General features: G+C 39.5%; 4 protein-coding genes across 4 annotated transcripts; 2 read left to right on the top strand and 2 right to left on the bottom strand.

The window, feature by feature from the left end:
- The first annotated feature begins 21,376 nt into the window (after positions 1 to 21,376).
- kcnd3 (potassium voltage-gated channel, Shal-related subfamily, member 3) lies at positions 21,377 to 168,307 on the top strand. The gene is made up of 7 exons (XM_088920486.1): positions 21,377 to 21,837; positions 23,806 to 24,985; positions 142,142 to 142,310; positions 160,300 to 160,401; positions 163,525 to 163,617; positions 166,392 to 166,636; positions 168,032 to 168,307. Exons 2-7 carry the CDS (start codon positions 23,880 to 23,882, stop codon positions 168,222 to 168,224), a joined length of 1,908 nt encoding a protein of 635 aa, XP_088776612.1. The 5' UTR covers positions 21,377 to 21,837; positions 23,806 to 23,879; the 3' UTR covers positions 168,225 to 168,307.
- Positions 168,308 to 180,524: 12,217 nt separating this feature from the next.
- Positions 180,525 to 184,816, bottom strand: LOC148830836 (5-hydroxytryptamine receptor 1E). The gene is made up of 2 exons (XM_088919985.1): positions 183,812 to 184,816; positions 180,525 to 180,686 (listed from the first exon to the last, which is right to left on the bottom strand). Exons 1-2 carry the CDS (start codon positions 184,814 to 184,816, stop codon positions 180,525 to 180,527), a joined length of 1,167 nt encoding a protein of 388 aa, XP_088776111.1.
- A 2,914-nt stretch (positions 184,817 to 187,730) lies between these two features.
- On the bottom strand, positions 187,731 to 204,376 carry ddx20 (DEAD-box helicase 20). Its single transcript, XM_088922338.1, has 11 exons — positions 204,181 to 204,376; positions 202,199 to 202,293; positions 201,530 to 201,698; positions 199,639 to 199,753; positions 199,133 to 199,275; positions 197,969 to 198,107; positions 196,575 to 196,633; positions 195,496 to 195,578; positions 193,533 to 193,638; positions 191,410 to 191,511; positions 187,731 to 189,774 (listed from the first exon to the last, which is right to left on the bottom strand). Exons 1-11 carry the CDS (start codon positions 204,374 to 204,376, stop codon positions 188,612 to 188,614), a joined length of 2,370 nt encoding a protein of 789 aa, XP_088778464.1. The 3' UTR covers positions 187,731 to 188,611.
- Positions 204,377 to 212,461: 8,085 nt separating this feature from the next.
- On the top strand, positions 212,462 to 232,626 carry inka2 (inka box actin regulator 2). Its single transcript, XM_088919853.1, has 2 exons — positions 212,462 to 212,935; positions 228,029 to 232,626. The coding sequence occupies exons 1-2, from the start codon at positions 212,867 to 212,869 to the stop codon at positions 229,031 to 229,033; spliced, it is 1,074 nt and encodes a 357-aa protein (XP_088775979.1). The 5' UTR covers positions 212,462 to 212,866; the 3' UTR covers positions 229,034 to 232,626.
- Positions 232,627 to 270,490: the final 37,864 nt, after the last annotated feature.

The following is a 270,490-nucleotide window of genomic DNA, read 5'->3' on the forward strand; positions in this document are numbered from 1 at the left end:
CTTATGACTTACTGTGGATTCACAACAACAGGAAGTATACTTGAGATAATGAAAACAAAAGTACAAGAACAAAAGCTTGCGATTCACAATCAAGAATAGCAACAGTAGTAAGCAACAAAGAAAATCTTAATAATAAGGTCCTTTGCTTTGATGTAACGGATGCTAGTGAGGAATCGTGAGACTGACAATGAGAAAGAGGTGAGTTAACAGTATTTGTTTTTATATTAACAGTATTTCTTAAAAGTAATTCTTAATCTTGACAATGGGAAAGTGGTAAGTTAACAGTATTTCTTAGTGCATGTAAGTTGTGGTATGAAAGACTTCATGAAAGGTTGTGTGACTAAGTCATAAAATAACCTACATAAACACCAGTCCACACCCGGTTTTTCCAATAAGTAAGTTCAAGCTTGGTGTTTTCCATTTACAGTAGTACTTCTAATTTGTTCTTGCTACCTGTACACAATACCCTGCATGTGTCAGCATTACATATCATCTGCCAGGTGTTTGCCTAGTCCTGATTTATTTTGGAAAGTTAACCAGATCTATGAGAAATCATCCAATATCACTGCATTCTTTTTAAAAAGGGTGGTTTATTTTGGGCATAAGGATAGTTATCATTGACAAATGACAATCTATGCTGAGTCAGTACTGGAGGAGATTGTGGAACATACATACAGTACGAGTCTGTAATAACAGGCCCACTGCTTCAGCATAAGGAAACACTCATAAGCAACATGATGTTTTTGCTAGGAGGAAACTAACACAGGTCCTGTTTGAAGAGCTGACTTTGCTTTCCCCATTAAGCAGCTGACTAGCTCCAATTTGTGAAAAGGTACCTCCAATTCTAAAATAAGTGCCATGATTCGAGTAGCTCATTACCTTGGGTTTGGCTCCTGAGCAAATGCAACTTTGATTTCATCAATATCCTTTGCTTGTGACTGGGGCCTGAGATTTCACCCACAGTCTGCTGTTAGTACTGTGTTAGTCTGGTGTTAGGCACTGGATCACGACGGCAATTACAGATTGTTCTCAAGCAGATGTTAAACAGTGAGCACACTGTGCTGCATGGGCTAGACAAGCCACGGCGGGCAACCTAAATGAAAACCCTAACAAATGAGAGAGTGGGTGAGTAATATGATTAAGAAATAAACATTGCCTTTTAAAAATACGAATTGGGTTAGCTGTGGAAAGGCTGATTCATTCACAGTTCACAGGTGACATGATCGATTTTTATAGATATTCATTTTTGAGCTTTTCCTTGTTCTGAGCGTTTTGTGCATTTCCACCCAAGAGAGAGGTAGTGCACTTTATTGTATCCCTATTTGTTGAGCTGGGATAGCAAAGCTCTTTCTCTGGGATACCCCAATGATACCCAAATAATACGGACAGAATCCCAGACAGACAGAATCCCTATCACCAGCCAACCTGGCAACTTACAAGTTCAAAATCAGAGAAACAACTGCAAAGCCTTGGAGAGAAAACAATCACAACAGAGCTAAACCAAGTTCATTGTTACAAATGTGAAAGGAGACATATTGAATTCAAAAATACAAGGATAAAGATAAAGTATGCGATTTGTATCTGGATTGTTGCTCATAGGCGCTAACTGGTTGAGAAGTTAGTACAGGAACCTTCTTTGCAATGAATTTTGGATGTGGTCAAAGTGAAACATGAATGCAGTGAGTTCTGAGAGAGGGTTAGAATTAAGCTACTAAATGTGATAAAATTGTTCAACATTGTTAAAGAACAACTGCAAAGTTTTTATCTCTGAAGAAGAATGAAAACCAATAGTAACTGAATAAAAGAGAAAAAAAGGAACTCTTCCTACTGTACAGTACATCCTTGTGTCTTCAAATTTTCATTGCTTGTTCTTGTTTTTAAATAGAAGGAATCACTGATTATTTTCTATTTAAAGTTTACACAACAGTACAGTACATCACCTGTGCTTATTTCTCCAAGCCTAGACCACATTGTCAAAATGGAGAATTAAGGATGTGCTCCATAATTACCTTGTAAAGGCCTTTTTCTATTTGGTATGATTCCTACAGTGTCTTACAGATGTGTTAGACCTACAGTATGTGGAAGTACACTTATGTGCCTGTGACAGAGTGCTTGTTATTTTTTTCTTTCTGAATGTGAAATACTCCAATACTTCCCCCTACCCTTCTGGTATGTTTGAGAGAGTGGATGTGATTCGAATGAAGTGTGAATGATACTTACCCTTTTTGTTATTTCCCTAAAAGCACTGCAGTGTTTTCCCCATTTGGGGTATTTTATTGCATTGTATTGTTTTGTGTTGATCAAGATGGCCACCAGTCACCTTTCCTGTTTGTAGTATCACACAAATGATCTTAAAGGGAAAGGTTACTGGTGAGCCATCTATAAATAACCAATGTAAGGTTAGGTGTTTTGTTTAAGCGAATATATCACGGTTGCATGACTCTGTAAAATTTATAAGGTTTTTTTGGATTGTTGAATACTTTATTTTGAGCAAACTGCCCATCTCTGTTAAGAAAATGTGAGCGAGTCCCTTTAAGAGGATGGTCCTTAGAAGAGCAGGGGCTATAAAAGGGACTGGGAGAGCTCAGTATGGAGGAGGGTGCCTTGGAGGAAAGGTGTGGAGAGTACTCCTGTGAATGGGTTTTTTTTGGGCAATAAATCCAGTTTTGTTTGCATTTAAAGACTGCTTGTGGGAGTTTCTTTTCTTTTGAGCCAAGCCTGGTCACTTGGCCGGTGACAGTGCCACATCTACACCACGGTCAGCAAATGACATACAGTACCATGGGTTCAAATCAGCAGTGTTTCATTGGCCCAGCTTTGAGGCTACTTGTATTTATTAATTTTTTCTTTATTTTACCATCTAGCAATTTTCTATAAAGTTACTGAACAAGCGCGATAAACACATTTGTGTTACTAATACCAAACTGAATACCACAGAAACCATTTTCTGAGCATCAGTTTGTTAGTATCTTTATTCTTTGAAGGAATTTCCACAACTGTCGCTTGTGCCTGGATAAACGAGAGTCTTTTCATTCATACCTTTATATTCTTATGCAGTTAATTGATGGTATTACACAGAAATCAGTCACTTCAAGAGACATCCACTAGTAAAATGAGCACCTAGTGGCCAAATAGCCTTGCCTTGAAATTGGCCATTGATTCTGACGGCCCCTCAAGCAGTGAAGGCTTGCAGTTATTACAATATACATGCAGCTCACCAAGAACCTCCACACACATAGGATGAAAAATACCAGACATCATTGAGTCATTTTCTTCTGTGTCCTGAATCTTTGCATGGGCTAATGGTTTTGGATTGCAACAGACATCTTAATCACGGAATTAATAACACTTTTGACCGCCCGTACATTAATCGCGTTGGACTCCTGGCACCAGCGATCAATAATTCCATATTGCACTGGCCAATTCATCTTGTCAGGGGAAGGTGTTTTCCTTAGAGAATGAAAGCTCAAAGATGGCTTTGTGCAAACTTACAGTAGCTTGGAGTGTATTTTTTGAAAGTTTTGGAGTGGAAATGAGGAGCACTTTTGAAACCCTTAGTAATTGACATAAAATCTATTTTAACGCCTCTCACGCTAAATAAATAAGAGGTGTGGTATGCTCACGTGCCAGAGTAAATACAACATTAAAAGAAATGTTTCCTTATTTTCAAACAAGGAGAATAAAATTCATTTTAAGTTTTGACAATCAAGCTTTATTTCTTAATTTTAGGCATTCACAGTTCTTTTTTTTTTTGGACTGATATATTTTTCACCAAGTAATTATTATACTGTAGATAGAACTTCTGAAATATTCTTCAAGATGAATGTTAGAAACTTCAAAAATTACACGAAAAGAAGAAGTTCTAAGGCACTTATTAATTTTCCCAGCCAGGATGACAATCCTATTCAGCTATTTCTTGAAAGTTCCCAGAATATCAGTTTTAAAATCATGGCTTACATTGTTCTAGACACCTATGGCCTTTTGAGTAAAGGAGTTCCTCCATTTCCTGACATAAAAAGCCCTTCCTCTAATTTTCCATTTGTTTCCTCTGTTGCAAGTTTCAAAGGAGTGTACTTCTGTGTCTTTCAAAATGTAACACCTGAACACCGTCCAGCCTTGTACTGGCTGGTGGCAAAATGACACCATTCTGTCAAGTATTTATTATTGTAAGGTGCTCAGATCAAACTGGCTTGGAAAATTTCCAGTCAAATTAATTTTCTCAGGATTTTAAATCTCTTTTGTGTGTGTCCTGAGTATAGTGGTAAAAATGTCATTTTGGACGGGTGGGGACTATACTGTAAGTAATGACTTTGTCCTCTAAAATTAATGTACTTTTATACCTTAAAAAACATTTTAAGAAGCATCTAAAACACATCTACAGATCTTTTAAACTTATTTGTGTCCATTTTCATCTGCTCCAGCAGCTGAGATTTCTGACAACTTAATCCACAGAGGCAAATTAATCCTTATGCATTTTACCTCCTCACACCTCCCCCCTTTTCCCAGTTTTATCTCGAAAAGAATGAAATCGATCGACAGCTACTCCATACCTCTCAGAGTACTGGTGCCAGAGGTGCTTTCCAGCATGTGTGTAATTAGGTTTTCCAAAATCCAACTCATTCCCCCGTTGGCTAGGTTAACAAGACTTTAATTACTAATGGTTACATGGGGGGGTAAGTAAGACTGCAGGAAGATGGCATTACCTCCTCTTGGCAGTCAATCCACATACATTGCAGAAATAAGGAGGAGGAGAATCTGGGGAGATCAGAATGGAAAGGGAGCTTGGAGTAAACACTAATATCATCAAGCCAGGGACTGGCTCTCTGTTTCCTTAACTAAAGTCACTGGCTGGTGCCTTTTTTTGCCTCTCTTCATGTCTGATATACAGTACTCTGCTGTTCAATAGCCTGCACATCACAATTCTTCAACTGTGTAAACTTCAGCAGTAACTTCAACAGTTATTCAACTTTTTTGGTTTCAGTAACTTAAAGGGTCTCTTTCTCGCAGTCTATCAACTGATGATTTTACTAAATTATTTAACAAAGTTATATAATGGTCCTAGAAGCCAGCAGCCATGTCACCCTTCAACTTCCAACTGGCAACCCACTGAAGCTAAGCAGGTGTGAGCCTGGTCAGTACCTGGATAGGAGACCTCCTGGGAAAAACTAAGGTTGCTGCTATAAGAGGTGTTAGTGAGGCCAGCAGGGGGTGCTCACCCTGTGGTCCATGTGGGTCCTAGTGCCCCAGTATAGTGACGGGGACACTATACTGTAAAATGAGCGCCGTCTTTCGGATGAGATGTAAGACTGAGGTCCTGACTCTCTGTGGTCATTAAAAATCCTGGGGTGTTTCTTGAAAAGAGTAGTTGTGTAACCGTGGCGTCCTGGCCAAATTTCCCATGCCTCCTAATAATCCCCTTCTATGAATTGGCTACATTACTTTGCTCTCCCCTACCCCCCCCCGACGGCAGGTGGAGTGACGCACCGGTTGGAGTATTCTCGGTCACATTTAATGGCAACGTCAGCTCAAAGATTTGGTTCAAACCACCAAATGGAGACGGGTGTGCCGACAAGCGGGCCCTGCTGATGTGGGATTAACGCTAGGATGAGAGAGAGATAATGGTCCTAGAAAAAAACAAAGGCATGGGTAATTTTTTCAGTGTCACACCTGGTCTGATCTGATCATCCATCCATTTTCTCACCACTTTATCCAATTCAGTGTGGTGGGGGAGACAGAGCCTATTCCGGCAAGCAACAGGCACAAGGCAGGATACAACCAGGATGCCAGCCCATTACAGGACACACACAGGACACACACACTCACACCAGGGCCAGGACCAAACTAATGAACCTACCAGTATATGGACAATAAGAGGAAACCAAAATGCCAGGTGAAAACCCACACAAACATGAGGAGAAGGTACATGCTCCACACCGATAACATCACATGTCCTGAACTGAACCCAGGGTCTCTGCACTGTGAGACATGCTGCACTGCACTGTGCTGCCCCTGATATGATCTTACATAAATGATAAAGGACATTTTTAATGGATATGAGGTGAAAACTGTTTACTCAAAATGCTGTGCAAGTTTTCTAACCAAAGAATTTGGAGTAAATTAACAATTATAGTGTTACAAATTCCTACTTTTCAAGTCAGCACTCTGATGTTGCAAACCAACATATAAAATCTGTGGTTTTTCAATCTGTAACTTTTGAAAAAGATTTTTTTTATATCTGGGTATATCTGATGTTTGGAAACGCACTAACCTTTAGTATGTGGGATGGATGCAAAGGTACATTTTACTGTCATCGGCACATAAATAATATCCAATGTCAGGTTTCTGAAGTCTTTGAAGGTAAATGTCTGTAAAGAAGGCCATAAAAGTGTCTAGGTCATATGTGCATAGTGTGCCAATTTGTTGTCACAGGCAGTGGAAGTAAGGAGAAGAGGAGTCTGTTATCCTGGCTGATGGGGAAGGTTTATTGTCCTAATAATTAATGTGGGGCCTGTTAGTCAGGGAGATTGAGAAAGCAGGGGGAGAAAAGAGGGGAAAAAAGGCGCTGCTCTTCAGGAAGTCCCAGGTGGAAAGAGGGAGAGCAGCCATTTTATGGAGGAGAGGTGGAGCAGGAAAGGGGGGACCAGAGTGGAAGGTGGAAAGAACACAGGAACAGTCCATTCCAGGGGAGACTCCTTGTTACAATACTATGCATTTTACAGTAGATCATGTCATTCAGTGAATAGACCCATTTGTCACATCCAATATGTTATGATTTCAGCCCAAATAAACAAAAAAAAAATCCCCAATCAAAATTGGACCACATAGGACTGTATACTGTAGCTCACTAACAACAGTGCAGCTCCAGAGGGCAGTTTTGCACAGGCCTGATGAGTCAATTTTAAACAAAAATCCTAAAAATGCAGAAATGCTTATGTTTGAAATAGAGAAACAATTGCAGTTCACATTGGAGGTGCTGACATTATTAACCTTTCATTAGAGGCATTTAAAAGGCGGTTGCCATGGTAACTCACACACATCTGTGTCTGCCTTAGTCCTGTTTCCCCAGCAGCTGTATTTATCCCTAACGAGCCCTTCAGTGCATTTTCCCTCGCTCTTCATCTCTCTCTCGCTTATCTATGACAGTGCTGCCTAAAACAGTTTCTTTATTAAATGTTGAACATTTTAATCCCAAATTCACTATCGTCTCCTGCTCTTCATTTATGTCTCTGTAGAAGAACAATAACTAATAGGAGCTTCTTTCTTTCTGTGAAATCTGCTTCATTATTCTAAGGACCCAGCTTCCTGAGACTTTTTCCTTCACTTGTGTCTCATTTTGTGTTATTTACAACTGCAGGTGCTGGTTGCTTGCTTTCCAGACCTTATTGATCCCAAATTAGCAAGAACTAAGTTCATGGAGGTGGTAGTAGATAAGGAAGATGTGTAGGAAAGCTTTAAATTTCTTGTTAACAGCAGTATCCATTTCCTTTATTTTCATAAATTGTCATAAAATTGTCAGTTCCCTGTCTTCTTAAGAAATTGCTTTAATTGAGTACCCCCGATTTAAAAAAAAATCAAACTGAAGTACATTGCCACTAAAAATGACATTGCTGTTAAATTCACAGTGTTTAAAGCAGAACACAAGGTCAAGAGACCCTTCATTAGTGCTGTCAGTGCAGATTGTGTGTATCAGAGTATAGATTTTCCCAATTACTGCATGGTATGTGAAGCATGAGGCATTCTGGAGACCCTTGGATAAAGCTCAAAGACAGTTGCATCAGATATCCCTGTCTTAATCCGATAAACAAATTGCAAGTGTTCCATTTTTTTATTTCTTCCCCAATTAATGTCTGTCACAGCTGAATAATAATAAAAATATTCCCAAATTTTAATGCTCAGCCTTGCATTCCTTTGTGGGCTAAGCACCACTCTACCAAGGTGTGAGCAACACAGTGGCTCAGTGACACCATGACACAGCCCCAAATCAAAGGACGCTTCCAGGAGAATGGGTCAGAGGCAGTCAAGTACAAGTGTCTGTGCCACAGCAGGTGCGACAGAAGGTTGCCAAGTCATCTGCTTTCCTCATCCAAAACTGTCATGGAGTATTTGCACATACTGGAATCTCCCTACTGTCACGATTATAATCCCTCCTCTTAAGGGCACTCCGGCCTTTTCATATTTTAGTTCATTACGTGCAACTGCCCCCTGTTCTGTCTCATTATTTAAGCCTGGCACTCTCGCTATTTCTGGCTCAGCATTGGAAGATGGATGCCCAGAAGCATGCCTACTTGCGGGTCCAGGAGAGACCCGACGGCATAGGCTTCATCTCGGCATCCTGACCATCTGAGTCTGGGGCTCGGAGCGCCTGACCTCGTTAGCCTGGTTTTATTCCTTGTCCCTGTTCCGGATCCCGTTACGGATTTAAACTGTGTTTTGGGCTTTTGACTGTGCCCCGGATTCCCCCTTTTAGACTGTCTGGAACTGTTTGCCCTTGCCACGCCCCCCGAGCACCAGATCACCATCGTCATGTCCCCCTGTCTGTCTACCCATCCTTTCCTGCTGTACCTTTCCCGGATGTCCTTTTCCACTTATTCCTGGATTATACCATCTGCATAGGGTCCTGAACTACGCTTCGCGGGAGCCTGGACCGGGTCCTGTTACACCTACAGTATCATTCTGTCACTCCCTGCTTGCAACTTTGTTTTAATTCGCTCTTGGCTGGATAGGAATCAAACAAATATGTTCTTGGATGTGATTGCTACAGTAGGCATTCAATCCCCCAGCCCCACCTGCACAATAAACAATTTATTATAAGTGCCTCAAAGACATGAGCTATGGACATTTTGAAAATAAAGGACTGATTGGTAATGATACAGTAGGTTTGTACAAGCATCAGATTCTTTCCCCATAAATTTATGTCATCACTTTATACTGGATCTTTGACAGGATCAGAACATGATTATTTAAAAGCAGAACTTCTCTTTATTAGTGGAGATACAAACAAGGTGTGATTCATTTAAAAGTCAGGATTGGATTTTTGTGCAAGATAATCTAGAATGAATCGGTGTGCATATTTTCATCATGCCATTAATACTGTAGATTACCACTTCTTCATTGGAACAACATTAAAAAGGGTATGTTGATTCTACAGAAAAACACTTTTGGCTAAAGTCTTGCATCTTGTAACTTTCTTGCCACATTCTTTGTATTACAGTTTCCAGAATTAGTTGTGAAGTTCACTAGAGTAGCAGTTTAGTTCTAATGGAGAAACAAGAGAGTTCCTGGATCTCTCTACCTCTGTGAGGAGTGCAGTCTTGCCTCTCAACCATCAACCTCTCAGACAATGAGAAATTCTGCACATCCAAAAAAACGGATCTTGCACAGTGGGAGAATTCAGTGCTATCTATAGATTGTGGCATTGTGACATTGCCTTTTGCAACAGGCTGAGTGCTACTGAGCACTGTTAAACCTGTGGGAAACACAGTGTTTCCTCTTGCTGGAAATGGACAGGTCTCTGACAAAAATGTTGGTCACAAATGAGACCAGCAGTCCAGATTGAGTTTAACAACTGTTCAGCTCAGTCAACAATTGTCTGAGCTGATGATTGAGCTGAACAATTGTTGAGTGATGTGGCAGTGAGAATCATTGTGGATTTTATCAAAAATAAGTTTTGAAAGTGAATTTTACTGTTAGCAAACATTTGTTTTGAAAGAGTGGATAAATTGATATAATGACCTGGAGAAGCAGACAGAAATAAACCATACACAGCATCACTGCCTTTTGCTCTGCAGAGAGCCTTACAATGACAGGAACAGCAGAAATCAGTAGGGTTACTAACAAGAGGAGGCAATTCTATTTATTTCACTCTTCTACTGACTAGACCCTCATTAGTCCAAGAATGGTGTTCTTGAAAGGATCTTAGAGCACTGTTTTTTAATGGTGTGTGGTTTTGAACAAACCATTTATTTTCAAGTCTTTACTCCTTTACTATAATTTAAAACATGCCTGTTTTCTAGTGGTTAAATGATATGCAAACACTTCTTTTTAATCTCCCACCCGCAATTTTTTGCTTCCATTGGTTTTGTTGTTTTTCTTCTTGTTGTTGTTTTATGAAGTTGAAATAGCTTTGGGAAATGTTTCAATGCACATAGAGTCTCAATTTGATGGTCATCAGATTGAAAAAGATGGCAATAAATCTGAGTGAAAGTGCTGAATGAAAATGGTCTAATTAGGGCTCTGTAGCTACAAGGGTTACCGTTCCCTTCAGCATGTATCTTTGGGTGAATCACATTGTAGGCAAAATATGGACCTTGAATCCTGGCTGTTTTTCCAGGTGCAATTGAACATCAAGATTAATGACTAAATTGTGTTTAATCCTGACATTGGGGTTGGTTGTGTAAGGCGGATTATACAATGATCGCAGGCTATTAGGGAAAATATTTCCATGGATTCCATCAGATATTTTTTTGTTCAGTCACTTCCTTGCTAAATATCTTAAGAGGATTTAAATCTTAGTCCACTAACACAAATGTATATTTTTAAAGATAAAGCTTTCTTTTTTATATTACTTGGAACAGGTTTACATTCAGATTGCTCTTCTATGTAACGTGATAGGGAGACAGAAGAATGCATTAAATCACAACCTTTGCAAGCTCTGAGGTGGGAGTTCAAGATGAAAGACTCTTGCTCTGTCTCAAAAGCCACCCTTCCCTTCAGCAAAGTATCTATTTGATGTTTATAACAAAGGTCAAGGGGGGATCAATAACAGATTTGCATCTTTTCATGTACCTGTATCTACAGCTTATACCTTTTAGATGCATTGCCTCAAAATGCATTCATTTTATTGGCCAGTTTGTGTTTTTCTTGTTCAGAAAATTTTAAATTCACCAGCTCTTGAACCTGTCCCCCACTCACACCACCACACAGTCTAGATGATACTCATCATTTTTTAACATTGTCTGCAGTTTCTACAATAGTCAATTGAAATTGACAGGATAGGAGAAATCAGAACATGTCCAAGCAAGTCAGCCCGGGTCAGTGTTTCAAATGTTAATAAAAAAAATAATTTATTGCATCTGATCTACCACTTTTCATTCCAAAAGATCCAATTTCACATTTAGGAGGGAACCCACTTTATCCACAACTGGGCCAGCAGCCAGGAGCTTTTAGTAGCCTGGGTTGTATGAGCTCAAAATAGAATTTAGCCAGGAACTTGGGTGTAACACCCATGTTCTTACGGACAGTGCAATGGGATTTTCAATGTCCAAGTAGTCAGGACATTTAACATCTCCTTCAAAGGATGGCACCTCTTACAATGCAGTGTCCTCTGTCGCTGACTGAGGTATTAGCTTGGAAATTCTGTTCTAAGTGGAAGAGTGATGCTTATTGGTCCACCAATAACTACCAGTTAGAGTAGTAACCTGATTTTCTTTAATGTTCTCCCATTGCAGTACTGACCAGTTCCAGCCTCACTTAGCTTGTGAAATCTGACCAGATCAGTCTACAAAGTGTTAACTATTTGCAGAGCGAAATTTGATTAGGAGTAGTTGTGAGGCCAGGATCTGTCTTTCCTCACCTGCCACACAACACTGAATGTGTATAGGAAGAGGGGTGTGTCAGTAGGAGATAAGGAAAGAAGCTATCAGCACTCTGATGATATAGGTGGATGTGAATGTGTAGTAGAAAGTTGATTGAAGCATTAAATTGTAACACTTATCATTCAAGGCTATTTAACTGGTTTGTGACGATCAAAATGCAAAACCACTTGTGTCTGTAATTGTGAGCCAAAAAATGACAATATCCAGGGAGTGTTTAGGGGCACTCTCATAGCACACCCTCAAACAGCACCCTTGTTTCACAAAAAGAGACAAAATGCTTTGATATGGTTGCAAAATGACCTCTGGGTAAGGGCCATCAAATAATACGTATCACCCAAATTCTGTATTTGTAATCTCTTCATCTGCAAAGCAGAAAACCACTCCGTTTTAAGCACTGCTCACACAGAAAAAAACACTGCTTCAATAACTTTCTCATTTTTCTTTGCCAGCCTGTTCTGAGTCAAGTTGCCCATTGCTTTAACAGTTTTTAGCTCAATTTCCTGGGTCATTTGTCAGTGGCAGGGTTTCGCCAACAAAATCATTTCCCTTTCTGTGCGGCTAAACTCTCTTCAAAGGCGACGTCCACATTGGTTTTGCGAGTGCGGGGCAGTCTATTGACGAGGAGTGGAGTTGAAATTCAAGTCACTCTTAGACGAGTCGCTCTCTGCTTTCACTCGGAGTCGCTAGTGATTGAGAGAGACGCTTCGCGTTCGGACAGGGATCTTGAGATGTGGCAGCAGAATTACTTCCAGGAAACCCCCAGTTGATTCATGAGTGAGGACATCCTTTCAGTGCAGAGCAGGGCTTTTAAAGAGAAAAGGCTGCTTTGCTCTGTCAAGGCTCCCTGTGTGATTTCAGTTTCTGTCAAAGGCAATGTGACAGTGACAGAAAAAGCAGCACCAGCATCTGGAAAGTAAGCAATTTCAATAAACTTAATTTTTCTTTACTTATAATTAAAAGTGAAAAAAGACTTCCTTTTCATGGGCACATGCCAATTTTTATAAGAATGTGTGATATTTAGGGGAAAATAACATACAGTAGTTATACAACTGTGTCACAGTGGTGCAGTGGTTGGCATTGCTTCCTCTCAGCACTGGGATTCTAGGTTCAATTCCTGGGGTGCTAGCTGTGTGGAGTTTGTATGTCCTCCCTGTGTTTGCATGGATTTCCTCTGGGTGTTCTGGGTTCCTCCTACAGCCCAAAAACATACTGGTACTGTAGCTTAATTGGCTTCTGGGAAAATGGTCCCTGATATGAGTATGTGCATGTCTGTTTCTGTGTGTGCCCTGTGATGGACAAATTAGCAAGGATACTTTAAACAGTCTGATCCATTTCAGACATTTCTGCAGGCTGTAGTCCCTTATGCAAAGTTTACTGATGAAGCAGAAAAGCAAACAATATTTTGACTTCACAATACTTACTTTCCAAGTAAAAAAATCATGATCTTTCAGGCCTCTGGCAGTGGTATATATTGATATCAGGAAAATTACAATACTTGGTAAACAAAACTCAGAATATAATGTGTTGTGTCTGTTGTGCAAATAATGGGGAATGCAAAATCGCAGCCATGGCAAAAAGCTACTCTGACTCATTCAGAATATGCAAATAAATAAAATGGATTTTATCAGCATGTTTAGAAACATTTAACATACAGTATGGAGCAATGGCAGAAAATGTGATTCTGTATCTCCAGATGAAGAGAAATATTTGCACTAAAGATAGGCTTTCTGAGCTCAAAACAGGCTAACAGTGTTGTGTATTCAGCAGGAATTTTCTGCTTAAATACTGTCTGTAAAGAATCAAACATCCCTGTAGCATTTTAAAAAGTTGCAGATCAGGGGTTAATAATTGTTTAAGTACGGACGTTGCACCTGTGGATTTAATTGACTGCAGTGATGTGGTCACGAGGGACAAAGCAATGCCATTCAATAAATATTCACACATGTAAGCATATGGCAGCCTAGATGTCAGGAAAAGAACAAAAAATTCTTGTCAGGTCATGGAAAGATTAATAGATGTTTGTACAGTAGGTTTGTGCAGGGAGGGAGACAATGGGATTCACTTGAGTTGAACTGCAGTCTTCTTCTCAGAGTTTTTTGCTTTGCTGTTATTTTATTAGAAGATTAGAAAGATCATTGTGACAATAAAGGAAAATGAGCTTGAAGTCAAATCCCTTTCTGTTTATGCTCTCCCCGAACAGAATAGCAAAGAATTTAACGAGTTCCCTGATGGGGATATTCGAAAAAGACAGCTTAAGCTATAAAGATGCAGAGAGTTATAGCTTTGTCCTATTAGAAGTCTATAGAGTTAACATGTTCAGCTGTCTGTGCACTTTTTAAAAAGAACAGAGCTTCCCCTGGGGTTTCTCAAATAAGATGCAGGTATGGTGAAAACATTGCTGAATTTAATTTGCATATTCCAGGAGTTTCTTATTGTTGTCTTTTTTTACTTAAAACAATTGCACTTAAGAAACTTAAGAAACTACTTAAGAAAAATGCTACTAATAAATTAGAACTACTATATTTCTATTAACTCTCTTCTAGACTTAGAAGAAAGTAGTACTAATAGCAACTTACCCCCCAAATCAGAGCTTGCAACCTACTGAAACAGATTTGACAGCACTACTGTATCAGCTCTTCTAAGCACAAAGCAACCTTACTTAACTGCTACATTTCTATTTATGTCACCACATGCTACAGGATAAGCTAAATTGCAGAAAAACAGCTGGAGCCTACTTGATTAATGTTAATATTTAGAAGACTTCAATCAAGTGCCCCACCAACCATAGGAAGTGCAGTATTTGTAACACACTGAACGGAGCTGCCTCATTAATTTGTTTTCTTGATAAATTTTGGAACAGTCTTGAAATCTGAGGGAAAATATACTTTACATAAGAGCAAAACTGTTTGCTTGTTAAGGCATTATCCCACCTCTGGAGTACAATTAGTTTAGCTTGTAACAATCTCAGGAAGGGCTAGTTTTCATTTCAGCCTCCTGCTTAGTATTTTGTCATGAGGTATTAATTCTGCCTGTTGGCTATTGGTTGCAGAAACGTGCATGCTTTATTTCTAGAAAAAGTTTGAATTAAAACTTACAGGCTGATCAGTGCATTGTCTGTCTGTTCTCAAATTGCACAATTCATTGACAGTTGGTTATAATTAACAGAGTCACCATACCTCACTTATCACCATCACATCACAATCTGCAGATGCAAAGTAATTTAAGAAAGCAAGAAAAGTTCAAATCAAAATGTGGCTGTTCTGTTTTGCTTCTGTTTTGCTTAGTGCATTGTTAGCAGCTACTTGACCTGAGGATCTCATCTAGCCATTTCTTGAAGGATCCAATGGGATCAGGTTTAAAAAATGTTTAGGTAGTTTGTTCCAGATCTCCTTGGATACTGTAAAAAAAGTATTTGCTATTTACAGTCCTAAACACTCTCCCTGCAATGAAAGCTGTGAGCCCTGTGCATCACCTCTTTGGGGATTTCTGTTCCCACTCTGTACTCTTAACAAGCTCCTTTAGAGGCTGGAAAAGAAGAGTCCCTGTATGCAGTTTTTTTTAATGGATAGCACCCTTTTACATAATTTTCCTAAACTACTAGTGAAAGGACTGTGAGACCAGATTCATGAACTAATAAAAACAGGTTTAAACTCAGAACATAAAAGAATTGCATTGCAATGTAAGGCCAGGTTCACCAGGTGCTTAATTATAGCATTAGATTGATAGATGGCCGCAATTGCTTTCAGTTGACCTACCCTCAACATCTCTATCAGTGCTCACACTCCTAAATACTAATTATTTTTTTTCAGGGCAGGCAAGTCAGCTATTCTGCATAACTGAAAACACCAAGCCTGTCTCACGGTTTCAAAAGAAGCTCAAAATGATTCCCAGCATGCAAAGCGCCCTTGTCGTGTCATGTCTGCCGCTCAGTCTGAAGAGCTGTCTGGTGTTCTTGTGTCCGCTTTTTTGAGGTGGAGTGCTCAGAGCTGATAAAAGTCAAGCCCTGCATTTTTCAAAAAACGAATGTGCTTTCATTGATAAACTTAAAGGATGTGGATGGGCTCAGACATGCTGTCTTTTTAAATGGTGACAGATTAAAGTCTAGATTTTAATCTGCCCTGAGATTGCAATGTAAACCTGTAGCTACACTACTGAGCAGATAAAGGAATCTTAGGGTTTCATGATTTGCAAGGGTCAATGTTTTGATTTAATATGGGCCTCACGCATTCTTACTAGCACAGACAGCAGTCTAAGTGTGAGTGCTGAATTTGACAGTTTTTATCTGAGCTTTAAATTGGAAACAAAAGTTAAAACAACAATATTGGGTGATTTTGTCAACATAAAAGGTAGGAGAGCAGCTACATCATTCAGGCCTTCTAGGACCATTGCTTGAGGGCAACATTACAGCAGGCTTTGCACATCTTTTGCACATACACCTACATCTTTGCACATACACCTACACCCACTGATCCTCACCAATTTCTACAGATGTACGGTGGAGAGCATACTGACCAGCTGCATCACAGTCTGGTATGGCAACTGCACTGCATCCGACCGTAAGGCACTACAGCGGGTAGTCAAAACTGCCCAACACATCATCGGCAGTGCCTTACCATCCATCCAGGAAATATACAACACCAGGAGTCTGAAAAAAGCCACCAAAATTATGTCTGACCCCACTCACCCTGGTCATAACTTGTTTGTTCCCCTACCATCTGGCAGAAGGTTCCGATCACTCCAGTCACACACAACTAGACTCCAAAATAGCTTCTTCCCCAGAGCTGTCAAGTTGGTGACGCCCCCACTCCCTTCCACCTTATTATGATCTCTCCTAACATCCTCCTGTACCCACAACCACTGTACTCCTACACCACCACACACACATGTAAGCCAAAATTGTACTGTCCCCTCGATAGCCCAGTAAAATTGTAACAGGCATAATAATATTTAATATTTATTAATTAACCATACTACTTTTAACCATACTATCCTTTTTTTTTTTTTTGCACTGTTCCAAGAATTACCTTGCACTGTTTTTGTCCTGTTAAATTTTCTCTGTTTGCGGAATTTTGCACAGTTTTCGATTACATGTTATTTATGTTATGTTATTACATGTTGTTACTGTTATTGCTATTGTGTAACTGTCTATTGTCTCATCTTCTGTCCTATTTATATACTGCACCTGAGTGACTAATGAGAAACACTTTTCATTATACTATGCACCTGTGTAAGTTTAATGACAATAAAGTTGAATTGAATCTTTTAACCCCACAAACATTTCAGACCCTTGAAGGAGACTTCAATATTTAAGACATAGGTGAGCTGATTAACTCTCCTCCTGAGGTCTGGTGCTGTATGTTTAAGTAAACCAACTACGTTGTCCTGGGCGTTGTCCTTGAGGACCAGAGCTACAGTAGGTTTAGTCAGTGGGGCTGAAGCTCCTTAAAATGGATGAATTTTAGGGGTGTCCTGTTCATGTGTATCAACTGACTGTAGTTTTGATCACCCAAGAAAGGAGGCACAGGAAGTGGAAGAGTCTGGATCAAACTGTCCTGGCAGGTGTTTGAAGCCACTCACTACTCTGAGAAGAGGCAAAACAAGTCAGACTTGCCATATTGTTAATCTGTTACTGTAGTGTAATATACAGTAAGTGTACAAAACATTAGGGACACCTGCTCTTTCCTTGAAATAGACTGACCCAGTGAATCCAGGTGAAAGCTATGACCCCTAATTGTTTTCACCTGTGAAATCTACTTCTGTCAGTGTGGATGAAGGGGAGGAGACAGGTTAAAGAAAGATTTTTAAGGCTTGAGAGAACTGAGACATGTTGTGTATATGAGGGAGAATGGGCAAGAAAAAAGATGTAAGTGCCCTTGAATAGGGTATGATGGTAGGTGCCAGGTGCGCTGGTTTGAGTGTGTCAAGAACTGCAACGCTGGTGGGGTTTTCAAGCTTTACAGTGTCTTGTGTGTATCTGGAATGGTCCATCACACAAAAGGCATCCAACCAACTGAAGGCCAGTGGTCAAAAATAGCTCATTGATGAAAGAGGTGAAAGATTCATCTGACATTTTGTCAACTGACAGTCCAGTGCATCACTGGTGCTGAAATACCCATAAAAGAACACACAACTCGTTGCACCTTGACACATATACCTGTAGGGTATGGCAACTGACAACCTTACAGAGCATCACTTCCTTCAGCAAAAAACAAGGAACTGCTGTTGTATGAGGCTCAGGGATTAAAACATCGGACACTGGAAAATTGGAAAAACACTGCCTGGTCTGATGAATCCCAGTTCCTACTTTTTCACACTGATGTGAGTACTAGAGTATGGAGAAAACCACATGAGTCCATGGATCCATCAAGCCGTGTTTTAAAATTGCAAGCTGGTGGTGGTGGTGTGGGGTGTGTTTTCATGGCACACATTGGGCCCCTTGATAAAAGTGGAACAACATTTGAATACCACAGAATATCTGAACGTCATTGCCGATCAGAAGCATCCCTTCATGACAGCACTGTATCAAGCTGTGAATTGATGTTTTCAGCAGGATAATGCCCCATGCTACAAGGCTAAGATTGTACAGGAATGGTTCCACAAACATGACAATGAATTCAGCTTAATACAATGGTCTGCCCAGTCACCAGATCAAAATCCAATTGAACATCTGTGGGATGAGAATGAAGAAATTCAGAGTAGAGGCCACTATCAACCAACTCAACTGTGGGAAGCACTGGAATTGAGACTGTTCTGAGGGTTCTGAGGGGTGCAACACAATTTGAGGAAAACATTCCTAATGTTTTGTATATTCAGTGTATTATGTAACAATATAATATGTATCCTAGAAATGGGAATTATTATTGGGGAATTGAAATGTCCCAATAACCTACATTTTCTTATACTGTATGTCTATTAAGGTACATCTGCCACCACACACTGCTGTGCCTGAATGTCCACAGGGTGCTCTAAGACCACCAGCATGTCCAAGTGGAGATTTCATATGTGCTGTACATATTGCAATCTTAACCCTAATGCTAACTACAGTAAATACTGTATTTACAATATTAATGGGGCATACAGTGCTGGAGGACCCAGTGTAGTAAGACCCCAGTTGTTAGTCCTGATACCTCACAAATCCATGGTCCTAGGCTGGCTTCTTTGTATCTCTGTGTGGTGTTTGCAGATTTATCCAGCAATCATATTGGTTTTTCCCATATGGTGTGGTTTTCTAACACCTCCCAAAGACACAATGTGTAGGCATGACTGGGTCTTCTAAATTGTCCCTTTCCCCTTGGTCCTACAATTGACTGGTGTGCAGGTCAATTGTATACAGGTATCATGTGAGTTCAGTATGCTTCTGAGATAGGCTGCATTTTGCTGCCTGCAACCCTTAAAATAGTAAAGGCTGTACAGTACCCAGGGGTTTCTCCATTGACAATGACACAATAACCATAGGAGCAGATTAGCTGATAACACATTGCTGCTAAAGAACTGAAATGGGAACTGCAGTTTTGCACTGACATGATAGCTGTCCATTCCAGCAGGAGATTAATGTCTAACCTGAGGCCAAGGCAAATGTTTCAAGAACACAAACTATTGGAAATAGTGTCCTTTCCAAAATTAATTTCATCACCTTTTTTCCTGAAACATCATCATATACTTAGGCAGGCAGTCACCAGTTGCATATTGATTTTTTTTTGCAGACTAAAACTGAACCCATCATTTCAGATTCTATTTGAAGCACATGGAAATAATACAGCTGAAAGATATTGCTTGTGTATTTACAGAAACATTTACTGACTACTTTATTAGAATGTCCTCTTTAAAATGAGTAAAACCACTCTCAACATAGTTTGCGGCTGGAGCCCGGGTGTGGATCAATTACAACTTACACAGTGTTAGATTCCATGTTTTCATGTGGCCGAAGCAATAAGCCACTGGAAATTACCCCCAAAACAATTTTCAAAACGGACAAGGTCTACAATTTGCCATTTGCAGGTGGGTCTTATTGCTCTGCTCAGATCCAATATCGTGTTACCAAAGCACCACAGCACCAAAAGGTGACACCTTTTTAATAATCTCATGTCGGATGTCTGGGTCTTGGCAACTGACACCATACAGTATACAGTACAGTGCTCACTTTAAACTATGTAATGTACTGTATATACAGTAGTATATGTTATAGTAGCAAACCCCAAGTCATTTACATTCATAAGATACTGAGTCCACCCATGATATTGTAGCACCCCACCACCAAGAGCAGTCTGTCTTGGAGCCTCTGAGCCCTCTAAATTGTATTTAATAGGAGGTCCGTTTTCTCTTTTCTTTCTTTCTCATGTCTAACCTCCCAAGCTGAGCAGCCGCAGCTGTTAATCTCTCTCTCCTCCTGCCTCCTACCTGCCTCTCCTTCCTGAGTGACCAGCACACCCCTGTACCTAAAAAGGGCCAAAAAAGTCAGTGAGCTGCAGTTCCAGTCTCCTGCCTCTCTTAACACACCGGTGCCTGTGCAAGGGGAAACCAGGGAAGAGCTTTGCAATTTCTTCATCAGTCATAAAATAATTATCTTCTAACAGTTGGTAAGCCTGATCCTGGAACTTTCTGTGTGTTGTTTGCCTCTGGGATTCTTACAGTAGGATATTTGAACAACAGTCCTGCACATCTGCCTACCATCGCCAGAAAATATATTTTTTTCTTGTTTTTGGAGCAGTTAAAAAAATCTAATGTGACACAAGACGTGGCCAAAATTATCACAATCCAAATAAATATACCACTCTTAAGATTCATTACATTTACACTGTATTGGTAAGGATTCTGTTAGCTGTTTTATGTTCAAAGGAGTCTGACCTGTAGCTCAGTAAGAATCTGCCACCCCAGGCTTCTCCTAACTACAGTAGATACGAGCCCAGCCAGCAATCTGATTAAAGTAATGATACGGAATACGGCTTTTCTCAGCTGTGGAGGTATGGTGATTGAATGTTAAGATGTGCCTATTCGATCAACTTGAAATAATGACTAAGATTTAGCAGTGGTCAGTACCAGCAAAAACAAATATGTTCATATACAGTACGTCGATAATATACAGTAAAAAATGACAGTATTGTTTTATTGTTATGAAATATCACCTGAAAAGATGGATTGACGCATTGATTTGGATTTGGGGCATTTTAAGAGCCTCGTCGAGTCCCACTATCCCCGAGATCGTAAAATCAATTTACATGGTAAATTTTCCAAATACGGCGTATTATTATTTTACAATACACCAAATGATTCACATACTGTACACAAGCACTCATTTTTTAATTACTACGTCAGACCACGTACAAGTAATTTATTCGTGATATGCAAAATGTTGGAGGCGTTATTTAGTTTGCCTGTGCTTTTTTAAAGACGTGTCACAGTGGAAATCTGAAGGACGCACTGTGTTAGGCTATAAATAAAACACATTTGTAGTAGACTAATACAATTACGCGTGTCAATTGTCAGCAAGGAAAACGCACTACGAGAGCCGTCAATGTTTAATGTTACCAAGATGCACAAAATGCCACAAAAACATTGTATATACTGTATAAAAACAAAATGATCCTTCATTAAACGGTCATTTAAGAAAAACTAATATATATTTAAATCAAAAACCAACCCACAGACAGCCTCGCCTGTGTAATACACGAGCCAGGAGACGGCATCTTTAAGTGAGCGGACAGTGCCTCGGTGTGTTTCTCTGGTTTTCCTGTGTTCATGAAAGAAGCGTTTCGCTAGCATACTGTATAAAGGAGAGAAGGAAAGGGGGAAAGGAAAGGGAGAGGAGGGAGAGAAACCATCTGAGAGAGAGATAAGGGGGTAGAAAGAGCAGAGAGAGAGAGACTCCCTCTTCTGTCCATCATCCTAGCATCCTGCAAGGTGTCATCACAACATCCCAGCCTATCTGGGTACCATTACCAACTGATGGAGCGAAAGGAATACACGTTCACGCTGGAATCTCGAGCGCTGAATAAGAGACATTCAGCTAAAGCTATCTGACAGAAAAGGGGACAGAGTGACAAAGCTTTTGCATCTACAGTACGCGCGAGTTCACTTGTTTCTGATCGCCTCCTACTTGATTTTTTTAATTCCTTAATTTTACTCTGGAGCTCACAAGGATTTGCGTCTCTAGAAAGACAAGCAGCAACAATTTTCAAAGTTACTTTCCCGTAGGATAATCTTGTTTTTTTCTTTTTGATTTTTGTTGGATCTTTTCCCCTTAGAGGTAAGTGTATAGAAAAGAAAGAAAAAAGTTTACATTATTTTATTAAGAAAGTTCGGTCGTAGACAGTATTGTGTTGGTACTGTTACAATATGTCGTGCAGTATACCGACATTCCAGTCTTAATAAAATAGCATCTTCCTTTATTTTCATCGCGGGACTTTTGGAAACATGATGGTAGATTAACATAGACTTAAAAAATTCTGTTGCCAGTCGTGCGTTCTTGTGATTAACATTTTTGGCAAACGAGGAACTCTTCACACTTTTAGATTGCCTTTAGAATAGTAATAGCAGTAATAATTACAAGTCATTTTTTCAGAGCCGTTTTAGTTTTATATATTATATACATCAATTTTCACCTGTTAAGTGTGCAAAACTCTGAATGGCTGTTCAACTTCGTTTATTTGTGAAACAGGATTCTGACGGCTTTTCATCACGATTTCGGTATTTATTGATACAGTAGATGGGAATATTTTTTCCACATCTTTCACAAATCATAGTCACAATCTAAGGGAGGAAAAGATGTTCTGTTTCTTCTTGTTCTTTGCAGTTAATGCTCAACAGGTATCGAACCCTCTAGTCGCATCGCGATCCCCCGAAGAGACATATTCTATCAAGGTTTGAGAGATTTTAAAACGTTTATGTTTACCGACAGTTTAATGTACCATCTCTTGATACCTTGGCATCTCTTGTTGAAAAATAATTTCCTGCGCTTCGTATCGAAGAGAACATATCCAAGCAGCGAAACCTGAGCCACATCGGCGTTGTTATGCCCAACGACTGCCTCGCACCGAGCAAGTGACTTGTTGAAAATACCAGCGCTGCCCTTTTATTCTAAAAGTGGCAACAATTTGCCTACACGTGGTTATTCTTGTCTTGTCAGATGTGTTATCCGATGTACTGTAGGAATCGATTACATAAAAAACCCGACTCTGGTACCGGGACGTCAGCGCTTCAGGTCTGGGTGTGCGGATGCGAGCTGCACTACCCGCTCCTGTTAAAGACTGTTCTGTCCATGGCTGAGGAAAAAAGGAATGCGTTTGTTGACAACAGACAACAGGAGTTCACGTACTGTAGTTCATTTTAAACACTTTAAGCCTGCGTGTCGCTTATACGACAGAACATACATATACAGGTACATGTAAACTTTGCATCATCGTCATCTTGAAATCGTCGTAGTCGTATAATAATAATAATAATAATAATAATAATAATAGCTGTTGTTCTGTTGGTGTTGTTGTTATTATTACACTAAATACAAAATTACATAAGCTCAAACCACGGTGAAATGGGTCCTTTAATCTTGTTCTCAGTTTGTGCATCCCAACACAATATCTCTTCCAGCCTGTGACTCCACTGGGAATGTAAACATACATCAAGTACTGATGAGCCCAGATTCTGTCTTGTAAAACGGACAAGTGTTAGAATAAAGGACAAGGTGAATTTCGTGGCTGGTAAATTCAATAGGCAGGTCTTTTTCTCTTAATTTATTCCTTAAAAACCCTTTCAGAAAATGTCTAACTCATTAGCCCTTCACACACTCTGATGAAATTTGTATTTCCTACATGATACTTATCATGACTTAGATCCATTTTTCTATTATCTGTGATAACAAGTAAAAGAAACAAGTCATTAATACATTTATTTTGTTTTACCTAGGAATCCCTGAGATGTCATAGCAAAATCATAGCACCTGTGGTTCAGCTAGTCGTTTGGTGGAGAATAGAGGCTACCAATATACAGTACCTGCAACTTTATTTAACATTGTGCAAAACACTAAAATGATAGAAACAGCATGAAAGGAGCAAAGAACGGTAATCCAGCAAAGCAAAGGACACCATTTTGTCCATCTTGCTGGTATCTAATCATGATCATGTCAAGCCATTCTTTGAAGTACCCCAAGGAATCCGGTAATAAATCAGATCACTGCCGTGACCAAAGTAACTGGTTTACCCATTTATTTTGCTCTTAGATGGTTCCCAACCTGAAGGCAAGCTGGTTTTGAAGGTGGAAGACTTTTTCCCCACGCCCCGAGCCGGAGTCACCATGGCGGCGGGAGTAGCAGCGTGGCTCCCCTTTGCCAGGGCAGCGGCCATCGGGTGGATGCCTGTGGCCAACTGCCCCATGCCCATTGCGCCCAGTGACAAGAACAAGAGGCAGGATGAGCTGATCGTGCTCAACGTGAGCGGGAGGCGCTTCCAGACGTGGCGGACCACACTGGACCGCTACCCTGACACCCTACTGGGAAGCTCAGAGAAGGAGTTCTTTTACAACGAAGAGGCCAAGGAGTACTTCTTTGACCGTGACCCCGACGTCTTCCGCAGTGTTCTCAACTTCTACAGGACCGGCAAGCTGCACTACCCCCGCTATGAGTGCATCTCATCCTACGACGAGGAGCTGGCTTTCTTCGGCATCATCCCAGAGATCATCGGTGACTGCTGCTACGAAGAGTACAAGGACCGCAAGCGGGAGAATGCTGAGCGCCTCATGGATGACAACGACGGAGAGAATAGCAAAGACAACTTGCCGCACTTGAACTTCCGCGAGAACATGTGGCGTGCCTTCGAGAACCCCCACACCAGCACCATGGCGTTAGTCTTCTACTACGTCACCGGCTTCTTCATCGCCATCTCAGTCATCACCAATGTGGTGGAGACCGTTCCATGTGGCTCCTCACCCAATCTGAAGGACCAGCCCTGTGGGGAGCGCTACGCTGTGGCTTTCTTTTGCCTGGACACGGCCTGCGTCATGATCTTCACCGTGGAGTACCTGCTGCGCCTCTTCGCGGCCCCAAGCCGCTACCGCTTCATCCGCAGTGTGATGAGCATTATAGATGTTGTGGCCATCATGCCCTACTACATTGGCCTGGTCATGACCAATAACGAGGACGTGAGCGGGGCCTTCGTCACCTTAAGGGTCTTCCGCGTCTTCCGGATTTTCAAGTTCTCTCGCCACTCGCAGGGCCTGCGCATCCTGGGCTACACCCTCAAGAGCTGCGCCTCCGAGCTGGGCTTCCTGCTCTTCTCCCTCACCATGGCCATCATCATTTTTGCCACTGTCATGTTCTACGCTGAGAAGGGTTCCTCTGCCAGCAAGTTCACCAGCATCCCGGCCTCATTCTGGTACACCATCGTCACAATGACCACCCTTGGGTAAGAGGCATTCTTCCTCTCCTCCTTTTTCTCTTTCTCATTTTCCTCCTCTTTGTCTTTCCTTTTTCCTATAGTTTGTGCCTCACTGTATCTTGTTGAGCTGATGAAGATACTATCTCAACACCAAACCTGGTAATATCCTGGTACCTGGTAATCTTGGGTGAAATAAGACAGACATTCAATTAAAGCCATCATGACAAAGCTATTCACTTGTGTTTTGCTGGTGATTTGAATGCAGTGTGTTGGTGATTCACACAAGGAAATTAGCACTACTTGAAATGTGTTCTTTCCACATTTTACATCTGTGTGACTTGAAATATTAATTCAGCACATTAAAGCGAATACCAGCGCTGCCTTTTTATTATAAAAGGGGCAACAATTTGCCTACACCACAACAGACACATTGTGAATTCAGTACTTTTATGTGCACTCAAACACTAGCCTAGCAATTGTTTGTTCTCAGTTATGACACACAAGATCATTTTAATAAAAAGCATTCCCTTCAGAATATACTGTATGGTCAGTGCAAACCAATGTACATTTCTTATTTACGTTGTTAAAAACACAACTTGCTTTGCTTTTTTCCCCATTACAATTACAATTCAATGGAACATTGTATTCAACTGCTTAATGCTAAACTGTAAGAATATCAGTATGCATTTTTGCAAATCTTTCTTTAGGTTTTCATTATTTTGTTGTAAAAAAATCCCTGATTTGTTTACCCCACATTTGTTTACCCCACAAATCATACTTGTTGTTTATCAACTGAGAAGGTGCCATTTCCAACGTTTGCCTTCACTTGTTATCACACATGTATTATTTCTTGATGTACTGTACTATAAAGATTTGGACTACAGAAAATACATCACATGATTTTATTTAATACTAGGCTGCCTGAGTATTTCTTGAGCTTGTTTTATCTTTATGTTCTGGAGTAACCCTAGCCCCAGACATGTCTGGAAAATTGGTAGAAATGTTCAGATCTGAGCCTCTATCCTGTCCATGTTGCAGTATGGTAAAGTAAATTAGTCTGTCGGTATTCCAGCAAGCAGCAAGAAGCTTTTTCTCATCAATAAAACACTGAGTTGTGGTGGGTGTCAGCATGACTAATTATATGTACCACTAAATCTGCTGACTAATGCGAACTTTCGTGACATTCTTAACACTCTTTACCTTGCAGAAAGTCGCCTAATAAGGGCATAGCTGTCATTCTGTGCTCAGAGGTTGATTGGAGTTAGGGAGATGGTGTGGGGGGTTGATTTGAGATGTGAGTTAGATTGAGACCTGTTGAACTAAAGCTGGTTAGCTTGCATGGATAGGACCTCTTTAATATAGGTGAAGGAGAAATTGTGTGTGGATCGCCAAGCTCATGGTGATGAAACATATTGTTATCATGGTCTGTCACCCTCTTCAGTTCAGACGGGGGCTGGTACTTGTCACGTTCAATTTATTCTGTTCGATTTCTTTAAGGTGTCCATCTGATCTCACCCTGTAATTCCTCCTTTTCTTGCTGTGTGATCTATCGTGCCTCTTTTGTTCTGCTTAGATTTGTTATATTAGGTATTGCAGCAATAGCTTCCAGAAAAGACCTCTCAAGGTCAGTTAGGATGGAAACACAGTTGCATGGGAACGCTATAGAGCCCTACACCCATCAGAGCTCCTCGTGTACATTAAAGCCTTGCACAATTCGCTGCCCTCCTTGCATTTCTTCTAATCACTCTTTCCTGAAACAGATATTTAACTGAATAATTAATATACAACACAGGAGAACAAACTAAGCAGAAACGAAAATACTTAATCGTGAGAAAATGTACATATACATAACAGTGAAAACAAATGATATCGATACTACATTTGTCATGGATTTAATATGAGCATCACTGAGGTGTCTTGAAAATGGCAGTTTGTGAAAGTAAGGAGAGAAAGAAGACTCCGTGTTTCCTCTTGGATTGTGTACCTATCGTTCTTTTCTAGTTTCATACAGTATTTGTTTTTCCTTTGAAGAATCCTGTAGTTTTCTGTGGCCCTTGATGGCACAAATTAGAACTAGCATGCTCTCAAGAGATTTCCCAGATATAATGGGATCAGTCTTTGTAATATGACAGTACATTGTTTTACAAAATGTGTTGCTTTGATTTGAGCAATTTAACATTTTTGAGGCTTTGCTATTTCTTCGTATTTTTTTCTTTCTGTCCTGTGGCCCTAGGAGCTGAATCAAGCTGCATGTCCATTATTACAAAGGTCTAGCCCAGTTCTAAATAACTAATACCCCTATATATTTAAAACTCTTTACAGCCACAGGAACATTTATGTAATTTGTACAGTTGGTAACATTTGTTTCATCTGTTTCTTTAAAACACATGTCACCATATAAGAATTTCTTTTGGGGAGCCACTACCAACAGTGGCATTTCAAAGAGAGCAAGTCTACAGCTCTCCGTGCGGATGGTTGGTTAATAAAATAGATCTTGACTTTTAAAGGGCGAACGATGGTGCATGTTGTCATTTCACTGTGACCAATTTCATTTGTGTCGCAATAAAGAAAGAAACTCGATAAACAGGTGATGTGTGGAGAGGGAGGGGGGTTGATGTTGTTCTCCATTTTGAAAACAAGTGTCAGCCATCAAAGAAGATTTGACCTTTCTGAAGTACACACATTTTGTGTGACCTTTTAAAATGATATATTAAAAAATTCTTCAAAAGCCAGGTGAAGAAACAGATTAATAATACACATTCAGTGTTGTTCATTTAGATGACAGTGCTGTATTTATTAAAGGATAAGGGCTTTTATGTCTGTTTTGCTAGCACTCTGCTCACCAGCCTGGGGTTCTGTAGTCTTTCCAGGAACAAGTCTTCTCCATATTTCCCTTCTCTTTCCCATCTTCATGATGTATGTGTTCCTAATAAATTCCTGTTTGCCTCACAGATTAGATTTAGCCTTTCCCAACTCTACATAACCCTCAAAGATTAAGGTTAGAGTTGGGTTAGTGATAGAGTTATCTGCACTAGATGTGAAATTTCCAAATTCTATGCAAAGGGCAACTCAAGTGGTACTGTGATAGTGCCCAATCAGCCTAATTAACAGCCATTCTCAAGAAGATACACATTCAAAGGCATTTCAGCTCCTTTCTGGTAGTCTAGCTTTATACTGAAACATAATGCTTTGTGCACTAAGATAAAGGTGACCCTTCAGGCCTGCTGCTGTGATTTATGTTCTATTAAAAGGATTAGTACTTTTCTCTTCTCTTTGTGTACTGTCGATCAGTTTAAGTCATCCTGAATAGCAGCCCGATGTGTTTACAGGCACAAGCTAAAAACACTGCGTCTGAAATGCGCAGAGCAGCCCTGTAGGGAAGAAACAAGATGTGGCTTCTGCTGCTGCAATACTGTATGTTTCATTCTTAGCCTAGCCTAACACCAACCATGGGTCATTTTCTAGTCAGAAAGGTGCAATCATTACAACTATCCTCACTGATCCAAATATTAGGAACCCTCACAGTTTGCGAATCAGAGTTGCCAACAAAAAATCTTGTCTGCCTGGGATTTAGGGTTGGACTGGGGGTGGGCAACACATCTGATTATGTCTTGACCAGAAGGCTGAGGCCTAGCTTTCTTGTTCAGTCACATGTGAAATGTTTCCACTGCACAGATAAGTGATCAGTACTTATTGACAGGTACCCTTTGCCAAAGGTAAAGGATATTGATCACGTTTTTAATTAAAACCAGAGGTTCAGTCTAAAATGGAGACGTGACTGAGCTTTGTTTGAAAGCCATCGTAATTATCTCCTTTCGGGGCACTTTTGTTTGTCTTGAGGGCCTGAGATTAATAAGGAGGCCTGTGGCCTTTGTGGTCGAGATGCGTTGCACAATTCCTGTCAGAAAATATCAAGCCCTGATTTTATTTTCCAACATGTGGACCGCAAGCACCCAGGGAATTCCACATCCTGCTAAAACTAATGACGTTAGCCTGGTAAGGGCTATAGACTGTGTGTTTTGAGAATGCTTTAATGTGTATGCAAAGGGGATCTCTACACAGAATTCTAATTGTCAGAGGTGTCAGCCTAACTGTTTAGCTCTGGTTCATTTAAAGGTTTTCCAAGGACTAGGAGGTAAGCATATAACCTCTACATGTACAGTAGATTTAAATTGTTGCTTCTATCACTGTCCAGCTTTTTTAACCTTTTGGCAACTCGCTACTTCTGGAGTGTAGCATCTGTCCATCTACAAGGTAGGCAGAGAAAGGACATCGACATTGATTTTAATCCCACTATGGCCTTGTAAAATATGGCCTTGGCTACATCAGGAAGTTTTTATAATTTCTTTTGTTTTATTTTACTTTGCCTGTATCTTTCCAGTCCGTCGATTAGTCTGCTTTAACCATGGGCTACAACGTAGGCTTTTACAAAGGAGAAATAAGCAAGGGTGGTTTTTGGACTCCTCCATCCCTTTGAAAAAATAAAAGCTAGAGGGAGCAGGCACAAGAACAGCATTAAAGCCTTGTATATCTTGTAGGACCTAATAGAGATCTTCAGGCAAAAAGCTAGTGTATACCCTACAGCAGCAGAAGTGTAAGAAGAGCTCTGCCCTGCTACCTCAACTACGTTTTCTGCTCAAAAGAGATTCTAGCTTTCTTTCAGTTCCCATGTCAATCGGTTGTTGTTCTTTATATTTAAGCTGGCATCAATGTTACTATTCACTCTTTTTACCTTATTGTTTCTTGTAGCGGATTCCATTTTAGGGAGTGACACTACTGTATATTGAAAACAGAGGGGTTCTCAGAACCACAGAAGTCACACTGCAAAACAAAGACAATGCAAATTGTAATGGTACAAGCGATCAAGAATAAGTACAATGTCATACAAGTGATAATTCAGGGACTCTTTTCAGCAGTGATATTTATTAGCGTCTTCCCAGGAGTGCTTGCTAAGACCTCCCACTTTTGCATGCAACCATGATTTCACTTGCAGGTACTCATTTTTACAACCAGCTGCCACCCTTCTCCTTCACTTTCCAAGTACTGTACTATAGAATGTGGGTACAATCTACATACCACCTGGCGCAGTATCATGTCCCATTTCACTCATCGTTGCACCGGAAATCTCAGTTATCCCGGTCACCTATATAACAGGACACAGTGCCTGCTTGGCTCTGTGCTTAATAGGCTTAAAACAGCTGGTGATTAGCCTTTTTGTAGGAAGAGAACCCCAGCTGCTTCCCTAAAAGATCATCAGTAAAAGTTTCTCCTACACCAAAATTCAACTTCTGGTCTTTCATTCATTCAAACTTTAAACCTGAATCACCCGAATGTATACTTCTGTCATCCTATTCAGCAAACACCAAGCCCAGGGTTTTTATTTTTCCTTGGACACACTGTATTATGCATTTACACTGAATGTTGAACAAATTGGATTGCATACCTCTGATTTTTCCCCAGCAAGGATAACTTCAATAATATACACAATACATGTACAGATACCATGTATGTTTTTTGCAAATCTATTTAAAACCTGCAGATCCCTAAATTCATGAAGATTTGATGTGTTAGTGCTTTCTCCCACAGAGTCCTGTGGTAGAATTATTGCAGTTCAAACTGGTATAATTACATGAGTTTGCAGTAGAGAATCTTCATACAGTATATGAAAGGCACAAGGGAAAGAGTGTGCATGAACAAGCACAGCTGAATATCAAGAGCTTTCCAACACTACTTTTAGCATCTATAAGCTGTCACAACCACCAGCTCTGCTTGATTGCTACCTGAGCACAGGCTTTCACAGGGCATGTGTTTTCCTGTTGCTAAACAGCTGGGATTTCAGCAGCAAGTCATCCGAAACTTTAAATGACAGCATGTGCCGAAATGCTGCAGATTTGTTAAGCAGCACTAAGACATGCTAAAGAGTGTATAATCACAGTTCTGTGCTCATAATGGACCTTCAGCTGGAAAAGAATTATTATTGCTTCAAAAAATGGTAAGCTGCAGTTTGTTGAAGTGTGTCACTTAAAAGATCACAAAGCTAGCAACATCCAGTAATATTAAGTATAGCTTGGCCTGGAACAGTGTATTTACAGTGCTTTTTTGTTCTACTGTTTTATTATCTGGTATATATTTATAGAAACTCAAGGAAGAAGTGAGAATTCAGTGGGTTGCTGTATTTGAAATACCAAAGTGTGAATGTATTTAAGTGTTGGTCTTATTTACAGAGACCTGCTGCATTCAAACAATCAATCCTGACAAAGAGAGAAAAACTGAAGAAAACTCTCCATGCTCAAAATGAGGCATGAGATAACATGCCAATATTTCATAGCATGGCCTCCTACAGTATATCCTTCAGACATACAGTACACACTGACTGATACTTCCAGAGGTATAGGAATAATGTGAAAATTTTAAATGCTTCCACTGTTTTGGGGGTGTGCATTTCTAGATTACATAGCTCCTTCTACATATGATAGCGCGAATAGATAACCCATGCATTCTGATGCTTAAAACACCAGTATCATAACAATACAACATACAGTAAGTGAACATACAGTACATTCAAGAATATTTTCAGACTTCTCAGATGATGCACCTGGAGTTACCCTACATATACAGTACAGTAATGCAGAAATGTATCTGTTATGTCACTGTTTCAAAATAAGTTGTTTTTGAGCACACGCAAGGAAAAATATTTCATTCACTAGTAAAATTAGCCTGTAATCAGTCTAATCATTTATCACATTTTTTGGACATTCTGGCATTGTCGTTTTCTGGCATTCAATACATTTTTGGAGTATTAAATTTTACCAAGGTAATTTATTTTCAGCTGTGCTCTTCTTGCTAGTTTATAATTATGTTATTTTCTATGAAGGTAACCAACATCAAAAACTAAAATAAAAATCCTCATTAACTTTACTATCATGCCCCATACTTCTTTTTGTTGATTTGCACTTTTTTATTGTACTGAAGTCTTGGAATGAAAATGAGGCAATAAGTACTCTAAGAGTTTTGACTATTTCCCCAGAACTAGCAGTTACACTGATCTGATCACATACACAATTAAAAGCTATAGATTTCCACAGAGCAATCTAACAAATTTACAATGTACTATTTACAGAGGATAGGTAGAGGAAGAAATGTTAAATCAGGTGACACTTTGAAGACAAATGGAGATATGGCATGACATGGATTTGAGATCTATCTCTTAAAGCCTTTTTAAGCAGGTCTGACTTGCAACATTTTACTTTGAAATAACTCAATACTGTTGAGTGGCAATGCAAAACTGTGCTATGACGCAGTCATTTTACTTAAGACTCACACCAGGGTGATTGTTTCTCTTTGATGCATTCTGTAAAGTTTCATTTTAGCATTTCCAGAAACAAAACTAAGCCTCTACTCTTTAGGGATCGGTTTGTATAATGACAGGAGATGGTAAAAACTGTGAGAAAATGATTGCTTGCCCTGACTGTGAACTGAGCTTTTGTTCCAAGGTATACTTAAAGATTATCCTAACTAAAGCTGGATTAACTCTGACACACAGTTGGTGACATTTACTGTCTGAGGAAAGTACTGTATGTGTTTTTATTGAGTCTTAAAGATCCAATTTCTTTTAGAATGCAACTTTTTCAGCTGTAAGCAAACTGCTTTAATCTTTACTGGGGTCAACCTTGATGGTGCCAACATGATGCCACTTAACTCTGTCTGTTAATGAGGGATTTGGTGCAAATTTTAGTTTTGCATCTCCTATGTACAGTAGCTTGTGTGTGGTGTACTTGACAATTTCACCATCCTTTCTATGTCTAAGCAGGTTTGTTTTATTCCATTTAGCCTTGTGGTCACCAAAGAACAAAATATGAAATACTGTGTGTATGAGGATCCCCTTATATTATAATACCCTTTATTATTTTTGTTAAATTTATTCTTGATGTTATCCTGCGCCACTCACCTGGATGGTGAGGGTGGGCCAGAAGGAGTTCCAGACCCAAGAGCAAGGACATCACAGTCCAGAGGCAGTGGGCGATGCACTTCAGAATGCCCTGATCTGCCATTGGGACTCAACTAGATCCAGCCCCCAGTGTGCACAGTGCTTGACCCAGTACCGTACGCCTTCTGGTAGGCCAACCCTCTGACATGCACCCTGTTCTGCCCGGCTCCAGTTGCAGACCAATCACTCCAGCCCCGTCCCTGGGTCTCCTCCCTGCACTTGTCCCTGTGAAGCAAAGTCAGTTCTAGAATATACTACCCCTGGACTGTTATGCCCTGGCTCTTGGGTCCAGAACACCACCTGGACAGACCCTGCAGTCCAGGTGGGTGGCGCCGCATAACACGATAGCTTTGAATCTTAATGCTGCAAGAAATCTGCAGTCACCTCTGTACCTGCTGTTATTCTACAGTTCCTTCTGTTTTGTAGATATTGACCTACAGCACAGTGTTTTAGATTTGCATTTGCCCTAAACACTGCACCCTTGCTTCAGTAAAAGTACAGGTGATAAAGTATCTAGATTGGGTCTTTTATGGTCATTAGAAATTTGAGCATTGCAGACGGATATGCATTAAGTTGAGTGCTTAAACCTACAATGCCTTCTCCTGAAGTATGCATACTACAATATCAAAATGAGTTATTGCATAATGATGGATTATATCTAAAACCACAGAGTGTTGAAAAGGAAGTGCTATTACTGTCAGCGCTAAACAAACAGCTTTTCTAGTGATACTCATACAGGACATTCTTTCGTACATGGATTCTAATATATCAAGTTAGTGTCATCTTGAAGATTTGATGATATAGTATACCCTCCACATAGTGGATTCCATTTGCTTATTACTCACCACAAGGCAACATTAAAAATCATTTACTTAAACCCATTCTGAACAAAGAAGCCTGGAACTGTGAAAGACTACATATTAGTGGAATGCAATTTTACTGTATACATATTTCAGATAAAAAAATTACTGCTCTTAGCAGGACCAATACTGATAATCGGTTAGTGGTTTTGGTGTAATAAGCAAGGGCATTTTTCTGGCTAAAAATGTGTGATAACCAATATATTTCCCAACATAAACAAACACCCCCTTTAGAGTTTTGTACAATGTTATTGAAGCCAACAAAAGCAATCAACATAGTTTACTTCTATAATGAATAAGCTGTGCCCTCTGTGATCCTTTACTGTCAAGGATCAAGTGTGCTCACAATGATCTCACCTGGTAAGAGGCAGTAATGCTCACGAAGAGCATTAGTGTCCCTTCACATGTAGTCTATGTGTGATGTTCCAGAGTTTGTTTTTCCAGTGCAGATCTTGGGGGGAAGGGGGGTGGGGGTTGTAGTGTCTTGTATCCTACAGGAAAGCACCTGCATGGGTTGTGGGTAGCAAGTATAATTGTTTCACAGGGACATAAAGAAAACTTTCCTTTGCTCAGTTACTCACAGTCAATTGCGTCTGCCAGCAGTTCTTGCGTCACTGTGCGCAGGTGAACCTGCAGTATCAGCATGCAGAAGATTTTCATCCTCAGGCAGTGTTTCAGACATGGCATGGGGCTCCTCAGCATGAAGGTCTCTTGTGCGTACCTCACTGTGCAGAGACTTGGCAAACTGTAAGGATTTCAGGAAGTCCGCCCCCCTCCCCTGGGTTTTCCATGTGTTTCTCCTCAGTGTAGTTTGTGTCTCTCCTCACCCTGGTGAAGCAGATATTCTACATATGCAGCCATAGCAATTATGAATCTTAGTGATGGTTCCTTTTACAGTTTCACGAATGCTGAACCATACAAAGAAAGAAGTGACAGCATGGAGTCTTTTTATGATGCCAGTAGCTCTGAACATAGGACACAAGCTTGGCTGTTTATTTTGAACTAAAGATAATTTCAGTAGTTTGGGTAGATCCTAACAAATGAGAAAGAAAGATGAATATGTAAAAAGTACTTGGAGAGGCTCACCTAGCTAAGGGAATGGCAGCATATCAGAGGCTGGATAGACAGGCCAAACCCCTCCACTATTGTGAGGACTGAGCTACATACAGTAGCTTGCTGCAAGAGTGTAGTTGGGGAGGTGGGGGGAATGTGAGAGAGATTAGCAAAAGGAATCCTTTTATACTGTATATGTAGAAATTATATATGTAGGCAAGTGGAAGTGTTATTGGATCTAACCTTGTTCTCGAATTTCCGTTACAATTTATGTTATAATTCCATTTTGCTTCCCTGCTCCCCATTTAAAAATGTCACATCTGTTCCAGCATTTGTGTACACTACATCTGGCAGCTCAAATTAGTAGATCTGTTCTTATATGAAAAAAATAATGAGTACAAGTCGTTTAGGTTTATGGATCTCAGTCCTGGTACTGGGAGACCACAGTGTTTTAATGTTTTTTGGTCCAGCCAAGTTTTTAATTGTTGGCAAATTAATTTCAATATTCTGTTGCGCTTGATTTTTTTTATCAACCTTGTGCTAATTCCTGAGTTTCAGAACTCCCTTCTTTCAAGCATGTTAGCTTAAAGTTTTCCTGGAGATTAGAAAAAACAAAATATTAATTGAGAGTGTCTCTGACAATGTGTCATTTCCTCCTATGTCTGGTCATCATAAGATTAATCACCTACAGTATTAAGAGCTGTTTTGTCAGAAATTCATGAGCAAAGTCTTAATTACTAAGTTGAGGGGATATTGCATAGAGGTCTGTGTTCTGAAGGTGTTGGAAATAATATGCCAGAAAAACAGGAAATGTGCAGGAAAAATCTAAACAGCTAAGCAGATTGGTTACAAGTATCAATTAGTGCAATATATAAATCAGCAGGACATCATTTAAAACATGACCACAAATGGAACCAAGGAAGGGAAGAGATGGGTCTCAACTCTATGATCATCACTGTTGTGACATACTGTTGTGATGATCATAAGACGTCACTTTACCCATAGTGCCACGTTTGGTGCTCAGCAAAGTTCTCTGTGTGTAATAATCATTGTGACACTGAGCAACGGAACAACTCTGAGTTAATGTACCAAAGCTATTATACTTTGGTATAGTATGATATTTTGTACTTTCAGTTTCTTGGGCTTTTTACAGATCTTTTACTGAAGAGTTTTCTCAAGAGTGAAATTTGCAATGATTTTGAAATATGGATATAGCTCATTCTGCCACTCTATCTTTGGCACCTTAGTCTACCTGTATCACCCAAGGAAGCTGCAATGTGTATTTCTAGAATTAACATTTTTGTCATAGCGATGCTCTTGGCTGGACAAGGCCATGTGGTTCTGCAGACCACTATATTTAAAGGTATCTTTAAAGCTTTATAAAAATTCATTGAGCTCCTATAATATGAAACATTCAACAAGAGCCAAAAGAGCTGGAACTTCAACATAAGTAAAGACTGTGATAAGGACAGGTATTCAATATTTTTTAAAGATGCAGTACTACAGGTTCCTGACTGGCTCAACCTTTAAAGGCATACGCCTGAGAGCAAAATGAGTTCTATGATCCAGACGTCATGCATTTAACCCTAACTTATGTGACTATAGGGATTGCCCAAGTAGTGGCACTCAGACTGAGTGTGGCCAAAGGTAGGGTGGAACTAGTGGTCAGGTCTCTTTTGGCTCTCAGCCACAATCCGGGGGCACTACATTAAGAAATTAAGACACTTCTGCTCCTGTTGACATTGAACACTCTCTTGGAGGTTATGTACTGTAGCTTCTTTCCTCTATTTCTTCACTCTCCCTCATGTGTGTTTAGAGCTGAGATGTTAGTTGATTAGTTGGGCATATCACAAAATAATTGGAAAAAATGCTTTAAAAAGTAATGCTGAGTTAAGTTTCTTAACATAGCTAAGGAAACTAGAACATTAAAAGAAAGGGTGTAAAGTACTTAAAAATTGGCACCTTTTTTGTCTTCGCTATCTTACATTTGCTGTTCAATTTCTGTTCCTCAGCTCTGTCTCCGTCTTGTAAGTAAAGCACACTGACAGGATGCAGGCAAGGCATGTGTACTGTCTGTTTTCAATTTGCCTGTCCCTCTGTTACGTGTCTCAAGCCTGGCCTATTCTGTGCTTGTAACACTTTCCTTATTCAACTCTCTGATTGATTGATTTTATCCTAAAAACCCCCATTGTGAAGGTGCAGAGCGAGGAGATCACTTTGTTGTTTAAGTATCAATGCACCAGCAAACACAAAAGGCCCGTATGATACAGGGTGAAATGACCTTCGCAAAATGGCCTTAAATCAGATCCTTATTTCTGGGCATTATTTCAATACCTGATTGTTTTTTGGGGGTATGGTTTGTCATTTCCTTTAATCCTTTCCCCATGGTAGAATGTTATTTTATCATTGCCATCTCAAATTTCACATTCTTCTCACAATGTTTGATGTTTCATCGGTATGTGACAGGCTTGCGATTACGCTACCCACTTTTTTTAGGTGAGTTTTTCTTTCTGATAATTACTTTGCAATTATGATTTTAATGTCTTGAAAGCATTTAATTAGTTTGCAGCCACATGAATGCAAAATGCAAGATTCATTTTATTACTTGAGCAGACATGGATTTGTGCTGTCAAACTGCTAAGAATGTGTCTCACACAATTACTACCATCCTATTAATTTTAAAATACTGCTAAATTTAGCCTGGCTCCTTTTTTCTTATCTGTGTCTAAATCATGGCTGCTGATGTCTGTTTTATCTGCCAGCCGTGACACAGTAATTGTACAGGCTGGCCATTACGCTGGCAGAGGGAAAAACCGAGGGTGCTGATGGTGAATTCAGTCAATGGAGTTTGTTCCAAAAAGGCCTTAATGGGAGTGGGATCTGGGCATCTATAGCTGTGGGTTAGCATAGGAAAAGCAGGATAAAGAACACAGAAGCACAGTAATAATAATAGTGTGTACTTCAGTCTAGTTGATCATCAAGCAAGAGGTAATCCTGATATTGTGACTACTGAGTTTTCTTAGAGCACCTGATTCTCTTTTGAAGGGGGGCCAGTCCATTGCAGGGATATCTTCAGCACTGAAGGTAACACTTTTAAGGATGGGTGGGCTGACGGAGTTGGCTGCCGAAATATTTTACTCAAAGCCCAACGACATTCAGGTAGAGAGCCAAAACCTCTGCTCTATGTTGTTAAAAGGTGTAGCTTGCAGGAGATTGCTACAGCGTGAAATAAATCTTGAAAACCACGGAAAAGTACAGGGAGTGTCACAAGGGAAAACTGCAAAAATATTCAGGGAATTTGCAATAGATGTTATTCTCTGCTTTTCAAATGTAGGATGCAATCCTCACTGTGTCTTATGCTGAAGTGACAGAAGAAATCAATGGGTCTTAATTTTTGACCCAAAACAAATAAATTAAAATATAAAACCATTCTGATGCTGTTGGATTTGATTTTCAGGAGCATGAACATCAAAGCAGCTCAAGTCTGACATGTAATGGTCTCATAACCATAGTGCTGTTGAAAGGCAGCTGTGTTGAGCAAAGACTATCCTCAGCCATGCTGCTGTGTTGCGTGGCACTCTACCAACTACTCACACTGATTAATGAAGATTTGACTCTGTCACATAAGTAAGGAGGTGATTGCAGGAGTCTATTAGGTTGATCCAACTCTAAATTGTTAGTAGGAGCTAAGCACTGATGCGACTGCGTGGGACTCATACTAACACAATGCTTATTAGGATTAAGTTTGTCTGATAATATCGATTTCTACGCTGACCTGTAGGTATGGATAAGCACCACCATCAAAACGGGATGCACTGAAGTCTGATGTCCCCAATGTTAGCAGCAAGAAGTTAAGCTCCTAACAGGGTTGGTTTAGGGCTGAGGAAATTGAGCCATGGGTCAGGACTCCAGGGCACCATCATACAAAGCAGTGTTATACTGTATCTATAAACAAGTGAAGACAATGGCATTATCAGCTTTTAATATGTACAGTACATAAAATAATTGAGCAATCTAAATTTAGGACATCTTGTGCTCAACGGTGTCTTGAGAACATCTGAAAGTCTTACTTGAGTAATTGACCGCTTTGTCTTGGCAATACAAGCACGTTTGTCATGTTTGCCAGTGGAAATTAAATTAAAAGTATTGTCAGGAAATGTTATTCTATGAGTGAGTGACTGGAATAAGTGAAAGGTACCACGATACTTCTCTGCACATGGGCACTCCCAGGTCCATCAAGGCTCAAGATACACATTACTCTTTTAAACAAAAAGGCAGACTTATCAGTCAGTAGTCAGTCCATATCAGATTCACTTCTGTTGGCTCCTATGTCAATACATAGCCAAAAAATGCCTTTTCCCAGCAGTTTTAAGTATAAACCATGAGCTTCTTGATCAGTTTACACTATTGAACACATGCTAGAGTGAATGTTTCAGCATTTTTTTTTAGTTTTTAGATCCCAATGAATGAGATAGAGGGAATGTCATACAATGCATTAGAGGCCATTTGGTATAGTTCATCTACTGTAGCTGAAAGAACAGCAGCATGACCCCTCCCCCCTCACAAGGAATGAGCTAAGGAGCTGCTGCAAGGACATAGATGGGGTGGCAGGAGGAGTGTGAGAGAGAGGCACAAAAGGAGGTCTAGAAGAAGAGATATATACAGTGATACTGTATATAACCATCCATCCATTTTGTTAGCACTTCGTCCAATTCAGGGCAGGGGAACTGGACCCTCATCCTGCAAGCAATAGGTGCAAGGTGGGGTACACTCTCAATGGGATTTCAGTCCATCACGGGGCACACACAGACACAGACACAGATACACTGACACTCACACCCGAGTCGATTTTCCTAGAAAACAATTAACCTGCCAATATGGTAGACAGCACCCCAGAATCAAGAATTGAACCCAGGGTCCCAGTACTGCAGGGCAGCAATGCTAACCACTGTCTTACTGTGCCACCTGGTGAGATACATACTGTATACAGTACTGTATATGTATAAGATTGGAAGGAGACGCGATTTGCATCAGACTTTTATTCTAAGCCCCATTTTAAAAAATCAAAAGAAATATTGCCATTTTAGTAGCTCAAATAATAAAAGAAGTACATGCATTTCCCTGCAAATCAGCAACCAAAAAAAGCCAGATAAGGATTTGCAAGGGATTTGCATTCAGAGCTCATCGTGCTTTTCCTCCTCTGCTGCCCACCCCTTCAATAAATGGACATTATAATATGTCTGTATATTATCAGCTGCATGCTTTGTAAGTAAAATTCTCTGCAAATTGAATTTTGTTCAGCTTATTCAAAGGCTTGTTCGATCATAGCCTCTTCCCACTTTTTGCAGATGAAAAAGACAATTTGAAATGAAAGCTGGATGCTCACTGTAATGAAAGACTAAATTAGTTTACATTCAAGCAAATGAGCTATATCTAGTCTAAATGCACTTTACAGACTATTCAGTTGTAAATACATTTCCAATGACCCCTGTCATGTGATGACTGCATGCTGTAAATCAGGACATACATTTTCAATGTTTTAATACATTAAGAAGCCTGAGGACAAAACTGATCATTTTAAAGTGAATGGAGTATCTGTTTTAAAGTGCAATGAAATAAAAGTCAGCCCTTGGTTTTGCTTAATTTGTTAGAATCCTAGAATCCTAATTTTAACTCCTGGTAAAACACAAAAAGTGTGTTTTGTATATTCAGAGATGTAATTTACACCATTTCTTACTAAAATTGTATGTTGTGATAGAATATATGCTGTTCCTCATTGTTCAAGGAACAGGAATTGTATTTATCTGTTTTTAAACAGAATTGTCACAATTGTCAGCCTGCTCAGCTCTCCATTATGGCCCTCTTACCAGCAAAGGAAGGGTGTGGATTGTGGAGCAGGTATTGTCCCATCCACAATCACAGTACACCACACGGTTCCTGACAATGCCATGGGCTCAGAGGTACCTGGTTCACAGTAACCAAGACTTCACCGTTCATTTCCACCAGAGAAACAGTTTCATTTTTGCTGTTCCAAATAATGGAATCCACGCAGACTGACAGCCCTTCTTCTGAAGTAATGTCTGAAACAGGTTCATACTGAAGAATACATACAGGCACCTATAATGAAATGAAGAAACACATGCCAGAGATTAAAAATACAGAATAACAAAGTTCAGCAGAATGCTATGTTTCAGTAGAGCATACAGTATGAATGATATACTGTACACAATGCTTATTAGAACCTTGTCTTTGATGGAGCAGGCTAAGTATCACCTAAGTCCTGACACAGCTTCCCTGGTGACCAGTGTCATGGAAGTTCAACCTTTAACTTTAACCATCGCAACACAACTTCGAGCTGAAACTGAGTTTGTTATTGCTCTTTTTTTACTATCCATTTCTTGGATAAAAAACACGGTTAAGTGCATTACTTGTATTAACTACACTCAACATTTAAACCTACTGTACACCAGCTAGAGTCATCCCAAAAGAAGTTAGAGAAGCACAACTGTGATGCTCAGTAGTTATGACTTGCCCTGCCTGGGCACTTTAATAGAGCCATCTAAACCTGTCGGATTTGAAATCCCTTCAGATCTGGAGATTCACATTAAGACGATTGTGGGCCCTGGAGGAGTTCAAGCTTTTTTGAGCTTTCACCGTGCAACTGTGAGCAATCCAGCAGAAAGAAAACAGAAAAAAAGAGGAAAAGCATATAAGGAGCATGATAGCGAGCACACTTCAAGTCAAGCGTCTGCAGAAGGAGAATGGTGGGACTGCTTCAAGACACAAGCTGTAAGAGTAGATCAGATGAGGCACCCTGAGTAGAATGTAATCCCAGACTGAAAGAGACAGCTAACTTCCTGTCACTGACCTAGAGGCTCCCCACGGAGCAAGAACTGTTTTCTCTGTGTTAGTAAGTTCAATTTTTGGAACACTGCTGTACGTGAGAGTTGTGCTAATTACAAGATATTAGTGAACTAGAAACAGCTTCTCCAGAATCTGTGCGATGGTTGTATAAACATGGATTACTGAACACATGCAGTTTTTCTTAGTTTAGGTGAAGTTTGGTAGCAGTGTAGCAAACATTAAACTGTAATTGTTTTTAATGAGAGGGCAAGGTAGCACAGTGGTTAACATTGCTGTCTTGCAGTCCTGGGGCCCTGCGTTCTCTCCACGTTCATGTGAGTTTCCACTGGGTGCTCTGGTTTCCTCCCACAGTCCAAAGACATACTGGTAGGTTAATTGGCTTATGGGAAAACTGGCCCTGGTGTGAGTGTGTGCATCTCTGTGTCTATTTGTGCCCTGCAATGATGGACTGGCATCCCATCCAGGGTGTACCCTGCCTTGTCACTTGCGGGGATAGTCACTGGCTCCCCCACGACCCTGAATTGGAAGAAGTGGTTTGAAAATAGATAGAAAATAACGGTTTTCAATCGGTCTAATATGATTTTTTAGTCTGTTTTCAGCTAACCTGATCAAACAAACTTAGCACAGCTCTTTTCTCTCATATGTTACACATTTAGAGGATTGGGCTTGGGTTTTTGAGTATCCTGTTGTGTGCTGTTGTAAGTTATTCCCTATTACTGTGTCCGCATTATGCAATTATTCTGCTTACCATCTGAGCAAGTAGAAGAGTTATCTGGGCTGGTGTTATGCAGGAATGCTCCCTAAAACCTATGGAGCAGTTCTGGCATGTCTGCACCTGAATTCCCACCATTGAGCCTTTTTCACAAGAGCAAATGTTTATCAGCATAATTGGACAGCCTGACAAACACCAAGCTAAGTACAGAAAACCTTGTGGAATCATAAATAACAGCAGACAACCAAATGTGGAGCACACCAGGCAAATTAAACAACATGAAAGATCCATAATCTAAACACCTCTTGCAAAATCCATGTGTATCTAACTCTCTTATATTCCCTGCTGTTTTCTATTTAAAGAAAATGAGTTGACACAGGATCTGACTATGACACAATTCCCTCTTGAAAAATGCTGGCTATCTATTTCAAATATTAAGGTGACTCTCTGCCAACTTGTGGAAGCCAACTGAAACACAAAAGGCGATGCTAATGACCATTTTAATAGTCTTGTGTTTTGCTGTGCAATGCCTGCTGTGGTTGCCATAAAAACCTGTAAGACCAAGAGGATTGAAAAAAAACAGCGAGGCAGAACAGTGACGTCTGAAATACCTGGAAAGCAACATATGATCAATGTACCTAGTATTCCTTGAAAGAGGAAAATCTGCAAGTCATGGAGTCTCCCGTAACTGAGACAGAAACCCACATCACTGCCTCGTGTGAAGGGGAGGCAGGGGAGTTTGCAATTAATCTACCAGGTTAACAACAGTGCAATGGCACTTAATTAATTCTTGATTTATATTGTGCAGCTACAATAACAGCTAACCTCAGGCCGTAGCATTTTCAACTAAGTCTGAGACAACAATGCATAGAGAGCAGATTAAAATGTGCTATCGCAATTTCCCAGACTGATGCTAACCCAATACATATTGAAAACAAAAAAGCTGGTTCCTCAGCTCACTGTCTTTGAAGAGCACAGTCCAACTCTGTGGATACCTAATGCACTACTAAAAGTTGTTCTAAAAGTCTAGTTGTGGAAAGCAGAGTGTGGAAAGTTGTTTCTCTCAAATGTGAGAAATTTTAAAGAACCAGTTGTACTACTCCAAAACTGGATCTTAAGTGAAGATCAGGAGCAGCTCAGTCTCATCTATAGTGATGGAATGATGGAAAACACAGAAGTACACTTTATACAGTACAGTATGTTAACTCATGATAATAATAGGGCCTAGAGTTACTACTCAGGTTCATTCAGACAAGCAGTGTCCTACTTGTTCCCAGATCTAATTAAATCTGTTCTTAGGTCAATGCAAAGAAGCCTAGGCAGAAACAAAAGCCAAAAGATGCACATTTGTGGTTTTGTTGAATTTAAGTTTGAGGATCCAAAGATAGTAAAATGGTTTCTCACTAGTGTGTATCATTTGCATATTACTGTTATTTCTAGAGCACATGTTGCTATTTAGTGTTTATTTTACATTTATTTGACACTCATTATTGGCCATGACAATAAGCTTTTCCAGTTAAAAAATAGAAAGAAGAAAGATAAGTGGACATCTCATCTCTTAGTGCATGAATAAATATATAAGCCCTTTCCAAAAATATTGCACTGTTGAATTGTACAGCTGACTTGATTGACAGGATTATCATGTTAGGTCAAGCAGTCTAACTCATTTTGTAAGTTTCTTTAATTTCATGTTCTTCAGACCAGGGTACTAAGGGCTATACCAATCCACTTAACCACAATATGATCCTCAGGGATGAGAGCTACTGAGCTGAACCAACCATATACTGTATACTATTAATATATACATTGGGACTGGGCAACAGGTAAGAATGAAGAGTGTGCTCAAAAGACACAGCACTATTCCTCACATCAAGTGTCATCAGTCAGGTCTGGAATGAGATCCTTCAGTGATTTTCAAATATTTCCCATCAGATTAGATTATCCAAATAATAAGCCTTCTGTAGCATAAACCAGGACGTCTTGAATTCCTGGCAACTACCATGAATTTGCTCCATCTAATTTCTACACATCGGCCTCTTCTGCCTTTTTGTCTTCTTCAAACAAGACTGCTTATCCCTGATTGGAGCTGGGTCACACAAGACAAACTATTAAACAATCCACACCTGTCAGGTTAAGAATAAACTATATTTCATGTACACTCGATTTATCCACAGTGGTCAATCGCTTGATCCACTTCAGAGTTTAGGAGCTTTAATGTAACTCAGCAACAATATTCAAAATTATCTTAAAGAAACATCCATCTGTTTTCTAATCAACGTTATCTAATAAAGGGTCGCATGAGAGCCGAACCTAACCTGTCAAGCAACAAGCTCACGGCACCCTGGACAGGACCAGATACTGGCAACACACGGTTATGAACTGAGAGAATATTGAAAGAATTTGCTGCTTCACCTCATCAGTACAAGAGTTTTGATTGGGGTGTCCTATCAGTGTGTGAGTTGCAATGGAACAGAAGTTAATTCTGCATTACAAATTAAGAGGAAAGGGGAAAAAATCGGTTACACTTGAAAATTCCACAGGCAAAACATTGTGCCTTATTTTCTTCCCTTCGCTTTTTCAGCACAGAGCTAGTTTCTACTTGTTTGTTTTGTAAGTACAGCTTGTACAACATTCCACAGCATTATAAAGACAGTATGATTTTGTTTTCTCTGCATCTTTGTGCTGATGCTTTTGAAAAGCGTACTGCAGCAAATTTTTCTGTAAATGACAGTGGGATTTTGGGTGGCGTCCAATACCCATCTCTCTGAGTTCATTTTGAAAATTTCCTGATCATTTTCAGTTGGATAAGTGCTCGTTCAGTTACAGTATGTTCCAATAGTGGGTCTATATTTCCACTGCAGCACCCACACAGTTGGCCATTAATGTATTTTTTTTTTCCGAGGAATTGTTGATCTTACTATGCACAACAGTAGAGTACTGTATGTCCTCCAGCATGTGCAAAATTGTGCTTGTCCATGAAAGATGAGTTCAATCTTAATTATCTTAATTTAATAAAAGAAAACTTCTTATACATTTCTTGCTGGTGCTCATAGCATACTAAATTGCAATTAATTGCATTTTATGTGGCACTTTTCATCCCAAAACTCAGCAAAGTGCTTTTCAAATAAAAAGAGGCACAAAGGAATAATTCTGTGCCAGCAGCCCTCCTATACAGTAGATGATATAGGGAAGTTCGTTGTTACTTCACTGATTGAATCAAGCTAATACGTAGGAAAGTTGTGCTAATACATTACGATCATGTTCTACAATTGTAATGCATTTTGATAATAAGAAATCTAAACCTTGAATTAATTCTAATAAGCTATGCATCAATTATTCTATTACACGGTGTTCTCTGCAATGTGTGCTTAATAACACAGCAGGACATTGTTTCACTTTCATATAAACCTAAGGTCAATGTAGCATGATAACTTTAGATCAAGAATCTGTCTTGCATATAACAAGATTTAGTTAATGACTAATCACTGGCATTGTGGTAAGCACTATCAAAACATCAGACTTTAAATCTTAGATAAAAGAGAAATCGGATATAAAGTGAATCTGCGCTGTTTCTGTCAAAAGTGTGGCAGTGAGTCAGATCTGTCTCATATCTTTTCAGTCTGAGTCACGATGAATTTTGTCAGTATTGTATTTCTGTGAGTACAAATCTAAGACGACTTCTCAGAGGTGCATACAACATGGAACTATATATAGCTTAAAATAAAAACAAACACAGATGGCTATATACGCTAGGAGTGCGAAAATATACCAAATCCACACATTTTCTTTTTTTAGAACCTGGATTCATCTGTCATCTAGTTTTTTTCTTTAATGTGAGTATGTGTGTGAAAAAAGGGTGTAAATGGAAATTATGCAGTGCCAATTGTAGATCATTACAAAGTGCAAAACAGAAGGATGTTTTAAAAGGATCATTACAGCTGCATGATTATACAGATGTTTTTCATAAGAGAGGCAGAAATTATAATATATTGGTATGTTACAATACATTGTGGTTTTTTATGACTTTAAAAATTAAATAAAACTTTCTTCATCGCTTTGACAATTTGCTGTATATCTGTAAAACTGATTTTTTTTGGATGTGGAGTCTTGTAGTTCTGCGACTCTGCACTGTGTATTTATTTAGAGGCGAGTGATACACAATCCCAGAGACCATGAAGTGACAGGCACCTTTGTTGAAGAAGCTTTCTTTTTTCTAAGCGTCCTGATATCTTCCATTGGTGGGGTCAGTGTTATCTGAGAAGAAAGGGACAAGGCCATTTCCTTAGAAATTACAGAGAGCCTGGGAAATGGAATGGAGAACTTGAAGAGATGGGGGGACAGTATTCACACGACAAGCTGCAACTCATTTCCAAGTGTGCCTTCCATTTTTCAAGGCTTTCTGAAGACTCTCTGAGAGATTGCGGTTTGTAACTGCAAAAGTGATCATTTGGCACCATGACATAAAAACATAATGTGCCCATGATTTATGATCTGCCAAGTTCTTGGTGACGATAAAAGATTTCTCAGTATGCTCAGAAGATAAATAAGAGTTTTCAGAATGGTGCACTAGGGGTTATTGTCAGAGTCAGCAAAAGTACTTGCCTTCTGATATGAAAGACAGGACTTACCATCACTGCTACATTATAAACTATAAATGAAATTCCCAGTTTCATAGTTTCATTACTTTTCAGTACTTGCCCATCGCTCAGGTTGGTCACGTCTGTCTATATTACACAAAAACAATTCTTTATGACCACAGTATATCATTTTAGAGTTTCTGAAGACCATTTCCCTGGTATGTCAAGACCCATCTGAAAGGAGGTCTCCTGTCTCCTGATGGAAGGGGGTGGCACTGAGTATTTCTATGAATAAGGCTAACTTGGTCAGATAATGTTAAGATCTAACCACAACTGACATGTGATAAAGGAGTGGACCCCTTTTCTACTCCAGTATATAATTTCTATAGTAAGGATAAGATAATCAGATTGCAGAATCTCCAGGAAGTGGGACAACCAGTAGGCAGTGCTCTTAAATACTGAAATAATGCCCTGGTATGGTGATGGAAGACACTGCCTTGTGGGATGATTTGAGCTACAGATGAGATGTTTAACTGATTTCCTGTAGGTGTGCCAACCTATCTAAGGAAATACACAGAAACAAACACACACACTCACACCAGAGCCAGTTTTCCTAGAAACCAATCAACATGCCAGTATGTATTTGGAATGTGGGAGGAAACCAGAAAACATGGAGAAAACCCATGTGAACACAGAGAGAACATACAGACACCACCAGATAGCACCCCAGGAACTAAACCTAGATCCCCATGCTGCAAAGCAGCAATATAAACCACTGCCAACCATGCCACATTTTATTAATGCAGCCATTTATTGCCAGTTGCACTGAAATTCATTAGAGATCACAGAAAAGATAAAACCATCTGTATACAGTATGTCCCTTGCTTTATCTCCATGGAAATCCACCACTTCTTAAAAGATCCTAGTGGATTCCTTACTGTTCCTGCTGTTTGTGCTGAATTCATGTTGCTCAACTAGCTGCTGAAAACTGTCTGAAACACTCAGTCTGCCACTTTGTTTCTGTCTGTATAACCGCATAAATGCTGTTATTTCAGAAGTTATTTGCAGAACATAAAATGTCTGAGTTTTCTTAATCAGTTAATCTGAAACCAATAGAGAGATGTGCATTGATGCCATTCCTTTCCATTGCAGTTGTTTTATCTCTGTCAAAGGTTTTTCTTTTAATATAGCCTGACACTGCCATTTATAGAAAAGTGTTTCTCTCTCATGGTTCCCAAACACCCCTCCTTGCCAATCAATCATTTGTGCAGGATATGGAGCTCATGAATCCTGGAGCCACTATTCTTCTCAGCTTCTCCTGGACGCCCGATCATGATTTAGAACGCAGGCAATAATGCAACACTGGTGAGATAAGCTGTATAACTTGGCAAATGAGAGCAATATTCCTTTGTCGCAGCTCCGCTCCTTCTTAAATAAATTATTGATAACAAAGACACAGCGTTAACATGGCCAGCAACAGACGTTTTATCAAGTGGCTGTGCTGCCAGGAGCACTCTGATGTATTTAAAAAATAGCAAAGCATTTAAAATGGGAGCTGAATATCATCTGACTTGGGTCTGAGACCCATCACTGTCAGTGGAGATGGGACAGGGCATTGCATCACAGAGCTAAAGGGCTACCAGCCACCTCAGTCAATTCAGCAATTCACTTTTTCAGCTTTAATCCTCAAATGCTTTGTCTTGTCATTTGTGTGTCACAGCATTCAGCATTAACAGGATACAAGATATGACAGTTACTAAAATATAAGCAAATCCCCGATTTCTCATGCATTCACAGGATTAGATAAAGGAAATAAAGGACTTCTGTTTCCTTGACCCTTGACCCAAGTTGGTTGGTAGAAACTGAAGTACAGTTTTGAGTAAAACATTGATGGTTGTGAAAGTCCAGATGTAGCACACCCATGCAATCCCATTGTTGAAGATTTAATTCATTCTTAAGACATGTTTCACTCATTTTTTTGCAGTGTCTTCACAGACCACCTTCAAAGCGATTCCAAATCCTATATTAATGTGTGCACAGGCATCGTACTTGGGCACCATGAAAGTGGGAGCTGTTACGAGCACAGGCTGATTAAACGTGACAGTAAAATGCAGTTGAGCAGGGTAACATCTGAGCATAATCAGACTAATTAAAATAAGGAATCAAACTGAACACTGCCATTAGCACATTTCATTTCTTCTCCACTCAAAAGCTGCCTTTCTGGTGGATTAATGCTTCATAAATTCCTGGCATCCTAAGCAATTAATTTCTTGAAATAAAGCAGCATAAAAAAGCCGATTGCTATGATATTGTCATGAATTTCTTCTTAACTAAGAAGGGGGGGACAGGAAGGGGTTGACAATTGTTTCATATATAAAAATATATTTACTGATTTGCAGGACTTTAATCATTTTTTGCACCCGCAAGATCTATTGCCCCTTTGGCACATTGATCCAGAATGAAATCCCATTCCTTAACCGACCACCTCCTGCCTAGATTGTAATGCATTTTTAAAGAACGGTACAGGGAAAGACAAAGAAACCATCAATAAGGCTGTTTGGTTTGGAGGAGGAGATCACTTCTGAAGTAATGACTTGGCTCAGAATTGCATTACCAGCACACAGTCAACTGTTTGAAAGAGTGTTGGTAAATTCAGCTAGGGGGGGATTGGTCTCCATTCAGTTAAGTCCTGTAGACATTTTCAGTGTGAAACACAGAACAGCACATGCAGTACAATGACAAGAAGAGGAAACCCAGTACAATGAGTTTCAATGTATAGTATATAGCTTTGTAAAACCTGGCTGTGTTATTCTATAGTAAAGGCTTAGCAGATTGTACAGTAATACAGTGATATTGTATGTCTTTGTCAGAGCATTGTAAAGCAAAGAAAAGAACACAAAGAAACCTTATCACAGTGCAATAACTACACACTAAAAGCATGATAAATTGACTGTGATACACTTGGTAATAATGAGTTTTGCTCACTCAGCATTTCTTCAATGGGACTATAACAATGTTTTTTTTGCTTCAAGGCAAGACTTTCCCCTTGTTTTCTGACAGTTAAAATTTTAGCGAGAGGGAACATAGGCAGGGGGGAAAAAATAAATGAGCCTTAACCATCATGTTGGAAAATTAGTTGGATTTACACCTCAGTGAATAAGAGATTTAACTGGAGAAAAATAAAAAGCTTTGAAAGCTATCCTCCTGGCAAACATAGGAGCCTCCATCTTCCATCATGAATCTTTTTCCAATTAATTTCGCGTCTTGCCCTCAGGTTGTAGGTTCTGCTGAGCATGAAGGACAGGCTATTTGTCATTGTTCTCTTCTGACTCGGAAGACCTTAGCTGGAAAAACTGCTTTAGGAAGTGGTTTCCCAGGACTGGTGGTCACAGAGGGAGACTAAATTTGCATTGTTCTGAATTAAAGATATTCCTTTCAATGCAATGACCTACCTGTCTGGAACCTGGTGCACAGATGACCATAATATTCTTTTTAGGGGCAATAGGTTTTTTATGATAATGTAGTGACCATAAGGGAAGCATGATGTTCTGTATTGGTACTGTACATCAGAGAATTTAATACAGTACAGAGATCTTTGGCAGTAATTCTATAGAAAGCATACTAAAACACACAATAGAAACAATCAAACACACAAGCTGGTGAGAAAGAGACACACATGGTCCACTCTTTCTTTTCCCAGGGTTTGGGTTCAAATGCAGCTCAGACCAACGAACGTGATTATCCCCACCTTGTCCTGGGAGCAGACAGAGCAAAGATGTGGCACAGACCCTGCCTATTAAATCCTCATTTCAGTAGGGTTTTCAATTTATCGTGCCGGACATCTGTGACTGGGGCCTGAATACCAGCCTTTCCAAGTTCACTGGTTCTGCGGGAGACACTTCTTTACAGAAGAAAGTCACGATTGTCTAGAACAAACTGCCCAACTCCATTTGTCGAAGGAGACTTCCTGGATTCTTTCAAGAAACAGCTAGATTATGTTTTCATATCAGTAAGCTGCTAAAAACAAGACAGGCAAGGCAAACCAAATTGCCTTTTTTATACTGTATGTAACCTTTCTTATGTTCTTTTGAATTTGTGTCTTCTCCACTTTTGTGTCATGCCTTTTGTCATATTTGAGTTTCATTTTAATACAATCTTCAAGTGGAAAATCTGGCAGCTGGCCATATTCCGTGTCCATTCTGTTGAGAGACAGAGGGCTCTAGTCTTTCAGTATCTACTCAGCTCTTGTCAGCAGCTCTACAAAATATGTACAGTATAAGGCCAAAAAATGAACTGAAAAGATATTTACAGGTACCTGTTAGCAAGCAACATTATAATATGACAACCACAAAGAATAGGTGGGCTCTTGCTTCTTTATATTACACTACATTTCCTGATCTCTAAATCCAGTGTGCAGTGCTTAATGTAAGAGAAATGCTGTTATGCATGTAGGTCAGGTTCTCATATTCTGTAATCAGTGGCTATATATAATGTGCTTCAGAGCAGCATTTCACAGTCTCTTCTTTGAACTAATCCATAATTCTCAAGATGTAAAATGTGAGAATAATAGCTGACTAGATATGAGCATTAGTGGGAGGTACTGTAGTGTAAATTTAGCTGTGTCTATAATTTATCATGTGTGTCTATAATTTCCTCGTTCCACAAGTTTTCAACAAGTTACTTTACAAAAGTACATTCTCACCTCCTATCTGTCCATAGCAAACGTTTGTTTTCATCTGATAAGTTAAAGAAAGTAAAAATATAATCGGAAAATACAAAAAATGAGCGTCCCGAAATAAAAAGCATACCATCTTGGAATGTCCCTCTTAATGGGTCTGGCACTGGGCTGACACAGAGATGCAAGTGAGGTTAACTGTGTGCTGTTTGAGTATGGACTCCTATGGCATTCTGGAGCTCACTTACAGTGGTGTCAAAAGAAAAGGGCAGAGGGTGAGCACATACTTTGGAGATAGAGGAGCTGACCAGAACATCTCTGCCCTCTTATGCACAGTCTTCATCTGGAAGCCTGGGTTTCCAGCAAAACCAGCAAAAGTTCATTAGAGGCCAATGAAGTGCATTGAAAGGGTCTTCTCTGTTTCAACCCAGCTGTGCAAAAACACATGGAAAAAGCCTGTATTTAAAATTTTACAATGCAATCAGCTAAACCCAAGCTTCAGGAAATTCCTTTGTTTAAATCCTAATTTAGCAGCATACAGGGACAAAAAATAGTATGACACATTTATTTTACATTAGTGTTATTTGTCTGTCATTATTTTCAGATTACGTCCTAGCATATATCTAATTCTTTTCTTCTTTTTTTCAGCATGGAATAAACCTATTACTTGTTCCTTTGCAGCCTACGCATGCTGACGCAGATACTCACCTGAACAACTATATCTAATTGTCTGCTACTATATACAGTATGGTTGGGTCTCTTTTCACTTAGTAATTTTAGTTTGTTGCCTTGCTTTTTAATAAATGTGATTTTGAAATGGTTTCTTAACTGATCTTAAGAAAAATAGTCCAAGAGAGATACTCAGAGCAGCTAGGATCAGTCATTTCTCTCTCTTTTGCCAAAAAGCGTATTTTTAATGATGGTGTTACAAGGAACAAATATCACCTGGTTAAAGCGACGGCAATATTCCTGCTTTTTTTACCACAGTGTAATCCCAGGGTCACTACTCAAGGATTGATATCATTGGAGAGATTAATGAGAAAGAAATGTTTGCAGCCAGAAGCTTTTCTGCAGCTAAGAGTGACGTCAGACAGCTTAGACACCACACCTCTGCTGCAGTTTGTGATCACAAACTGGATCACAAAAAATCACAAATCTTAAACTTTAAAAATGTTATTAATATGTGAACAGTGGAAAGAGCGATTGCAGCTTGGATGATTGTACTGTAGCAAAGTGTGATGATATATATACTGTATGCTCTTTTTCTGGGCCTCACTAATTGCTCTTTACTGTCCCAGAAAACCATTCGCTTTTTCTTCATACCTGGCTTCATACCTATCTGTGGAGCATATGCAATATGAATTTCAAGAGAAGAAAACAAGGATCTAGGCCACACAAGGATTTTTAAAAACTGATTTGTGTTACAGAGCTTCTGGTGGCTTATAAAAAATGTGTTGTGTACCCATTTGTTGATCTTGTAAAAATTCTTGGTTTCTTCAGTCTGGATTTTAATATCAATTTGCAACTTAGTTCTTTTCTTGCCCCTCGTGAAAACTTTACTGTTTATTGCATTGATTTGTTCCTAAGGCTAGGAGTGTTTTGTCTGGTCTTGAATTAGGAATTGAATGTTGTTTCTCAAGACAACTAAAATGCTGATGTGTTTGCATATTTATATTTTTGGCTGTAAAGGAGAAATTGAAACATTTCCTCCTTCTGTTCAGTTTGCTCAAACTCTGTAGCAGGCAGACATGCAATAGATTCAAGATTTTCTTTAGTTTTTACTGCTAAAGATAGCTGTACCCAGTCCTAGATAGTCATACTGTAATTCAGTACACTCTGTGAGTGTTATCTAAATCATCAGCTTGTAAACCTTTTTATTGCATTTTGTAATAGATTACAGTTTGTTACAAATGCAAATAATCAGTCAGATTTGCCTGAACTCATCTCTCCAGTGCTCAAGTCCCTGAAATGTTTACCAGAGAGTTTTAAATTGTTAATAAAAAGGCTGTAGTAACATGCAAACCCCCTCATAGACCGGGGACCTCAAAAGCTTTAATAATATTTCCTAAGATCAGTTATTGACTGTTCCAAGGCTTTGACTTAAGACAATAGGTTTTTGCCTTCTGTACTCCATGTTTGTAGATCTCACATTCTGTTGTCACTGTAATAATAACTGTCACCCATCAATCATAACTACTGCTGATACCAAAACCCACTTTCCACATCTACAGTAGACTTCAGGAACCAAGCCATGGCAGGAAAGTGTCTCCATTCCTCCCTGCTGTCAGCTAGGGTGATGTACTCCCTGAATCCCAGTGATGGGGAGCATTCCTACTGCCCTTTACAAATTTAGTGTACAGAACTCCATAAGGCAGATAATTATTTTCCAGGTCATTGGCCTCTCTACTTGGTTTCCATGATTTGGCATGGCTGCCAGTCATAGTACTTTATTGTTGGTGAGTTTGCCAAACCGTTTAATTCTCTAACTGGGAGTGGGAGACTAGGAAGAACAGCTGTGCAAACTTTCAGGTATCATCAGTATCTGTGCTACTTTGACTGCAGATGGACTTGCCGTTGTCTAATTGGTCACTTTTCAAATTAATTGATGGCGGAGATTAATTTCAGCCAGGTGGTGGATGGTACACAAGTTTTGTTGTTCTTTGTATTAGTTCAGAAAACCACAAAGTGAAACAGCATGGGAAGAGGAATTCAATAAATGGAGCACGTAGTACTCAGAAAATTTTACTTTTAAAATACAATCATTTTGTGGGGATGACACTCGGTGATGTAGCTAGGGCAACATTTAGCACTCCAACCAAGAATAGAGTAAACAATACTGGGACAAGCACATATTAATGTTTAATAACCCAATGGGCTCATGGAAGCAGCATATGAGCATACAGAAGACAACTGAGCCCAGTGCATCCAACAGAGTCAAATGTCGTTCTAAAACTAACAAATGCAACATACTGTACTGTACAGGCTATTTGCTGTTTGCCAGTTTTCTCCAGTAAATGGTGTAGGGTAAATATTATGTCTTCTGTGCTGTGTGATGAATGAAAACCACAATGGGATTGATGGAGTACATTTTCTGTAATAACCGAACTCATTTCCAACAGCAGGTTACCGAGAGCCTTTACAGACAAGGGAGAATACAGCACTAAAATATCATGATAACTCGAGCAGTCTTGTTTTTCTCCTTCACCTGTAAATTGTGTTGATTAAGGAATCTTTTGAAATCCTGGGATAAGACTTTTTTTTCCTAGCAGAAAGTAGATTGAGCAAAGCTTTGTGTAAGACCATATTTAAACACTTCAGCTGGGTTTTTATTAGATATTCCTGCTTTCCAGCTTACTTTGCCCATACTGTAAATCTAATTTTCTAATCTCTTGCAGAGTTGGTGGATATTCTAGTAGCAAAATTAACTTGGTCTTTGCTTAGTTTGATGATCTGCACTCAATAAATGGTGAAAGAAGGTTGCAATGTTTAATTTTATATTTTATATTTTATATTTTTCGTAATTTGTAACATCATGTTGTGCAGTATAAAATGTTGGTGTCTAATACAGATAGACTTTAACTACTGAGAAAAAAAATGATGATGATGATGATGATTATTATTAGCCCCCCTGTATTGCACAGCTGTTAGAAAGTAAAGGAATAGATAATACGTACAGTATGTACCGACAATATTTGCTGAGAATCAGTTCTATAGCCAGCAGAGCAGCACTTTGAGAAATAATTAGAGTTAATCATGCAACTGAATGGTTTAAATGCGTGTACTAGAGCTGACTGCACCACTTGGAATAAAGTCTTTCAAAAATCTGGTTGTCATTAAATACCAATGAAATGCTACAGTGCTCCCCTAACATTATTAATATAGGAAATGTTGAACCACTGGATATTTTTAATGGAATCTTTGTTTTCTGAGTATATGGTTTGTTAAAGAAATTATGTACAGTAATACCCATGTATTACCCTGTAGTAATAGGCAGTACACAGAAATGTATAGCATTGTACTTTATTTCTTTTTGATGTTAAGCACTTTATGAGTACAATGAAATTCTTTATAGATCTCTTGGAATAAAAATCCCATCACCCCACCAGCAGCCAGAGCTTCTAACTTAATTGAGCAAATGAGTTTCTAAAGAAGTCGAATGCATTCATTTGTTCCAAGTCATTAGAAATTGATAATATTAGGGTGACCTGTAAAAGCTGCTGGAATTTGAACTGCAGGACCTGGTCTGGCCACTCATGTGTAATGAACTCTCTGAGTGTTGAAACAAATGGCACATACCTGCATGACTCAGTATTTTTTTTTTGTTTCTAGCTGTAAGAGAGCACTGCTGTGCCTCTTTTATTGTATTGCTTATCTTGAACTTAAAAAAAATGTTTCCAAGCTTTTCTGGGGGACTTTCTCCTGGGATAATGTGAGGTAAGGACCCCATTTTAAGAATCACAGCAATAAACAGCCACACAGACAGCTTCACTATACAGTGAGCAGTAAAACAGACAGGATACTGGAATAAGCTGTAGACTTGCCAGACCTTTGTATTATTTTAGTCCAATTCATTTCTTTTTATACTTCTGCAAAAAAAATGAATTACACTACTGAATTATTCAGTATTTCTGCGCCTTTGAGGCTTGAGGATGAGTTTTGATTCCATCTGAAGTGTAGAATTTTAAAGTGGAAACATGACATTTTGTGCCCAAATTATTTCGGGTTGTGGGGGGGGGCGGTGCAGCAGAGGTGTCTCACAAAGCACTATAAAACCTTATTGTTGCCCCTGCTGCAAATTGGAATTAATGAAATGTTTTGTGGCCATGAAAGCCTGAATCCACAAACACAAATGGACTCAAACAATTTCTTTTATCTGAAGAACTTGCAGCCATCTTCCCAGAGCATGCATCATTAATGGAGAGAGTTCTAATGATAGCCATGGAATTTAATTTAGCCTTTGTCTGAGCCAATATAACAGGCTGAAGTCATTTATAGAATGAATGTAGACAGCTAACACCTCAGTCATGTATGCAGAGCAGCCGGGGGGGGGGGGTGCAAATCTGTTCCAAAGCTGGACCTGAGCTTGACTTTGGTCAGGGACCCTTAGTGGTTTTTGTCTTCCCTGTGGTGCATCTGTCCCTTCCTGCTGGACTGTCTTATCATGAGTCTACTCACTTTTGATTCTTTGAGACTGGCAACATACTGTACTGTACGTACAGCACCTGAGATAAATCACAGAAGATCTCATGATTCCAATATGAAAAATGCGATTTTGCACCCACTGGGACATACTTATTTTATATATTGTATTAGGTTATATTTTGTTTTATATACTAAGGAGAAGAGCAAGAAAAAGACAGATATTTATTTCAGACGTACTTTGGTCATTCAGGCACCACCATGGAAGAAAAAGTGTGGTGTGAAACTGGTGGACATCTACATTTGTATAAGAGACCTTCAGATTTAATTTTCTTCTGCTTACTATACTGTGCTGCTAGCCACATTTGAGCTTAGGAGCTATGGAGTTCGATGGGCCATGACAGCAGAAAACGGGTTTCAGTAATTAAGGACCAGTTCAGGATGTCAATGCTGGAGTCCAGCATCGTAAGTACTTTGCTCAATCCAGTTGAGCTACCTGGCTTCCTTCCATGCTAATCTACTGTGCACCATTTATGACCTTGATACTATTGGATTTCTCTGGGAGCCTCTGGCGCAGAATGTTGCAGGTGAAGAGGCAGGCAGTGACAAACGTGTTTAACTTAGTTTGATGTCAGCCTCACATGACTCATGGTTACTTGCCTCATTGCTTCAGCTGCATTTTCCACAAATATAAAACAATAACTCACAAGCCCACTCCAGCCTTAGAGAAAACCAGGAGTGATCACAGTGATCACCTCTCTAGATCTAGAAACTCCAGTGAGGACAGGCATTTGCCCTTGGATAATGAACCTAGGGAGCAACTCTCCAGTCATGCCATCTGAAGCGAGCCGCTGTTAGCCGGCAGTCTTGGCCTCACACCTTTGTGATTTCACAGCACTGTCATATCAACAGTTTCCGTTTAATTTCCTGAAAACACTGTACACAGAGCACATTCTACAGAACATAAACCAGCTTTAACACTAAACCAGAAGGTCTAACTAGCAGATTTTTATGCTTTTAGAGTACAACATTTTTTGCCTTTAATTTATTCTTTAATGGGCAGACTTTTTGAAGTTGGCTGTGTATCCAGACAGCTCCTTGTACATAATTTTTGGCACGAGGAATGCAGACAGATGGACAGCAGACCTGTTTGTCAGATTGCAAGGACAGGACCAGAGACTCCAGCAACAGGGAACTCAGAAAGTTCACGCTATGAAAGATAATAAAGCAGGTTGGACTATGGGTTTCACACTGGCAGGGGTTGGGGGAGGGAGATCTGAGGGGAAAGATAAAGTCGTACGCTCTCTGTCCATTTTAGCACTCCTATTATTGGGTGTAATGTGCATCCAATGAAATACAATTGGCAGTGGCTGCAAACCATCCAGGTCTATGAACATTCATAAACAATATAAAGGAACCAGTTAGTTAAATTTCATGTCAATTCTCCATCAGCAATATCTATTTCTTCCTAATCAGCATGCATCTTGTTATTATTACTCACAGACAACACTTTAACAGTATGGACAGTTTTCACAAAGAAGCCCTCTTAGACAGCCACAGTGACTACAGTACATCCACCAGCAAACAAAATAGACCCATACACTATATGTGCTTGAGATGAAGATAAAAGCATTGATGGGATGTCAAATAACACTATATTTCTCTTAAACTACAGCTCTGTGTTTCAGAGCTGTCAAAGACATGCTAACAAAATAAGTAGACCTTATAACAGCATGAGAAATGTTCTATTACTATACTGGAGTCTTAATTTCTTTATTAATGTACCTTAAGGTACTGTGTATAAAATGCCTACTGTATAAGTCTTAGTTTAATTACATTTTTGGTACAGTATATATATCTATAGATTTTCATAGTACAATTATCTGCTATGTTTCAAAAAGGGGTATGTCTCTTGTAAAATGGCTAAACTTCCTACGGAACAGTGTAAAGAGGATTCTCAAAAGGGCTTGACAGCTTGTGGGTGTGTATAACAGATAGAGCTCGGAGTGGTATTAACAATGAATCAGTTACACAGTACAGTAAGTGAGTCATTGGCCTCGCTGTCAAACAAAGGTGAGCTGAATGGACTCTGAAGAGGGTTTGAATAAAGAATGGCAGGAAAATGGCCAGAATGCCTTATTTTTGCCAGAATTGACAGAAAACTGAGAATGACCGAAACCCTTGCTACAGTAGTTTCCTTTCCTTGCTTTTGAAAGCCGAGTCCTGATGGGCTCAGAATAAGAAGATCAAAAACTGGAACCTGGTGCATACTGTCAGAATGGATGGCGTTCTGGTTTTCTTAGTCATTCAGACACCAGGTACCACAAACTGCTGTCGTGTAGCCCTGACGTTGTGTGGTCAGTAACCTTCACACTCAAACAGAATTCTGTTTGCCAGTTCCTTACACATAAACAGTTTCACCTTAGAATGAGTGCCAGCATTTCCCTAAAAAAGTTTGCTAGAAAGCAATTTTCAACTATCAAACTTTCTAGTGCCTTGTTCTCAAATCTCCCAGCCTCGCATTTGAAATTTGCCTTTTAAATAGCTCTGCCGCATATCTCGCCTCTGACATTGTTAAGGGGGCTTCATGTTTATTTGCTGTCAAAACATAGTTGAAGGAGAAAAAAAACAACTCAGCTCTTTCAGGGGTTGTGCTTGCTGCAAATGGCAATTTATATACTGTACATTGTTGGGCATATGTAGAAACTTCCAAATTATTTTAAGGTTTGTCTCTGATGAAAATATGAATTTGTTTTGACTCTCGAGCAGAAAAATAAATAAGGAAATAACACAGCAGCGCATTCCCTTACTGACTTATGAACTTTCATTTCTGTGATTCTGAGAGATCCATCAGCATGAACAGATATTCTGATTTGATTAGAAGGCACTTTGTAAATAATGGTTATTATTGAGGCTGACAGTTCCACGCCTCTTCTCTTGCGGTTTGGTATTCATAGGCAGGGCAATAATGAATACAACACATTATCTACTTTGTCAGCAGCTACTGTCCGCATTTTTGAAATTCAAGGCGATAGCTCAGCCTAATAATTACTCAATTTCTCATGTGGACCTGTCACCTAGAAACAAATTAACCCATGCCACTAGCAATGTTTGTGTCATATCTAGTGAAGAGTGATGACAAAGATTTGTTTTTTCTTATTTGTGTTTATGACTGCCAACGTCTGTGTTCCAGTGAGCTACAGATTCCAAAGCCCACAGTGGAGGACAGTGTCAATTTGAAGTCCTTCTTGTCAGCTCAAATAACCAACTAGTAAAGTCAGTGTTGCATGCCAGTATGGCAATAAGGTTAGAAAGTGAAATATGTTTTTGTGAACTTGGATTAACCAATCTGTAACGTTAAATCTGAACAATCTGCATTCCAGGGTATAAAACTCAGAAATTGGCGAGTCCCTGTGTCTTTGGGCTAATGTCATCAGCTGGGTTTGAACTGAAATTCCAGCTTTTAATACAAGTTATATTTGTTTATTTGTTTTATTGTTGTCCAATATCAGAGCTGTAGGAAGTCAGTTAGAGGATCATTTGTTGGTTTGGGATTAAAATCTTCTCACATCAATGTAGACTTTGGTATACCACAGTCCAAACTGTTGTTTTCCCAATCAGATATAGGAGAAGTGAACCGATAGTAGTATGTATTTAAAATGTGATCATAATGAATCCCAATGTGCTTTCATAAATTGCTGTATAAGATACCCTTTCTTTTCTTGATTAATGAAAATGTGATATTGGATTATAAGGATTTATCCAAATTTGAAAAAAATCATATGTATTTTTTTTGTACCAATTATGGACGAAGACTGAGCTGTTTAATAGCCATTGACAGTTATGATCAGATCAGTCTTTGTCTTGGAAAACACTGCACTAGTACCCATTGCTAAAGTCTATGGTTTCTACAGGTGGCAATGTTGAAACACTACTAATTTCATGGCTTCCAACCACTGTAACATAATATTTTAAGCTGTTGCCAGTAATAATCATACATGACATACTGCCTTTTCTGCAGCAAAAACATATGGATAGCTTAGAGCTCTGTGTTGTGAAATTAAACCACTATGATCTTCTCATACGAGGAAAGTAGTGAAAGAAACTTGAATATGTTGGGAGCAGGATTTCACAAATATGTTGTGAAATACCTGCATACATATACTGTAGTAATTTGCACTTTCTTATCCATCAAGGTTAAGATAAATTGCAAAGTAGGAGAATAGAGAAGTATTCATCCTTAAGGCAGAAAAGGAGATTTGCCCACCTGAACAGGATTTCTTCGCTCTAGATGTGCTAACCATGAAAGCACAATAGAGCAAAGCAGGTGGTGTGGTTAAACCTGGAAGTAATGTGTTAGTAATGTGTTAGTATCACAAGATCATCCAGCATCCACAACCATGCTGTAAATTACATTTCCCATGTAACGGATGGGATGGGATCAAAGATGAATATTTTATGATGTGAAACACAGAAAGAAGTTGACAAATCTACAATCCCCAGGTTGGTTTGTAATTTAGTTATTTAGAGATTGTGGTAAACTTGTTCTAGGTACAGTATCTGTGTTACTGGGTGGTACTGTAGGTAGGGAAGTAGAAAGAACCGTTTCACTGTGGGCTTAAAGCCTGGTCCAGGGTATTGTTTAAGTTGCATTCCACCTGATTTGACTGAAAAGTCATTTCAACTCCAGTGGTGCATTTGGCTGTCTGATGTCTGTTTGTGTAGGCACTATTGAACCATGGCCATTTCATTTTTTGGAGCCTAAAGAGCAGTCTTTTCTAATATATGACCCAATAACCAAACACAAAATAAATAAACAAAAAAGACACAACTTAGATTCAGTAGCAAATGCTTTCACTTTGAAGAAAATAAATACAAAGTCAAGGATTCCACCTTTTCAATAGGTGGACGTTTGTGCTTGAAGTTTTGGAGGGACGGTGAAATTAAATTATTTTAGTTTTAGCTGTTCTTAATGACAATTCTTTGCTTTCCTTTGCATTTTGTCTCATGCATCTCCCCTCCATCCCATCTCCGCCTGAGCAAATCCACCTTGGTTCATTCCTCACTCTGCATGTGGGTCCTAGTCTCTTCATTGTGTGGCCAGGGGGCTAGCACTCAGCCAAGCAGATTAAGCAAAATCTATAAACATGTAAGGAGTCCATAAACATCCTTGAACATACTTAATCTTGAGTAGTCTTACTCCTCCTGAATTGAAAATGAAGCACATGGTTTAGACATTTGATTTAAACTGTAATGATAAGACACACGTTTCTATTGGTTATGTGTTTGTTCATTTATGGCACAAGGGACAAAATGATTTTATTTAGTCACACAAATCCAGACTAATGTAATCAATGTATTGTTCAAGATAAAATTTAAAAAGCCAAGTGACACATTTTTGCTTCCCTTGGCCCCATATAGTATGTCATCATTCCCAAATTGTTTCCATTTCAGAAACGTCAACCTTTATTGCCCTTATTTTAATCTAAAAAATGTCTGTACAGTAGGATGAGCCTCTGTTGGCTCATCCAATGTGAATGTAGAATCTAAAGTGTGTATCCTAGCAACGCAAAGTTATTCACCCATTCTAGCACATTCTCCTGCACTTTTAATGCCAATGGAAGACTTCAGATTGAACCAACTGACAGCCAGCTAAATATTGCCTTATTGACCTAATTACTGTGATATCTTTCTATCAACACTATATTTACAGGCTCTATTATGCAATTACTTAACTTTGTTTAGTTACACATGCAAGTGATATAAAACCTACAGTAACTCTTACCTTGCTGTTTACATCACCAATCATCTGGACGGTAAAAGGCAAGTGGGCTTTGTCCTGTTAGAACTCTTGAAGGTAAAAAGAGCACGAGTAAGCAAAAGTAGAAAAGAGCACGAAGAGCATAAGATGATAAGTAAGTCACATCTTGGCAAACCGCATGGTTAGAAGCCGCACCAATTGAAGGCGGAGGCTCATAACTGACACATACTGATGCCACCAAAAATGTCTTGAACAGCACCATTCTGTTACAGTGTCAGCTTCTCATCTGAAAACCAGACTTCGGGGTGTTTCAAACCCCTAAATCACTCTTTGGATCCTAGGCTGCATGCAGTTTTCTGTAATTTAAAAAGTTGCCTATCTGTCACCTCATATGCTGTTGGATTTGAAAACTCTCAGCAAAGATCTTCATGCATTTTGTGAACAGTTTTCCATAAAAAATCGCCTGAAGGAGTTCAAAAGCCCAGGCTGTTGCACGTACTGTACCACATTTAAATGAGGATTTTTTTTTTGCTTAAGGGAACTAGGCAGCCTAATTGAAGGTATCTATTTCTAATTGAAACTCACCCATCAGGAGAAGGGTCTCCATTTTTTGTCATATAGATGGATTGCCACAGATAATCTGCCATAATTTTTTTTCTGTGGTTGATAAATGACTTAAAGAAAGAAGAAAAAGTTAACATGATGCTTTTCACCTTTTCCCACCACCTCTTTCTTTAATATAACATGTAGAGATAATTTGTCTTGAAAGCAACCTGCTGCTTGCTTATCATACATGAAAGAATGACAGTGTACTTATCGCCAGCCTGCAGAGATATCAAATCTGCGTTTTGAGATCTCACTCGGATTTAAAAGGAGTTGCCTCTTTGTCATTTTTTAAAGCCATAAGGGAATCTTCTTTAATTGATAAAACCCAGATTCAATTAATTAACTTTTTGAATTTGAAATCCCAGTTGAACAGTGCGCAATTCCCTGTTCAGCTGATAATATTTAAAGAGAAAAGAACAATATACAGTATCTGCGGGAAATAAAAAAAGCATCTTAATCAGTATCCACCAACTTTTAATTTGTAAAGATCTGTTTAATTAAAAGCAGTAAAACAATTCTCTACATTTTCAATTTTCAAATGATCTTTGGGACCATGTGGAGCACAATAAAAATAATTCCTTTGTTATTTTTTCTTCTCTCTGTTCATTAATAAAAGTCAATCACTTGGCAATGAAAGTCAACACTTCAATAATCTTAACCAGAAATATTCACCTGAAGTATATGTCAGCAAGCACAAAGCTTGACAAAAGAGAATCTGGAAAGTAACATAATATATTAGTCTTGTTTTTATATTTGTAGCAGGTGCATCTCTGAAGCTCTTAATCCTTAATGTTCTCATTCCTTTCAAGGTGGGGTGGATGACCAGTCCAGTTTGCCAGTGTACGGTTTTGTTAATCAATGTGGTTACAATTAAAGTGGGAGACACATTTCATGTCCAATACGTTGACTATGAGTTTTAATGAAAGATGACAATTTATTCAGTGGTACAGAGCAGAATCCCCTAAAAGATTAAAAATTAGAGAGACTGTGTGAAAAAGACTTTATTTATAGATTTTTGCAGGTTAGGTCTCTGTTTGACCTGAAGAATGGATAAAGAAGTAAGTCAAATACCTGAAAAGAAAATTTTTCAAGCTTAAATACTAAGTGATTTGGATACTTTTTATCCCAATGGAAGTGCTGTTTTTGAAAATCCTGTTATATGTGGTAAAGCTCACAAAGTAGAAAGAGTGCATGGCAAGAAGTGTTGTATCTGGGTTCATATGAGCTGTCTAATCAGACAGAGCTTTTATTGATGGAAACAAAGATATGGTCAGCACACATACTGCATATAGTATTATCATTATTATTTTTCCATTTTGTAAGATGGCTTATCATAGTCACCTAACGCTTTCGGGTAACCGTACTTTTCATTCGAAGTTTTCTGACAAAAAGCAGTGGGAGATGATTCAAAAAAAGTAGGCGTTATTTGTAATCGCCTTCTGAATACATCAGCTCCACAAAAGTTTGTTAAAGCACTGAATCATGTTACTTTTTTAAGATTGGAATAAAATGAAATGCCATGATCCTGCTGAACAGACCCACTCTTGGCATTATTTTAAAATCAATCGCTTCTTTTACTAACATATACTTTAAAGCACTTGAAGGCCAGGCCCCTGCTTGACTGTGATGTTAACCCAATACCTGGCTGCCAGCTCTGAGGTAACCAGGTGGGGACTCTGTGTCCCAGGGCCATACCAACAGATACATAGTGAGACTGCTTTCTGTGTGAGATTCACAGCACTGGTTTCTCAGAAGTACCCCACACCTTCACATTTTAGATCAAGGCTTAAGATGTATTGCACAACTTTTTTTTAACCAACGTATTTATAATGTGCTTTGATGTTGTTTCTGATGATTGTATTGAGTGCCATTTTTGGCTGATATTTGTTGCTGCTTTAATGATTCTGTATTTTTGTCGGTACCTTATTACCTTATAAGAGTGTTGAAAGGCTTGCAGCATTCATCATTTAGCTTGAAGTAGAATGTTTCATTTAAAAAAAACAGAACATCTAAGGACTAGTCTAATTCTTTTATAATCAACAATCTGCAGTACTTTTCTTTTTCCATTGCAAACTAATGATAATGTAGATTAGAACGTCTTGATGATGCAATGATGTTGTGTCTGGTTTACCAAAGGCAAGCATGCATTTGCTTAGATTAAAAAGCTGACAATGTTTAAAATCTCTTTTTATCGATTATTAAAATTAATTCTGCATGCAGACAATTCTCAATGTAGTCGTTTCCATCCCGTATAACTCAGATGTTGTTTTTTTTTCAATTTGTCAAAAGCCTTAGATTTATCTAATATCAAATTGAACAACTATTATTGCCCTACACTCTGAGATTGATAACAATGATGGGTGTGCTCAGTCAGCCGGTTAGTACTGCACAAATAAGGACTATATCTCTCTCGGCATTCAATGACAATCTGTTTTAACTAATTAAATAAACAATTTTGTGAATGGTTTTTATCCCCTCCCAATGTAATTATAACCTGTCCCCTGATGCCTGTAATACTTCTGCAATGTAACAAAACAAAATGGCATCTGTTTCTGATATCCCCAATGGCTTGAATTTTAGTGGCTCTTCATTCCTAATTGTGCTCTTCATATAGAGAAGCTCTGTTTGCCTCGGGGGTCTGATAATCTTTACTGCATGGCCGATATGCTCTTATAATATGAAAAGCTGGCTTTAGCCATTCTTTCGTAGCACTGGGGGTTAAAGTCAGTTGAGTTTAGTGGTGTAATATTTGACTGTAGGCTTAGTATTAAATACTGCTGAGAAGAAGGTGGTTTCCTTGAATCTTTCTTCAGTGGTAAATACTGATATATATTTAATATATTATTAAATAATTATTACAAATATTTTTAATATGCACTGTGTCATTTGTGAATAGGCAAGGATCTAATTTTCAGTGTGGTAATTTAGTACAGTTGTACAGTTGAGCATTCATTAAGGTCACGTATTGTTTCCTGAGGTGCTCTTTTATGTTAAACCATAAAAAGCATGTTTCATTCTTGCTTTCACAACTATGTTTAATTAATTATTATTGAAATCTCCAGTCGCAGCCCTGACAGGTGGTTGAAACTCTCGTTTTGTGTGTTTTTACCTTGCATGCTAGAAATGGTAAAACTATGAACATACAGTACAGTATATTTTTCTAACTTGTTCAATTTAGAATGTCAAGATCACCTAAGCAACTTCTTGAAAAACACTAGCAAACAAGCTACTGCCATAGGTGTGGTCTGTCCAGTCCAAACATTGGCTGCTCTTCGTGAGAAAGTGAGCATCCTGTTCTCATCATAAATCTTTTTGAGAGAGTCTTTATTATTTCCAAGGGGGCAATTTGTTTTACAGCAGCAGATGATACAAAGAGAACCCACAAACAGCCAATACACATGTACATCATTTGTAAAACAAGGTTATAACCACAGGTATAATTCGTTCAACAAAGGGTGTGAAGAGTCCTGTAGAATAGAATATGCTTTACACAAAAGTCTTAATAGATGTGTGACTAGGCTGAAAGAGCACAAATAACTTCCTGACATATTTTGACAATACCCACCAGTTTGTTCTTACTCTTCAGATTCAGATTCCCAAACCAGCAAATCTGCTACATTTCACTTTTTGCCAGATGTATCTCTTCTTATCCTGGTCTATATCAATGTGTCCATTTGGCATGGTCTACATTAAAGTCATCCATCCATATTTAGAAAGCCACTTATACAGCACCTAGTAAGGTTGTGACAGTCCAAAGCCTGTCCAAGAAAATGTGGTATTATACAATAAATGGAAGACAAGTCGTTTGCAGAGCACACAGGAAAGATTTAAAAACAACTATTTGACCTTGCCAACATGTTCTTTTGAAGAAGAACCAGAGCAATAAATGAATACTTATGTGATCATGGAAGAACATGCAGACTCACCACAAGTCATAATGGAGCTGTGAAAGTGCTGTGAGGCAGAAGCCGTTTCAGTAGTTTAGTCAAATTCTAATAATGGTGAAATAAGCTAAATACAAAGGGATAACATACATGATATTTTGTTATTAACTCGCCTGACTAAGGAAATAACGGCTGAAGATCAGTTCTGGCTGAAGATCAGAGCAGCCACAACCCCCCTCACATACAGGGAAACAGGGAGCTGCTTTAAGTGTGCAGTTGGGTTGAAGGAGGGGAGCAAGGAAAAATACAGCCAGAGAATGTTTATACGTAGAAGAACAGAAGTGCAACATTAGAATTTGACCTCCTCTCATATTTCTGTTAAATATCCCCATAATGTTTGTATTTTAATGTCAGGGAGAGTGCTGAAAGTTTCCAATGTAAAAAGACAACCCCAATTTGACTGTGTTACAGTATGCTTTAAGAAACAAATGCTTTAAAGCATAAAAGGAATCTGTCCTGTGTGATAGATACAACTTGTAAAGCCTTGCTGTGTAAATTCATAGACTTGTTAGAATAATTATATCTTCTTATTCATTTTGCATTTCTGTAAGATGTTCTGCATTATCAAATGTTTCTTCTATTCCCATCGATTACATACAGTACTCCCACAAGCCATCTGCCTGAGCTACAGTTTCCCTCAGCAAAGGAATCAAAGCTGCCTTTTCTTTCTAGCTTGGTGAAAACTGCTGGTGCTTGGTGGCTCACAGTGTCAGCTCCTCATGGTCATAAAGGGTTTCACTGATAGGTGAGGAAACAGATTGTTCACAATCATGAATATTTTGGTATCTGTCTTGATTAGTGTCAGAGGACTGTGGGGACTGTTCCTATTGTTTGGTTAAACTTTTTCATGTTGTTGCATATCATTCCATTTATTTTGAGTGCTCTGTGTTATGGACTATAAGAATAAACTAGCCAGTACTCCGACCTGACTTTTGATTGAGGGGTTTATAGCATGGATATTTCAATCTAGTCAAGCAGGTTTTGTTATAAAATCTTTTTAAGGACAATCTCTTTTAAGAACAAGTTAAGGCTTCATCTCAAAGGATCACAAACTGGTTTTGTGTAGGAGGGAATCACTCTTCAAACATGCCATGTAATGTTAATGACCAAGTTGTTAGGACCTTGGTTTTATGTTTCATGCCTTGTCCCTGGTCACCATACTGGGACTTTTATTTAGACATTCTGTCACAAGGGGAAGATTGACATGTACAAGTGCATTAACAACCTGAATTTCCTTGAAGATTCCCCATTCCAGTACTGACCTTGTTAGCTTCTGGGACCTAATGAGATCAAGTTGCAAAGCCTGACCTCTTCTAAACCTGTCTTCTTCTAAAGCCTCTTGACTCTGATATGACTCTTATATTTTTAAAGCTGAATCAGAACTGAGTCCTAACAAGGCCAATTGTCTTAACAACTGTAAAGGTGTTCTTCTTTAATTTTAGTTTTGTGCATTAAGCACATTGCTTTTAAAACTTGAAAAGTTGCCATCAACATCTTCCCAAGGATTCCTTGTAAAGGGCCACTAATGACATTCAGATTTTTCACATTCAAAAATGAAAACAAGAAGCACTACTTATCAAGGGTTGTGGGGGTCTGAAAAGACCAGCCCATTCTTGTCCTTGAAGCTGATTTCACTTGGAATCAACAAGCAACTTGCAGCTAAACAAGGTAAATTGGTAATTACTACAATTACCTTAATGCCGCAAGCCCACCTGGAATACTTATGAAACTAATACTATTTTAGAGGCTCTGTTTCGATGTAAGGTGCCTGAAAGACAGTGCTGGGTTGTATAGCTCCTGTGTATCTGCAAAGTGGGAGAAGCTCTCCTATCACAGGAGGCTGTCACATTATCAACTTGCACACTGAGCGCAGACAGTGGACCTCCCACTGGAGTGGAGGAAACCAGGAAGTAAGGGAATCATTCAGTCTCTGCACTCATGCAAGCCTGCTGTGTCAAAGCCCTTCCCACACAGCTGCCAGCCCCTCATCCAAGATCTCACACAACCTCCGTTTGGCTGGAGGAGATATCCCAGGTTTGAGCCCTTTTCTTCAGAATTGGAAGAACGGCATGAGTGACTAATAAACTCAAAAGATATGGGAGAGAAAGAGATCAAAAGAGGGAGGAAAAAACTTTCAGCATCTGTATGGAAGAGTACCACATAGTTTGTCTTCATGCCATCGAAGGGATATTACAACTTTAGAATGATCTGAGAATTAGATCAGAACTAGAATAACTCCTCATTTCAGGGGACTTTCATATTTCCTTCAAAGTGAAGATCGTATTCAAAATCATAGAGGTTATATTATGGGCGATTCAGGGGCTACTTAGATTCAGTAGTGAAACAATGACACAGGGTAAGGACTGAAAACTAAAATAGAATAGGAAACACTCATTTAAGGGTTGTGGGTTTATGGGGTTTATGGAAGCTCCTCACACAATCCATGTACAGTAGCAGGTGCATCCATGTTTTACTGAACAGCTGACAGATTATTTGAGGATTTAATAAAATGATCATCTTTATGCATCTGCCTATTGGTCTTCCAGAATGATGTCAAATAATGCATCAATGGACAGTGTTGTCAGCACAGACTGAATGAACAAAACATACTGTACTTGGTGTCTCAGCTGTACTACACATTAGAACAGGACTTTTTTCTTTTTATTTTTTTAATGAATGCAGCAACACAGCTTCCCTCTGTGTTTTCTACTGTATTGAGCTATTTTAATTGTAATTGCATCTGCCTTACCAAAATAGCAGGCAGCCGTTCCACTGGGAGCTCTTGTTTGCTTCCATGCTCCACTGACTTACTTCTGAGTGAAGTATCATGCCTCCTGCTCTTTTGCAGTGATCAGTGATAGAGAGGATCACTTCTCTGGAAATAACACAAGGCTGCATGAAGGCACTATTGCAATTTTAACGTGCCTTTATCAGACTATGAGAAGCAGCTGTAGTAGCAGCAATAGCAGAATTATTGTTTTTTGAAACATTCAGAAAATTTTACTTAGGAAGTGATATCAAAGCTAACTAGAGAACTGAATACAGTATATTTTCTTCAAAGCTAGCATATACCAGAGACATTTGCTTACATGATAAGGCTCACAATTTTCATAATAACCCTAAGGTTAATGTTACCCTACAGTATCTTACAAGTGTCTTCTACATAGTAGAAGCTTTCGTTACCAGATTTACTGCCTTCAAACCTCTCTCTCTCATCCTAGCTTTAATCCTGCATCAGCAGGGTCCACTTGACTGCCTTCAAACCTGACCTTGTCAATTTTAAAGATGATCATTAAGTGATCAAGTTTGGGTTGATCTGGTTTGTACTGAAATGGGAGTCTTCTCCAAGATCAGTCATGTTTTTCTTGGTAGTAGATTCTCCAGTTTGTTGTAAGAGTAGCCATTTTTTCAGATTAGATATTAATCTTAACCTGTATTGATCCCTTACAGTTCCTATGACATTATTCATAAAACAAGGAGTTCTAAGTTTGGTGTCCTGACTAAATTTAAACACAGGCTTGCTTGGTCAGGCCATTTATAAAGTTTCTTCTTTAATTTAACAAGGTCAGCAATGTCTTGTGTCTCTACCACATCTGCTGTGTAATATGGCTGCAGGTGAAAAATGGGGCCCTTAACACCTCAAAGAATGCCTGTCAGTAGGAGGCAAAGGGGGTCAGCTATAAATCTCTTCAAAACATTTCAAGAAATGATTTTTACAATTACCATATAATCCAGCCTAATAGCATTAATAGTGCACATTACAAAGGTCCTTGGGGTGAATTTGGAATGTAGCAGCAGATAAACTCTGGAGTGAAAACATACACATCATGATTAAGGCCACTATATTCCATTGAAAACTAGTTTTGATGCTTTTAACCACACTTTTCATATGATCTAGACTAGAACTCTTATGGCCAACTTTGCAGAGTACCATCTATTCTGGACAATGCTTAGGATGCAGTATTATTTATTGAAATAATAAGTGTCATTTGTTGAATAATACTGTATAGACTTCCTACATAAAAAGCTTTCATTTGTAAACCAATTACTACTGTTATTATGGAAAATGCTATTCCTACTAGTAATTATACTAATAAATCTTAATCAAGAAAAAACAGCAACAAATCTGACAAGTGTTCAGTTTTAAAAACAGTGTCACAGCCAAACTGTTCACAGTTATTAAATTTGCATGTTATTAGAGCTGTAGATTTAAAATTGTGTCTCTCTTTATATTAAGGGAAAGTCCCCTTTAACTTAACCCCTCTTAATATGAAGAGAGTGTGCTCAGTAAACTCTAGTTGTGCCTGACAAATAAATATTTTTAACTGACAATATTAAATATGTTTAATATGTTAGTGAATAGACTTATTTCAATATGGAACAGGAGTCTTTGGATACATGTGCAAATGTATATACTGTATCTCTGTGTTATGTAAAGTATATGATGATTTAAATAGGAAAGGCCAAGAAATAATAACAAATCGTAGCTGAAGTGCAATTTTTGCACGTTGGGTCCTGTGTCATACAGACACTGGACAATAACCCTACAAGGGGAAATAAAATCCAGAATACGATTTTGCATCGCCTCACATGCATCGCACTTTAAAAGGCAATGCCCTCAACAGGCAAGAGCAGGGTGGCAGCAGAGTAGATGCAGATAAGAAATTCCTCAGAGCTCTAGCAGTATTCAGTACATTATGCTTGAGCATGCATGTGGCGTCAGTTTCGTAATTAAACAGTAGGACGAGAAATGTGATCAAACGTAAAACAAACTCAAATATAAAAGAGCCGGAGCAGCATGCTGCCTGTTTTTGAATTTCACAGATGCACTGGCACTTAAAGAGACATAAGTTCCGCTTCACTGGCTGAAGGCTAATTTTAGCCAGACATAACTGGCTATTTGGTTGAGACAGCTTTGGAACTGTGACGAATGTCAGGAAGGCAGGCAGCAGTCAAGGCTTTGAGAGGTTTCAGCACATGCTATGCTAAGATTTTGGTCCGAATGGCTCTGTGGCAATCCCAGATCCTGACAGGAGGCATGGGACAGACAGTAATGGCATTGCCTTACCAATAGGCTTCAGCAGTTGAGTCACCATCTGCTTCCCTGGTAACATTCATTAAAACTGGGCAGGTTTGGAGCCTGCACATTTTTTTTTGCTGTGCCACTGCAAAAAGCAGCTATAGAACATCCATTGATTTGTTTAAAGCCGACCCAATTAAATAGTGAATTTGGCTCTTGTAAAGTCTGCCCTGGCCATCAGACCCAGGAAACTGCATAATTTCCTTGCTTGAGTGAAGTGAGCTAGAAGAGTATAGTGGCTGCTATGCACTAAGAGAAAACTTATAGCACAAAAAAAAATAGGTAAGTAACTAATGTATATGGTTTGAAAAACCTTTATTCACACATGTGGAGAACTTAGTAGGCATTTGGATTTTCGGTAGCAGACCATTGAAGCAGTTATGCCTATGAAATGTTGTTGCCTTTTCACTGAATAGTGAACAGTTCAGAAATTCATCCCCTCCCTCCCCAATTTCTTCCACAATCCACACAAAATGAAGAGGAGGGTACAGATACTACAGTAGCAGTCCTTCTCCTGGAGGATAAAGGCAAGGAGAACAATTTGTGATTTCTTCCCTATGGGCCTGGGTTTCTAGTGCAACTTCTTTGTGAGGAAGATTTGGTTAATCTGGATCAGAAAGCCGTCCTCCTTTTTAATTAAACAGCGATGTATTATAATAAGATTTAGCCTGCTCACATGGCACGGATGATATGCAAGCGCACTGAATAATCCCCCAGAATATTTACAATTTGATTAGAAAAAGAAAAACAACCCATGAAGGATACAGAGCCCAATGTGTTTGGAGAGGTGGCAGACATTAAATAGTTGAATGAAAACCACAACAAGAATTCAAATTGCATGAATGAGTGCTGTGCTCTAATCCACTGTGCTTCCACATGAGAAACAGCTCGTAGACTAAACATTTATTGTATAAGCAAAGAATGAAAACACATAGAAAATAACAAAAAGTGGGGCATAAAGGATATCACAGGGTTATAGAAAAAAAATTCAGTGTTGGTCAGCAGGCCTTAATTCTCAGGTACAGTACCTCTCTTCCTACCTGCAACCATTCCTGTGTCCTTCCTTAATTCTAATTGCATTTCACGCTGTTACATGGCTGCTGTGCCTAACCAAATTCGTCTTTAAAATAAAATAACCTTCCATAACCACAGCCTTCATCGTCCAAAATAGGGACATTCTAGTATAAGGAATTTTATGGACTACTACTACTAAAAAAAAAAATTAAGGTTATATCAAAATGTCAATCCCTCCTGAGAACAGCTGACAAGGTCTGCGTTACCAGAATTCATTGTTCCACAACCTTCTTCACTCCCCATTGATGCCCTTGCTACAGCTCCTTGGCTATTCATGGACCAGATTTATCCCACAAGTCAATGCTGTCAGTGCTGCATTCTGTACCACATCCCCAAGTCAGAGTATTACTGACTTTGTCTGATATAACTGAATTGCAATTCAGAGCCCTTTTCTAAAAACTACTCTGACTGCTAACATCTATAAACATCTACTTATATGTTTGTACAGAATAACATCTACTACGTACATGTATAAAATCCAGTACTTGGGGCATTCCTAATTTTTAATTATGCTTCCATAAACTGATAAAGAAAAGAGAGAGAGAATATTGACTAATTAAAGTTCACGGTGCAGCACACATTTCTGGTGCTTTTAAAATTAAACTTGGATCAATTATCTACCAAGTGGGAAACCAACATTAGAACTAGACAATGGAGTTAAACTGGATGCAGTTAAACTGTAAGTTTCTCACAATGCTCTGGTGGACATTTGCAAGCTTGTGTTTGTGCCTTGTGGTGAATTCAGCATTTATTTTGCTACTGCACTATTCAAAAATAAAGTTGATAAATTTAAATCATTCCCTTAAGAAGGAAATCAATATTCCAATACCTATAAAGCCTAATTTACCATGAAAGACATTCTGATATCCTAGTCTGTCAAAACTAATATACTTTTAAGATGTTATATCTAGATTTCAGAATTACATGGTTGAGCTTCTGCTGTTTTCTGGAGATTTGTAGAGCATAATGTTAAATAATAGCTGTGTATAGTTTTCTGACATTTTCACTGCCAAGATCATTCTTTAAGGTGTAATGTGCTACAGAGAACAACACATTGCAAAGACATTCAGCGGCCTCACTCTTATTGTAACAATAATATGTGTTATTTCAGTGCACAATTACAATACAAAAAGGCGGAAAGATGTGTATTACGTCAGGTCCCTTCCAGACAAGAAGGAAAATCTGCCATCAAACAGACCAGAAATCTCATTATTGAGAAAAGAGAACCTCCATACACTAGTGACACTGGGTTTGGCTTATGAGGCTGTAGCCATTAAGAGTTCTTTTGTCCGGTTGTGGTTTATATAAGTACAATCCAACTGGATACCTTAAGTGCCTTTGAACTGGAATGAACATATTCTAAGAACAGGGATCTTGTCCACTGTGAGTTCTGCCATTTAGGAATCTCATTTCACTCTGAGAGTTTGGCTGGGGGCAGTAGGCATTTTTTTCTCTACGTGCTGTATGTGAGAAGAGCACAGTGACTCAGTGTCAGATGGAGACCAACCACTGGCAAAATTCTAGCTGGTTGATTACATTCAACAAATCATATCTGAAATTAAAAGTTTTCAACAGCCCATTGATTTTTGAATCAGGTATGAGTTGAATCAGTTACAAACATATTTCCTTTTTGATTTTTCAAACCTGTTTCTGCTGGCAATGCTAATATCAGTCACTATTTGCCTAGATTCTTGGTTACATTTATGCTTAATGCCCTTTCAAACCACATACTGTAACATGTTAATGAAACAATGAAAAATACAGCGGGAACATATTAGAATCCGTTGCTTCAAATTTTCTGGATTCCTGTAAAAATGTTCTGGAATATTCTAAAATTTTACCTTTTAATTTTTCTTGTCAGGTTCTTGTCAGGTTTTGAAACTTGCTCAGACATGCCAAACCCTTAAAAAGTTCAGCTTTGTAAATTTACCGTAATCTATTCATCCATTTTCTTACCACTTCTCCCAGTTCAGGGTTGCAGAGGAGCTGGAGCCTATGCCAGTAAGCAACAGGCACAAGGCAGGATATACCATAGAAACTCACATCAGGGTCAATTTTTTCAGAAGCTAATCTATCTACAAACATGTGTTTGGACTGTGAAAAGAAACTGGAGCACCCAAAGGAAATCTACATGAACACACAAGAACATACAAGCTCCACACAGATAGTACTCCAGATCTAGAATTGAACCCAGGGCCCCAGGGCTGTGTGACAGCAGTGCTAACTACTATGCCACTATGTCGTCCTATTTACCCTTGTACCTTAGGATTTTTGCTGTAGATTTCTTGTGGATTCCTGTATGATTCCTGTATGTTCAGTATGTCACCAATGCGTTTCACTGGAGAATTAACATGGGGAATACAGTGTAAAACCTTTATTGTAGCTCAATTTCCCATGAGCCAGTGGATCAAACCAGAGTGAGAGCATGGTGAAACCATAATGAGACTATGGTAAAATCACAGTTCAGCCCTGTAAAAACTGAAGTCAAGATGGAGACCGAACACAAACCTTCCTAAACATGACAGGGCCTGTCACAATGCCTTGTGACATTGAGGCCACTGCTGAGCAGTGATAAAGATTGCCAGCTACTATGTTCTGCACCCATTCTACAAGACTGATGAGATATTAAAGCCCTCCTTGTTCCCATCAATTCTATCGCGGTAGTTAGTGGGCTTTTTTTCCCTTTCCACCATAATGTTATTACACAGCTTTCCAAATCTGATTGCTCTCTCATCCCTCATGTCCTAGCAACAGGCGTTCCCATAGTAACTTAGGATAGGAAGAACAGTGCTTTGAACAAAAAAAGAGGGGGAAAAAGGGCAGAAAAACTTGGTCCTCCTTAACAGACAATTGGACTAGAAAGCATCGTCCTCATCTCTTTGAATTGTAGCTTGTGAAATTGCTAGACCTGTATTTGTCTAAAGAAATTAAGCCTACTTATATTGCTCTTTTAATGAGCTTTTGATAACTGGAACAAGTGAAGAGGCCTTTCATCATTCTGTGTCTCTGGTCTCTTCTGCTGTGGTCTGGATTTCTCCCTCTCCCTATTCCTTTCTTACCAGCCCCAGTTTCATAATGCCACACAATCCAGCTTTTAAAAAAAAACAGACTCCACTCTCTGAGTCATTATATGAGAGCAGTACTGAAAAGGCTATAGAAAAAAGACAAAGCAGTTTTCCTTTTATCTGTACAATTAATTTGACTGGCCTGTTACTGTGGTTTAACAAATGAAGTGGCATTGACATTTCTTAATGTCTTAACTGTGCAGTATTTCAGACTCAGACAAATGCTGACTGGTTTTGAGGGTGGTGAAACTGCTGTATATTACTGCCACCCTTATTGTGAGCATAAATCCAAGTTTATGTTTTTAATCCTTGCAATGTTTTTGTTTCGTAAAGAGTCCCTCACCCAACAAATCTTTATCTAAAAGGCAGATAAATCTAGAAAAGTCAGCTTTACGGGAGTTATTACAAAGGAGAAGAACACATTAACTTTGAAAATTAACCTAGGGGAGACTAGTTTTGGGAGACCAGATCACAGCAGCTTTTAATTTTCTTCAGAACATCTCAAAACAATGCAAAAATAGCTGCAGCTTGGTAGGGATATAGAGGATGTCGATTTTTGTGATCAGTGCCCTGTTTGATGTCTGTGTGCAGAAACTAAAGCTGTGCAGCACCATCTTCCTGATTGAATGAGTGTGTGTATATAAATCCAGTGGGACCCCTGGGCACCCTGATTTTTCAAGACTGAGTAACTTTACTGTATGTCAGATCGGCTCACTGCTCCAAGCCTAAAGAAGGGGTACACCTGCCGTACTGTACCCCATTGATGCTGAAATAGTTCATCAATGCTGAGAAAGTCTACGTACTGTATCATACAATTAAATGCGAAATCAACAGGAAATAACATAGAGGTCAAAGAGCTAAACAAACATGACAGCCTCATAAAACTTTTGCCAACAGATGTTAGTTCCTTGATTTTTCTGAAGAAAAAGAAGAATACATTCACAATAAAGATACAGTATGTGCAATAACAAAACTTTCTTAGATCTCTGATGATGTTTTTTTTTTCTCCCTCCCCAAAAAGATTGCCTATAGTTACTGTAGCTACTGCAGGTGGAGGGAACAGGGTTCTGTGGGTTTTGGAGTGTATAGAGATAGCATTTCCCCTACCGGGGATCAGTGCAGAGGTACCTGATGCTCTGCTAATCTTTGCAGTAATCACAATCAATGGGGAAGACAAGGGGAGGTCTTTTATCAACTTGTGGTCCTACAGAGATCATAGAGAACACTGAGCATTCTGCTTCAATAAACAGTGCAGATCAAAAAATGTCAAGTCTGATTTTTCTTTTACTAATAATTGGCTATAAAAACCCAAATTAGCTAAATAGGGCAAAGAGCATCCTCTCATTTGTAACCTCTCTAATGCTCTTAATAACCTCATTTGTTGCTTTGTTTGCCTTAGCGAGGTGACTGCTGTAAACCTTATGGTGGGTTCATTAGCTCCGATCAACCCTAGGCTCACACCGAGAAGGTGACTGAGGAATTGAACCTGCTTTCCTGCCTTGCTCCGATGTACTGAAAAAGATGTTTGACTAGTGCAGAGCATTCATCCAGAAAGGAAAGAGTAATAATGGTTAAAGATGATGGCCAACGCTTGTAAATGGGAATGGCAAAGAGAGGTAGTTACTCAGTAAGGAACAGGGGACATCTCCTGGACTGTGCTGGTGCAGCACTAAGGGACATATTATGTCAACATAGGACAGCATACTGTAGCTGTTGTGACTGGAGCTACAGGGACAGATGCAGATTGGCTTGTGAGTTAGACGTCACATTGCCGGTAAAATTCATAATATCCTGTGATTTTTTGTAGATTAAGGAACGATATGTGCATTACTTTGTCAGTTAGTGTCATTTAGACCTTGTTAAAATGCAACCAGTAAAATACATATTTCTGTATTCTTTTTCTTTTGCTGTAACCTGTTCATGAGTAACCCTATCCAAGAAATTGGTTTTTCAGTTTAGTGGTTCTGGAAGGTTTCTGTTTCTTTTTGTTCAGCACCTAATTGTGCCCAGATGTTTCATATCTTTAGCACATTAAATTTAGTTTATCCTTACCAAGGAAGGTGAAACAAAAACTGTTTTTTGCCCTTCTGCATCTATCTGACATTTTCCAGGCCGATTCTTTTATGTGCTGCACAGCTAAACTCGGTGTTGCTTGCTGACCCACTAAAGCCGACCTCTGACCAATCAGGTGCCCTTAGCTTGTCCCGTGGGTGGCTCCTTTTCAGAAAAGCAGCCCTCCTCAGAGGATGCTGATTGGCAGATGGCTTTCTGATGTGCTGCAGCAGAAAGAGAAGGGGGCTCTCAGAGACAGGTTGCCACGGCAAAGGGTCGCCATGGAGACTCCAAACGCACTGCCAGAGGGTCTCGCAGCCTACCCTCTCCATCTCTCCCGATCTCTGTCTCTAAGGCAGGTGCAGAGAACACATGCTTTTTCTTGTGTCCCTCCTGCCTCTGTTGCCCTTCTGTCAAACAGTTAAGGCAGGCATACATTGTTTTTTTTCCTCAATTTCTTCCAGCCCGGTAGAAGCCAGTAGTTCATGCCTATTTTTCTGGTTCTATGGTTCACATAACGTTCACAATGAGGTTGGGCTTGTCTGCATGCACCACAGCAGGGTTGGGATTAGGGAAAACACAAGCAAAGAGCAAAGAAGAATGGAAACAGCAGAGTTTCCAATAAAACTAATGAAAAAAATGGTGAAAATCAGATGACTCCTAAATCTTCTAAAAGAAATACAGTAGACACCATTTCTCTTACTTGGAAACTTAAATGTATATGTTCTGCCCTGATTTCATTGCCAATGATTATGACTAGCAAAGTCATATTATCAACTACTAGTTTTTCCCAGTCCAACAATTATGTGACTTGGGCCAGTCTGCTCTTCAAAAACTCTCTATTAGCCATTCCCTACAGACTGACATCTCAGAATCCCACTTTCTTGTACCTGACAATATTTCTCACAGTATAAGATCATCTTCAAAACCTAGCGATACACAGAACAGTTCATTCTTATACCCACAAATTCATTAAAGAAGGAACTCTGGCATTTATCAATCCCCCTGCTCGAGTGTGGTGGGTATAGATGGTCACATCTACAAAAAATGTTTGTTGTGGCTCACCACGAATAGTGTGGAATTGGGAGCGAATTTCTTGCAGATTCCTGTGAGATTCCTGGATTGTTCAGGAATTACAACCCACACTATTCTATGAGAACCTTTTATACTGGGCCAAATGAAGGATTCTTAAAGAAAAGCCAACAATGACTCAACTGTGATGTGCAACACCCCACCAGTGTTTTCAAAATTAACACAGAACAGGGTGAATTAGCACTCTGTGACCTTCAGGTCCCTCACCAGGACCCCGAGTGTGTTTACACACTGTTTTTCAACAGAGACTTTATTGAGCGCACTGAAGCTGATGCGGCCTAGAAAATTTCACACTGTCACAGTTATTGTTGCCTTCCCAGTCAGAAGGCACTGCACTCGCCTTGGGCCTGCTCTAATAGTTAATCACTGTGGTGCACTGACAGCCGTACAAAAGAGCCCTGTGGCAGGCTTCTGAAACTTTATTTAATTTTTTGTTTGCTTGTCTGAAGCACATCAATAACTCTTTATTTCACTGCCATACTTTCTTTATTTTGGGTAAACACCATACAGATCTCAGTACCGCTCCACACAAGGTGATTCTGAAGATATTGTGGTATAGTGTGTCTCAGATTTAAAAAGAAAAGATTATGGATGCATTAGTTCCCCCATCATTTTAACTTAATTCTTGCATGTTCAATAATTGCAGCAAGAAAAGAGTCCAATAACCTTAAAACTAAAAAATGATACAGTGAATTACTGTATATAAACAATGGGTGGTACGGTAGTGTAGTGGTTAGCATTGCTGCCTCACAGAGCTATGGCTCCGAGTTCAATTCTGAACCTGGGGTGCTGGGTGTGTGGAGTTTGTATGTTCACATTGTATAAGTATGAGTGCTCTGGTTTCCTCCCACAATCCAAAGATATTCTGGGAGGTTAAATTGCTTCTGGGAAAATTGCCCTGATGTATGTGGGCATGTTTGTGACTATGTTTGTGACTATGTATGCCCTGCAATAGACTGGCGTCCTGTCCAGGGTGTCCGGGGAAATTTGGCCCGGGCATCAGGATAACTCCCTACTCTTATCGAGAAATGCCTGGGGATCTTTAATGACCACTGAGAGTCAGACCTTGGTTTAATGTCTCATCCAAAAGATGGCACCCACTACAGTATAGTGTCATTGCCACTGTACCGGGTCATTAGGACCCACACAGACCACATGGTAGGCACCCCCCGCGGGTCCCACTAACACCACTTCCAGCAACAAACATAGCTTCTCAGGAGGTCTCCCATCCAGGTACTGACCAGGCTTAGGGTGATCTGGCTGCTGGCCGTCCATGGATATATAAACACTACTTTATTCAAAAATATTATGTGAATATCGCCCTGTTGATCACAGTAACAGATTATTGAGTTATATAATATTAATTTCTTCCCTTTATATATAGATTTTTTGCATGCAAATTTTATGCATTATATACTGTAGCTTTTCATCACAAAGCTCTTCACATACAGTATAGGAGGGGACCTACTTTATTTATCACTAAAGACCAGCTTCACCTGGGTGATGCATGAAAGCCAATCTGCTTCAGCAGCCCCACTACACAGGAAATCAGGTGGAGAAGTGAGAAATTGCTTCACAAATTAAATTAAGGGGGAGCTTTAGGGAAGCCATATTGCTCAAGCAGAGAGTGGAATTTAACTAGAACACTTGAATTAAATCTCCTACACTTATGAACTGTGCCATGGAATCTTTAATGACCAAATAATCAGGACCTGTTTAAAATTTCATTGCAATGATAGCACTTTCTACAGCACCATGTCCCTGCTCAACATACTGGGGCATTAAATTAGAAATTCTAGCCCAGAGAGCACCAGCTACTTCAGCAGCCTGGATTTTCTTAGAGGTATACCATCCCAGTACTCACTAGACCCAGCCTTGTTTAGCTTCCAAGTGCTGTTGAGGTCAGGCTACAAAGTGGTAACACTGCTGTTTTAGAACTTAGAAAAAAATCTGACTAGATTATTATATTATTAATAACAAATATTATTATTAATGCAATTAATAAAATACAGATGACTACTATTATTATAACAGGGGTATTTGTAAAAGGGTTTAACAGTATATATATATAACAGTATATTGTAACAAGGTAGACCTCTTAAGTAATTTAACAATTTTAACATGGTGTGACTAGCTTTTTGGTTCATTTCTGATTCCCTTTCTATTAATGTACAGTATAGGGTTGCTGCAGGTTAGCTATATTTGTAAAATCTGGATTTAGAAATCAATACAGACTTATTCAAGTCTGATCAATTAAATATTGCATTAAACAAATATCTAGCATTCTAGCACCAACAAAGTTCTCCTTTACCACTATCGTTAGAGTCTTAATGGCACAGATCTGGCAGAAGTGAAGACCTGCAAACAGCCTCACACAGAATCATCGTAAAGACCTAAGAATAGTACTCACGTTTCTTCCATGTGCATAAATTACTGTAGCAAAAAATCATCTTTCGTGTAAGATGACTTCAGGCCTGTGAATTGCATTCTCTGACTGGTAAGTGGGGAGGTTATCCATTTAAACTGATAGCTATCAGTTAATTGGCTGTTGTTTTTTTCTCGTGTTTGTTATTAAAGGCTCATCTTTGTAGCCTTTTTAGATGTTGTAATACATAAGCGTAAAAGGGGTGTGATTATTAACATGGAAGCTTGTATTTTCTGAATATTTTTAATAAAATTAAAGAAAAACTGGAATGCCATAAATTGGTAGAGCCTCAGATATGTTGACAATTTCAACAGCAATTAAACAATTAGAAATCAATTAAATATCAATTAAAATGATGCATTATTGTGGCATTTAAAAGAGGTAAAAAATGGAAACTTAAAACTAAGAAAGAAATCAAATTTAAGAAAACTGTTACAAAAACTTCAAAGCGGCATCAATCGTTAATATTTCTTCTTCATTAATATTTATTGAAATTGATTCTTATTTGTTGTGTAGATCAAAGACTCAATCCAATATGTTTCACAGGTCTGTTTAAAAATAACCACCATCTTTAAACCGAAGAAAAGGATTAAATTGTCCCAATTAAGCAAATTACTGTATGTGTTCAATTAAGACCTATAGACTTATATACCAGGACTAGAAGGAGAGAAGCAGTCCTCTCTTCTGGTATTTTAAAGACAATAAATAATTAAAAAATGTTTAGATGTGGTCAGAAGAAGGCTTCAGGTATAATTCTAATTTATTACAGGTAGTATTTGGATTACAGTAGGTATGCATTTTTCACAGTCAGTTTACAGCACAAAAGCTATGTTTAATAAAATCCTTGAAAGCCCCTGTATTGACAATAGTACATTTCTGTAGTTCATAGTCGCTGCTTTGAACTTCATAAAGGAATAAAAGCAGGTAAGAGGAGATTATGTCTTCAATTACAAGATCTGTATCGGATGTGCTTGTATTGAAAAAGTTGTTTTTGTGCAGTGATAAACTAAAACATGTAAAGGAGAAAAAGAAATATGTGGAATTAATTTTTAAGGTATATTTTATTTACTGATTGTGTTAATAGCCCAAGGACCAGTGTGGGAATAAATCATGGATGAAAACCCCTCTTTTCAAAACAAATACTAATAATAACATGTCAAATGTGGAAACAATAAGTGTTAGCTACAATTCATTTCCAGTAACTTACCCACCAGGAAATAAAAATGAATGTAGAAAAACTTTTATTCCTGTACTGTTCATAAAATTATCAAGAACATTATTTTTTTTTATTATAACAGTTAAAAAAGAGATGTCAAAATGTAGACAGAATGATGAGCTGCAGGAATCTAGAACACGGAGAAGGAAAAAAAAAGAAAAGTTTTCATCAGACAATGTCAGGAAAGATGAAAAATCTCCCAAAAGCATTTGGCTTACAAGTGGCTCCAAGGAGATCGAGACAAATGAGCTGTCTCTCTTTTCACATCTCTCTGTCTCTGTCTCACACTCTATGTGTGTCTCTGCTTCTGAGCTATAAAGCCTGTCCAAGGACCTCCTCTTGCATGACACGGTTTGATGTCTGTAAGCTTCTGTTTATTTTTTTAGTTGGTTATAGGCCTTCAAAAATCAAAGCACAAGGTACACAGTATCACAATAGCCTCCAGAACTTTCAAGAAACTTTTTTTGTATGGCAACTGCATGGATCTGTTCTGGTTCACTGGCCCATGTGTGTATTGAGTGCAAGTCATAAAAGCTTGTATTTGCCAACTGAGCTGTGTGCCAGGAAATGTATCTGATGATTTCAATTGAATCTTAACGAAATGAAACAGTTAAAAAGGCCATTAAGCTTTCTCTTTTTACAGATCTCTGAGAAATTGATACACATTTTCATGAGTTTTTTATTGCAACTATTCTTCTAGTGTTCTTAATCCAGGTGGTGCAAACTGTTTTTTTTAGTAATTTGTAATGCTGCTATGATTTTATTTTAGTTTAAAAGTCTGAAACTATCACTGGTTTCCAATACAATATTGATCAACGTCAAAGTTTGTTGAATTCAAAGTTTCAATAACATTTTGATTTCAGCTATTGAATTAATGTCTGTTGAACTCCTTATCACTTAAAAAGTCTTGGTTCCTTCCTATTTGGGCAATTTGTTCTGTCCAATTTATTTTTTCAATATCAGCTACTCTGATCTTGGGATGTTGTAATGAAAGGTTCAAAAACAATATTTGTGGTAGAGTGTTTTGGCTGTAGAACTCTTATTCTATGGAATGACCTTCCAGCCTACATAATGGATGCTTCTATTGTTTTAAAGGCTCAAGGGCTATTTTTTAGGAGTTCTTGCACTTCTGTTTTTATTTACATTGCTTGTTTCTGCTTTTGTTCCTTTTATGCTTGGAATCTGTTTTAATTTTTTTACCTATTTGATTTTTCATTATTATCCTCTTAGTTTTTTCCTGCATTTGTTCTGCTCTGGACCTATGAAGTACCGTGTAACAACTGGGTGCAAAGGATGTACTAAATGAAGGTTGTATGATTGACTAGCAATTAAAAAGGCCAGTTTCTCACATGTTTGCTAGAAGATATTCAGCACCAAAAAAAATTTTTTTAAAGGTCCCAATTTGTCAACATCAACATGAAGGATGCATAATTTGTTTCAAACCATGAATGGTATTAGGGAAACTTTAGTTCCTGCAATAATTCTGTTTTTGGTCCTTTGATCTTCTAATAGTATTTTTAAATATTTCAGTTTTATCCCCTTGACGTAATATTCTTTAGTTGTTGTAACATTTGTGTCCTGCCATTCTTGTATTTTTTTTACTTGTCTGTTCTACTGTATTACACACTCTCCACAGATAAAAGCATGTTCCATAGAAATGATAATTGAAACGCAGAACGGATTGCAGGTGGGATTAATAAGGAACATCAGTCGGAGGCTATTTTTAAGGCTTAGACACTGTACGTTGGATTTCTTCTGCATGAGAGGGAAAAAATAAATGCTAATTAAATTTTACAGTGCTAAAAATATTCTAAGCGCTTTCGTCTTCTGCTAAGCACTGTCTTCCTACAGCAAAATTAGAAAACGGAAAAGCTCTGTGCTGTCAGAGCAAACTTGATAACTAGCCCTGCAAACTGAAACCAAGGTCACTCACTCTTTGTAGCTTCACCCTGAGAAATATCTTTGAGTTTAACAAAAACCTTTTTTTACATAGAAAACATTTTGTTTTTTTTATTTATGCGTTTATTTAAATTCCAAGGCTATGTCTAAATTGAGTTCTTGAAATGATGCAGAGATAAGGTTTAAATGGAATGGAAAATTTCCTTGTGGAGGAAAAAGGCAAATGTTATAATTAACACAGCCTCAAGGATTCTTCTGAATAATGCATCTAGTTAATATAGGTCACAGGAGGGTCAACCAAGGAATGGCAAATCATAATATTCTATTAACACTTAATTCTTCTGTAATGCCTGCCTGTTAATTCCAGAACACCAAAAGCTCCCTGCTCAGAACAAAGCGATTCACGTCCAAATGTCATTTTTGGAATGGAATGTCTCTAACTCCAGAACAAATAGACTCACAGTGTGAGACATCTTTGTATTTCAGACCTATTTTTTTTCTGAATTAGAATACCATTTTATGTTATCTGAACTTCCCTGGCTCATGCTTTAAAGTAAAATAGTGTCCTTTAATTAATAATGAATTCCCATGAAATACTGTTCACTTTCTGTTCTTATTATGAGTCCTTCTGTAATCAGAGTTAACTGTGAATTAAAAGCCTATTTTTTAAAATCTTAAGCCTATTTCAACTAGTTTTGTGTTGCATCTCAATGATGAAACAAGGATCTGAGGTCACAGTCATAAATTAAAAGCTTTTAATTTAGTCATAAATTAAAAGTGCATTTAGGATAGGAAACAGGAGTCAATGCTGTACAGCTGGAGAAGTTTTGCAGGTTTTGTGGCTAAGAAAAAAGCTCTTGGGTCATAAAAGTGAAGCTGACTTTCTTGAATCATCACAGAACAGCTGGTTGAGATTTTGGGATTGATTAGCTACTTAGCAGCCAAATGAGCAAGTAGGAGCGAATGGCCTCCTACTGTTTGTAACCTTTCTTTTGCTGTTGTGGTCTGCTCTTTACAGTGCCTTCTTAGCTAAGGTTTCCTGATGGCAAACCTTTACATTAAACCTCACAGGTGATTCAAGCCTGAGTAGCCCAGGATCACCAGAACCTGTTGCACAGCAGTTTTCCTCCAGTCCCTACACCCCACTACATCCTACATCCCCTAGTCCCTAAACCTGCTGAGGTGGTTTTCCATCGTGGAAATCAAAACCAGTGCATGTGACAATTTTCCCTTTTCTGGTAATGCCCATTTGCTGTCTAATCATGTCCAGCTACATTCATAGCCCACACTTTGTGAATACATTTAATCATATAAAGACTGCTGGCATGCTTCATTCCCCAGGGATCAATGCCCCATCAGCACTAGTGCAATAATTATTTGCATTGCTAATGTGCTCTCCATAGATTCGTGGAGTAAACTGGTGTGGGTAACTGGAGTAAAGTAGCCGGATTGGGTGGTGTGAGAATGGTGGTTTAACAGTGGCTGTTATACACGGTGCATAAAGGAGTAGTGACGCCTTTTTTTGTCAGGTATGTCAATGTCGCAGCATCTATTCAGTAGCAACCCTTACACTGAATTACTCTGACATACAGAGCTGAATTCTTGTTTTTCTTCATTTCTATGGCATTTACTTCAATAGCAAGAAGCAAAGATCCTGGTACAGTAGGTTGGAAAAGGTGGTGAGGCCAGTCGGCTTGTATACGATTTGAAAACTAAAAACCAAATTAGCCCATCTCTGTTCCTGGCTAATAAATATGGGGCAAAAAGAGAAATCTTGTGAAACTCACCCCCCTTGTGTCCTTTGCCCTGCATTGGAATTGATATAACTGAAACTGATTTAAATGACAGAAATCTCCACGCTGGTCAGCGTCGCCAGTTTTCTTGGGTAATAACAAAAGGGAAGGGCAGTGCCTTGACCCCATGGCGTTATGGCAGCTGCCACTCGGAAAGCAGGGGTATTACACAATGATCAGTGCATGGCTTGCCAGGTCTCACCTCAACTCTCCCTGTGAGCCGAGCTGTCTGCACTGATATCTGCTAATTCTGACTGTCAGAGCTCAACTCCAGCGCACTCCACGGAGATGGCTGTGCATTATTTCTGTTCAGTTCTGATGAAATTGATTCCTTTCACAAATCAGCCTGATTTTTTTTCTCCCTCTGCAGTCTTTTGCTTTCTACTATCTGCCTCTGACAAGCACTCTCCCATCTGCTTTTGATCAGACTCCCGTCATTATGATCCAGCACCACTGGGGGCTTCACTCAGGCTTCGGTATTACGCACGTCTATTGATTGATATGCATCGTCGGCTATGAGTTGATCATTTCTTCCTATCAGTTAAATCCCCTGCCTTCAACCAGTCTATGTGCATTCAACTGCATCATCCAAAGGGACATTGTTACAGTACATGAATGAGTGGTTCAAAAACACTTGAGCTTAATACAGGCAGGCATAGCCAGCTATGACCAGATTCATTAATTATAACTCCTTTAAATGAATTCCAGCATTGAAAAAACCTTCTAATGTTTCTAAAAATTTTGATCTGGGGCATTTTGAGATGTGGTCAGAAACAAATGTTTGCATGGCCCCTTAGCACATCATACAAAGGATTCGCAGCTTGAGAGCTTAGCTTTAGAGCCACGCACAAAATCAGTGATGAGACACGGAGTAAAAATTCTCTTCTTCACTCCTCCTGGATAGAAAACACCCTTGCAGTGTGCTAAGTGAAATTAAAAGGGAAGACTCAATTTTTCATGGGTATCTCCAGAAAAGTCTGGAAAAATCTGAAAAAATAATCACGACAAGGCATCCTGTGAATCCATTAGACGGCCAAAGACCAAACACCACCCAGAATAGAAAGGTGGTGTTTCCACAGTTCCTCCAGCCCTCTGTCAAACTGTCTTAATCTCTAGAAGTCACTCAAGCAAAGCCAGAAAAAAGGGAGAAGCAAAACAGAATCATTTGCCCTACAGCCCTGCTCTTCATTTCTTGCTGTTAATGATTGCTTTATCGCGTTTCCTATTTAACATTTAAGTCAATTTAAACTGCAGGGGGGTTTGCAATGAAGGAAGCGCTGTTTTTAAGAAGAAAATCGGTTTAGCAATAATTGTAAATTGCTTGATATACAATAAAGCAGCACCAAAGGATGGTGGTGATTTGAATGCTTCTCTTCTTTTCTTTTACTTCATTTGATCTGTAAGTGCTATGCAGGAACTTAAAAAAGCTACTGTATCTGCTCGGATGAGCATGAGAGATTAGTTTCTGCGTGGAGGAAGGGAAAGTGATTTGACGCTGCATGCTAATTTTCTGAGAGATCTCACATCCGACTCTTACCATGTGTACACACACACTGTCACTCAGGAGCAGCAATCGATGTTTAGGCCCTCTGAGAGTGCACGTTACCTGAATCCATTATAGTTCTTTTCTCCTCCTCTTCTTGTCGGTTGTGTAAAATCAGAGATGGATTCCCAACGCATTCCTCCATTGTGACAGAGATTGTGACAGTATTGCTGCCAAAAGAAACCTAAAGTTGTTTTTTTTTTAAAGAGTGAGTTCTTAGCCCCTGGCCAATTAGAACACAAGAATAAAACAGTAAGTGCATTTTTGTTTTTAATGAAGTGAAACTGGGAAACAACATGCAAGCTACTAACCAGCTTTCCCTGCCCAGGGCGATTTTTTTTTCGTACAGCAGGAATCAGGATAAATCAAGGTCTGGAACTGAAAAACCATGCATTATTAATTGAGCAACTGGTTAATTTATCTGAAAGGTAACCAAGGGAGATGAAAGGTATGAGGGGGGGCTGTGCCTGAAATAAGTTTGAACATTAACCATTCTCTTCCCAGTGATTCAAGTCCAACCCACTGATCTCACATACTGTATGACAGCAGTACAAGCTGTCATTTGTTCAAATTGCTGCTGCACATTTGACTCACTGTCTGTATGTACAGGGGTTCTTTTGACCATTATGCAACTTATTTCATATTTTACTTACTTATATTTAAATCTACTGTGTACATTTTTTAACAAATTGAAATGTTGGTGAATAGAAAGTCTGCAGTACAATCTTGAGTTCAGGGGATGTGAATGTGTATTACCAGTGTTTGCCTGTGGCTTTAGCTACTGTGATAGTGATGCTCAATTTAATAAACATAAATCTTAAAAAGGGTAAATATAGAGTAATTGCCTTATTATTGTACTTCTCATTTATTATGTATGAGTACTATATGCAATTCCTTTAAAACAGTAAGAGAAAATGATCACATAGCCACAAATTGAATGGGAATTTTTTTTCAGATTCTTGAAGCTGGTCAGCATCTCAAAAATATATTCAGAAAAGCTGAAACACAATGATTTTAAATTCCCAGAAACTCTCTTTGTGCACTTCATTGGTAAGGTCAGAGGTGGCCAGATTCTAACAAATATACAATATGCAGAGAAATAAACATCCCCACTACTCTGTCCTCCAGCTGCTTATAAAAGTTCCTTTTCTCTTTCCTTAGTGCAGTCTGTGTCTAGTTTGCGTTAGTAGACTGAGCAAAACAATTGTGATATCTAATATTACACAGTGTTGGGCCCGAGCCAGAGAATATCTTGTTTAAACACTTCCAATCTTAGGAGTGTGGGATAGCGTCTCAAACTCAGTTAAAGATTCCTGCTCTAAAGTGTTATACGCTCCCGATTTAGAAAATAATTGTGTAACAGCGTGAAGGTACAGAAATCTGGTGTGGGGCAACGTGTTAACTGAACAGAAGAGCGAATAAAGCAGGAAAGGCAAGATAAAGGTGGAAGAAACTCTTCAGCTGCAAAATCAGGTTAAGATAACAGTAGCTGGCTATGGTGTAGGAAATGAGAGCTGCTGAAAGCTTTGTTGGTACTAATGAAAATCTTTATAATAAACTCAAATCTGGCAGGCTGTCGAGGCAAAGGACAGAATCAGTCTGGTTCTGCATAAACCAAAGCCTATCAACTCATTGGTTATTTATTTTGAAAGATACCAGGTTTGAGGGCATTTGAGTAGCTTGGTTGAATCCTAGCATATGCGATAAGAAGCAAAATATGTAGAGGGTTTTTGGCATGACTCACCTAGCTCAGGGAATGGCTACCTAGCAGTGAGGAAACGGCAGCCCCAAACCCACTCCTTCTCACGAAGTGTGAGGAAGTGTAGAGCGGAAGTGTGAGGGATTAACCTCCCTCCCAAACTTCTGTTATAAACTCCATTATTTATCAAGGAGAGGACTGCTTGTCAATTCTGTGCATGTATTTTCTGATTTTCTGGCCCGGAGGGTACTGGTGTTCCTCAGGTGGGTAAATGCAAGCACACGTCTCCTGTTCACTGCTGCCCCCACTAAGCCTCTGAGAAAAAAATAGCAGGATGTTAAAAAGCAACAGCCGGGTAAAACTTAGGAGAGAGGGGAAAAAAAGAAAAACAATGTACAGAGAGAGCAATGTTTCCTGTCAGGATAGACTGCAGCCTTTCCCAGGATGCCAGTCTGACTGATCTTGATTTCTGCAATGATAAATCAACTGGTATTCAAGCCCTTAGGTATAGCACCATGCAATTACGCAGAAGAAGAAAAAAGTTAGCCTTTCCTTGAGAACCTTGCTCAGAAAAAGTAATGCCACATGACTTTTCTATCAGACTTTGAACACTCCATTTTCACATCAAAGCAATGTCATATTCAAATGAGCAGCTTGGGCATAGAGATAGCTATAGCCGTGAGAAAATTATAAACAACAAAAGTGAGGCTTACAAAAACTAACAACTAAGTCTTTCGCTATTGCAAAGTCTGTTACAGAAACAGTTACACTGAAGGATGATACAACAGTAAGGAACAAATGTATGAATAGTTGTTTTCTTTTTATATTAGAATAATAATATTTCTGTGCACTTTCTGTCCAAAAGGATCACAAATCTCTTTACATATAAAAGTTGGGCCACACCTTTGCTTACCTGGATGACACACAGCAGCCGTTATGAGCCTGCAGCCCCACTACACAATCGATCAGGTGGTGAAGAGAGAAACTAGTTGATAGCTGAATTATGCAGGAACCATATGGAGGCAAAATTGTGCATCCATGGTTTGGGTGTGTATGTGTTAATGAGATGTCAGCGTAAAATAGTATACTGTATATGAGTCTGCAAAAAACAAACAAACAATTGAATCACGGTAATACAGGACTACAGACTTGTATTGCTATATATAGAGCATATAATACATATCCAATGAACCATCTAAACAACTTTTGAATATCATTCCAGGGTCAATAATTCAGATTGTCTTCCTTAATAATATTAAATGGGCATTTATTATCCTGTATTAATATTTAGTGCACCATCTTGACATCCCACAGCAAGCCCTATCAGATGATGGGAAGAGCTCAGGACTGGATGATGACAAACTGTAACTCTGCCACATTCTTTTAGAGGTCATTCCAGGGAACTGTGACCAGCAGTTCTTACAGAGTCTCCCTTTTTTTTCTCTTATTATAATATCAGTTATAGTAGGGTGTAGGCATAGAGTTAACTCAGAATTGAGTGACAGTATTTTAGTTATTGAGACATTACAGTGCACATTTAGGAATTTAATAGGTTTATATCATACAGTATGTAAAGTAATGCCTTGTTCTGGTTGTCCAGATCGTATTGTATTTAGAGGTTTCTGATTCTTTAACAGCTAAAAACAAAGGAAAGACATTCATTATGACCACTGAAGTGAATTATTAATAAATCTTTCTGAAATTAGAGTGGCTAGAAAAGCAGAAGCTCTGAGGAACTCGGGTGTGAGGTGCAGAGTCAACACAGAAAATAAAGATATGTTTTCAGTTTTAGTGCAAGTTAGAGTAAGTTGAGCTTTTAGTTCCTTTGAAGGGTTTGAATCACTGTACTTAACATAATGATTTTCAAAATGTCGTCTCTAAAAGGATTTTAAAAATTGAAATTAAGTGCTTTAAAGCAAGCTTCCCTGTGTGCATTTTAGTACACTGCTGGATGGAAAATACTGGTAAGAGGATCTTGTCTGCAACTCAAATAATCCCTCTGTACATGCAAAGACTAGGCTTCACATCGAGAAAGTAGACAACTGGGTGCAGTTCATGCCTGCATAATACACAGCAGCCATACTCATGATACACTACCAATAGGCCTAGGGTGCCATATTGACAGCACTTGTGCTGTTTATAAGGGTTTTCTTTTAACATTTGGCATACAGGTGCTGTGTGATTGAAGCCCTAGTGAACTCTCTTCGGGCTAATTCTGATTGGCTACACTGGCTAACATTTGTCAATGTCTCTTTTAAAGACCCCTAGTAGGGAAGTACCCAGCAGTATTTAAAATGAGGACCATCCACCAAACTGGTTCAGAGTGCTGCGTAACAGGTCTGCTACCCTGCCCTGTTTAAATCCCATCAGATCTGGTAGCTTTTGGGGATGGCAGATGATTGCTTTCAATAGAGTCCTGCTAGAGAAGGATGAAAAACAGAGAAATATCACCTACTATTTGCCATAGTAGTATTACCACATTACCATTACCATAGTATTTGCCATATTTGCCGTGTTTATGATTTTCTGGATCTTAATGAATCATGACCTGGTGCAAAGCTGAAAACGAAAACAAAATCATGGTAAAGCTTTGCTTATCTATCATAATAAATGCCCTTTTTGCTTGTCAGAATAACCAAATAATTTAATAGAATCCTGTTGATTTAAAAGAAATTGTATTCTGGGAAGCAGTCTTAAATGATTTCCAAATGTGAACATGTGCCTTTAAATTCAGAGGCTTTCCTGAATCACATCATAGGTTGTGACATCTAGTGCAGAGACAACCAATCTAATTATACAGCCCTTAAAAATAACTATATAATAATCCACAGTCAACAAAAAAGTAGTGATCTGTGCACACAACTAGAAGGACTGAGTTTCTTGTTTTCTTTTTCTGATGTTTGCGTGAGTGCTGAAATCACTTTCATGTCAAGGTCACCTTTGAACACTTAGAGCCTGGTTTATTCTTCATTAATTTCTATCCTGTTCTGGGTTCTGTAATTCTTATTAAATGAAGCACTTATTCCATTGTCCATGGTTTATTCATTTATTATTTAGAAATCAATACCATGTCTAAAAGGCTGCGCCTAAGGTGATGTTAAGAAGCATAAAATAGAAAGAAACAGATTTTAGAATGTACTTTTACAAAAGCTATCACTTAGAGCACCTATTGTCATAGACATGAATCTCCTTGTTTACAAGATTATACTGTGTACAATGAATACAGGGCTCTGGTTTAAGAGCTGTCTGTGAAAAAGGAGCCACAAACATCACAGTGCCCCCTGTTGGGTGGCTGCAGTGGGGACTTGTTTTGGAAACTCTGGGTGAGGGTAAGCAACAGTGAGAGAGCACATTAGGGCCCAGCCTTGCTTAGCTTCTGAGGTCCCATAAGGTCAGACTGAAAATCGCAGAGGCTTCCAAAAGAAAAACATTAAAGCTGATTGTGTTTTCAAAATGAATGTGCCCCTCGCTGTCCTGTCCTTCTCTATAAACCGTGCTGGACAAAAGTAATCGGCTCTGAGTGTAAAAAAAGGAGATTGAAAAAGCAGAAAGACGATAAGACCTGTCTGTGAAGGGGAGGGGAGAAGTTGGGGGCTGAGAGCCAGACATCAAAAGGAAAAGTGGTCAAGCCTCACTGGCTGTCGGCCTGATTGGACAGGTTAGTCCTGATCTGTGTTTCAACCTCATTGGAAGCCCCCCCCCCCCCACACACACACACACTTTTTTTTAACTCAGTTATGTTTTGGGTGAGGATGAGGGTAAGGTTGAGGACTTCACACCGAAGGTCATGGGTTAAATTTCCACATCATAGGCTTAATGCTTAATTGTAAATGTAAATGTCACATTTGGAAATATGCTGCTGGAAAAATGGATGTTGATTAAAATGAGAATTTGTTTGCCATTGACTTATCTGTTTAAATAAGGAAAAAAATTCCCTGCTAGACAGGAGCACAAGCTTTTGTGAGCCAGGCCAGGTCACAGTAGCTCTAGACAGAAACAGCTCTCTGAGATATCAATGTCATTCCAAGTAACACCTTCTTTTTTCAAACTTGTGCATGCTGTGCCGAAAAAATGTGTGCCAGGTAACCCTAAACTACAAAAGAAAACTGATTTAATCAAAATTCGATTAAATCCTTGTCTAGGAGATATATCCAAGCCCCTTGTTAGGTCTACTGTTCGCATACTGTAAGTACAGAATTCTGACATATTAAAGTAAACAGCTTTGGTTTAAAGATAAAATGCAAGTCCGCAATACTAAGTACAAAACTGAGTAGACACAAAACAGGAATAGCTCTATGCTGTGGAATAGCCAGGACCTGGCAATGATGTTCATGCAGAAGGTGAATGGCTACACTGTACCACAGAATGGATGTGGAATAATTATGGGTAACACTAGCCATAGCTTATAAGACTAGGAAAATCCTCATTTTAATTTGACTGCACTCTGGGTGTCTTGATTGTTTCAGTTCTTTCTTGTCTTTTGCAACTTAAAATATTTGCCTACTGTTACATCAAATTAAACTATGTGCCATTGTGGGTGTATGTCTAGTACGTTCACAATACAACATTCCTTTAATTAATTTGTTTCTGAGAATTAATTTAATTTGTAACTAATAAGGCGGTTGTACAGTGGCCACCCATGGCTTGTGCAGTGCTAGTTAGTTACAAATAAATGCACGCTACATGTCTAAATGAAATTAATTAATTTGTGTGTTATGGGATTTAATAAAATTGCCAAACCAAATTGACTTAGCAGACTAGGTGAATGTGCACTATTATTATGAGATCCAAACAAAGTTAAGGTTTCTATCAGTCAGTGCTGCAGTGTTTTCCGAGTGTACATGATACTTTTTAAGCTGCTGTATTGTGAATACCAGTGCTGCAACTAGCCAGTCAATGATACTGCTAGAAGATAGATTTTTCATCTGCAGCATAGCTGCATCACAGCTGCACTTCCTCCGATTGGGAAAACAGAAGAAATTGGTTCCTTGTTCCCTACCCTGTCCTCCTTTCTTACAACTGGCCACAATCGATACACCATGGCTGAGTTTGGATGCCTTCTTTGGAACATGTTTGTTTTCTAACCGAAAGCTGAAACTAAATGAGACAGGAACAGCCCTGCTTCACTAACTTCCTTTATTGTCCATGATGGGAAATTTGCTTTGCAGGCAAGTAAAATACATTGCAATACATTTAACACAACATGAGGCCATTAATAAATAAGGGATATACTGTACATGAATAAGATGAGAAAAACAAGTTACTAGCTTAAGTGATCTTCACAGTTTAGAAAAAATAAGCAAATAAAGAAATTGGGTCATCAGTGTGAAATATAGAAGCATAAGATATATGCGTGATAAAAAAATAAAGTATGTACAATATACAATCATTTTACAAATTAAGCAGGTTAATATCTGTGGGAATAATGGATATTCAGTAGCTTTTGAGTTAAATCTAGGTAGTCCAATGTAACCAGTCTGGGTAACAGAGCATGAATAACCTTGACAAATTCAACTTTTGTAGGACCATGACATTTGGATTAATTTCAAGGATTCAGGTGATGCATTATCACATCTGCAGTGGAACTTGAAAGTACTGAGTAGCCTAAATGCCTTGGATTTGTTTTACAAATGTAGGGAGCAGTTTCATTTAGAGTTATTGAGCAATCAGAAATGTATTCCACTTTGTGAATTATGCAGTGGAGTAGATAGGCAGGATTAACTTCCAGCCTTGAAAAATCAAACTAAAAAGACTATACAAAAAATGTCTTTTTTTATAGATGTCCTGTGACTTAAAATTGGATTCAGAACATAAAACTTTGTATCTAAGGTAGTGGTGCACAAGTCCAATCCTGGAGCATCTTGGTACCACCAGTCACCTTTTGTCATCTCTAAACTTAATTAAGCTAAATTATTATCTTACCTGGACTAAATTAATTCTTTTCTGAGGTCTTCAGTTGCTGATGATTTAAGAAGACCTTAAAACGTGTCGTCCTATGGCCTTCAAGGGCTGGAGTTGTGCCTCTGTGGTACGAGAAATTAATCATTAGATTTTTATATGTCCTACAAGCTCTAGTGTTTTCCTACTCTAGCATTTCTGAAAGTAGGAATTGGTTGGTTCATATTTTAAATGCCCATGTTCCTGTACAGTAAATCAACCCTAGAGTCTCAAAGTTATTACTCTTCCGTTGAAGAACAATACAGGAAAGGTGTGAAAAGAAAATTAACAATGAACAAATAATTGTTGTTTTTAAGAAATGTAGTCAGCAAGACAGATTTCTGACTTATGTTTACATAAGCACAGTCCTGTTGGGGGTACTTTGCTTATTGTAGATGTATTAAACTTGTCTGAGGGGGAAAAATGTCTTTGATCTTAAATTCCAGGATCTTCCAAATAATTTTTAGCACATCTTCACCAGAGCTTTGGAACAGAGATGCTTATTTTTCTGGTGACTGATTCCCATTGTGATAAAAACAAAGAAGGATGTACCTGCCACAGCCCTTATTCCTACCCCTCATGAGTAATACCCCTTTTTCTTAGTGTCTCTTCCTCTCTCACAATGAAAGACTCTACTTCTTCCCTGGAAGCCAGTGAGCCCTGTCCTCCTCTCTGTCATGCTAAACAGGGGCAGCTGAAGGCAGCGCCACATACCGCAAGTTTGTCACAGGAGAACCATCGCACAGGGAGGGACTCTCCCAGCAGAAAGAGACTTTATTGAGGGAATTGTGTTATTTTCAGGTCTTGTAGCCTTTTTGCTTTTCTCTTTTCCTGGCACGTCCATGTCTTTAATGAATGCATTCAAGCTTCACAGCAGAGCAGTCTTAATAACATCCCATCAGTTCTCTCTACAGTGGCCACACAGCATGTGTCCTGAATGACTATCTAGGTACAGTTTTATACTGGCAAAAGGTGTACATCATGAGATCATGCCATATTTTATGTGAACTTAAAACGAATTGTATCTGAGCTTCGGGTCACAAAAAAAAAATAAATAAGATATAAGATATAAGATATATAAATAAGAGAGTACAGCTTCTGTAGTCGTGCATCATGGCTTATTGATCCAAAGAGCTCATTGACAATTTTTTGGCAAAATCACATCATATCAATATTCCTAGCAGTATTTATTGGTCATTTCTTATGTGCATTCTCTAACTCTAACTCACATAGCACAACAAATCAGCTTGTAATTTTAATCTCAAATTATCCTTGCTTTCACACAAACCTGTAATTGAAATATCTGTGCCTTCCATGGACTGGGTTGTTTTGTTAGGAGCTTGTCTTAGAATTTAGTATTACCTGTTAAGCAGATCAACCAGACAAGCTTTTAATGTGGCGTGTGTATTTAAATATACAAAGTACCACAGGGGGTGAAAGCAATCAATGGTAACAACATAACTTGTGGGGGGATAGCATCGTGTTCCATTATTCCATTAATGTATAAATCTGTCTCATACTCTTTGACATTTGACCAGATATTCAGCCATAATAGATGTCAGTGTCCATTATGGCTAGCCAGTTGCTTCAGAGAGGGTGTGTTAATGTAGTTGTAGTCAGGTTTAAAGCACAAAGATGTTTTCTAGCTTGAGATAATGAGAAGATTTCCCTAGGCCATGTTTTGTGGTTTGCCGACACAATTGTCTCTCGCCAGGATTAAAATGCCCTCTTACAGAATGAGCACAATGAGATATAAATGGGATTATGCCCTTAAGAGAGGGCCTGTCTCTTTCTTGCACTCTGACTGTGTGAATTACAGAACAGGCTATAATACAAACCAGGCCTGCTTTCAGGCTTCGTTCATCTTTTATTATTCATTTACCTATTTATTAATTTAGCTGACGACTTCATGCAAGGAATCTTGCAATAAGAAAAACGCAGGCAGTATTGACTCAATTTGCAGAAAGGTGCAATCCACAGAGAGCCACAGAAGCAGACTGTAATACATACTGTACAATGCAGTGGCACAGCAGCAGCACAGAGTGCAGCAATCAGTAGGTGAGATGCAGCTGCCGATCACAGGATCCACAGGTGCAGTGTGAACAGGGGAGTTTATAGGTGGTGAAAGATGGAGCAGCGTAACTGTTGGGGTGTGCAAATTATGGAAAATTCAGAATTCTACCTTGGGTGAATTACACCTAGCAGAATGTCTGTTTTCTTCAGTTTTCTTGGTATCGTTTAGAGCATTGTATCAGACGTACTCATATCTCACACACCTGGCACAAACACCATGCAGTAATTCCTGGCAACTAGGGTGGTTTTCGTGTTTTCTTCCTCTGGATCGCATTTAGCTAAATCGTTTCCCTTCCACATCTCTCAGTCAGTTTGCAAATAAAAAACTGTTATCAGAAACTCCCTTTGGAGGCAGTTGGGATCAGATTCCCGGAGGATGCAATATAGCAGCAGGAAGTCAGAGATGAGATATCTGAATATGTCATATGAAATCTTCCTCTTGAGCTGAGGGGGTCATCTCTTTTCTCTTCAGCACTATTTTGAAAGGAATATATTTAGATTAAGCTGTTTCAATAGAAGTTTAATCACTCTTTTATCAATGATCAACTTACTGGAAAAGGGTTACAGTTGAGGTTCTTTGTGACATTATTTCAGCAGCTATAGATGCTGTATGTGTGTGCTCATATTTATCCTGACCCTAAAGAGTTAACACTAACCCTAGCCACATCAATACTGAATATCTATGAATGGTTTATAAAAGATCTGTAGGATGTCAATTGATAGTGAACATTAATAGAATATCCAATAAGCCTTCATCTACAGTATACAACAAACGCCTGACCTGATTAGTTTTGCTGTGTCTTCCTTGTAGGCTATCGATGGATTATTGTTGCCAGTACACATGGATCACCGAGTTCTAAAGTTTGGTTTAGATTGCATAAATGTTGGCTTACCAAAGTACTTTTATACTGAAAATGGAACCACTGTTCAGACCAGTGCGTTGTGGGTAAACCAAAAAAGCTACACACAAAGCCGATCTCATTCTGCCTCGGGTCTGGATCAAGAAGGATACTGTCTCAGCCGCTCAATGTTGAAATGATTGCTAATATTTTAACAGATTATTCCAGGTCTTTAATCTAAAAGTTACGTGTGTAATGCTTTTATCCCAATGCAATCTGGTGACTGCATTACCATGCAAGCTGCCTGATGTTCTCAGAGCTACAGGGTGGTACATGTGAAGAACGGTAAACATCATTTTCCAGATTGGATTACTCTAATCCCACTCCTGGAAATGATCCGATCCCATTTCTCTGTTTTTTGTTTGTTTTATGTTTATGTTATGTAAGGGTGTGGTAGAACTGAACTATAGAAGACACATTTAATACGACTGAAACAGGAGAAACGAGTATAAAATATCAAAATTAACAAGAAAGTGCGGATCTCAGATTTAAACAGTTTACAAAAACATTGCAGTGGAATACAAAATAATTTTTTAAAATAATTCCAGGTTTTAAAAGGCATGTCATACACAAGATAAGGGAACTGGGTCTCTCCAGTCTGCAGCACAGTATGAGGGCACTTGAAACAAATGTTCAAGATCCCGAGACACTGACAAAGTGATGTAAGTGGATTGCTCAGCAATGAAATAAGAACACAAATGCTCAATTGACACTTCTGAGGAAATTAATTCATGACAGATATATGTCCAATGGGTGTTGGGTGTCTGGAATTTTTTTTTTTAACAAACCATGCTATTGAAGGTGAATCTCTGACCAAATTACCTTATCAGTTTTGTAATATTCTTATACTCTTATGAAGAACAAGAGAGGAAACTAACATCTAAGTAATAATATATCCGTTGTTTTTTTTAAGGCTGTGCAGCTTTCAATTATCTAGAGTATCTGTAGACTGAGTGGACTGACAGAATCAGTTAACAACATTTCTCCAGAGCTGTAGATTGTGCATTTATAATATCCTCCCCTATGAATATGCCAACAAATCCCTCATAACTTTCAGATATAATCTATTCAAAGAAAAAAAAATTGTACATAAATATAACTCCCACGGACAAATGCTTAATGCTCCAAACTCATTGCTTGTGGACAGATGTTTACAAAGAAAAAAAAGGTTTTTATTCAGAAGCTTAAGTCTTAAAATGAGTAACATTTTTAGTTGTCAGTGTGTAGAGATTACTGTGTTTAGATCCTGACATTTTGTGGTACAATTTTATTTGCTCATCCACATTAACAGCAGGAAGAGGGCTGACTTGTTTCTCACCACTGAGAGTGCTAACTCTCATTCAGATTCTAAAAAATAATAAACAAAAATGAAACACAAGTAACCCCCACTTGGACTGGGGCGTGAAACCCTTTTACTTTGGCAATACTATGAATTTTCTCATATCATGTGAAACAAAATAGATTAAAGGGTGCAATTTCTGAAAAAAACTCACTTGGTCATTTCTCAACTAACCGTTCTGTCACCATACAGGCAGCTTAGAATAATATTAATCCATGTGTTTGCTAGGTACTTTAGTTATTTAATAGGTGGTTAGACATACTTACCCATCTAATCAAGCATGTACTGTGTATGAAAGAGATATATATACAATGTTCTTGGGTCTACAGAATATAGAAGCAAAAGCCACCTGGTGAGTCTGCTTCACAGACTCTACTGACTGGCTGGTGCTGACCGATTCTCTTTTAGTCAACAGAGCTAGATCACCATCATTCTCCACTAAGAGGTGAATTCACTCATTCATCTGTCTCCCAAGCCAGTCTCAGCATTGCTTCTCAGGTGCTCACTTTCATTACAAGGTAATTGTTACGAAGAGTCTTTCAGGACCCTATGCAGACGATACAATCCGGAAGGGAGTGAACACATGCAGGGAAGAGACATGGAACAGGGCTAGTACGAACGGGGGGAGGCGTGGTCCAAGGCGAACAGTCCAAGAGGGAGTCCAAAGGGAAATCCGTGGTGAGACAAATGTCCAGAGCCAGGTGATCAATCCAAGATGAAAAAGACAACATTTAAAGCCAGAGCGGGATCTGGCGAGGGGTTGTAGACAGACGAGACAAAGTTAAAAACCGGAGCGGGATCCGGCAAAGGGTCAGGGGGGGAAAAAGGGGGACAGGAACCAGGCGCTCCAGGTCCCGGACTTGGCTGGTTCAGGAAACCAATGCAGAGCCCAGAACAGAATGAGCATCTGGCTTTTGTAGGGAGGCAGGAACAGGGAGCAGGTGCACAAAATCAACTAAAAAGTGAACAAGCCAGAGCGCCCTTAAGGGAGGGACTACAATCGTGACAGTAATGACCCCCTTTCTCATCAGCCTGTCTTCTGCCGCATGACTGAGAGCAGGTCGATGATATTAACATAATCCTGATCTACCAGAAAGGAGCTGAAAGTCTGTTGAGTTCCTGTTCTACTGCTTGCCATGATTTCTTTCATAAGACAGTCCATGGCAAACGAGGAAATTAAGTGACAACAGAACACCACCTTGCTTTACCTTTCCTGAATGTGAAAATTAAGGGTCTCGGTCCCATTGCCAAAGGTTAATAGGAAATCATTGTTAAGGCAAGGCAGCCTCCAGCAATAGAGAGCGACTGGCTTCCACAATAAAAATTTCACCACTCTACGTCTGTCTGGTGGCCCACAGAGAACCCAAGATTTAAAAATAGCAGGCAGCCTCTTGTTTGACCTTCCTACCTTCCATTTAATTAACATCACTCTAATTACCTTCTGACTTATAGGACGTTCCATGGGCCATTTACTTGAGCTTGTTGAAAATTCAAGAGAAAGCCTGAATTTGTTGAATTAAGAGCGGCTCCTCTTTGCAAGTCTTGTTGCAGATGTCCTTGTAGATCATTATGAGCCGAGTTCAGCAGTTTGGCTTTGAGAAAATATTTGCCTCTATAGTGGACAGCCTCTGGCCTTTGAAACAAATACAAGAGCATCTGAAAGACTCTGAAAAAAATAATATATTGGTTATTAATGGTAAAGAAAGTGTGATTCACCGATAAAACATGCAAATATAGGATATTTACGGTTTTTAATTTTCTTTGCAAATATATTTTTAGGAGACCTTAATATCTCTTGAGATTATGTTTGCAGCTACAAATGCAGCTCCCACAATTGTCTAGGAGTCCCTTCCAAGACGTTTAACATTAAACATGTCTGTTGTAACATATCTGAGTAGGTCAACTCTGAAGGCATTGTTGCTTATAATTTGTTAATTTGTTTTGGAGTCATCTAACCTTTGCATTCTAGTATTTTTTTCTTTTTTAAATCATTATCATCAGCTGTGATATCCTCCTCTACTCTGCCCACTATACTTGCCAATTTAATTGAGCATATACCTTGTTATTGGTAGGTTACCAGGTAAACACCTGGCTTAGCCAAGTCTCCCTATGTTGTCACCATTAGAGCATTACTGAACCTCCCTGTTTTTGGTCATGTTGATGAGACATCAAACTGATGTTCTGGTGTAAGGGACTCTGTAGTAACTGCTCCTGAAATGCTTGGCTCACTAACTATTCTCTGCAGTTCATTCTTGAATAAAGCTTTATTTAAATGATAAATATTAATAGACTTAACACTCATTAATATTTTTAGGCTTTGCTCATATGCAAGAAATGTTTTTTCTTAAAATCATCATTAACAGTATACCATTCCAGGACATGTCCATTCTTGGGAAAAACTCCTTGACTCATAACTATTCTGCTCTGTTAAGCTCTGTGTCAACATAATCTCTGTCCATTTTGCAGCTTCCCTAAATAACAGCCAGTGGCAATATAGTAGTTTGTTATTTCCACCTGGGATGTGCTCAGTGTAATCGTCTGGAACTAAGTGATGAAGCAGCCCTGCTGTCCTGCTAGCTGTGGCTAGAAAAGAGAAATGCTAAGCTAAGGGCAGTGAGATGGGAGCCATTGGAGAGAGAGAGGAGGACATGAGGATGTCTGTAATAGCCCAGGAGGGGAGAATCTTTTGTAAGACCCTGATTGCTACATTATTCAAATTTGATCAAGAGTAGGCATTTGTAAGCATTGCAGACGTCTGAGTGGGGAGCTGTGTGTTGACTGCAAAAGAGAATGTTAAGGTTAATTCAACACTGAAAAGCAGGCTGAAGGAATACGTGAGCCTTCTTCAGATGTGAGATCTTTCTTCTTTGTGCTGTACGTTCCAGTGAGGAATAAATCTTTACATTTTCATTTACACCCATGATTTATTCTGCATATTTTCAAACAAAATATATAAAAAGGCCAAATACATAATGAAACTTTTGAACATAAGACCATCAGTAACATCTATACTGCCATTAGAAATTTGCAGAAAAGTTCATTCATACAGAACTTGGTATTTTGTACATTCTGAGTACAAAGTTTTACATTGCTCTTTAAGACTGAAATGAAATGGTAGTTTAATGGACTTTTTAATGGACTGGAATCTGAAAGCATGGAAGAGAATGTGAGACCATATTTTCTACGTATACTGTATGTCTTTGAACAGATTTTATTTTGTTTTGTCTTTGCTTAAACAATTCCTAAACCCTCATTTATATGTACATTTGCATTTGTGCTCTGGAAAACTAACTGTGGACTCCAAACCTGTTGCTCTTTGTTTTTGGTTTAAGCTATGCTACTGGTTTCAGCTAAAAACTCCATCTCTTCACAGACTATAATCTTTACCTGAGCTATGGTCAGACTTGAAAAAAAGTCAGAGGTCAAGTGAGAGTATGGGGCATGGATCTGCTATCTCATTAGAGAAAAAGAAAAAGATATGAAGGAAAAAACTTTTTTTGGTCCTTGTGTTACTTAAGCTGCTCTTAAAGAAATAATGAAAGATCTGGCAGACCAAAGCCTTCAGGGCCATTTCTTGGCCAATTTGCCACAAAGAGGAATGCTTCCCCGGGACAAGCTGAGAGCCTTGTGCCAGCTGAAATTAAGCGTCAATGTGTGCCGACTATGTATGGTTGGCATGGCTCCAGGCCCTTCAGTGCTAACTGCGCCAGGCAGGGGTGGTTTACAAATCCTAAATCTCACAGAGGAATGTCAGCAGGGCTGCAGAGACCTGCTGAGAACTGTTCCTGGCTCTTTTGAGAGAAACGCCAAGCTCCAGTCGAGTGACTATATCTCTGTGACTCTGACTTACTCACTGACTGTGATGCATCTCTTCTAAAAGGTAGATTGTATTATACCCTGGATAAAAACAGATAAAGTCATGTATAGAACAGTACACAGTGGTGAAAGCAAGGAAGCACAGGGGCACAGGAAAACGATAGGTGATCCCGCCTTTGCCATGGTGAGATTTTAAATAGTCAATCTAAACAAACACCACCCGGCACCTGAACAGCTTCTGCTCCATGGCCGTCACTCTTAACCAGAACACGTTGATATGAAATATTCTGTGAAAATAATTGTATGCATGTTCTCTGTGAAACTGCAGGGCGTGAGCAGCTGTAGAGGCCACGGACAACGCCTCCTCTCTCTCTCCTCACTGATTGCTGAGGTAACAAAATACTCCTTAGAAATGCAACGAGAAATCACTCTGCACCTCTGCCTCTGTCACTCTGCCATGATGCACTACTACAGAAGCTGTACTCTTTTATTTATAGGTTTCTTTGTGACCCGAAGCTCAGATACAATTTGTTTTAAGTTCACATAAAATATGGCATGATCTCATGATGTACACCTTTTGCCAGTATAAAACTGTACCTAGATAGTCATTCAGGACACATGCTGTGTGGCCACTGTAGAGAGAACTCATGGGATGTTATTAAGACTGCTCTGCTGTAAAGCTTGAATGCATTCATTAAAGGTGCTGTGGCTTATTTAAGTCCGGTTCGGTTTTTCCTCAGTAATTGTGTTTACAAGGCAGTCCCTGCCCTGCACTTATGGACCACCAGCCAGCATTGCCCTGTGGAAATGATCCTGTCTCCTGTCTGCCTACACTTGGGGACAACAGGGAACCCATCTTTCACTGTGCTGGCCCCCACTCCTGCAGCTTGTTGCATGAAGCCAGCTCTTTGGCTGGTGGTAGCATTGCGTGTGGCTCTGGGTTCGGTGTGGTGTCTGCCCATTGTCAATGCTGCCCACACACTTCTGTTCTACTGGAATTGTCCCTGGAGATGCTTCTGCTTCTCTGGTGCCACCATCACACTGCATTTTCCCTGTATTGATCATGGCACCTCCCCCCTCGGTGTGTGCTCCAGTGGTGAAGTCTGCTGCTGTGCCGGGCTCGCAGTCTTCATGTGGTGCTGTGGCCAGCCAGGGGCTCACCCCCAGCTTTGGCGGTCCTTCGCTTACATTCCAGCTCTGTCTTCAGTCCAGGCAGTCCCCCTGGACTCTGCTTCAGCCTGCCAGCCACTATGCCTGACCTTTGTCCTGTCCTGCTCCTGGGGCTCTTCACCCGGTCTCTGGTATGTCTCCCCACTCCGCCTTGACAGTGCGCACCTGGCCTGGTCTCTGGTCTCTGGTTGAGACTCCCTGTTAAAAGGCCAATACCTAATGTACCTCCTGGCATAACCACTCCGATGACATGCGTCCTGTCCTGCCCAGCTCCAGGTCACAGGATGACAGTCCTTCACAGGGCAACACAGACACAAACACACACACTGACACCAGGGCCAATTTTATAGAAGCCAATTAACCAACCAGTATGTCGTTAGACAGTGAGGGGGGTTTCTGGTAGCACCCGGAGGAAACACAGGGAGAACATACAAATTCTGCACAGATAGTAATATGGATGCTCAAAAGTCTACTTCCCTATTCTAATGATGCATCACCAACTAGGAAAGAACATTTTTGCTTTAGGATTCCACTATAAAGGACATCAGAATTTCTTAAAATAAAGGAAGGCAAGCTCTCTTAAACAGAATTCAGATTAATTAGCAAGACTCTGGTCTGCTAATTCTTGCTGGCTGAATCTTGCTGACTGATCAGAGCAAGATCCTCTCCTCTGGCACAAACTTGGGTGATGGTGCTTATTCTGTCTCTTTCTCTCTTCCTTCCATTCCTTCTCTGTTCTCTCTCTTTTCCTGGTCTTTTTTTAGACTCTTCTCTGATGAAAACTCAAATGATTTACTGAAAAGTTAATCAACTAGATCAAGCTAAAGCAAAATCCTTTTCATCCACTAGGACTTCAACAGACAGAAGCTCAGCTGCAACAGGCTAAACTGGAACTCAATGTATTTTTTTTAATTTTATGACACCTCCCCAGCTGTAGCAGTACCTTTAATTTTTTTTTTCAGGAAATGTTCATATATGATGCATCACAGTCGAGCTCAAGGCTTTTGACAAGATAATAAGCTGGCTATTTTCAGAAAAGAAACAAACCTCTTCCTATTTCTATTCAAAAATGCACAGGCCTGTGGCCTGTGAGATGCCAGTTTTGTATTAGTAGCACCAGGCTCCCAGGCATGGTTTATTGAAGAGGCAGCTGAGAAATATCTGCCTGCAGCCATTCATTGCCCAATAGAAATACTTGTCACATTTCTTCTGTTTTGAGTGTTTCATGCAGATCACACAGTATACAGCTGTGGGTACTGTAAAAGGCAGAGACACTGTATTTTTAATAGCTGTTGAGAAATGATGTGACAGAACATTCATCTTAAGAATATACAAGTGCAATAGGGATGTCATAATGAACTCCTGAGGTTTTGTTGACATGTCATTTAATTTAATGTATAGAATGTACATATCTCATATCTACACTATGTGCTGTTACATGGTAACAAACCTAAATATTGGCATCCTCCATCCCCAATATTGTTACTCTCTTAATTAGTAAGTGTCATAGTGTAATTAAATGAGTAAGTAAATGAGTAAGTGTCATTCACACTTACATAACAATAACTTCTCTACTACCTTTATTGAACACTCATTCATTCCAGCATGTTGTCACTCAAAATTCTAGTTAATTAGCCAATTTAAGGCACAGATCCTGAGTGCTTTTTTCTGCAAGTCTGTGGAGTTCAATAATGTTTATCAAGTGATGTCTTATCAACCCACAAAACTGGCAAAGAGATTGACCCATGTGTTCTTGTGACTTGCAGTCCATGTCTATCTGAAGTATTAATCTGCAGCTACTGGGGATTATTTTGATCATCATCTCATGTTGTTTTTATTGTATTATTTTAAGAGGAAATTACAAAACATAACACCCCTCCCCCCATTTTTTCTTCTTTGAAGATTCTGTGATTAGGATATACTGTATGCATGCTGCCCCTAATAAAATCAAAGCCATGAATCACACAAAATGATTTGGCAATGAAGCATGATAATTACAGACCATTTGTTATGTTTCAAAATGCTAAGCAAGAAATATTTGCCTCATATTTGCTGTTTCACATTCGGAGCTGACAGCATGGCTACAACAGCTGTCTCGTGTGATGAGAGTGTATCTCTCACATGTCTTCCATCATCCCGTCTGACTTTCTGTATCTACTGAGGTGATGAATTCTTGCTTAATTTCCCTGTGTTAGTATGAACAACTTGTGTTATGGCTGTAAAGGGTATAAGTTTCAGTACTTAAATCACTCTCCCTGAATGGAGCAGGGGATAGTTTTATAGTATCTTCTTTTTTTCTGTTGCTTTACATTCTCACTCCATAACTTGTGTTATGGCTAGTCAATTATTTTGTTTTGATTGTTCCAGAAAGAATGTAAACTAATATCAGACAAATTTCCCAAAATTCACCCAATGCTCTACTTATGACTTAGTTTATAATCAGTTTGAGTAACCAGATAAAAATGATAACAAACTAGATTCTTTGGCTGGATGTCTATAGTCTTGAACACAGCAGACTAAGAGGTGACTTGATTTCAGTATTCATTATCATTAGTGGACTAAGAGTAGGAAGCATGTTTGATACAAAGGGCTGTTGGACGGTAGAAAAAAATAGCCTGCCATGATTTTTTAGCTGATTCCTGGGCATGTTTCAAGAAATGGCTGGATGAAGTTCTTGGATTCTTAGAAGCCATTAAATGGCCAAAGGACAGTGTATGTTTGTATCCTTTCTTACAGTCTACGCCGGTAAAGTAATAATAATTCCCTACCCTTAAATAGTGCTTTTCTGGACTCAGCGCGCATTACAGGTAATGGGGACTCCCCTTCACCACCACCAATGTGGAGCATTCACCAGGATGATGCAACAGCAGCCATACTGCACCAGTACACTCACCACACATCATCTAACAGTGGGGAGAAGAACAGAGTGATGAAGCCAATTTATGGATGGTAATTATTAAGAGGCCATGATTGGTAAAGGCCAATGGGAAATATGGCCAGGATTTGGCCAGGTAACTCCCCTACAGTTCGTATTAAACCTGTATTCATTATACAGAAGTATGGTAAGTGAGACACATCGCAGTTTCACATAGTGTATATCCTCTGCAAGACCAAATGGAAACCAGAAAGTCCTGAAAAATGTACTGTGTCAACCTTTTGTAAGCTTTTGTAAGGTGGGTGTTAAGTTTTTGTTAACCTTTTGCACAGAGTTAGAGTACAAACATTTAATAATGTCACTGCTTATATTCCGTCCACCGATTTTCTAACTGCCTATTCTGATTCAGGAGTTGCAGGGGAGCTAGAGCCTGTCCTGGCAAGCAACAGGCGGTACATCCTGGACAGGACACCAGTCTATTGCAGGGCACACACACAGACACACATGCACACCAGGGAACATTTTTCAAAGAATTTAATTAATCTACAAGTATGTTTTTGGAAACTGGCGCACAGGAGGAAACTCATGCAAACAATACAAAAACTCCATGCAGATAGCTGCCCAGGTAGAGAACTGAACCCAGGACCTCAGCACTGCAAGGCAGCAATGCTAACAACTGCCCCACTGTGCAGCCCTGCTTATATTCCAGACTTTATAAAAAATTGGATAATTTTCCTGGGCTTTTCCTTTGTACTGTAAAATGTAATTTAAGCAGCCTGTCCCACAAACACACACACAGGCACACATTCCTATCGAGGGCTGCTCTTGTTAGCATCCCTCTCTTCTGCAGCACATCGCCAGAAAAATCCTTCCAGTCTGAAGAAGCCCTTTGTTGCTTTATTGAGCACCAGCTGCCTCTCCCTACACCTCACACTGGCAGCCCTCAGGCTGTCTAATTGTGCCGCCGAGTTCATGAATGAACAGGCACAGCTGGCAGGGGCCCGGTGGAGATGGAGGAGGGACGGGAGGGGAGCGGGGGTGGTTGGCACATGAGTGCCACACAGCTGAACCCGGTGCTGCGTTGTGAGCCCTCACACCAACCTCCCGGCCGCACTATCCCGGCTCTGCTGTGGCATCTGGAAAGAAAGAGTGAAGAATAGAGAGGCTGTTACAAGACAACGTGGAAGGAGAAAGACACTGTTCAAAGCTGAGGAAAGTAAAGTAAAACAGGGCTCAATCCATAGAGCAGTGTCTTGTCACGCCTCCTCTCATCCATCTTATGGGCTTGAGACAGATGTCATCTGGCTCCTGTGAATAACCTGAGCTCTGTACTGCTTTCATCTGCGGCATTATATGATTCATGCTGTTTTTGGCTTAGATTTTTAAGCATTTCAAAAATAAAAGGGGAAGTGAAAGGGAGTTAAGTTGCCTGTCAAGTCAGGCTCTCCATCCTAGATCACAACTGTGTGATCTGTCAACATTGTAACAAGATAAAACACTCAACCAACCTGCACACCGAAAGGGAGTACATTTCAATGATGGAAGGTCAGTGCGAATCTTTCAAACAGAACTGTCAGGCAGTGATCCACCTTGGAAGTTATGAGATAAAACGTATGATGTCATGAGACCACACCTTCACACATGAGATATTGCTGCAGTTGGAACTGAAACTTTCAGAATCTGATCATAACCACAGATAACCAAAAAAAAAGCTGCGTAAGAAGTTACATGTTGTCCTGAATTGAACGTGTAGATTGGAAACTCATATTAAAGCATGCTTGGGTGGAAAGTAAGACTATTTCTCCTCTTCCTATTCATTTTAACTCTGTGGGACTGAAACTTAGGCCAAATCCCACAATTCTCTCAGGCTTTTCATTGGTGCAGAACTGGCACTGATGACTCTCATTTTAAAGTAATGAATTCAGTTAATCCAATTGATTTACACAGTCACAGTTTCTTAAGTGGTAAAACACTGGCCTTGGAGTACTGTAGGTCAAAATAAAGAGTTTAACATAATCATCCTAGTTTGATTGTTTTTTTCGATAGTGATTGGTAGGGCAAAATGCTCTCAGATTTACAGTGCTAACAGAAACCTAAGCAGAAGAGGTCCCAGTTTTGGTCTTTGAATTTCTTAGCCCGTATAATGGACTTTAAACTTTAATGGTCCAGTTTAGCCCTTCTCCTTTGGTTCACTGTGTCCCTGGAGGTCTGTTATCTTGGATCCCTGGTTGCAGGACCTTAGCAGGTGATCCAGTTAGTACTTTCTTTTACTGCAAGTTTAAAATTTGCCCAAAGTTTCAGGGTTATTCAAATATCATTCTAAATATACAAAATTTTCATCTTCTTTGAAAAACACAACTAGGCCAATCATTTAATTTTTCATTCTTCTCTTGCTTAAGTCTTTAATGATGGTGCAGATTTATATGGTATTTACAAAGTGCCATTTTAATTGGTCCACTGAGTTGACACATTATTGTATGAACTATAGCAAAGTAATTGTTTCTGTCTATGAGCATGGAGAAATATTCCTTAATCAATGACACCAAGGCAACTATCCTTTTATATGTGCAGCCTGGCAAAGCCATTTAGATGAGGAACCAGTCAACTGAATATTTACATTTTTCATACTCAACAGGTCCTTATTTATTTTTTACCAAATAGACTTACTACCCAAAATGGAAACATTGTTTGTTCTTTGTTTTCAGTTTGAGAAAAGAAAAATAAGTTTCCATTCTTAAAAAAATGCTGCTTATATTTTTTTGTTATACATTTAGTCTTTTATTTCAAAATCTTACAAATTAATGGACCAAAATGTTTTTTTCTTTCGTCAAATTTATTTTTGATGTATTTTCAGCACTCATGAAGGAGTTGAGGAACATAATGGCAGTAGTAACGTAATGACAATAAACGGATTAATGAAGGAAAGGACCAGTCTGGCAGACTGCAGTGAAATCAAGTTATTAATTCACGTTAAATGGTTTCTTGTCTACCTAGTATCTCAAACAGTAAATATTCAGCCAAAGATAAATTAGATATGGAAGAATGTGGGGATCAATAGCATTTTACAGCTGGGAAACGCATGGAGCTATTAACCTTGGTCTGGACACTTTGAGATCGTGAGCCAGATGGGAACTTAACTGCAGTTCAGGGTCATTTAATGTAGTGCTCCTTTTAAAGGGTCACTTTCAATAGAGTTCATAAAACAGACACTATGAGCACGGTTAGCTCAACACCATAATAAAGGTTGCCTTCAACAGAATGCAATTAAGAATATACACCATCTATATAAAGGCATACTGTAAGAGAGTGACTTTAAACCTTGTGCAGTTAGCTTGGAGAGTACAGTACAGAGTTGGAAAAGACGTTTGCTATGATAATCATTTATAATGTTTAGTAATTAGGTTGAAAAAAGAAATTTAAGAGCAGCGTAGTTGCAATTTTTTTATTTCATTCTCTGATCTGCTTTGCTTTACAGCAAGTAAACCCCTTGTCACCTCAGCATATTAACAGAATGTGTGCAATACTGCCACTTCTTCAAGGAGTTATGTCCATTAGATCCTAAGTAGTCATACAAATAAGTGCTGCTCCAGTATCGCTTTGCATCAAGTGCTCTTCACTGTAAAAATTCAGGAGAGGTGATATGTCTGTTTCCAATTCATTAGTGTCTGCCCCCATCCCCTCTCCCCCTTTGTTTCCATAACCACCAATCGTTAGAAGAGCAAAAAATCTCAGATGTTGATATTTTTCTATCTATCACTGAAGCGCACACAGGAGACACAGGAGAAATAAGTGTCTCTAATGCGCCCCAGCTCCCTAATAAATAACTCATCCACACCTCAGACAGCACGCTTCCTTCCTACTCTTTTTATCGTCATGGCAACTAATTGTCTTGCACAGGATTTGCATTTTCTATTACGGATATACAGTACCAGCTTTCCAAAGCCAAAGATTCCCACTGTTGACTGAGTACTTTTGAAACTCTAGTCATGGGTCTGTAACTTCTGGGTTAAGGGCAGCCTTTCTACAAAGTAGTTTTCAAAAGCAGGCCCTCAGTGGTTCAAGTTACTGTATCTTTCCAGTTGAGCTCTTAATTTATTGTTAACTCTTCTGCAATCTTCTTGAGGTTTTTCACAAATTGTTTGTGGTATGAGAATTATTGCCAAGAAATGTAACAAAAAGAACTTTTGTCCTCAGCTTAATTGATTTCCTAATTGGTTATCAATAAATGATATCTAGACACAGGTGGGAATGATGCTATCAAACCTATTAGCTAAATTCCACCTAATCATTGCACCAGTAATCCTAAATGAAATGAGTTCTGAAACTCAACACCTGGCACTAGCATCATGCTGATTTAGAACTGCTTGTTGAATATGAAATCCGAAATCTAATGGATAACAAGAACAAAGGTGCACTGAGTATTTTCTTCTATTTGTTAGAGCATAAGAAAAGTTACACATAAGAGGAGATTATCTGAATTATCTGCTTGTCCCCAATAGATGTAAGGGTCTTTCCTAGCCAAATTGTGTATTTGCTAAAATAATGTTTGAAACAAGTAGCAGTTTAAACCCAGTAGAACCTAGAGTCTGGGCTGTTGATATGGTATAGAATGTTCAGGCAATATTGTTCAATATCTAAGACAGCAGTGATCCACAGTACTGACAGGTAATGCAGGGTAAAAACACGTGTGGCTACAACCTCTAACTGTTATCTCACACCCTTTAATTAGTAAGCTGTATGTCTATCACTGTGAGGTTCATTTTTCATTCTATTGCTCAGCAGAAAAGTAGGAGGGCATGTGTTTGAGAGATGCTTTTTTTAAAAAAAAAATATTTTCTGAAAAGTTGTCCCTCACCCTCCTTCTTTCTCTCTCAGAATGATGTGACAGAGTGGGAGGTGGAAGGTGCTCTGTCTAGACACTACAGGAGGAAGATCAATAAATAAACAGGCACACTCATCGCCCAGCTAGTCCACCTGCGTCTGGAATATTGAAGGGCTCTGAGCTCACTGTTTCTTTATTACTTTGTCATACTTCTGGCCTCTTCTCTTTTTTGAAGAACCTGTGGGAAAAAAGTAGTCTTGTCAAGCAGTGTATGGGGAAGGAGGCATCATGTTTTATTAAACAGAAATGTCTTCCTTATAAAATAAGAAAGTGCCACACAACCACTTCTGGGTCAGTGTAGGCGGAGATTATTCTGAATGCTTGTTAGCTGTTCCTGGCTGTCAGTAATTGGGTCGGAATGGGGTTAAAGGTGAGAGTCTTACATGGATTCTATGTTCATTTGAAAGCACTGCATTTATACAACAACAGTAATGTAAGAAAACTATTGTGTAGTCATAATAGACATGATAATCACTTAAAAAATATACAATACACTGTCTTAAAATGAGCAACAAGAGATAAAGTATGTGTGACAAAACAGCAGGCACAAATCGAATGAGACAAAAATACAGAATAGTGCAGTGTTGCTTAGACCTAATTCCTGACAGACAAGTCCTCAGGGCACAAAAATGTTATAGGGGAAATGGATAGTTGCACCATGTTTGTGGGTGGGGTCATTGTAATGTGTAAGGACTGAGTTTTTACAATGGCTAATCATCTGTTGATTACAGCCCCTGAGTTTGAATTTATTCTTTAGTCATTATGAGATACAGTAGCACACTTAATTCATTTGAAAAAAAAAACAGAAGTGACCTGCCCTGCATGTTCCCCATAGCTTGTTTTGTACAAAATCTACTTTGTCAAGCTTCCTGTAGTCATATTACGTTGCTGCTCGTCTTTCAAAGGGGGAATGGTTACCACAGAAGATGAAAAAAACTGTGCACGTTCAAAGTATGCTCTAGTGTTTTGCATGGGAAAGGTGCCTGATGAATTACTTATGCATGCAACTTAGTCTGACATGCAGCATGCAGAAGCTGGATCTAAGAGTCGATTAAAGTTAAAAATCCTCTTCTCTCAGAACAAAGCCTGCATTTAAATGTGTTTTTATCTTTTAGGTGCAAGTCTCAGATTTGACAATAGCGCAATGGATTGCTTTCAGAAATTATCACTTACACAAGAGCTTCCTGATCTTGGTGACCCCGGTGTCTGTAGGTTTCTATTCCAGCTGAGCTCTCATTTACTTAATTCAACCTGTAATTGAACTAATCATTTGCTATAGAAGCTTTTTAATTGTTTTCAACTCTGAAACTGTTGGAGATGTTCACATTATCTATAAGCAACCATAAGGAACTCGTAATCTTCATCTCTGAAGTATCAAGAACAATTAAAATAAATGTCTAATTTCTAATTTATGAGCTCATTTAAGAGTTCAGTTAACTAAATGAGAATCCAGCTGGAGCAAACAAAAAAATAGAAGACCATACATTTGGGGTGTACGGAGTTTGACAGTGTTGTGAAAACAGATTTTTATTTCACTTCTTTGATAACCTCCTGACCAAAGCACTCATGCACTGCCTTACTCAAAAATTGTTCTAAAACTGAACTTTTTAAAATAAAATCCAAAGAAACGAAAAAAATATATAAATTCTCCTTTCTTTGCGTCCTTATATTTGTGTCGCTTGGTCTTCACTCCTCCTCACTCTAGTTCTCTGTCTCCAAGTCCGAGTCCGAGTCATGCACTGCCTGATATTACCAGCTCTTCTTGTCCATTTTAGTGTGGGTTTTCAAAATTATATAATTAAATTAATTGTCTATTAATTACAGAATTAATTTAACAGACTAGGTGAAAACAGAAGATTGGAATGGTAATTATTGTACTTCCAGTGCGCTGCACCTGAATATGGATCCTGTCATTTTCTATTTCAGGATTTTAGTCCTTGCTTCTGCATCTAAGCCTGAAGCAGGCTGTTCTGTACCTCCTAGGTTTAGCAATTGGTGTGTCCACATGTGCACTTACAGTGAGCACATCCACTGGCACCTATAGCAAAAATACCAATAAAAAACAAAGCTTCCTAATGCTTCAGTTGCTGAAGACATGTTTTGGGGGGTAGGAGCAAAACTGCACTTGTAAGTTTACTTAATGTGTTTGCTTTTGCTCCAAAAATTATCTCTTTTTTTAATAGGTAGCAAGAGTTTAAAAATGAACACTGAGAAGTGCAATGTGGGGAGCAGATCATGTTTATTTTATATCAGAGTGTACAAATCTCTTGCTATCATCAGCCTTTTCACTGGACTGCTCTTTCTTCCGCTGTCGATCCAGCCACAAGCGCATGCCTATAGATCCAATTCTCTTTTGATTGTACTTCAGTTAAGAACTTTAACACAAATGCCAGTTTTGGTTTGGCGTGTCTAAGACTCAGCCCTGAAAACTCCAGCTCTCTGAGCAGCCCACAGTCATGTGCCACCTGACTTTCGCTCGCTGGGGAGCCTCACTGCCCAAACCCAGCTGACCGCAGGCTGTCAGCTTCCTGATCCCCAGCCGCCTTCATCTGGAAGACGTGCTTCTCTTAAGTATATGCGTCTGCCTGCGGCGGCCTGCAGACGTCTCGGCGAAAGCCTGCGGCGGTTGTTTGCTCGGTCGCTTGATGTATTCCGTCTCTTCAGCTCCGCTTTCAACAGAAGTAGGACAGTGCCCTGCACCAGAGAAGCAATGGCTTTTCAGGTCTCCTGAGTGTTACCACTGCCCTACTTTCACTTCTAACCTACTTAGAAACTTAAAAGACTGGTAGTACCGTGACTGTAAATGGAAAAGCAATTCAGCTGGTTCGTTTCCTCTTGAATGCATTTAAATACATATTGAAGGAAGCCAGCTTTTAATTAAACTCAGCTGAAACCCCCTCCACTATAATGGACTATGAATTTGTTACGAGCTTTGCATGAATAAGCACCCCCTATAATTTACTCTGTATTTCCTGATCGACTGCAATCTGAATTTATGAAAGTCTGACTGCACCCCACAACATCATGCTTCTATGCAGACTAACTGTATATTCTGTAACTCCTGAGTGTAACAGGCAAAAGCCTGTGCATAAAAGACCAGGCCTGAGTGATGACAGGTGAAAGGCAGCCTCTGGTGTAGTAAGAGTCCTGAGAGAGGCTGAGAGAGGCCAAAAGGCCAACAGTAAGGAAGGAAAACCTTTTTCCTAGTTTTACAGAGAGAGGAAATTTGTGACAGTAGCTGGGAACCAAACCTTGGTTGCTAAATTTCAATTTCCAGGAAACAAGAGCTAAGTTTGGTGCACAATTTGCAAACTCAGATGTGTGCTATATTGTGCTGCCTTTCTGGCAGTTTCTCCTACTTAAAAAGCACCAAATATTTTTCTCTAATTTCCTCATAACATGTGTGTGTAATTAATCACATGGAAACCAGAGAAATTCTAAAGCACACCACTGGGAAAGAAAAGCTTTTTCTGTACTTGTGCACAGATAGGGGCAGTACTGTAGGCTGGTGACAAGAGTTATCTTGTCTTCTTTCCTGGACTTCATCTTCCAAACTATAGCAAGAGCAGAGGTTACTGCTCCACTTAACTGTTCAATCCTTCCAGCTTGTTACAGTACAGAGCAGGGCTTGCCAATATTTCTAAGCGTAAGTGCTCTATTCTTGCAGCAACAAAGGAATTAAATGCAGAAGACTTTCAATGTGAGGGTTATCATTGTATTTTTCAGTTCTTCTCAATTTTCAGTCTGTTCAGCTTTCATGACTGCAGTTTTGATGGTTTGGATAATCTAGACGATTATAACTTTTCATACAATAAATGTAGGTCAGTGCAATTGAATGTGCCTTTTCAATATTTCTCATGCCACTGTACCCTTAATTATTTTTTTGAAGCTGCAGATAATAAAATTATTAAGAAGTTGATTATAGGGTTCTCAGTGGATTGGATTAGATGGCATCTGTGTTCAATAGCTCAAATAGTCATTCTTTTATAACTATTTCAATGGACCTCTGCACGTCTTATTTCATGCAATGATGAGTTATAAAGTATCCTACAGGTAGACCTGGGGGCTAAAGGATGTTTTTGCATGGGTGTTGGTGATAAAAGGGGTTGATTACAATTTTCTGGCATGGGACAACCGTTATTTCCATATAGTCAGTGAAGCTGTATATATTTCATACAGTATTTCCATTGTGGAAGAAGAACAGCTTCTTCTGTTTCCAACAGGCAAGCCCAGGAATGGAACTGGGTACGACATTTGAGCCATGCTTGTTTTTCCATGGTAGTTTGAAGATGATGAACCCATGTAATGAATGATATATAGTACATTTGAAACAACAGCTCAAAAGTTGAACTAAACTTGCTTTTCTAGGATGGGGCTTTTCTTCAAGTTTTTCTGGAGTTTTGTGTGATTCCGTACAATGGTATGGATTCTACAGTGCTCTTGTGAGATCCTTGTCATTAAGATAGCATGCATGCTGCACAACACCATGCACATAACCAAGGATTCATAAACGCAACAATAACAGTAGCTGGTATAGTGAGATACAGTGCTTCCAGCAACTGATGTAGATTCCCAGGTGAAAGTTTGTTATATATACCATGGTGGGGTATATTTTGGGTGGTCTTCTGTTTCAGGTGTCTTTTTTAATATTTTTTAATGAGGACTGTTTTTTGGATATGTTCTCCACATTAGCCTTGATGACCTGGAGTTGTGTGGGTTGGAAACACAAGTCCATTTGCATAATGATAACTGACATTTTTTACATAACCATTGGAAATGTTACAAAATTATGCTGGGCGTAATTACGGCATTCTCAGCTCTCAGATAAGATGCAGGATATTTGTAAAACAGACTCCATCAAAAGGTCCTGACACCTCTTCTCCCACATCAAGTGCTATTAGAGTGACCTTCTTGATGATAATGATGACACATGCATTGTTGTGGCACATTGCTCCCAAGGGTGATGTTAAAGCTAGTCTCAGAGAAGTATTTAAGCACTTCTCAGTTCAAAGTGAGAAGCTGCAGTTAAAGATTCTGGCCTATTGTAGGATACATTATGAGTGGAGTAAAGTTGAGATGGTCCTCCTACTCTTTAACAGCCCCAAACATCAATGTATTCACACCTTCAGTTTTGAAATAATTTATTGGACAGACTTGTGTGCCCACGTGACACATGAACCATTTTAGCATGAGGTAACATCCTACTGTGCCAAAGTCTTCGAAAAAAATCATCTTTCAAATAATCGTCTTTCCTGGGTTTTATTTCTTGAACAGACAATTCCATCATATTACACTGCGATTTCACTGCTTCATTGCTTAATCGATACCCTGTATTAAACATTTATATTCTATTTTATTTATATCCTCTCTTCTTATATGACTTTCAATTCACTTGGAAAAGAGTCTCCTTAAAGTAAATTTCATTGCCAGGAGGCACACAGTGGAAACCAGTTACTCCAGTACCTTGTGTGGAATGGGAAAATATATAATTGAAAACCGAACTCCTACTAGTGGTCCTGTCTCTATGCAGAGCAATTAGCTTCCTCTTTGGCCATGCAGAACAGACACACAAGTAAGAAACAGAAAGACAGGAAAGGGCAGACAGCATGTGTTTCTCTCTTGGAATGAGCTGTACCCGGTCTCCAAGAGCATCTTTCCAGATTCAATCTATTTTCAAGTTTTCTTATGCCATGTACAGTATGTGGGGGAAAGGGGGTGGTACATTACCTTGTGGTGTTCTCTTTGACTCCTGAATGAAGGACTCAGCTTTTCGTTTCTTGATTTCTATGATATCATGGGTCATTATTGCTATGCAATCTGGACTACACACTCATGTAAGAAGTGCTGTTTCTAATCATCAATCATTCTGCATGATTAGAAATAGAACCTGAACAGGTGACTGAGTGAATAGTTGACATGATTCTCTCTCGATCTCTTTCATCTAGGCCCACACCTAAATTTTAGCTACTATAGTGTTGAAGTGTCAGGCAATCAGGGTTACTCTGACCATCTTGCAGAAAACATTATCTCAGCACATATTTCCTGTAGGTCTACAAATGGATCTTTTTGATACACCTGTTACCAGTTTGGTTCAACCCAGAAAATTATCTTGACATTTCTGTTTTAGACTAGAGAATTCCTTAAGTTGCTGCCTTATTTTACTGCTTCTTTTTAAATTCTTCTTTTTTTGAAGCTAAATGCCCATGAAAGCGGGACATTTAGCACAAATTAAAAATACCCATTTAAAAACAATTACTCATATTCTTCAAGAAAGGTCATCACAGTTATCCTTTGTTAAGCCTCATCGTTTGGAGGCTGTTAGTAAACAGTGTCTCGGAATGCCTGGCCTATGCTTGATAAGAAAGCTCATCTGATCCGTGTTTTTGGACAAAAGAGGGTGTATATTACACTACTGCCAGAGCTGCTTTGAAGCACCAATCATAATGTAATAGAAAAATGATCCAAAAGAGAATTACCTGAATGAAATTTCTCCATTATCAAACTCTTATTGACAAACAAATTCCATCCTTATCAATGTCAAGTTTACTTTTTCACTGTGTGTGGTTGTTTTGGTTTCTACTAAGGGACACATACCAGAGTGTTGGCAACTGTTCCCAGCAGAAGATCCTCAAGATGAGGGAAGAAGACTTAGTTTAAGGGTCACCATCTGGTTTCATAATACCAGAACACTGAGCCAGGACATCTACTTATAACTGCCCTAAATCCAAAGGCGAAAAAAATGCAAAAGGAGTATTAAAGTTTTTAATTGGTGTTTTCTACATAAGGTTGCATCTTATTCTAATTATTTTTTAATTATTGATTTTCCGGCTGATAAGTTAACAAATTTATTCTAGTTATCAGTTTTTCTGGTACAATAGGTCACATCTGTGCAACTTCAAGTGATGTTGACAGAAGATCGGGAGCACAGCTATAAATCAAAAATAATAATTCTAATAGTTTACTTACCAAAATTCTTGAAAATGAGTTTTTATTCTCACTACTGTATTATATGATATTGTTTTTAGAAACTCAGTTACAAATTTAAATTTAGCAAAAGTTAAACAAGAAAATGAGAAGGTTTTTTTTTCAGTTTCATGGTAATGAAGTACACGGAAAATAGCTACTCTAGGAGAGAGTTCTTTGTATCAACAGCCTCTTTCAGGGGATCTCCATTGATTGAGCATTATTCCATAAGCAGCCCCCTTTCCAGTTCTTGATCTGAGCTGGCTACAGAGCCCCAGTGGCAGAAACTTCAGGGAAGGAAGAACAAGCTGCGTCAAGGAAGAGAACTAATTGGTGTAGAGTCCAATCAGCAGAGGCAATTAAGGATTTCTCGCCGTGACTGTTATTGGCCCTTTGAGACAGACCATTCACTTTGCATATGCTGGGCATTCATAAACAATAAAACATGCTAGTAGACCTTGGGGATCAACTGATCAGTCTATCTGAGTGGTAATTGTTCTGATCTCGGAGGGACTGAGACATCCACAAATCTATTTTACTTTTAACACCCAAACTTAGATAAATCAGCCATATTTCTTCCATATCTTATAAATCTAGGCTCCATAGACAAAATAAATTATGTGCAACTCAGAAATAGGATACATGCAAAGGAAATATGATACAATTGCATTTTGAACCTATGAGTAGTTCCTAAGAAAGTGTTCACACATAAACAATCCCACCAGCTGGTCATCTCACAAATGTATAGCACCTTATTCATTACACAGTAGACAGCTATATGACAGTTTAAAAAACTTCCAAAGTTGAAGACTTGCTTGCTTTCGGCTAATTGCAAACTTCATTAGGTTTAAAATTTATAACAATCTGTTCAATATTCCCCCACACAGACACAACATGTTACTAAAGTAGAATTACTAGTGTGGGTAAGTAGTAGTACCTCTCTCCACTGCCTTGCATTGCAGAAAAGGAATATGAGGTACAGGCAATCTGAGGCAAAAGACTAAACCACTTCTCATTACTGTTTGAATATATTAATCTATTAAGAGCAGAAGAACTTTGTAGGACAGGAAACCACACAGGAAAACAGGCCCAGGGACCCCCTTCCTGGCTGATCTTGCTTCTTCAATGTGGCAACTGGCCATATTAGTCCCCTGTCTTCCTACAACTGACAAGTGTGGATAGTCTGGATTCTAACCGGTGACCTAAATTGGCTGTATTGTAAGGGTATTTAAAGATATAACAAAGGTCTCGAATGAAACAAGACCATTCAATCTTTCTTACCCATTTGGCCTCCTCACAATAAATAATCCAGAAAGCTAAGAAGCTTTTGGGGTTGAATGGTAAACTGAAGGTTTGTAAATTTAATGTTTTTTAAAGTACTTTGAGATAGAACCCTCGATGGAAAACTGGAAAAATGTTTCAACCTGCCAGTTGTTGTTACAATCTTTCCATCATATTTAAGGCCTCTTTTAATGGTTCAGAAAAGAGTATTTTCAGTTACAGATCACCTTTGTCTTGAAAAGTGATTTGAAAAAACACATTAACTTAAAAGGATCATAAAGATCAGTGTTCTATGAAGGATTCTACATTTGAATCCAACTTTCCAAATAAGATCTGTCAAATGCAAACAAAATGAAACACGAATGGCTATCCATCTTATTTTTCATTAAAAAGTCATATCCTGAATAATAATGACTATACACTGTTGCTGAATAGAATAAATGTCTTGATTGTCCTCACCTTTGTAGTAGGATTTTTAATGAAAGGGAGGAATTACTCTTTAAAAAGAAAGTTTTCTGGTGCTGCACATTTCTAAAACAATCATTGAATGAACATCAGGGTTGGGGTTAATTTCACTTATTCAGCATATCCAAACTCTGTCTGTGAAGTCACATCAAACTAAAAATAGACCTTTTGCTTCTGGTCATCCTGCATAATTTTAATGCAAATTTGAAGTTATTTAATTGCAAATTTTGTGTGTTTGTGTTTTGAGGTTCCTCAGGGATGTCCTGTATTATTCATTGTTCTTGATTCTGTGCTAAATGTCCTTTTAGAGATTTTTAGACATACTTTTTGTAAATTCCAAACTTTTCTGGTAGCTGTCAGATGTCATTCCAGCACTCAGCAGTGAGACAGAACACATCCAGATCTGAGTGTTATTAATGGCTGTCCATAGACAGAACATCAGCCCTCTGCTCTTTGTCAACGAATGCTTAGGAGTCCCCACTTGCATTTGTCTCATTGTGCCGGTAATTGAAAACACACTGGTGAGAAGGTTCCTAAGGTGTAAAGCACACAGCTGACATCCTGAGAGAGAATAAGTGAGAAATGCTGACAAAATAATAAAGTGAGCTTTTGAAATCTGTTGCACAGAAGGCTCATCCCCTTCATCTCTCCAGCCCCTTCACAATGTGCAGTCCTGTGGCAGTGTGCGTGATGGCCTGACAGTGAATGAGCACAAGTATTGCAAATGCCCTTATGACTTTCCATGGAAAATCTGTGAGGTGTCCAGTCCTTGTCTTGGAGGGCTGGTGTGTCTGCAGGCTTACAATCCAACACAGCTCATAAAAAAATAAAACAGCTGGTTACTGGCTTAACTGAACCAGTTTATCAAGTTCTCACTGCTTTTTAAGCACTGACTCTTTAAATAGACCTAGAAACCCTGCAGACACACCATCGTTCCAGGACAAGGCCTAGACACCGCTGAAAAAGGATGATCATTTTTTGTAGCCTCCTTTCCTCCTTAACGAACACCCACCACAACTTAAGATTTTTACAGTGTTACCTTCCTTATACCACTGTATATTGAATCAATTCTTGTGCCTTTACTATGGCTTCCTACAGTCTGTATCAAGTTTCAAATTGCATTGCTGTACTTTGTGTTGTTTTAAACCTGATTCCACTGTGTTTGAGTACTCATTCGTCAGTCTTTCCTTTTAGTAAACATTTAAAGAGTTGTCATTTTTATACTCAGGTCTCATGACAAGTTTACTCTTTCAAGTGATTATTCATGATAAACATCAACTATTCTAAATTTCTTAAAAATGCATGAGAAATGTAGCTTCTATGTCCATGATGACTTCCATAATGGACTGATTTAGTCACATACAGCATGTGTCATTAAATACTAAATTTGCTTTCCCCTTATTTACAGAACGGTCTAGGGTCATAGGGAACTATGGTATTTGTTTATGTACAAGTGCATAAAAATGTGACTAGCAGTATAATCAACATAAGTGACCAATCTCAGTATTCCTCATGTGAGATGAAGAAAGAGTTCTCTCACAGTGTCCTGATGTATCATAAACTTTTTTTCAATACCTCTAGGGGAAGTAAAATAATATGAAACAACAATTCTAAATGTAGTAGGACTTCCAAAATAATATGGAAATACAATGCCCCATTACGTTCACTGATAGTATATCCAAAAAGTGGTGAAGCAAGAATTATAAATGCACAGTCATTGTGTATATGTTCTGAAGACGAACACAAAATGTATGACATCAATACTGAATAAAGAAAACATGAGTTGTTGCACTGTACTGTGCTGCTGTAATTGCCAAACAACACACTGTATTTAGATAACATAAATTATGTTTTATTAATTGCAGGGGGAGAGTATTTTAACACCATCAATTGTAAAGTGCACTATATTTCAATGGAAATGTATTCTCTTCCAATGGCATATCAGACTTTGTCATCCAGAGTTTTCTGCACAGTGTGATTTTTTTTTATTTCATCTTGTGCACTGGGTCTTTGTAAGAAGAATACTGATGCACAAAAGAAACACAGCACCCAGGTCTAATGATTTTAAAGAAACCCTATTTTAACATTGATGCCAAACAACAACAAAGAAACTGTCACTTTTTTAGCTGTATAATTGTAGTAGCACTGTGTGGTCTTGCATTGTCCTATAAGCTGTCCTACCTACTTACAAAGTAGTGATTTGGATCCCATCATCACACTTCCATTGTGCTAATTATAAAAAACTGTCTTTGTCTTTGAATCTGCCATGTTTTGAAGTTTGAAGTCTATGACAAATGTCTTGCGGCTGCCCGATCATCAGCCTGGGTGCTGTCCTTGGTGCTGATCAGTGCTAGATCATCTCAGTGCTGAACCTGGGTGCTGTCCTTAGTGCTGATCAGTGCTAGATCTCTCAATCCAGAGTGTAGGTGCTGTCCTTGGTTCTGATCATTGCTAGCTCTCTTCCTGCCGAGTCTGAGTGCTGTCCTTGATTCTGATCAGTGCTAGATCTATCCTTTCTGTTGATCAGCACTACACCTGTCTATACTGAATCTGTGAGCTGTTCTTAGCACTAAATCTGTCCTTGCTTTGGGTGGCAGCTGTCTCTATTGTTGATCAGTGCTGAATCCCCATGTTAATCTGAGAGCTGTCCTTGATGCTGATCAGAGCTGCATCTGTCTATACCAGGAGTGACCAACAAATTGGTTGGAGCAACTGGTCTCTTGCTGCCTGCTACAATGCTTGCAAAATTATTCTGAAAATACAGTTATTATTATGTTATCTAAATTTGGCTGTCATAAGTTCAACATTATACCACCCCTGGTTATATCTAATCATTTGATAAAAAAACAACATATCAGACATACAGAAAAAGATGTGATGTGGTTAAGACCCTTCAGCACAGTTCACAAAGACTTTGAACAGGATATATCCCACTGGAAGCAATAGTCAATTCACTCATGTGAATTCATGGAGTCATGAAATAAGGGTATCACCCAGCTGATTGACACAGCACAGATTTTTAATTTGGTGGTTCTCAGAGGTATCGCAGAGAAATGAAACACCCTAAACTCTGAAATGCAAGGTAAAAAGAAGACCATCAGAGAAATTATCAGTGCAGAGAAAGCTTTCAAGAATAAATTGAAACTCTTTCTTTAACAAGTGCTGCAAAAGAAAATGCAGCATTTCCCCCGTTTTCTCAAATTACTGACAGAAAATGAAACTGCAAGAGTGGCCTTGGACACTGAGAAGTACAGTGAACTTTTGATCAAATCTGGGTGACATTCATTTCAAACTCCTTCATGGAGGGGGATATTTCTGACAGTTTTCAACAGATGGGTCTCTTGTTCAATCTCAGTCTGTGACCCTGGAAATGGAAATGACTTCAAAATGACTGCAAATTTTGAAGCCTTATGCCTGGAAAGAAGTACAAAGGATGTGCACAGTGGCCATGAAAGTAGCTTCTCTTTTTGGTTCTTTGACTCAACATACCTGTAAAAATTATTTTTCTCTGATATGAAGGCATCTGCTTTACTCTTCAAATTGCAACACAAAAATAGTAAACAATATCTCATACTTTACTTATTAGAGTTGTATAGCTTATGTTCCCTTGTAAAAATACATATAAGCTGATATACATATAAGTGGCTCATACTGTATGTATAGCATAGACAGTAGCTGTCAACAAAGAAAAGGTTTGCAACCCCAGGTCTATAATGAGTGTGGGAGATGTCCTTGGTGCTGATTCTGTCCTTGCCAAAGCTGCCAGCTCTCTTTGTCACCAATCAGCCCTGAATGTCTATCCAGAGTCTGGTAGCTGTTTGTGGTGCTGAACAGTGCTGAACTTGCCTGTGTTGTGTCTGTCCTTGGTGCTGCTAAGTGCTGAATTTGTCCATACAGAGAACGGGAGATTTCTTTGTGACTGATCGGTGCATATCTGTGCTGAGTGGGACCTGTTGTTGGATCTTATCACTGCTGAATCTACCGTGCTGTGTCTGGGAGATGTCCTTGGTTCCGATCAGTGCTGAATGTCCCTCCATGCTGAGATGTGTTCTATTTTCTGTCCTCTCATTTTGTGCTATATACTGTACAAGGCTGAAAGCTTGATGTATGGTGTTGCTAATTCAAGGTGAAATACTTATACACTTCAGATACACCTTTTTGAACAAGGACAGCAGCACAGAACTAGCAGCAATCCCAATCATTCTTATTTCCTTTGCATAACTGACACGTGCTGATGCTTCTTGCATTTCTTATGCTTATTTTTCCCTATTTTGTCTTACTGTTTGTTACTGTTTAATGTTACTGTTTAATTTGTGTTTGCACCACAGAAATTAAGAAGTGACACTGAATTGCATTCCATTGCCAGTTTTAAAATCCATAGTTTTTGTAATGTATTTTATAGTAATGGATTATGTTACAGAATGCACTGTCAGCCAATTCCAACTGGTTCGAACCAATTAGAACTAAGAAAGGGGCAATGACACATATCAGGTGGAAAATGATTTGCAACAAATGTGTGTTTGAATAAAATGTACAGTACCTGACTTCTTCAAATGAGTGCTGAACTTTTCATCTCATCAGTGGATGTTGACCTCCAGCTTTAAGTTCCTTAATGGTCATCTCCTCAGTCAAGGTCATATCCACCTAACCTTGAAAGATTCTTTTTGGTTGTTTTTTTTTTCAAATTGAGCTTTCCTGCACTTCAACATCAGTGATGGACAAAGAAAAGACAGATTAATGAGCTGTACCAGTAAAATAAAGGTGATGGTGGTAGCAGCAATACCTGTAGGAGTCACTTTCAGGTTCTTAATTGATTCAAAACTGTTTAGTAAATGAAACTTGTACAGAGATAGCTATTTCTCCCTTTGGCCCAATCTGTTCCTTTTTCTGGACTACATTATCTGGAGTAGGGATCTGTATACAGTGTGTGTGTGTGTGTGTGTGTGTGTGTGTCGGTGGACCAGTAGGTGGCACTGATAGACTCTATTCTAGATTTTTCCAACCAAATATCCCAGTAGAGTGATGGGGGACATTGCATTGTGACATCCATTGAATGTGATGTTCAACTGAGCACCTGCTTACTTAGTTATTAAAAATCCCATGGCAATAAGTACAAAAGTAGTAGTGCTAATGTTGACATCCTGTCAAGATTCAACCCTGTGCTTGAACAGTCTGGCATTCCTTAGTTCCCTTCTAATTGAACATCTTTATCTGATCTGCTATATAGTGAATCTCCTGGTTACCCAAGTGAGTCATAAATGACATTAGTCCTCTTCTACATGTGAAGTACTTTGAGATGCTTTGGGATGAAAAGAACTATACTTACTATTTATTACATATGATTAGTACTAATTACAACAGCTTTTATGCCTAAGTGAAATGCACATCCCCAAGCCTCTCACGAATGTAAAGATTCAATATGATATAGAGTTTGCTATTTCACAGTATTGTTATCAACAGAGCTCAATAGTATATTATGTAATCTGATGACTGTCCTGTTACATAAGAATGAAGTGTTATGTGAAAGCTACACGCTAGCTTTAATAAATGCTTCCAAAGCATTTATGAAGAAGGTAAGAATGCAGTGCCACAGGATTACAATAAGCAATTGCACGAGAAGTATAAAAATAAATGCTGGACAGATTACAAATTATACTATTTAGACATCTGAGTTATTTAATTTACAACTGAAAAACTTTTCTATGTCAAGCATTGTTAGAGATTTATGAATTAAGTGAATTAAGCTTTTACATTAGTAGCAGCAGTTGTAGTAAAACACTGCTTTGTCAAGACTACAAGAGCTTTCCAGCTTACCATCTCAGTAAGACATTGAGGTGCTGTCTGTGTGACTATGTCTGGCAATCTAGATCAACAGGACCAAGTAGCAATTAACAAAGTTCAGAAACATGAGGCGGTATATGTCATACAGTTTTGTTATAATGAGTTATATACCATGCCTTTACTTTGGGGGCATGAGATTACTCTCAGAGTAGGAGTGTGTCCTGAGCCTACTGTCTCTCTGACAGATGTCAGGTGTTACACTGACACAGGCGATACTGTATTTCTGGCATCAGACAGACTCAGGGCTGCCTCAAAGAATTTAAGCCGGTGTACTGAAAATGAATGTGAATTGAAAATGAAACTGAATGTTTTGTTCTCTTGTCTTTTTCTTCTGCTTCAAGTATGTCTGTCTGGAACTTAGTAAACTCCTAATGAGTCTTTTGAGTGTAGGAAAGAAAAAAAAGTTATTGTGCTCTTAGCACATCAGGAGAAATTGTCATGCTCATTCATTCCATGTATAATAGACCCTGACCACAATGTGAACCCTACATTGTGATACAGAAGCAAGTTGAACCACAAGTCGAACATTTGGGTACATGATTTGTTACTCTGAAAATGACAGTGGTCTTCTGATTAAGTGTCCCACCAAGCCAAATGTGATAGCACTGCTGTGTCATTGAAAGAGTTTAATTCTGTAAAGCTTTTCAGTCTAATGAAAAATAAATCTGCTGGGCATAAAAGTAATCCTTAAAGAGTCTTTCTTCTTTTCTTTATGGATATTTTTTTCTTTTGCCGACTCCTTATTGAATTTGATTTTATTTTTCTTTCATTCCATTCTCTTTCTCGGTCCTGTTTGTTGTGCATTGTAACCAGTTTCATTTAAGACCACTGACGTACACCAGATACTAAGCATGCATGACATTTTTAAAAGTTTGCAGATTGAAGATGCATGTTGATATGGACAGAGATTGTACTGCACCATAAATTGCATTATGCTTTAAACAGATTCTGTTTTATTACATCTCTTTTATTACATTCTCTTCATTATGCCATTCAGATCTTATCTACGTGTAAAGAATATTATTCTTATTGCCTCTGCACATTGAGTGAACAACAAATGTGAGGAAGGCTGTGACATAATTTTATGAAGTGTGTGTGTAAGCCAAACAACATAATAATAAAACAGGAGAGCAATTATCGTTACTGATAATTATCATAATTAAAAACGCACTGTCATTTGAAGATGCACATGATTTTGAATGCTTGATGAGGATGTGCTTTTTTAAAAGGTCACTGCAAATATAAAAGCTCATTTGGGTCTGAGTCAATAGAGAAATAGTTGTTCAGTTCTGAAATAAATTGTCTTTGACATTACAGTTAATCAGAACAAGATCCCACATAACTTTTTAAGATGTTTCGCTAACAAAATCAGACACCACATACAATTTATTGTTCAAGGTTTTTGTCAGACAACAAGACATCTTCTGCAACCCATGATAATGAATAATGAGATGATGAGATCATGACCACTAATGATCATGTATGGGTAACAGTTTCACCAAAGTAATGATAATTTCTTCAAGAGGGCTGTGGGTGAAGAAAAATAGCAGTTATTGTTGGAACCACGTTCTCCAGAAAGCTGTGTGGAGTGACCTTCTGTCTTCAGACTCCTGACCAAAAAAAAGAACAGAGCCTCTACTGTTTATGACACAAGAGAGTGAAGGGAAAAAGACCATTGGACACATTGGGTATGGTATGTTTTTTTTAAAAATTGATAGAAAGAACTTGTTAATTTAAAAAAAAATTGCAAGCAGCTCAGCTGCCTTATTATTTATAGAGGGGATATTTTGGGTTATGTATCTAGGGTTTGGACAGAGCTAGGATTTTGTTTTGTTTTCCCTCATTGTAAATAAGAGAGCATATTTCCACATCATGGCTGTGTTTGTGAATTTCTTTCCTGAGACATGCCAATCAAAAGATCCCTGTTCTGGCTTTCTATCCCAAGTATGCCACAGGCTATGAAAATATTATTTTAGCAGATGTACAGATAGTCCCCATTATAAGTTGAACTTATAACGTTTCGCACTTACGTCATTGATGAATTTTTTTACTTGATGTAAAAAAGCTCTGCACTTACAGTATATTGTTTTTCAAGGCACCCAAAGCTAGCAATGTAAATGGTCCATGGATTATTTTGTTCCAGAAATCCAAAAATATTGTGAAGACCAAAATTTAACATTAAAAAGTCTTGTTGTAGGCAATGTTGTTGCACTTGGCTTACATTATGAATCATTATGCCCCAACAATAAAATTGAGTTTTTACCACCACACAGTACGTCACCGCTATTGGATCAAGGAGTGATTTCTAACTTTAAATGCATGATCAGTGTGTGTAAAATAAATCTACCCTGAAGCAGGGAGTGACTTTGTTGGTTATGACGAGACACCAATTCAAAACAAATCAGTGATGCTCTTTGTGTTTTTATTGTTATTGTATGTGTTATATGTAAATTATATATATATATATCCTTGTCTGAACTGTTTGCTGCAATGGTATATAAACCTAATTACTTTATTCCTTATGCTAATTATTTGTCCAACTAAGTCATTGCACTATGAGTTGCATCATTTAGAATGTAACCTGCACTTATATAGGACTCTCTGTACTGAATTTGCTTAGCTGTAAATTAAACACACTGAATCTAATCTAAGGTCCCTATCCTGACTATATTCAATAAATTCTTCATGCAACATGGACAGCTTCATGCCACATGAAAAAAGGTTACATTCTTAAGGTCCCAAACTTCCATATTTACAGTACATAGTTTTTATAGGAAAGCGTTCTTCTCGTCCCTAACCCCAACATATAGAGTAACATAACAGAAAAAATTCTGTCTTTGAATGTATGCATGATTGTAAAATTGGACAGATAGACGAATATTGAACTCCAAGGTCATACTGTACATATCATTTTCAAATCATGGTTTGGTCATGGTCAGTTCTGGTACCTTTTGACCTATTTCAAATTTAGAGGCTCATACAGTACATTGATTTAATGATGAGGATCAGTCTTCTTCAAAAGAAAATTCCTAATTTTTTGCCTGTTTAATTTTTTTTAACTTGTCAGGTAATACTTAAAATGTGAAGGACCTTTCACATTTCACAAGAAATTCCCAACTTTTTCCTGTTTAAAAACCTTTTAACTAGTCAGGTATCACTTAAAATGTGAATGAACTTTTTGAAGACACTTCAATTACCACATTCCTGCCCTGGCCTTAAATTTCACTCTCAGCTGGCTGTTACAGTGGCAAGCACTGGAAATTGAAAAACTACTGATGATCAGCCTGGGCTGTCTTTCTTCAGACAAATGAGCTTGGTATCTGCTACGTACAGCAGTGTTCTACAAACACGGTGTGTCTCATTACACAATATAAAACACAGTTTATACACTGCAGCCTAAATGTGCAAAGTCAGTTTGTATAGATAGTAAGAAATTTAAGATATAAAATTGGACTGACAAGTTAACAAATTCAATGAGTTTTTTTATTGGGTTCCTCACTGATTGTGTTTTTGTTGTTATATGCTGGTCAAAGGGAGAGCAATCAGTTAAACCCTTCAAGTAATTTGTGCACTAGCCTCCAAGCTTCTGCTACACTGGGTGAGTCTGAATATGAAGACTCGCAAGTGAGCTTTATTGAAGAGCAGTGGGCGAAGATTTTACACAGGCAGCATAGAAATAACAGGTTGTGTTCTGGAAATGAAAACCTCAACCAGCAAAAAATCAGGCATATTCAGGCAGAGGGGTTAATCCACTGCTTGAAAATTGATTTCAAGAAAACCTCTTGGAAATGAAGTAGTGATGGCAGGAATGCCAATGTACAAGGCAGTAACCCTAGTGAGATGAAACATGTCTATATTTTATCCCATAAGTAAAACCCAAATGGTCCTGTTATCACCAGGCTCAGTGATTCAGCCTTCAGGCTTGTAGCTGTGTCCTCCTGGGAGACTAGAAAAGAAGGCCTTCTATTGCGCTGTATCTGTGATGCCTTGTCCTGCGACGTGTGAACCTTGTTATCCCTTTTTAAATAATAAGGCACCACGCAGATCATCCATCAGCAGCAGGCAGGGTCGGCGCGATTCAATTAGGTCCTGATTGAAATTACATGCATGTCCTCTGAGGCTGTAAATAAAAGGACTGGCTGCCTTTGTGCTGCAGCTCCAGAAAGGCCTTGCCCTTTTGCATGCACAAGCATGCTTAACTAACAGGCACGCATGCTTATGACCGTGGCAGCTGGAATTTTCAGAGCATGAAGGTCAGTGTTGGTGAAAAGTTTGTTTGTAAAACTTCAGGCTTGACATTGCCCTTGTCAGATTGGGCAATTATGTGAACGAAGTATTAATATAAATGATTACATGTTATGGCCCTAGGCGGCATGGAGGCGCAGTGGTTAGCATTGCTGCCTCTCTGCGCTGGGGATCTGGGATGCTTACTGTGCGGAGTTTGTATGTTCTCCCTGGGCTCATGTGGGTTTCCTCAGTGTGCTCCAGTTTCCTCCCACAGTCCAAGGACATAGTGGTAGGTTGATTGGCTTCTGGGAGAATTGGCCCTGGTGTGAGTGTATATGTTTCTGTGTATGGATGTATCCTGTGATGGACTGGTGTGCTATTCAGGCTGTACCCCACCTTGCAACCATTGTTTGCAGGGATAGGCTCTAGTTCCCCTTCCACCCTGTATTAGATAAAGAGGTTAGAAAATGGATGGATGTTATGGTCACCGTGTATTTTATTTCCAATGTTGCATGAACAGAATACATACTGTAAAGAATTTGCTAATACACAGACAAAACAAGAGTGTATACCATCTGGTCTTGGCTTTCCATTGTCTCTGTGAGGTGCGATTCCAGTAGCACCACGCTAGCCCTGAGTTACATGAATGTAGCTGAATGACTTTATTAAATCGCAATAACCTCACTATAGTTCTTGAGACAGACATGCCTTCATATTTATAAACCCTTTAATTCTGCCAATCAGAAGGCAATGGTTTGCGTATTTGGATTAACACAGAACTGCTGCCTCTTACTAGATGGTATTTGGAGAACGCACTTTCAGGATGGAGTGATGACAAGGATAGCGAAAGTGCATTTAAAAAACAAGAAATGAAGGTATAAATATGACATCATAAGTAGCAATGCATATTTTAACATGCCGATTACAGGAACATGTCATGTGTAAATGTAGTTTACAGGAGGTAAGGAGAGTTACAATGTTAATATTTTGTTGTTAATGTGGAGGCCACGCTTCTTCCTGAAACACCATGTAACTGTTTCCTTCTGTTACAAGCTGACAGAATGGTCAATTAAAAATCTGTTGCTCTCCAGTTGTTTACCTAATTAGAATTAAGTTTGTTTTGCAGCTACTTTAGAGAACAGAGAACATACCATTCTGAGCCATCTTAGGTTCCTGAAGTATATTCCACCTGTATTTGTGAAGAAATACAGACCCTTAAATAACTTAGTACATTAAATGTATTGGCAAAATGAATCAAACGCAAATTGATATTTATATTTCCCAGATGAGCCAAGAGGATATTATTAATGTGCTGACAGCCTCTATGGCTTGAAAGTGGCTCTGCAGCCAGTCGAGGTGAAATATTACTTTGGTGAGAGGATGATATGGATTCCCTATTACTCCAGCAAAAAATAAAATGGAAGATCGATAGAAAATTACTCCAGGCCACGAGACGGTGGCAAAATTTGTTTTGGTCCTGAGAAAAAGCAGAGACCTTGTTTGTTTTCCCTATCCTTGCAGAACTATAACAAACCAGACAAAAATAAAAAGTGTGCTTTGATAAAAACAAAAAAGTCAAGCCCTATCAAACAGGAACAGGAGGAAGCATGGCATTCTTGATTCAGCTTTGATTCATATTCGTTTTCTTATCAAAGAGGACAAATTGACTGCTCCAGGCGGTTTGTGAAGACTTGTTGATATTTCTGATTATTTAACCAGTCTGACCTAACGCAGTGTGCAGCACAAAATTTATGTTGTTTTTTAATTAAAATAGATTAATATTAATCATCATTACAATCCTTGTCACTGTCAACTACTGGCCTAATTTTCTTTCTGTTGCCTTTTGCCACTCATTTCTTTTCCCTTTTTCGCAGTTTTCATGTTCTTTCCTCTCTTATCCTTCTCTATTTAGCTTCTCATTCTTTTCTCCTCCAGACAGCAGAAAGTTATTATTCCAGATTAATGGATGCTCTGATATCTTTCTCATCAGTGAAATTCTTTAGATCTTCAGCAGTTTAATTTGTGCCATGTGTCCACCTGCTCTACCAATGAAGTAATGTAATTGGGCAGTCTTGGATTTTTATTAGGAAGTCATTTGGGTTGTCAGGATATGAGCTGTTAATAGCTCAGGCCTTAGGCTTTCTGGCTAGGCATGTTGTATGACAGTGAAAGCGGAAACTCCACCACTAATTTGTAGCTGCCTTCTATCCATTAGCAGTTGCCTGGGCTCTAAACCAGTGGCTCTTGTTCTGTAAATACTGTCCAGATTAATGCCAGAAGAGGTTAAATGAATGCCTTTTAATCCCTGCATGCCATATTATCCAAACTTAATCTCATCAAACAGAGAGCTACAAAGCCTAATATTGCAGTGACCCTGAATAATCCCATGGAAGCTAGCTGTTATTAAATCATTTTTATGGGGTTTGGCGATTTTAACAGAATGACCATACTGTGACAAATTGCCATAGAACAAGCTCTTCATAGAGCATTGCAAAGGATGATCCTGTGATTGTGTCTGAATGTATTATACAGTACATGTAGTCTGGATGTGTTGCTCTGGAGTTGGAATGTGTTAAAACAACATCTCCTCACAAAGGAGTTTCCCACACATTTGCCACCCTTCTTCATGGGCACCTCCATAATGAACTAAATCAAGCTGTGAATTCTGTTTTATAAGTGTTGTCCTTTTTCCAAAGGTACTTAATTTAATATATCAGCTCTTTGCAGCTAAGTATTATATCAGTAGTTTGGTCAAACGCAAATTAAAGTTTATTTGACATAACTCACCTGGCTGAAGAAATTCCAATCTGACCATGAGGAGGAGACTCATAGAAACCTTTCTGCTCTGCAGGGAATGAACCAAGGAGATGCTGTAAGGTTGAAGATGAGTTAGAGGGAGAGGTGTGAGAAAGATGCACAAAAGGTTGACCAGGAGGCTAGATATTTATGTGAAGGAGAGCAGAGGTGGGCAAGATTATATTGTGACCTCTACCCAAACATTGGTTTAAAAAACCCATAGTTAGATTTTCTAAAATAAGGGAATACTTGAACATTGAGCTCTAAGAGACACACTCCCATGATGGTTCACCTTCCCAAACAATTGTCTTCAATGAACAAGACCTCTTCATGACTTTGAAGATCAGCTTCCATACAAAAGTTCAAAAAGAACAAGTGTCAGTTCAAAGGATGAATTGCAAGAATATTCCAGTCCGAATCAGGTTAAAATGACACCAGGCTAAAATGGAAAATGGGTGAAGTGTACAGTATGTCACAACATTCAAACATCAAAACTTCATCCCTAAAACACAGAACTGTATGTCACAAAACAACTTATGAGTTTCAATTCAACAGGGTACTTCCCTGTTTTTGGCACCGGGAGACTTTCTTCTTTTGTTTTAATTACTCAATGTACTATATCAGAGGAACCACAAAAGTTTAAAACTCATGTCTCAACCCCACATGGTGTGAAATCCATGATGTGGCTGTTCTCTTGTCTGCTGGTTGCTATTTTGCACTGGAGCCACCCATATTTGTCCAGAATTTGAATAATTTTGAGCAAATTCAGCAACAAAAAGCAACCCTGATCCCTTTAATGAGCAAGATGTGGGATGACATTGAACATCTCCACATGGTGTTACAAAAGGTTGAGAACCCAGCCTGTTCGCTCTTGCTTACATTGTTCAGCAGGCTGATTATATTTTGTCATAATCATCTATAGTGCCCTGCAATCCTGTAATCATTCACAAAATGCTAGCATGTGTGTAATGCAGCACAGTTGTGCCTTCAAGGGCACTATTTGTCCAACATCACACACACTCACTGAGGACACTCACTACTCAATGCGAGCTGCAGGTGCTCCCACTGCATCATGACTTTTCCCATCAGCATTGAGTTTCATCTTGCATCTCCCCGCTCAAGAACTCCCCAGTGCAGTTCACCAAACGGCAAGCTGGTCTGTGCATTCTGTTCAACTCCTTATAGTGTCTTCTAAAAACATAATAATGTTGTGAGAATTTGAAAGCAAAAATGAAAAAAAAATGCTGATATGGAACCGACCTAACAGATCTTTAAGCATGGAATAGCAAAAGCTAATGACTGCCTCCAAAAACTTGGGTTGATGTATTTGTTTGGACACCAGATGTGGATCCAGATGTTGCCAGTGTGGACCTGGGATGTTTCACAAGCTGACTGTGACTGTTAGTTCCCAAGTGGTGGCACATAATTGGCCCAAGTTAGGCTGGCATTGGACGGAATTGTTTTGGCTATGGTGCCCCCAGCTTGTCGTGCAATGGGACAACCTGTCAAGTGTTCGCAAGCCTGCAGTGATTTCAGCAAGGGCTGCAGCTTCTGATCGTAACTGCACTGTGGGTTTTGGGGACTCATGGTATGAGAACTGACAGATGGCTTGACAGGGCTATGTTGGAGGGTAGCAGTGAGATGATTCGATTGTTGGGTATTTAAACTGAAGGTCTAGAAAATGAAATTCGAAACTTTTAACAGAGAAATAATTCTACCCACAGTGTTGCATGCTTTTTCATGGAAATAAAACATTTCAAACCTTGTGTTCCACAATTTTGACTCATTTATAGCATTATAGAAAATCTGGAGTGAATGCTGTAGGAGGGAGAGATATCGTACTGTTTATTTCCACATAGGAAAGAGGTCTCACTGGTGAAAACAGTGGAAAAGAGAAAAGGAAAAGATTAGACCAAGCAGTTCTAAAACAATCTGATAGCTGATGAATGCCTGGCTGTTAAATAGCTTACGAGTAAGGAGCTCAGAGGTTTAATTCATGGGACGAGCCGTGTGCAATAGCTGATGCTAATCCCATTCCTTCAGAAAATTAATTTGGAAAAGAAGATCAGATAACAAGACATTTTTAAACAGGGAAAACTGACTAATAAATCAAAGACTGACTCCTGATGAAGCTCCTCTGACGTAGGGGCATTAACAGTTGTGCTCCTGGTATTTTTCGCAAACGATCTCCGGAGCGTTCGTAATGAATGGAGGCATTCATGCATTACAGCAGCTTCAATTTAACCCCCGCTATACCAGAGGAGACATGGAGCACAGGAAACAATTTTTATTTTGGAATTCAGTACAATCTGTATTCTACTCCAGGCAGATGCTGTATGATAATATTTGCTTCACAAAATATAATATAATCTTATATTTTCAGTTATAATGAAAAATCCAGTTCAAAATCCCAGGGAATAGTCAGCAAGAATTTGTCATTTTTTTATCATAGCCCTTTTGTGAGAGCTTCTGTTCTATTCAAATGGCAAAACAAAGCCATTATTTTTGGATGACATACAGAATGTGGTTTCAGATTTTTGTGCTGGCATATCAGCTGTGGGCTCAGGCATCAAAATGACTAGTTGTTTTTTTTTTTTTGTACTACAATAAATACTGGCATGCCTGCTCATTGTTGTTATCTTGATGGTCCAAGCACAAAAAGATGATCATAAGACATTGTATGAAAGGATTTTAAACAAGACAAGCCAATTCACCCTGTCATTCCCTTGTAGCTGGCAAAATTATCCTTTGTGTCCTTCATGAAGTCATGGCTTTAGCTCTCACCTGCAATATTTATTAACGGAACCCATTTGACTTAAAATGACTGTCCCAAGCATAAAAAAATATGCGAGGCAATTCCAAGATCAAAAAAAAGCAGATGCAAACACAGGAGTTTTAGATAGTCCTGCCTTGCGATTCATGGAAGGTCTGTCACAGATACTTATGCTGGAAGTTACTACTTCCTTTGTAGGATAGCTTGCCTACTATTTTTTGCTCTTTTCCAGAGACTTTACTATAATTACGCCATGAATTTAGTGTGCTTTACCATTGATGACATGCGCTATACCATGTACTTTACCACGATCAAAATATGCAGGTAAGCATTTCATTGTACCCAGGCACATATGACAATAAACTTGAACTTGATAACATACCAGAATATTTATCTGTCCCTTCTAATGATTTTTCATTTCACTTTATTCTGCTTTTACCTTGATATACCACAGTAAACCTTTAAAGCAGCTATACCACATAACTTGAGTGTTGAGAGAAAATTGTTGTGCTTGAGGAACTGAATAAATGATAGTAATAGTCCTAATTTAATTCAAGAAACCCCCCTTATACTGCTTGACAACCTCTTTCCATGTAATTAATCTCTGTCCACGCCTAGGTATTTTTTGCAGCTCTCCTTATGATGTTATGATGACACCACTATCCTAGTGTCTCTTCCAATACTGTTCCATTTCCCTATTCTTTCTACACTAGCTACAGCTTAAACCTGTACATGTGTCCTGTATTCTGTCCAGCTAATCTGAAGTATTCAGATAATTCAGATAATCTGAAACCCACAGTTCAAATGCAGTCAAGTGCTGTTCATCTGCTTTTTAAACCACCCAGTGTTAAGAACAATACTTCACCCAAGGAATAATATCACACAGGACCTACTTCATCTCCACATCAGTATCTGCTGATTTCCATATGGTAGTGAGTCTGCTCATCTATTGGTAATCGTGCCCTAATTTCCAGGGAAATGTCACTTTCCATCTTGACACCTTGACATCAGAACCAAAATACATTTCACTGGTTGGAGCCATCTATCTACACTAGCTGCTGAATTTGACTGCAAACTATAGGCTGGTTAATCACAACTCCTCCGAAATCTTTTCCAGATCTTCTTTGCTGTTTTTTTCTAACAGCACAAAGTCATCTGAATAGCTAAACTCCCAAACCACAAGACCACCAATTATACACCCACTGCAAGGTGGTATTTTTCCTATACATGTGATCTTTTTACATGGAACCACATCAGGGAGTTCATGTGCTTTTCATCCATAACCTTTTAATTTCTGGGTCCTTTACCTGCTTTTTTCCTTTGTACTTTCTCTATGATATTTTACAATGCCATCATTGCATCCATTGAGCACAGATCTATATTGTACCTATTCAATTAGAGGAAGAGCCTGATGCATGATGTCAGGTCTCTATACATCTGTAAGCTTGCAACATGTATACAACTCTCCCACAGTGCCCCTCCAAAGAAACATAATTATTATACATTTGTGCTCATGCAGATCTTCTCAGAAGCTTTCTTTGTGTCCCGGTTTTTTGGCGCAGTGCCTCCTTTAGTATTTCTTTAGATAGCAAATTTTTGCAACCAAAGTTTGGTGTGGTTTCCAGGAGGCTCAGGAGGAATCTAGCGTGAATAACTTCATCATTTCTTTTTCCTGTTTCTTTTAGATGTGCATAGGTTTGCATTGTGGCTGCTGAATATTACAGTTCTTGATGGTTATATTTGATTCTTTTAAAATTGCTCCCCATTCTGTTTCTTGCAATTTTTTTTCTAAAGGTTAATGTTATCTCCTTTTGCATTATGAAGGTGCTTGGTGTGATATTTTTTAAATTATGATTAAACTCTGGAGAGAAAAAGAAGAGGCTTGCTTGTCTCCTTGGGTCTCTCTGCCTCTTTCCATCAGCAAATGAGTCAGGTCACAATCCTACAAATGAGTTAAAACAGTGCCCAACCTCCGATTGGGCAAAGATCACTTTCTTTGGAGATTCAGCTTTCTTTGGAGGTCTTTCACTGTATGAAGAACCTACAGTCGCACCAAGAGTGTTTACAAATATGTAATCACTATTGAAATTTCCACCCTCTTGCAGAATGGACTTCTTAGAAATGAAAGTTTTTATGCAGATAAGCTCATCTGAAAAGAGTAATAAAATGCCCATGGATGATGCCAAAATTAAGAGAAGAAAGAGGAGTCTAAAGAAAATCTAAAGAAAAGAAAGGGTAAGCAGAAATCCCTACACATCAAAGGAAAAAGTAAAGGTTTATTCTATGCTGAAAAGAGAAGAAAATGTAGATTTATAGATTTTAAAGAATATACTGTATGCCATGTCCTGTTCAAAATGGTCTGGCTACACAGAGAGGCTCAAGTGTTGAGTTTATAATATATTGGCCAGTAAGTATATATACAGTATTCCATGGTATTTTTCCATGTATATTACAAGGGGAACTGGGAGCCATTCAGAGGAATGTCTGCCAGAAACATTACCGACAATTTTAAGGGAAACAGAAATCTTCCTTTTTCAAGAACTTTACACCTCAACCCACTGCTTTTCTAAACACTTCTCTAGTCTTAACTGGATCCATCGAGGGGGCAAACTCTGAGTATCTGCTGTGGCAAGGTGGCGCAATTAGTCCAGAGCTATCCATGCACGAAACAATTAAAAAATAAAAAGAACATTAAGAAATGACAAACTGCAAGAAGGATCAGAGAACAAGTCACGTACGGGCTTTTCTTTCTGAGCAAGTGAAGCCCACTGGCTCTCTCCTGGGACAAGACAGAGCAGCAGCGCATGGCTTACCTGTCAGAGACATACAGGAGAGCGAGGGAGAAGCAGAGGGGTGAAACAAGAAGGCCACAACCATTTGTGTATGAAGAAGAAGAGAAAATCATACAATTCTGAAAAGAGAACTCAAGTACAGCATACAGCTAGCTAATTAATTAGGTGTCTGCCTTCTTGTAACAATCCTTTTTAATAACCTCACAGCAGAACTCTTTCTCTTTTACCTAATTTTTAGGCAGGGTTACAAAAAATGTTTTAACATCCTGGGAGAGTTTTTCATGAAAGTCTGGGAGACATAATAACAAATAACTTTCACCCCTGCTATTCACTACATCACTTCCCAAAAAGCTATGAAGACCACAGGAAGGTCTTCTCTCTTCCTTGCCTTTCTGTATCCTTTTTCAAACCATCTTAACCTGTGCAGTCACCTCCCTGGTTAATTCCTCATTCTGCAAGTTAAGCATCCTAACTTCCTTATCCTCTGGCCAGGGGGTTGACCCTCAGCTAAGCAAGTTAATTCACAGATTTGTATGTCTAAATTCTCAAAAAAAACATTCTTAAATACATTTTCATGTTGATTGTTAATGAATTCTTTTAATGTAGTGAATTTCAGTCTTTTTTTTTTGCTTTTGATAAATCATTAATTCTAAATTTCTCATATTCAGTCAGAACAATCTGAATCAAAACAGAGAAATTTAGGTCTGAAAAGAACTTCCTTTCACAAAGAGTGGTTGATGTTTGGATCAAATTACCATGGATCAAAATGTCTTTGAATCCTTTCTTAATTGGTAAACTTTCTTACAGTATGTTTTAAAGAAGGTTATGTTTCTGTGTTTATATCTGTAGTGATACGTATACAGTTTTTGTGTTTAAATCTGTAGTGATCTCATGTAGGGATTTCTCACATGCACAGTTTGAGTATATATTAAGAGTAATAATAGCAGGTTGTTGTTCTCTTCAGCAAGGGTGCTCACAACAAATCTGTATCTCAATCTGCTACACTGCTCAGTCTTATGAGGTTAATCAAAACATACTGATCTTACATCTAGTCTCGTGTGAATTTTTTTATGTAATTGTTTTGTCTGTTAAATATTGTTTCTAAAGACAAAGGTGACACTCAAAATGAATGTATAATATTCCTACCCACCCATTTTTGAAAAGAAACTCATTCCTGCTAAGTCGCTGTACCTGTCTTTAACAAAAAAAACAATGTAACAGTATTACAGTAGTCTACAGACTTCTATATGCATTGATGATTATGTCATGTTTGTCTAGATCTATGAGAAAAGTGAATTGCACTATTTAATTTTAACAGCCTCCCCTAACCTGAGGTCTTGCTCTCCATAACATTTCAAAGTCCCTCTAAATCCCTTCCTGCTGTTCAGATTCATTCAGGCATCGTATTTAAACAGGGGGAAACTGACGAGATGCTCCTGTCTGTGCTGCTTTCAGCTTCACAGTGACTTAAATTCCTAAGCCCTGATTAAAGATGCCTCAGCCATTAACTGGCAATCTTAGCTGGCTTAACAAAGCTTCAGGGGTCCTTGGTTCACCATTACAGGCGGAAACAAGTCATTTAGACAGAGGGAGATGGAACTGCAGTCTGACAGCAAATAGAGCAGTTTAAGCTGGCAAGACGAGTAATGTAGTGTCAAATCTTTTATTTTTAGGAAGCTTTTGCGTTTTAAGAACATAGCAAGAGATTCTGTCTGGTTTCATCTTTTAAAAAAAGCTTGTATTTTTAGCCAAATCTCCTTGCCTTCGACAGTTTAGACATTTACTAATAATATCACTGGAGCTTAACATTGGGTACAGGAAGCTCTTGTAAGTAATTCTGGTCTTCTGGTTTCAGTGGAGACCTAGGTCATGCATTTAAGTAAATTGTTTGTTTTTTTTTCATTTTCACTAACAGGTCCCATTCTTCTGTCTTTGCAGCTATGGCGATATGGTGCCGAAGACAATCGCAGGAAAGATTTTTGGCTCCATCTGCTCCCTGAGTGGGGTTTTGGTAATAGCCCTGCCTGTCCCTGTCATTGTGTCCAACTTTAGCCGAATTTATCACCAGAACCAGAGAGCAGATAAACGCCGGGCGCAGAAGGTACAGGTGAATATGATTTAATATTTGATGAGCTCTCACGTCCGTCAGGGTGATACTGGTAAAGTTTTTTTAACATCTTTATCTCCGTTACTTTTATGCGAGTGGGCTGATGGATCTTAGGAACTAGACACCTGAGTAGGCTGCTAAAGTAACTCTCCTTCTGGTTCTATAAGAATGTATGACTGCTTCCCAATGGGTGTCTGTGTATCTGTCTGTGTGTACAGTACTGTACATGTGTGTTACAGAACTCTTGTAGTACAATGTTGCACCAATTTCCAATTTTACAAGATGCAAGCTGAAAATTGTCCTGATTAAGCTGAAAATGATTGTATTTACAGTAATTCATTTTTATCTTCACATTATTGTCTATACAAATGTACTTTAATTAAGGTAGCAGACTTAGAAATATCTAAGTCCTAGTGTTGGCTTTTATATATACTTAAGAGCTTACAGCTCAAACAACTGAATTATACTGTACCAATCCTCTGCTTTTCTCTTTTGTTTCTTCTATTGATATCAAATGGGACTCTTCTCCCAAAAGGACAATGATAAACTGGGGCTCTTGTGTTACATTGTAACCCAATCCTGAGACCCCACTAAGGAGGTGTCCAGAGAAGCATAGGGTCCCCAGGAGCTTGAGAAATCACTGCAATCTTCTGAACATACAGGCCGGGCAAACAGGAGATCTGGCTGTGCAGTCTGATTGAAAGATGCTCGGCTATCTTCTCTTACATGAAGGGTATCCCTAACACTCATTAGCAATAAGGCTCATTTGTTTATATACACTAATGAAGTGTTAAAGGAGTATTACGTGCTGGCTATGAAGGGCATATAGAGCTCAGACCTGGTTAATTAACATGCCCCAAATCAAGAAGGCTTGTAAAGGTGACTCAGTGTTAATAATGTTTTGCAGAAGTAAAAAGATTTTTTCCAGCCATTAACCTAATGGCTCTATTCAGAAGCACTTTTTAATTTGACTATAGATTCATTTTATGCATGGCCACCCCTCCAATACTCCCCACCCCCTTGAAAGAAGGTTATGTAAGACATTATTTTAATAACTTAAGAAAGGTTACAAAAGAGAGGATGTTATTTAGCCCATCTAGCCCATTTAGTGATTACAGTCAAAAGCATAAGTCCTGGGACAGCAAAATGAAATTTGTCATTTTGCTGTGTACTAATGAAATGTGTATTTCAGAGCAAAAGATTATGCATGATGTGTATCACAAGTATAGAAATTCAGCTTTGGTTTCTAGATATTGCGTTGCATGCTTGTTTAGCCATGTTAGAACAAAGTCATTTGCTGTGTTCAGTCCCCCAATTTCAGGTGAGTACAAGCTATTGAGACAAATGACTTATAGGTGTTTCTAATTGCTCAAGTGTTGTATGTTGTGAAAACATGTAAAAAAATGACTCTAAACTCATTGGGAAGAAATTCATTCTGCAACAGGACCCAAAACATACTGCACACTTAACCAAGGTGTGCATTGAAGAAGTGGAAACTTTTGAACTGACAAAGTTAATCTCCTGATCGGAATCCTTTTGAGCATGTATTTTACTTGTTGGTGAAGAAACTAAAGTCAGAAAACCTCCAAAACAATAATTGAAAATGGCTGCAGTTAAAGTGTAACCAAGAATCTCACGTCTGCTGACAAAAACATTTTGGTTTTACCATGGTTTAATGTGTGTGTAAAAAATACCCTGTACTTTTGCCTTATGTTTATCTTTTGGCCAGAAATGCAGATTTGAATTGTGCACAGTAAAAATGACAACTTTCACTTCACTGCCCCAATACTCGTGCTTTTTCCTGTCGTAGCTGATCGATCAGAGGCTCTCCTTTGCCTATTTCTTGAAAGAAGCCAGAGTATTGGCTTCAAAAGCATAGTTGGGCAGCTTGTTTCAGACTCCCATAAACCTTTGAGTATGAAAACATTTTGAAGTGGCTTGTTATTGTTATGTCATGGTCTCAAAACTAAAAATAGGCAGCAGTATTTTTTTAAATCACCTGAGGATATGCCAGTGCTCTGGTCTACTGTATAGCTGTGTTACTGGACAAAAGACTAAATATACAGTAATATACTGGTCTATTGTCCAGCCACACAGCTGCCTGTACAAAGTGATTTATAGACTGTCATGAGAAACAAGGTCAGTGCCTACAGTCTTGTGTTTTCATATAAGTGTAGCAGGCCTGCTTTTCTTTCATTTGCCAAGATTCTTAATGGCCTGAGACTGGAGGTTTTTGCCATGACTGCAACAGAAGTGCAGCTGAAGGTTTAACTGTCAGGACAGCGATTGTATTGCCTAAGACAGACACATTCACTGAGATAATCTTCAATAGCTCCACAGAGCACAATTTAAGGCAATAGTGACAAAAGATTTCATAACATGGAAACTGGCATGTAAGTCATTATATTTTTTTGTGGTATAAGATCAGACATGTTGTGGCAAAAATGCAAGGCTGTCCTTTTAAAGCCTTTTAAAGCCTACTGCAGCAGCAAATCATCTCTTGCCCTGAGCCAAATTAACATGGGGGAATCATCCCCCCCGAAAGATAAGCTATTTCATTTCTCATAAGTGTTTGTTATTGCATAATTAACTTTATTCTAATTGTCTGTAAAATTGCCAAGGGTCCATTGCCTTGCTTCTCATTTTAACGAGTTATGGCAGCTAAAGATGAATCAATTCGACAGTAAATTAGGTTGGCAAAAAACAAGACAATGTATGTTTTTTATTTCTCATTGAATCACTGTCATTGACAAATTAGGGAGGGAGTGAAATCCAATGATCGTTTGGCGAGGATATCTAATTAGCCTGATATGTATTTGTTGTTTTACACAGTAAGAGTGTAAATTATTTCATGGTGCAGAGCCACCAAAATACATCTTCTGTAGTTTTTTTTTTCTTTTGCCTCATTCATGCACAAAAACGTAAAAAAAAAAAAGAAAATCTATAAATAGAAGTAATGTATGATTATTTTTTATGTTTCTGCAAAAAAAGCAGGGTTGAATAAAATGAATGGTAGAGGATCTGTAGTACATGAAGGTTTCATTAGGCTTGTTTGTTACTTCACAGGGTGATTATGAATGGTAACGAGAATGGATATTTTAAAAGACAAATTAGTTACTGCATCTTTGTAAGGGATCAGTTGTCCCCATTTCAACATAGAAGCTTTTGAATATGTTCTGTGAACTTATCCAGCTTTGCACAGGTTTGCAAGCTTGCTGCAGGTTTAGGGATAATCTGATACGGACAGAAAACAATTTCACATTTTATCTGCACACAATGTTGTCTCCCTGCTCCACCTAACGTTAAGATTTTTCGTTGTTCACGTGAGATGTAGCTCACAACAACATTGTTTTTTACAGTATCTGTTTGTCTTATTTAGCAAGTGTAACACCTTCACAGAGGCCATATATAGCTCTATAAAAGCATTTGTAATCATTTTTCATTATTGCTCCAAGAGACATAAGATATATAAATATATTGAAAACAAATACATTACTTTTTTGCAGTAGAAGACATATCATAGGATTAAGATTAGAATTAATATTTGTGTTACAGTTAGTGACATTATGTCTATAATGTTAGGTCATTTTTCTAATAGATCTAACAGTTATTAGTTATGTAGGTCTATTAGAAAAATGGTGATAAAGACTAAATACATAAATCTTTACTACTTCCATAAAAGATTTCTTCAGCACTATCTGTTTTCACAAGTGGATGTGCAGAGAACATGCTGTCATGTCTTGAGCAGATCTGAAAAGATATGAAAAAAACTACCAAATCTGGAAATCATCAGTCATGTCCAAAAGGACCCATCCCATAACATGATAGGAAAAGAAATCACATTCTAAATTTTAGGGCAATCTGATGCAATTTGACAAATAGTGCAATTATCAAACCAAACCACTAGTGTTTCAGTGAGAAAACAAACTGTCACCTGAGTGAGGACCTATTATCTCCATCATCAAATGATTTCCAGTGAGAGATTCAGCAGATAAAGGCTGAACCCTATATCCCTATATCCAGAGATTGAAGGTTCAAATCTGCGTTGCGGTATTAGCTGAGTATACAGTACTTAAGGGATGGCCCACAATCAGCCAAACTCAACCATGGTTAGCAAGTTTCAAAGTTGAGTTTCATCAGCTACTGTAGATGCTCAAATGCAACTCCTGTGTAAATTTGAAATTGATATTTGTATGTATATTGATAATTTATAGTCTATCAGGGAGGTACAGTATACATAGTCTATGGTCACAGCACTAATAAATGTAACTTGGCCTATCCATGAGCAGTTTGCACCAGGGAACACAACCTGTTTACACCAAATGGGCAAAAATATTTCAAGTGATTTTGGACAACTTCAAATGTTTTTTTATGATTTCAAGTGTAAAATGAGATTCACCTTTTACCCTTCTCATATTTCATTTCTGTTGTGTTTTTCAGCTTTTTTGCACTTGCTCTGTCTAGATTTGCAACCTGTCAGCTTTTACAATTTCTTAGAGAAAAAAAAAGCAAGAGTAAATGTTGCTCAGGAGCCAAAAGCGATCAAAAGCAGCTCTTCATGGTGCAGGCAGGTGATAGAAGGGCAGGAGAGAGAGAGGCCTTAATGGGGCTTTCTTTCCACAAATAACTCCCTGGAATGAATTCAACTGAGAGAACAGTCTGTCTCCTCACCTCCTCACCTCCTTCCTTGCCCTCTCAGCCAGCCCTCCAAGGAGAATCCAGCTCTCTGCCTCTGAAGGCGCTGAGAACTATAGCAATAAGCAACTGGAAGGGGGAAATAGATCAGATTCCCATTGCACAGTGGTAGGATCCATTTCAGGATTTCAATAGCTGCATGATATTGCCAAAATTTCTACAAGAGGTGCTGGAGATTATTTTGAGATTATTGTCTTATTAATGAGTGAATTTGCATAATGAAAGAGGTATTTGTTAGACTTTGGGTTCCATTAGTACATTATGGGTATGAATATTAATTAGCCCTTGCTAAACCACAAAATGTTAGACACAAAACCATCTTACAACTTTTGCCTAATATTATATACTGCATGTACATGGCATGTGATTGATTGTGTGTGTTAATACATAAGAACATAAAAGTAATCAAGCACGACAGCAGACTTCCTCTGTATAACTAAAACACTTCAGGACTTCTAGATCTGCAAGATGTAAAACTCTCATACTCTGATTTAACATTCCTGTCTAGTGTAGGTGCTAAACCCTGACAAAGAACAAAAGATTTAAAAGTTTTAAAGATCTCACAGAACCTCCTTCATTTATTCTTTATATTTTAAAGACTTCCACTGAGTCCCCACCTTAGTCCTTGTTTGCTGCATATATGTAAATGACTTTAGACAGCTGTCATCAGTCAATGAGACATCTTGTGAGAGCAGACATGATTAAATTCCATATTCTCCACCTATGTTTGAGCCTGTGCTACAGTCTCAATCCTAATCACCAGCCGAGAGCTCTCACATTAATTTTATCACGACTCATAAATTTATCATTGGTACTCTAATTACTTAGCACTTCTGTTTTTTAATGAATTCCATTTCGTTCTTCAGAATTGTTAAATTCTGAACATTGACAGCATCATACCTTTCCTGTTAGTTATACGTTGTCATTAAAAGCTGAATGCATTTTATTAATCTTCACTTTTCTGGAACCCACTATAATTTAGTACTGATGGTCTGTAATGAAGACGTTACTTATATCTTCTGTACTTTAGTATGTGGTATGTGAAATATATATAGTACCTGAAACAGGTCTAACATGCTGATCCTTGTATGAGAAATTAGAGTAATTATTGTTATGATAGCAAGGTTGTTTCATGTTTCTATTAAAACTGTTTTGCATGTTTTAATGTTGAAAATGTAAGTTTAAAAACAAGGTTGGCACTTATGTTTTACCGCCTCGAAACCTGTGACATTGTTTTGACGCTGAGTTTTCTCATTCTGTCAACAGGACTATTCAGCAGTTTAAAAGCTTAGGAACAGTTGAAAAGTGAACAGTCATTTTGGTCTCTTTTATTAGGACAAGTTTATTTCCCCCAAAGTAATGTTTATGAAAGGTATTCACAACATCAACATGTTTGAACTAATTTATTTTCAAGCCCAGACATACAGTACACACTCTTATCTTAAAAACCTTCAGTCCCCAGGACAGGGTAATTACCACTCACTCAGATGATTGAATGTTTAATAAACTTCAAAGAGGTATCAGTCATGAGAACAGCTTATTAAAACATAATGAATTACATTAAGTTAATTAGCAAACAAGCTTGTTTCATATAAAAGGTTTCTACTTCCGCCCAATCTGGAGTTACTGACAATGTCAGTCACCCAGTCAGCTCACCTGTGTCAAAATCAAGCCAGATCTAGGAGACAAGTGAATTTCATAAGCACATCCTTCCCTACCTGCACTGTCAACCTCTCATTCCTCTTAACACTTTGAGTCTATAGCACAGACAACAGTTCGACGTGTGAGCTACATATACTGTACATAACTGACATAACTCTTGTTGATAACACTACAAAGTTCCTGCCTGACTAAGGGGGGTGGGGGGGGTGGCTGTAGCACAGCAGCCACAGCTTGCTTTGAGCACATCCTAGTTCAGATAGCCCAGATAATAGCACAAAGCACCTAATAACAAGTCTCAGGCTCAAACCATTGACATCTGTGCTAAAATGAGGCGAAGGAGAGATGGGGGGAATTGGCATGAGATTACTGTACCTAGACAATGGAGAACATTTAAATCTACTATTATCGCAGTGGGAGATAATGATAAAAACATGACTGCTTTTGTTTGTGGATTGAGCAAGGATAGTATTTTACAGAGCCAGAATAATATAAAGAGGTATAGGCCAGTGAAACCCATGATTCCATTTTCTTTCACATAATTACATTTTAAAGTTGCTATTATTGTCCACTGCACATAGGGAGTAGTAAAAACTGCATACTACTGTTATTTATCTAGTTTATCTATGCTGTTTATATGAAATGAGCAACTTAAAGCCCAAGGAGAAAAATACATATAACTTTCTTCATTATTTTAAATGAGTCACTGGACTCTTGGCTTCATCTGTTCTGATAGCTAGCATACTAGCAATGAGCAATGCAAACTCAATCTTTATTTTTTAAATACCATTTGCGTTATCATTAACTGTCCTGATGGAAGTAAAAGTTTTTCTTTCTGCTGATTTAGTTATTACATAAGTACTTTACCATTATGTCTAGTTAATATTTCCAGTAACAGCAGCAGCGTGAGAGCACTGTCAGTGTGCAGTCGAACTCTAGTAAATATTAGCCTTACCGCTACAGATGTTAGCTCCTCTCACTTATTGTATCATGTCTTCTTCCACTTGTTTTACAGGGAAGGAAATTTGTTCACACATACTGCCTCCACATCTACTGCTCTGCCAAACCTTTGATCTTGGTCATATATACATATAGTTTGCTTCAATCACAGCTCCCAGCTCCAGAAAGTTATCCATTTCGAATGGGCAACTTCAGCTATGACCCCCGGTTTGCCAAGGCCCATGTGCCCATATGTGTAGTGATAAGACAGCAAAAATATCTCAATTTTTCCCTCGCTTGCCAAGTCTCCCTCTCATCCATCTTCATCCAGAGCTAATATTTAACTTATTCAGGCTCCCATTTCAATTAAACTGCCATCTGGGGCTCCGTTTAGTAGAATGTACAATGTACCCTTCACTCTCCCTGCACAAAACAAATCCTGCATCACAGAGCTCACAGGCAAAACCAGACCTGCACCAGAAGGTGTCACTCCAAATATTGGGACCCCACCCCACCTGCCTATATCAAACAAATAGGCTTCTAATGGCAGAAATGTACTTATGTCCTGGAAAGAATGGGACATAAGTTCTTATCTTATGGGTCCAGAAAAATTCACAAAGGTCAATCCTATTGGAACCAGTGGAACGTGTAGTTTCCACACACTATTTTCCTCACAGTCACAACTGGAGAAGATCATGCTAAAAGAATGGAATATAGAATGGATCCTGTGCCGGACACAATTTAAAGCCTTGCAGAATACATACAGTCCTGTTCAAGCAGTTCTTGCTGCTCTTAGCAGTCAAAATCATTCTTTGGTGGGGTTCCTAATATTATATCCAGAGAGTTTCGCAGCAGTGTTGATTTGATCATGCTAGCTGGATTGTTCGGATTAACCAGCATGCCCCACTCCCCCCACATAACCCACCACACCCCCAATTAGTCTCCAGTTTAACTCCATGTCTTAATCAACACAGTCTGCAAGCATCAGCCTCTGCCACATGCAGGAGTGAATGTTTACTAATAGTACAAAAAAGTACTTAGTGTAGAGTAGTCATCAAATTTAATCACAGCTGAAAAACTATAACACATAGCATCGTTTCAAACAGAGGAGGCGATACTTATTTATGAACAACTGGTTCAAAATTCTGCAGGTTAGAAAACTTGAAATGCATTTCATTTCAATATAGTAGGGCTCTAATGTTCTTCCCGAGTGTCTCTTGCTTTTCTTACCAAAGGATCTCCAAATACTTTGGATACACAGAAGGAGTGAACCCTTTTCAGCCATGACTGAAATGCAGCACCCACCTGGGTGACCCACAGGATCCATTCTCTGCCATGCATCCCATTACACAACAGATCAGGTGGAGAAATGAGAAATTCAGACCTAGAGTGGAATTTAAAATGAATTCCAGGGAGAACAGCCCAAACAGTGCCATGGGATCTTTGATAACCCCAGAAACTTATTTAAACATCTCTTGAGATGGACATCATATGACATAGTGTCTCCAGTCACCAAAGTGGCACATTGATTGGATATTGTGGGTCAGATGCAAGGGCACCACCTACGCTCAGATTTTTTGATGACTAGTGGCTGAACAATACACTTCATTCATTTATAACAAACAAAATCATTGACACTGATGTATCCATTAATCCACCAAGTATTTATGTGTAACCTGACTTTGTTAACAACAGTGCAATACCTTAGTAATTAAGTAATCTGTTAGTTGATCTCAGGTAGTACAATATTATTAAGTCTATGTTCTGTTTATGTATTACTTTATGTGTTATAAAGGTTTTCTAAATACAATACACTAATCTAAGCTAAAAATAACAGAAGCAGAAAAAGCCTTGTTAAGAAAACAAAGTACATTTTCTAACTTTTCTCTCTTTAACTCTGTTCTTATTTTTTTAAATCCATCTCTCTTCATAATTGAAATTCTTTTATTACTATCATCAAAGCACAGAACATTGAAGAGAGTGCCACTCTCTGGACCAAGTTTACGATAATTGATACTTTTCTCAGTTTTTATTAAATCAGATAGAGGTCATCCTTGAAAAGGCCTTGAGGATGCCACCCTTTCATCTTCTGTATTCTCCAGACAAGTCCTGAAAAGCTGCTATGTGCCTTTTGAAATCTTAAAACTCCTATCTGTTAAATCACAATTCAGATTGGCCGAGGTCTAACTCTTTGTCAGCACTCCATAGGATGTACGCCCAATTATTCTCACACAAGGTCACCTTCTACAAAGGAATTTGTCTCGCATTGCACACTAATTTTAAAACGTTATTATACAAGTTGGATTTTCAAATATTTTTAAAATATTTCCTTTATAAATTTCTTAGTTTTGGGTATGGTAAAAAAATGGAAGTAAAATTTAAAGAATAGCCTTTATCACAGTCTATTTCTTTAAATTGAATCAGATCATTTCAAGATATGCAACCTTACGTAGAAATCCACGGTGGCAGAAAAACGTTTTTAATGACGCGTCATTCAACTTTTGCAATCCAGAATGTTTGTCTTTGCAAAACTTGCTGCTTCCTGGCTGTTGTGATGCGGTCCCTAAGATGTGGTGTGAGGAGTCTGTCACCCACAAAGATGCCCCAGTACACCAGGGAGACTTAATTTCCTACAACAAAAACAACAAATTAAATATAACCTTTTGTATTAGTGCACAGGCAGCAGAGGCCACCTCTTTCTGATGTTATCTCAAAACCAAGCAAAAAATAAACAAAAATGCAAAACACGAAAAGATTAAAAGATTTCAACTAAAATATTTGATTGCAACTCTTATACAGCAAATAATCAGAAAATAAGCAAAATCACAGTTCTTCGCTACAACAGAGAAAACTACCAGCCTGAACCTTGGGGCTAAACTGCCTTGGGGAATGGAGAAACAATCAGACCCAACTGTGTCCTCTATCGAATGCCCATAACTGAAGACTGAAGAAGGAGGGTTTATCACCTGTCCCACCATCTGGGATCCCACATACGGAGCTATAGATCATAGCACTCACATTTTCACAATCATTTACCATAATATAATCAAGTTCAAGTTCAAGTTTATTGTCATTATACTCATATACAGGTATATGGTATAACGAAATGCTATTTAGCTAGCTCTCAGACGATAAGTAGCATAAAAAACTACAATATAATTGTATAATAAAAGGAAGACAGAGACAACAGGCAGTGTGCAAAACAACAACAGGCAATGTGCAAAACAACAAAAGGTAACAGGCAATGTGCAAATCAACATCAGATGTGCAAAAACATACATCAACAGAATGAAATAAAGGATAGAAAAAGTATGGGGAGTGAGCTTTTTGACATGTAAGGTAGAGGTAGATTTCAATGTGTGTTTGAGGTTATGGTAAGAAAGAAGGCACTGTGAGGTTCAGATTGTAGGTGAGAGAGGCTGGGAGTTTAATAGTTTGATAAAAACTGTAAAAACTGTCTCTGAGTCTGGTAGTCCGGGCCCGAATGCTCCCCGGTACTGTTTTCCACATGGTAGAGGGTCATACAGTCTGTTGCTGGGGTGTGTGGGGTCTTTGATGATGCTTAGAGCTTTCCTCAAGCACTGTCTGTCATAAATGTCCTGTATAGATGGGAGGGCAACCCCAGTGATGGACTGGGCAGTTTTCACCACCCGCTGTAGGGCTTTGCGGTCGGCAATACTGCAGTTGCCATACCACACTGTGATGCAACCTGTCAGTGTGCTTTCAACCGTCTTAGGAAGTACAGGCGCTGTTGCGCTTTCTTAATCAGACAGGTGGCATTGAGAGACCATGTGAGGTCCTCTGTGATATTGACGCCAAGGAATTTAAAGTTACTGACCCTTTCCACTTCAGTCCCGTTGATGTGGATAGGGGCATGTCCATTTTGCAGTTTCCTGAAATCAACGATCAGCTCCTTGGTTTTGCTGACGTTGAGGGTGAGGTTGTTGTCTTCACACCACATTGTAAGGAGATTGACCTCCTCCCTGTAGGCCCTCTCATCATTGTCTGTGATCAGACCTACAACTGTGGTGTCATCGGCAAACTTGATGATGGAGTTGGTGTTGTGTTTGGCCTTACAGTCATGGGTGTAGAGGGAGTAGAGTAATGGACTAAGCACACTCTGGACTAAGTGTTCAGAGTTAGTGTGCCGGAGGTATGATTTCCAAGCCTGACAGCCTGAGGTCTGCCTGTCAGAAAGTCTCGAATCCAGTTGCAGAGGGTGGTGTTGAGACCCAGACAATGTATTTCCCTTCATTGTGGTTTTTCTGTTTCTTTTCTTTTATAAATCTTAGTTCCATAATTTGCTTTGTCTTTTTATCAGCTTGAATGCAGGGGGTAGGCTCCTGTTTAGCTTCAAAATGGGGGACCCCCTCATCTGCACTGGTATTCTGGTATCATTTGATTCAACTGAAAAATACTAGTATAAAACTGCTTTTTGCAGGGACAAATGCCCCCCCTCCCCAGCTCCCCACTCATTTTCTCCTGCCTTGTGAAGCAGCAGAGTAACAGAGTTAAGCACACCACCAGCACGCTGAAAGCCATCAATCACTCAGAGAGAATGGGTAAACACGGAGAGATAGCAAGACCCAGGATGAAAGAAAATGACCCATTTATGAAAATCAGCTCAGTAATAAGGCTTGAGGCAGACTGCTCATATGTGACACCCAGTTCTTTTTTTTCACAGAAAAATGGCCCCTGCCTTTTAATTTGACAAAAGTTAGAATCACCAGTTTTTTTATATTGCTGAATACCCTTCCCCACAACCACCTACAATTTGGAATTACTAATTGTGTGTTTACGTCTCAGCTTACAAGGGGAGAATGATGAAGTCTAGACAGACATGCCAACACCATCCTTATGACACTGTACAATTATATTCACAATCACAGTCACATACTGGTACAAGCCTACAACATCTGGATCTTAGAACTCGTCCTGCAATTATTACTCCTTTACCAATCGAACCACTGGGGTAACCCCTGGATATAATCTTTTAAACATCTCTTTGTGTGTGGTAGAAAAAGGTTTTGCACATTCCATTCTGGGAATGGTTTGTTCTGAAATACATGTACCGGGGGCTTGAATCAAATAGTTCCTCTCCCTAATCTGTTAAAACAAACTTAATTGACAAGCCCTCTGAGCAGTTATTGAGTTGTAAAAAAATTAAACCCTTATTAGATTATTTTTATTCTTGTAAGATAATGCTATGTTATAGGGAGTTTGTTGTCAAGAAAATAAGAGTGCAATTTTATTTTATTTTTTACTTGTTTGTAAATTCTAGAGGAAGGTTTCTAGTGTTTGAGATCACAGTGTGATCTATTCAAATGTCAAAGGTTCTGCAAGCTTGCGCCTGGTGTCATGGAAATATAACTATCAAGGAAGCCACAAGAGAGAGTTCTCACCTGGGTAAGGTCTTTATTTCAATATTGCAATATTGGGAGCCCTGCTGCCACTCTGCAAAGTGCATCAGAGACTCAACTCGTTACAAGCAGTACAGGATTTTATAAGATGTTGCAATGTAAGGGAAAGTTCAGCACTTTGTCATTTCTAATACTTCTCCTTTCCTTAGGACAAAACAGATTACATCATAAAAACGAAAAAAAGAAGCACCAATAGTTTTTTTCAAAGCTTATCAGTTACCTTCAGCTAATGAAGCCAGTTACCATAATCTAATGACCCAGACAGTACATACTGTTTTAATACACTGTCTTCTAAAAGTAACCTAGACAGTGCGTACTTCATTGACGCACTGTCTTCTAAAATTCTGCACGTAGCACAGCAGTTACATCCTTGTTATATATTTTCCTAATCTCTCTACATTTTAAGAATCAATTTACTTATTAGATTTCCATTTCACTGGTCAGTAGATCTCCATGACAAACCAGGCTGCTGCTGATAGTAGTGTCAGTGGACTAGAAAATGGCAGCATTACCTCAGGACAAGAAATTCTACATATATGTGATTTAACTGCTTCAGACTGTAAAGCCCTCCAAGTAGAAGGTTTGTAATGTCCCACACTGCTTCTCTTAGTGGTGGGACTTTTAGATGTGAGAATGTATCTGAGCTGCACCATTACCTAAACATTGGTCGAAATCACCACTCTGGACAGAGTACCACTGTCCAAACCCCACATTATGTTACAAAGGAACAAGTATTAGGTTTATTCCATGCTGAAAAGAGAAGAAGGGAAACACAACGTTTCGGCTGTGGAACTGTAGCAGAGCTAGTTCGGATATGGTGATGTCATCACCGTCCCCGCGCATAGCAGGGACCTCAGCTGCCTGGGCTGAGGAAAGTCTCCTTTAGCTCATGCGGTTGCTTCCCTGTTGTGTTATGCTGGAGACTTGGGTTCATGCCCCAGGTGTTGTGGGATGAAACGGGTAGTGGAGGGCACGAGCCCGTATGGAACCCCATCAGTCATAGGAGCCTTCTTCGGGTGTGAGGGGAGGGGAGGCTCCACAGCAGAAATGTTGTTTCCTTTCTCGTCTTTTCAGCATGGTATAAACCTTTACTTGTTCCTTTGTAGCCTACGCATGCTGACGCAGCTACCTACTTGAACCACTTTATGTTATGTAGATTCTGCCCATGTAGCTCATTTTACAATTAGAAACTCATTGATCCAAGGATTTCTTCCACCTTTGTGTTGAAAGACAACAAATCAACTGAAAACTTGACTAACTTACCAGATTTATCAGAATTGAGATCACTGATATAAAATAAGAAGTGCAGTGGTGCTCGTACAGATCCCTAATTAAATCCACTAATTACAGTACATCACCCTAGTTTGTGCATTTCACAGATTCTCAATCCAAACACACAAATTTACCAAATTCCTAACACTTGTAATCTTTCAGAAGAATTTAATCAAAATCCTGCTGAAAATCCATATGCACTATACATTGTGTGTGTCCATTACAATTACTGTTTACCAAAGAATGCTAACTAGTAATTAAACTATATCTGCCCTTTCTTAATCCACACTCATTCAAGGCCCCTCAGGACAATTCCGGGTCACTCAGATGACATCTTGTACCTCCAGCAACCTTATTTACTGTATTTCTTGCAGCAAATGCCCAGCCATCTACATTGGGGAAACAGGAGGGAGACACTTGGAGACCGCTTCAGAGAACATGTTTGGACTGTGAAGATTAAAGATTTCTCCAAGCCTTTTGTTTCTCATTTCACCTCTGACGGCCATGATCACACTAATCTCTCCGTCTGTGTTCTCAAAAATGTTTTTTCCTAACTCCTACATCAGAAAGACTACCGAAACTAAAATTATCCTGCAGCTAGGTTCTCACCTTCCCCCTTCTCTCAAAGACAACTAATTTTCTTCAGAATTCTCTCTATTCATTGTAGGTTTCATTTCACACCTCTCTTCACCTATCCTGACTTCACACTTACCTGATTGGCTACTCTGTCTGTCCCCTCCTACCACCTCCCGCTCCTCCTCTCTCCCAGCTTTTGTTCTCCTATGCTACATTACCTTTGCTTACTGCCCTGTCTTCTTCATACCTGAAGAAGACTCCATGGCCGAAACTTCTCTTTTCAGCGTGGAATAAACCTATTACTTGTTCCTTTTCTTAATCCATGTTGACTATTCTCTTATTACACCTTATTTCCATATACAGTAGGTGGTCCTATAGTATAGTTTTACTTGTTGTATCCATTATCTTACCTATAATAAATGTTAGACTTATTGGGCTATAATTACTGGGTTTCAAAGTCTGGCAGCCTATTAGCAGTTTGCCATTTGACACCATACCTTGTGGCAGGCTGGGAACCTTGCAGGACTGTAGTATTGCCAGTAAGACCGGTGCGAGTGCTTGTGATGTTCTTGCTACTTTCTTTCACGTGTGCAGTAGGTAACCCAATCATATATGTTTTGGAGGATGCTCACGCAGTCTGCATCCTTAAGAGGTGCTGCTTTCTCGGGCTGCAGCTGGAAGTCAAAGTGATTGATAGTTGCTGATTCCAAAAATGGCGAGGACGTATAAAAGTAAAGATAACTGGTGATTCCAAATTAGAAAAAAACAAGTTTATTGAACATTGGAAAAACAACCCAAAAGAAAGCTGTAGGCTTTTGCTGTGAGTACAGGGCTCTCTGCAGGAGAAGGTGAGTCATGCCACGAGGGAGGAATGCTACAGTAGTTGGATTCCTGATCACGCAGCAAAATCTTATCTTTATTGTTTTCACTTAGTGAGCTCCTACAGTCTGAAAAACCAACAGGGTTTTGTCATTTATTCTTCTGTATAAACAAGCAGGTTTTAATGTTTGCTTTTGCAACACTTCAGCTCAGTCAAGAAATCCAACAAAGGGAAAAAAAGTATGTTTTCATTTTCCTGGCACAGAACAGAAAACCGCCATATGCCTTTCAAATAAGGTTTTGCATGTTACGGCCAATGCCATTCTTAATGAAGTCTTCACATTGAACCAGTTTGTCAGTTAATGTGGAAGCAGAGAACATCTGAGTCTTTAATACATAACCAGGCTCTCCCTAGAGCAGCTGCCGAAACATGCAGCCCTTCCTGTGACCCTTTAAGCCTTTTATCTTACCTGCCCAGAGGAAAACTAAACCAACCAACCATGAGATCACAGAGGGGTTTCCCTGAATTACTGAAGTACAGGTACAGGTTTTCAGTTTCTCTTCTGATTGCTGATGGGTCAAACTAGAAAATAAGTGCAGTCTTGCTGAATAGCTTTCTTGTGTCCTTATCTAATGGAAAACAAGGTGACACAGAAAATGTCTGTCAGAGCATCAGACAGTAACCGTGCTGTGAATCAGTCTTTTTCTTGACCAGTCCCTGTTGTTCTCTGTTAATGACAAACTCATTCAAAGCCCAGCCGATTCTTTCCCTAAGGGGGATCCTGACGACGATACGCTACCTGTGGCCTCTCTAGTGAAAGCTTAAATAACATTTTCATTCAATATCTTTGCAATTCCCATTCCATCCTCTGCAATTGACCCATCACTTTCCTTTATACACTTCACTTCTGATTTTACTGTTTAACCATTGGGAAAAAACACTTTGTGCAGGTTTACAAGATTTGTGATGTGTATGATGTAGTGCCCAGGAGTGGTCAGAATAAACTATATCTGTATACTTTTGTCGCCTCCTGGGTTTCCTGGACCACTTTTATTGTGAACACCTTTTATTTTTTATCTTGCAATTAGAAAACCAACAACCCCCCTTCCCTAGGAACAAAATCCTTTCATCTCCTAACATTGTTCTGACCCCACCAACTCTCATCTCAAATCTTCTCTCTCCAAGAATAGACATCTTTCTTACCTTTCCCCAGAACCCACTCCTTCAACCAGCTCAGTAACTACTGGATGGTGACAGGACCAACAGTGCTCTTATGTTTTCTATAGTTGTCTCACAGAGACAGAGATTAGTATTAGGGATTCCTTCTGTAGTGCTAAGAACTGATGCAGTAGACAGCTCCGTTTGGGCAATGTCAAGAAAGGCAGGGGTCCACATGTGCCCAGGAAGGGAGTGTGGCATCTGCCAACTACAGGCCATCGTGCTATTAACAGCAGTAATGCCACCCAGCCACACCCTTTTCTGTGACCAAAATGGAGATACTCTGCTTCAGCACTGTTATTAGTGTCACACAGATCTTTTCCCATAGCACTAGAGAATCTGTCTATTTCCAGACCATATGACAAAATGTGCCTCTTGCCAAGAAATAGGCTGTAGCTGTATGAGATACCTGGACCATTTTTATTATTGATTTTCTGGTAAATGTATGGCTGAGTATGCAGAGCTGTGAATGCTCCTAATTATGCAGTAAAAGACCAGAAAAACAACCACTGTAAGCATTTTAAAGTGCTCTCTCTGTATATATTTCATTGATGGTATAGTTTTGCTGAAGTTAAAAGGCTTTCTGCATAGTTTCAGCAGGTACTGTATCTCAATACATCCTGACAGCTTATCTCAGTCTCTGCCTACTGTTTATTTTCTACATCTTAGCATAGCAATGATTCAGCATTCTCTCTGGTCTATTTGATGTTGTTTTTTTTTTCATTTTTTATTATTTTCGAGCCTTGTGACAAACTGACGTGGAATTATTTTGGATTCCGGTTCAGTTTTGAAAATTGTCTGAGATTGAAGGGGTCTTCTTCCCTACATTTTATGGGATTTTTGAAGAAGAGACAATTTCACTGGAGAGAAAATGAGTAGACCTATGAGATTAACAATTAATTATTGGAGCTAGGAGGAAGGAGGGTGAAAGTGGGGGTTGAGATTGCAATGAAATCTAACCTGTCCACACTGAAAATTGAACCCAGTCAAGCACATTTAATGTGATGTAACAACTACTTTTTTAATTCAATGATTTGACTGACTTCTGATCTTATTAAAGCATCTAGCGGAGTAGTTTGCACAATGAGCACCCAGTTATCTACGTGCTCTCTGATTCTCCCTTGTGTTTCTTTCTTATTTATCTGAATGAGAAAACACAGATTTCAAGCTGTATCTTAAACTGTTTCACCACAATGCCAAAGTCTGAAAAGCACTTTCCTCACCCCCTGTTCTGGCAACAAGTTACAAGTTAAAAAAAGTCTTCCAAGAACTTCTGAAAGGAACTGGTCACGTAGTTCAATTAATAGCAATGAAAGCAGGAAGCACAAGGAAGAATCATAGTCTTACCAGATGATCATGAGAACTTACTTGATTTTTTTCTCCTTCACAGAAAGCAAGGTTGGCAAGGATAAGGGTGGCTAAGACAGGCAGCTCCAATGCATTCCTTCATAGCAAGAGAAATGGCCTCCTAAATGAAGCGCTGGAGCTCATGGTAAGCATTCCATTTCTCTTTTGAAAAGCTGTCTTTATTGCTCTTGCCTTTGTACTTCCATCCTGTGCTATGTCTGAGCTCAACCAGAATCTGATTCACTGTTTGTTGTACTAGGGAGAGGCTCAGTCTGTGCTCTGCTATGGCCAGCTTCAAACTGCACTGTACTAGGGCCAGTTTCAGTCTATGTTGCACTGTATTAAGGTCAAGGTGAATGTGGACTTTAATAGGAACAGAGTGCAAGTGTTTCTACTCCTCTTAGCCCTGGTTGATCCTGAGTAGAACTGCAGGGATCCTTCTGCCATGTTTTAAAGCACAATCAATCAAGCAATACAGAGAGTTTGACCATATTATAATAAGCAGTATACTTATAAGAGATATGAGTATTACTATTAAGAGATAACTGCAAGTACAAAACACAAAGAGCAACCACAGTACAAGCTCAAAGCACAAAATGGAGCATGTACAAACATTTGAAGTGGAAACCCAATACAAAGTTAATTGTCTATCCATCTCTGCAAAAATCCTTGCTGTGGTGTAAATTTGTGTCTTCTGTGCGACTACATCTGGCCCTGAATACAAAACACACAATACGGCAAAGAAGTGCCCTTTGGCTAGTGATATTGTCTCATGCAGAGTAATGAACATTTAAACATGAGGTGCACAAAGAAAGTTCACACTGTAAAGTCATTCAAAAACTTAAATCTGAGAGCTTTGTTTGAAGAAGACAGAAGCGGTCACATCTCATATATCTCCAAGTAAAATAGATGACAGAGCTCTCAGTGAGCAGCTATGGCATTTTAATATTTTATTTCACTCAGCCACCTTCCATTAAAAATGAATTATATAGCCAAAGAGTAATGAAATCAGACTGGACCTTTTGTATTCTCCAGCTTTAATGCAATTAGGAAAAACTGAAAATGAAAGCATTTATTACATGCAGGAGAACTTGAAAAGGTTTCATTGTTTTTTTCACTTTTATTTATCCAGCAATTAACATACTGTAGTGGAATTGCAAAGGCCTGCTCCCTGTGTTCGAACTGAATACTCTAATTAGCAATTAATTATCAGTTTTCATCTGGGTGCCCACATTGTAATTCAATAGCACTGAATGTAATGTAATAGCAACGATGCCCTTGCTGACATAGTTTTCTTTTCCTGCCTGGTGTTTCACTGTGATGTTTATATTCTATAGTCTACAGCAAAAAATGGTCTGTGGATATGGGAGAACTCTGCCAGACTACCTGGGACAGACACACATGGAGTTGAGAACCTTTACAGTTTTGTATATAATAATAATAATAAATGCTTACACTTATATAGCATTTTTCTGGACACTCCACTCAAAGTGCTTTACAGGTAATGGGAACTCCCCTCCAACACCAACAATGTGCAGCATCCACATGAGCGCTCACCACACACCAGCTATAAGTGGGGAGGAGAACAGAGTGATGAAGCCAATTCAGAGATGGGAATTATTAGGAGGCCGTGATTGGCCAGGACGTCAGGCTTACACCCCTACTCTTTTCAAGAAAAGCCCTGGGATTTTTAATGACCACAGAGAGTCAAGACCTTGGTTTTACGTCTCATCCGAAGGACGGCACATTTGTTTTACATACAGTATATACAGTAGATACATGCAGATACGGATTTCTCTTATATATGCAAATTCCGCATGGTGTGAACATAGTTGTAGTGGTCTAGCTGCTTACTCTGGGTTTGCATTGAAAAGGCCTTTGTACATCTGAAAGGATAATATCTTGCACTTTTTAGGGTTTTCTACTGACCGTGTCAGTATTGCTGCAGAAATGGACTCAAACACTTTTCACTCTTTCTATGTCACCATCAAAACAATGATGCTACTGTAAATAGAAAATAGTTGTACAAGCTGCAGAAATTTTAAAAGAAAAGTGTGTAAATGTCATTTGATATGGCATTCACTGTAGTTTAATGAAGAATTTGAACACCTGAACTGTTTGCTGCTGCTGTCTTCATTTCTGAGCTACCCCCACTTTGTCTGGGGTTCAGACATCAGGCATCAGATGCCTGGCCATTTAAAATAGATCTATAGTTGGGGTAACTGTGGAGGTATTTTGTTGCCAGATGGCAGAGGAAGCACAGTACCATGTGCATACATGTGTGGGAGACCACAGCTGAGAGAGCTATCAAGCAACATTATTTAAATGCCACTTGCTTCAATGACCTAGGGTCAAATCAACACAGCTTTGTCACCCAGAGCTTCAGAGGCAATCAGGAAAACAGCGGGGAACTAGAAGAACCTCAGCCTGCAGTGGAGAATTTGGTTCTAGATGACAGGGCCCTGATTTCAAAGTAACTGCATAGGGGTGTGCTATTTTGACATTAATATTGCTCTTATCTGAATCTGCATGCTGCAAGAGATAGTTATGGTGATCTGTCAGTGATCACCAGGTGGACAGCTTTGAATTAAATTCTGCAGTTAATTAAAAGAAAAAATATTCCTCTCTGTCATGAATTTAAGAGCATAAAGCTCCTCTTGAGCATCTATTACAATATACCATGATAGATATACAGTGAAATAGTGGAAGAGCACACAGAGGTGTGGTAATGTATGTTACATAAACTGAGAAACCATGGAAAATCAAAGCAAATGTCTGGTGTTAGAAATGTAAAACAATATGTTATGATTGTTCAAAATTGCAGGCTGGAGAAAGAATGCCAAGCCTGTAGTCTCTCTTGTTCAGTTAGTTTTTGTTTCTTTAATCTCAGCTTTTTCTCCAACTGAATCATTTTCCACTGCATGGCTCGGACACTGCTTTTTCTCCATCCACCCACAGCTCTATGCCTACAGAAGTGCCTCCTGTTCTCTTTCCTGAATCACCAGAGATGCATACCAGAAAATAGATGTGCATTGCTTTCAAAATAGAATTAGACTCAAACAGAGCAAGAGGATCCTGCACACAGAACAGGCACGATTTCTCATTATTTTTCCATTTAAGGGCTCCTAGTACCCGTGTCTACATTTTAGTAAGCTCTTTGGGCTGTTAAATGATTGTTGCATTCTTGGCTGGAAGACTTCAGCAGGGGGTTGTGGTCTGGGAGACAGATATGCACATGAGATGATAGTGGGCACGCTGTGTTTTTCAGGGATCCACAGAGGAGGAGCAGCAGCTGAGAAAATCCACCTCCATCATAGAAAGCCAACACCACCACCTTCTGCACTGTCTGGAGAAGACTACTGTGAGTGAGGCTGCCAGCTGCACTGTTACACCACACACTGTTTTGCAACACTGCTCCCAACAACAAGCACATGCCCAGCTGGATTTATAGATCTTTTTATCCTTCTATGTCTTCATCCTTTCATCTCTCAACCTATTTGTATATTTGTATAGCAGTAGCCCTAATTATTATATTGAATTATTCATCTATTCTTGATATACCTTAAACTAACCATTCATCCATTCTCTAATGACTACACCCAATTCATGGTCGCAAAGGGGGGCAGTATATCTTGACAAGCCACAGGCACAAGGTATTGTACTGCCTGGATGGGATGCCAGTCCATCATAGGGCACACACTGACACAGACACACCCACGCTCACACCAGGGCCACTTTTCCCAGAAGCCAATTATCCTACCAGTACGTCTTCGGACTGTGAGTGAAAAAAAGAGCACTCAAAGGACACCCACATGAACAAGGGGCGTACATACACAGATAGCACCCCAGGTCTGGAATTGAACCCAGGGCCCCAGCTCTTGAAGACATTCAATGCAGACCACTGTGCCAACCACCTTGAGGTGGCTGTTGTAAAACCAAAAAATAATATTGCCTGAAAAAGTGAACAAAAAGAAAACAAGTGAAGGAGTTCAAACCTTAAATAATGATATAAAATGAAAACACTGACAAGGTTACAACAGACAGGTGTGCAGCATCTGTGGTCCTTATGGGAAGTTCCTCTGCCTTTTAAAGAAGCCTGATGTGCCCCCCAGGCAGCTGGCTGAATGACTGTCCAAGCAACACAGATGCCACACTCCAGTGCTGAGGTCCACTCCAGTGGGCAATCCCTGGCACGGTGCTGGCATGACCACAGGTAGCAGGACGCTCCTCCTGAGTGTTTCCAGGGAATTTGGAACATCAAAGATCTGATTATTTCAAAAGCCAAAGATGACTGAATGTAGTTCTGAGTGATTGTTTTCTAAGTGTATCCACAACTGTTTTTTAACTGGAAGCAAGACATAGAAATATAGTTGTATGATAATGATGACAGAACAGGACTGCTACAGTATATAGTTTAACTTCTAGCACATTTAATTCAGCTGCTACCATTTTAAAATAAGAGCCTGTGATAGACACAGCATTATCACCCAGAGAAATATAAGGATTTGAAGATGTTAGGTGCAGCACAGGGCAACTGCTTCCTCTTAGTAAGTTCAATTCCTGGGTCCCATCTGTGCAGGGTTTGTATACTCTTCCCATGTTCACATGGCTTTCCTCCAGATACTCTGGCTCCCTCCTACAGTCCAATGACCAACTGATAGGCTAGTTGGCTTCTGGAAAAACTGGACCTGGTGTGAGCAGTGTGCATGTCTGTGGGTCTGCCCTTCGATGGACTGGCATCCCGTCCAGGGTGTATCTGACCTTGCACCCTTGCATCCATTGTTGGGTTAGGCTCCAGCTCCCCCACGAGTCTGAATTGGATAAAGCTGTTAGAAATTGGATGGATGAGGGTCTAGTAAGCACCCACTGTGGCCCTGGATAAAGAAACTTTTCATAAGACTGCTTGGAGTTTTGCTACATTCTGTCTTCATTCTTTTCTGATGCATCTCCTAACATCAATCAACGGTACTAAAATATCTTTCCAGAAGCTGTTTGTAGAACATTGAGCTAGCAGTGATCACTGATATTCTCACAAAAAACAGGACGTGAATATAGCTCTGAGCTCAAGAAGCAGGATATCACAAATAAAACACATGTAAATTGGTGTAGTCATGCTCAGAGCTCTGCCATATTAGAATGAGCAGCTTTGACACAGAGATGATACTACAGTGACAAAGCCCTATGTGCAAAGGCAACAGACAAAACAGACTTTATTTTTACTCATATGATTGTAATCAGGCTGAGTTCTGTAGCATTGGTAAACCATCCAATCTGAGATACATCGATGCTCCTTTCTTTTTCCCATTAAAGCTGAAAAAAAATCTGAACATGAAACCATTGCAATTTTAATAATAGCAAAGCTTCGCTAAGGCTTCACTGAAATCTATTATTAATGCAGATCCATTCAAACCCAAGCATGAAATCATTTGCATTGCATCGCTGGCAGTAAAACTGTCCCATTTTCAAGTTCTCCACTACAAAAGTCTCCAAAATCCACTGATGTTTGTTAATAAGTAATGAGGTGTTAATTTTCTATGACGGAGAACTTGCCCAAGTGCAATTAATGCTCGTTTAATGTGCCTAAACATTTATTAACAATATTGAGTGAAGATCAGAAGCAGCTCTTTTGCCAAATAAAATTAAGTAGGCAGATACAATGTATAATAAATTAATCTGCCTATACACTGAGGCTAATCCGATTCCCTTTTACCATTACGGAATGGCAGGCAGTCTGAATTGCACTTACTGAAGGATATGTTTCTATATTTTGAATATCCTATTGTGATTCTCTAATATTATCTAATGTGCATTCTAACTGTTCCAGGCAGAGGAATTATAGTACCGGATACAGTAATACACTTATCACGGCAGGCTTTTTCACAAGGAATAGATCCAATAATTATTTGTATGCCTGGTGGCAAGAACAAGATTTTTTCCAACATATAGGTACTGCATGACTTTGACCTTCAGAAAAGAGACGGGAGAGGAAAAGCTCCAGTTTTGGAGCTGCTCACCTCTGAGACCCCACTGGGTTTTTTGCTCTGTGTAACACGATGAGGCATGGCAATAGTATGAGGCAGCTGCAGAGCAGGGCACCAAAAGAGTGATTGTGTCCCGCTCCACCTTCATGGGCAGAACCACGAGTTTGTGGACGAGCAGGTGTACGAGCAGAACTGCCTGGACAGCACCCTGCAGAGCTACCCATCCCGCAGCCCCTCCCTGTCCAGTCACCACGGCCTGACCTCCTCCTGCTGCTCCCGCCGCGCCAAGAAGACCACCCACCTGCCCAACTCTAGCGTGCCCGCCACCCGGCTGCGCAGCCTGCAGGAGCTCAGCGCCATCCACATCCAGTGTGGTAACCAGCCGCCCCTGAGCACCAGGTGAGAGAACCACAGCTGGAGTCCAGCATCCAGGGCTGGGAGGGCCTGGGTTGTTTCATCCACCTCTAGATCCGATGTTTCACGACAGGATCCACAGGCTTATATTTGATGGAAACGTGCCCACCTCACTTTTTAGTCAGTCCCAAACCTTAAATGTAAAGGTTTTGATCAAATCTGGATTTTTGCCAGAAAGAGAATGCTTACTGTGCCTGAAAATGAGGAGCTCCCATTAGAGGAACGTAATGGTCATTGTCAAGGGTGACCTTTACTTTGGAATCAGGCTGTAATTGCAGTCATCTACACCCTTAAAAAGAAGCTCAAGGTTTTCTTCAGCTCTTTGTTTTCCATTCATCAGCCTAATGAGGGGGATTGTTTGAAGTTGAATGTTGTTTTATTTGCCTCATTAAGTTGATGAATGAAACATAAAAGACATGAAGAAATGCTTTTCTCGTCTCCTTCGGGAGGCAGGGGACCTGTGAGATGACTACTATGAAGACACCACACCTCAGCTGTAGCATCAGAAAAAGTTTGTGTGACCAGCTGCACTCTAAATAAGGTGGCACGTGAGTCCTGAGTGCATTAAAACTCACAGGAACTGAAGACTACAGGGTAAGGTACCTGTGGTCACCAAAACTCTTCTCAGTTGCAATCAAAAAACCTGCTCTACAACAGCCAACTCTGTACCCACCCTTTGTATATCCTAAGCAAGCCAAATTCCATAGTATCAGAATGTTTGCCAACCCTTCACTAATTATGTAATAATTGACAAACTCCCCCCAAGGACCTGCACACCACAAGCACACCACTCACTCCATCAGAGGTCTTCAATTGCTTAACTACTAAAGGATTCTTTTCAGCACCTATAGCATCAGTGATACAACAATGACTTGGGAATTTATTCCCTAGATTAATTATTCTCTGGGAAAACGAAATCTAATACTGAAGCTTAATTTACTGTAAATTTTCAGTTCCTCCTAAGAGCAGCGGCCAATGGAATGTATTAAATGTTTATTTAGTACAATTTTCCTGGATGAGGGATTGGCAGGCTACCAAAGAGGACAAGGCTGAGAACCCCCCCCCCCCCTCCTTGTGAGGAATGAACCAGGGAGCTGTTGAAAAGGTGAACATGGGATGGAGAGAGGGAGGGGTGTGGGGTGTGAGACAGAAGCACAAAAGTGCTCAGTAGGCAAGATACTAACAAGCAGGACAGCAGAAGTGGGCAAAACTAGGAATTTGACCTTGTACCAAAGGTCTGTTTAAATTTAAAAGCTAATGTCAACCCTAGTCTTAGCAATCATTTACTGAAGCTGTGTCTGCTCTCAGCTGTAGTGTTTCAGACCTGAGGGGAAACATGCATAAATGACTAAAGACTTAAGAGTTCTACTTCTGTTTCAGCCGATCCAGCCTGAACATGAAGTCAGATGAGGCCGTGCGGCTCAACTGCAAGAGCTCCCAGGTTACCACAGCGATCATCAGCATCCCAACTCCCCCGGCAACCACCCCCGAGGGTGAGGGCAACAACCACCCCTCCAGCCCCAGCATGCACACCTCCAGCAGCTCGAACATTGTCAAGGTGTCAGCACTGTAAAAGAGCCTGGCTCAAAATTTGGGTCCCAACTGAACCTGCTGCACAGTAACATTCAATAAAAATGGACAAACGAAAGAAAGAAATACAATGGAAAAACGCAAACAGAATTAATTGTGCCTGAAAGACTGTCCTTAACAGGGAAAAGAGGACAAAATAAGGAGGCCTTTTGGGCTGGTGTTTGAGAGATGTCAGAAGAACCAGTTTGAGCCATTTCAAACATCCAGTGTGTTCTACATGATAGCGTTTCCACAAAGAAAGTCACAAGACACTGTGCACTAAGCACCTTTCCTTGGCCAGCTGTCTTTTTAATGACTTCAAAAGAAAAGAACAAGGGAACGATTTGAAAAGAAAAGATAACAGGATAGTTGCTGGTGTTTTCTGTTTTTTTCCCTTTGTTTAGATTCATATCGTTTTTCGTCAGAATATTACCTTGATATAGAAAAAAAACATATATCATTTACCAAAATCTTTTTTTAAGTATTATTTTATTTTGTTCTAGAGAAATGAAAAAAAAAGATAAAAAAAGCAAAACAAGGTAGGAGCGTCGGTCACAGAGTTGTTTGTGGATTTTTATTTTTATTTTTGTGGGTGTGTGTGTGCGTGCGAGGACTACTTGTACACTTGACTCAACACAGGACTCTCATAGGCTCGCCACACTTCAGCAAGGTGCTGCTAGAGGAAAGGTTCTTATGAAGACATTCTAGTGTCTAAAGTTCCCAGTAAAAGCCTTCATTTCTGTAATTAAGATGTGCTGCTTTTCACAGGTACAGTTATGTACTGTACATATCATTTTAAGCTTCAAAACGATCATCTCAACTTCCAACAAACTGCAAGACCACACTAATGGTAGTTATGGACTAATACAGAGGTGTTCTGGCAATCTGGCAATCTTTTTGCATTGTTTCTACACTGCACTGAATTTCGGTGACCTTCAAAACAGCAGAACATCAAGCTAAAAAAAGCATGAGGCATTAATTGAGGTTTTAGGCAGAGACATGTCCTGAACCATACCTCAGCACCAGATTCTTTGTCAATAGTGTTAATAGATATTTTGTATTATTAGCCATTGTATGGCCAAGCAGTGGCTGTTTTCCCCCATTTTAGCATTGTCTAGTGCAATCCATCGCCCATGTTGACAAAAAGAGATATGCTTTCTCTAGTCGTTACATTGGGATTTTTTAATTGTCGGGTGTGCTCTCTATGTATTAAATTTTCAGTATTTGTATTTTTTGCTGCCTCGGTGTTACTGACTTCTTGGTCTTCGCTGTCTTCTGGAAAACCTTCAGCTGTCCACAACACGGCAGAATTGAAACAATGAAAATCTTTACCGCTGCAGAACTGAGCTTAAAAACTGTGCTTGACCAGCGTCCTGTGTCATGTCCTGTCTTCTGTGAAAAAGGCTTCTGTGTTGTTGGCCTTTTTTGCTCTGCTCTTTTTTATTGCAATTTTATACCAGAAGGTGGGAGCTGAACCAAACTGAACTGTGTGTCAATGCTCTGGAGTGTTTTGGGGGTAAAACGGAGACACAATTGAGCAGGGTTTCTTTTTTTCCCACTTTGGGGAGTTGAGAGAGCATCTCTCATTGGCCTCAACGAGAATTTCCACTTCCAGAGCATCAAAAGGTAGAAGGTTCTTTTCTAATCTTTTTGACTTGGTATCCATGACTCCTGAAAGGAATGAAAACGTGCCACCGGCTGGAATTGTGCATTCTCAGCCTAGCACCAACCTGAGATGGACTGGGTGCTTTCCATCACTGCCTGTTCAGGAACAAGTGAAAAGTAAATGCAAATGACTGGGACCAGTTTCACTGCTTAACTGCCACATCAGAATAGCAGGTAATGTGGTACTAATAATATGATCCTATATATGGTTCGCAAATGACCATTTCTTGTTTTGCTGTCTCTCTTTAAATTAGATCCCTTTGATGCTGTCACTGACTACAGTGTATTCATCCAAGAATTTTACTTCTGAAGTGGACGATATATCAATTTTTCCAGTTTTCAACACCAAAAATCTGGTTTTCAAGATGAATCGGTGCGTCGTGCCCACTTACTGTTAAAACACTCCTGATTTTGCGACAAGGTGAAACAGATCAGGTCTGTCCCAATCTGGAGTAAGTCAGGAAGCTGTGCACAGAATTCCATCAGATGTAACAGCTGTAATCATTCAACAATGCCCACATGGAGAGATACAGCATGAGAAGCACAAAAAGGAGGAAAGGGCAGAAAATATCTTCTAAAATTAAATTTTAAGTCCAGTTCTGTAGACAGGCCAGTGTTATCATTTAAGTTGTAAGGGATGTCGTTTTTTTTGTCAAAACTAAGAGTGCCAATGGATTTGTGATGCTCATCGCTTCCATTGTGAAACTGTAGACCTAATGCTGAATGGGGCCCCCTACAGATCCTAAAACCACCTCTCATGTAATAACTAAGATGCTCACAATAACCATTCTGTTTCTTTCACCTACGAGACATGTCTGACACAGCATGGAGCCACTGATCCTGAAGTTTACTTAAACAGTAAATACCACTGTGACATTTACATTAAAGTAGAATGAGCTGATCTTTGATGACAAAATAACATCTTTCTCTGATTATGCCCTTTAAGAAACTTTCCCCTTCTTTTCCCTTCTTTCCTCTTATTTCCCTGTTTTGGTGTTTTTTCTTCACACGTGACCATCTAATGTTCCCATCAAAAACTGTCAGGTCAGATTTACCAGAACAACAGTGTTCTGGAATAGCAGGGGCAAGAGACTTGCACACTTTCCCCTTAAAGGGAGTGTATCTTAAAGCCATCCACACTTTTCATGCACCAACTCATGCAGGTGAAATACATTTGAAAGCTTAAAACACTCCAGATTGTGTCCCTGATGTGTTACACTAGGTGATTCTCCTAATAGCAATTATTCTTTGCACTGAAGTGTAAAATATGTAAGACCCCTCCATAGACACAATTTACCTGTGTAGAATAAGGAACCCATTCAGTAACGTCATCATTTAATTCTTCACCACCACATTTTTAGCAAAAAAGGTCTGAATTGAGCCCTGAGGATTCATAAAGTGGACTAAGTGGTCTGCAACTTTAACCTTGCACCTGTTCTATGTGCTTTTGTTCTGATTCCTCTAGACTGATTGTGCCATCATAAAAGAGTCACTTTCCACAGAGTGGGAATCATTAGCACAGTGCCTGTCATGAAGCATGAAGAGTTTCAACTTGCCCTGAATATTCCTGAAACTCTCCTGATAGCACACTTTGACTGTAATAAAGTGCAAGCCCTTTTATTTGCATAGATCTCTTAATTGCCTAATAGGCAGATACCCACCATATTGAAATGAGCAGCTTTGGTCAAACGATGAGGTACATTACCAAGCACAATCAGGAGTAAATTCAAACACAGCAGGAGATACTGTAAGTCCACAGGAACAGAGTTGTTAGGTACATTTTAGAATTCTACAGAACTCTGGGGAACAGTGCTCATTTTAATAAGTCAAAACTGTGGTTTTCTTCTTCCCAGATAACCATTTAGGGTCATATTCAGCTGCATATACAAAGAAAAAAATGCACAAATTGCAGACTTGTCCAAAATGTGTTCTGTACAATACTACCCTGCCCAGTACAATAGTCTTGACCAGATAAATTTACAAATAAACTAACATATATTCAAGGTTTTGAGCTAGCTGCTAGCTGGCTAATGTATTCATTGGTTAAATTATCCAAGGAGGGTTCTCGATAACAAAATTCTGGCTATTGTTTTGAAGGTGATTAAATAATAAAACAAGAATAGTAAAATGTGATGGATTTGGTTTAGGAGCCCTTGTGCATTCATTTGGGCATACATTCGAGAGATAGTTAACTGTTCATAGTTGTTTTTGTTTTTTTTGCTTCTCTCTAGTTTGGAATATGTATGTTTTGGGCTGAATGCATAAAATTAAGACCTGTGTTTCAATGTTGCACAATTTCATAGACAGGTGATCTATTTCTATCGCCCTGGAGGAGTGACAAAGGAAAGCGAACCGAAAAAATCAAAATGCACTTGTCCCCCCTCCTTTTTTTCTCCTGGTTGCTGTGCATATCCAGTCAGGTGTTGTATATCATTTATGACTTTGTCTTGTGTCACTACTGTGATCCGCCTGATAAAGATCTGTATATCTGCCACAAATACAAACCTGTGGAATATAATCTTCATATGGCTGTGGCTCAGTTCTTTGCAAGTGTCCTGTTTCCCCTTTTCCTTCTTTAATACAAAAATATGTATTATAAAATAGGGAACAATGGTGGTGCAGAGGTTTGCATTGCTGCCTTGCAGCACTGGGGTTCTGGGTTCCATGTGTGGAGTTTGCATGTTCTCCCCATGTTCACATGGATTTTCCCTGGGCTTTCTCCTACAGTCCAAAGACATACTGGTAGGTTAATTGACTTCTGGGAAAATTGGCCCTGATGTTAGAGTGTGCACGTTTGTGTCTGTGTGTGCCCTGTGATGGACTGGCATCCTGTCCAGGGTGTATCCTGCATTGCGTCCATTGCCTGCCAGGATAGGCTCTGGATGGACAACTATGGATGGTTATTATGAAATATACACCTCTCATTTCAGGTGTTAATGACCAATTCATGACCTACATAGCAAAGGAGGATTTGCCAAAGAGGAAGACATCTATGTGCCAGACTAAACCATCCGTAGACTGACAATGACCATTAGTTCACAGCACTGTGTTAGTGCTGAATCGCAATATTTCTTAATGCATAATTTACAAAAGAAATATAAACATGTGAAAAATTTGTCAATAGTTTCTATATACAATAGTTTCTTTATTCCTAGTAGCTAACATACATGTTCTAATTTATTGCACAAACCAATAATGAAAAAAATAAAATACACACAATAGTAGTTTTGGTTTTTGCCATCAAGAGAAGATAAGAGAGTCTTGCAAATTTCAAAACAAATCTCTCATTTTGCGTGATTGCTTTGCCTTTGTTTTAGAGTGGTTATATACAAATTTGAATACATTTAATTACGTCCTGCTAAATTGCACTAAGGCCATGTTCTGTGCATCCTTTCCCAAAAAAACACATTAATTGTTAATTTATTTAAAACCTGTCTCCTCCAGATGGTCACATTTTAAAGATGTAAGCATAACTGCCTTTCACTACACTGTATTTACCTGCCTCCTTACAAAGTGAAGTTTGCATGAACTTGGGGTAAAACACTTTTTTTTTCATTTAACAGATACTGTAGAGCTCACTATTGAAATCGTCATTTTGGGATTACTGATTGTTTTCTGCAGGTTTAGTGTAACCACAAGGAGAAATGGAACTCTCATTTAATCAAATGGAACTGACACTTTATCAAATGCAGTGTCCAATCTAGCCTCCCTGCGTTTACCCTTTAATTTCAAGTAGTGAAGAAATTGCTTACTTCTCCACCTGACCTGCTGTGTCTCGAGGTTGCTGGCACATCAGGGCTGCCATATGTCACCCATTCCACATTTCAGTGGGGAACTGGGGAACATAAATGGGCCCCTTCTATGTAAATATTTTTGGGATCTTTGGAATACAAATAAAAAAATATTATTATCTTATTATTTTGCTGCTGAGCTTGGGCATAATGGAAATATTGCATGGCACTGCAGACCAACTCACACCCACCTGTTATTAAGAAACTGTGACAATTAGGAAGTTGAGATGAGGAAAATTTGCCTTCTTCACGACTTGTCAACAGCTTGTGGTGAAGGCTTAAAGGTGGACCAAATGCCCCTTTAAAGAACTGCTTCTAAATCATCAGAGCTTCAGGGATCTGCAGGCACCTGTCTTATCAGGTAGGAAAGCCAGATGAGTCATACAAAAAAACTGTCCCCGGTGGAACATCTCAGTTCTCCTGGACTAATTGTCATAGATTATCACTCATTCTAAACTCATAATCATTCCAGACTAATTTTCATTATTAATTGTGTTCCATTTAACTAGGTAATTTCTGAAACCAAATATGTGCTTTGCTGTACTGCTTCTTTATTTCCCATTAAAAAAATTAATACGGGGACCAAATGTTCATAGGATAATGAATCCCATCTGAACCATTTTCTGTGGGAGGCCACTTTTCACACCACACCTGAGTCTTGACTCCTGGACTCCACTGTAAATTGAACACAGCAGCTGCCTGGGTCTTGTTTTTAATGACAAGCACAGGCATGTAGCTCCATGAAGAAGGAAATAACACATTTTAAGAGCCCCTAGCGTCAATCCAAACATTCGTAATTGTCCATCGTGATTTTTAGTCCTAAGCATTGCGTCTCCAAATCCCCTTTATTGCATCTATTGGCAGTGCTTGAACAGATGGCATAAGCTATTACAGGGCAGGAGTCACAATATAACATTTGATCAGTGAACTCTATAGCTACTGTATATCTGCCTACGTAAAGGTTGTTGTAAAGACAAGCACAACAGATGTTCAGCTTATTACAGTTTCTGTTAAAAGGAGCTAAAAAATAAGGTGGAGAGCAATGTAAAATTCTCCCATTGGACAATAAGATACAACAGTGAGTATCTTCCTCATGATAATTTCAAAAGGGCTGTCAGATGTTTTACCTGGGTTTCATGTGCCAGAACATCATTACTGTAGAGAACAACATATTTCAATTAATCTACAGTGAATGGCAATTGAAGCCCCCACACAAGAACCAACATTAACAGGTTTCATGGTGTAGGGTGAATCTGTTTAGTTGTCATCACTCTCCAGGCCCTTCAAGAGCATTCACAGACTTCACAGCAAGCCTTTCAGCGTAGTAGATATTTCCAGGCAGTTCAGATCAGAGACTCAGAGTTGTCTAACAGAGGCAGGAACCAGGGTTGGACTGCGCATACATACAGACCAGCAAGACTGGTGCCCATTGGAATCTGAGGAGGCCCCCAGAGCTCAGACAGGTTGTTTAGTGCTGGAGAGTGTGACAGGGCTGGTAGTGTAAGATGAGAAAGTGCTGCTCAGGATGTTCAAGAACAACTAAGTACATCATGAAGACACATTGTAGGACTTGGGATATGCAACTGAGGTAATCAGAGGGGCCTGAGAAACTCCAAACTGCAGACTGAGATGTAAGGTTAACACTTAATTTGAATGTTGCCACATAATGGCTTCATATTCCCTTCATAAATGCACAAGATGTTATAATCACATGCATAATGCTTTAGAAGGCCATGCACAAATGACATAATGTGTGAATTAGAGGTCATGGCATTTGTTTTAGCATAATTCCAAGCACTGAGTACAATGCGATTGTAAAATAAATGTCATGACCTCTTATGCACACATTATGTCGTTTGCACGTGTCCCTGTAAAGTATTATGATTGTGATTATAATGTCTTGTGTAGCACTTATGATGGGATTATGGTGCCATTAAGAAGCAACATTCAGAAAAAGCGTTACCGATATAATATTTAAAATCTGTTAAAATCGGTCTTTGGTTCTGGTGGATAAGACCAGTGATTTTCTTACGTTTAGTTTATCCTAATTGTTATATTGCATGACTCAGGGTGCCTGAGTGCACAGCTGTAAGGTTGTTGTTTTTAATTCAGACAGGAAAATAACTCATGCACAAAAACTACAATTTAGGCAGGCATTGCAAGAAAGCATGAAACCAAGGTTTTGAAAACCTTGGCCAGTGGGCCACATTCATCTTCATTTGGGAAGTGTCTTAGAGCATTAAAAATGGATCAGGCTTCTTTGCACCAGCTGGAGAAATTTGAATTCAGAAATCTGAATTATAATCTCTATGAAAAACCTTATTTGTCCTCATAAAGGTAATCTTAAATATGCCAGATTGAATTGATAATGCTAGATGTGTCTTTAATTTCCCATGTAAATCTCAAGAAAAATTACTTTTTTCTTGGTTTAATTTGTGATTTTTCTCTCTCGTCCTAAACCTAAAGCCTCTGACTTTTACTATGGCTATTTATGTTGGGAAGAAAATATACTGAATTAATTAATTTACCTCTATTAGATTCTGATTCTGAATGTGATTTTAATTCTAATTCTATTTCTGATTCATCTTATTGTTTAATTAATAACCACTAAATCAGCATCATCTATTAGATAAATACTGGGATAGCACCTGAGCTGTTCTCCCGGATATTAAGTAATATCTGATTTGGATGAGTACATGACACAATAAATACAAAAAAGAATAAACACAATGGATCAAATGCTACAAACCTGCAGATTTAGTATGCTGTTTTTATTTAGCTACAATTGACCTGTTGTGTGAACATCACATTATAAAACTGTATCTGAACTTGCAGCTGGACCCTGATCTGTACTCAAATCTTTCTGCCAAAGACAGCTCAATTGTTTGCTATATAAAGTGACCAATTTATCTGGTTTTCTAGTATATATTTTATACATGTATTCATACTGTATTTTATACATTGTCAGTGTTTTTCTGAAACTGTTATTATTTAGCTGCATTTTCAAGGATCACATATAGCAGATATTTCTGGAAAGTTGTGTTTTCTTACTGCTCTCCTCAGTGTTGAACATTAGCAGGCTGGATAGTATAAATCCCACTAGGTGGCAGTAATGTCAAGCACATGGGCTATTAGTATTCAAAGCTGAGAAGAAAGACTAGACAAGCTCAAGGCTTTATTGTACTGATTAGTATATCTCACTCTATCTCCGCATTGTGATCCACATATTTGCCAGTTTGTATTCTTCTCACAGTCATACAATCATATAACATAATGACAAACATTTTGTTTTAATATAATTTTAGTTTTAATAGACCACACACATCATCTTTTAAAAATAGCGAGAGGTTTGATTTTCCTATATATTTTTTGTTTGCTCAGCTTGTGATCCCAAAATGTCTACAAAATCCATTCAGCACTGTAATTGCCCTGTAGGTAAACCAATATAAAAGCTTTGACAGAGTTTGCAAGGGAGAGAAAGCCATGCACCCAAACTAGTTCAGTCAGATTGTAGAAGCTAAATAATCTGAGGGTCCCATCCAACTTCAATTCAGCTTCACCAGCCACAGTGTTGATGATGAATGATTGGTTTTGCTGCAATGAAAGAGCTGTCTTGTTGTTTTGTTGACTCTGTTGCAATAGTATACCCCTCCTGATAATTGATCATTTATTTACTAATAAATAAAAGATACTGTGAAGTCGAAAGCTGACATTTGTAAAGCACTGTTGAGACATCAAAATAGTATTTACTATATGTAGTTTTAATGACAAGCACATCAAAACAACTTCAAATTCAATGAAAACAGGATATCACAGCTCAGACATCATCCCAGGAAGTCATTATTATCATTTTCTCTTATTTAACACATTTACACTTCCTAGGATTATTCACATTGGTATTTTTGGTGTTATAAAGGATTTGAATACTTGGTATCAGTTTGTTTTTTGATAGGCCTCCGAGATGCCTTAGTTGTTAGTAGAGTAACTTGTAAATAATATATATTTATGCTGTGTGTTATTTAGTGTGTCATTGCCATTGTTAATAAATATTTGTTTAACCCTGTGTGCCCAATTTATTACTCTTTTCACCAAAACTGTGCAGAGAACAAAGAACTCAGGTGCCTTTAATTTTACCAACCGTTCAGGTATATCAATGGCATACTGTAATTATTACAATTTGGGGCATTATTTAATTTACTTATTGATTAATCACCTAGGTCAGCATTTTTCTGTAATTCTCTGTTTTCCTTAACGCCCTGTTTGTAGCAATATTTTGTAAAGTTTAGAGGATGGAAATATACAGTAGTACTCTGGAGGCCATGAAATTAAAGTATTTAGACTTTTCCTACAAATCTAGTCTATACTACTGGCATATAGTATTGGATCGACTGAATATACAAACACAAAAACAATTTAGCAGTACTCACCATTCAGAAGAATTAATTTGGTTGCATGAGGTAACAACAAGCTCTATTTTCACACTAATTTATCTGGTGCAGTCATCTCTTGGACTTGGTCTTGATTATAGCTCAAATGTGCCCAAGTTGCACCTCTGTAAACATTTCCAGATGTTTTGCATATCGATCTCCAAAGATTTCCACATCTGAACCTTCACCATCATCCCTTCCACCTCTTACATCTGCCACCTTCCAGGTATTTTACTTTTTTATTCCTTTTATTGCAAAGTTTTATTAACAAATGATACAACAAGATAAAACAAAACAACCAAGAAGATATTTTTGAAATGCATGGCCAAGGGTAACAATCAACATGCTCAAATAAATGGAATTTATAAGATCACGTGATTGTTGAAATTTCTTATTCATAACATTTTTTAAAGTTTTAAAATAATATACAGTTTCCATTTTAAACATATCAAAATTTGGAATGGCCTCAGGAGTGACCATTTCATTTTTGTGAATATATATCTTCTCCTAATGAAAAACACATTAAGTAAAAATTATTAAACTTGGATCAGTTTTTGGATGTGTTTAAAGCTGAGTATCAATCTTGTATGACAAATTAATATTTACAAAAAGCTCCACGTCACTCCAAAACATTGTTGCGTATACGGTGATGAATAATTGTTTCTTTATGCAAGTTACAAAACACAAATTGATCATCCACTTCAATTTCAAATCTCAATAAAGTATATTTGACAAGATAATGTTTGTGGATTACAACCTTTTGTTACATTTAACATTGTTTGCCTGGTGTGGTGTCTTCAAATGGTGAGTTTCCTGTTTGAATCCGTAAGTGTTTTTCAGGCACCTATTATTCCAATGTCTAATGAAGTCTTTCAGGACATTTTTAGAAGTAATATTTAATCTAACAATGAGTTTTATTTTTCCAGTACTGCACAGCAATCTTAAAGGAAGGTTTTAAAAAATAAAGAGCACACTCCGCCTTTTATCTGCTTAGAATCTTTAATGCCATAATTGCTACACTTGATTATATGGCAAGCAGCTTTTAGTCTAATAAATTAGATCACATTTGGCATAAAGGACAAAGTTGCAATATCCCAAAAACTGATCATCAAGTAGTTTCATTGTTTAAAACATATCATATCTAGAAATATTTAAAAATTCCTTTTTTTATGTAGTATGATTGTAAAATAGAATATTGAATAATTTTCTGTAGTGTTTAGCTGAAACAGACCAGAGTCATTACTTAATGTCAAATGTGTAAGACCCGTTCCTTCTTACTGAAATGATTGGTACTTAGCCAGTAAAATCAGAGTAATTTCAACATTAATATCTAATAATAAAGTCAAATTATTTTGGAATAGATATAATTTCCTTCTAAACTAAAAAATGTTCATTAACCTTTCCTTTTCCATGATTTTTTAACTTAGAAAAGAAACTAAACCCCAGTTCAAATTTGTCCTGAGGACTAGGATGTGAGATTGTGAGAGAAACATCACTATATTCCTGATCTGATGAAAACAGATGACAAAAACTGAGGTTCTGACAGCTCATTTATATTTTTAGTTTTTTGAGTAGTAAGAATCAGTTCTTTTCTACTGTGAAAGATACCTAAAACATCTGATTTTTTAATGAATGAGTTTTGGAATGAACAATTCACACCAGCTCATTTATTTCCCCATTTATTTACAACAATCCAACCATGACAGTGAATCAAAGGACTTCATTTCCCTGGATTGGAAAGTTTGTCTCAGCTGTAACTGGCAACTTTAAACTAGAAATAAATAACCAAATCATTTTTACAAAAATCAAATCACTTCACAAGTGCTTTTCATACAACAATAAAAAATGCAATGAAATAAAGACTTTTAAAAAAAATTCACAAATATAATATTATTTGCAGTGCACATAATGCAGCAGTTCAAGGTGATAGAAATTCTATCTTAATAAAGGCTTCAAAAGCACAAAGTAAAGCAGCTTTTACAAGAGGGCATGGTAGATTGTTCTGTGGGTTTAAGCCAATAGAGAGTTTATTGATTAAATTTTTGTTTTACAAAGGGAAAACACGATCCAAAAATTGAATGTCCAAAACTTATCAAAAGATTGTCCTTCTTAATATAACTATAAAAACTATAAATGTCACCTACCAGCTCTGCCCTGTTTTAGGAAACTAAGAATGTAGTCCTCTAAAGACTAAATTGAAAGTGCATTCACGCATTCCACATTTTTGCATGAAGCGATGCAGCACGTGGAGACAAGGAAATGTATAAAAGTAATTCTATTTCATATTTTTTCCTTTCATATTTTGTTCTTGTTTCAAAAAACCTGTGACATTTATTTTTAGCTGTCCTTTCATTCGCCGGTCTGCTCTGCCTCGTCTCACAGGGTGGACATGCCTGCTGTGGCTGTCATCCAGAGGGCTCCTCAGCCCCTCCATCCCAGGAGGCAGGACCTTGCAGTGGAGAAGACCCTGCGGAACTCAGAGCGGAACTGGTGGTTCACCACAGTGTAAATCAGAGGGTTGATGGCAGCCGGCACGCAGGTGAGCACCATCGCAGACAATTCCAGCTCCAGGAGCGCAGAGCTCTGAGACAAAAAGCGTCATAGAGGAAACAGTGAAGTCAGGAGATTAAGAGACACAGGAAACTAGTATCAGCACAGAGGGAGGGGGTGATTCACTTTGCAAGAGATCAAGAGAAGTTCTACACCATGTTTACAAGGTCCAAGGTGATTGCATACAAATCAAATGTATCAAATTAACACTGATACACAAGAAAACAATGCATGAATCAACCACAAGCAGTAAATCTGCTATTTAAAAAGTCAATGACTGAACAATTGAGCACCCAATCTGTTTATGATCAGACCATGGAATGGGAGAAGGTGGTATCTGCTGTACATGGAAGAACAACAAACAGGCCAGGTGGTACAGTACTTGCAGGATGATACACACTGAGCCATTCAGACGCAGGGGAAGTGCAGCAAGTACCACATGGCCCATTCCAATCATACAACCTTCTACTGATAACGGCGCATTCAATGGTCTGATTGCAAAAAACATCAGCTGGAAAGTCGTAATGTGAGTACAGGATGAGAGAGAGAAAAACACAGAAAAGCTGCAGTAAACATGGTATGAGTTACAGGATAGAGACACAGGCAGAGTGGTAATAAGTACTCAGGCATGAGTGGTGCAGGCAGACACCACCTGGGACCATAGTCAGGGACAAAGTTCATAGCTGAGTAGACACTGTAACAAAGCACTAAAGGAATCAAAGCCAAGGTCCCAAACCCAAATTAATCTATTAAGAAGCAGAGCACTGGGGAAATAAAAAGTTGAGATCGGGATAAAGTGGGATTGAGATTGCAATAGAAATCCAAGCAGGAAATACAAAATTAGAGAGCTGAGCTGAGATTCAGGGCAAAACTGTAAGAGCAAACTCTATACTAGAATCCAACATATTCTGAGAGCAGACCTTAAATATCCTGAACCACCTGTGGCAGGTGTGGATGAAAATTGGCTGCAGGTGGTACGGGTCTCCTGTAATATTGCATATACATGGCAAACAGCACTGAATGACAGATGAGTAGAGGTGTGGCCAATCTCCATCAGCCTTTAGTAGCCCACCAATGGATGAAGGCCTCCCAGAATTCTTTAACAAATTTGTGTCATTGGCAACCTCCATCCACTTTACTACTTCAGACCTGCTGAGCATTTTACTATCTTACAAGTGGTCTCCTAAACTGCAGACACTGACAGTCAGCTATATTCCATTTGATCCAACTGTTGGCATTGTTGTTAGTATTGAACCAATTACTGTGGAGGCATCCTCCAGAAATGCCAGTGTCCTTTACTCTGACTTTCACAGTGATATTCTCAGTCCAGTTCATGAGATTGGACAGGCCAACAAAGCCAATTTATTTAAAAAGTACTTAAAAAGTTATTTAAATTGAGTTGAGCTTTAATGATCTATCTTGTTTATTGCTGATACCCACAGGTCCACTGCTTCAATGAAGACTCACTGTGCCATCTCTCCTGCAGATACTGTGCTCCTGCCCTGCTTCTCTTTTATTTGCATTGTGCCATTTCCTATCCCTAATTCAGCTGGGATAGTTTCCTTAAATTACCTTTGGATTCTCCTACTCTTCTCATTTCTAAGGCTCCTTCTCACAACTTTGTATGCCACAATTAACTTCTGTTGTTTTTTTTTTCCTTTGGTAGTTTATGACTGCTACACAGCTGTTCTCAGAAAACACAGGTAAGTGCTCCAGCGTCAAATTCACAAATATGTACTCTCCTTTCCTCTTATGAGACTGGTTGTTCACCACATAAGAACACAAGTATGTCTGCCTTGTGTATTCTCTCAAGCTCTGAAATGTGGACTGCAGATAGTGTTAACATCATGTGGTTTATCCTGGTAACTTACTCAGTGGGTAAACCTCTCATGCTGAAAGATATCATGCCCTTCTGCAGCACACATGGAACAGTTCATTAGGAATTTCACTGGGAAATGAAATTAAATGAATATCGCTCTAAACAAGACTTAGAGCCAAAATCCCAAATGTAGCACCTCAGGATGTGGAAACTACATGGAAGTGCATTTAAAACCAAGATGAAGAGCTCTTAACACAAAGGTTTGTAGGAGTCTACAAAACGCTACCAAGCCATGTTGTGGAAGCTATAATCTGGTTTCAGGAAATGGCTGGATGAGAACCTCAGATCTATTAGCTACCAAATACTACACTAGCAACTAAACGAGCTAGACGAACAGAATGACCTCCTCTAATTTGTAACCTGTCTTATATTCATATACCAACTCACTGGAAAAATAATTATATTGAGCAGTCTAAATATATTCAACATTAATAATTATTTTTTAATTGTCTCTTTTCATCATCATAATCACCACTACTGTTGTTATAATTAATTATTTTATTTTATTTTTTTAACTGCTTTATCTAGCTCAGGGTCACAGGTGAGCTGGAGCCTCTTCTGGCAGGCAACAGGCACAAGCCAGGATACACCCTGGACCATCCACCAGTCCCGTTTCTTAATATTAAGAAAACAGTTTTGACAGTTACTTTTATTCATGGTGACATCTTACAGTAATACAAGGTATCAAATGAATGAATAAATTGTGTTTTAATTGAAAACGAGAAAAATCAAATTTCTTCACGGATGGATTGATGATTATGACGCTACAGAAAAGGTGCACAACAATATATACACGTCAATATAAAATACTGAATGTTTCGATTAAAATGATTAATTTAATACAATTTAAAAGTGCACATTTTTCTGATTCTTTTATTCACTATGTATTTAGCATGCAACTCCTAAATAATGAACTAGACCAAACTGCTATTCAATAAGTCTTAGGTTATATGTAATACATTCCTTCAGCATTTCTTCTATGTATTTTTCCAATTTGAATAGATGCTCATTAATTAGACTTTCGTGCTGACAAAGGTCTCAATTCATATTGACAGCGCTAGCTGGATGACATTTAATTGAAACATTGGACGTTGTGCTGCTGATGAAAGGCACAATAAAAACTTGTTCAGTGATCGCGTCGTGTTACACTAAGTTGAAAATAACCCAATGTATTTCAATATTGCCGCTACTCAAGTACTGTACATTACGAGTTTGGCGTCTCTTAGAAAAGCAATCATTGGTCAGTGATGATGCAGCATGTCAGATCGTGTGTACTTACAGAAGTTAGGACATTCATCAACAGAATGACCACCATTGGTGCCCAGAAGACCAAGAAGGCGATGATGATATAGCCGAATCTTTTAGCCAGTTTGCCTTCCATTCTCTTTTTGGCGTCTTCCCTAGAACTTGGAGTGAGAAGGCATATCGCCCCCACAATGTCAGGGGCTTTACCAGGTCCATTCTCTACAGATCCCCTTTCCGAGGAATAGAGGGTGTTCAGTGAAGCAGGAGTGCTTTTGCTAACCCCGGGAGTCTTCGGGTCATCGCAGTCTGGCGCGGTGACGCTCCAGTTGGAAACGGGGTTGCCTTCTCGCGGTCTGGATGGGATCCCGATGTCGAATACTTTGTTAGCGTGCTGTCTTACCACCACAAAAATGCGCATGTAGTGGACTATTATTAGCGTTAGGGAAAACATCCAAACTGGCACCAAAACATAGATCCCGAACGGGTCAAAATAGCTTCGAGCTGGAACACGAAGATGCCGACACATCATATAAAACAAAGTGTCTTTGGACAGCGTCACTGAAAGAACCCCCAAAGAGAAACCAGCGGCCCAGATAACCAGTAACCAGGCTTTTATTCGCAGTTTCCTTCTGTCCGTCTCAAAGGGGAATGCGATAGCTTGAAACCTTTCCGCGCTTATGATCACCAGGGTCAGCAGCTGGACGCAGCTGCTCAGAGAGTAAGTGAACTGATGCAGACAGCAAAGCGTCTCCCCCGCCTCCAGACGGCTTTTCTCGAACACGCTGGCCAGCATAAAGAGGGGGATATCCAAGGAGCACTTCAATAAGTCGTTGGCGGCCAAGTTCACTAGCAGGGTGTTGTTGGCAGTTTGCAAACTTTTGTTCCGGTAAACCGCCCAGCACACCAGTAGATTCCCCACCATGCCGGCGAGAAAAGTGATCCCCAGTACACAGCAGTTAAAGAGGAGCGACAGGGCGTGCAGGGAAACGACAAGAGTAGCGGGTGTTGAACTGTTCAGTACCCACGGCCCGCCGTCCATCGCACAGAGGGGCACGCTGCTGAGTCAACAATGCCAAAATCACACGCCAAAACAGATGATAAAACTTCCCGATTTTCCTTTATATCATTTTATTTAATTATGATTCTATGTGATTTTTAATAACACATCACAACAAGTAATTGCCTGCACAGTTGTTTTTTAAACCTCTTGATACTGCATAAAAATCCAGCCCCAGACCTGCAACCTGTCGAGTCGATCGTCTTGCTGCATACAGTACCTGCTATTTGCGCTCGCAGCTGTCAGCGCTCAGCTGCTGCTCTACAGGCTGTCCTTTATGCTCCGTCAGGCACCGCGGCTATTTCTTGGGATTCTTACTGTTCGAGTGCGATTTATTGTCCATTATGTTCCACGGTTGATGTTTAAGAAACACTGTAGATATACATTATTCGCGGCACCAAGATATATTCTGTAGGGTCGCTGCTGACGTTTAAAATGTTAACAATGTAAATAGTATTTTATGTCATAGTGATGAGTGCCATCTAAATATACTTATATGAAAAGTGAAATTAATTTAATCCTAGTCTTTACAGACTGCCACCCATTTCTTAACCTGGCTGGTGCTTCGCCCAGCAGAGCGAAATTCAAGAGGGAACATTTGTCTTCTCCAGAACTAATAGTTTGGTCTTTACAAGATATACATGAGGTCACGTTACATCGAGATAAAAATGGAGATTCCTGTATTTCAAAACCAAAATCGTGCAAACCAACATTTGCACTGTATTTTTTTTATATTATCAGAATCAGTATACTATACATTTTTATAGTAGATAATACATTTCAGTATTGTCAAGGCGTGTAGACGTGCTGTCACTTTCGATCGGCTAATCGTGGTTAGGAGTCTCTGAAATGATAGATTTATTAAAGTAAATTTTTGAAGGAAACGTAAATGTGGATAATTTCCATTAAGTGTACATGTAAGAAATTTCATTGTTATTTCAGTATTAGCAGTGGTCTGGAGCAGAATAAATGATTTATTACAATGAAATGTTTTTGAAAAATGGTTCTTGTTTGGGGGGAAAAATGAAAGCTTTAAAGACCAGAATAACTGAGCATCATAGTTGCATTCAAGGATCTGATAAATGCTGTAGCAGTCCTCTTTATTAAACTGAACTGTAAAAAAAATCTTACATCAGTTTTGAAATGGCATTCCCAAGAGGGAATTATTTACTAAGCATCAAAAGAAACAGCACTGAATTTCTGCATGCACGTTTTAGAAAACTACAAACCTGAATGGGCAGAGGTGATGAAGGCATTTCAACTGTTGAATGTCAAGCAAGGTAAAGATCAGGAAATAAAAAGATGTACCGATCGGTCACATTGAGCAAGAGCATACTGTATCACCATTGTGTAATTGTTATTCTGGAGTATGTCAGTGGAGCCAATATCTCACTAATGAAGAATAGAGATTTTGTGTCGATTACCCCAATGGAGAGCAGAGTGTGTGGTGAACAACAATATACAAGTTCTGTGTAAAATAAATGAATTGATACTGAGGCCTGATTGTAATGGTCTAGGTAGGTGTGTCTAGTTACTACACTACCACAGGTGTAGTTATTGATGACCGGAAGAGAAGTCACAGAGGACAGGACTGGGACATACTAAATGGAGGATAGTGGCACTGGCTAACGTACTGGAGATTCCCAAGAGAGTGCAAGAGTTGTTTTAAAACATTCATCCACACTTGCTCTCTTCCTGGACTCTTGGTCCAGGAATGCCAACTTCCTGCAGGATTTACAGGCTGTTCAAAAGTCTCCAAGGTATTAAGCTTTCAAAATAGTTGTAATTAAGATCAATGAAGTTAATAATTAATGCAATAGCCGGTTCTTTCCACAACAACCTTGCCACATGCCTTTAATACACATCCTAACCATCGTAAGATCAGGCAAATATTCTGAACGCTAGAACATAAGGCTACAAATGAGAGAAAGCCATGCAGTCTTTTCAATTGCTAGAAGCCAAGTGATCCATAGATCTCTTCCAGACATTTTGTATAAGAAACAAGGGTATAAGCTTCATCCATATGGCTCCTACTACCATCTTTAAAAAAAAAGACACCCTAGTAACAATTTTAAAATGCACTTTCCATAGCATCCACTTGTATCCTTTAGCTAAAATATTGCTGTTAACAGTGACCTCGCATGTATCCCCCCCAACTAGTTCCCTTCAATTTGGTAAGCAAACCACCTTGATTATGGGAAGCCTTGATTAGCAGCAATCACACAGGGCTTTGATTTACTGTTGTAGCATTTGTACCATAATTGCTCTGCACCCCAGTGCTCTATTTAACCAAATAATGTAATACTCACCTCTAGCAAAGGGCTTGATTGTGCTTGGAGGGACACTTCCTCAGTTTTAAAGCACTGAAGCCATGATTTTGTGGACTTTAAGTTATTTCTGTGCCAGTGTATTTCAGTAAGGACTAAGAATAGAAAGTGCTAATCAGAATATTACAGGTGCTTGTAGCTCCAAGAATATCTTACTAGGTTTGTCTCAGGCAGGCTTTATAGACTGAAGAGTATATAGTTGTTTTAGCATTATTACTGTCTTGAATACTGTTTGAAAGCTTTGAGGATTACATATAACACAAACTATACATCATATACTACAGTATAGAAAAACGTACAGCTGTCTTGAGAGAGGAGGCTCCCAAACTAAAAGAGCAGCTCTAGTTTAATAAGCTTTCTTTACAACCTGAGACATCTCCAGACTTGACAGGGAGAAAATGTCAAGATACAAATCAGGATATCACAGGCTAAGAACCCAACTAACACAAAAGCTGTCTCAATTCAGGAAAACGGAAAACACAATTGCCACTTAGAAAAATGTTTACTGCCACAGTGAACCAGTGCCCATCTAAGAATTACAACAAAAGCAAAATTACAATAAAGGGTTTTCATTTACATGGATGAAAGCTTTTATTTTTAATTAGCAAAGATGTTTAGGATGTTAAAAACCTTACAAATATAATGGTCCTTTTAATTCAACATGGAGTTCTTTTATCACAACAACAAACCTTACAATGATGAACCAATAACAGGCAGGAAAAACAGGTTTTGAACTCCTGGAACTGTTGCAGGTAACACTGTAGCCTTGCAATAAAGATAATTGTTTCACATTTTTGATAAATTTCTCCTAGTTTATACAACACTAACAACTGTATATAATGTAAAGAGTGTCTGAGGAAAAAAAAATCTCTACAGTTAAAGCATGCTTCACTGACTGCAACCAGAACACTTTCATTATTTTAGAATCATTATTTATGTTTTAGAATAACCACAATTTGGAATTCATCTGGGCTTTTTATGGTGACAAATCTTGTACTATGTGCTCTGCTGACATTCATATTGAAACTCTGCAAGCTCCAGAATGCCTTACCTGAGAGTTATTACAGACTGGAGGAGTGGCACTTCTTTTGCCGATGTTACTGCAAGCTAGCAGTTGCCTAACAAGTCACAGAAAGCCAATAAGGCCCTTTCTAACTAATGCCCTTCCTGCATTGGTACGCAGTTACCAAGGGACTCTGCTAGCAGCCCAACCCAGAACTGAAGTGTGTAAGCCAATGCTGGCCAAAGAAAAACTGCAGTTGCAATGGGAGTCTTGTTCAATTTTTAATTACAGATAAACTGATGACTTCCTGAGGATCTTTTTTTTTAAATGTGTAATGTCAAAAAAAAAATACACATTAAAAATGTGACTGACTTCCTGACTGCAATAAAACTAAATAAGATCTGATTCTGGCCAGAAAAAAAATCTTTGAAACAACAACAACAACCACTAACGTTTAAGCAGCTCTTCCACATAGACCGAGTTCATGCGATATGCAGCCATCCAGCTGGAAGCCATTTGGTAGTGCCTGTGATAGGGATGGGCCATGGCAGCATAATATTCTTTCCAGGCTTGGTAATACGTTTGCCAATATTCCTGATGACTTTGTGCCTGGATCTGTGGTTTGTTTCTAGGTTTTTGGAATGAAACTCCCTCTTGTTGCTTAACGCCATGCGCTTTCTTGGAAAAGCTTCGATTTGGGTCAAAGCTTTTTTTTTTCTGGGGCCGTGCCACACAGGGTGCAGCGGCAGCACGGTGTTTGAGGTGGGCTCTGGGATAAGATCGGGGCGAGTCGGGACACTCGGGTGAAAACCGAGGTGATCTGTGCAGATTAAGCTCTGCTGATCCAGTCCCTTCTAGTTTACCCGGCGATGCCAGAACTCCACCCTCCTCCTCTGGCGAAAGGTACCCATCTGTGTCGATATCTGTGGACACTTCAGAAGAGGAGCTGCTTCTAGGAGAGACACCTCTCGGAGTGGAGTTGTGGTCATCTCTTTCAGACATACAGTCTTTAACCAATTCGCTGGGTCCAGCATTTGGTGGGATTTCCAGCTCTTTGGTTTCTGCCTGCTGGCCTGGCATGTCACTGTTGGGCCCTCTGTACTGCCGGATGATCTCCACCGATCTACCAGGACCATGGATCATGAAGCTCTCATAGTCAGCCTCTATCTCTTCAAAGGACAAGGGAAGCTGAGCTTCAGCTTTAAAGGAGGGCAATGGGGAGATTTTAGGTAAGGATTCCTGAAGAGCTCTCTGCTCCTGGATGCAAGAGTCAGTTTTCCGGGCAGCATGTAGGGTAGCTGTGTATGTAGACAGGGGGACATTTGGGGCTTTCTCCTGCACAGGAACACTGGAAGGCTTTTTGGGGTCTTTCACATTAACTACATCCACTCCTCTTCCTGTGCCAGAATGCCCGGCAGGGACAGTCTTTGTTAAAGGTTTTGGCTTAGCCCTCTCAGGCCTCCGAGAGGAAAATGGCATAGTGTCCTTGGGTTTCTCCACCATCTTGTTTTCCCCTTTTGAAGGTGTCCTGAGAGAGGGTGCAGTCTTGAGGTTTTCGATAGTAATGTCCCAATCTGAGGGCTCTTCCATTAATCCGGGAGGAATGGGATCTGGAATAAGACCAAGCAGGTGATCAGATGTCCGTCAAAGAAAAAACACAAAAAGAGAAAAGGCTATATAAGAGAAAACAAACAAGGCAATTAAGTGTGGTCTTGCATAAAAATGTCCATATATGACCACTGTAAGTATCCATTTTACACCTTGTCTTTCTAAGATCACAAAACCTTTTTCAAATTTAAACATTTTAAGGTATTCACAATACCCAATATATCAAAACTTTGCAACATGGTTGATTACATATTACAGTATCATGGCACCCTGGGTCAATGCACTGGCTGAAATATTGGGCAGCACTCCGATCGGTTGCTGAAAATGCATCATATTATGACTGACTAATGAATTGTTACCAGCTCATAGCAACTTGAGAAATTGTTAGAATGCTGGATAGCGTTAGCAAGCAAAACAATGAACAAGATCTAATTTACCTACAATAATATCACAAACTAAAGCAATTGATACAAAGGCAAAAAAAATACTTAATGAGTGTTATAAGCAAGGCTTTGCATAACATATACAGTTACACTAAATAATTTACAAGTATCCCATTTCAGAATACATAAGCCTTACCAGAAAAGGATCCTTACCTATCACAGGGAATTAAAATGCTCCTCCTAAAAATACACACCTCATAGTTGCAGTACACGTTCACCTCACGCAAGCAAAATTATTTTCTCAGTATGTACGTGTACCTGTGTAACAACTTATGTGAACTGTCTAGGTGTATTTGCAAAGTTGCTCCTGACTTAAAAAAAGGTCCAAAATCAACCAATTAGATTCATTCTTCTGTCTGAATAATATTTTAAAAATCTAAAGTTTACTGTATATGTAATTAAGACTTTTTATCCCCCTACTGCTTACTTTCAGCTTAAACGCTGTCCATGGTCCTGAAACACTGACTAAAACCTGCCTGGAAGGTCTATGTGTGGAGCTAGCCATGGTACCTACATCCACTACCTAGTCTGGCTGCTGTCCAGTGTGCAGATATACATAACTCCTTATTAATAGTAATGTTAAAAAATTAAAACAAAATACATTTTAGGAACAAGTAAACGTTTATGCCATGCTGAAAAAAAAAGAGATGACGTTTCGGCTGTGGAGTGTTCTTCAGGTGTGATATACCTAATTCATATAGTTTTAGGTACAGGTATAGCCCGTAACTGCAAGAGTGTCTCCTTCAAACAGATTACGCGTTACTGCACACTTTGGTTACCATCTCAGACACTTAGGAAAATCAGAAAAGTGACGGACGATCAGAAGTGGTCACAGGAGTCCATTCGGTCTCATCGGCTTCTAGGTGTAATGGGAACACTTAGAAAATGATCCTTTAGATGAACCAGTAAAGCCTGCTGTGTGAATGCTGTGTGAATGCTGTGTGAATGCTGTGTGAATGCTGTGTGAATGCTGTGTGAATGCTGTGTGAATGCTGTGTGAACACACAGGCTTTGCAGTCCAGAATCAAAGCAGGGACATTGCAGCTACAAGAAAGTAGTTTTAACCACTGCATGACCATGGCACCCAGGAATAAGGAAAGATATGCAGTTCCTAGCCTATACTTGTTGTCTTCGTACGTGGAAGTGTTAGAGTGTTAATGGGGTCCTGAGGATGCTGGAACTGTGCCTCAGTACCTGGAAGACAGGACAGGCTGAGGTTGCACTTCTGTGCAATAGCCATCATTTTGTTTTCCTCCTCACCGCGGCAACAGTAGGTCACGGCCAAGCCCTGAGTTCCTGGGACAGAGAGAGATGCTTTTAAGAGGTAGTCATAGCAACACAGAAGTTAGCATCTGCGCTGTATGTTGAAAGACCTTTAACTTGGAGATTTCAGACTCTTGGAGGGCCGGAGTGTCAATTCAGTGAAGCTTTCAGTTTCTGAATTGGCCCTAATTATTTTCTTAAAAGGACCTATGAAACACAAAGACTTTTACACACCGAAAGAAAACAGCACTGGAATTGTCTGTCATCAAGTTGTTTCTGCAGTTCCACATGAGAAACCTTTGAATTTAAATGAAAGAAATAAGCTTGCAGTCTGTGAAGAAGCCGCTGCTGAATTCTTACCGAACACAAAACATTCTCTGTTCCACCCTGATAGAGGTGATGCCAAGAAGGCAGAGTGTGAGGAACAGATTAAAAATATATTTTGTAGGTAGCAGTATAAGGAAAAAAAAAATTACATTCAGAGTGCTTAATGCAAATATTGGACTACAGAACAACTGACTTAAGCAGAAGCTTTTAAACAGGCTTAACTTTTGGGGAAGAATGTCTATTTTCAGCACTGCTGATCCAGGAATAGGCAGCACTCACTCTCTGAAGCTAGCTCAATGTTCAAACTCTTATGTATCCATTACAGACAATGAAATGCAATTCATCAATAAAAACATCAATGCTATATCCAACCAAAGGTTGTAGCTTGTGTGTCATGAATTTACAGACCTTTTAAATGGACAGTCTGCACTACTTTTTTCCCCAGATAAAACACTTTAAACAGAAGTGTCGCACAAATGTAAATACTGCGTACATAATAAACAGAACAGACAGGGGACCCCAAGGACTGTGTGGTAGTGTAACAAGACCCACTCGACGCATACCTACACCTTGAGAGATTGTAGGTAGATAGTAACCTTGACAGTACATAGTAACCTTGCTTTAAAAGGTGGTGCTTTTTGCACCAAAGAAATGAACAAAAGTAGGCAAAATGAACAGTCTGTGAGAAACACTGCACGGCACAAGTCAAAGGACTATTCCCTTTTTTGCTTATTTTTGGGGGCCAAATCTGAAATTCATACATTAGCACCCAACTTTAAAAAAAATAGGTATGGAAACTGCATGGATTAATATAGATTAGAGCAAGGCAGCAGAATTTCCTTCTGCAGGGTCTTTGAAATGCGATATCTCTCCGGGTCGCTCTGAGGAGAGACACAAAAGAGATGCTAACAAAGACCCAGCTGTCAGCAAGGCCGAGCAAGCCTGCGGTTGTCATAGTTACACACAAAAGAGGCGCCACTGCTTTCAGAATTCCAGCTGCTCCTTATGTAACAAGCTCGGCTTTCTGACCTCCACACACAACCATGCGCCCAACTCAACATGGACACATGTCAAGCACACGACAACTCCCAGCCCAAAGGAACAAATCTCTTGCACTTTTCACATTTATCACTTTAAGCAGAAATGCCCAGGTCTTGGTGTGTTGGGGTAAATGTAGCTTTTCTTGATCCAATTAAATTATAAAATGATCTGAATCAGATTTGAAGAGCTGGAATGATAACCCACAGACACAGACGGCCCTCCAGGCAGCTCTAACTTAAAGAAAATGTGTTCAAATTCACTACTGTATCAACTGTTGATGGAAATGTGATCATAATCACCTTTCCTGGTTCAACCACCCAGGAGCCCAATGCCAAAGGTAACACCTAAACCCATGAGCATTACAAGAGAAAATGGCTTCATTCTGAGAGAAAGGAAAAAACATCCTTCATATCAGACAAATCCCTATTTGCAGGACTTCGCTGTTCTCACACATTTACAATATTCATTTTAAATGAATATCACAGATCTCAGCAGATCTGCATTACGGGGATATTAAGACCGCACATCCACAGGAAAGCTCAGGTTTAAATTTGTTTCAATCACTCGTCACTCCTCCTATGAAATTCCAATTTGAGCTACGGCGCAGGCATGGGCTCTTGAACTTCTATGGCAGAAGCAATGGAGCGGTCATTTCAGGAAACGTGCTTCAGTAAGTAGGCCGTTACCAAAACGCCCTGCTCTGCCAATCCGGTGCATGTATGTCTCCCACTCCTGCGGCACGTCCAAGTTGATCACCAGGTTGACCTTCTCAGCGTCGATCCCCCTGGAGGTCTGCAGACAAAGCGAAAGGGAGAGAGAGTCTTTTACGATCATCCTCCCCATGCAGGGCTGCCAAACAATTAATGGGACCTCAGCAGAAGAGCAGCAGCTCTTCAGTTAGACTACAGCCTACTTCACAGGAAATCTACTTCAGTAATTCTTGGCTGGAAGTGCAGCGGACAATCAGAATCACACGCTCATGAAAAAGGCGATCATATTTTACTTCTGGTGAACATAGCTGATCACAGCCCCTGTCTACAGTGCCACTGTGTGAGTGAAAACATCCCCTCAATTTGATTTACTCCATGGTAGGCTGCTAGAGATGCTATGCTCGTCAATCAAATAAGAGGAGGTGGATGATGCAAGAAGGCACAGCGCAGTCCTGCAAAGAGATGTCCAGGTCCTGGTGAGGTGGGGTAAATGTTGGCTTTCTTGGTCCAATTACAATTCTAAAACAATCTGAATCAGATCTGAAGAGCTGGAATAACCCAGACACACTGGCTCTCGAAGGGCATCTTGCTGAACAGCTCGGATATGTGCTGCACCTTCTCCTCAAAGATCTTGTGTGCAAGGGGGTGGGAGCTGACCACTTTATTTTTTTGAAAGTTCCTGACTTTTCAGGCAGCCACAATACCCATATACAAAAATATACAGTACACTTTCAAGCAGCAAGAAGGACTTCAGAGTAGGCATACCACTGTTGGTATGCACCTGATGTAATCATTCAAGGTGACTCGATAATGTCTGCAGCCCTCGACTGCCTTACCTGAATTAATATTGGGCATTACAAGTTGGCAGTCATCCCGTATCTTTGAAACCACTGGGCAGATTCACAGATTAAAGCACAAGGTGCCAATATTCAGAATATATTTCACTAGTACTCAGATGCTATTTGCTAATGTATAATTGGATCAATATTTGCCTTGGATTCATTTAGTTTTTAACGCAAAACAGCTTGGTAACCAGTGACTTTGACTGAAAATGGCAAATATTTGCCCGAGTTGAATGGAGATTTCACCTGCTTGTGAAATAAGGAAATGCAGAGTGCCTTTAGTCTATTTTTACACAGAACAAAAACCTTATATTACTGCATCGCTCCGCTGGCTCAGTAAACACTGTTCCGTTGTCGTGCACAGTATTTTAGCTTGTGTTATTCTTATTTTACACAGGGCAAGACTCTCCCCTGGAGTTTTACACAGGACTGACAGATGGCTGCAATGAGTGCCTACAGTAAGATCTGATTCCCTATCCTTCGACACCTAGAGAGGTGTAAGTCTGTAATCTACAAGTTGGAATTGAAACTTGTTTATATTGTATAGAGTTAAAGAATGCTTAAATGCTTTTGTGCCCAAGGTCACAACACCGTCCTTCTGTGCAAGTGTCACCCTCAAGTCCTGTGTGCTCTGTTTAATCTGTCATTGAAACGGTCGCACAGTAAAGCCCTTCTGGCACTTAAAAAAAATCAAATAAAGATGACCTGAGACCGGTTCAGAATCAAAGATGCATTTGTATTCTGAGGTCCAAGACAGTCGATGTCAATAGAGATCAGTCTGGATGGGCTTCAGAGGGAATAAATGAAACCCCCACATGAAAGAGCACGAACGCTAGCTATAAGCAGGGTATCACTATTAATGAACACCTGGTTATATCTCAGGTGACTGATTATCAGCCTCATATTCTATTTAACATGGCTAAAAACATTTCACTTACTGATTTTAATACACTACAGCAGCAAGTGAGGCATAGCTCTCTACACTCTGTAAGCCATAGTTTTTTGTATTATTTACATGTATCACATCCATAATAATAAACCGTATTCTTGCATTTTTTAGGCCATGCATACACCCCCCACACACAGGAGTCACTTACCAGATCCGTGGAGATCAGGACCCGACACTGATACTGCTTGAGCTGGGCCATGGCCTCCAGTCGCTGGTCCTGACTCAAACTGCCTGCCAGAGGGAATCAGACACGGACGTCAGCAGTTTCTCTCTCACCCTTGACTCCCACCATCCCTCCCTCTACCTCCACTTTCTTATCGCGACATTCCAGCCAAAGAAAACCGCCAGAGAGAAAATAACTTCTGTTATATCTACAACTCAAGACAATGATACACTTTATAAAGGTGGACTGAAATTAATTCAGATGTGAAAGAGCTCGTATTTCTTTCCGATTATGCCTCTCTCCAGTACAGGGGCTCAGACACAGATCAGCTACCATGAAAGCTCAGTGTGTTCTTAGAGACACAGGATTTTTATGATTAAAAGGCTGCTAATTGGAAGGAACGAGATTTCTTCTGCCTTCAGGCTACCAGTATTGATAGGGACCTCTAAGGAAATGTCTCCAAGCAAGTTTTACAAAGTCTTTAAAATGGTTTAATGAACAGCACTGGATGCAACAGTACAGGCTTTAAACAATAAAGCCCAACATTTTAGCAAAGAAAATTAAAAAGCTGCCTTAAGGGCTTGCCATGAATTTAGATGGCCAAGAAACAGGCCTCTTCTCCTCCACAACCCTTACCCCTAGATGTACTGTAGTAAATCCAGCAAGGGGAAACATCAGTCCACCTCAGTACAAAATGCTGCCTCATTTTCCTTACAAAAATGCCCAGAATGTTGTGCCTTGTTGTGTCCTATCACATCCAGTCCTCTTTGTTAAATCATTTTAAGCACCTCCAGAAAACTTACTTGGGAGTCATTTGCCTGCGAGATCCCTATCAGTACCGTTAGCCCGAGGGCAGAAGAAACTTCCTTCCAAGTTGCAATTTTTTTAAAATTGTAACAGACAATGAATGCCAGTGAGAGAGAATTCACTTTAAGAACTCTCAAGTCATGCCTTTGAAACAATATAAAACCCACTTAGAATGCAGAAAGGCACAGCACCAGCGTTCCACCATTAGAGGAGAGACTGGCTGGCACGCTCAGTCCCCTCCCCAGTCTCTCACCCACCTGAAATGCACACAGCAGGGAGGCCTTTTGATGTGAGGATATCAGCCAAGTGCTGGGCCCTGAGGAGGGACAAAAACACTTGAGAGATTAAAGGCTGCAAAAAGACCGAGGCAGCTTTCATATCAGACTCACAAGGAAGAGCACAGAAAAACGAAACAAAGCTATCAGACTTTCAGATTAATCGATGCTGGTTGTCAATACACTCCAATGAAGTGTAACCAGCATGCGCTGCTCTTGAGCCACACGTATGAAGTGTACTTTGTTATCCATTTATGTCTCATTTTTCCCCATGTAAGTTATGTCAGAACAAAATCTCACTCACAGTGATAACCTCCAGAACTGATTAAACATTGACTGGAACACACCAAGTGAAATATCTTGCTCAAGGATATCAAGAGCAGAGTTCCATCAAGGATTTCGACCCCCATCCAGTTCAGCGCTGAGCTGTAACCACTACTGCCTGCGGTACAGTACGGAGAATAGTATTTTCTAACAATTCCTTAGACCTTTCTGGATACTCCACTCAAAGCACTTTACAGGTAACGGGGAATCCCCTCCACCACCACCAGTGTGCAGCCCCACCTGGATGATGCGACAGCAGCCATAGTGCGCCAGAATGCTCACCACACATCAGCTATCAGTGGGGAGGAGAACAGAATGATGAAGCCAGCTCATAGATGGGGATTATTAAGAGACCATAACTGGTCAAGGCCAGTGGGAAATTTGGCCAGGATAACAGGGGTAACACCCCTACTCTTTTCAAAAAGTGCCCTGGGATTTTTAATGATCACAGAGAGTCAGAACCTCAACTGGACCTATGGAGAACCAGTAATGAATCACACCTCGGCAGAACTTCCTTATTGGATCCTTCCTACTCTACTTCTGCCGCACACCTTTTCATGCTTAAATAATTTTCAGCCCTAGTTCTGAAAAGACTCATCAAATCTGCAGTTGAGCAAGCTGAAGTGAGGAGACTTAATCATTGTGACACAGGACAGTCTTTTTTACCCAAATTGTTTCATCCAATATTTTCTGTCATACTCTGAAATCTGTTTAGAGAGCAGGGAAAAACCTAAACCATCTCTGTTGTAGCTGTTGGATACAAAAATAATGCAGGTTTCGCACAAAACCCCCAATAACAGCTCATTTAAGATTTGCCATCATAGTAAGGGATATAAGGCTTCAGTAAATAAGTGAAGTGAATAGTACAGTCTTTTTTCATCCTAGATTACATTTCTCAGTTGCCACAACAGTTTTTAAAGAGATAGTAGAAGGGATTCCGAAAACACCATCACTATGCACTACACTGCTCACATCATACAAACACATAATGGTCCTTATTTTGGGGAAGGTGAGAGTCTAATCTCTTCTCCTCTGATCCCAGCACACCATACCTGCTGTGCAGATTAGAGAAGACCAGGGCCTGGTTGAAAGGGATCTTGCTGAACAGTTCGAACAGGTGCTGCACCTTCTCCTCGAAGATCTTGTGTGCAAGGGGGTGGGAGCTGACCACTTTATAGAACTGCTTCAGCCCTGAGGAACAGGCACATTGGAGGAGGTTACGGGACTGCCCAACAATGGTTTTGGAATGACACTTTTCTCTGCATTTTGAAAGTTCCTAAGGTGATTTTATCCTCTGTGATATAGTTTTACTTAAAGGAATGGACACTTTAGATTGTTGGGGGGGGGGGGGGGCATTGTTAAGGTCTTTTTTTAACATACACAGTTATCTCTCAAAGCACTTAGACCTAAACATCGCCTGAGGTTCAATGAATCCCAAGGTCTGCATCAAATCTTAACACTCCACCCTCTGTATACTGTTAGCTGCTGGTACCCCAAAGCTGTAGTTCTGTTTTCTCCACAGAAAGCAACAAATTCAAGAAGATAATGAATTCAAATAAATTTCAAGGTGATGCCATGTTGTAGGGTATCCCAATTTGTTAAAGAATGGTCCTAAATGAGCTCCTTATGTAGATTGGTTAGATAAGCCTGGGCTTTAACGGGAGTAACGTCACAATCCCAAGTCCACAACAGCCACTTGCTTGATTAGATAGAAGCCTGCCTGATTATTAATTTCAATGGGAAACACAGTTAATCAGCTACCCTGCACGTCCTCAAACTGTTTAAAGAAATCAGCTTTAACCTTCTTCTGACCATTTAATTTGTACCTCACAGTCATGCTGAAGGGAATTAGCTCCCTGGCAACAAGTGGCTAACAAAAAAATTGCACTTTTATTTGATATAAATTTTAGATAACATTTGCCATTTTAATCACTTCAGAAAGAACCTAGAAAAGTGAAGGAATTATACTTCAAATTCAGCCATAAAAAGCAGTCAGGGTCACAAGGGGAAATTAAGAGCAGGCAATTTCAGGAATCAGGAAATGCCATTACAGAGAGGGTGGCAGGTGTTTAGAACAATCTCATTCAGGTTAGGGAAGCCAATCTCCTATGATCACACTGTGGTATCCATGAGGTAGAAGAAACCATATGAGTGCCCTTCTTCTAACGGATGCACTAGTGCCAGCTTGCAAGACAAGAGCACAGTACAAGACTCACCTATCAGTGCAGGATCCGTGGGGTTCAGCCTGACAAAGGTGGGGTCTCTCATGTATTGTTTCAAGTGCTGAGCCAGCGACTCTGGGTAAGTGGCAGAGAGCGCTAACATTTGCTTGTTGACGGGGAGGGAGGAGTAGATCCAGCTGATAAAAGAACAGGGGCAGGATAGAGGGGAAAAGAGGGGGACAAAAAATCAGGAAACAAGATTTTCTTCAACTACATAAGAATCTGGTTTGGAATAAAATTAGCCTTTTTTATGTCTTTAGTCAGTGCCATATCCTGAACTTTTTTCCCCACTACTTAGGGACTGAATCCCATTTGTTGAAGTAACCAAGAACATAAGTGGTTACAGACTTAATCAATCAATAAAGGTTATTCATTAAAAGGGTCATTTGGCCACAGTTATTTTGAGCCCAGCTTGAACAAAATACAGTAGAACAAGGGCTACGCAGGAAAAGAGGTGCTGCAACCCCTCCTAGGGCTCCCCAGGACCCCCAGACTCATACTTGATTTGCTCCTGGAAGCTGCCCTCCTCCAGCAGTTTGTCAGCCTCATCCAAGACAAAAAGGCGGATGCTGGCCGTAGAGAGATAGCCCATCTCAATCAGCTGCTTTATACGACCTGCAAATCACACAAGAGTCTCTAATAAACAGGCTGTTCACGCAGAGAGTTCCCACAATGCTCCTGGAGATCTATCAAGCTTTACAGCAGCCACAGACCACGATTAGCTTTACAAATCAAACCCAGAATTGGTACAGTTGAGTAATTTACAACACCACTGGAATGCAAACCAGATGCCCCCAAGGCTACAGACTCCCAAAGGAAAACAACAAGTACAAAGTTTGTTCTTTTAATTTATTTTAATTTACGTAAGGACAGGTTGATTAAACATGTTTGGAACAAACTGGGGCCTAAGCATCAATTAGGCTTTAATGTCAGGATGTACTAAAAGCAAAAACACTGTTACTAATTTGTGTCCTGGAGCTTTTACTTTTGGGACACATTTGCATTGCTGGAAACCATTAATAAATGAGTTCCTGAACGGGAATGGTTACAAAATCAAAACAGGGTTTCGCGAGTAAACAAGGAAAAATAAACAACAATAATTAAGTATAACAAAGCACAACACATTTTTGCCTCAGGTTCAACAAATTTCAACTGCTCCTCTAAGCTGCAGCTTCAAATCAAAATAACTTAAATATGAATAATAGCACATGGGCTCCTTATATTAGCAGGTAAAAGCCTTTAGTAGGAGTATAGGCTGCATCCTATAATCTCGAAATCTCTTGCTCTCATCCCAGATTCTTGTTAGCCAGCTGTGACCATGATTTCCCAATGCCTGTGTCCAGAAGGGATTGGGAAATTATCGAAGGAGTTTCAGACTCTAGTGAGGTAAGAGAAAACATTGCAGCTGGATGGTGGCACTGCTGTCACCTTTGGGACTCGCAATACAAATACATGGATCAGGCATCACTGCTATGCCATACAATAACATCATAATAATAATAATAATAATAATAATAATAATTGCTTATACTTATATAGCGTCTTTCTGGACACTCCACTCAAAGCGATTTACAGGTAATGGGGACTCCCCTCCACCACCACCAATGTGCAGCCCCACCTGGATGATCTTTAGGACAATAACATTCAACCTCCTAAACTTGATAATTAACAATTTGCTCCCTTATTTCTGACTGAACAGCTCTTGCATGATCAATTGATGATGAAGACCCACAGGAGGGAATGACATTGCAACAGACTACTCCCACAACAATACAATCTCAACACAACAACACAATGTTAGTTGTTCTGCTTACATCCAATTGGTTGAATGTCATTATGCACACCAGACAGAACACAGTTCTGAGACTCACCTATCAGCACAGGGCTCATACTAATTCCGAAACGCATTCAGCTTTTCAAGAGCTAAAAGCAAATTTAAAAAATTACTTCAAGTAGAAAATTAAAATAAACTACCCTGTGAATGAGCACTGGGCAGATCAGTTACCGGCCATGATTAGTACTGGTTATTAAGGGCTCAGCTGCAGACAGGGGAGTCCTCAGAATTTGGAGCTTCCCCAGGGGACCAGGACTGAAATCCATAATGTCCCTTTCTCCATAGTTTTGCAATAAACTGGTGTCAGGTCCAGAGGGAGAATGACGGAAAGCTTAAAAACAAGAGGAGGCCATTGGCACATCCTGCAGTCATGTCAGACTGATTCTGGTGTGCTGTGATCCTTGACAGGATAAGCAGTTTTCCGATGGATGTTTATTTAGCACTGGTGTAAGGAGAGGTGAGGATCAACAGAAAAGGAAATGCCAGTGGTTAACGTGTTCTGACCAGAGGCTTACAACCCTGAGAATCTAAGCGGTGCCCACACTTTCCTTACTGACCTGGAGAGCCCACAGCAATGTGGCACTTCTTCAGCCTGCTCTTGTCCAGACTGACTGGGGTGCCCCCGATGAACACGTGGCACTCCAGGCCTTCCATGGCAGCGCCGACTGTCGTGACGACCGAGTGGATCTGCACCGCAATCTCACGGGTTGGGGCCAGAACGAGCACCTGACAAAAGAGCGAGATGCTGAGGTAGACTGAGCAAAACAAACCGCAATAAAACTGTCACCTTACACGGTTTTTTTTTATTTTTATATTCGGTTTATTTTTATTTTTTATATGCTTTGAATAATCTAAACCTGTAGTCCATGGGGCTCAAAAAACAATAAAAATTCCTACTCATGCAATTATGTTTAATCCAGAATGAAATTTAGTCTTTGCAATTTACTATCGCAGTGAATCTACAATCACACACTTGTTATTTGTCAACATTGTATTTCAAAAACGTTTTAATACTGGTGACAGAGACAGCCAGGCTGCTGTGACATGAGAGTGACATGAAAATGTCTATTTTAGATTTGCACATATTTTTCTAGTAATGACAGACCCTTGCCAGGAGTTCTATAACTGTTTAACTTTAGCCAAATCAATGAGGGACAGGCTTGCCACACAAAAGCAGTTTGCAGGTTTGCAGCCTTTAAACGATCTGCTGTATGCCAGGATCTCACCTGTGTGGACACATTCTTCAGGATCAGAGAGTCCAGGGCAATGGTGGAGAACACACAGGTCTTCCCGGTGCCAGATTTGGCCTGGACAATAAGATCTGGAAAAAGACAAATTCCAATTAAGACCACATGGGGGAGCCTCACACCACAAATACTTTTGGAAACATAATTCTACTGCATATAAAAAAAAACTGAGTAGGTAGCCATGTCAGCATGCGTAGGCTGCAAAGGAACAGGTAAAGGTTTATTCTGCGCTGAAAGAACAAGAAAAGAGATACAATGCTTCAGAATTTTTTATGAAAAAGCTGGTAGCATTTTACCTCCCTAAATAATATTATCTATTATGTCTTCTTCCTGCATCTACCATTTCGGATAACCCAATAATATCATATGCTAACTAAAAGTCTTTATAAATGACACTTGTGATAATACTTCAGGTTTCTCAACTGATCTAACCAGTACAGGTGATCACTGAGAGAGCACGTTAAGCCCTATGACCTGGACATGATCAACACCATCAGGATTCCTCAGGCACTGATACACAACTGGCAGAGCACCACTAGGGTAGGTTTATTCCATGCTGAAAAAAAGAAGAAAGAGAACACAACGTTTCGGCCGTGAGCTCACACCTGAAGAAGGCTCCACGGCCGAAACATTGTGTTCTCTTTCTTCTTTTTTTCAGCATGGAATAAACCTATTACTTGTTCCTTTGCAGTCTACGCATGCTGACGCAGCTACCCACCTGAACTACCGCTAGGGTAGGACAGGTGTGACAAGTACAGTGCTCCCTGAGCCAGCTGGGATTTGATTCCAGACACTCGCAGGCTTTGTGTCCACGCAGCACCACTGAGAATTCTCACAACACCAGTGATGAGTGAGGCTCTACTCTACCCCTGCCCAGGCCCAGGGCCACAGCACTACAATCTAGCCAGCAGAGAATCCCACTTCAGCAGAATTCGACATGGTCTAGATTTCAGAGAGAGTTGACATCTCATCTGGAAGTTGTACAAGGGCTCTGAGCCCTGTTACACAGACTTCTGCAATTTGCTGGGCACCTGCAGACTCAAATGAATATCATTGAGGTATTGCCCTTTCTCCAATCTGCATTCACCCTGTAAGAACTTGTGCAGCATATCAAAAGATTAATGGCTCTAACAGTTGAGGGAGCAGAAAAGGCATGTCTGCAGACCGTTATTGTGGAAAACCAAGTCTTACACTAGTGACTCATCCAAACTGTGGGTTAACTATAAAAAAACACTGCTTAGTGGTAGTTATAGCACAATAAAAAAATAATGTGTATGTTTGTCATAATTGCAAAAGTACCATTATACTTATTTTATCTTGTGCAGTTGAGAGCTACTAACCTCTTTGTAAAGACCATGTAAAAGGGTCATTTAAAATGGGCTATATAAATTATTCACACACCACTGAAAAATAAAAAGATCTCATAACTGCAAGCCAAAGCCAACTGATTTTGGATATGAGATATTATGAAGATGTCTGAAATCAAAGCTCCTACAATTGGATGCACGTTGTTGTATAATTCATACCATGGCTAATACGAAAGGTTTTGGGCACGTTTCTGTTTGACAGGAGAAGAAAACTGAAGCAGCACAGCATAATGTCAAAGACAAAATTAACATTACAGATAAATAGAGGCTTTTCCCATCACAGTAGGTGTGTGGTTCCATATTTGAGTCACGGTCGTCCATCGGTTCAGAGATTACAGTTTTTTTTTTGTTTGTTTTTAGATTACACTGGTTTATATGGCGTTAACCGTACCGAGAGCACATGTCTCAATTATGAGAGCAGACTTGCAGAAATGTACCTTCCGAGGTAAACGAATTATTTGTTCATGTCTATTGTCTATTACACTGCAGGAAGCACCACTTTAATTAAAGAGATTTTATCTTTAGGCTGCAAAGTGCAAATCGCAGTTCACATTTAAATCCAACCCAAAACGTTCGTAAGAATAGCGATCCTACCGAGCCCACAGCGACCGAGCGGGATGGCTTTCAGCTGGATTGGGGAGGGCTTCTGGAAACCCGCGGCAGCCAGTCCATCGAGGACGGGCTGGGACAGCAACAACGAGCTGAAATCAATACCCTCGGCGAGCAAAACATCTTCAGTCCGCCTCCTGGTTTGAATGTCATGTGCAGCCTTCTTCATAGATGCTGCCATTTTGAACCCAAATATCGCGTTGTTTCCGCTTATTGAACGATGAAACTTTATTCGTTACGTTAGGCTCTATGCCGCTCACACGCTCAGTTTCACGAGTACTATCAGCACCTTGGACAGGACAACGCAATTCTGAAACACATCGTAGACTGCTTTCAATCAACTCTAAATCCTTGGGAAAGATAATGTTACCTGCCAAGAACACTGATTCTTTAGCTTTGACTTCCAAAAAACTAGTGCGTCGCTTGAACTGTTTTTTTTCTTTTTCATCGCCTGTTTTACACCTTACGGAAATTTGCAATTTAGCCGCTATGCGGCAGTATTTGAACGTCTAAAGTACACATGCTGTTAATAAACTTTTATTGGTATTGGTATTCGAATTTCTGACAATTCTGACAAAAATATAGACGATCGTGAGGATGACGAATACAAGCCTGATCTGTCATTAGCTACCAAACTTTAAGCCTACCAGCAAATCCATCACTGATAACTAAAGGAAGGTCAACATATAGTAGCAGGACTAATAAAAGTTATAAAAAGAGTATAAAGCTAAGTAACATTTAGTAATTTAAATGAAAATTTGTCATTTCAATTAAAAGTCCATCTCAGTGAATTGCAAATACAGCCAATATTTTGGAATGTGAAACAGTGAAAACATCTCAAGTAGTGCATGCAGTTAGACTGACAAATCCCTAATTTACTTACCATCACCAGATCAAAGGTTAACCAAACTCCACCACTATACAGCTGCTAAGGTACTGAAATCCTATGATTTAAAAGAGAAACATTAGACTTGAACCCACTTCCCACTGATTTATTGCATTGGTTAAAGAATCACCAAGCTGCTGTTGTGTTTTTGTGGTTTGCAGGGGGTACCCAGGCACTCTTTCATGTTCTAGAGTGCCCGATACATCTCTTACTATAGCATGCATGGTGGCAGATCAGTAACTCAGATCAAAATAAGACTTAAATCCTGTATGAGTGATGTAATGTATGAATTGCAAGTTAAATGCTGCTGCATAATCTGTACAAAGTCAGAAATATACAGTGAACTTGAGGTCCAAATCTTGTACTTGATTAAGCCAATGAAAGTAATCAAGGGATCAAACTGGACTACAGGTTACTAGGCAGTGGGGCACAAAATGACTGACACACATCATGCAAGACTGTTCCCATCTGTGACAAGATATGTAACAGGAAGGATGTAGTCTTGTCTCTGTTCACTCCTCCTTAACACACAAACACAAACATCCACAGTAACACTTGATTTGGATTTGAATGGAATGGCTTTCCCATACAAAGCCTGTAAGTGTGAAAATATGTACAGTATCTGACCAAAGTCTGGTGCAAATTTTAATGGATGGATAAGGAGGATGGGATCAGACAGACATGACTCTCCTTACCCGTTTTTTTTTAAATGACATTTTTCTGTCTGAAACAGCACCTCAAACCTAAATGATGGAAAATTACAAGAGCTGATGAGTGTGCAAGCTTTATCATTGAAACAAGCATCACCAAACCCCTGAATTAACAAAGTATAAGCATGTTCATCATTACTCTCTGTATTGTGAATGGAAGCTGTCAGCTATAATTAAAAGTAATTACCTACGCACGACAAAGAATAATGGAGAAAAACTGAAAGAGTTTGTTCTTTCCCTCTCACTCGCCTCCCAATGTGCAGTCTTGTGTTTTTAAAGCAGTGGAGTAATGTAGGGCTGACCAGAAGTAAATTAGATCTGTGTACACCAGAGCAATGATACTCATGTCTCTCTTCTCGTCCACACTATTCTAAGACATGCAGCTGGCATTCGTTCACACAAGTGTCCACAGATCTAAGGCCTCGTTTGCAGTTATTTTGAACAGTTAGGAAGCTACACTGACAGCCAAGGGAGAGAAGGGAAGCAGGCAGACACATGTAAGTCAGAATCGAGCTCCCTGTTTTTTCCAGCCATCCAATTTCTAACTCCATTATAAAATACAGAGTCGCTGGCCAGACAGAGGCTATCTCAGCAAGCATCGGGAGCAAGGCAGCTTACACTCTGTAAGGGATACCAGTCCTTCACAGGGCACACACCAACACATGTACACCATGGCCTAGTTTCCCAGAAGCCAATCATGAAACAGTATGTTTTTTGACTGTGGGAGGAAATTGGAGCACCTGGAGGAGACCCACACAAACACAGGGCAAACCTCCAGACTCATGCATGCAGATAACACCCCAGAACCTGAATTAAATCCAGGGCTCCAATGCTGTTAGGCAGCAACGCTAACCACTGCACCACTGTGTTACCATTCATGGGGCCAATACTGGGGAAATTAAGCAGGAAGGAAGGGTGGTGGTGTTGTATAGGCTGCTGTATTAAGTGGTGAACCAATGGATTTCAGAACAATGTGTAACACAAATTTCATTTCTTGGAGTTTTTGGAGAGAATGAGTTGCTACTCAACTTTAGGACACTAGATTTGAAACAATTATCTTCTCTTCATCTTTGGCCCTAGTTTGAGCCTGGCAGGAGAATGCAAAAAGTTGGGGATTAAGAAAATGAAACATTTGCTATGTTCAATATTTCAAAGCAACACTAATCTGCTTCCCCTGCCACAATTTTCCTGTGCAATAGGCCTTCGATGGAGGTTTCAGAAAATCATGAAATAAAATTGACATGAAATGACAGCTTAACATACTGAATAATTTCAGATAAGAATAAAGAATTCACACTTAGTATGTAACAACGTAACAAAGGGTAACTGCTTCAGTAAAGTGCATGGAATCTGAGCTGAATATTAGTTAAAATTCCATAGTAAAAAATAACACCTTCAATGGTAACTATAATTCAATGGTTTTCTTTGAAAGAAAGCAAGAAGAATAAGTATCCTCCCTTTCCTATTTCTTATTTTGTAAGCTTTTTTTTTGCTCTTCCAGGTTCTTTTTTCTGTGTCGTACTAAGTAGTACAAATGTATTGTCACTAAAATCATAATGCAAAACCTGTATATGAAATTCCAGCTGAGATCCCATATTCAACCCTCCTTTGTCTGCAAAAATGGACCTTTGTTCCACATCAAACATCACCAAGCTTTGATCAGAAAGTTCCTACCTAAATGAGCGGTTCTGTGTTGCGCACTCCTTGTTAAGCCTCAGAGTACAATATCCTTTGCATTTGGATAATTTCCTGCCTCTTCTCTGGTTTGAACAGTGGCACAAGACACAGGACGGCAACATCAGACAGCTCTCACACTGTGCGCTGCTCTCCCCAAGCAGATTGCTTTGCTGCTCATCGGATGTTTAATTCATGCGTTTCTAGCCTCTGCTTTTGGGCTCCGATTCGGAATCTTTGCCCCATCCACGGCTGCATGCACCTGGGATATCCAAACAAGCAACGCTCTTGAATATTCAATTGAGACAAGCATTCATTTACATGGATTTGGGTCAGATAACGGGGAAAGGAGACGAGTTCAAAAATGTGTTTGATTTTTCAGCTACTTTCTGATGTCAAATAGTCATTGTGTGTTTTCAGGAATTTGTTTTCTTTTTTATCCTTGTCAATCCAGAGAGAATACAATTTGAAATTGAGATATTTAGCCGTATAACAGCATTAGATAGTGGAAGAAATGTTTAGCCTTTGTGGCACCATAGTAAGATATAGTATGCTCTCCCTGTGAGTTCTAAATTATTGTTAACATTAAACATTAGAACTCTTTTATCATATTATTAAACCCATTTTTGATGGGTTAGGCTGTGATTTCCCAAAATCCCAAGCAGTCTAAATAACAATGCAACTCTTTGCTAGGAAAGTTCTAGGGATTTGCACACACAAAAAATCACTTTGCAGTTTTTAAAAGACAAAGAAAAAAACACACAAGCCCTTAAAATAACACACATCAATAAACTCCATGTGAGAATGTGCACTTTATTCACTCATCATCAAATATCTAATAAAGAATTTATGTCCAACCAGTCTGTTTACAGGAATTAAAGGTCCTTTTGGCGGCCTCTAGTGTAGAATTAGTTATAATTGCAGTCCCTTGTCAGGCCTGCAATAGTCTGGCTTTAGTATGCGACCAGAGTTCCCCACCTCATCCTTGACGAATACCCAAGACCTCTCTTCTCCTTCCCATGTACTGGGAACTCATCAGATTTAATTCTGGAGTCTGGATATGAAAGTAGCTGTTTTGGGATTTTAAACACATTGATATACAATGTGCAAAACATAGACTACCATCAGTTTTGCTGAATATTTTATGAATAAGAAATTGTGTAATTCTCAATTTCAGATAAAACAAGATAACTGTATTTTAGAGTTAAGTTTTATAAAAACAAGGTTTTTCTCCGAAGCAAACTCTGTACACAAGGCAGCTGCATCGAGCTTCAGCAATGATCTGTTTGTTGATTATGATTTAACATTCTAAAAGTGCATACACATACAGTATAAAGTATTTAAACAATAGACATATATTAATAATAATGGATATGGATATTTGCTTTTATCATTTCTGAAATTACATCACAGTTAATATATTCAGTATTCAGTTTTAAAATACAAAGTCTTTGTTTTTCCTCAGGCGTAGAAAATGTAATTACACTGATATTTACAGCAAGGAACAGAACATCCACTTCATTAGCAACACAAACCAGGCCCCTGGGGGGGTTGGGGGGTAGAAATTTCCATAGCTCCTACAGCACATGATGCCCTGATGCTTAACCCTTCCTGAACTACGCTGCTTTCAAGCAGCAGAAGTCTCCCCCAATGCTTCTGAGGTAGAAATCACAGTCAATCCACAGTGAAGTTTGATAAAACATGTTGAAGGTCCAAGCACGATAAGGCACAGAGACTTAAGGTGAAGCCTGCAGCTGAGAGTGACTTGCAACTATGCAAGACTATGCAATATTGCAAAAGCATTGGAAAGCTGCCAAAAATACTGTACAAAATATACCTCGATAAACTGATGTTAAATAGTGGTTAATGCATTTATTTTGGACTGAGGCTCTGCCATATTCAAAGAGACATATTTAACAGAGAGTATTCAAACCAAGCACAACGTGGATTGTGTAAAGCACATCTGTGCGTGGTAACTTCACATTCTGCGTAAAGAGCCATCATTAACTGTTTGCAAAACATCTCTCAGGAAGTTTAATCCAGGGTAAAACAGAAAAGGCATTAACAAAAAGTCATAAATCAGACCTCTGTATCCCCATTAGTTCCGCTCCTTTCTCCCACACTGTACAAAGCATGTGTGTTTCTTTTTCTGGGTATCACACAGCAGGGTCTGGAAGACAGACGGGTGCCACAGATGCAGTCAGATACAGGACTGGCATTAGAAGGAAGAAAATAATGATTACCTTGGTTACTACACAAACCTGTGAAGTTTTATCCTTAACATAATGCTTGTTTGTTATAGCATCCTTAACAACAAGTTACCATGGAGCTGTTTCCAGGAATATGTACAACCGATGTTTTCCGTACAGGTGCAGCAAACCATTGAGCTCAAAGGAGAGCCCCACTGAATTGAACTAAATTTACTTTTATTGCCCCTAAAGGAATTTGTCTGGCACATCAATACCTCATAAATGTATACCACAATAATACATATACTGTACATATACAAAATGACAATAATACAATACAACAATAGTACAATATCATAATATAAAACAACATTCAACAACATCATTCAGACAGAACTCCTCCAGTATCATAGGATTTGGATTAGCCCTTCGTTTTGTTTGTGTTTAAAAACAGTAAAGCAGTAAATTATCCTGACACCAATTATAAGAAAGATTTGTCTCCTGTCTGTAATTGTTTTCAACATCATTCAAATGTCCAATCAAGGCAACATCATTCACAAACTTAATAATCGAACAGTTGTTATAATGGTTACACATCATTAGTGTACAATCTGAAAATCCCTGTGCAGGTGCTGAGCCTTCTCGCACATACTGTCGCCACTCAGTACGAAAATTATACAGTGTATCCACTGAATGAATAAGTGTATGATGTACTCTCATATACAAAGACCTCCCTACCAGTCTGTTTGCCTGAATAGTGTTGATGAAAAGTCAGCAAACATATGTGTACCTAGGAAGATGGAGTTTCTAAATGCTTGTACTCTTTATTTAACAAGGTCAGTCGCATTGTGTAGGTCACCAAAACCAGTTGAGGCATGCATGTCACCAGCTCTGGGGCCTTTAGTTCCACTAAAGAAGCAAGAAAGACAAGTTCTAATATACTGCCAGAGCCTTGGTAAACCCAGAGTGATTCTTCGGCCTCACTGACATTACCAATAACGACTTCTCCACCACTGTTTACTGCATTCCTTTATACAGCAAAAGTAATAATTACATTGACAACGATTACAAAATTGTTAGGATGAATTAGACTTGCCCTTTAGTGAAGTACCGTATACCTGCAAAGCCTTCAGAAAAATATCCAGTCCAAACATGGAGTTTTATTATTTCTATCCAGTAAAAAGCTGTCACTAAACAACACTAACTGGCTCTGATCCACTTTTTATGCCTTTACTTTACCAGGAATTTCGATTGAGACCAAATACCATTTTCAATTTCTGCTTTGTTGCTCCGACACTCTGTCTCAGAACTCACTTTTCTGCTTTAGCTTTTAATTATTTGTAATTTATGGTTTTGATTTGTGCATGCCTCTCTCTTGTGTTTGATTGTTTTATTGTACTGTGCCTTGAGATACCATTCAATAAAAGGTGCTGAACATAACAAGGATGATTAGTTCTAATGACAACCTGGAGATTTACTAGATCAGCTCGAGTGAAGTGCTTTGTTCAGGGCTACAACAGCAGCACCATCCCTCCCCAAAGCTGAACCCATGACCCTCAACGCTGGTAGATAAAGCATGACCAACTATTCCACTCTGCTTCCGTTAAATCATTGTGGGGTCCTACTGTTTTAAGCTAAAACTTCACAACTTCAATATCCCCATGGTGAAAACACTGTCATCACACTTACAGGCCTGAGAAAGTGTCCTGTTAGCTCATCCCTAAAACTGCCCTTGGGCTAAATCACCAAATAGCTCAGTGAGGCTCTGGCTCTGTTTGTGGAGCCTTGGGTCTCCCAGACAGAAGAGTATCACTCTGGTTCAATGCCCACTGTCCCAGCAGTGCAATTCAGACAGAATCCACACAGCTGTGTGCAATGACTCCACATTAACAGACCCCCTCTGAAGCAATGCTTTGTCATGATGAAGAGACCAATTGACTGTCTGATTCAAAGTCCTTTTTGCCACTGAGGTATTTCCCCTGGAGTTAAAAAACCTGGGGTAGTCATACATATGCAGAACACAGCAATTCTCACAGGGGAAAATGCAGTTTTACATTTTGAACAATTCAATACTCCTTTAGATACACAAATGTTTTTAGGAATGAATTAATTACCTGGGGTTAAATTAACAGGAGTTTATCACTTTGTGTAGGTCCTGATTGTGTTTTAGTATCTGTGTCTTATTTTTTAAACAATCACTGATTGTTTTAATAATGTAAGACTGGGGTGGTATAATGAACTTTAAACCCATGTGAGTAGGTAGTAGGTAAAGAGGATTAGAATTTAGCTCATTACAGATATGACTTGGTAAACCCTATGGTAAAGCCGTGAACAACAATAATCTCAATAAATGTTTGCAATGTTAACTTTTGCATATTGTAAATTAATATATAATGCAGTACCATGATGCTGCCCTCGTACTTTTTTTCCTTCCGGAATCCTTCTATCTCCTAGTTGTTTTAAAGACATGCATTTATTTTATTCGAATTTCTATAAAATCGAAAGCACTTTGTCCACTTGTAATAATATTTTCCATCCAGCGTCGCTGGCTATTGACAATCTACAGGAAGGTTAATGAATAGAACGGAGGGCGTGTGGAGAAAAACTGTTTGGCGGTGGTTCCGTGGAAGGAAATCTGAGCCTGGCAGCGGCTGTAACTTCTGAACCCAGTCTAATCTCAAACTATTCCACGGCTGTATCAAGGAAAATGACAAACTGAGCCCCCCTATTGGAGGCGGAAAGGCGCTGCTCGCTCTACGTAAGCGCTCCAACGGAGTGAGAGAGAAAGAGTCTGGGAAGTGAGCACAGCTGCCCAGCACAGCGGAGAGACGGGACCTGGGCACAATACAGCCAGCCGGACTCGCGGTGTGTAAAAAAGTAATAGTAGAAGAAGCAGGGAAGGATTTGACAGACCAAAGAACAGAAAAAAAAACTGAGCAGGAAGAGACACACGGAAAGAAGAAAACAAACTGGGATTTTGCAGCTGTGCTGCACATCTCTTATAATGATTGTTTTGGTTCAGGCGCACGAACGGTAAAGGTTACTTCATATTCCTTCTGTGTTACTCCGTTACATCTTTAGACAGAGACACAGAAGAGATATGTTTGTTTGACTTCTATTTTTAACCAAATGAAGATAAATTTACGTTTTCCATCCACGAAGGCATACGGATTAAGCACTCTGGGCTTTTGAACAGAAGTAACGACTGAAGAATGGAGCAACTTTCTAAAACTGAACTGAAGAGCATGGATACCTGTTTACGGCGTTTGAAGCAAGAACTGGTAGGTCTGAAGAAGAATTCTCCGTTGTAACAGCCACACATTCCGCTCGGGAAATGTTCAGGTAAAAGGTGGTGTTTCCAAATGCAGGGATGCGCGCAATCAGGCGTTGCCTGCGCTGGGTTTGAATCTAACGGTCAATATTTGTCTCTTACCATGCCGAAATCGGTGTTCAGTAATGCAACACGGTGCACAGGTACATAGAGAGGAGGAAGTCAAACAAGGACCGAAGCGCCAGTGATCTTGTAATCTGAGAGTACACGACCATTCGTGTGTGTTTGCGTGCGTCTGCAGCTGTCAGGAGACAGACTTCCAGCGCATTCCCACAGTACTGTGAAAGTCCACAGCAGTGTGCTACAGTGCTGTGCAAGGGGTTCGGCAAATACATGTTTCAGCCTTATCAGCTTTGTCTAAACGAGTCTAGGGTAGTGCGTTTCTGCCTGTTAGGAGTCTATATGACTTTGTTTCTGTGTAACTCCTGTATGTAATTGCCCTACACGTCAATATGTAATAGCTTCTGATTGTGTGCGCGGTCCACTAAACGTGAAAGCAAAGCAAACCCATGGTAGATATCAAAGGCAGAACTAACACAAAACCTGCTGTCAGGTAAATCAAAGTGTTAGCAGTTGAGAAGGGGCTTATCCCCACGGATGTCTTGAGCTCCTTCTTTCACTGTCTGAGGCCTGAGCTGCTTTATATGCATTTGAACCTAAAGACAAAGGGAGTCGAGATGCCTGTTAGTAGCTAGACGCAGGGATGTTCCAGTCCAGATTCGAGAGGAACGGCTCGCCTTTAGGCTTTCAAAGCAGCAAACCTGAAAGAAGCATTTCAATTAGTCAGGTTAAGCCATTAACCAGCTGATTTAGCTCGTTAAGAGTTGAGTTGGAATGAAGACCTGCAGACTGACCGACCTGAACTAGAACTAAAGCAGTAAAAACTGCTTTCATGTGAACGACCTAGGGACATGCCCAGACAAATATTTCTTCTCCGTACCGCGGAGTGTTCACAGCCTTATCCAAAGTTACCACAAACGTCGCTCTGAAAGGTGAAGGGGTTAAAGGGAGGAATATAGCTATGCGAATCACATAGTAACAGAAAAATGACAATTCGGCTGAAAGAAACAAGAAGAGTTTTCTAAATAAGTTAATGGGAAAAGTGCATAATAAATCTTGAATCCCTTTTCCGTGTAGAGTTAAATAAAAAAGCAAAGCTGTGACATGAGCTTTACGCCGACGGCCTCTCTCTCCCCCTCTTTTCCCTCGGCTTTACTCAACCAGATGTTTAGCCTTCGGATAGAGTGCTTTGAATTCTGCAGCCCGCTGGGAGGCTGTTTCTTTAGAAAGTCTGTTATTTCACATAAAGTGGCTTTACCAATTGGACAAAACAGTCACGGTAATCAAATCGTTGTGCAGCTACAGATTTAGATCTGCGTTAGTTTCTCAGTATACATTTGTAATATTTTCGCGGAGGCACGAGTGTTACTCAGGGAGTCTATCAACGACGCAGCGCTTGAAAGTGGCCATTGCCAGCATTTCATTTAGTGTTATTTTGAAGATGAATAATATTCATGATATATGATAAATTACCATGATATATGGTAAGTTTGCAACAGTTAAATTTCATTTCTTGTGTTGTTGATGCCACGTTGTTAAATACAATATGCCTAAATCTGTAGTTTATTGCAACAGGGTGGCGACACAATTGAAGGATTTCCTGGTCACTTAGGACTCTTATTATCGATGTCGAATAAAGGAAACAAAGAAAACATTCAACCAATCAAATCTGGAAATTCAAGTACAAATCAGTTCCAGGACCCTGCTAGAAATTCTGTTAGCCCCCCAAAAGCAAAACATAGCACACAAATAGAGCACCACACATGAGCACAGTCTGAGAGTTTGAGGCTAGGATTAAAACAAAAGAACCACTTTTCCAAATGCACGTCACGTGTTGTACCCTGTGACATAGAGGGTAGGATGCTGCCCGGGTGCCCTTGACCTTCTCGCCAGGGCTGCTGGTCAGACGCCCGGCTGCTGCACTAGGCTGTGCCACGCAGGACACGCACGGGGTTCCAGTGCCCACGCCCTCCAGCTCACGAGGAAAGCTTCCGTCACTGCTCACTGTTCGGCTTATTGGAGAGCGGCTTGTTTTGTAAAGAAGAAACGTTACACCTCAGTCTAGTCCACGGTTTTATGATTATTTCTGTTTATTTTCGTTTAAATGCTTTGCAATAAAATGTTTTGTTTAAATTGACAAAATACGGATTTATCTTCGCTGTAGTTTTGGGGGGATTCTGCAGTCTATCAATTGCCCGAATTGTTTATGTTTTTTTTCTGTAGAAATTCATACAGTTACAGCCTTGAAAGTACAACGTGTGAAACTGTTTCAATTGGGTTATATGACTTAATTGTTTTTTTGTTCATGTTTTTGTTCTGTCGATATGAATCCATACTTTGCTGCCTTGCTCTTTTTAACTGGAAAAGGTTCTTATTGAGACTGTAAATTCAAGATCCTATGTTTATGAAACAAGGGCTTCGCATCTCCTTCCTCCTTTAAACTGTGAATTAAGCCTCTTTGTTTAAAGTGTCCAGAATTGAGCATATAAGTTTTTCAAGTCCATATTGACATGCTAAAGCCTTTTAGCTGAGGTAGCCTTGCCTTTTCATTTTCTTTCTTTCACTGACTCTTTAGGTCAGTGTGTAATCTTAATTCCACTGGAATTCAGTGATTTTGGATTAATCTCATACCAGATCCTGAATTCCACCCTGAAAGACCTGAGCTCACAGGGCCAGACTTATCAAGGGCTTTGTCTGCAAAGATGAAAGACCAAATGCAAGAAATGTGACACAGAAACAAAAGAAACGTATTTAAATTAAATGCACTTTTCTCCTTTCATTACAACTAAAGAGCTGTGAAATTTTAGAAATATATTATGATAGTTGGAAGGAGAGAGGTTATTTAATAATATTGAAGCTTTTAAAATGTAGTCGTTCTGGTACAGTTCCACAAATGCATACAGCTGTCACCTACAACTTTGCTATGCTATGGATTCAAGTTTATGATATTAACTGTGCTTTATAAAATAAAATATGGAGTTCCTTGCAAATATATCCAGCTCCTTCACAATTATCTCCTGTTGTGGTGACTTACAAAGAATGTATGCACATTAAATTCAAAGTGAAATTTGAATGCTCATACTGAAAATGTTTTAACTTGAAAAAAGTTAAATATCTCCTAAAGCTGAAGAAAAATCAAAGATAAAATATGTTGACTTATCACCCTGAGTCAATATTTGGTTGAAACACCTTTGGTTGCAATTACATCTGCAAGTCATTTTGTATAAGTCTTCCAACTTTGAGATTTGCCTGTTTTTTGCTCCTTCAGTTTTCCCCTGAGTCTTGACAAGCTTCCCAGTCCCTGCTGATGAGAAGCAGAATAACATACTTGTACCACCAACATGTTTGACAGTAGAAATTTGGTTGGGTTAGTTCCAGACATAACACCTTTCATTTAGACCAAAAATGTTTTATCCCGTGTGACCTCAAAAAATATTTCACCACATGTCAGCAGTTAAATGCGTCTTGCACATTTTTGAGTTTCTCAGACTATCATACAAGTCAACTTTGTAAAGTGACTGGAATATTGTTGTCACATGGATATTTTCTCCCACCTCTGTTGTTGAAATACAGAGATCTTTCAAAGCCAGCCTGGCCTCACGGTGGCATATTAACCAGATTCCTCCTTGAACAGCTTCTCATCTATGCACCCCTATCTATGCAGTGTCTGAGTGGTACTGTACCATATACCTCTCACTACTTAATGATCAACTTCATCATGCTCAAGGCGATATTCAGTGTCCTTCAATTCTTTTATGTCCTTTTCCTGATTCCTGCCCTTTTCATCTCTGAGATGTTTTAAAACTACATTCTGTTTATATCATATGCTTTGTGTTTATCTTCATGGTTGAATATTAAGTTCACTGTCTGACTAAGGGATTTTGCAAAGACAGGGTATGTATTTTATTCTGGGGTTTTGCGAACCCAACCCAACTAATTGTATGAATTGTCAAATCAATTGTATGCATCTGAAATAATTTAAGGTCTTCCAGCAGTGTTACTTACATTACTACCCTGGCTTCTTTAAAGACATAGGTAGATGAGATCAAGAAACTGCTAACAACCATAAGAGCTACATGGGTCAAATGGCTTCCTCTTATTTGTCACCTTTCTCTTTTTTAATAGCAAAGGGGGTGAGTATTTTTGCAGTCAACATACAGGTATATATTTTTTTACAGTTTTTGCTAATATTTTCTTTGTTACATAAAAATGTCCAATTTGAGCATTCAGGATCTGCGCTTTTAAACTGACAAAAGGTGCCATGACGGCTCATTTACAATGGAATCTACCGCACGTCAAAGTTTGTTTTTGGCCACTATGGCCAAATATTAGCCACAGCTTGACGTGATGACATGTGATGACGTGTTGAACAGGAGATTGACGCCTGAGCAGAATGCGACCATAGAAGTGAGAAAGAGAGAAAATCAGTGACGTTTCTACATGAATCTCAGGTTTCAGGCACCTGGGGGGGAAGTCATTTTGTTGGTTATCAAAATGCCTTGTTGGGTAGACTGGGGGCAGTTTATTAGAGCTGAGTAAAATCTCCATTATATTACACAGCAATGCAGAGAGTTTATGCCTTATCTGCTAAGTACCACCTTTTTTTTACGTACATATTGTATAGCAGTGCCACAGAATGTTTTATACCCTGGAGGTAACTTCTTCATCATCAGCAATTTCAAATTATTTTCAATCACATGATTTTAGAAGCATGTAGAAGATGCCAAACCCCAGTTTCAAGGAGTGTGACCCCAATACAGAGCTGGACTTATTAGTTACACTATACAGATAGCCCCCACTTCCTTTAATCTGGTTCTGGCCTCCACTGATATCAAAACATGCAGTAGTGTGCTTTCTCTCCTCACAAGAAAAAATCATATTTCTCTGTGTAATATTGGATTAGTCATTATATCAGTTGTTATAGTTTCAAAGTTATATTAATTTCAAAGATAATAGTATTAAAATGACCCTATATTTACATTGGACTGAAATGGAAATGGTGTTTGATCAGGACCAGGATTGTCCACTCACTCTCAGAATTGGGTATTGAAGCCAAGTGAGGTACTTGGTTTATACCATGGCTTGAAATCACAGGCATTCTTGTGAATGAGAAAGGATCTAAGATCTTCTGTCATGTTTGCTAGACAGATATGCGGAGGGAAATTAATAGCATGTGTGGAAAAAAGGCAGTTTCCCTGCTCTGCGCCATGCAGAGCCCAATCTGTTGCCCTGTCTTGTACAGCAGAGACGTTAGAGCCATTGCCAACAGGCCATGTGTCTGTCTGCCTGTACTGGCACAGCTGTGCCATCCCATATGCCACAGTGACCAAAATATTGCAGGTTGTTCTCATAGCTCTAATACATCTAAACATGCAACCTTCATAATAAAAAGTGTTAAAAACACTAAGCACAATGGGGAGCAGACACCAACACATTCCTATATGGCCTATTCCCTGCTATGTCAGGGTAGAGCTGAGGTGCTGATTCAGAAGTCTGATATTTCTAGCTCCCCTGCTGAAGGACCATAAGGAAAATTCCTTATTGCTATTTTCATCTATTAGAGAAACAGGTTTCTCCAGTGTAAGGGAAGCACGTAAAAACACCAAGAGCCTCAATTGTGGCATTTGTAGATTTGTGTGTGAATTTTAAATGTAGAAGTGACCAGCAAAGTAACACATATCTTGAATAATTAATAGGAGTTTAAATAGGCACTGGTCATAATAATTGGTCATAAGAACACAAGTTCTTTACAAAACCAAGACACAAGACATTACTGCCCTAGCAAGAAGAGTTAATAGCTAAAGCATGAACACAGCTGGTGTGTAGGTACTGTATATTCTTTTGTCCACAACCTGTATTTTGGTGTTTGCAGGAAAGCACAGAGTCACATTTAAATTTAGGAAAGAAAACATTACAATTAGTCACTTAGCTTTTATCCTAAGGTGCAAAATCACAACAGGAGCTCTGTTTTAAGTCTGTTCAGCAGAAAGGTGCACCAGGATATTCTGTAATTCACTCAGGGCAATGCAAAGGGATTCGGAGGCAACGATGAAGACTGAACTGGGAACGTTTTGACAATAAGTTCTGAACTTTAATTACTGAACCACTCAGTCTCTTTTCACCAGCCTATGATAATCAGAGGCTTGCTTCTGTCCCAAGTGTGACCACTGCATTGTGCAGGACTGAAGCCTAGGAGTTTCCTGTGGTTTCATTCTTAAATTGGCTCTTCCTTCCCTGCTGTTAAAGTTGGCGTGCGGCTGTGAGCAGCTGTGGGTATGTGATCACTGTTTCTAAAATAGAACTTTTGAATGTTTAACACTCTTTGGTAGTGTATTCTATTGTAATACTGAGTTGATCCATGTACAGTAGATACTTTTAAAGTGGAATGCTACTTTTAGGAAACAATTAGATACAGCAGCTAGACTAGACTATACAAGGAGGTAAATGACCTGATAACCAAGAGAGAGTCCCATTTTTGTTTTTATATAAGGAACTTCTATTTTTCTTTTCAAATGAGTTAGAAGAGCTATTGAGTTGGACTAGTTAGAAGAGTTAATTAGAAACAGTCAAAGGATCAGCAGTCTGATGAACAACAGATTCTGAAAGAGACTCTGAACTTGACTGTATCAGAAAGCTTGGAATCATACAGACATTCACCGTGGCCCTGCTTTTGAATGCACCGATGCTAGAAAACATTGTTTTTATTGCAGGCAATTATTATCACAGAGAATGCAGTCCCAGGACATTGTGAAGGTTGAATCACTGGGAACTGTCAAAACCGAGCTTCATATTTTGAGAGATCTACTGAGTGTGCAGAGGAGTGATGTTGGCTGAAGTCTGTTCTAGTGGGAGTACTTTCTCACATTCATTTAAGAGCTCTATCCTATGGTATTTGCGGATTCCAGCCAAGGTTGCACAGACTGGAAATCACACAAAAAATGCTACATTAGTGCAGGGATGAGATAAGACTCCTTTTGTACATCAGTACAAATCCATTCCATGTTTTACAAGGTGTGCAGATTCCCACAGTTAAGGTGCTGGTACACTTTGCACAACAGCCAGCTCACACAGCCTGAAATGGATTGGAGAGCTCTGCAATGGGAAGCTTATTTGTGCTTGAAACCTGCTGTAAAGGCACAGATAAAATGCCTTCAGGCTCATTTGTATAGCTACTATTATTAATTTACTGTACTTGGTTGATGCCCTTATCCATATTAACTCCCATTGGATACATTAATCAAACCACTGGTCAGGAGTCTGGAGCCCTAAGTACCAGAACTCATTTATGTATAGTTAGTATATATACAGTATACTGTAAATAGATATTAGGTTTTACATTTTGTTCAAATCCCCTTGTGCATCTGAGCTCCATAAGTATTGGGACAGTGAAGTCAATATTGCTATGTTTTGCTATATGATCAGATCATTTGAATTTGAGATGAAAAGGTGAATATGAAGCAAAAATATAAAATGTCACCCTTTATTTCAGGGTATTTCTGTGCATATATGCTTTAGTGTTTTAGAATGATATTACTTTTCATGTTCTATTCCCCCATTTTAGGTGAGCATAAATATATACTGTAGATATATAGATATCTATATAAGATATACTGTATATATACTTCACATATTGTTAAAACCCTGTAGAACCTCTGAACCGCTACTTTAAAATGCAGACATTCATCCAGAGGGCAACAAATTCAGAACATATGCCTTGAGAAGACAGTCCAGTCTTGAATATACATCACTTGGATGCCTTACTGTGAGTCATTAAGGCAGCTGTATCCATCATGGGAGTCAAAGCTGGACACCTGCACACAGGGGTGAGGCAGAAGGATCCGGTGTTACAGAGAAATGGAAGAGACGCCCATTGCAACACAGTGGCACTTAAGCTACGGGCCACTACCCTGCTAGGATCACTTTTTGTCAAGTTGGAAAGTTACAGTTATGAACATTGCATTGCAGCTTTAATTCCACTTTGAAAGCCAGGATAATTCAATGCAGACATTTGTTGCCATTCTGTGTTTCTTTATCATGGTTATTCACACATTTATTAAATGCAATACTTTTTTTCCGTTAAACTATACCTTTGTGCCAGTGACAGTGACCCCTCCTGAGGTTCTTGAACATTCGTTCATCCTGGTGATGACTTACAGGCTGGTGGTATACAGTATGTTTGCAACTGTCTGAACTGAAAACTCTTCGCTTACCCTTCAAAACGAGAAGCAGATGAAACCTGGGAACACAGCAAAAGACAGCAGAAGAGAAGAGACCATTTTACCCACTTAGTGTCACAGATGTCGGAAAGGACGAACCTTGGAGAGGCAGGAGAGTGTAAAAGACCCTATGCGTAGCAGCGAGACGGGGGTCAGCCCGGGCTCAGCTGTTCAGGAAATGCCGTATAGAAACCTATCCCCTTAGGTAGCGGACGTGGGGCGACCTGGTGCTAGGCGGGTTTCAGGACTTCCGAACGTCAATGCTGAGCAAGTAGCAGAGCAGAAGCAGGAAATAAATAGGCTACACAACAAGACACACCAGAAAGACAAGAATAATCACGGAAAGTAGAGTGCCCTCTAGGTGTACTGGGCGTGACACTTAGCGTGTTTGGCCACTGATAGCTAAACAATCCAGTGATCTCATTCAACCAATCCATGAAGGAAGCAAGGCTATCAAATCTTATTTCAGATCATATTCCAGGGCTGGGTTTCATAACTCCAGGCCTGGAGGGCAGCTGTCATGCAGTTTTAGATTCCTGTACCACACCAAATCATCTAATTGAACTAATTACTGATTTAATTGGGGCAGTTAAACAGATTTTTCTGGCTTTTCAGGCACGGATTATTTTAAGAAACCTAGAAAAACTGCAGGATGTTATTCGTGTCCTTCCTACACTGTTTAGTTTATGCCCTGGGTGAATGGAGACCTAGTGATCCAAAGGGAAATAAAGAAGACTGTGGGCACATTGCTAGTTAGATACTACTATGGAAGCTCCATATTCTGTATTATTACTTTTGGAAGCAGAACGGGAGGGTTCTGACCCTGGCGTAGCCGGGGGCTGTTTGCCCTGTCCTAGTCTTTTATATATCATCAGATTTGAAACCACGAGGGCTTCAGAGATGGCCTCATTTGCAACGTTTTTTTAGCACAAGAACCGCATTCTTCAGACAAACAGGATTCCCATTGTGAGAAGTGGCCCTATGTGAAACTACCGCCCATGAACCAAGCTGTTAATTTCCTCCCAGTGATGCACGTCAATGAGAAAGACAGTGCTCAGGGCTGGGATTTAGAGACAGGCGCTCAGTGTCCTGAGAAAGATATTACGTTACTCCCTGACCTTTACAGTGACTTTTTAAGTTGGGAACATTCATATTTAATGAGGCTAGCTTTGAAAGAAACAGGACTTCCCAGTCTCAGCTTCGGCAGCTTAACATTCATATAACATTTTTACAGCACTACATGTCAGATCAGCTCTGCTCCTTCCCTCCACCCTCCTGGACAAAAAGGCAGTCATCTACATTTAATCTCTCTTGATGTTTCATGTATCTCATTTTATATGAGCCCTAATTCAACAAATTAGGGTCTCAACTGAGCAGGCTGCAAATCTAAACTGAAACTGAATGTAAATACTGCTTAACACTAACATTAATACTGGGACATCTGCAATTCCTGTAGCCAGTTCTTTCTGTAATTTGCTTTTGATTTTCCTCATGCATAGGAAAATTAATCAAACATAAATAAGCTAATCATTCTGTAAGGTTTTTAACCCCAGATCTAATGGTGTAAATGTAGTTTAGGAAAAATAGACCCAAAGCAGGAGCATAAGAGAACCCTCCCTAATTCCATTTAATCCTGTGAGTTTCAAAATGAGCCATCTAGTTTTTGAAAGTGATGAAATGCAGAGTATATGCATTTAATCTGAACTAATGTAGAGCAAAGACCAATTGGTTAGCTCTTTTCTGGAAATCAACTGCACATCAGGTCATGCTCATAGTCTCTGAGTGTTCTTAGGCTGGGGCTTAGATAATCAAAATTAAAGACAGAGAGCTGCAAACAGAAAACAAACTCCTGCCTATTGGAGGCAGTCCAGGCCCTAACAGTAATGTGGCAATCCCCTTTAGGTCAGCACATATTTGAAAACACCCTCCCAATTTAACATCTCTTGGGAATGTGGGGTCAGGACAGCACCCCAGCATGATCAGAATGCTGGCTTTGGCTGAATTTGGTTTTGAGGAGACACAGCCTCTAGGACAATGTCGACTCCACACTGACGTCGTTCTGCTATTGGAGGAGTCTCCTGTAGTTTTGCAGTAACCCCCAAGAGAACTTCATTTGACCCCTTCTTCCTAATTAAAACAGCAATTACACACTGCAACCCTATATTAAATGTGGCCTAATTGTTTGTGATTTTGACAGCCATATGCACAGTGCGGAAAAGAGCAACAGATGCAGGGGGGTAAGCATCCAGACTCCCTTAATTGCCTTTGTCTCTTTAATGAAATGTCAGATTACAACAGGAGGAAAAAGGTTTACTGTCCCACATGTAATGTAAAATCTCCAGGTGATCTATATAGAACAGCTGCTATAATGTCTACACCATCTGTCTGAATCCTTTTTTTTAAACAAATTGTTAATTTGTTTTTCAAGGAAGAACAAGAAGAACCAACAGTTACAAAAATTAAACACATGTAGAAAATCCATCATTTTCTTCTTAAGGATTTGTGAATTAGAAATGAAAATAGCTGGGGTTTTTTCCTCCTACCAAATTTTCTTTTCTCAAATTACTCTAAAATTCAAGATACTTTCAAATCTGAAAAGAACACAAAAGGAAATTATGTTTGATAACGATGTCTTGTCTGGGTAAACTGATTGAAACATTTTAGTGTAGCGGCTCCCCCTAGTGTGCGATCATTCAGCAAAGCTGGTCTGAGACTGCCTAGGTTGAGCTCCATCCAATCCAATAACTCACCACACCTATAAATCTATTGTTAGGGGGACACGTGGTAGAAAAAGAGGCATATGGCACATGTGTGTATACAAAGATACTGTTTTCTAACCTGCTGCTGAGGAACGTCCTCATTAGTTGTATAGCACATGCACCTTGCAAGCAAGATGGCGTGAGACAGAATCCCAGGAGTTAGTGAAGGCCAGATTCATTCTACAGTGAGATCTAGTCTGGAAGTGAGACAAGGGGACACCTGTCTTCCTTCAGTCTGCTTAATATACCTCCTGATGGCATATTGGCTTATAAACTGGGTTGAAGCTGTCAAAAAAGGTGCATTGGATAGCAGGTTGGTGAAGTAAAAGACAGCACCAGCAAGGCTGACCAATTCCTGTCCTTTTCATGCTCCACCTCCTAAGACAGTGTCCATCTGTCACTCTGGCTGGATGCACCACATTGTCTCTGTGTCTAGTCTCGTTGGTATTCACTTCCATCGTGTGATTTAACAAGCAAGGCTGCGTCTAGTGTTGCTAAGAAATTCCTGAACTAGGCATTTGAAAGGAAGAGCTATACTACCAGCAGGGATGTCTTTGTACCTCCAATATCCAAAGCTGAATGAACCCAGGAAAAAAAAACACATTTAGAAATGGAGAAATTAAACTGGTTATCTGGCTGCATTCCCATCTGGCTGCATTATGTACTGTATGTTTCCTCTGTGTTTCAGAGACCTGAACAAGAACTTTGTCAACTACAGCTGGTAACCCTGAATCAATTATATATAGTCTTCTGTACTAGTTTATGATGTTAAATATTGTATGTCCATTTCCTAAGTAAAAACTAATATCACAACTTATTTCACTGATTTGTTATTTATTCTCTTGTTCTTTGTCACTTTGGTTAGTAGTAAAAGTGTTTGAAGCAGGAAAACACATCTGACATGAGCGTTTTTTTCATATAGAAAAGGTACACAGATCACTTTCCTGTCAAAGAAAAAAAGCTGTATTGAGAAGAACATATCCACCGATATTATTCATCGACCAATATTAAAACTAGATTACAACCAGTGGTATATATCCACCAGTATTATACATCTACCAGTATTGCCACAGCACGAAGAAATACATATGTTATTTTTCTTTTTTTTTTTAAATTACAAGTTTGCTGCCCTCATTTTCTGGATGTCACTTAATATCTTTTTCAGTTGCTACAGAAAAGCAGGTAGTGTGTCTTCAGCACTTATGCCAGTGGATGTAGGACTAGCATCCCTCCCCAAACAATTCTTTCAGAGGCGCTTTGTTCTCAATGTATAAACGGTGCAAAGCTGTGCTCCACAATGGGGTCAACAAAAAACTCCAAATATGCAAAATGCACACAAAGCAAACTAACCTAAAACAAAGGAACATTTTTAATACAGCCTATTATTGATACAACATCCAGACAGCAACAGAGCCCAAGATGTTCTGTTACTGCTGTTCTAAGACTGGATGGTAGTATGTAAATGTACTATACTTAAGCACAAAAAAGCTTTGTTAGTCTTGTTCTTGGGATTAGCCAGAAATCTAAGGTGGTCTGCTATCAGATACAGTCCCTCTGCTTGTCTTACTGTTGCTTGTCGGAGCAAAGACCTCAGACATAAAAATGCATGTCTGTATTAACACCCCCCCCCACACACACACACACATCTAGTCAGCCTGTAGTCCCCACTGTCTGTCGCTCTCTGCCCATCACTGACACTTGAGTAGACCCAGCCCTCTATGAGGAGATTAACTCCAGGCACAGCCAATTGCCTGCCAGGGTTGGGCAACTTTATGGCTGGTGAGAAACTAGATATAGGGGTGACAGCATTGAACTCGGAAAGGTGAGAAGACAGGCAGGACCAGAGAGGGAAGGAGAGAGTTTCTTTGTGTGGGTTAAATGAGGTAAGCCGATATAGTTTTTTTAATCTCAGGCTTAAATCTCTTCTGCTGATTTGGCTGTGTAAAATGATCACAGCCACATGCAAGGGGCTGTGTGGTAAGGCAGTGTGATCGTTTTCAGCCACCTAAAATGTCTTACAGATTTGTTTTGTGGGCATTCTTCTGAATGGATTGTTTTCATATGCAAATTTTGCACATATGTACAGGGGGTGCCGATTAACACAGAGTGCATATGTGCAACTGTTAATATGAGTATATTTACATTGTGCAGAAAATAATCAGAAACAGCAGTTGTTAATGGATCAATCTCAGTAAATCGTATCTGACACTTCCGATGTCTGCACTTTGGTTATTTAACTTTGCAAACTGTCATTTTTTATTTTCAGATAAGCTTTTTAAGTCTGTTTTATACAGATTAGAGACAGGCACAGCTAAGGATAGGTCTGTTTCATATTGCAGCAAATAGGGAGCGCACAGTTAAGTTCAATGTGGTTTACATTTGAAAATATGCAGCGGCCCATGACTAACCTGAAGAGCTTGTTGTCACCAAAGGTCTCACTTTAAGAATGTGTCGGAATGAATCTGGCAGAACCAGAAGTACTGATGTAATTTTTTTTAATTTGAATTCAATTAAAATAAATTGAAATTGAAATTGCATTTAAATTGAATTTGTTCCTTCACAAATAATAAACAAGAAACGTTATTAGGGAACTTTGATGAGGTGCATACTGGAGCTTAAGAGGATTTTTACCAGCGCCTGGAGATTCTGAACTCCTCTGCTTCAGAAAGGGTTAAGCAAAGGGAAGGGAAGCCACTCTCTCTGTGCTTTCCAGAGCACTTTCGATGTCGAACAGCTGCTGTGAGCTCTTGCCAGTCTGAAATGTAAACCACGTGGGGTTTGGTAACATGATATGGATTATGCGACAAAATGAGCAATAAGTTGTCAAAATGTAAAAGGGCAGAAAACGAGACTCGTTTTGCCATGGAAGACATAGTGGAGACAAGTTATCTTTGTTGTATGTATATGGCAATCATCTGTCCATTAACATTGGTAAGAATTAAACAAACAGATACAATATGCTTTGTAACCTAGTAACTATTCCAAAGTGCTCCACAAGAGGAATATGAAAACGTTTCAGTGGCTTTTTCATAGTTGCTTAGAAAAACAGATGCATAGGAGGAAATTATTTTTTCTATGCAATGAAAGCAAGGCCTGCTTTGAATATTTATTTTCCAAATGAATGGACACAGCTTTATTTTTAACAATGTGCTTTTTAGTTATTTTAAGTAAAGTTTAAATTTTAGTTTCCCCTGAAACTCTTCATATAAATTTCATGTTTGGACTTGATTAGACCAGACATGATTAGTGTGATTGTCACGAAGAAAGATGTGACTTGAGATGCATAACAAATAAGTTTTTGGGGAAATTAGCAAAATAGATCTCTTTATAAAAAGCTTTTTTTAAAGCAACCTTCATCTACAGTGAAGGTGCACTCTCTGAATTTCTTGTACAACCTTTGAAATTTATTTTTAATGACTTCATGCTGACAACTGGTGACAGAATTTTCATCCTTTTCCCCCTTTCTAACATTGTCTAATAATCAGTATGGCCGTGTTACATTTTCAGGAGAAAAAGAATTGATCATATTCCACAGTGGAAAAAGATTGGTATACCCATGTTACTTATTTTTTGGATTATTGGATGTGCCTCTGTACCGTACATATTAATAAGAACTTGTGACTGGTTGTATGAAATTTAAATTGTCTTTTCCAGTTCACTTGTCACCTGCCTAGATTTCATATTCCCAAAAAAAGAGAAAGATTAAAATTGTTTCTCAATGAGATTACAAAAGCATTGCTATTCCTAACACTGTCAGTTTCACCCACAGCATGGCTGTGATTCTCATAGTCGGACGGATTTGCCAGTTCTGTAGTGTGTAGGTGGTGAGAACAGCACAGGCGACTAACCACGCTGCTGAGAAATATGCAAGCAGACAGTTCCAGCGATGCGTTGGTCCCCCAAAAGGTCTTGGGGATCAAGCACTTGAAAGGATGAACACTGTAATCCGTTTTGTCATGCTAATTGGATTTCTGTCTTCTCTCGTTTCCTCCTCTCCCCCACCGACAGCTTTCCATGAAGGAGGCCGGGGATGGACTGCATGCGCAGATGAACTGCATGATGGGAGCCCTGCAAGAGCTCAAACTGCTCCAGGTACAGACCGCGTTGGAGCAGCTGGAGATTTCGGGGAGGTCCTTCCAGGGTGGCCCAGCCAATGGCGTGTCAATGTCTCCTCCAGCAGAGGCGTCCCATCCAGGCTCCAGGATAGCCAGAAGGGAAGAGTACCATAACCATCGGGGGGGCAGCTTAGAGAGCTCCCCATCATCCTCCAGCTCAGAGAGTGGGAGTTTCCTCTGCCCCAGAAGGTACGTCAAACACGATCTACCGAGGAAGGACAACCACGGCTTTAGGGGAAGCAACTGTGTGGAGCAAAGTCCTCCAGCCCGGGTGGAAGATCTTCCCAAGATCCTACGTAGCCTCTCCCGTGAAGGCCCCTCCCTGGACAGTGAGCCTTTACCAGACAGCACGGATGACTCCAATGACTGGACCTCCTCGCTGATGTGCCAGGGCCGGAACAGACAGCCCTTGGTCCTGGGGGACAACGTCTTCGCTGACCTGGTGGGCAACTGGCTGGACCTTCCGGAGCTGGAGAAGAAATCAACAGATGAGGGAGAGGAGGTAGGAAGGCTGGGGGAGGACAGGGGCGGCCATCCCCTCCGGCTGACCCGTTCGCAGGAGATCTGCAGGAAGTTCTCTCTGACTGCCAATTTTTTCAAGAGGTTCCTGCGCAGCGTCCGCCCAGATAAGGACAAGCTGCTCAAGGAGAAGCCGGGATGGATGCCCCTGGATGAAGCCCGCAGTGAGCTCTTCAAGAGGCCCAAGAAGGCCAGCAAGCCCAAGGGCACTTTCTACCTTCCCATCCGGCCCAGCGGGCAGGGAAAAAACAGACCATTCCCCCAGACAGGGGAGGAAACAGGCCACAGGGTGGGGATTTACATCAACCGGAGAGGGCAGGCAGAGGTGATGGAGCCTGCACAGGCGGTATTTGATTACAACACAGCTGTTTGGGTGTAATCACAGAAGATCAAGAGTGATTGGATTTAATCTCCTGTTCCCTTAGCTAGATTGCTTAATGGCTTCCAAATACAGCAAGTGCACTGTCAATGAAAATCCAAACTGTTTCACTCACTGAACTTGGCAGGAGTGTAACAGAGGACACAGACCTAATGTACTTTTTCCTCTGTATATGAGCTGAGGGGCCTTTCTCTCGCTGCCAGTGTGATGAGCGGAGTCCTTGAATTTGCACTTTTCTTAATTTTAAATCAGTTGCCACATAGGTGGGAGGTGTCCTATTTTAGTTTTTTTTTTCCTTTTTGGAGAGTTCTGCTCATGCATCACAAAAAGCCTTTACCTCACAAATGTTGCACTCCGATGTTTACAATGCCAAGGAAAGCATGCCACAAGATACCAGAAAAAAGGGCAGTCCTAAACTGGTGGATTGGAACAAAGTCCTCAAAAGGCCCTGACTAAAACAACGACAATGTTACCACATATCCTGTATATTTCATAAAGCAACCAACAAATTGGCCTTGTATGTGCTCATAAGACCAAAAGAATATAAGATTGTGTACTGATTCAAGGATCTGATCCTGGATTTCTGGACATATGCTATGCACTCTGCTTCACCCCCAATAGCTTGTTCCAGACACACATCACATGCAGCACACTTGTAGTTTCCAAAAAATGGATAATTATAGCCAGTAATGAGTTATCTGTGGTTTCTAATGCTTCATGCTAATGAGCTGTTCAGTGATCCTATGAACTTGGATCTGTTAGTCTTCCAAACCTTATCAGCTTTATTCTTCCTTAATCCTTGGGAGTGTCCAAGATAAGTTTATTGTTTTTATTAGCAAAATATTTAAAGACTGACAGTACCTTAGTGACCCTTTGTGTTGTCAGGCTGCTATGCAGTCAGAGCCAGTGCAGTGAGGAGACCAATAGGAAACCTGCACCAAGCTAAGGCAGCTGGCTTACTTTAGCTTTTCTGGTGCAAAAAGGACATGTTGTGATCCACAGCAGTGCAGAATTAAAGGTCTCACTTTTACTGTGCTTAGGAGACTAGCGCTATTCTTTGATTTATATCTAGACTGAGCAGGAATAATTTACATGTGATCTTTTTATTGCCAATGTATCAGTTTCATAGCTCTTTTCTTTCCATATTATCTACAGAGCATTTTCATCAAGCGTTTTTTGTCGTTAGTCGGTAATATGTGCAGCTGACATATGATATCCAGTGAAAAACAAGAGAAGGGATTAATAAATCATTTTTAACTGATTTATTATTTTTAATGGACTACAAATCATCTGATTTGCCTTTGGAGCAATTCAGAGCCATTTAAAGCAGTAAATCAGATTGCAGAAAGAAGAAGGCTGAGGACAGGCTCAGTCATTCAGGCTCTTTCATTCTTCTTATTGCTGACAATTGCTGACCCTCTTTGCCCACGTGGTTCTGGTCAGGTTTTTTTTTTCCTGCCACGAGAAAAAGCAAGTACAGCTGCAGCAATCAAACATTTATTAACTTTAATCTCAGAAGCACATTTTCTCCCTGTAGTCTGAGTAAACACTTTTTTGTTGTAGATTTTGCCGTCTTGTAACTTTCTGTAATTGGTTTACTGTCGTCGCTGATCCTAGAGACATTTACTGTCCTTTATTGGAAAAAGCAGCAGAACGATTCCAATCACCAGTGGCCAGGCATAAAGGCTTCTTGGTGCACGTGGCAACAGTGTGGAGTAGTGGTTGGGGATGTGGGTTCAGAACCCAGGTGAAACACTGCTGTTGTACCCAGTAAAATGCCTTGCTGTATTAATGGGTACAAATGAAAATCAGCCAAATAAATTGGTGAAAAAAGGCACAGGGTGCAGGTGACCAGCCCTGTTTCTGTTGCAACATGTCGGAACTGAAATGGCAGTCGTAGTCTTTGTGGCCTGAGATATGTCTGTGGGCCATCTGAAAAAAACAAAAGGTTATGGAAATGATCTTACCCAGAATTTGTATGCAGTATGTGGTAAAATGTTAATACTAAATCTGACAGTCCAGGGAAACAATACATAAGCAAACAGAAAATTTTACAATGGGCAAGATTTAGAATAAAGTGCAGTTTTGGTCTCTATATCCCCCTAAAGTATATTAAAGCCTTAGGAAGAGTTCAAAGAAGAACAACAGAATTTATTAAAGGTTTTAGGAGATACAGTCGCTTTGATGCGAGTTAATCTCCCAATGTTTAGACATAGTGTAGGTATAAGCTTACAATTAGTGAGTGAATCATGAAAACCAGCCATAGTTAGCTGCAGTTTATTGCCTCCGGATAGATCACTCTGCTCTGGCTCAGAAGATAGAGCCAGATTATAGATTGTTATAGATTGGTCCTGGAAATTGAGAGGAGGAAGCTCTGACCTATTGAAATTGACCAGGAGTTCCAGGAATAAAACCCCTGAAGTTTGAAGCAAAATGCATAGTTGCTCTTCGACTCATCACGCCAGTAACCGAAACCATCAGTGTATTACATGAAAGCAGGATACAAGAAATCCTGGAATAAACCAGGATTTAAAAGTATTGATAGACAGACCTCCGATGGAGGATGTCTTTTTCTGCAGAATACCCATATAGTGTAAATATTTACTATGGGAAATCATGAAGCTGTATTACTAGAGACTTTGAGTGCTGTGTCCTTAACGGGTCACTAGTGTATAAATACGATACCAGAAAAACATGTTAATTTGAGCTCTTGAATCACCTAATTAGTCCAATTAAGTCAGTAAGTACTAGATAATAAGTCTAGAATTAAAACAAGAAGTCAATTTCGCTTTCCATAACATTTAGAAACCACTAAGATAGTCTAGGTGATTTGGCCTAAAAAAAGAAAACCACGACAAAAAAAATCTATAGTACCCTGTAAATTTACCCTGAATACATTTTCATAAGGGATACTTATACAGCTCCCAAAATCACAAAAACATATAACACAGCCGGTGTATCTCTTTACAGAAGCCTGATGTTAAAAAAGTTGCCTTGTGGGATAAAAACATTTGAGGCAGTTTTCCAATTCGGTGTCCCTCAGCGCCAGTATTCATGAGTGACAGCACGTTCCAATTTTCAGCACACATGAACTCAACTCAATTAGTTAATTGTATTAATTAATTTACTGAATTGAACCCACTTAACCCTTTCTCCAGCCCTATACAGGTACTAATTTGAAGAGGCCCTGGAACATTAAAGCTGCAAAATTGACACTGACAGCCAAGGCATAAAGACTGTAGAACTTCCTTGCATGTGTCATTAAATCTGCTGAGCAAACACAAACCCAAGCTTTTTCAAACAGCAGCCCTGACTGCTAGGTGCTGTATTGTACAGCTCCATGACTCTGTAAGAGGGAAGGAGTAGAAGACTTTGTAATGGACTCAGAAGAGTTTGCCCTCACTACTCATCTCCTTATCTTAAAAGGTTTGTTTTTTTTCTCTGTTTTTGTTGGTCGTTGTCATGACTATGATTATTTAATGCTGTTATTTTTAAACAAGGTTCAGCGAACCCTAAGATATATGGCTTTCAAGGTTCAATATGCATTTATGGATTCTTTGTACTGTAAATTAAACCAGTTTTATGCAATTTTACCTCATTGTTGTCTGCTTTTCTTGGAAGAAAACTTTGGTGAAGTCTTATTGAGGTGCTCTTGTGGAGGTGAAAAGTGGTTTCAAACAATCTGGATAACTGGAAAAATGCAAATAAATGGTGCAGCTGTGTTCACAGACTCACCAGAGGTTTGACATTCAGCACTCAACTTCCTAATTTTTAGAACACCCCTCTTCTAAGTCTCACTTGTGATTCAGTTTCTCCATCGCAGCAAATCCCTGCTCTACATTCGAATGGCAATGTCCTGCAAAATTCATTGCAACTTAAATAAATAAACAGACGACATGGTCCACTGATCAAGGATTTCATGCAATGACTGCCGTGACACTAATGGACCAAGATGAAGTCCATACTGGGAAATTGCCTTTTTACTCATAGAGCACATAAACCAAATCAAGCATCCTACATAAACTGTGCAAAGTATGGGCACAAGATTTTTCACAGTACATCCTGGCTGATAATGTGTGTATTATTTGAAATATGGAGATAAGATAACATCAATGAGTGCTTTATTATTTCAGCTGTTCAATAAATATTGTACACTCCAGTAACACCTAGTAAACAGTGCTCTTTTAGTCTCTTGCTGTCTGAGATGGGTAGATCGGGTGACTAGCTGTGAGCAGTCGCTTCCCATGCATGTCAGCAGCTGTCCTGTGTCCCTCTCTCTGTCTCCTCAAAGACTCCAGCCACCCCCCCCACCCCTCCAAAAAAAACCTATAGACTGAGATTCCCTGGGGAACCAGAGGACTCTCACTGACCACTTTCCCCTCCTCTGCCCCGACAGCTGTCCCCAATCACATCACCACTGACGTCCCACGCCTATAGCCTGCCCCATACATGATTGTCACAGGAGCTGTCTGGTGTGCGCTTAGCAATGTAAATGTGATAAAAAAATAATGATCATCGTCTCCAGGATAATTGACACCAAGGAGTAAGAGCAATGCTCCCGAACAGTCAAAGAATCTTCTCATTTTGACTGTGCCTGAGCTTTTAATGGCTTCATTGAGTCAGTTGCTACACTTAAACTAACCCCATTCTCTTTTCAGGTCTGTATGCATTAATGACTTTTCAGGTCTGCATAAGCCATGCAGTATCATGGCTCTCCAGCACCAGGGATTTTAAAATAAGAAGAGCTGATTGGCCAAACATGCAGAGAAAGATGGCAGTTTGTAAATAGGGTTGAGTCTACAGAGGGCTGTTTGCAAGCTGAACACTAACCTAGAATCTACTATGTCATTGAGCTTGTTGTCCATCGGCACACCCACTGGCATTTTTCAGTATCCCTGCAGCTGTCTCTGTCGGACTGCCCCTCAGAAGGAGAAAGGAGAACGTGCTCAGCTTTCATAACTTATATTTACCATCTTATATAAATGTTCTGCACTGGAAAGCAACTGTCCCTGGGGTTATATTACATATCAATTACTTTTTTTCAGAAGTTAAAATGTTTTTTTCACAATCTGGAAAAGGAAATTAAACAGGAGTAAATTAAAATATACCAACATTAAAACAAAATTGCTCAGGTGGCTGAAAATTACCTCAGAATTCCTCGGTTCTCATTTTTCAGGCTTTAGAGGCAAGGTCAGTCATAAATTGCAGACAGATTTACAATTGCATAGTGCTGAGACTTCACTTGGTAGAAACCTAAGTATCTGGCCAGTACACTATAAAGACACACCACGCTCCACATTTATAACTTGCAAACTTAGTGCATACAGACAGTAAGGATGAAGAAGCATTATTTTGATTGCTCCATTTCAGTAGAAAAGATTTGAGGCTCTGTAAATGTAGATTAACACAAAAGAATGTGAAGATTATAAATTAAACCACGTTGTACAATACACAGTAACTAAAGACCAGGACACAGAACTAAAACATTTCTTTTTGCTCCATACAAGAAGCACAGCTGGCTGTCATTAGAGAGTGATGAACATCGCAGGCACATCCTGTTAATATGTGCACTTGAAGGGGCAGCTATAATAGATTTTAAAGAAATTGCTAATGGCAGTGGGCGGGTGTCCCCCTAGAGAGGGACTAGAGAGCTCTTGGCTAGATTGAGAAGCACACTGACACTCGGGAGGAGAGGCTACAGAACATGGAGCAGACACTCAGCAATTGCACACAGCGCCATTGACTCGCAGCTTCAATTAAGACAGAAATGGGAATGGTTCTCTTAAGCACAGGGCTCTGTAAGTGGAGAAAAAATTAAATTACAGAGGAAAAAATGAATGCTTAATGTTGTGCTGAAACCCAATTTAACAATTTTGCTCACTCCATTAGCACTGCTGCACTCGAAAAGTTTGATCAGAATCATCTCAAAATTAATAGCATTTGAGGCCTAGGAGGACTCAAAAAAGTGAGCAGCATCTTTCCATTATTCTTTTATAGTTTCATATTTTATTGAGTGACTGTATACTGGAGTAGATGTGCCATCAGGGCATTTGGTTTTCATATCCCCAAAAATGATGTAAGATCAAGTAACTTTTGTAATGATGCTAGAAGAAAATAAGTCTATAGTCCGTGAGGCCACTCTTATTTATTAATGCAATGCACATACTGCAGTTAACAACCTCATCTCTTTTCACAGGAGTCACTGAAAGTCAAAAGGGGGAATTTGGAAAATCACCCTCTTTTTTCCCATTTGAAAAACTTTGCTTTGCAAAGGTATCGAGATGCAATGAAGTTGTTTGCAAAAATTGTCGGTAAAGAAACTGACCAGTGAAACTGCCAGCAGTTACAATAATTGCAACATGTATAAGCTGGCAATGTTTGTCAAGTCTAAAACCTCCCTGGGCTTCTCACCCTCCTCACACACTTCATGTCTGAGCATTTTGCAGCAGCGGCAACAGCACAGTCAAGACGTGCTTACAGTGTACAGGCGAGCTCCAAACAGGACAAGCCTGTGACTGATAAATTCTGGGACTACTTGTCTATGAGAGGCTGCAGACAAATACAAGGCAAGTCATTGTGCCTGGGCTTCCTCTTTTTTCATTGCCTGTTTGTGTCACAGTGGACTGGTCTGGTCCTACAGGGCAGAAGTCCTGCAGGTCTATAGAGAAGAGCAGCAGTCCTGCAGGTCTACAGAGAAGGGCAGCAGTCCTGCAGGTCTACAGGGAAGGGCAGCAGTCCTGGAGGTCTACAGGGAAGGGCAGCAGTCCTGCAGATCTACAGAGAAGGGCAGCAGTCCTGTAGGTCTACAGAGGGCAGCAGTCCTGCAGGTCTATAGAGAAGGGCAGCAGTCCTGCAGGTTTATAGAGAAGGGCAGCAGTCCTGCAGGTCTACAGGGAAGGGCAGCAGTCCTTCAGGTCTATAGAGAAGGGCAGCAATCTTGCAGATCTACAGAGAAGGGCAGCAGTCCTGCAGGTCTATAGAGAAGGGCAGCAGTCCTGCAGGTCTACAGAGAAGGGCAGCAGTCCTGCAGGTCTATAGAGAAGGGCAGCAGTCCTGGAGGTCTATAGAGAAGGGCAGCAGTCCTGCAGGTCTACAGAGAAGGGCAGCAGTCCTGCAGGTCTACAGAGAAGAGCAGCAGTTCTGCAGGTCTACAGAAAAGATCTACATAGCTATTTAATTCACTACCTGCCAAAAAATTTAGGAATTAAACTAAATTTTATGTAACAATTACTGGGACAAATAGCTAAAATAAATTAAAAACTGTGATAAACTGTGACCTGTCAAGACTAAAGTACTCACTTAAAGTGGCATCCTGCAGTATCCACCAAAGCACCTACAGTTGAATACAGTGTGAGACCACATCATCATGAATATTGATAATTTTGTTCTTTGAAGATGCCAGGTGATTTAAATCAAAGCCATCTAATAATAAAAAATCTCAATGTGATATGTTATTCAAACAATTATAAATTAAGTAACTGATAACTCAAAATTCTCCTTTTGAGACCTCAACACTCAACACAATTTAAAGGCAAAAACCAGGGGCAGCCATTCATGGCCATGGAGAGCCACAGATTTTACAGTTCACTCTCATATTATCAGTTACCCTGCATTTGTGTTAATATACAGTTAAACAGGTGATTGCTTCCATTATGTAGTAGAGAGATCATCCATCTATCCTTCAATTTTCTAACTGCTTATATTCAATTCAGGGTCACAGGGTAGCCAGAGTCTATCTCAGCAAGCAATGGGCACAAGGCAGGGTACACCCTGGATGGGAAGCCAGTCTATCACAGGCAGACAATCTACAGTCTATTACACTACGGACAATTTTCACAGGAGATAATTAATCAGTATGTTTTTGGGACTATAGGAGGAAAGTGGAACACCAGGAGGAAATCCATGCGAACACAGGAAGAACATACAAACTGCGTACAGATGGTACTGCAGGTCTGGAATTGAACTCTGGCCCCCAGCACTACAAGACAGCAATGCTAACCACTGCACTACCACACCACCCTTGAGAGATTATTTAAAATGAAAAGACCAAAAGCCTGCAGCTCTGAAGCACCAGCTAAGCCATACCTTATTGATTAAGTCACAATTAACTGACTTAAAAATATCTGATATTAAACTCAGCTTTACCATATGATGATTTAAGGATGACCTGTGAAACATCCTGGATTGTGGCTCCACAGGACCCGAGTGGGCCTGATTCATGCTCCTTCCAGGACATCCTGATAGTGACCAGCATTCGCTTCCTAGATTTTTAAAGTCTTTTTAACGTTGCAGCAGTGCTGCTTGTTGATGGCTGTTATGTGTCAGTACACTGTTTGCAGAGGGTGGAAATTAATTGGAGTGAAATTAAAGTGGCCTTTATCCATTCATTCCGGCTTTGCTCATTTAAAAAAACGTCTCTTTGACGACAAAGGATCTATTTTGCTACAACTCAGCGGACTCTTTCAACCTATTAAATTCTCTAAGGGAGAATAATTGAGCTTCAGATTCACAGCGGGATAGCCTACCAACCATGACAAATATTGTTCACTTGTCTCCCGCGGGAAGAGTTTTCATTTCCCTTATTAAATAAGCAGCCACAGCCTTTCAGCAGGGCAGCGGGCCCCTCTATAATAAAGAATACAGACACCAACTCAATTTCGCTCATATTCCGGATCTTCTCTCCTTTTGTTTTACAAGCGATTCCCACTTGTCAGGTCTCTGAAAATGCATCACTGTCCCTCTCTGCTATATAATTTCACCTAGACTAGTTTCAGCGATTTGTCCCTGCTTAATTCTGAAAGCAAAGATTTCTTTTTCTGCAATGGGCAGTTTGCATTTGGATCTATTTCTTATTGGAGTTTTTTTAACATTTTATCGGAATCAGTAAGGAAGAAAGTTCTACGAGATAAGACTAAGAGAGAGTGCTGAGTACAGTACAATACAGATAAGCGAGCAACTGTCTGCAAATCTGTCATGTTTCCCAAACTGAGCTCTAAAAATCAAGTTTAAATCTTAAATTTAAAAAAATGTTTTGCCTGTATTATGGTACATTAAAGCCAACCCTTGGTTTGTGGGCAGGGAATATTGTCCTAAATACTAAGTTATACTTTTAATATACTTTAATATTTACTAAGTAAATATTAAGTATTAAGTACACCATTCAATGGTGTTTAGTGAAAAGAAAATCGAGGTACTAAGAAAAAACAAGTGTACCACCTTACTCCTCAGTAAATCATGACAACCAAGGTAAGACAGTGACCTTAATTTACTCTTTAAATGGACAGCAGACTCAATAAAAAATATAGGCTTCTACCTAGCATACTCTGTGGATCTCAGATAAGAGGAAGAGGAAGAAAAAAAAGTAAAATTAGAAAAACGAGACTGGCAGCTAGTCATGCCTGCAGTTGCAGTGCTTTAAAATGACAACTGAGGACGAGTCTGCCAGGATGGAAGGCGTGGGGGTTACATCATATCCTCTCACCCCGAGTGCCAGTTCCAACTCACTGAGCTCCCTTGAAGACACAAATGTCACTGGAAAGCTAAAAAATCAGAAAAAAAATTGAATTGGGGAGGGGGGTCTTTTTCAAGGGTCTGATACACAGAACTCAGCAATTTCATCCAGTATTTCTCTATTCAACCCAATCATTTGAAACACAAAAGACACCTACTAACCCTGCAGAGTATAGTGCCAGGAGAACTCTGTAATGTAACAGAACAGGATTTTCGTCATACAGTATATGCTTAAGGCAAAAAACAGCTCCACACAAGATTAGCGTTGCCTGTATTTCACCACTACTGCAGGTGGTTCTAAAATAAACTCATTTTGTTATCTGTTTTCTCAGAAATATCTTTATCAACGAGACCTTTGCATGATTGCATGGTTTTTGCGTCTTTGCAGAAATTGAACAAAGAAATATAAAGAGAGCGATCTAGCCCAGCACTCAGTCTGTGTTCTAAAGAACTGTGTTATTTTCACACATGCACAATTTGACAGCAGTACCAATGGGCGCTTTGTAAAATTCGAAAAAAAAAACAAAGGAAACAAAAACTGGCAGCAGACATTACTTTTGCCTTTTTGCAGTTCCTGTACAGTCAGCTCTCAGGGATACATCATCTGAGCTCGCAAAGGCGACATCACTGACTTCATTAGGACAATCAGTTTCAATCTGAAGTGCAACACTTTCCCTCTGCAAGGCTGTCAACAAACTCATTCTGATCAGCACCAGTGGATTTTGGAAGAGGAAGGCATTGGTTGAGTCTATCAAAAGAATCCAGAGCTTTAGCGCTTATTCCGCAGCTCTTCAGCACACATTAGCTAATCAGCTTAGCGGTAAACTGTGAACGAATGCATCAAAGGAGCCCCCACACTTGCTCTTCCCTCATTTCATTTGTAGTTAATTAAAAAATGCAAATAAGATGCAAATTGGGCACTTAAACAGATTCTGAGAGGAGCAAATTTATTTTGCAGGCATGTTGAACACCCCCATTCTTTTCATTTGACTGTGAGTGCTTTCTGAAGGCAGTCCTCAGTTCCTATTGAAGTCTCTCTCAGATAAATTTAGACACATAATTTTTGCTATTTCTTTTTGCCTTTGTTAATAAGTTGGTGCCTGTCTCTCAGGAATGCACTCCACATCAACAGAAAGCATTGTAAATTTGGCCTTAAGTCATACTGTGCTGCTGAAGGCATAAAATATTATTTTCCAAACAAGGTACTCTTCAGTAGAGCAATTTTCACTTTGACACAAAATAATCTTTTACTACTTACCTCTGTTTTGTTCTGTATATATACTTTAACACCAGACTAAGACCCTGAGATACCTGCATATCACAAATTCCAAACCCCTCTTGTCTCAACTAGACAAATAGAAGAATTCTCTTTCAGAAAGAAAGCCGCCATCAAAATTATGTCTCTTGAATTCTCTGAGAGAAGAGAGCTCTGTGTGTGTTATAGAACAATTTGCACAGTGATGCTGTAGATTCTCAGGCACTAGAACCTCTTTTACAAGAGTCTTAATGAGGGTCTTGGATAATTAACCTACTCTAATGTCCTGATAAAGAGATATGGGCTCCTCTCCACTCCATTTACAGCTAGCTCTCAGAACCCATCTTTTCTTCACTCAATGCCAGCACAGAATATCCATATCCTATTTTACTCTCACCAAGTAGAAACACTTTCTGAGTCTACTGGAATTGCTCATTAGCGACTGATTCCTGGCAGACACACTTCCATTATTAAATAAATCCTGCCAAAATTAGAACCAGGGAAATAATATTTTCCAAAGCTGACATAGATTACGAAAAAAAGATGAAGAAACTGACATTGAGATACTAATAATTGAGTTGTTCTCCATGGGGTAACCATTGGGTAAGTTTATCCTTTGGGACTCATTCCACTGTAATGACAAGCAATGCATATGGATGAGCAGACTAGCATCAGATGTGAGGATTATGTACTTTAGCATCAAGCCATGCGAAATGCCTATGGCATTAGTTCATTGAAGCACTATTTATATCTGCAACATACATTTAATCTTCTTTACATAGGCCTTTACAAAAGCAAGAGCAGTGTCTTTTCACGGCAGCTGGGAGCATTCTTGTTGGCCAGGTTTTGTGCAACAGAACATCAGTTGGTTAAAAGGAAAGAAGTAGTTTTTGATCTCTTTGGCACTGTTTCTTATTGATTCTAGAACCGAGCCTTTGCTTACATGACCCCAGTGAATCAACTTCCACAACTTCATTATCCAGCTTCACAAGCAATAAAAACACCAGGGAATTACATGTATATGTGAATGTTTCTCCATGTGAAGATTTCGCTTAACCCACTTCGCTGAGGACCAATCCCCTGGCCACAGGACAAGGCAAAGTGAGAAATGTTCCAAGGGGAACCTGTAAAGGTGGAGATGGATAAAGATGTTTTTCCTACCTTTCTCTTTTGAAACGATTCCTTAATTTAGCATCTTGTTTACTGTTTATTTTGCCATGTTATGTTGGTACTGTCAAAATGGTTCAAAAAAGGATGATTAAGTTATTTGTTAGATTTGAAGGAATGTCCTACACTGACAAAATAAAATACCTGAACCTCTTTTAGTTTTGAGCAGAGAAGACTAAGAATGGAATTATAATAATAATTTCTTACACTTATATAACGCTTTTCTGGACACTCCACTCAAAGTACTTTACAGGTAATGGGGAATCCCCTCCTCCACCAGCGATGTGTAGCATCCACCTGGATGATGTGACAGCAGCTGTAATGCGCCAGAACGCTCACCACACATCAGCTATTAGTGGAGAGGAGAACAGAGTAATGAAGCCAATTCATTTTTGGGGATTATTAGGAGGCCATGATTGGTAAGGGCCAATGGGAAATTTGGCCATGACACCAGGGTTACACCCCTACTCTTTTTGAGAAACGCCCTGGGATTTTTAATGACCTTGGTTTTACGTCTCATCCGAAGGACGGCGCCTTTTTACAGTATAGTGTCACCGTCATTTTCACCCGCAGGGTGAGTGCCCCCCGCTGGCCCCACTAAGTTTTCCCCAGGAGGTCTTCTTGCTCATAATTAATTCAAGTATCCGAAATACTCAAGGACTCTGACAAAACCAAGCCGGCAGACTTCTTCAGGACCTACAATAACCAGAGGAAAAAAGTGGAAACTATGTAGAAGTGCATTTAAAAAATGAGAACAGCAGGTTTGTCCTGAAAAAAAAAGGTTTGTGGGAGTCTGGAACAAGCTACTCAGCTATGGTGCTGAAGACCCTGCTGCGTTCAATAAAGTTGGGGATGAGATCGTTGGATCAATAACCCAAGAGCAACAGAATGATCTAGGCAGGTCACATATCCTTCTCTTATTCTTACCTCATTTAAAAAATCTTAATCCCCATATTTATCCAGGAATCCTATCTTCCATTTTAAAGCTCAGACTAACTTAAGTTGAACAACTTTTTGTTCCCTGTCTTTTGTTGCTTAAGGTTAAAGAATGCATTTCTCGTATCTTCTTTACATGTTGTGCTTTCTAAGACGGAATAATTGTGCTCATCCCTCCATTATATCAATACTATACTATAAAGCAATTATTAAAACTGTGTACAATATTCCACACAGTGTAAGGTAGTGTATTTGGTGGATTCAGCCCTAAACATTTATAGATGCCACACATGGATTTGATGAGGAAAAAGATGAGTCAATACAAACGCCTCCTGGACATTGTCATAGGTATTATTTTTAAGCTCAAATCATCATGAAGACTGCAAGAGGGACTCAAAACCCTCCAGGCAACAGGGTTTAATTGTACAAAATGCAAAACCCAAGTCACTTTAGATTAAGATCTCTTTGGAGAAAGCAAAAGAACAACAAAAAGAAAATGTAATGTTTGACTGTAAGGGGGAAAAAAACAACCCAAAATAATAGAAGATGAAGACACAGTGACACATTCTTTTACATACAAAGATTCACTACACTTGCCTTTTTAATTTAAATCCTAGACTTGATTCTCATGGTTATAAGAGCTCATTTTCAAAGTGGGGTGGCTTTAATGAAAACTCTTCAGAGTCAAGCCATCTCGGTGATGGAACAACACAAGGCACTTCTCTGACAGTAGCTCAAAATAGAATGGTGAAACGCAGATGCTCATGCGCACCAGTCAGGGCTGATCAGCATCAGAGACATACTAATGAAAAACAATGCTTGGCAAGAATATAATAAAAATAAAGAACTGCAAATGCACAGATACCCTTAAATAACAGAAAATTCCTTTTCATTATGGGAAGTGGTACTTAACAAGAAAACTCTATATTTACAAATGAGATACATTACAGGACCACAATATTCATATTGTCCATGTTTTTAAGTGAAATACAGGCAGTAATCATTACTGTATTATATTTACTTTACCAGAACAGTGACTGTTGTAGTTAGGCTTTGCGTACTTAATGTAGTGGACTGTCAGAACATTTAGCAATCATTCAGAGAAAACCAAACTGAATTTGACAAAACAAGCGTTTATTTAGTTTTTTGTTGTAGCTACTTCAACAGAAGTTAAATCAAACGGCCTGTCTCTTTAAGGCCCATCAGTGAGCATGAGGTGTTGTGCAACCTGCAGTGATATTGGATTTTTGGGAAGTAAGTCGTGGTATTCCATGGTGTACTATGGTATTAAGGCATTTACTATAGGATTATATAATGAATCAGGGTTAGTTTCTTAAATACAGTACATATACTGTATGTCAATATACAACAACTTTGTGTTATATACAGTAAAATATAACTGTAATGTATAGCAGTTTATTATAACATAGTGTATTATAGTGTACCATAGTTTCCCATGGTAATTAGTTTAGTACATATTCACTTCTCTATTTACACAACAAACTGTTTCTCCCTGTTTTCAGGGTGAAATGATTTGTAGCCTAAGTTATTTCATCAATCAGATCAATCCACCCCGTACCGTGCATGTCATTCTTCTGGGCTTATTTATCAAGGCTGTCTGGAATGGTGGATGATTTACAGTAGTGCTACGGTAGCTGCAATTCCTCTCAGTTACCAATTTTGTGTTTAAAAACACAATGGCCAAGTCCATTGAGTGCTGGCAGACATCCCCCATTTTGAGTTTTGACATTAGTGTGATCAGGGGACCTTGGAATGTCTTGTGAATCTAAATCATGGTTAGCTCTTGTGTCAGAAGCAATGAGATTGAGGGCATCACTCAGAACTGGAGGAATATTCGAGTGTCTCCACAGAAGCACTCATCAAATACTCAAAGAGCAGTACCTAATGGTTTGCTCACTTAGAACTGCACAAAAAGAACAGATTTTTTTTAGTTTGTAATTAGCATTGGAGTATTATATAATACTCATGGGGGGGAATACAGTTAGGGGGCTATGTGGTCAAAGCACAAGTTTATTGAGACATGCTTTTTTTAACTGTATTGAAATTGTATTCTGACAATTTGAAGTATGTAATTTTAAAAGAGCTTTAAACCCTTATTATATATGTACTTTTAGGGTGTTTTTAAACATAAGGTCAGAAAGGGGCAAATTTCTAATCATGCATGAATATCTCAGGTGCTGCATCCCTTTTGTGCTTCTTTCTCACACTTGTGTTTGCTCTTGCCAGAGACAGACCTTACCTTTCTATCTCCATCATTCAAGCACATCCCCCATGTTGCTCAGCGCCCTCCCCTACCTCCTTCACTGGCTCAACCAGACTCAGCTGACTGTCCACCTCTGGCCTCCTTAAAGCAGGATCAGGAGATTCTTTTATTTCTTTCTTGACCTCTACTTCTCCATGCTCTGTGGAAAACAGTAGGCTTCATGCAGCTTCCATGATGTGGCCACTCCTCTCTGGAGCTCTAATTTCCTTCCTTTTCCTTTCCACCTCTCTTTACTCCTCTCTACATTCCCCACTCACTCTCTTCTCCTTCTGCCCAATTTCCTCTTCTAGCCCCATAACACCCTCTCTCCCCCCCCTTTCCATAGTCCCTGTAGGAGCCACCTCCACTCCCTCAGGTGTCCAACCACAGCCCTGGGGAGACTCTCTCAAGCATATCACGTTCTTATTTCTCCTCAAGGACCTTTACTTTAGTAACTGTTCTTTTTTAGGGTGGAGGGTTTTGCCTGAAAATGCATCCACATTCATCAACATCAGGCATCCAACCCCACTCCAACCCCCTCAGGTGTCCAACCCTACATTTACATCCCTCTCTGGCCCTGTGAATGACCAGAGAGGTCAGGGTGCTATCTTTCAGTACTTCAAGCATTGTTACACTATTAGCCCAAGTGTTTTTACCCCCCTCTGATTTTCTCAATTCTATCTGTTGACCAACAAGCATCAGTAAGCAGGCACTTCTACTGGCCCTGAACAACCTCCACTTTAGGCTACTAAGCCATCCATGGCATTGATACTCCTTCCAAGCTGGTGCAGTATCTTCCATGGCCGCACAAGCTCTGTCACTGAAGAATTCTGCATTGATGTTATGAGGTTCCTTTAATCTCTTTTGGGGTGCCCTGTTAGCCATGTGTACACTTCAGAAGTTTGGCCAAATTCTGATTAGTGTGAATTAGAAATGAAACGTCTTGAGAGTTTCAAGATAGGTTCCAAATCAGAAGAGACGAAGAGCATTATTAAAGATCCCATGTTAGTGCTCATAAGAGTAGGGAAGGTAGCATCAGAGCTCTGGTTAAATTCAATTCTGTGCCTGTACAATGTGGTCTCCTTAAAGTTCCTCCTTAATACAACTGGTAAATCAATTTCTCATCTCATGATGTGGATCCCCTCCTAAATGTAAAAATCCTTTGATAGCTATCAAGATGAAAAGAGCTCTCAAAATCCAAGGGATTATAATTAATACAATTATTAGGCTTGCTTTCAACCACATTCCTGTATTCTACTCCAGTGTGATCTCTTCACTGTATCCTGGTGGCATAAATGCTTTGAACTAGTGCTCACTGTGAAAAGAAGCTGTGTCGAATTTAAACCAACTGGTAAATTATTCTTTCACTCAATTCTCTTACTTGTGTAGTGCATACCCAGACCAGCAGTCTTTCCTCAAGAGGTCTATTTGTCTCTCAGGGCCTGTACAACAGACCTGCATGGCCTAATTCTTCCCATCCCCTGTTTCTGATGCTTTCATAATCCTAGTAAATCTTGGATTCCATTCTTACATAATGCAGTTAGGATTAAGGATTAGGTGGAATTTCTCCTTTAATGTACACATACCACTATAATCCATATGCAACTCTTAGGCATAGGGAGACAGTCTGAGACAGCGAGGCTCTGGAATATGGTAAAAGAGCAGTCTATAATCCACTGTTGGATAAATCCATTTACCTTCATTCACAAATGAATCTCTTGTGAATCTCTTTTCTTTATTTCTTTTCCTCTAATTTTATCAGAAACGAACGAGCCATTTTGCACAGCTGATTGATCTATTTCTCATTTTCCTGCTGTTCATACACATACAAATTTTCTAGATTTGTAGGGATATCTCCTTCCATCTGTGCAAATTCCCTGAAAATAAGATAAGGATCTTCAGACTTCCAGTATCTAGTGCTGCATTTAAGAGCCTGCTGTTTGTAAAACCTGACATGGATGGCACTGTTATGAAATGGGAGTCTTGACGTTTCCTGCACAAGCCAGACACGGAAAAAAACTAACATAGCATCTATAAAGATGACCTAAACGTCTTAAAAATTGTGACTGAAATTGAAACACTTACAAAAGAACAATTGGCTATCCTATTTCATCACAGGGGAATAGGAAAAATATTAACCTCTGTTTTACCATTTAGATGAAGTGTGCAATAATGATTGCTGCAGCATCTGTTTATATCAGGAGCAGGACCAAAAATCTCCCCAAATGGTCACATAAAGTTCCCAGCACTAAAAACTACTTCCCTGTTATAAGTGCATCCACAAGACCTTCAGTTCCAGAGCTTCTTTTCTAAGCTCAGAAAGATACTATGAGAATGACTTGCCACACAGAATAATGCTTCGTGGTTTTCTTAAATTTTATCACATTTCTGAGCCCAGACCCAAAGCTTGTTTTGAGTGTGAGGATGAGAAGACTACCCAGTGATGAGGAATTACAAGGTGATATAAAGTCTCAGCAGCAAATGTTTGATACCACAGCAGGGTCACATACTGGCCTTTAGCCTCAGGATGCCTGCAGCTAAAACAGGCATCAAACAAAATGGACTTGAGTGGTCAGGGCACTGGAAAGGGTAAGCATTCACAGATCCACCTGCTAGACAAAATAGCCAAAGATAAGTCACAGCTGTGAGAAAATAGCCCCAGCAGCTGATAGCGATAGGATAGGAAATCCATTTTTATGAGTACTATCACAGGGGGCCTCTCTCCCCATGCTTATCATCCGGCTCAATACTCAGTTTCATCAGCATGTCCACTGCCTCGACCCCCGTGAGCAGGAGTAATTCATGCTCTTGGATTATTCCTTATGTGGACTCCAAACTGCAATGCCCTCATATATTAAAATAGGCATATTAATGTCCCCAAAACATGCTAGATTTGTGCATTTTCCACTCAGAACTTTGATGGCTGTTGTATAAATAAGAGGGTTTTGCAGGATCCCAAGTCCTAAATTAACCAGTTTTTTCTGTAATTTGTGTCTTGTCTTTATTAAATGTGGTGTTGAGACTCCCTGTCATATCTAAAATTATGCTCATTTTAATTCAATGGAGTTCTACTTGAACAAATGATGTCTGAGTGTTGTTAGGTTCTGTTTCCTGCAAAACTGACAGTTTACAATATAGAGTAAATATAGGAAAGATAGGTAACCACAACATTGTCTAGAAAAAGTCCCATAGCTTTGATGGGGGTTAACTATCACATGTGCAAACACTGTCGTTAAAGGGCCTTTTGCCCTGTGTGTTGATGCCAGCATGGTGTTACAGTGGTTAGAATTGCTCCCTTGCAACGCTGGGGCCTGGGGTTCAATTCCTGGGGTGTTATCTACACGTTTATATGTTATATGTTTAAACAGTTTATATGTTTTCACCATATTTGCATAGGTTTCCTTCCACAGTCCAACGACATACTGGTAGGTTAATTGGTTTCTGTGAAATTGGCCCTGGTGTGAGTGTGTGCGTCTGTGTGTCCTGCAATGGACTGCTGCACCATCCAGGGTGTATCCCACCTTGCGCACAAAGCTTCTGACCATCAAGACCCTGAATTGGATAAGCAGTTCTTGAAAATCATGTAATTAAGGTGTAAATAACAATCCCATTTCTCGCCCCAGGGATGTGGGCATCTGGAGCAAAATATCCAGATATGGTGCTGAAGCCAATACCTTGGATATATTAGCTACTAACTACCAAATGGGCTGGATGGACCAAATGGCCTTGTGTCGTTTCTAACTGTTCTTGCCTTCCTATCTGAGCTAAACTGCCCTGCTTCGATACCAAAACCTCAATCTTCCCCTCATCTTCTGAGATCTGATCACATAAGCTGCCAAATGGCATGGCCCACAGCCAGTTGAGTTTTCTGCCCTAAATGTAGATATTCAGACAAAATAATCTTCCAGCTGCCTTTTTTGGCTCTTTTTCCTTTCTGCATAAACAGCATCTTCAGGAAGAACAGTCTCCTCCACCACAGCTGCACTGCAATCAGAGCTCCGGATTTTAGAGAGGAGCTGACTGCCAACTGGTCTGCCAGCTGACACGTCAATGCACTCAGTGTCTGTTGGAGTCAGCCTCTTAGAAAGCCACTGTATTTCTCTGTGGGTGGCTGTGACATCATTCCAAACCAAGGAGAAAGGCCTCATTCGACCGAGTGAGGCACCCGGATCACATCTCATGTTGCTGACTTATGAAGGCTGCTTAATTGAGCCTGCAGCAGCTTTGAAGAGCTGCTTTGACATAAGATCCATTTTAATGAGGGTTTGAAAGGGGCTCATCGGTTGCTCAAGAAGCAAGGGCCTGGGTTCAGAGAGCGGAAACTACATGCCAGTACTCCAGAGACTGCAGATTTGAATCAATGATTTTGTGACTGGGATTCCCCAGGGGATGGTACACAATTGTCACAGTGCTGCCAGTTTCAAAGTCACCAGAGGTATCTTCAACTTTCCAGGCACCAGGAACCCCAGAGGCTTGCTTGGAGCTAGAATCTTTGTTGCACCATCAGAGAGAGCTGTATCCATTTTCCATCCATCACTGTACCTGGTCCATGGGTGAGGTGTCCTCACTCACAACATGATTCACAGTGTATTTTGAGGATGTGCAGTATCTAGGCCATGTTGGCCCAGGGGATACTATAATGAGTTGAGCGCACATTAACCATCACAAATTCTGTTTTCAGGTGTTCAGGGGCTTGCTCTAATCTTTTCATTTTCAGCCACGGCAATATAGTTCATCCAAATGTGAAAAATAGTGGCCTTGTAATGTACGGTATATAGTGGGGGGCTTTCATTGTTATCCATCCATCCCTACTAGTGTAATAAAGGCAGCATTTTGTCCTGACCACCAGTTTTAATGGGATGTACACTCATCCTGTTATCTCCTGTAGTCATACATGCATTGATGGATGGCCTGCATACCAGACAGCGAAAGCTTATTAACTCGGGTAGTAACCTCTACTCCACCAGACAGGAAACATATCGAATGCAGTATCCCCTCTGAGAGCCGAGATGATGAGGGATCATTTAGCCTCTGTGACATTGTCTGAAAGTAGAAGCTGTGGTTGTCTGGTTTAAAAAAATAAAACATAATACCTATTCCATTCTACTCCACAAACAGCTGAGACACTCACATCTCTGGGAACTCTGGTTTGCTCTGGAGAATACAGTATTTTCTAGAAATAGTTTGAATGTAAAAACATGAAAGACATGAACTTCTCTACATTATTCATAAGAAAGATTAATAAATATTAAAATATATTTCAATGGCAGGAGCTACTGCTCTACTTTTAAATCTATGTTTTTATAACAGCTTACAGTGCAGTTGACTGTAAAATACTTTACAGTAGGTTTTAAAAGGGGTCATACTGACTCCTACTGTACTTGGATATTTCATACCAAAATGGCAGTTAACAGCTAGTTTCCTTTAGTTGTTACTTATCTATTTCAGTTATTACTTATTTATTACAAAGTGAATGAGTATTTAAGAAGTTATACAAAATCAGTTAACTTACAGTCTTGCTTTCTTTGAATTTGGCTTTATCATACATAATACTGTACGTTCTTTGAGGCTACATAAAATGATATACAGAAAATTCAGGACCATTCATGGCTATTATAATTCAGTTGTAATTCAGTTGTGTTTGAACTTATTGTAATTGAGTATCTTGAAATGACGGCTCGCACACTGTGAAAGTCTTTCTACATTACTTGTTTATATAGGAAAGACCGCTTTCACCATGACCTATGGTTTAGTCTGTGTTTTGCAGTGCTGTGCACCGACAACACGTAGCTATGGGGTTTTCAGACTCACAGAAGGATGGATGGAGTCCCAGAGCAATCTGTTAAGTTCTCCAGATACTTCCGAGGGAAAGTAAGATGTTCCATTATCTGAATTAAGTTGACATAATGGGCATCTCTCACTGCGGTGGGGATAGGATTTAGAGGATAAATGGTACCATTGATTTCCACTAAGAGCAGGAAGGCTCAGCTGCTGCACTTCTCTTTTCTCTGCTAACCATTCCTCTGTACGAAGGACATGTGGGCTGGTGTTGGTTGTCAGTCAAGTTCAAACAGGGGTGCCCAAAGCCTGGGTCTGGAGGGTTGCAACATTTCTGTTTTTTACTCGATTTAGAGCTGTTAACAATTCAGTGCTTAACTTATTTAAAAATTAATTTAATAACTGTTTAAGCTAATAATTAATTGTTTGACACAATTGCCTCCATCTCCAAAGGGGTTTGGAATGTGATGAGTTCATGTTAAACTGACAAGATCTAGCCCCTTCAGGACTAGACAAGAGGCATCCCTGGTACAATCTGACTTTTAAGATAAACTAAATAAAGGAAATTTTGTATTAGATGCTTTTTGGCTATGCTACAATATGGTAATTGGCAGAATAGGAAAGGATAACAAAAATAATCCTAGGACTAAAAATTTACAATGTGGCACAGGCGGGCAGATTATAGAAGTTTAGTCTGTTCTAAGCATATTCCCGACTGAAATAAAATGAGTAACTGGCCTGGAACTGGGAGCAGATTTTAAACAAGAGAAAGATGAAGTTAAAATCCTGTTCAAGGTTTTAAGATTGGTTTGCTGTTTTCCTGTGATCCTTTCCTGGTCATTTCCAGTAGTTTTCTTAATTAAACAAAAATAATAAATAAAAAAAGAAAAGATCAAAGAAAAACAAGAGAATTTCTTTTCAAATGGGAAATGCTTCATTCAGAAGCCATAGAGTGGTTAATGATGTGCTTTGGGATCCTTCAAAATTAAAAGTGTGATATAAATGCAAGTCATTATTATAATACTTAATTTGATCCAAAACAACAGTCTAATTATCTTCTACAAGTGATCTAAAAGACCATGCACTCTGTATTAATGCATACTGCATCCAAACACTAGCTGCTTCTAATCCAGTTTATTTTTTAACCATTCAGCTGGATTTAGACACTGCTTGTGCATTTTCTTAGGTGCAAGTATAATAAACCCCACTGTAAAAAATGAGCAAACCTTGTACCAAGCAGGTACAAACGTCTGCACCTGGAAGCTGGACATTGTACATAGCGATCATAGCCATTTCAGGGTTTAGAAGCTGCAGAGTCTTTAATAGTCAGGAATAGTCTATTCCATATACATTCAGACCTGGGTAAATGAAATGACCAGCACTGACATATATGAAAAAAGCATGGATCAAACTGCAAAGCAAGGGAAATAGTTTATCTCTGTTGAGCTAAAGACCAACTGTTTTGGAAAAACAAATCCGTGTCCTCATACAAGAGCTGTATTTTCACTAAACTGAGCATAGTCCCCTTCATAAGGCACATTAAGAGTCTATCAGTCCTGAAACCTTTCCCTTGACAGTGGGATCACATGTGGCCTGAAGGCAGCAAGATGTTCTAGTCTTATTTGTTAAGGTGTACTGAAAGATTCACTTGTCAGACTGCGCTGAATGACCCAGTAATTCCAAACATGTATGTGTGGAGGAGAACATTTTCAGCGCAGTGTGATTAGTTTTTTCTCGTACTGTTATAGTAAAGGGCACTGCAAACACAGAGTGGAGAGTTGCTCTCTTGTCACTATCAATTATTTAGAGCTTAATTGTTATTAGAGATACACTGGCAGTTGTGCTGTCGTGCAAGGATCCAGTTTTCCCTGGAGTCAATGAAGGGGTCTGTCAGCACCACATGTTCATTGCGTCAGCTGGTCAGTCAAGAGAGATTCCCTTTGGGAACCATATGGCTTTCTGCTTCCTTTCATGTAGGCTGAGTGTGCAGAGAAAGAAAGAGGTATCAGCACTGAGCATGAACATGAGAAATTAGATCTGCAATGAGTTTGCAACCAATAGGAGGCTATTCAGCCCATTTAGTTCATTTGGTTGTTAGTAACTAATTGATCCCAGGATCTCATCCAACTGTTCCTTGAAAGAAGCCAGAGGATCACCTTCAACAACATGAGAGATCAAGGGATAGAGAGAGAAGAGCAGTAAGATGAATATCATCCGAGAGCAGGGAAATGGAGCAGGTGTGAGATCAATAGCAGGAGAGAAGGAGTGAACAAGGGCAGAAGAGAGAGGGTAGGAATTCAGGAAATGTCAGGAAAGAGGAAGTGAGAGTGAGAGATATGAGAGTGAGACAGAATGGGACTGAGAAATGATGAGGAGGGAGACAGGTGACTAGCAATGTGCATAGAAGGAGATATAGGGCAGGTTTTCTTGTTAAGAACAGTATATAAAAGTACCAAAATTGTCTCCTTCATATTATGGTTCTATGATGCAACACTGTCCTGGCATCTTGCCTCTCATGGCTAAGACTCTGACAGAGACTCCTCTGGGTTCAGCAAATTTGAAGACAAGCTGATTAAAATCAATTTGCACCTCCCCCTGCCGAGTGGCTCAATGGCTAAGTCACAGGCAGGTCAGACTCCTGGGGGAGCAAGCACTGCTGTTCAAGAGGATTTGGGTGTCACTCAGGGTTCAAAGCCAGTCTGCAGCCCAGTTCTGTTAAAACAGGGTGTTCATGAGACATGTGCCTACGACTAACCAAGATACATAAAGAGATGTTTGCAAGCATCTCTGTTAATAATACACCTTTCAGATACTGCGAAACCCTTGATCCAAACAGTCTTCAGCTGCAATGAAGGCAGGATCTTTCTAATTAGCTTGGGTTTTACAGAGCTTAATTGGATTAAAATGTTCCCCTCCACAAATATGACCAGTATCACAACAAACCATCAGGATTTTCCCACAGAACTTCCACCTCTGAAGCATACCTATTGTTTCGATCCGCAAGTCCAAACTACAAGTTGTATGTTTCTATATTGAGGCAACAAGTTCAATTAAAGATGGGTTCAAAATAAAGAAAACCCTCAGTTTAATGTTGTGTAGATGTGTGTGATGGCATCAAACACAGCAAAGACAAATTCAACTAGACACTAGCAAGACCATTGTAGTACAGCCTGGAGTGGCACTCAGGAGTCCTGGCACACGAGCTGGATTCTGAATTTTTCTGCACATTTGCTCACAAATTTGGCTGTCTTTCCTGAACTGCTCTAGTATTGTGCCTTGTTCATTTGAACCCATCATAGTACTCACATGTCTGTCTGTCACCCTACCAAGTCTCCTTGCAGCTGATCAATGGGACGGTCACTTTCATGTTCTCTCATGACTGCAATGTTCTCGAAATGTCCTGGGGTGACAAAATCAGCAAGGACAGGCAAGCTGTCTAGGAAATCATCTTTAACTAACATCACTTTATTAACCCTTAACAATTTCTTGCATTAGGAATTATCTTTTCACATACCCCAGCTTGCTCTCCATGAGACACACAGATAGGGAGAGAGCCTGGGGTCAGAGTGCAGGGTCTGCCATTGTACGGCGCCCCTGGAGCAGTTGGGGTTAAGGGCCTTGTTCAGGGGCCCACCGGAGTAGGATTCCTCTGCTGGCTGCAGAATTTGAACCGGCAACCTTCCAGCCACAGGTGCCGATCCTTAGCCACAGAGCCACCGCAGAATTGGCAGAATTGTGCATCGGTTCAAAATATTTGAAATATGTCAAAGTTGTGAGCGCTTTGGTCTCAACCAGAACTGACATGAGAAACCATTTTATTTGCTTGGATGGCTGTAGCTGATTCTTCTTCATTATGTGATGAATCGCAAGTGTCCTGCTTCACCTGAATGGCTGGACAGAATGATTCACATTCCTACAAATTTCTGTGAATAAAAGAGCCGACTATCCACTCTCTGAAGTACACCTTCCCCTTACATTGACTTTTTTTTTACCTTGACTTGGTGATCATCTACTGGATCCACAGTGAAACACAATCAAGATGTGCCCACTGGAGTGTTTGAGGCTTGGCCTTTGCACGGTAGCACATTGCAGTACATCTGCACTGTATTTTTATAGTTTCCTCAAGGTTTCATCACACATGCATTGCTTTTCTATGGTTTTACCATGCTTTACCACACTTTTACCATGACTTTTCTGTGTAGAGTGTATGGTACCTTACTCTGATCTTAAGGAGGTACAGGACAGGGTCTGGTATAGGGTGAATTCTAGTAGGAAACATATGCATCACTGTAAAATCTTTTGTTACATCTGTAAGAGCAGTGTGAAAGGTGAGAAGCCTGTGTTATTTTTTTGAAGTTCTGCCAACCAACGTTGCTGATGTTGAGGTCACCAGGGACTCATATTGCTCTTGAGCACATTGATCTCAGTGTAGCCAATGACCAGGCAGGCTGAAGGAAATCAATCTGTGCCAATCACAGCAGCCATGGTGACAGGTCATAGTAAGGTCAGATCCCCAGGACCTGAGGCTGCTGTGCCAGAGAGGTCAAAGTGGAACAGGGTTTGAAGCCAGACTGACAGGGCTGTCACCTCACACTAAGTGGGCATGTGATAGCTGACAAGCCAAAGGTGAGGTCATGCGTGCCTCAAACAAGCAATCAAAGGATTAATGCTTGATGCTTCACATATATTCTGTATACTCAGTAAATGCCCTTTTAGTTAAATATTATGTGAGTGCATATTCTGTTACTGTTTGTTTTAGTGAAAACAGATAAAGGTTTTGGCCTTGAAGACTCCTGCACCTTAATCAAGTCAAGAACAAAAAAGACTATTTTACAGACAGCGAGAATTATAAGTAAAGAACTGCCAGAGAGAATATAAATTAATCCAGCACATTTTGCCTGATTCTGCCATTGAATGGCCCAAGATGCATGCTCCAGTGCTCTCCTAAGTTTGAAACCTGCTGCTGAACAAGCATTAAATTAAGGCACGCCTGGTTTCCTTTTACAGACTTCATTTTCATTATCATACATACAAGACACAGAACCAGCTGGGAACACAAGACAAAGCAAAAAACAAACTCGGCACACAGCGTCTTCAGACTTCCCGCAAGGCACTAATGGCCTAGCTGTTCACATTAAAAATTCAGGATGGGTGAAATTCTAGAAGAGGGAGAGACGTCCATCTAAATCAGCTACAAGGAATTGAGAGAAGCAATTCCTAAATAAGCCTCTGAAGTAGCTACTTAGGAAATTCTGAGACAAGGATTAATTAAGGTGAATTCTGCATATCAGCAAAGCACCAAGCAATCTGTAGTTCAGAACTTCACAATGGAACAGAGCAACATCATCTTGCTCTTTTTTATTAGATTATAGTTACTGTTTCACTCAGGGATTTGCAGTAATTGGCAGCACAATTTCAATGAAAACCACATGGATTGAGACTGCGTCATGCTGTTATAGGGACATAAAAGAGTTAAATGGCTTCACAATGCAGGGTAGACTATGCTACTTGCAGACTTGATCATGACCTAATATCAAACTGAGCTACTGCCTGTCCTGTTCGCTAACTTCAGGCAATGTGGCCCAGTTTCCATTGCAGTGTTCTGGAAGACATACAAAATAATGTTAACAAAGGATGCACATGAACAATTATTTCAGTTCAGTTTCCTGGAGGAAGGCTAATTAGGGATATTCAGTTGGCTTACCCATGCTCACTGGGTGACTGTGTGACACTCCTAATCAAATCAAGACTGTCTGTTCAAATGGTCATCTTCACACAAATGGAGTAATCTGACAAGTGATAACCAGGGATACAAATGTCAAAGACAACCCTGACAATGTCACTCTTATAATAAAATGCTTCCTGCACCACTGCAGTGCTGCTTTATTGTGAAAGGGAATACAGTGTTTTTAGTGATCTCAAATCAACACTTTGGAAATGTATTTTTTAAAGATAACTTTTACCATTAACCCAACCCAAAGGTGCATAACTGGAAACTCATGCCTGTGACAGCTACCATCAATCATGAGGCATTGGAGCAGCTCATGGAAACCATTGATGGTCTTGCTAATGCCCAGCTGTCAGAAACAATTCTTTCTCACACCAGGCTTTGCAAGCCTACATTGTGAATGTTTTAGCTCAATTATTCTTTTCACTGGAGGCTGAATATATCATTCCAAAACTGCATCCAGTGTCTAATGTTCAAATCAGGTCCCATAGATCACTATGAGATTTTAAGGTCTCTTTCAAGAGTAAGCAGCAAGATTTAAAAAAAGTAGCATTATGCATTCCTGAGCATTACTGCACGTTTGAGTATTGTAGCTGTATTTTCTTTTAATTGTTCACATCCTAATGGGTTATTAATCGTTATCACCTGTCTTCAAGGCTGCTGTATCTAACATTCCTCCCAGATGCCAGAGAAACATCATCTACAGACACCTCTACTGTTTTGGCAGTGACCTACCCAAAAAGACTTGCAGCTATAATTGCTGACAAAGGTCCTTTCTATCAAATATTGAGTTTGCAGTTCTGAATTCTTATGCAATCAACATTTCATTCAGTTGCTGACATTTGCTGTCTCTTGCACTTAGAAGATTTCAGTTTGAATATTTGGGTTTAGAATAAAATATTAAGTCTGTAATTTCACAAAATGGGACACCATAGACATGTTCAGAATACTTTTGCAAGGTATTGTATACTGACAGTAAAACTGGGGGATTAGATTATCAGGTAGATCCTTGCTTTCCTGTTAATAATTGCATCAGGTACTTTTCCATATTTAGAAGTTGAATCGTGGACATTAACGCTTGAGTTGAGACGATTAGCATGATTTCCAGGACTGGACTGTTAACAGACAACAAGATATAATGGAAACACTAAACAAAGACTCATGTGCTGGATTTTAGCATGATATAGCCAGGGATCAGTAGACCTTGTAACATAAGAACCATAACTGATATTCAATAGCTATACTCTAGGCTCGTCGCTAAACCCTGGATGTCTGTACCAGGGCAGAGATCAGAACCTTGGAATATTTCTCTTTAATGGTTCTGGAGGCCTCCTGTGTCTGTGAAGGAGCAACACTACTGCCTAGAAAATATAGGTAATAGCTTTTAGTTTAGAAATTTAAAAATTTAATTAAGAGCTTAAAAATGAAGATTTAAAGGAACTCTAATAAGATTAATGATCATTATAGTAAGATTAAAATCTTAAACTTCTGAAAACGCATTGCAGTTTGGCCTATTATTTGTTAGTTTGTTTGAACCTGCTTATGATCTGTCTTTTGGTTTACTGCTTTCGCTGAGATGCAGTAAGATTTCCATGTAGATTCAAATACATTGCAGGTCAAAAGAAGTGTTTACAGATAATCTACAAAATGATTGATGAATTTTGAGTAGTTTTGCACATTCTACTTCTCTTTATTTCTGGGATTTCCAGTATCTCTGCATCCCTAAAGTGGTGTATCTTGAATTCAGCATTTAAGAAGGTTTCTGTAAGTCAGTTTGCAAGGAACAGATCCACTTGCAGATACTGGCAACTCAGAACCCACAAATATTTCCTTTCAAACAAAGCATGACAGATACTGTGATATTAGTGTCCCAGTACAATGTAATGTATTATTTTGCAGTAAATGATCGATGGTCTACTTTGAGGTTTGTCCTGCAAAAACTACAACAGTTTATTTTGGAGGTCATAGGAAAAGCACGCACACATCTATCCATCCATTTTCTAACTATTTTATCCAAATTAGGGTTGCGAGGGAGCCAGAGCCTAGCCTGGCAAGCAATAGAATCAAGGCAGGGGACACCCTGGTCTGGACAGCAGACCATCGCAGGGCAGACAGACACAGACACACTCACACCAAGGCCAATTTTCCCAGAAGCCAATTAACCTACAATGTCTTTGGACTGTGGCCAGAAATCAGAGCACCCAGAGGAAACCCACATGAACATACGAACACCCCATACAAGCACCAATGCAAGCACCCCTGGTCCAGAATTGAACCCTGGACCCCAGCTCAGTTAGATGCCTAGGCTAACCACTGCACCACTGGTACGCACACATTTCTCTTAAAAAGAAAACACCTCCAGTGCTTGCTGCCTGTTTTGCATTCTAATTAAGGAGCCTGCATGTACATTCAGACAAACATTTCCTCCTAATTCTCACATACACATTACATTCCCCACTCACGCTGCAGGTGCTGGGAGGGTAACGGAGTGCACTTCACTTTTAATCAGCAGAGGCTTCCTTTGGCATTCAAATCCCTCCCTCCTGTTTTCTAATAATGACCTTCTTGGACTTCCGCACACTTGCATCTGCGATTCAGGGGGAGTAAAACAACAAAGGAGCGCAGGAGGAGACTCAGCACAAAGTCTTATTTTACATCACACTCGCCTCACAAAATATTTCTACACAAAAAGCACACCTTCTGCCCTCACTAAAATAAGGAAATAAGAAAATGAAGATGTGCATTCATCGACAGCCAATGAAGGAACTTAGACAAAAGGTTTTTTCTTTCTTTGTCAACATATTGATACCAATGGGTATAATAAATAAATGGTATAAAATTTCTAGCAATATACATGAGCAGTTGGTATAATTAGAGGCATGTGAATTCTTTGTTCCATGGCACAGCTTTTGTGAAAGGGGTAATAATCCAGTAGCACTTGGTTAAACAAATATTAATTACGATGACAAGACACAAACTCCACCACACACAATAAAACATACAACACACAAGTTACTCTATGTACAGTATTTACAAACGAGGCATTTTAGAGATCTAACATTCTGGTCACCCAGAAAACCCCAGACTGTTACTAAGCATTAAACTCTGCAACCTGCAGTTAAATCTCTCTCTCTGCACCACAGATGCCACAAAATAAATGGGAGCCTATATCCCTATCCATAAAAATACACCCTAAGCAGGAAAGACATTTCTGAGGTATCTTTTATCCAGGAAACCCAAGTTTCCTAAAAACACAGATGCTCTTTTCTAACAGGGTTCAAATACTTAATCATTTCTCTGCAAAGTTTCACAGACTTTACCTAAAATCTAAGAAACACTTCTCAGTCACCTAGAACTGTAACAATGTCTTGTGTTGTCCTCTGTGTACATCATACAGCAAATGGTCTAGATCCATAAATCTGATTCAGAGCAGCAGCATGTTTGCTAGTTACAACACCATCTTCATTCATAATGTCCCCTGAAACTGCTTTCTTTCAGGGCAACAATTCTAATTGTTTCATTGTAGCTCTTTTCATTTTTACCACTTTAATCATTCTGAGTTGCATTGGCAGGAAAAACACTACACCAGCAAATTGTTACTGTTGCTATAATTTTTGCCCCCACTCCCCAACTCCAGTGCTCAACAGGACTGCCCTGGTCACCCGGGTTGGTCAGTGCTCACATCTCTGATTCACTCTCTTTAGAACTGCTTTCTGGATACAGAACATTTGAAAACAGCTATGAATTAAGTATTGAATTTCGACATTTCATTTTCAGGACTAGTACAAGCAGTTTATGATCTGAACAAGAGTTCCACATTAAGTTTAAATAAAAACATTAACCTGATTGTCTTTCTGAAGAATCAGGCTCACCATGTACAGTAGTTCATTGTATAACAAGTCTTTTTGCTTTACCAATTCTTTGCACAATCTATACCTTATACCGGCAGATTTAGGGAATTGCGAGTACTGTCAAATAATTCTCCCAGTAACTCTAAATCAGTAAATTATTTTGCGGTATCAACTTCCAGTTCAGCCACCAGGGCTGCACAGACAGGGAGATCCTGGGGACTGGGAAGAAAAAATAAACCTCTGTTCACTGGCCCTACACAATTGAAGGACTTCTGAGCTGCTGTGGGTCACTGCCCTCTCACATTTTTCTTCTCTGCCTAATGGTGAAATAAATTTAAAAAACAACAAACTAACAATAGGGACATCCATGAAAAGAAGACACTTCTTTACATAAAGGTTTTTGGGAGTCTGGAACAAGTTGTTCAGCCAAATTGTTGAAGCCTATACCCTGGCTTTCAGATAATGATAGTTTTGAGCTTCATGTAACTAGTTTATTATCAGCTCCATTCTCCATTTGGTGTGATGAAACCAATGATTGCTCCTACTCAACTCAATAGCAATTCCCAGATGGCTGTCAGCTTTTGTGCACAATGGTGTTTGTGAGAGGGCCTCAGTACACCAAAAAAATCAATTTTGTAAAGAGTGGGTGGAGACTGAGATTCCACTGACTCAAACTTGGTTGTCTTCATTTGCTGAAAGTTATGTTTACAGAAAAATATTTTGTAAGATTGCAAGTAACTTGTATGTAATGTAAAAAGTGTTTTTTTCCAACTCCCTTTCTATGTTTTACTCTATAAGTTTATTTATTTATGTGCTTAATGGCTGGTTAAAAAAATAATCTCAAATTACTAAACACAATTTGCGCTGTTTATATGTAGAGTGCATTATCATGTCACATATAAGTCCTGCTCTGTGGGTTCAAACTGTCAAGCACCCCCTCCCTCAAACAGTGACTAATAAGGCTCACATGAAAAACAAAACACTTTGTAGTCTTTACATAAACAGACTTCGTTACTGTAGCAACTCATGAATGCCGAGCCACTCTCGCTGTAAATCCAACACCCAGATTGTGACAGCTAAGCTGATTCTGCCTTGCAGCAAGGGTGCACAACAAAAACAGACTTCAGATTGCACTGCCTCATCTTCCGTGCGGCTCTTGCCAAGACCTTCTGCTTCAACTCATCGAATTTTCGAGCTTCAGAAAACAAACTCAAACACAGGGCAGTGCCGCAGAGCAGGAGGACTGGTGCTGTTCCCAGGGATTCTCACTTCTCTGCCACACCCTGATACCAACATACCTCTGCATCTGGTGAAACAGTTACACTTCCCACCTACCACCACATGTTGAAATGTGTGACTTTTAAATTATTGACTCGCTCGGTGTGTCCAGTTGAGCTTATAATTGGATCACCCAGGTTAACTGATAATGATGAAATGAGAAGCCCCTGCAGCACCCCCATGATTTGAGTTTGTGCCTCCTCTACACTCCACGTAGTATGTGGACTTGTTGCCGTCTTTATCCACATAATAGGAACAAGTCATGGAAGGAGTTATTCAAACTAACTGGAATTCAGATAGTTTGCATGGTCTCCTGCTTTTAACATCAGCTTTCTGCAAAGCAGAAAAAATGAATCAGGCCAGCACAATGCAGAAGATCAATGTGGCAGAATGCTATATTACAACCATATAGAAATAAAACCATAATGAAAGAGATACGACTGAGAGGAGTAGATTAGGGAGTCAATTGGTGACTGGTCCCATCCTGCCTCCCCAGGAGAGTGATGATTGCTCCACTGCTTCCTGGGGAGAAATTGTGAGCCACCAGAGTGCAAAAACAGATGCCAATTTTCTAATAGGTTAGATGACATGAAAGGCCTTCTCACATTTGAAATCATTCTTATGAGGCCATTCAGCCTGTCTTGCTTGTTTGATTGCTGTAAGTTTACCAATCCAAGACTGTCATTGTTTCTTGAACCAACCCAGGCAATCTTTAGCAACAACACAACTGGCTAAAATGTAAAACATTTAGACTTCAGTATTAAAAAAGTCATAGGAAGTACAGTACATAAAGGGTAGATCCACTGGCTGCATGAAGGGTAGGACACAGAACAGCCCCTGACATTGACCTGTAAATAAAGCAAAGTATACAGCATGAAAGTCAAGAGTACTTCCTACCAAACCACCTTACTGGGTTGTGTGGGATTAACTGGGGTTAGGGCCCAGAGCAGGTCACTCGGGCCCCATTGCCAACGTGATTGTTAGCAGGGAATATCCAGTCTAGCTGCTCCAGAGGAGTCTTCTTCAACAGCTTGTATACACAGTTTGTTTAGGAAACTTTTGAATCCTGATGTAAAAAGTGATTCTCATTTTTAGTCTCAAATGTGTCTCTTCTTAATGTCTGGTTGGGACCCTGTTTCCTTGACTCCCTGTTTACAGCGAAGCAGCTCCTTGTGTTGACCTCTTCAGTGTCTATGGGAAAGCTGGGTGGAGTAGCCTCTAGCCAGGTGATGGTCCCCATGTGCTTGTTGAGCTGTTAACTATGTAATTAGGAAGGATATTTGGTGTTATTTTTTTACATGTTTAATACTGTGCTCTTTATGGGGCTCGCCAGGCGTTCTTTGTCAACAGGGGAGCAGGGGAGCAGGGGAGCAGTTCTCAATTAGAGAACAAAAACAACCAAAATAAAACCTCCGGTAAGGTGACAAGATGAAGTCAGCAATTGTCCTGGAGCAAAGCTGGATAGCAAAAGCCAAAGACACATTCATGGAAGGATCATGGGGAAGAAGGGGATCAATAAAGGCTGAAATTGATGATATATGCAGAGAGATGGTGATGAAATGCCACCATCTAGGTATCTTATATATCACTTGGCAAATGCCAAGTGATAACATCAACTCACCACCATCTGGAATTAGCTAGCATGATTTTAACCTTGTGTGGAGCAATTGGTCATCTGGATGACTGGTGTGGACAGTGGCACAAGTGGGAGATTCAACACCGTGGCCTTCAAGATTCTAAGAGTAATACATGTTGATTTATTAAATGTAATAAATCAAATGTGTTGCCCTTTGGGAAAACAAGAGGGAGACAAACTGAACAGCTGTAAGCTGTCGGAGAAAAACATGCTTCCAGAAACAAATGGTTAACAATAAAAAACACTCCCGAAAGGAGGAAAAAAGCCTTCTAAAAAAAAGGATTTAATTGAAAAGGCTTTCTGCAGATAATCAGGTCGATATATTGTCTACACTTGTTTCAGAAGGAAAAAAAAGAACCCAGATAGGCAATTTAGAAAGATTTGACAGAGGTGGCAAAGTGGCAAGTCCTAATCTATCATTAGCCGATATGATCCGAGTTCATTAAAGAGGCAACAGGAGCTCCTGAAAAGAGGCAATTATGGGTTTATCGGATGGTAAGGAGACTGTCAGCGGGCTCTTCCGGAACAAAGCCGCGCCTACAGCCTGGCAGCAAGATGAGTACGGATTTATCCTAATGGGTTTATTAGGGCAGAGGCCTGCTGGCATAGCAAACCTGATGGATTAAGGGAGGGAAAAAAGACAGCCCAAGCTTTAGCACTATAAACAGGAAGAGCTAGAGTGTATGTTGCCTTCTTTTCAAACAGTGAATGGAGATTTAGGGTTTTATGCTCCAGTCTAATTAACTAATCAATTAATTAATATTTTGTAGGATACATTTCTTCAATTTAACCTTAATTGGATCATAAATTCAACTGTTTTTGTAGGTATTTATAACTCACAGACACATGGAAAATCTTAAGCAGGAGATGCAAACCTCTAGATTGAAGATATAATATCAAGATGATGGATTTTAAAAGTTATTGATCTTCAGCCAGTACAGACATTTAACTCCCAGTTCATTTCAGTGCTTCAGCCCCAGGTAACCTGTACTCTTGTGACCTTAATAATGATGATTCAGGGTGAGCAGACAACCATGGTCCACAACCTGATTTTCTTGCTCAAAATGAATCAATTTCAAATGCAAAAAAAACTTTAAATGAACATGTTACATAACCAGCTTTTTACTGACTAACTGTTCTTTTGTTGTCACCAGTATTGACTGGCTCTTTCGCTGTCACCTTCGGAATCCTGAAGCCACAGTGGGGGGCAATGCAAGTTAATCTCACCAATTGATTACCAAAACCAGGATAAAAGGCCGTTCTGGGTGTGCAGGCAGTGCGGGGAAGTCAGTTCAGGACACAGAAGATGCATTTTCATCTACAGGCTTTGGGAAATGTGAAGCCATTCTAATATGCAGTAGCATCATCATCATCATCTGACAGTATACTTTTCATGTAAAAAATCATTGGAGGTATTTCCATATACCCACATATTTTATGCAATAAGTCATTCAGAGAGAACAATTCTACTTTAATACCTCTGACACAAACTACAAAACTTGTAACAGCACTAAGCAAAAGAATGAAAAACTCGGAACCCTTAGTCATGTCACTGATGCAGAGTGCTACCTTTTATTATATTACAATTATCATTAACCTCATTTTTAATGGTGACGATGTACAGCCCCTGTGTCTACATGTGACTGCTCTAACATTGATGAAACATTGTTCAAACATTGTTTGAACCGCACTAACATTGTGTGCTGCAGTTACCATAATGCAATGTTTTTGATCTATTTACAATTTTATTTTCTTCTCTCTCTGTGAACAATCTTGAGTTAGAGTTCCCAGCATGACTAGACAGGGCTGCCTGCATGCCCCAGGCCAGATTCCAGTTACAAGACAGGATGTTTTCCAGCAGAAGGATGCATCCGTGTTTCAGACAAATACAGTCTTTGGCTGTCACCATCAAATCACCTTGTCACCCAATCCATACTCCTCTCTCGTCTTACTGTAGGTGTCAGACTTAAGAAAATATTTAGCATTTTTTCTTACAGGGATCCCTGCGGCAAGCAACCTTATTAAAATTACATTTTAGTAAAATTCCTTTCAGAGTAAGCTCCTGATTTTAAACACCCGCTTGTGACACCTGTAAGCTTAGCTAGAGATATTCACAGGGGCTTGTAACATTGTACCTGAAACTTTTACTAGGTTACTGTATTTTCGATAATTGAACTTTAGCATTAGGGACATAAAAGAAAGTTTTAATAAAAAATATGGCATTTGCTGATTTGACTTGAATTAACATGTACATTAAGTAAAAATAAGTAGATATACACATATAGTAATATGTTACATATATAATGTAAAACAATAGTCAAACAAAATGGTAAATACTTACCTTTTAGGAGAGGTAGTCATTTGGTCTTTCTTGACTTGTTTGGCTGCTAGTAGCTTATGACATCAGAACATCATTTAGAACAACAAATGATTTATTTTGTGCAGGGTAATTAAATAATTTGTTCCAAGAACCTGTATCTCTTTAGCAAAGAAGTGCCTTCTGTGTTCTGTGCACTCACAATTAATTTCCATTGGTGCCAAGACCTCTCAGCTGCTGCACGAGTTCCCTTGCTCGGATCATCTCCGAATGTTCCTGGGTTGACCTAAACGTGGTACCCACAGTGTCCCCCAAACTAGGCTGAAGTGGTTTTGTTTGGCCCCCATTATAAAGAGATTGTCAAAGAGCAAAGGAAATGATGTGGGGAAGGATATCAGTGTGACACAGGCCGTAGGGTCATAGGGTCATCCTGATGGTATTCAGTTCTCTTTGTGGAACACTTAGCCATACATCTTCCAATTGATTTGGATTGCAAATTCTTCCATGTTAAAATCAAACAATTGGAGTGTTTCCTCCTGTGTGGAACCAGCCAGCATCTGCTCATAGCCAGAAAAACTGACACAAAATCCCATCTTGACTGATGAGTCAAACTATAAGCCATCATCTTTCCCACATCACTGCTGCTGGCAACTGTGCACAATGGTTTGCTGTGGTGAAGGCAAAATGACTTATAGGAAATAACAGTGAAGTGTAAGTAAACATGACAAAACACCAAGATTTCACAAATGCTCCAAACCATGGGAAGCATTGTATATGTGTTGCTAAAGAAAGTCACAACCACAGAAGCACTGAAAATGCAAATTACAAAACGGGCAAAATATGTTTTACTGGACTGCAACTCTTACAAAACATTAAACTTAAAAATACACAAAACCATTCATTTTGGTTACCAGAAGAAATTTCCCTGTGGGATTCTACCGCAGGGTGCCCAAGATGCTTTGAGACCAGAATAAAAATCAAAATTATAGTCCTGAAACTGCTGCAGGAAAATGCTGTCACTTCTCATGAACCTTAACATGCTTTGGATTCATCCTCACTCGTGATTGTTCAAACCACCGTCTTCCAAATGAAAGCATCTGTATTCTAGTCCGCCTGCCCCCTCCTCCCCTGGGGGACAGGACAAAGGAGATTACATGTGTTTAAAAGGAATCACACTCACACACAACCTCAAAACACTCTGCTGCAGCCCTCATACTTTCAGCGCAGATCTGTGATTAAATGCTCCTTTTAAACACTATAATCCAATATAAAGCCACATTAAGAAACCTGTTGGAAACAGGCTAGAACAGATTTGCCTTTTGTGTTTTAAGTACAAACAGGTTTATTCTATGTTACATTCTTGGCATTTATTTCAACAAATTTGTGAGGAAATATTTATAACACCTGGAGTACTTTACACAAGGATAAGTGCTATCTAAACAGCATTTGCACAGCCAGATGAAGTTAAATTAATATTAAGTATATTTCTTCCCTGTTTCACCAACACAATTTGTACAACAGTCTAAAGCTGATTAAGTGCACAATAAAGAGAAACGTATCAATGAGCTCAAAGTGATAACTTCACTCTTATTAATGTATTATGTTATATAGCAACAGCAATGTTATATGAATATAGCCTACTGTTTCCTGGAGTTATTTTTTTTAGTTATCCATATAATTAAAAAAATGAAGAAACATTGAAGATTCTCAGTGATCCTGAGCCACTAAATTACAGAGGTTATTTCATTACATGTCACTTAATAAGATACAACTGACATTCAATCAAATCAACCAAATTATGATAGAGGGTGTACAATAATAAATTGCGTAAATCAATTATCAGTTAAAAAACACATTTTAAATATACACTATGAAACACAATGTGAATGCAACACACATGATGTCATCTACATTTTTAAGAGTGAGCAGGTAGATTTGTTTTTTGAATATTATTGTGCCATGGAATAACAAAATACTGAGGTCACGTCATAGGATGTCATAAATGTCAAGTACTCACTGTTGGAAATTAAAATTGCTAAAACGAGCAGTGAAAGATATGATCAGCCCCTAAATGAGTTATGAAGATCACCTTCTGGCCATCGACATGATTTTAAGTGACCTGTTGGTGAGGGAATGTTGTCTAGATAATGAGATGCTGTGCTTTAACAATTGCTGGACTATGATGCTGGGAAACCTCTTGGTGAGGGACAGGTCAGGTCCCAGAAGGCAGAGGGTATCTCATTTATTGACAGATGAGTGCTGTTTAGCACTTGATCTGAAGGAAGACAATGTGTGCAGACATTAGGAGCTGTGACTGTTGTGTTGGGGATTTATTTGTTATAAAAAGACCTTTGGTACAGACTTTGGTACAGGTAATTCTATTTCTTAGTAATATAAGGCCAAACGCCAAACCATGAGGGTCAGCTTCTAGCAGGACAATTGCAAGACCACATAGGATTACAATGGAATAAGGCCAAGAGAATACTTCTGAGGTTTGGGTAGTGATCCGCCTTTTCTCCTGACTTATCTAGTTGACTTTCTCCAGTAGAACCAAGATGGAATTAGCTGAAAATGCCAAAGCCAAGACTGATGCCCAGCTTACCGGGGTACCACGCCACCAGGTGTTTCATTGTGGGGGGAGGGGGCTTGGCTGACCAACTGGCACTTTTGTTTTTACGCTTCACTGATACCCTCTTTTTGAAGGGCACAAGCTGCTGGGCAGCTCCAGCTGGCATCAGTCTCTGTCTGTTCAATTTTTGCACTTGAGTGAGACAGCACTGACAGTTAAATTTCTGTATCAGGGCCAATATCTTTATAGCACATTGTAGTGTATTGCTCTGCAACAAAGAGTGGAAATATTACAATAATGTTAACCTGTCACTGTGCTTTGGGTCTATTTTAAGGAATAAATAAGACTTCAGTGTTCTAATCAAGACAATCAGATTAAATCTTCAAAAAATACATAAAATTCCAAAAATATGAACATTTAACTTTATTTGAGACCTTTTCTATTGAAAAATATCTGAACAAATTCAGTGACCATAAATTCCTAAGCATCTGGTAAGCAATTTACACCACAGAAAGTTGCAGTTCCATTAAAATGCAAAATTCTAATTGTACACAAAGAAATTGGAAAGTCAACATGAATTTATTCAAATAGCCAGCACAACAGAAGAAAAAAGATGGGGATCTTACCAATTTTCACAAGGTTGGTCCAAATAATGATCTGAAATGGCGTTGCAGTTCAGTCCAAGCAGAACATTGTGCTTCCTAACTATGAAAAAACTATTCCTTCCAGAAAACACTTCAAGCTCAGCCATGGTTAGAAACTCAACCTTTAACTAAACTTGAATGTAATTTGTGCATACAGTGAGGGTCTAAGATGGCTTTCACATATTCTCAGCTGCACTCATGATATTAGCACCCTCTAGTGTTCATTACCTTTTGTTTATATGGCAAAAATAATAATAATAATAATAATAATAAAATAATAATAATAATAAACTTTATTTTATGTAGCGCCTTTAAAGGCGGCTTCTCAAAGCTCTTTACAGGATGACAACAACAATAAATAAGAATACACAAGATAGAACACAATTACAATATATAGAGGAGACTGTGGATGGTGGTACTAAGAAAAGCAGAGGGGTGAAGAATGGAACCAGTTAAGGCTTTTCTGAAGAAGAAGGTTTTGAGTCTGGATTTGAAGGAGTTTAGAGAAGGTGACTCTCTGATATCCTTGGGGAGAGAGTTCCAGAGCTTGGGGGCATAACAGGAGAAGACCCTGTCACCCATACAAAGTAGACGGGCTTGGGGGACAGTAAGGAGAGCAGAATTAGAAGAGCGAAGGTTGCGAGGTGGGGAGTAGGGCGATAATAGTTCAGACAGGTACTGAGGTGCCAAGCCATGCAGAGCCTTATAGGTGAGCATGAGGATTTTAAAGTCTACACGGAATTTGACTGGAAGCCAGTGCAAGGACTCGAGGATAGGAGTAATGTGAACACTTGCACTAGACCTGGTCGGGATTCTGGCTGCTGAGTTTTGGACATACTGCAGTTTGTTCAGAGTAGATTTTGATACCCCAGTGAGTAGAGCATTACAGTAGTCAATTCGAGAGAACACAAATGTGTTGATCAGCTTTAGCAATATTTATAGTATTTATAGTCTAGCAATATTTCTGAGGTGAAAAAAGATGTTTTGACAGTATGCTGCACATGTGGGTCGAATGTTAAGCCAGAATCGAATATAACCCCAAGGTTTTTCAATTTTGATTGAAGCTCAAGGACAGAACCATCTACAGATAGGGTTACAGGACTGGCTTTACGAAGGTGATGGGGTGTGCCAATAAGCATGACGTGCTTCAGTATTTCCATTGCTCCTGCTAAGCCTTACTCATCAGCTCCTGGACTAATTAAGCACTTGGTAATCTTTAGCACCTGGGCTAATCAGGCAATTAACAATTCATTATTGTTTGAGACTCCAGTCCTATAATGGAATGAACCAGAAGTGTCAAGAATGCCCTATGAGAATTTGTATTTCAATGCACCACAGTTTAGTTCTCACAGCTACATTTTGAAAGATGAAATGCTTAATTAAAGAGCCATTTTTTGAAGTATCGACACTGTCATATGATAAAAACATTTAGTCAATGAAAGTCACATATCTGCCTCTCAAAGACTCAGTTCTAGGATCTTGGGTTACAGTCCAGACTAGGACACCATTCTGTGAGCACAAATGGAAAAGTGCACATGCAACACCAACCTAACAAACTCCACAGCCCTGAATACGTGGTTCCAACAGTGAAGAGTTCTGGTGGTTCCATATTGTTGTGGAGCACATTTTGCAGGCATGGTTTAGGTACAGTCGCTTTCTTCGAAGGCAAGACCAGTGGTATAGTCAGCAGCTTATCATCCTGCGACTCACAACTGAAGCTAAGCAGAAGTGAGCCTGGTCAGTACCAGGATTGTAGGCCTCCTAGGAAAGCTAAAGCTCCTGCTGGTTAATTGGACCAGTATGAAATGCTCACACCGTGGTCTGTGTAGGTACTAATGCCCCAGTATAGTAACGGGGACTCTATACTGTAAAAAATGTGCAGTGAAACCGAGGTCTGGATTTTCTGTGGTCATTTAAAATCCTAGAGCATTTCTCAAAAAAAAAGTAGGGGTGTTACCCTAGTGTCTTGGCCAAATTTCCCCCCAGCCTTTACCAATCACGGCCTCCTAATAATCCTCATCTCTGAATCAGCTTCATCACTCTTTTCTCCTCCCCACTGTAGCTGGTGTGTGGTGAGTGTACTGGAGCACTATGGCTGCCGTGTCATCATTCCAGATGGGTTCTGCACATTGGTGGTGGTGGAGGGGAACCCCCATTACCGGTAAAGTGCTTTGAGTGGAGTGTCCAGAAAACCACTTTGTAAGCATGAGGATTATTATAGTCACTACTTCACGTTAGCGAGTGATACTCTTCACTCCATGTTGCAGCATTTCTTTCTTGCAGGGAGGGTGAAAATTCCCCCATCCACTCGTGGTATCCCTGTAGACTGACGAGCATGATTCTGATGCTATCCATATATTAGTCACACAGCCTTCTCAGGCCCAGGATCTAAACCCAATTGAGCATTTATAGGACATTCTGGAACAATGCCAGAAATAGTTTTCCACCTCCATCAAGCAGGCATGAGCTGATCGACTTTCCTGTGGAAGAACGGTGCTGCATCCCTCCAGTAGAATTCCAGACGC

This window comes from Atractosteus spatula, chromosome 7 (assembly GCF_055471065.1).
Source record: "Atractosteus spatula isolate fAtrSpa1 chromosome 7, fAtrSpa1.hap1, whole genome shotgun sequence".
In the NCBI taxonomy this organism is placed as follows: domain Eukaryota; kingdom Metazoa; phylum Chordata; class Actinopteri; order Semionotiformes; family Lepisosteidae; genus Atractosteus; species Atractosteus spatula.

Excerpts from the sequence above, each read along its gene's own strand:
- kcnd3 (XM_088920486.1), top strand. The coding sequence starts at position 23,880 with ATGGCGGCGGGAGTAGCAGCGTGGCTCCCCTTTGCCAGGGCAGCGGCC. Across the intron at positions 160,402-163,524 it reads ATGAAGCGCTGGAGCTCATG|GGATCCACAGAGGAGGAGCA; the intron begins GTAAGCATTCCA and ends TGTGTTTTTCAG. Across the intron at positions 166,637-168,031 it reads CAGCCGCCCCTGAGCACCAG|CCGATCCAGCCTGAACATGA; the intron begins GTGAGAGAACCA and ends CTTCTGTTTCAG.
- LOC148830836 (XM_088919985.1), bottom strand. The coding sequence starts at position 184,816 with ATGGACGGCGGGCCGTGGGTACTGAACAGTTCAACACCCGCTACTCTT. Across the intron at positions 180,687-183,811 it reads TGATGAATGTCCTAACTTCT|AGCTCTGCGCTCCTGGAGCT; the intron begins GTAAGTACACAC and ends TTTTTGTCTCAG.
- ddx20 (XM_088922338.1), bottom strand. The coding sequence starts at position 204,376 with ATGGCAGCATCTATGAAGAAGGCTGCACATGACATTCAAACCAGGAGG. Across the intron at positions 201,699-202,198 it reads TGAAGAATGTGTCCACACAG|GTGCTCGTTCTGGCCCCAAC; the intron begins GTGAGATCCTGG and ends CTCTTTTGTCAG. Across the intron at positions 195,579-196,574 it reads CCCTGCTGTGTGCATTTCAG|GCAGTTTGAGTCAGGACCAG; the intron begins GTGGGTGAGAGA and ends TCCCTCTGGCAG.
- inka2 (XM_088919853.1), top strand. The coding sequence starts at position 212,867 with ATGGAGCAACTTTCTAAAACTGAACTGAAGAGCATGGATACCTGTTTA. Across the intron at positions 212,936-228,028 it reads GGCGTTTGAAGCAAGAACTG|CTTTCCATGAAGGAGGCCGG; the intron begins GTAGGTCTGAAG and ends CCCCACCGACAG.